Source organism: Myotis nattereri, assembly GCF_964212035.1.
Source record: "Myotis nattereri genome assembly, chromosome: 3".
Taxonomy (NCBI): Eukaryota; Metazoa; Chordata; class Mammalia; order Chiroptera; family Vespertilionidae; genus Myotis; species Myotis nattereri.
Window position 1 is genome coordinate 13,972,176 of NC_138077.1, and position 288,358 is coordinate 14,260,533.

Below are 288,358 nucleotides of genomic sequence, written 5' to 3' on the forward strand. Positions count from 1 at the left end.
AAGTTTGCAATAGATATTCTGTGTGTTTTCAAGAAATTGTGGTAAGAGAGTCTTAATAATCACTTTCAATTTATTTATCTTTGAGAATATTCAGGCAATTGTACTCCATAATTTAATGAAGCTGATCTTTATCTGTATCATTATTATAAAAAATGCTGTTAGTTCAGAAATCAATGTTTGCAGCTTCAACAATCTGATGAAAAATCTGCTGAACTAATTTTATTTTAGTCAATTACATTTGGGCAATGAGGAATAAAACAGAGATGAGAAAGATTATGCCATTTATGTTGAGAGTAAAATACCGAATCCATTTCACTAAACCCAAATGATTTAAAGGCTAAAAAAGAAAGTCATTTTTTCAGGGAAGTTTTTTGTTCTTTAAAAGTGGAATTAGGAAAGGAGAAAGTTATCTTGCCAGTAAGATAGATTCATTGTTTGCATTTCCCATATGTTGAGCATGCACTTTGTCAGTCAGTTTAACTCAGGCAGATTGAAAGCCACTTCACAGGTGTTTTACAATGAGCACTGAATTAGAGTTAGGTATTACAGATTTTCATTCTCTTTCACTAAACAGAGAAAATATCATTTAAATCCCTGGTCCTTATTTTCTCAACAGATAAGAGTTAGAATTAGGTAAGATTATATCCCTTCAAGTGTAATTACCAATCTAACACTCTATGATTTGATGTTCGAAGATGTTCAGAGTATTTTTAGGCATTGAAATTGATTTACGTTTTATCACCTTTGTTTAAATCAACTTAACCACACATTAATTGGAACTATGACCACCAACCTCAGAATGACCACTTGCATTTTGTTAATCTTAGCATACATGTTTTCTCCAAAGAGGTTTTCAGACATTCTTAAATATATTAATGATCATTGATGTTTATTTTAGCTTGAAGTCTACTTTATCTTAAAATATTTCCTTAAGGGTATTATTTAAAGAGTAGCTAAATGGTTTAAAAAACAGTTAAGGTAAAATGTAAGCATTCAAAAGTAGATTTTCTGCGTTAAGCAATACGTTATAGAAATTTACAAATGTAGAATCTGAGAGTGACTTTAATTACAAAATTTAACTGTCCAATGCAGTTAATTTGTTTAGCCAATATTATTACTCTTACTTTTTGCTACCTATTTTACTAAGCATTTTGAATAATATTTTTTTTGTAATTTTCAAAGATCCCTATCAAATAAATGTTAGTATTCACATTTAAGATAATTGTGCTGCAGAATGTTGAATTAACTTAGTCCATACAGATTTACAGAGATTTACTCTAAACAACTTTAACCATATGCTTAGAGATAACTACCATTAATTACTGTGGCACATTGCCATGTGAAAAATTCCAATGACTTGATTTTAACCCATAATAACAATATTATTACATGGCTTATGAGTGATACATAGGTAAATGATGTCACAATTATTTTAATAATTTATCTTTTGAATTAAAATAAAATGGAAACTTGACTATTTTCAGTGCTTTTGGATACATGAACTGTGAATGCTACAGTTATCCACTTCTAGAAACAGTGAACATACACAATTATTTTAGTATCTCTGTGTTTGAATGGGGAAACTAATTAGGCACTATTGATTTATTGTGCAATTAATACATTTTAAGATTATTTATCAGCATGAGTTCTTTGATGGAGTACAACCAAAAATGTTCTATAACACAAAAAAATTGTTTTGGCCTTTGAGATAAGGTACACCTGATGGATGGCCTTGATTTTACTTTTGTTTAGCATCTTTAACTTTTCTCTTGATTTCCCTCTCCACTCTGCAAGATGTTCTTAATGCGTTTAAGATGCACATTTAGCAGTTGGGTCCTACCACCTGCTCACTAGATTTCTGTCTTACATGGCTATTAGAATGTTATGTGGATTCTTCAGAACCTGTCACTACTGATATTGTCAATCTTTTCACAGAAGCTATGTGAATTGACATATTGTACAGATGCAGATGTTACTATGAGTCAGTTAAAAGTTTAGGGGAGAGAGTCAATAAGGTAAATCCTTTTGTTTGTTTCCATTTCAAATATACAACATAATTTATTTTTACTATGAAGTGATAGTGTGCAATGAACCTATATGCGATCTATAATTTCGGAAGAGAGAAAATGAAAACCTGTTAAATTTATAATTAGTGACCTGAAAAATTGTAGGATTCATTGAAAAATAGTATATGCAAAGCAATTTAAGAAAGATGGTATGTTTAAAATATACTAAAATCAATAGCATTTTTATATGCCAGATACAGTGTGAAAGTTTATGGGTCCTATAATCTTCAGTCAGATAATTGTGTCACAGTGAATGAGGTTAACGTTACTACTTCTGGAAACATACTTCCCTTCCCCCTTCCTTCTCTCTGTCTCTGTCTCTTACACACACACACACACACACACACACACACACACACACACACACCTATACGAGTCAAATACACTCCCTCAACCTCAGTGTTATGGGGAAAATATGACTGAAGAATGCATTGTGATATGGTATACTGAGGTATGACCAACACGCTTGTTGATCATCCAGGCTAATACATTTTGTTTATGTGCTTTCTGAACTTCAAAAATGCAGAAACTGTATAAGGATCACTAACGAGAAAGCCTTAGAGAATATCGTTCAAGGCCTCTTGGGTCTGTGGTTTATTCTGGCTGTTTCTTTGTTTAAAAACATCACTTAGTATAAAAACAAAATGTGTTTTAGTGGCTTCTGATTTAAAAGGAAGGGATTTATTAGGCACAAGAAAATGCTTCACAGACATTTAAAGTGTAAAATGTTTCCACCTGGCTATAAAGCAAGTTGTGTTCCTGGGCTGAAGAAACTCTGCTAGTTGCTAGGAAGAGGAAGCTGGGCATTGCTACGTGACATTATTACCCGGCGCCCACTGCGACTGTTTCTGGTCTGGACTGGGCTGTGGACAGCATTTTGCACCATGGGGTCTCGGCAGCATTGGCTGCGATTTGGTGGGCTGTCGTCCAGGGTGGTGGCGGGGCCTGTTTCCCACTTGGGGGAAGCCGAGTGTTGCTTTGTGGATGCCAGGCCCGTGGTGCCATTTCTTTGTAAATGGCCAGTACACATCACGGCAGCTCCTGCATTGAGTGTCTTCCCCCTGGTGGTCAGTGCACGTCATAGCAACTGGCCGTTCCACTGTTTAGTCAATTTGCATATTATCCTTTTATTATATAGGATAGATGGTGAAGAGATGTATAGAAAACTACTTTTGTTGAGAATGGAGTATGAATATTAATTTTGCCTTAAAGAGAGAGGGGAGAGAGGAAATAGGATTATAGGCATAGGATTATAAGAGTGCTGAAAACCACTTTTCAATTTCCTGCTAGAAGTTAATAAAAAAATGAAAAAACAATGACAATCCTTCATTATACTTAATACATTTGACATCACACAGACATAAGTTCCTTTTCAGGGGAAATATTCACAAGTCTGTTTTTTTTTTCTTTCTGTATGCTAAATTAATTACCCACAAACAATTTTAAAATTCTCCTTGGTCCACTAAAGTGATTGATCCAATTTAAGCACTCCTTCATACCAGGAAATATAAAATAAAAATAAATACTTTTTTAAAATACTGAATTTTTAAAGGCAATTGTGTTAAATGGTTCTTTTCACCCAATCCTGTAAATCTAATGTTGCACAGGTAAGAGATTCTCACCATCTGAACATTCTTTCTCTAGGACCGTGACCTCACTTCAACCCAGAGTTAGCTATTCTTTGATTCCAAATCTGATTGTTTTGCTTGTTCTATATGAAACTGGAAGTCAAAGCTGGAGCTGTTCAGTGTATCAAATAAGCACTGTCAATCTCTTAGATGGAGCTGAGCTTTCTCAGTAGGATTCTTTCAATCACAGAGTTAAACTTGCTGTCTACTAGTCTCTAAGATTATGAAAGTGGTACTTTTTATCCAAGTACAGATTTAGGAAAACCATATTTTTCTTTCACATTTTAGAATACAAAATTTTCTGAAACTTCTTGTAAAATTTTAATCCAGAATATATTCCTAACAAAATCCTCAAATAAAAACTACCTGACTTTTCTAGGGAGAGGGAGTCAGTAACAAAATCCAACACTGAAACAACCTCATCTTCTTTCTTAGATTTCCTTGTAATATCCCATGAATTAACTAACATATATTTAATTATAGAAGTCTGATAATTTTGTAGTTACTTTTAATTAGAGCCAGAAATAGAGAATTGGAATATTTTATACCCAAAATGTTTCTCGTTCATCTTCAATCTCTAAACACACACACACACACACACACACACACACACACACACAGCTTTTCTAGATTGTGGTATATGAAAACGTATTGAACTGGGAATATGCTTTACTTAATAGAGTATACACAACTATCTCTTGAAGACCGCTGTTTCACTTAGATGAGGACAAGTTTTTGTTTTTTGTTTTTTAGAAAACTTTGTTATTTTTTAAATACAGGCCTCCTCCTTTTTTGTCTTTCTCATCTCTTTCTCTTTCTGTTCTCTTGATCCTGTAAATTGAGGACAGTCAGAAAGTGAGCTGAGGTCAATATATTTTAACAGATATTCCAAGAACAAATCATAAAACAAAAAACTTTTCCTTAAAGTTGTCTATGCAGAGTCCATATATTAAAAAGTCTTCTCTAAATGAAAAGCATCTTTCAATCATTTTGAAGATTATTTGTCTCTATTTAAATTCTTACATTAACATATATGTGCCTTGTAAAACAGAAAGCAAATTTTAAGTGACTTTTTTCATTGAAAATTAACTAACAAAAATTGTTAATGGAAAGTATGCATAGCCTAGGACTGTGGTCGGCAAACTGCGGCTCGCGAGCCACATACGGCTCTTTGGTCCCTTGAGTGTGGCTCTTCCTAAGCCAGGGGTCCTCAAACTTTTTAAACAGGGGGTCAGTTCACTGTCCCACAGACCGTTGGAGGGCCGGACTATAGTTTAAAAGAAAACTATGAACAAATTCCTATGCACACTGCAAATATCTTATTTTGAAGTAAAAAAAACAAAATGGGACCAAATATAATATTTGTATTTGCATGTGACCCGCGGGCCGTAGTTTGAGGACCCCTGTCCTAAGCCTTTGGAGTACCCTAATTAAGTTCATAACAATGTACCTACCTATATAGTTTAAGTTTAAAAAATTTGGCTCTCAAAAGAAATTTTAATCGTTGTACTGTTGATATTTGGCTCTGTTGACTAATGAGTTTGCTGACCACTGGCCTAGGAGGAATGGTGTCCTCAGTATAAGTGCTGGATACATAAAAACATTCATACAATGCTAATTAAAGAGGCATCTTCCTGTGTGTCCTTACATTTAAGTAAAACGCGATACTACTCTCTGCAATGCTATTCATATAAAGTAAACGTATAATAATGTTTAACAAATACACTCAAGCGATTATGAATGAGTATTTGGCCAAACAGCTGGTTTCAGGACTATCCATATATATTATATTATAAACAAAGGATCTTCTACAAACTGCCATAGGAAATGGTCCTTTAAGCCAGATTTAACTTTTATAGCTTTCTAAGACTATTATTTGCTAGTATTGGTTAAAATATCTAATACATAAAGACACATTCTAATTTACATCAAAAGTTGCCTTTTCTGAGCTTTTTCCTTTGTATTATGAAACTACATGAAGTTACGTTTTTGAAGGCAACCATTGAGTAAAAGAGAGATAGATTAGATAGATAGGTAGATAGATGGATAGATACACAAAATATATAAAGATATCATGTTAGAAAGTATATTCTCATATGCATCAAACTATGATAAGTTCCATGTAGCTATAAATCAAGTTTGGTATGCTAGTTGCCCCCAGATAGCTGAGATGCTAAAAAAGTCACAACACTCATGCTTAACTACTTTTGATTACAACAAAAGAGTAGTGTTAATCTTTTTGAATACAAAATTAGATTTAAAAAACCAATAAATAATGTGCTAATTATATCTTTCCAGAGTGTTAATGAGAAGATCACAGTGTGGCACAACTAGTTGCAATTTCACAGAAAAGAAAAAGAAAGCCAGCTGAGAGAGCAAATGACTTGTAATTGGCATTAACGACAAAAGTTATTTTTTATAGCGACAGCAGTTTCGCTACTAAATCTGTTCATTGAGACCTATGGTCCATTTAAATTCTTTAAAAAATAATAATTGGAGGTATAAAGTTCTTTATATGCAAAATTCCTTACCAAGTTAAAATTGTGTTTTTTAAAGTGCAGCATAGTTAATAACAATAGCAGTATGCCAGTTGAGGGAGGGAAGTTGAAATACAAAACAGGATGATCTCACTAATAGAGTTACTTACAATTTTAGGTAGGATTCTTTTTTTTTTTTTTTTTTACTGTCAATTTTGCTTCATTTTCTCACCCCTTTTCACAATTAATGCTCCTTCCAATCAGCAGATTCACTCATTTCAGCACATATTCAACACTTCTAGAGACCTCAATAACACTAAACAAATTTAACTTTCACCAATTTTGTGTGCTTATAAAATTGTTTCCATTTGTTCTAAAATCAGTGGTAGTGGAGATTTTATGTATTGCTATGTTTTGAATTTCTTATTATTCTTTCATATCTATCATCCCAGGCAACTTAAGTATTTTAGAACTATTGGAAATTGAGCTAGTGGCCGAAGAATTTGCCAATAAGACCCAGGTTTCTATCACTCTGGACAATGAGAAAGGTCTCCTTTACACCTTCGGTCTCCTTCTATTAGTTCTCATTTCCCCATGCATTCAAATTTTCCCTCTGTCTTCCCCTGTTCAGTTTTTGTAGTCCATGCCTGTTTACCATCCATCTTGTCCCAGACTAAATTGCTTTGTTCATAATGGTATCTTCACATTAAAACCATAACATATTGAATTTAAGTGAACAAAATTTTCTATAGAACTTCAGGCATCTGGCAGAAAGTGAACAAAATGGGAGGGGTTTCACCTGTGTAGGATATTCCTAACAACCAAAAATATTGTTTTAAAATTAAAGTTGACCTGTTCTGCTTACAAGGAAGCCGTCCTGTGATTGCTATGGAAACTACATTAGGTTGGTTGGTTATTGGTTACAAAAGCACTCCTGTTCTTGTCAACTTGTGTTTCATATCAAAGCATTGATTACAAGGAAAACATAATAAAGGAGTGAGAAAATAAGCACATATAAACTAACACTTACAGTTGGAAATAATGCTTCAATATATACCAACCAATAAAAAATCAGTAGGTGTTTTGGGATAGAGCAATGTTAGTATACGGAATCATCAGAATTAATCTATACTTTACATTATCACATATTACCTTGGAAAATATATGACAAGAATCTAAGATGTTTTCTATGTACATTAGTTAATGTAGTAGTATTATTTAATTATTAGGTAATATGAAAAGATTCCTGAATGCGTACATCTTAAGAACAAATGTGTTTTTTGGGTGGACAGGGATAATGATTAAAGTTCCAATCAATAGAAGACTAAGGCATTCCTCATATACCTAATAAAATGAACAAAGATATTGACAGTGATAAAAATAGACATCTGAAAATCAAAACACATAATTGAAAATTTGTACCTATCCTTTCAGTGCCTGATAAATCAGGCCAAAAACATTAACAATATACATTATTTGAGTGCATGACTGATGACTTTACTTAGTTTAAATGTTTTGAACATGACATCCCAGACCTGCAGAAAACTTTTCCTTTACTTATTAAAATTGATCATATGCTAGATATGGAAAAATAAAAACCTTAACAGATTGCCATCATTATAGCACATTCTCTGACCACAGTGTGTTTAAACTAGAAATAAGTAAATATAACTGAAAATCACCAAATATTTGTAAATTAGGCACGATTCTTTAAATAATCGCTATGTCAAATAAAAAAATATGCACATTAAGAATTATGTGGTAAATTAAAGAATTCTAAAGACATGTACCATAATTAAGGATTGAAAGCCATGATATGGTCAAATAGTTATTTTGAAAGTCCTTGCTTAATTTTCAAACATTTTATTGATCTACAGATGCAATAAAATATCAAATAAATCATCAGAAGTTTTATTTTTTATTTTTAGGGGGTTATTTACAATCTGATTTTAAAGTTTGTAAGATTTAAATATTTATACGAAGAGATTCCTTAACCAAGATACTACCAGATTTAAAACTTTAATAATGCTAGTCATTGGAATTGATAGATAAAATGACCAAAGATACAGAAAAGACACATACACTGTCACTTGATTTATAGCAATATTGCCACAATAATTTAGTTGGGAAATTATTGCTATTGTCAATTAAAGTTACTTGGAGTAATTGGACATCCTCACAGAAAAAAAAAAAAATCTTTGATCGCCCACATATCATTAGCAAAAATTATTCAGGGTGTATAATCAAGCTAAATGTGTGATCTTTGGTGCTCCTGATTCTAGGTTACATAATCAAACTTTTATTTACAATCATATATTTAATATTAAGTTCTAAAGGCTAATGATAGCACGCTTGGCTTCCTGTATAATATATCTTTCCCTGTTGTACTAAAAATACTTGTCCTATTTACTTCTCTTTGATTAGAACTTTTTGGTAGTAACTGGTAGAAACTAAATTTTTAATACCTTGACAAAAAAATACTGTCTTGCCTACAGAAATACAAAGATGAGAGTTGAGCAGACTTTTTGCAATGTAATATTTCTTTTTCTGATAACTATGATCTCTCAAAGACTACAAACAATATTGATGCCATTTGCAAATACGCATATTTATTGTCCTGGAAAATGGTACTTTAGGGCCTTCAGATATATTGAATTGTGTTTCAACAAAGCAAGTCAAAGAAAGAAATAGTTTTAAGGATTTGGGATTGAGAGAATTCTCCAAATTCTTTGTTTTGTGGGACATGAAACCTTCCTCCTCCACCCAAATGTAAGCAAATTGAGTTAAGTTCTTATTATGTCCACATAACCTCACTAACATATTATCACTTAAAACAGTCAAACAAATAAAAGTTAGAGCTATTTTTGGATGCGCTGTATTGATTTCAGTACAATAAAAATGTTAAGGAGAATCACATTGTCGAAAATTCTCTAAAAAACTTCATCTGTCATGATCTGTTTCTGGTCATTGTCTTTCTCCTCTGAGATTTTGGTATCTATTTATCTTCTGGAACTATAGTACCTGTACAGTTTTATCTGCAAATAAGAAATCAAGTAGGACACTTTGATGATAGATGGGACTCATCTTTCTTATCTTTTGACCTTGCCTTTTGTTCTCAAATGCATGATGGTTTTCCATGGAAGAAATTTTAGTAAACTATAATGCACTATCCTACCAAACTTATTAGTTTAGTAGTCATTTTTTAAATTTTATAGAAATTTTCCCACCAACCTATCGTTTATTAGCAAGTCACTTATAAATCTCTAATGGTATTTTCTCAATTGTCATGCGAAGCTAATTATCCTGACCTAATAGTAGAATTGAAAAGACTAGCAAAATAAAGTATATAAATGTATTCAGAAGACTTTGGCCCAAAGTGCATTAATATTACATGTCTAATTATTAGTGGTATTGAATATATTTTTAATGTTAATAGTTTTATTAAATTGTAACATTAATCTTAATGGTATATATTTGATTACATTTATATTTATCAGATTGATGCATCTAAATGCTATTGTTTTATGTCAGTCCTTAGTATAGTGAAGATATATTCTGGCTGAATATTGTTTCTTGAGACAGACTTTTATAGATTGTGCTAATACATCTGGTATGTTCTTTGGAGAAAAATTATACGATTTTTCCAGTCCTGAATATTTATATCTTTACTATAATTAAATTGTAAAGAACTTTAAGCTTTTTACCTATATCCTTTAACACAACTTACACCAACAGTGGCATGCACTTTCTGTGCAACCTCCATCTATAACTCAGATTCTTCATTTTTCCCCTCACTACTTTCCATCATTCAAAGCTATTTGATATCAACAGTCTCTTATATTTTGCACCCCACTATAGGGACATAACTGACCTTCTTTCCATTTTTGCCTAGCCAAAGTAAAATTTTGTACAGCGTAGCACATAACCTCCTTAAGATGTCCATTCAATCAGATCACTCCCCTGTTTATAGTAATGTTTCAATAAATTGCTATTGCAATTATCACCCCGTGCTCTCCATGGTCCTACAAAACCGGTCCCATCTCTCTCCCCAATCTAATTTCAGACTTCTTTCTTTGGCATCCTACTCCACATGGGACTTTATTCTGCCCCCTCAATTTAAATGATGATTTTTATTGTAAAAAAAATTGCTTTCTTATATCTAAGATGCATTTCCTCCAGATTTTCATATTGTTACTTCTTTATGTTTATCATCTTAGTTCAAATGTCACTATTTCAGACACCTCCTTTACTTGTTCTGTATCATTACCCTGTTTTAATTACTTCATAGTATTTATACATCATTAAAAAATATATAAAATTATTTATTTTTTTGTTTTTATGGCCCTTACCTCTGTAACATGAAGTATGTCATTCTTCTCTACCAATATATTCATTGCCTAGAACAGTTTAAGGCATAGAGATAGGTGGTCCTTTAAAAGAGTTACTTTATTTCAGGTATCAGGTTAAGTTACAATGAAATAGACATACAATTACAGAAATAAGGTGATCTTAAACAACGAGGATTAATTTCTCACTCTTTTTAATCATGCCCATTTCAGACAAACTATGGACTCTATCCCACATTCACTCACTCCAGGGATGCAATTGTTTAAGAAAGCCAATAAACGCACATTTTTCTGTCACTATGGCACAGGGAAACAGTTCTCACTAGGCTTACTATTGGCAATTAAATTTTTCTGACTGGCAATGACTCACACCACTGCCTCTTACAGTTAATTGACCTAAACCAGTCAGATGGCCCAAACAAATACAAAGTAATAAATGGTAAGATGCCATTGAATAGGTAGGCAGAGAGATGAAAATATTTGGCAACATAACACAATAAGTATTACAGTTCATAATAGATAATTGAGAAAAAGTTAAATTTGCCAGAGACACAGCCACAGATATACTACAACTAGAAGCCCGATGCATGAAATTCATGCAAGAGTAGGCCTTCCTTCCCCTGGCTGCTGGCACTGGCTTCCCTCCGGCACCTGGGACCCGGGCTTCCCTTGCAGCCCCGGCTTCGTCCAGGAGTAGGGAAGGATGTCCGGTCTAATTAGCATATTATACTTTTATTATTATAGATGGTATCTGAAAAGGTATCGCCAAATTTATGAACAAATCTCCCTCGGATAGAATGTCAAGGATAGAAAAATGGGTTAGATGGACCCTCAGTAGAATATTTATACTAATATTCCTAATATTTTATATTTTCTACTAGCAAACAGATTTTTCCTTATGATCTGCTGCTAATTTAAGAAACAGAACAGTTCTGGGAAGGTAGACCACCACTCCATCCTGCTAGTTTAGGTATATTTTTGACCTTCTGTAACTGAGTTTATTCTTGTCTTTCTGTCATGATATCATAGTCAGGGTACAACTGACAGAAATCTACTTCTATGTTGTAATGTTTTTATCTTAATTTGTAGACCTATAGCTGCTGTCATTATTATTAAGTTCTGTTAAAATAATGATCTTCTGTTTTATACAAAGGTAACAATCAGTTGTTGATTACCTCATTAAGGCAAATTTGTTATTGATCAACTCCCTTTATGAAAACCTCATAATGCTTTTTAATTTTCTTTTTCCAAATCTGCTATAGGATAAAGATTATGAAAATGTCCAGCTAAATGGAAATAAGTATTTATTATTTTATATGTTAATTTGTCTAATTTCATCAGAAGGTTATGTATCGGGCAGAAAAAAAAGGAAATATTTGAGGCTGAGTCCCTTTTGAATAATGCCCTCATTATAATGCTGATGACAATCAATTCTCATTTGAATGGAATTAAATTAATCCAGATTGCAAAACTAATTAAGTCCCTTGTCAGTAACTATTGAGATTAAAGAAACTTGACCTTCACAGGATCAAAGAAGTATGATGGGTCAGGAAACAGGTGAAAACTAAAAATGAGAGATTGAACAGTCATTGAAAAAAGAAAAAAGGAAATTAACCATACCTAATACTTTCAACTAAATCTGAATCATTTAGCATTATATCATTTGTTTTATAGACATCTAATTTTAAACAATAATGGATGTGTTTGATCTGAAGCAAATCATTATTCATAAAACAAGAGGTGCCAAGACTTTTGTGGCATAGAGCAAAGCTCAGTGAAAATCTTAATGCTTTGTGAAGTGGCCATCTTAACGGGAGAATGGGCATTTAAATTCCACTATTATTCTGAATAAGGTGAATAGTCTAAACTACCTTCTGTTCTTAATCTTTGATCTCATTATAAAGCTAAAATATTTAACTCGGTGTCTTACAGGATGTTTGCTCTTTTGATCCAGATTCTTAATCTAAATTCCTCAAATAAAATAAGACTTAAATTTATGACCTTGAATTCAGGTTTTTGCTTGAGCTTTTTACATTAGAGATCAGTGGGAAATAAATGTTAAAGGATAGTATTTCAGTGTTGGAACAGAAAAAAAGAATATATTATTATCTTGGAAGAAGATAATTCTTCCCATTCTTGTTTCTGTCAAGGCATTTCTATCCTATATAATAAAGAGCTAATATGCAAATAGTCATCATACCCTCATGCCCTTGTACACTTATGCCCTCACACTGGGTCCAGGGGACCTGAGGCCAGGCCAAGGGACCTGAGGCCATGCCCCAGCACTGGGGCTGGGGGACATGAGGCCATGCCCTACGCCCTCCTGGCAGGGCTTGATGGGGGACCTGAGGCTGCGCCCCCCACCCTTCAGGGCTTGATGGGGGTAGGGCCGGCTAGGTCTGGGTCTCGCACAATTTTGAGATGCGTGAGGGTGGGGACTTAACTCTGGGTCCCACAGAACACCCCAGAATTTGACAGGAGGGATATTTTCATATACATTTTACTAATTTTCTTTCATCTCTGACACTTTTATTAAAAAGTGCAAATAGCAATATTAAGATATTTCCTGTAATTAATTCCCTTTTAATGTGCATGAATTTCGTGCACCGAGCCACTAGTAAAGATATAATTGATCAACCATGTTACAATTCTGGCTCATATATGCATGTTTTTGAATGTACTACTGTTTCACCTCAAATAATTTTCATTATGAAAAATTCCTGCTATCTTTATAAATGTTTTATAGGTTAGTCATAGATACAGTTTTATTAGTTCCAGAAGGAATTAAATACAACTTACTGAGCAAAAGCTTCCCATCTACACTGGGGCTGATGGTTTTGTCTTGAAGTCACATGTGTCTTATATTAAACTAGAGGCCCAGTGCATGAAATTCATGCATGGGTAGGGTCCCTAGGTCTGGCCAGCGATCAAGGCTAATCGGAGCCTCCCAGCTGCCAACCAGTGCCTTCCTTCCCCAGCTGCCGACTGCCAGTCAGGGCCTTCCTTCATTCTGAGCTGCCCCCTGGTGGTCAGCACATGTCATAGCAGGCGATCAGTCTCCCAGTCGAACTCCCGTGGGGACAATTTCATATTACGCTTTTATATGTATACATATGTGGCCAGCAAAGAAATTTATCAACATGTAGTTCTAATCAAGACACTAAAGGTAGTGATGTTTCCTGTGGCAACAATGAACCCTGTTTTTCTGGCTCCTAAGGCACAGTTGTATTCCTTCATTCACTAATCAACAAAAATGTGTCAACTTAAGAAACATTCAAACCCGTGAAGAATTATTTTGAGTTTATTCGAGCCTCACTGTTGACAACTGCTCAGAAGCAAAATCTCAACAGATTGAGACAATGCTCCAGAGAATGGCAGTTTTGCACCTTATTTTATACATTACAATCGAAAGAGGAGATATATGTGGGTTACATGAGATCCATTGGTGATAGATTATGGAGGCAGAAGAAAGCAAAGTTAGGGGGGGAACTTCTGGGGTTGAATAAAAAGTAAAATAATATGCCCTAACCGGTTTGGCTCAGTGGATAGAGTGTTGGCCTGCGGACTGGAATGTCCCAGGTTCAATTCTGGTCAAGGGCATGTACCTTGGTTGTGGGCACATCTCCAGTGGGAGGTATGCAGGAGGCAGCTGATCGATGTTTCTCTCTCATCAATGTTTCTAACTCTCTATCTCTCTCCCTTCCTCTCTGTAAAAAATCAATAAAAATATATTTAAAAAAATAAATAAAAAGTAAAATGATAGACACATTTATTTTATATCAGCGAGTATAGGCTAATTAGCAGTCAACAATTAACCCAATGAGAATGAGAGGATATGTGCTTGTGCTTTGAGGGGTCTGGGAAAAGGAAAATTACTTTGACATTCCGAGGATATTGATATGGTAATTTGGACTGAAACACACAGTGTTCCCCTGGGTAAGATGATTCCTGGGCTCTTTGTCCTTTGGAGTCAAAGAATGAAGCCACAGATGGAAGATAGTCTAGCAAAGGTGTAAATTTATTGAAGAACTAGTACAGACTCCCACTTTGGGAGGGGGAAAGTGTCCCAATGAGTTCCTTTTTCTAGGTTCATAAAGGCTACAGTTTTTGTGTCCTGATATACCCTCTGATTGGCCACTATTCCCCTTTGATTTGGTCACTATAGCAACTCCTCAACTCAAAAGTCAAATCTCACATGGGACATGTGAGGCTCTCCTTTATTTTGTAAATATAGACCTTTGGCTAGTCCCAGTTCCCTTATCTTATGGAAATGTAATTTCTGTCTTTCCCTTGTCTTATGGAAATGTAACTGCTACTTCCCTCAACTTTCTTGTCTTATGGAAATGAACTTCTGCTGGCTTCCTGCTCTGTGTCTTATGGAAATGTAACCTTTTGCAACTTGGTATCCCTGTGTTTTTCTATGGACCCCCTTAATTTTAAAAATTCCTTAAACCTACCTTTTTCACCCCTAAAAATTCCTATTATAATATGTTATCATAGATGTAAAAAGACAATATACAGGCTTTGTCAGGGAAGATACTGGACTAGGATATGACTACCCACCATAAACTGTTTTTAGTTTAAAAAGTTTTAATTTAAGACCATCCTTTGTTGTTACTTTAGTTCCCTGAGTTTGCAAGGCCACCATGCAGGCCTTGCCTGAGCTAGTCAGGCTAGCATGTGGCCCCTTTTCATCCAAACATGTATTGAGTACCTATTCTGATGCAGTGATATGGGAAAATTGGACTGGAATCCATGGTGTTCCCCTGAGCAAGACGGTTCCCAGGCTCTTGTCCAGTGGAGCTGAAGAATTAAACCACTGATGAAAGGTGGAATAGCAAAGGTGGAAATTTATTGAGAAACAAGCACAAACTCCCACGTGGGGATAGGGAAAGAGTCCCACTGAGTCCCTTTCCCTTTGGTTTATAAAGGCTGTAGAACTTTGTGCCTTTATATCCCTTCTGATTGGTCACTATCCCCTTAGATTGATTACCATAGCCACTCCAGAGCTCAAACCTCACCTGAAGTAAGTGAGGTTCCCTCCTTCTTCTCCCTTGTCATTTCCCTATTCCCTCTGGGCTTTCTTCTTCCCTCTTTGAATGAGGGGGTTCCTTCCCTTTATTCTGTAAATGTGTACCTTCTGCAGGTCCCAGCTCCCTTATCTAATGGAAATGTACCTTCTGCTGCTCCCACCTCCCTTATATTATGGAAAAGTACCTTCTGCTGCTCCCAGCTCCCTTATCTTATAGAAATGTACCTTTTGCAGCTCTGTAACCTGTGCTTTTTCCATGAATTTCTTAATTCCTATAATTTCCTAAACCTGCCTATTTTACCCCTAAAAACTCCTTTAACTAGTGCTACATTAGGATCATGGGTTATATCAGAGAACAAAACAGCCAAACATATTTTTGCCTCATGCTGTTTATATTTTAGTGAATATAGTAGGACTAAAAGGGACTAACATGACAGTGAATTATCTAGTATAATAGGTGGGAGTATGTGTTAAAAAAAAAAAAAAGAAAATAGAAAAATCCTGAAGGAAAAGTCTACATCCTATATAATAAAAGGCTAATATGCAAATTGTCCCCTCAACCAGGAGTTCAACCAGGGGTTGAGGCCAGCCCACCAACCGCCCACAGTCCCTCCCCCCAGCTGGCCCCTCGCCCAATTGGTTCCCCATCCTGATTGGGGGCAGGGCCAGCCCACCAACTGCCTGCAGTCCCTCCCTCTGGCCGGCCCCACCCCTGATTAGCTCCCCGCCCCCGACCAGGGGCAGGGCCAGCTGGACAACCCCCTGCATCCCTTTCCCCTGGCAGGACCCCACCCATGCGCAAATTCGTGCATTAGGCTTCTAGTTATAAATGAGATTTCCAGGATCAGCCTCATCAATTGAAGGTGGCATTTGAACAAATTTGAAGTTGAAAATGGAATTGACACAGATATAATGCCAGGTTGAGAGAATAGTTAGCAAGCACAGACTGTGAGATTAATACTTAAGAGCATTTAATTCACAATGAATTTGAAATTAACCAAATTCTAAAACTTAAAATTATGGGCAGAAATGTTTCAAAGTATCCTATATAGTAAAAGGCTAATATGCAAATTGTCCCCTTGACTGAGAATTTGACCAGCAGTTCAACCAGGGGGCAGGGCCAGCTGGCCAACCACCCTCGGCCCCTCCCCCTGACAGGCCCCACCCCTGATCAGCCCCTGACACCCCAACCAGGGGCAGACCAGCCAGCCAATCACTCATGGCCCCTCCCCTGGGCCAGCCTGATCCCCAATCGGCCCTCCTCACCCCGATTGGGGGCAGGGGCGGCCAGCCAATGCTTGTGGCCCCTCCCCCAGCCAGCCAGGCCTGATGAGGGAAGGCCAGCTGGACTCCACCTATGCACGAATTCATACACCGGGCCTCTAATTTTTATATAATTTTTTTTTTTGTATAAACAGTGTTTCTGTAAAAAGTAATGTAGTTTATTGAATAGAAATTTCATAATCTTCTATTATATAAAGAAGGATAAAAATTATCCTCATGAATAAAAATTTTTTAAGTTTCTATTATATAGAGGATAAAAAAAATATCCTAGTATGTTCAGCTCACTTCTTATAAAATAAGGAGGTAGACTGAATGGATAACTATTTTCAAAAAGAACATATGATAAATGCACTTCTTTTGACATTTCCATGTCTTAGTTAATGGTGTCTCCATCCTTATAATTATTTATAGATACAACATTGAAGTGATTATTTCAGAAGAGCCCTCTGAATATCCATTCTCATATAGTCAACTATAAAATTTCTAGATTTATAACCTGAAAACTTATCATATTTGCCCTTTCTGTTTCTCTTGTCTAAAATATTCTTATTCTGGAAAATTTTTATGTAAAACTATTACCAAGCAATTGAAAATAGCCTGACACAGAGAATAGAGAGCAAGTTTGGCCACCTGAGAGTATATGACAGAAAGTAAGAAGAGCCCTGGCCAGTTTTTGCTCTTTGGTTAGAGTGTTACCTGAGGACCAAAGGGTCCAGGTTCAATTCCCAGTCAAGGACATGGACCTGGGTTGTAAGCCCAATCCTGGTCTGGATTGGGGTGTGTGCAGGAGGCAACTGATGGATGTCTCTCTCTCATAGGTGTTTATCTCTCTCTCCTTCCTTTCTCCCTTGCACTCTCTCTAAAAATCAATGGGGAAAATATATCCTCAGGTGAGGATTAAGGAAAAAAAAAAAGTAAGTAAGAAGAGAGTGGTGAGGACACTCTCATGCAAGCCTGGGTGTTCTACACATTGATGTGCAAACACAGGATCCCTTTTTGAAGAGATTATAATGCATATTGGAAAATTCCAATGCACTGTTGGGATATTAATCAACAATTAAGGTATATACACAAAAATAGTGACATTAAAATTATGGATATATACATATGTTTATAAATATAACATTATATATATGCAATGTTCATTAAGTAAATTTAAGAACTAACATAATATGTTTAAGTGTACATCTTGGCAGAATAATGTGCTTCATAAACAATGAGGTAAAGTCTGCAGAGTTTCCTCGTGACTAATATATATTTTTCATAGTTAAAATATTACAATACAAAAATGCCTGAGTGCCAATTTCATAAATGAACATTGATTAAAATAAAATGTTAAAGTTTTTCTGAAACATTATGCAAATTCTACAGTATAAAGGACAATTGGCTTAAAAAAAAAGAAGATATATGAGGAATATGTTTTTCTAGGTCTCTACTCATTTTAATTTATTTGTTCCACAGATAATCAGCACAGTCTTTGTTCTGGGAAATTCATGAGGGTAAAGTGAATTTGCCCAGGTTTTTACCAGTAACTCTAACTCTATGGGAAATTTGCCAAAATGTGTTGGAGAAAAAGCACCACCGAATGACTATATTCAAACACTCACTTATTAAAGCAGTGTGACCTGTAGACTGGGTAGGTGATCAGAGGGCCATTTGATTATATATTCTGTTTGTTTGAATTCTAGCAGGTTTTATTAAAAGCAGCCACATATCATAAAATTTTAAAATCCATCTACACCTACATGCATACATGCATTAAACCAAAAGTAGTATGTTGAGAATACATAGGAGGAAGAAAGTTATTTTATTTCACCCACATTTGTGTCTCCTCTTGAACCTGTAAAATTGGTACCCATCCTGCAGTGGCACACCCTGACCCCAGAGCCATGAAGTTCTTGGAGTTTCAGGAACCTTTAATTGTGAACTGCAATAGTGGGAGTTCTGGCAATTTGACAAGTTATTGCTAAATTACCAAGGTGTTAAATAAGCCAGCATGCCTACTTTAACATCCTGCATCTCACTTTCTCCTTATCAAGACAGGCCTTATTTCTCCATGAAAAGTTGCTTTAGTATAATTTTTTAAAAAAATTGTTTGCAGACTAACCTCATTTTTCATTGGTCACTCCACTCCTCTCAAACACTGCCGGGGTGCAGCCCCAGCGGGTCCAGGGGTCCCCAAAGGTGTGGACGGAGTTGGCGAAGAAGGAATGACAAGGAGGCAGCGTTCAGTTGATCAGCAGCCTAGCCAGGATCTCTAGCCAGGATCTCCAGCCAAGTTCTGGTCTGGATCTCCAGAGAGGTTCTGCTTAGGATCTCCAGCCAGGTTCTGTGTCCATATTCTCTTGCTAGGTTCTCCAGCCAGGTTCTGTCCAGGTTCTCCAGCCAGGTTCAGTCACCAGGTTCTAGTCAGGTTCTCTTGCCAATTTCTGTAGTCAGGTTCAGTCCAGGATCTTTTGCCATGTTCTCTCGCTAGGTTCTGTCTCTAGGTTCTGAGGCCAGTTTCTGTCCAGGATCTTTTGACATGTTCTCTCCAGCGAAGTTCTTCTGTCTCTAGAGAACGTTCTCTGTAGGTTCTGTGCCTAGGTTCTGTCTCTCTCGGTTCTGTCTTCTTACATCTGTATTTATACCAGTTGATTCCAATCCTATCAATCTCTATTTCAAAGGTTAGGGCGTTTCTTATCTCCATTCCAGGGAGTAAAGATTATGTAGCTTAAGCATGATTGTTCGTAGTTAAAGTGATTAATTTCCCACCTGGCACTTAGTTAAGAGGTTTTATTCCCTCCCTAACTTCAGGGGAAAATCCCTACCTGGGGAAACAACCTTTCTCAGAGACCTTGGTTGAAACACATAGTGCCTAGAAGGTGAGCAAACATATTAAGAACAGTATGCCATATATGCCAGGTCCCTTGAAACAGCAAGCATGGACCAGCTCCCGGCAAATTCCCCCTTTTTTATTTTTTAAAAGCAGGCTTTAAAAAGAAAAAAAAAAAAAAAAGCCAGAACCTGGCTGGAGAACCTGGAGAGAGAGACAGAAATTGGCACAGAACCTACACAGAACGTTCTCTAGAGACAGAAGAACTTCGCTGGAGAGAACATGTCAAAAGATCCTGGACAGAAACTGGCCTCAGAACCTAGAGACAGAACCTAACGAGAGAACATGGCAAAAGATCCTGGACTGAACCTGACTACAGAAATTGGCAAGAGAACCTGACTAGAACCTGGTGACTGAACCTGGCTGGAGAACCTGGACAGAACCTGGCTGGAGAACCTAGCGAGGGAACATGGCTACAGAACCTGGCTGGAGAACCTGGAGAACCTGGCTGGAGAACCTAGCAAGAGACCATGGCCACAGAACCTGGCTGGAGATCCTAAACAGAACTTCGCTGGAGATCCAGACCAGAACTTTGCTGGAGATCCTGGCTAGGCTGCTGATCAACTGAACACTGTCTCCGTGTCATTCCTTCTTCGCCGACTCCGTCCACACCTTTGGGGACCCCTGGACCCACTGGGGTTGGACCCCAGCAAAACACGATATAAGGTTACTGCAGCATCTGTATAATGTAAAGTGGAGATATGCACACTCATTTGGTGCACAATTATAATTGTATTAAACCCGCAATTCTTTGAATGTGAAAATAAGTAGGAGAGTGATTCTTAGGAGAAAAAGTGTAGCTGCTTTTTCTGGATCCCTCAAAGTGATTTAGATATCGTTGCAGGATATTGTTTCTCAGTTTTGGTAGCATATGAGAATCACTTGTGAATTTTTAAAATACTGATATTGCTATTTTTGTAGCGCTATCTTTCTAGTGTCCTAGCTATTATAATGCTAATATGTGTAGATCTTAACAGAGGTTAATGAGTTGAAGAATTCAAAATGGTGAAAAATGTGTTTATATTTTAGAATTAAAAAAATACTTATTTAAGTTATGACATGACATGTGTGTATATGTGTAACACACACATGCAATGTCATGTTATCTCAAATACTATTTAAATAAAAGTCATTTGTGGAGGATGGCTCTATTTTAGAAGGCTTTATTAAATTTATTATTTCTCACTGTTTAAAATTCCTAGTATTCTACATAAAGATAAATTTATTTTGAAATTTATAAAGCTAATTTAGTCTTTATCTATAAATCCAAGATGCTGTTTGCTGTGACATGAAAATGAGATGGTTATAATTAAACACAGCTATTAAGACTTCTAGGTACAGTATTGCAAATTCTTATTAGCCTAGCTTTTTAAGCAAATTCATAAGAGCATTGAACTTAGAAATGGGAGCCGTTTGAATGAAGTGCATGTGAGATGTCACTGCTAATCTCAGTACAGCCCTCATCAAGGTCAACCTTCCGCTTGCTTGTTACAACATGACAGAAATGCGGTACCACCATCTCAATGCTGTAATTGACCTTTCACCACAGTATAGTCACAATCCGTTTTAGGGATCTACTAATTCTCTGGCATGAATACCATTCATTTGTTTCAATAAATATTACTGACATCATGTATTGTCTGTATTTTTAAAATAGGTTGAATAATACATAGTGAGCCTTATATTTCATCCAAATGATATTACTGAATGGTAATATTCTAATGCATTCTTTTAAAATAAGATATGTGCACTTGCTTTATGTTTGTTCAAGAAGGGGACAACAGAGGCATTTAGAGTGTCCCTGAAGATATCCTTTGTATGTGTGTTAAGAAAACTTAAAATGAGTTCTATCCTCTTGACTAATATTTAAGTGCACAATTCAGTATTGTTAACCAGAGGCACAATGTTGTACAGCAGATCTCTAGAGCTTAATCATGTTGCATAATTGAACCTTTATATCCTTGAATAATCACCACAGCAACTGCCCTTCTATCTGTTTCTATGAATTACCATTTTTTTAGATTGCTCATACAGAGCAGATCACACAGTATATGTCTTTCTCTGTCTGATTTCATGGAGCACAATACCCAATATCCATGTTGTTGTAAATGGTAGCATTTTCTTCAATTTTATGGCTGAATAATATTCCAGAAAGTGTGTGTGTGTGTGTGTGTGTGTGTGTGTGTGTGTGTTCTTTCTCTATCCATTGCTAGAAACTTAAATTGTTTCTATGTCTTCCCTGCTTTGAGGAATGTTGCAATGAACATGGGAGTGCAGATATCTCTGTGATAATTTTTTAAATCCAATATTTTGTGATTTTTCAGTTTATAAGTTTTTCACGTCCTTGGTTAAGTTTATTTCTGAGTATTTTATTCTTCTTAATGTTATTATAAATTGGATTGTTTTTTAAATTTCATTTTTAAATAGTCTATTAGTAATGCATAAAAATCCCACGATATTTGTGTGTTGACTTTATATCCTGCAACTTTACTAAGTTCGTGGATTTGTTCTAACAGCGTTTTGGTAGCTTCTTTGGGTTTTTGAAATGTAAGATCCTGTCACTGTAAGCAGATAATTTTACTTCTTCCTCTGCAATACAAGTACATACTACTTCTTTTTCTTCACCTAGTAGCTCTGACTAGAAAATTACTTCTAGGACTATGATGACTAGAAGGTGGTTAGGGTGGGCATCCTTACCTTGCTCCTGATCTTAGGAAAAGCTTTCAGGTTTTCACCATATTAGCTGTGGGCTCTTAACCTTTATTATGTTGAGGTACTTTCCTTCCATATCTACTTTGAAATCATTTATCACAAGAGGATGTTGAATCTTTTTAAATGATTTTTCTGCATCCATTGAGGTAGTCATATGATTTCTACCTTAATGTGTTAAATTGTATTAGTTGATTTGCGTATGTTGAACAATCCTTGCATCCCAGAGATAAATTATATTTTGTCACTGTGCATGATCCTTTTAATGTGCTGTTGAATTCAGTTTGCTAGTATTGTGTTGAGGATTTTTTGTATTCATATTTATCATGATGTTGGCCCGCAATTTTCTTTCCTTGCAGTATCCTTATCAAGCTTTAGTAACTGGTTAATGTTGGCCTCATAATGATTTTGCAAATGTCCTCTCCTCTTCATTTTATGAAAGAGTTTGAGAAGAATTGGCCTTAATTCTAATTTAAATATTTGTTAAAATTCATCAGTGAAGCTAAGGGGTTATGGACTCTATTTCTTCATGATTTAGTCTGGTAGGGAATGATTCTAAAAATGTATGTATTTTGTATAGGTTATCCATTTTATTAATCTATAATTAATTATTCATAGTAGTCCTTTATGTTTCTTAGTAGTTCTATGTTATCAGTTGTAATATCACCTTTTTATACTGATTTTGAGTCCTCTCTTTTTTTTACTTAGTTTGTCTAGCTAAGGTTTGTTGATTTTGTGTATGTTTTCAAAAAAAACCCTGTTTTGTTTATATTTTAGATTATAGTAGAATTTTATAATCGCAAAGATGAGTCCCTGAGAAATATCACTATACATATCATGACTAGTGAGAAAAAAGTATGACCATGCATTTAACAACAGAAAGCAATGCCAACATAATGCAGGAGAGATTAGTCAATATCAGGACAGAGAAGATATATTTTAACAACTCTGTTTATATCAGCCAAACTTGCCTTAATTAATGGTTTTTAGATCTTCTATAACTTTCTTTGAATCATATCTAGGTAACTGGCTGTTACTGTTATGAAATGAATTGAAAACTTAAGATTCATATTGAGAAACATTTTATCTTCCTGAAAGCAAGCTTATTGTTCTATAGTAGAGAGTATAGCATTTATACTTTCTTATATCTTAGTATAAAATTATTTAAATATTATAAACATAAAAAATTTTATTTACGTCAGGTAGCAGTTAAGTAATAAGAAGCTGAGGAATGAATGTGAGTCTATTGATATGATAGACACATACACCTACACTCACACCTAAAGCTGTATTTTAGTGTAGTTTTGTGGGGAGGGACATTTATTATATCTGCTTTACTCTTCAAGTGTTTTTTACCAGTTAAAGAACTTTAAGAATATATTCAAGCAACATATTTTAAACAGAAAATAGATTCTTATTCTCAATGTGTTATGATGTGAGAAAAGAACTGTCATCAAGTTTCAATGTTTTCATTGTATAGTCTTACATTTGTTTCTTAGAAAATATTACCATAAATTAAATAGCACTAGCATCCTATATAATAAAAGGCTGATATGCAAATTTTCCCCTCGACTGGGAGTTGGATCAGGAGTTGGAATGGGAGTTTGACCAGGAGGCGAGCAATTTGAACTGATGCAAAAATTCCTGCACTGAGCCCCTAGAAGTAAATAAAAGTACCTGGTTAAGGCTGCATTTAAACACTAAACTGTAAGACATAAGGGAAGAAAACATATTATGTTTCCTTTATATAATGTGAGGCTGCCAATTGTGTAATACTACCGATTACATAATTTAATTATGTTAATGATGTGTTAGGTGGAAACACTTTATGGACCATGTGCAAAGCTGATGGGGAAATGGTGCGTCCATCCTAGCCAGTCAGTCCATTCATTCTTCCATATTACTTGTGCTTAAATATGTTTAACTGATTTGTTTTTCTCTTTGTCAGTTGTGTTTGCAGACTATAATGTTTTGTTTTTTTTTTGTGAAAAGTGATCCTAAAGTATCTCCTCAGTTCTTCTATAGAAAAGTAAATAGTACAACAAAGTGGGGCACCCATCAAAAAATTCCCCACACTGTGTCTGCACAATGTTAATACTAACAACTCAGTCACTATTTTTAAGGTTTAATGAGATGATATATGCAACTTTAAAGCAGAATATAATTTTAATAATTATATTCCTTTGCTGGAGATGCTTTGGTCTAGTCTTACAGGAGCACTGGCCAAAGGTAGAGGTGTGGAGGTGGGAGGGGAGGGTCAGAAGGAGACATAGATCTAGTTAAATACAGATAAGATATAGAACTCAAAATGTTTGGGATGTGAGTTGTCTAGTACCTAAAAAATGTTATTTTATTGCTGAATCATCTAGAGTTTCTCTTTACCCACTCACCCATCTTTTCAATATTACAGTTGAAGGTGATTACCTATAGAGTGTCTCAGACATTCTTGGGAACTGGAAAATTGAAATGCGACTGGGGAGGTAGTTTCCAGAATGCCTAGGAAGATGCATCAGTTGGCATAGAGGAATATATCTCTTTCAGTGACAATTCTAGAGTAGCCAAACAACATTCCAGATAAAGAAAATATATATAAAAAGTGCTTATTTATGTTTAAAAAGCTCATAGCAAACCTCAAACATTACTTTCTCATTCTTTTTGAAAAAATAATAGTTATTTGGATGAGCAAAGAATATAACTGCAGTAGCAATTCTGAAATCTTGACTTTTAAAAACTCTGCTCAGAATGTTCACTTATCTGATGACAAGACTGCTGACATAACTCAGTGTGATCATAATTTTAGGCATTTCAGATACGGATACATGACATCTGGTTGCCAGGTAAGTGCCCATGAAATCAATCTTCCATGCTTCCTTTAAACCACTAATGCAAGTTATCACTTTATAAAACTGTAATTTTTATGTTCACTTGGGTTCTAAATAAAATACAATCACTCCTTGAAGCATTGTTAGTATTCAACTGCATCAGTCTGCTTGATGTTCTAACTACATACCAAACAAACTGATAAAGAATATCTGTTTCTCTTCTTTTTAAAATATATCTTTTCTGTATCAAAAATATATAAATCATTAAAAAAAGAAAAAATATATATTTAAGAAACTCTGAAAGTTAGTGAATAAGAGAATGTCTCTGAATCTGGAAATGTTCTATATAACTCATAGCTCTAGAAAATACCTTACTCATAGACTTTGTTGTAAGAACTCACCTATCAGATTTCTTAAAAGTATGCCTAGAATTTAATAAGTGCTATATAATACTTAGTAATTACTACATCTGTTCACCAATGACAGTGACTGAAAATTGAGTTGCATTGGCATATCCACTTTCAGAAAATTGCATAAAGCAATATTTTTCATAATGCAGGTCATGATCTTTTATGGGTTCATGAAGGCAATTTAGTGAGTGATAATCCCATATTAAAAAGTAAGAAATATAATATAATATAATTGAATAGAATTTTTTAAAGTGTGTCGCATAATGAATAGATATTGATTTTTAATATTTTCTTTCAGATTATATTTAAATCATAGGTATGCATGACCCACGTAGTTGCCTTAAAAATGTTTTTATAACATGTCTAAGTATAGATAAAACTCACACAGTTCTAAGTTAAATCATCAATGATTTAATCTTTAACAACTTTGATATTCTTTCTAAAAATGTATTCTTCTTAAAGTCATCTAATTCTGTTTTGCAGAGCATTTTTAATAATTGAAATATATAAAACTCTAAAGACACATTTAACATATTTATTTACTTATTGATTTATCTTATTACACAACACATTGATTACTTACAAAATAAATGTTGGGAAAAAGTTGCAGTAGGAATAAATCCTAAAATTTCACAGTGATTAAAAGAAAAACATTGCAAGTATGCATTGTTTATTTTCTTTCCAGTTATGGTAACTTAGAACTAGATTTTTGATTATTTGAATTTACAATCTATATCAACAACTTTTGGAGGTTCAAGGTATTAGTCTTAATTCTATTTTATTTACCTTTAAGATAAATTTCATTGATAGTAAATGGCAATGGAAGAGCTAGGGCTCAGTATTTTAGGGCCAACTTAATTTTTTGTAGGGAGAAATGTTTCTTTTGTTTGTCCACTATAAATTGGATTATTGCTCTCTATGTTCAATTACTCTATATTGTAATGTATCTAATAAAAATTATGAATCCAAAACTGCCACAAAATATAGTTTGTTAATTTTAAAAAACTAAGACTTGAAATGACTAAATTGATTCAAAGTAACTTAATTGCATATCACTTATAAAAAGCATCATTATTTAAAATAGCACAACGTTCCCTGACTGGTTTGGCTCAGTGGATAGAGCGTCAGCCTGCGGACTGAAGGGTCCCAGGTTCGATTCCGGTCAAGGGCATGTACCATGTTGTGGGCACATTCCCAGTGGGGGGTGTGTAGGAGGCGGCTGATCGATGTTTCTCTCTCATCGATATTTCTAACTCTCTATCCCTCTCCCTTCCTCTCTGTAAAAAAATCAATAAAATATATAAAAAATAAAATAAAATAAAATATCACAATGAAACCCAGCACTCAACACTATAAAAGTGCCAGCACCTAATCCAAAATGGCCAGGCGTGCAAACAAGAGGAAATTATGACCTGCATACTTGTAAAGTCATTAGATCAGACTTAGCAGTGACAAAGGTGATAGAACTAGTAGAAAATGGCTTTATAATAACATTGTAAAAATGAACATGATACGGAGAAAAATTCAAAAATAAAAACTCAAAGGAAACATGGAGTGATTAAAACTGCAGTAACTGAAATAAAAACGTCACTGGATGCAAGTCATAGAGAATAGACAATACAGGGATAAAAGATCCACGAACTTGAAGATATAATAACAAAAGCTATCCAAAATTAAGGAGAGAATATAAAATAGAGAAATCAGTGATCTGTGAGATATTATCAAGCTGTCTAAATTATGATGGAGACCCAGGAGAAGAAAAGAAGGGAACCTAAGTTGAAAAAATTTAGTGTATGATTTTTTTTTTTTTACCATTTGATAAGAATTAGCACATCACAGGCCTATAACTTCTATGGACCCAAATAAGGATACACCTAACAAAAGCTCTGCAAAGCCACATCACAATCAAATTACCTAAAATAAACATTAATTAAAAAACAACTCTTAAAAAAGAGAAAGATAATACATTAGTTATAGAAGAGCAAAGACAAGAATAACGAAAAACCTTTGTCAAAAAATACAGGCAAGGAGAGGTTGGAATATTTAAAACATTGAAAGAAAGATACTGTCAACCCTGAATTTATTAACAGCCAAATATGTTTCTAAATAAAGCAAAATAATGTTTTTTTTTTCCCCTGTGGATATAGGAAGCTGAAATAATCCATATCTTAGTCTGCTCAGGCTGCTATCACAAAATACCACAGACTGAGCAGTTAAAAAAAGAAAAGAAAAAGAAATGTGTTTCTTACAAGTCCGGAAACTTGAAGTCCAAGATCAGAGTGCCAGCAGGGTCAACTTGGTGAGGAGTCTTTCTGGCTTGCAGATGATCATCTAGTAGCTGTCTGCTCCCATCATGAGGGAAATTGAAGGGGAAAGAGCAAGAGCCAGAGGGAGAAAGAGAGCTAGAGAGGGAGAAATAAAGATTCTGTTATTTTCTTATAAGGACGCTAATTCCATCATGAGGACCCTACACTCAGGACCTAATCGAAACCTTATTACCTCCCTAAGGCTAGATCTTCAAATACCATCACACTGGGGTTAGGGCTTCAATGCGTTAATTTTGTGGTGACAATTCAGTTCTTTATATACAGGCCTGCACTGCAAGAAATACCTCTACTTCATTCTCGGTATCAAGTTAGTTGATTCAGTCTGATTGATATGTCCTTCTTTATATATCATTAGTGGATTTATTTTTGTTCATTTCCAGTATAATTAGCTTTGTTATCGTCACAATTATTATGCTTAACTTCCTACCTTCTCTTACACTCTTCCCTTCACTTATACCGACCCTTTCTTGTTACTACTTGGACACACTGAGGTGTTCTGACGTAAGGCTTTCCCCCACTGCTGGGGGACCCATTCTCCTGGATCTTGCCCTGGCTGACCTCTCCCAGTTAATCAGCTCATCAGCCATTTCTACTGAGGCGTGTTCTTGGTTATTGATGTTACTCACTCCCAGCTACTAGACAGTATATCTTATCTATAACACTTGCTGCCATCTGCACTTCTCTTATTCATTTTTAATTGTTTATCTTTTAGTTTCAGTATTTGCCTTTCAATAGGTAGCAGGTAGCAACAATCTTGTCTATGTTTCTGTTCCTACAAAAATACCTTGGAAATAATTGCCATTCAGCAAACAATGGTTGAACAAATTTTCTTAAATTACTTCAGTGTTCTTCCTGCTTCATTTCATTTCTTTCTTTTTATTTTTTTGCTATCTAGATTTGATACTTTTACTCCATTCTTTCATTGATTGATTGACAGGTTTTGAAACATAAATATCGTCATGTCATCATCACACATCTGTGCATGCTGAATTGGGTTGAGCATCTTCTTCCTAGAAACCCCCATCCAGTATCAGATGTGTATGTATATGCACATAGCACACATACACTTACATGCACATGCTATTTTGAGTTATCACCTCAGCTCCCCGCTTACATGCAGCTCCTTAGGGAAGCTGTTCCTAAACCCTGCCTCACCAACCCCAGAGCACTCCTTTCTTTAGAAGGTGATTCTTTATGTTCTCCCATAGGAGTCTCTGTTTTACCTCCCGATGTAGAAATCACTTTGAAGTTTAATTGCTTGTCTCCACACAAAACTGTAAGTTCCTGGAGGATCGATCCTTTTTATTTCCATTAGTTGCTTCTTGTTATTCTTTGTAGTTTGCATGTCATAAGCAATTAATGTTTAAGCAATGTACGAAAATACCCCAAGACTCTCTTTTCTTTTGTCCTATTCTGGATAATAAGAAAACTGCTTTAATGAGATGTACCTGCTGTCATCCAAAGATACATTGTTCCTCACCTCCTTGCCATCACTGATGTAATTCTCTACATAGAATGCATACCTGTCATTTTTCTCAGATATTTGATTAGTCTGAATTAAAAAACAAAATACTTCAAACCTGAATTAAGGCTTCATCCTTAGTTCTGTATCCATTTACTTATTGATAGTGAAGTGTTTCCTCTAAATTATTTACAGATTAGTATAACACATTAATCAGTTATGATTGACTGCTTTGCATTATACTTATATTGTATTTCAAATCCTATTAGTTTATATGCATATATAAGGACCATATCTGCCATATTTAGCACAAATGACTGTATCAGTCACTTTTTGAACTCTGGTACTATCTAGTGGCCTTCTTATACAAAAGGAACCAAATACTCTTAATCAGTTATTAAAATCAATTTTTCTAATTTTAGGTGATCATACAGTTGTCTGTAGTTCCTATTAAAAACAGCTTCCTGGGCAAATATGCATATAAAATCAACATCTCCACAATAAGTCTATTTCCAAGAAGTACTTCAAGTGAAGAAGAGAAAGATTAGGAAACGTTGGGTTATTCTATTTCCTGCTATTGACAGAGTAAAATATATCCATTTAATATAAAATCCACATAAAAGTCTAGTTCATTTATATGTTTGAACTTATAAATATGAACTCTATTGAGAGTTATAATGTTTTTAAATGTATTTGCTCTGTATATATTAAATGTAGTTTCTTTTGATCCACTTACCTAAAAATAAAGTTAAATTTCTTAAACTACTCTTGTTGGATCACCTTTACTCAGAAAAATATGATAATACAAATGAAATAGAAAAAATTGTTTAAAAAAGACACATAACTTAATATCTTTGAATTCAAATTCAAATAAATGAAAATTACATCCAATATAGCATTTTGTGTACTGAGGTTGTCTAGCCCTTTCAAACTAATCATTGAAAAGACTAGGTTTAATAAGTAGAAATTTTTCTCTATGAATTTGTAAAGCTTGTTAAGAGCCTTGAAAAGACAAACCAAAGAACTTACATACTTTTATGCATAGCCCATGGACACAGACAATAGGGTAGGGAAGATCTAGGGGTATGTGGGTAGGGATTAGGGGCGGGGGTGAATGGGAGATATCTGTAATACTATCAACAATAAAAATATATTTAAAAATAAAATAAAACATATTAATGCATGTGGGTTGAGTCATCTGGCTTGCAGGGACCGTGCACTGCTTCTGAAATGCCTCAGCTGAACCTACGTGAGCACGCTCCCCAGCCTTGATGGAACACCAGTTAGAGTGATTGTGCTCTCCTCTGTCAAAGTGATATTCCAGTTACACAACTTCCATCTACCTCAGGAAGCCGTCCACTGCTGAGCCTTCGTTACAGAACTAGCCAGCGTCATGGATCTGCTTGGAACTGCAGTGGCTCGCAAGGCTGACGAAGCAAACATTGTCAACTGGATGGAATCGAAGTAAGATAAAGTTTATGACTTAGGCAAAATCACCACAACAATAATAAGAGAAATGTTACTTAAAAAATATAAAATGATTGCAATTTTATCTCAGAATAGACAGATCCACTTAGTTATAGATGTGTTAAACTATTACTTAAAATGAGTAATATTGTTCTAGCTGGTTTGGCAGAGTGGATAGAGCATTGGCCTGCAGACTGAAAGGTCCCAGGTTTGATTCCAGTCAAGGACACACACCCGGTTGAAGGCTTAATCCTCAGTAGGGGACATACTGGAGCCAGCCAATCAATGATTTTTCTCTTATCATTGACTAGAGGCCCAGTCCACGAAATCTGTGCACAGGTAGGGTCCCTAGGCCTGGCTGGCAATCAGGGCCAATCAGGTTCTCCGCCTCCCCACCTCCCCATCTCCTCCTTCCCTAGCTCCCTCAGCACCCAGTCGCCACCGCTGGTCACCCACCATGTTCCATGCTACGTCCTGGTGGTCAGCGCACATCATAGTGAGAGATCAAACTCCCGGTGTCCTGGTTGAACTCCCGAGGGGATACTTTGCATATTAGCTATATCTATATCTATATCTATAATGATATAGATATATGGATAGATATTTCTAAGTCTCTTTCCCTCTCCCTTCCTCTCTGAAGTCAATATATATATATTTTAACTGAGTAATATTCATTTGTGGAATATAATGAACAACATAAACTGATGAACAAAAACAGATCCAGAGACAGAGAAGCATCAATCAGACCATCAAACCTCAGAGGGAAGGTAGGGGAGGGTGGGGTAAGGGGGAGAGGTCAACCAAAGGAATTGTATGCATGCATATAAGCCTAACCAATGGACACAGACACCAGGGGGGTGAGGGCATGAGTTGGGGAGGTGGGAGGCAATGGAGGGATAAGGACACATACGTAGTACCTTAATAAAGAAAAATAAAATAAAATAAAAATGAGAAATATTATCAAATGCTTGTATCATGTTAATGACCTGCCAGGCACTTTCTCTAAGAGTTTGACAAATATGAACTCATATAAACACCACACTGACACTCCAAGGTGACACTTTTACCCTCTCTATTTTCACTCACTGAGGAACTAAAACCCAGAGATTTGAGTGATTTGATCCAGTTCACACAGCTGGATGGTAGAGTGGCTAAGATGTGTTGCCAGACATTCTGGCTCCAAAACTATGCCCTTAACCTTCTTACAGTACATTTTTTCAAATCATTCATTGGTAAAATAATGTCAGGTTATGTTTCATCCAAAATAAAAGATCAAACAGGACAGGGTGTGTGTGCTCTTTATAAGAAAGAGCTAAAATTTTAAAACCTTGAAAATGCAGGATGCTGATACCATATGTGCCATCACATGCAAAGTCTGAGGAATGTAGTAGTAGTAAATCCGACAGATGAATATTCTGGCACAATAGAAAATAAAAAATGGTAGTCGGATATTTCCAAATGTATTGAAGTGAACTGAGGATTTGAATGAACTAGTGATGCTGAATGATTATTAAGGAGTCATTTACTCTAAACAAGCTAGGCTATTATTCAAGGGGTTGACAGTGCTGGCTCTGAGTTTCTGCAATAATCCAGACCTGGGTTTGCTTCCCAGTCCAGTTACGTATCACAAATCCAGGGAATTTCATGTTCCTCCCTTGGCCTGTCTCCTCATACATATATTACCAATAGTATTTACCTCAAAGAGTGGTCTTCATTGCTAAAAATGTGAGTGTAAAATGCATAGCTTAAGGCCTGGTACACAATTAACAATCAATAAATGCTAGATATTATCACTAATTATAAGTATTTTTAATCAACAGTGAAACTATAAAATGTAATGATTATGCCCGTCCAGTGTGGCTCAGTGGTTGAGCATCAACCTATGCACCAAGAAGTTGCTGGTTGGATTCCTGATCTAGGCACATGCCCAGGTTGCAGGCTCGATTCCCAGTAGGGGGCATGCAGGAGGCAACTGATCAATGTTTCTCTCTCACCAATGTTTCTCTCCTTTCTCCCTCTCACTTCCTCTCTCTAAAAAAAAAAAAAAAAAAAAAAAAAATCAACAAAAAACTATTTTAAAAAAATTTCGTGATTATTAACCTTTTTTGGTTTGACCTTAGCACTTTATAGGTGTTTGAATTTAATATGCTTCTATACATGTATCCACATCTCTTTATATATCATATATGATATAAATTATATATAAAATTACACGTATTAAATATATATATACCCGAGGGTATGTTTTCATTAATTTTAGAGAGAGAGGAAAGGAGAAGGGGAGAGAGAGAGAGAAACATTGCCTCCCTTATATTCCCAGACTGAAGATTGGGAATGAAACAAAACCTGGGTATGTGCTTTGACTGGGAATCAAACTTGCAAACCTTCAGTGCATGAGACAACACTCCAACCTACTGAGCAACACTGGAAGATAATGTATTTAGTCAAATTTCACCAAAAATCTGATGCAATAATGACAGACCTGGCAATGGTACCACTGAGAAGTCTGTAGGTATTAAGGTGATTTCAGATATCGGCCTCTTTCTTGGAAGGCAGTTTTACTACAGTTTTCTAGCAGCTCAGTCTACACATATAACCAACCAATTTACTCCTAAATGCTTGTTATAGTCAAGATGCTCTAGAGAAATAGAACCAAGAGGATGCTTATATAGATACAGGGAGAATTTGTTTTAAAGAATTGGGTCATTCGATTGTGAGGAGTTGGTAAATGTATGATCTAAGGGTGGGTCAGCTGTCCAGAGAGCCTGGGAAGAGATGCAATTCAATTTTAAAGGCAGTCTTCTGGGAGAAATCCTTCTTAGTCTAAGGAGGTAACTCCTTCAACTGATTGAATGAATCCCACCCATGCTATAGAGAATAATCTACTTTTTTAAAAAATATATATTTTATTGATTTTTTACAGAGAGGAAGGGAGAGGGATAGAGAGTTAGAAACATCGATCAGCTGCCTCCTGCACACCCCTCACTGGGGATGTGCTCACAACCAAGGTACATGCCCTTGACCGGAATCGAACCTGGGACCTTCAGTCCGCAGGCTGATACTCTATCCACTGAGCCAAACCAGTCAGGGAGAATAATCTACTTTCTTAAACTTCACTGATTTCAATGCTAATCTCATCCAAAAAGTGTCTTCACAGAAACATACAGAATAACATTGGACCTGATTTTGGAGCACGCGGCCCAGGGAGTTGACACATAAAATTAATAATTATAGCTTCCCAATCCTTATAGCATATAATCTTCTAACCATCATTTTAGTGCATAGTGTTAAATTGAATAATATGTCTGGACATTCATCCGGGAGACATTATTTTTCTTTGCAGTGAACACTTTGTAGCCACAACTTCTTTCTCAAAAACCTACGTCCTCTATTGTTTTCCCCATTACTAGATAGGCTATAATGATGCAATTGGGTAGAGTTAATTAATATTTTAAAATTACATACACATGCACATTTGGATTTATAGATAAGTATGGAATTTTAATCAGTGCTACTGAGACTATACTTTTTACTTAAGTGAGTTACAATAGTAAAGCACAGAGAGAATCTTTGAGCTTTAGTGAATAAGTGCTTGTTGTATTTGTTAGTGAGATTCAATTATGTAATTGTTCTGTTATGGTTTTTGCTTGAGGTTGTATTTTTAGTGAAAGCTGTTTGTTTTATTTGAACTGAAAAGCATATAAAGCACATTAGGTAGTAACTTGGATATCAGTGTGTGTGTGTGTGTGTGTGATAAAAAAGCAGCAAGCAACAGCTAAACACACAAGATACTGGACCGGGGGAGGCAGTTCTGGGATATTATCAAGCAAAGTAAACATGGGTATGGTTGTTAGGCAGATTTAAGTTCCTGCCTTCTCCGTTTACAAATTTCCAGATTTAGTCACCCTTATCTTCTTAGTACAGAGAGGGAAACATCCTTACAAATGGAGATGACCCTTATGAATGTAAATTTATCTTACAAAGGGTAACTTCTCCCTTTTCAGAGCTTTTCCTATAGCTACTGTTTCTGAAAAATAATCAGCCTAAAATAATCCATATGTCAAAGGGACATATTTTTGTGTGACAAGTTCTGCTCTCGTTCAGCATAATCAAAGCTCATTTACAAAAATCAGGTGATTTTGTAAATCCTATAAGCATTATGTTTTCCACCTCTTCCGTTTTAGGGAGCAAAATTATATTCAAAAATTGAGATTGTTTTGCCAGTATTTAACACAGATTTGTTATTGGGGAAGTTGGGGTATCCCTTCCCCCCACTGAGTGCTGGGGTGGAGTCCGTATGATTTCTCAAGAAAAAGAATTTTCTGAGACTCTCGGGGGAGGATGAGTGATTTTTACATGCATGGAATTACATTCCTGGCTTTCTTAAGTCCCATTTCTCTTCATCCAGTCCTGGGAAAGTGTTCATTGTGGTTTCAGTAGAGCTAAAAGCAAAGCCAGTATCCAGAGTTTCCTTTCCACATTGCGGCCTGGTCCAGAGCATCAGGCTAGTTGCAGTCCATTAGTCTACTTTGGGGTCCACGAGGCCATGGGCCATGTGGGTGAATGCATCAGCAGGAGCGTGACTGCCCCCCAAGAAATGAGTCAACTGAAAGAAACCAAGAGAGTGAATTCCTTTGTTTGGTGAATTAAGCATCCAAATCTTCTGGAACTTGTAGTGACCACACCCATTCTGGCCAATGACCTCTGCCCTCAGAAGTGACCTTTACTAGTCCCAACTTTACTGGGCACGGGTCTGTCTCTCCCCTACCTAGTCCATTTCCCCAGTGATCTGCAGGGGGATAGACCAGTGGCTCCTGGAGAGTAAAGCTGCAGCTTCCTGGCAAAGCTGCCCTCGTGACATGCCTATAATTGTTGGCCTTCCCTTTGCTCCTTTCCTGTTGTTAATAACTAGGTTAATTGCAATGGTATCAAATTCACTGCAGAAAGTATAATGATTTCACAAGCCAATAATAGCATGCAGGATAATGTCTCCTAATAAGCCAATAAAAAATAGCATTCTTCAAAACAATGAAGGATTAATTACACTATTGTTCTAGGCCAGGGGAGATTAAAAAAAAAACAAAACAAACCAACAACAACACTGAAGTCTGAATTTGATTAAGGTGTAATTTGATACTGGTTGATCCTAGGGTGAGACAGCTTAGCCCACAGAGAGCTGATGTCCAGCTGCCAGAGCAAAAAGTAAAATTTCGTTGTTGCCATAGAGCGCCTTGCTGGGGCAGGATAGCACCAATGCTGATAGGCAAGCTGATTTCATTTGCAGGATCGCTGCAGGTTGCTTACCGTGGCAGAGCTAATGCCCCAAAACTCAGCAGAGTCACCTTGCTCAGGCTGAATCTACCCAAAAGTCCTAACAAACTCAGTATTTATAATCCCAATGTCCCCTTGCCATAGTTGCTTTTGAGATATTTTTCATTGATAAGCCCCTAGCTACATCCTTCAATGGCTGAGCTGCTGTGTGCTTATCAAGAATAAGAGAAGAAATGATGACATTTTGAGAAGTCTTACTTTGCATTTATATCAAAACAACTTTAACACTTAAACACAATTTCATTTTTGTCATAAAGAAGTGGATTTGAAATCATATACAAAAACACCACCTTAATTTTTTCATATCAGGTAGAACTCTGATACAATAAGAAAACCTATTTTTAAAGTAGTTGATTGTATAATTTGTATCTATATTTGCTAAGATAATACAACCTTCATTGTTTAGAATCCCAATGGAATGCTTTGCTAATGCGTGATCATTGAGTGTTATTCTTGAATACTAGAATCTAAAACTTCTACCATACCACGTGTCATTCATAATGTAATGAAGTCGGTAATGGATATGAGAGAGCACGTTGATTTTCAGCGGAGAAAGTCTGATCTCACTTGTATGCAAAGCGATTAATTGTCAAATACTCAGTGTGCCCTGCATAAATGCTTTCTGTTTCAACCACTAATGAAGGCTTCCTTTTGAGACCAATGAAATAGGGTGGCAGAGCGATAAGTTAATTTAAAGTCATTGTCCACCTGTTTTACACGTGCATGGGAGATAACATAGCTAAGATAACACATTGTTCTGTAGCATTCTGTGTGATTTCTTGAAGTTGTTTACATCATGTCTTTATATGAATTCTTTAATTTTTAAGAATTTTTAGAGCGTATTATAACACAAAGCGTTTTTCATTATATAAACACTTTTGAAACTTTTATATTCTTATTTTCTTGTTTTATATTCCGTTCATTATAAAGGGTTTGGGAAAACAGAGGCAAAATACAAATTGGAGATTGTCAGGTTATAACGAAGATCAAAATAAACAATTTAGTCACACATACAAGCAAATATACATATTTACATGTGCACACATTGTCAGTTGATATGAGAAGTATGTAGACAATGCTCCAGGAGCAGAAAAAAATAACAAAATTAAGTTGGGGAAAAAGTGAAGAACAAGTGGTATAGAAAAGAAAATATTTGAGCTTCCTGAGACAGTCTAGTGTAGAGAGGATATTCAGGAGAGGAGGAGGGAATTAAATATAAGATTATGAATGTAAGGAAAGTGCTGATTGTGGAATATAGTGATCTTAATATGAGGATAGGTTTTATTAGACAGTCTCTAATCATAAGCTAGTGTTATATGACATGACAATAAGTTTTACTTTATACCTACAGGCTGTGTTGAAATAATGAGGAAAGGATAAACACAAGACTACATTTTATATTCATAAGCATCTATATTACACTTGGCATGTGTTAATCATGCTCTCAAATATTTATAACAAAACCACAATGCAATAATAGAGATTGCACATAGCATAAAGATGCATGTTCTTTTAAAAAATTTATTAAGCATTATATACAATGTCAAAGGATTAAATTCAACAAACAATATATGCATTATCTAAAGGGTATACCTAACATTCCGATACCTAACATAATACCTAACATTCCAATATTAAAAATCATCTTCATGTATAAAAATTATAGAGAAAAGACCAATTTTCAGTGTACTGATATGCAAAATGGTTCAGTGTACTGATATCCATTGGGATTCTAAATATAGAAGGCTTTATAGCTAAAAATAATAAGCATTATCTTGTTCACTTTTTAATAATAAAAAATATAAAAGTCCATAAATATTTTGTTTTGAAAATACATTTAGGATACTTTAATTATAATAAGAATTACACAAAAGTTATATTTGACCAAGGGTTGGAAGGAAGAAATTCTTACCATAATGCTAGAATTCCATTTAACCCATACTTTTAGATTATAAATTTCTAAGTTTGCAAATCAAAAGGAACTGCATCATTATATCATTGAATCAAGATAATCTTCATCACTTTCTTCTTTCTTTCTTTCTTTCTTTCTTTCTTTCTTTCTTCTTTCTTTCTTTCTTTCTTTCTTTCTTTCTTCTTTCTTTCTTTCTTTCTTTCTTTCTTTCTTTCTTTCTTTCTTTCTTTCTTTCTTTCTTTCTTTCTTCTTTCTTCCTTCCTTCCTTCCTTCCTTCCTTCCTTCCTTCTTCCTTCCTTTCTTTTTTCTTACAAATATTTTATTGATTTTTTACAGAGAGGAAGGGAGAGGGATAGAGAATTAGAAACATCGATGAGAGAGAAACATCGATCAGCTGCCTCCTGCACACCTCCTACTGGGGATGTGCCCGCAACTAAGGTACTTGCCCTTGACCGGAATCGAACCTGGGACCCTTCAGTCCACAGGCCAGCGCTCTATCCACTCAGCCAAACCAGTTAGGGCTCTTTCTTCCTTTCTTTCTCATCCTTCCTTCCTTCCTTCCTTCCTTCCTTCCTTCCTTCCTTCCTTCCTTTTTTCTTTCCCCCACAGAGGATATTTTTCCATTGATTTTTAGAGAGAGTGGAAGAGAGGGGGAAAGACAGAGAGAAATATTCATATGAGAGAAACACATCGATTGGTTGCCTCCTGCATGAGCCCCAATCAGAGCCTAGGCCTGGGAGGAGCCTGCAACCCAGAGATGTACCCTTGCCTGGAATTGAACCAGGGATCCTTTAGTCCACAGGCCAACGCTCTATCCACTAAGCCAAACCAGCTAGGGTAATCATCATCTTTTATATTAATAAAGAGGTCATCTATATTGCTTCTAAATACATTTTTTGCCATGAAATCATGCATGTACTTGGCTGAGTTCTAGTTTCTTATCAAAAAACACCAATGGATACACAATGCAAATGAAGGATATTGTAATTGATAGTGATTATAATAATCTTACATGTTATCATTTATTATAATAATGACATAATAAAGAAATATGCATGTGCATAAATTTGATGCACATGTATAAAGAAATGAAATTTATATAAAAAGTAAGGATAATCTATTTTTTAAATCACCAAAGTAAAATTAGCCCAAATTCTGAAATCAAACTGGAGTAAAATGGCTAGATTTTTTTTCTACACATATAGATATACTTTTTAACAATAATGAAATTTCATTTTAAAAAGTACAAAGAGCTTTCTTCTAAAATATGTGTAATATTTTTAAATGTTGACAGACAGGTCTAAGCAATATTTTATTTTGTGTCAAGCATTTTTTTTTTTTATTTTGATAATCTACTTGACATCTTTTTTGTAATAAACTATCTTCTATTCTAAGCCTAGATAGATGGCAGTGCTTTCATTTTACTTGATATACATAATAAAAATGTAAAAAATCTGAAATTTAATGTGGAGTGTAAGTTCAGAGCTAACTCTGCAGTCAGTGATCAAGTGAAATTTGAAAACTGACATTGAAAAGTTAATAGGAATTTTGAACTTTAAATGTTTCTATATTTCTAGTTGGTATATCCTCTAACCTTTGGTTCATCTGTTTACATTGCATTTTGAAGTAAAAACATAAGAATATGAGAAATAAAAAATGTTGCTAGTAAAATGCTTATTTTTTAACTATAAAGAAACCAATAATAATTTTAGATTATATCAGTACACTCAAATACTTTTTCTCTACATGTAATTTTTAAAATCAAGGTAATTGTTAATAATTCATTTAAAAAACCTGAAAATTTGGTATTTTATAATTTAATACCATTTGGATAATGCATTTTTTGTTTGTTGAATTTATACCTTTTGACATTGTGTTTAATGCTTAATAAAATTAAAAGGAGGGCATGTACCTTTGTGCTATATGTTAACTCTATTATGGCCTTGTAGTGTGTTATAAATATTTTTGAGAACATGACAAATATGCTAACTGTATAGATAGATGCCATTTTATCAGAAATTCATGTTTTTATATAAATGACATAAAATTCTGATGTGACTAATAGGTACATCAATATAATATGTAGTTTAACATTAAAACTGTTACATTCTTTATATATTTACTAGGGGCCCGGTGCACAAAAATTTGTGCACTGGCGGGTGGGGGGTGGGGGGTGTCCCTCAGCCCCACTTGTGCACTCTCACAGTCTGGGACCCCTTGGGAGATAACAACCTGCTGGCTTAGGCCTGCTCCCGGGTGGCAGAGGGCAGGCCCAATCCCTAGGTGCAGCCCCTGGTCGGGCTCAGAGCAGGGCCGAGTGGGGAGTTGGGGCGCCACGCCCTGTCATGCACAGAGCAGGGCGGATCGGGAGGTTGCGATGCCACCCTCAGTCACGCTCAGGGTAGGGCCAATTGGGGAGTTGGGGCACCGCCCCCTGTCACGCACAGAGCAGGGCTGAACAGGGGTTGGGGCGCTGCCCCCGTCACACACAGAGCAGGACCCATCAGGGGGGTTTGGGGCTCCGTACCCTGTCACACACAGAGCAGGGCGGATCAGTGGGTTGGGGCGCCACCCCCTGTCACACACAGAGCAGGGCCGATCAGGGGGTTGGGACACTCTCCCCTGTCACACTCAGGGCATGGCCAATGGGGAGGTTTCAGCTCCACCCCGTCACACACAGAGCAGGACCCATGGGGGGGTTGGGGCACCGCACCCTGTCACACACAGAGCAGAACCAATCAGGGGGTTGGGGAGCTCCCCACTATCAGGCACAGAGCAGGGCAGATAGGGAGGTTGTAGCCCCGCCCCCTGTCACACACAGAGCCACAGGGCAATCAGGGGGTTTGTGCGCTGCCCCCTGCCACGCTGATCCTGGTGCCAGGAGGCCTTGCGGTTCCGCTGATCCCAGTGCTGGGAGGTCTCGTGGCTCCACTTGACACAGGGGCAGTGAGGCCTCGCTGCTCCGCTGATCCCGGTACCGGAGGCCTGACGGCTCCACTGATCCTGGTGCTGGGAGGCATATTACCCTTTTACTATATAGGATAGAGGCCTGGTGCATGGGTGGGGGCTGGCTGGTTTGCCCTGAAGGGTGTCCTGGATCAGGGTAGGGGTCCCGCTTGGGTGCCTGGCCAGCCTGGGTGAGGGGATGATGGATGTTTGAAGCTGGTCACACCCCCTTCAGGGTGGCGGTCCCCACTGGGGTGCCTGGCCAGTCTGGGTGAGGGGTTGAGGGCCGTTTTCAGGCTGGCAGGTGACTGAAGCTCCCAACCTCTCCTTTTTTTTTTTTTCTTTTTTTTATTCTGGGATTTATTTACCTCCTATGGCTGTCACTGGAACTGAGAGCCAGCTTTAGCTCTGAGGCTTGGCTCCAGCTCTGAGACCTCAGCTGCTAAAAGCTGGTATCTGCATTTGTTTGGCTTCTATAATTGAAACACTGTTGCAACTCCAGCTCAGCCAGCTGGCTGAAAGCATGGGGTTTGTTTAGGTTCTATAATTGCAACATTGTTTCTTAGAGTGCAGCTCAGAGCCCAGCAGCTGCAGGCAGGGAACCTTGGCTTTCTCCTTCACTGGAGCAAGCAAGCCTACTGTTTGCTTCAGCTGTCTGGCTGCTGGCCGCCATCTTGATTGGCAGTTAATTTGCATATCGCCCTGATTAGCCAATGGGAAGTGTGTCAGAGGTACAGTTAATTACCATGTTTGTCTATTGTTAGATAGGATATATATATATATATATATATATATATATATATATATATATATAATTATATATTATTGATTTCAGAAAGGAAGGGAAACGGAGAGAGAGATAGAAACATCAATGATGAGAGAGAATCACTGATTGGCTGCCTCCTGCATGCCCCACACTGGGGATCAAGCCTGCAACCCAGGTATGAGCCCTGGCTGGGAATCCAGTTGTTACCTCCTGGATCATAGGTCTATGCTATATGATGGAGCACACTGGCCAAGAAAACTGTTACATTTGTTAAAAAAACAAAACATCTAAACATCAAAATTCAGAGTGAAACACTATTCTTTAGGCCTAAATCCCAAACTTTCCCTATTTCTTTTTCATATATATTTATTTACTAAATTGATAGGGGTGACATTGGTCAACATGAGCATATGTTTCAGGTGTAGGTATCTGCCGGGGTCCAGCCCCAGCAGGTCCAGGGGTCCCCAAAGGTGTGGACGGAGTCGGCGAAGAAGGAATGACATGGAGACAGCATTCAGTTGATCAGCAGCCTAGCCAGGATCTCCAGCCAGGATCTCCAGCCAAGTTCTGGTCTGGATCTCCAGAGAGGTTTTGCTTAGGATCTCCAGCCAGGTTCTGTGTCCATGTTCTCTTGCTAGGTTCTCCAGGTTCTCCAGCCAGGTTCAGTCACCAGGTTCTAGTCAGGTTCTCTTGCCAATTTCTGTAGTCAGGTTCAGTCCAGGATCTTTTGCCATGTTCTCTCCAGCGAAGTTCTTCTGTCTCTAGGTTCTGTGTAGGTTCTGTCTTCTAAGTTCTGTGTTCTAAGTTCTGTGTGTTACTGTCTTGTTACATCTGTATTTATACCAGTTGATTCAATCCTATCAATCTCTATTACAAAGGTTAGGGTGTTTCTTATCTCCATTCCAGGGAGTAAAGATTATGTAGCTTAAGCATGATTGTTCATAGTTAAAGTGATTAATTTCCCACCTGGCACTTAGTGAAGAGGTTTTATTCCCTCCCTAACTTCAGGGGAAAATCCCTACCTCGGGAAACAACCTTTCTCAGAGACCTTGGTTAAAACACATAGTGCCAAGAAGGTGAGAAAACATATTAAGAACAGTATGCCATATATGCCAGGTCCCTTGAAACAGCAAGCATGGACCGGCTCCCGGCAGGTATCTATGTTACAAGATCTGTATATTGCATGGGGTGCCCATCACCCATGAAATCTTCTCCTGTCATCTTATATTAGGATCCCCTGCCACCCCCTTTCCCACTGGCAATCACCATACTACTGTTTGTGTTCATGAGTTTCAGTTTTATGTCCCACATATGAGTGAATCATATCATTCTTAGCTTTTTCTGACTGACTTATTTCACTTAGCATTATGTTTTCAAGGACCATCCATGTTGTTGCAGAAGGTGCTACTTTCCTTATTTCTTAAGAAATTATAGATCGCCCTAGTTGATTTGGCTCAGTGGATAGAGCATCAGCCTGTGGACTGAACAGTCTCAGGTTTGATTCCATTCGAGTTGTGGGCTTGATCCCCAGTGGGGAGGCATGAGGGAGGCAGCCAATCAATGATTCTCTCATCACTGATGTTTCTGTCTCTCTTTCCTTCTCCCTTCCTCTCTAAGTTCAATAAAAAAAAATATATTTTAAAAAGAAAAAAGTTAAAGATCTTTAAAATGTTGCCTTTAAAAATATGAATATTTATGAAGCCCCAAACATAAATTTGCAATTCATTTACCATCTCTAGCAACACATTTCTTTATCTTTTTTTCTTTATCTTTTTCTTTTATGAATGCACTCAGTATTGAGGCAGTTGTGTAAAGAATCCTTTTGATCTCTGACCTGGAATATGTACAGCCCTCTGAAAAGAAAAGCAAAAGTGGAAATATAGAAGCTGAAGAGGATCTAGGGTGATTCTGGAGTTTAAATCAGAGAATATAACAAAGATTACATGTCTGTCATTTTGCAGGAGTCTTCGCCCAGTTTATCTCCTTCAGTCCTTAGTCCATCCATCTGAAAGCAACTATGTACTCACTATTTGATCTCAGGGAACTCAAAGTGAGAATAAGGAGCTATTTTTGTTTTGATTTCTAGCTCTCAATGTCTTTTTATGGTTATCTTTCTAATTATTTCCAGAGTATTCGATTGTATTAGTGGTTACATAAAGGCAAAACTGAGTTTATGCCACCTGGTATAAAAACTTAAGACAAAACAGTATTCATTCTAAATCTAAGTATTGCTCTTCTACATGTCCTTACTTTCTCTTGACCATCCGATCACCTTTTCTTTTTACTATTTTTTAAGTATGTGGTAACCTCTTTAAGATTTTCATGTTCTATTATATCAAGAGACTATTAACCTCCACCCCTTCTCCAATATACACCTTTTCTTCCTCACATCTCCAAAGTAATTTTTCCCAAAGCCCTACCATTCTTTGATAATGTCCTTTGTTTTATTTTTTCTATCTCTGAATATTAAAATAGACAGATACTGGATTTCCCTGTTCTCTAATTCCCTCTTTATCATTCTTTTACTTGGTCTTTTATTCCACATTGAGGCATACCTTTCACTTGAAATTTCAAGTATTTAATTAATTTATAGCTATTGATTGTTTTTATTTTTCCTATTAGAATTCCTGTAATATCACTTTAGTAGTATCTTGAGAATTGGTAAACTACATTTGGTCAATATCCCTCTGTAAGTAAAAGCCTATTGTAAAAAATAGAGTACACAATTCTGATGGGCAAAAGAAAGATGGATATTTATGTACATTGAAGTCGAAAATGGCAACTAGCATTACTTATCATAAAATGATAGCGATGTACTTTACTTCATTTGAGTCTGGAATAGGTCATTGAAAAGTCAAAAGATAAAATATATAAAATAATAACTTGAAAGATTTTATGTCTGTTTTGCTTCTGATGGAACTTTAGAATTTAGCAAATACAGAATAATAGCAAATACAGAAAATTTTAAATTCTTACTAATGAGTGAATTAATGAAGTTTTTATTATACTTATTTAATACTTTAAAGACCGATTTTATTAACTTGTTTTTACATCTAATAAATGAAAATATGCTGTATTAAGGTATATCATAGTATTTTAATAATATGTAATACTTTAATTTTAAAATGTGATGTTTATAAGTAGAGGATACATAAATCAAAACTAATAATAACATTTTGTTAAATCATCTTTACTTAATGATTATTATGCCCAATTTTGCTTGTGATGTTATGAATATTCCCCAAAATCTGTAAATTTGTTTGAACATATGATTTTTAAAAACTGTATATAATTTTGTCATCAATATCACCCTTACTTTGTTAATAAAATTTTCATGATTTTAAGTGACTTTTATCAACTTCAAATTTTGCTATGATAAATAGCAATCAGAATTACATGAATTACGCTAAATCATATTCTACTATATTCACAAATATCTTGGGTAAATTTTTCCCATGACTATTTGTATATTTGTCAAACAGGCAAAAACTGCTTGGTTTATACTCAAAGCACTAGCTTATACATGCATAGATAGCACCATACCATCATAAGAATAGAATAAAATTGCATGCACTTGTATTCGTGGAGGGAAATTACATGTATTTTAATTAATTTTAGTGTATTTAAATGCATATTGATTTAAAATATATTTTGATAAAAACAGCTATTTTGAGATGTAATTTTTGTCACTCATTAATTTTTGAAAGTAATGTCCAAGAAATATGTATGCACAGTATCCAACACATACTATTCAAAGCCAATTCTCATTATTTTTCCGTGCATTTGCTGAGGGGGACACTACAGCTTATCCTGGTGTGCTTCTGTAGCAGGGCTCTGTAGAATACCTTGGCATGAAGCTTTTTGATTTGTTTGTAAACGTTTGCTTTAGTGATACAAACTTTTATCCTTCAAAAAAGTTCTTCCAAACAGATAATGGAAAACAGCAGCACTCTCTCATCTCTCGCCTCTCCAGTTCCTATTTGTCAGAGGCAAAGACTTTCTAATCTTGAACTGATCTCTTTTTAAATTTGTCTTCATTTCTAAAAGTTAAAAAAAAGGTAGAAAGTTTATTGTTTTCTTTTTGTCTTTTTGGACTATTTCTACTCAGGGAAATTAAGAGTTCTCAGCAAGGATAAATGAAACTTGCCGTCTTATATCTGTCCTCATCTGCACACCATTCTTCATGTATTCTTTTTTTTATTGTTTTATTGCTTAAAGTATTACAAAGGGTATTACATATGTGTCCTTTTTTTCCCCCCACCCTTGACAATCCCCTGGCCTCCCCTACCCCCCAGTGTCTTATGTCCATTGGTTATGCTTATATGCATGCATACAAGTCCTTTGGTTGATCTCTTACCCACCTCCCTCCTACCCCCAACCCTCCTTGTCCTTTCCACTGCATGTATTCTTAATATAATTTATCATATTTCTTGCTATTTCAGTATTATATGATAACCTTATAATGACCAGGTCATTATTAATTTTGGATGTGTATCTACCATATTATGATTTTATTCCTTTATGTGCATAATTCATTGCCTCTGAAATTATTAATAGACTCATTTACTATTTGCTTAATTTTCTATGTATCTGCAATAAAATGTACCTTAGCTTTCCACCAGCACTATAACACCCCTCTCCATACAGCCATCTAGTTTAGCAGTTCTGTCTATTCCTTGGAGAAAGTTCTAGTCTAGCCTATCTTACTGTTTCTTTATCCAGCCTATGGATGTGTTGCTCAAATAATCTAATTAATGTGCTTTATTCAGGATATTAACATTATTTAATTGAGTGTTATTTTGCTTTTTCCTTATTTCCTTTTTCCTTATTTCCTTTTTCCTTGGATTCCTTTTATGTGTCTGTTTGCTCTGGCATCTGTGTTTCACGATGGAGGTTTTCTGCAAATGTCTGCTTAGCCTGGGAACTCTCTTCATATTTAATAGTTAGGGGGCTTCAGATATAAGTGGCAGTTCTGTTTAGGTTGATGGGCTTTATTGATTTTTTGCTTTATTTTGGAGTAATCTTTCCAAACCCTTACAAAAAGGATAACTTTTTAAAAATGTATCTGTAAATTTTTTGTCTTAGGTTGAATATCAGAGAATAATTCTTTAGTCTCCCATGTGAGATTTTAAGCCTGGCTCCCACGTATCCATTGCAAGCGGGAGGAAGCCTCTTGGGAGGTGTTCTCACCTCTACTCTGAAGATAGACTTTATTGCTATTTCCACGTTTAAATCAGAGTGCCTGCAATTTCAACTGTGCTGTAGGACCCTTTCTGAGTCTCTTCAGTTCCGTGTCTTCAGAGGGGAAATTTATCGTTTCCTGTCAATGGATGAAGGAGCAATTTACCCGTCGGAAAGTGTGGTGAAGGGTGTCATGGGTCTACTTTCTCTTTTTATGGATTTCTTATGACTGCTCGTCTTGTCAGTGTCTCAGGCACCCACCAATTTCAGAGGCACTTGGCTTATCTAATTCCTGAGCCATTCTGAGAATCTCTGTCTTATTCCGTTTCCCATACTTTTATTCTCTTTCATCATTCCTCTGTTTTCAAATCTTGTTTTTTTGGTGTGTTTTTGTTGTTGTTGGTTTTATTGGTGGTTTTTTGGTTTGGTTTGGTTTTCTTTTTCATTGCCTTGGTCATTCAGTTTAAACCCACTATTTTCATTTTTAAAATAACAGCTTTAAACTATTGTGTTCATTCCAAAATGCTTAATGCCCTTGAATAGACTCACAGTGTTTTAATAATTTTTTAAAACTATAATGAACTACCTTATTCTAAGATCTTAATAGGATGCAAGAAATGGAGGTTTTTATGGGATAAAAGGTACTTCTCACATCAATGACATTTATTAATTCATTTGGGGAATTAGCATCGATTGAATTGTTCACATCTTCCAAAAAATTAAGTGAATTACAAGGAAAAATGTGTTAATTTGTAAGTTTTAGAAAAAGCTAAAATGCAGCATGAGTTCATGTACTCTGGCCACTCAAGCAATTTTAGAGGTTATTATGTGCTTAAGTATAAAGTAACAGTAAGCAGATACTTAAATGATAAATTAGAGTTAACCAAAATAAAAATACAGAAAGATTCTTTCAAGATAGCAAGTAAAGAATACCCTCAATCCAGAAAGGACATAGCATATTTCATCCTAAGGAGTGCCTGTGAGACTAAATCATGGAATGCATATGTGTGACAAGGGTGAAAGCATGCTGGGGAAGTGCACAGGGGAAAATCATGGTATGGGATAATAGTGACATGATAGATTATTCAATCTGTTACTATGATAATAGAAACAGTAATTTAAATAAGTTTTAAAATGCAAAGCCCTTTCACTACAATAAGCAGAAGAATGATAAAAATTAATTTTTACTCAATGAATATTGATGACGTATGACTAGGGCAGTGATGGCGAACCTTTTGAGCTCGGCGTGTCAGCATTTTGAAAAACCCTAACTTAACTCTGGTGCCATGTCACATATAGAAATTTTTTGATATTTGAAACCATAGTAAAACAAAGATGGATGTTTTTGATATTTATTTTATATACTTAAATGCCATTTAACAAAGAAAAATCAACCAAAAAAATGAGTTCGCGTGTCACCTCTGACACGTGTGTCATAGGTTCGCCATCACTGGACTAGGGGGAGCATGAGGTTATGACTGGAAACCAGTAAAAGACAATTATACTGACCAGACAACCGAAATTGGTGATTTGGGCCAAAAGAGTGAAATAAGAAGAGTAAAAACTCTAGATTATTATGAAATAAAAGCTACAGAGATTCATATTTCTTGAATATGGGGATAAAGGAGGAAGTGGCATCAATGATGATAGTTTTCTAGTTTTGTTTTTTTGTTGTTTTTTTTTTAAATATATTTTATTGATTTTTTACAGGGAGGAAGGGAGAGAGATAGAGAGTTAGAAACATCGATGAGAGAGAAACATCGATCAGGCTGCCTCCTGTACATCCCCCACTGGGGAAGTGCCCGCAACCCAGGTACATGCCCTTGACCGGAATTGAACCCGGGACCTCTCAGTCCGTAGGCCGACGCTCTATCCACTGAGCCAAACCGGTTTCGGCTTGTTTTTTTTAATCCTCCCCTGAGGATATGTTCTCACTGATTTTAGAGAGATAGAGGGAGATGGACAAAAGAGAGAGAAACATCTACCAGTTGGCTCCCATGCTTCACCCATCCAACCAGGGATCAAAACTGCAGCCTAGGCATGTGCCCTGGCTGGGAATCAACCAGCAACTTTCAGTGCATGCTACTAGGCTCCAACCAACTGATCCACATGGGCCAGGGCTCTGCTTTTTGCAGAGATGAAGACAGGAGGATATGAAGGAGGAGCAGCGAGAGAGGCAGGAGGACAATTGCGAGAGCACGAGGACTGTGCTGCAGAGGGCAGAGTGTGTTTTGAGAAGCAGAAAAGGTCTGAAAAATATCCGTCTGACTAGCTGAGAGCCAGCAACCCTGATCTCATGCAGCCAGACAACCAATCCTGAGTTCATTTTCTGCTTCCTACATTTTCTTTTTTCCTACTGTTTTTATATCAATGAATACAAGGTGTAATTAAGAAAATTCAGTAGCATGAGGGAAAAAGTCAGTGTTTGAACACTATTGTGTACATGCATATTAGGCAAGTGTGGATAATATTAATATTATTTTGGCTTATTTGTGCATTAATAAAAGGCCTACCTAGTTGTTTTGTAATAACCACTTTTGTTAACTAATCAGCTCTGATCAGAATATTAAAATGCTGTACTTTTACTTTGAATACTAATGTTCCTTTCAGACATTTGAGACATTATTTAAATGATAATTTCTATTTGTAGAAATTATAGAATTATGACAAGTAACTCATTCTTGAACATGAGGAAAACTTAAATTTTTTCTCCTAAGTAGGGAAATTTTCCTGTTAAAAAAAGAAAACCTCCTGAGACATCCCTTTAAAATATGAAAACCAGAAATGCTTTATGAGACTTTGTTATTGTTTACAACAACAGAATGGACTGAAATCATTTGTCGCACAATAAGGGATGCAGAGCCCTGACCGGTTTGGCTCAGTGGATAGAGCGCCGGCCTGCGGACTGAAGGGTCCCAGGTTCGATTCCAGTCAAGGGCATGTACCTGGGTTGTGGGCACATCCCCAGTGGGAGGTGTGCAGGAGGCAGCTGATCGATGTTTCTCTTTCATGGATGTTTCTAACTCTCTATCCCTATCCCTTCCTCTCTGTAAAATATCAATAAATTATATTAAAAAAAGGTATGCAGACAGATAAAAAAAAAAAAATAGACACCTGTCACATCAGGTTCCCCAAACTTAATTCTTTCCTAACCAGCCAGCCCTCGCTTCAAAATTGAAGAGTGAAATTTATGAAATAGGACACATTTCCTGGCTGGCGTGGCTCAGTGGTTGAGCATTGACTTATGGACCAGGAGGCCATGGTTCCATTTCCAGTTAAGGCCCATGTCCTGGGTTGCGGGTTTGATCCCCAGTAGGGGGCATGAAAGAATCATCCAATCAATGATTCTCTCATCATTGATGTTTCTATTGCTCTCTCCTTCTCCCTTCTTCTCTGAAATAATATATTTTTTTTAAAAAAAGAAATATTACATTTAATGCCACATTACATTTAATTCTCTTAACATTTGACTTCAAAAATCAATATATAATGTGATTGGATTATAGTTTTGTATAGAGAGGCCTCATGTTAGCCAGGTGATAGTAACCTCAGTAGGCAGATTTGCCTTCATCTATTACAGGCTCACAAGCTTTTAAAATATGAATGAAAGTATATCCGTGAAAAGAAAACAAATCCTAAATACATCTGCCAGCCAAAAAAAAAAAGGCTTAGGAAAAACCTGAGTGCACATGGCATGCATCTAAAAGTTAGCCTTCATAAACACCTCAAAATTCGCCTCAGAGGAGAGCCAGCAAGCAGAGAGCAATACCAGATCCTGACTCATCGCTGATGTTGAGTGATAAAACGGGAGAGAGATAAAATGTAATCAAAACTTATCCTGACTGCCAGCTAACAGATTGACTGACTAAACTAAACTGTGTAGTTTTTGTTTTCGTCTTCTCCTGTAACCCTAATGGGATTAACAGTGAGCAGTTGTCTTGTAGCAGGAGTGAGGGTAATTTCCATGATCTGGATTGGGGCAGTCAGAATCGTGGAGGGTCAGAGAATCATACATATTTTTGGAGACATTTTCCTGCCAGACTGTTTCTATTGGGGACCTATACCAGTATAAGGAAAGGAAGAAACATTTTATAGGACTTTTGTTTCTTTGTGGAAACAAGAATATGTCTCTGCTTTTATTGGCTTGCACTCTGTAACGCTTTAGAATAGATTCTTATCTTGGCTAAAATAGGTCTTAGCATTAATGTATTCGTTACTTTCCTCTGAGTTAATTCAAAAGTCCTATAAAATGTTTCTTCCTTTTCTTATCCTGGTATAGGTCCCCTAAAAGTTTCCATTCTTCAATGCATCTTAATATTCTGCTCTAGTAATAAATCAGTGTTCTCATTTGCAAAGTTGTATTACTTTAATATTATCTCTTACTTTATCTTAGTTTTTTCAAAGTGCCAAGAATTAATGAAACCCATTTTCACTATTGACCTCAAAATTCTTTAAAGAGTTGTTTTAATTACTTTCATTTTTTTTCACCTCTCCCTCTCTTCTAAAGACACTGCATTTCGAGTTTTATTTTCCCTTTTCACCAAGATTATTATATTTATGCTAGAGGCCTGGTGCACAAAATTTGTGGACTCGGTGTGGGGGGTGTCCCTCAGCCTGGCCTGTGCCCTCTTGCAGTCTGGGAGCCCTTGGGGGATGTCCAACTGCCACAGAGGTGGGAGAGGCTCCCACCACCACCCCTGCACTCACCAGCTGTGAGCCCGACTTCTGGTTGAGCAGCGCTCCCACTCTGGGAGCGCACTGATGACCAGGGGGCAGCTCCTGCATTGAGCATCTGCCCCCTAGTGGTCAGTGCATATCATAGCGACCGGTCTTTCCAGTGGTTGGTCAATTTGCATATTAACCTTTTATTATATAGGATTACAAATAACTTCCATGTAAATACCAGTGGCTTCCTTTCTGATACAATGATACTCAAATTTCCACTGTTACTTGATGCAAAAGATAAATAACATGTTCTTGAAAGATTTTAATATTTGTTTCAAATCCCCAAAATTTTGCCTTTTCTTATTCTCTTCTGCAAAGGTTTTCTTATTTATAAGCATTTTATTTAAGAAAATTTTAAATACCTACTGATATAGGTCCCTAAAGCAGCATCATTAAATACTACTTTGTCATACAGCTGAGCATACTTTGAGTATACTTCACAACTCTTAACCCTATTCTATACCCTTATCTGAATTGACATACATTAAAGAACATGTTTAATATATTTGAAATTAGAGGGCTTGTAAATCAGTAGGAAAAAAAAGTTGAGGTAGAAGTATTAACTTTCAGCTTGGTATTGCAGACATTGTCTACATTTGTTTTCTATCTTGGTAAAACTAGGACCTGCTGATAATCTTAAGTAAATTGTTAAAGTAAAATGGTTTTTCCTTTATGTCATTTATAACAATGCCATGAGATATGTAATTGCTATTAAATTAGCCTCCCATTCCTATTTGCAAAGAAACACTGACATTACTTCAGGTTTTTACTCCCTTTATAATTAGGTTGTAGAAATCTAGAATTGTCCTTGAAGTTATTTGAGGATTTTTTTAAAATTTGAGCTATCTTCATATATGAATACTTAATCAAAGTAGTGAAAACAGGCAATGTTTTAAAACCTTAATCTTAATGCTTAGTGCATGTAATAAAATATATGTAAAAATTATTGTTTATAAACAATACTTGAATATTTTTGTTATTACTTTTTTTAATATCCAAAATGAACTTTAAAGCCAAAGTGATGAGAATCTTGAATTTCCTTGCTAAAAGGCCTTCATCCTCAAGGATCTCCAACTGTGAGAGGAGTCACTCATTTCCACATACCATATATGAGTATATGATTTCCCCAATAACGGTGTTTGACTAAAGTGGTCCAGAGTGTTAGGGTGCATCCCACACGTACTAAGCTTCTCATGAGCAGTCTCCTTCTCCAGTACTTCATCCATCGTCAGGCAGATATTAAATACAGCTGTTTGCTCATGTCTGCAGAAAACAACCCATTCCGTGAAGACTTCGGCAGCATGATTCTCATTGCAGAGAATGAGGCTTAACCTATTTTCTCCAAACTAAGTGGGCATTTGTATCCAGAAAGAGCTTGTGACTTCACATTTACACGTCATGCTTAAACATCTGCATTGCGACACCTGAGAAAGCTTACAAAGGAAACGAGGGTTTATGGAAATCCTGCCTATCGATCCAAGAGAGCAATTAAACTCTGTACTGATACTACCTTTCTATGGTAACAATTCAGGGACTGGCTGCAACATTATTCAGGAAATTAGGCAAGGCTCATGTTATTTCCAGTCACTCATTTCCAATTCAGAAACTTTAGCTTGTGCACGTATCACTAGGTAAGTCTCTGAGCTGCTCTCAATCAATTGCTATTTTACCTCATGCTTGTAAGTGCTCCTCTCATGCTTTGATAGTCAACATAGATACCTTTTCAAACTCACACTCAAAATATACAGTTTTCTGCGTAAAGGGTACTGACCCATAAACTGAAATCTTCATCTTTCTTACCTTCTTCTGGGTTTCCTTGCCTGCAATGTCCAGTTGACAACTTTTATCTAGAACAAAAGGATCCCAGGTGTTCCTATGGTCCATAGTGGAATTCAAATTAAAGGTCCCATAAGGCTTCCCAGAGTATCAGTTAGGCAAGTGATGGAGGATGGGGAATTACAAGTTATACGTAGATTTGACCTAACTGGCCTCCAAGATTTCTTCACTTAAGCATCTCACTTCACTCCAGGTCACGCAAACCCCTTATATGATGCTAGTATTAGCCTCATTGCCAAATCTACAGCTAAGGTCTCTCATTTCTGTGACTCTAATTCCCTCTAATTCAACTTGTCTGGATCAGGGCACATATTGGGCTACCTCAGCCCTAAACTTTATGCCTTTTTCCCTCGGTGCTGCTTTGTATGCCTTAAGAAGAATGTGACTCGGTTATTCACACCTCCTTAGAGGGCTTGGGGGGACAGTAAGAATTTCATCTCTCAGACATGCTCGGTCAGTCTCATACAGGAAAACCGCCCCTCCCCCCCCCGCCCCCCCCCCCCCCCCCCCGAGAACATTTCCCAAGCACGTGCTAAGTGTGTCATTCTGGTTTATGGTTCCTATCCACACCTCTGCCCGCTCCTAGGCACACATTCACATAATTAAAAACATTTTTTATTTGTTTCCTACTTCTACAATAGTTAGTTATGTAGAATTCCTCTTATATTTTGTTTTTAATATTTGCTTTATAACTTAGTGTGGGCTTTCAACAATCAAAACTCCCAGAACATATTACATTTTAGTAAGTGTTTCTTATTTTATTAACTGTTTTTCTACTTTCAACAGTTTTTCTGTGGCTAGGAAAAGCAGCGAGGGAGGCAGGTAGAGAGAGGATGAAAGTGAGAGGGAGGGAGGAAAGAAAGGAGGAAGAAGGAAAGGAGAGAAGGGAGGAATGAAGGAATGAGGGGAGGGAGGGCAGAAAAGAGACAATAGAGGCAGAAAGATGTCCACGCTACAGTGCACATCAATTGTCAGGGTCCAGGATGGTTGTGAGGTCATGGATTCTAACAGCATTGGCTATAGAAGGACTAGGAAATAAAGAGGTGTGCAGAGTTATAGGCATCATGGGGTTCTAATTTACATATTTTAGGCAACTTGAATGGATAAAAATTTATTGCACAATTTCTACCTTTGTTACAGTACAATTTAATAGTTCCCTGACATTTATAAAGTATGGCTTTCTGAATAATAAAATAAACACAACTACTTAGTGTAGAGTAACTATAAAATACTTTCCTGCCTTAATATCAAAATTAGTTCATTTTATTAAAAAAAAGTTAATCACTGAGAATTTGGAAAGAAAATAAAATACAGTAAATCAGTGTCAGCATGTAGAAACGACTTCTGCTGGAAGATACGTAGCCTATTTAAACTTCATGTTGAGCACTTATCCCATTAATCTGAAGAATATAGACAGTAATTTGTGATGGTATTAGCCTCAAAGTTCTGTTTTTCTCCCGACGCATAAGGTTTGCTTTATTTTAATTATTTGGGTCATTGCCTTAATTCCCCATTTAACATTACTTGTGACAAGACCATTCCTTTTTCTAAAATGTGGTCTTTTAATGAAGTTCTTCTTATTACCAACTTTAACCCTTAAGTTCAGCATGCTAGGACACTGTATGTAAATAGTCACCTTAACAATGACCTTTGGCAGGATTCCAAAAGGAAGAGTAGCAGGAAGCAGTGGATGGAGCTTTGTTCCTTCCATTTGAAATGTATTTTGTACTTTAACAGCATTTGTTCTGAAACTGGAAAAAAAAAAGTCTTGGATATCTATCTTTTAATTTCTCTCCCCCCCCCCACAACTTCCTCTCTTTTCTCCCTCCTTCCCTTCTCTCCTTTCCTTCTGTAATATTTTAGAGTAAAATTTCAAAAAGATTCAATTGTATAAAAAACATGGACTTTTATTTGTTCTTGTCTTAATATTATTCCCTGAGCAATGCTTTAATAATTAATTATACATATCAGTTCATAAATTGGTATCAATTTAACATTTACTTCTTTTTTTAAAAAATATATTTTATTGATTTTTTACAGAGAGGAAGGGAGAGAGATAGAGAGTTAGAAACATCGATGAGAGAGAAACATCGATCAGCTGCCTCCTGCACATCTCCCATTGGGGATGTGCCCGCAACCCAGGTACATGCCCTTGACCGGAATCGAACCTGGGACCCTTCAGTCCGCAAGCCGACGCTCTAGCCACTGAGCCAAACCGGTTTCAGCTAACATTTACTTCTTAAGTGTGTTTAAAATATGATAGTGAATGTTTTGCTAGAAACCAAAACACCTGTATATTTGCATTATCAAAATTGAGAAAATATAGAATTTTGTAATTCAGTTAAATATGAGGTTTGGGTCAAATTAATATTCCTCAAAAAAGAAAATTTTGCTTTATATTAAACTGTTCTAAAATGACATACTGATACGCCATTAGTCTTTAATCCTATTCCGCTTCAATTTTTCATCTTACACATTTTTATTGTTCCCACTTTTTGCCTTTCTGATTGATAGATGTTCATGCTCTGAGAATAGGAGTAATAAATTAATTTATACATTTCATTCTAATTACCAATGATAAATTGCCTGGAAGAATTAAGATGTCAAACTTATTAAACTGAATTTTGGGTTTAATTTATCTGAGTTTAGATTCTCTATATTATGAGACTGAACAGCAGGAATATATTTTTAAAGTCAGGAAGCAAGATTTCACAATATCTAGGGTGATGTTTATGCTCCAATGGTCCAGTAGCTTGCTCTAGGCTATTTTTATGAGACTCAGAATTTTTTTGGGAGCAAATCTAAGCAAAAGAGAAACAAAGAATGGTGCATTTAATGCAGTTACATAGATTATGCATTCTCAAATGCTTGAAATTATCTCCAAATCTATTTTTCTCTTCTCTCCTTGATCATTACTCCATAATGAAACACTACATCTTACCATTAACCGTAAAAACACCTTCACTGTGTCCAAGTGTCCCACAACCCAGGCTGTACTCAGGCCTTTACAGTACATCCCCTCTAGTCCTGCAGTGTTTCAGTTCCAGAGGTCTTTAGATACAAGTGGAGCCACACTCACACACGCAATTTGTAACTGTCTCAGGTAAAGTCTAGCCTTGGCTTGATCTGCACACAGACCCCTCTGGAGCATGAACTGCACCAAAAAGCTGTCCCTGCTGAAGGTCTGGTCCAGGCAGCCACTGAATGAGGGTTGCTGGTGGGAGTGGAGCTTCCCTCTGAGATTTAGCAGCTGACAGGATGAGAAAATAGGCTGTTGAGACTATGATTTGTATTTTTATTGTTTTAATACAATGCAATGCCTTGTAATGATGAGGGTTCAGTTTATGTTTAAGAGCATAAATGCTGAAGCAAGTGCCTGAATTAAAATTCAAACTCTACCACTTAAGGCTTGTTAGGGGCAGGCTAATTAACCTTATGTGTCATACATTTTTGAATCTTGAATACACAGATGATATTAGAATAATATCTTTATCACAGGGCACTTGTAAAGGTTAAATGACATAATAAATGTTAATAATTCAAAACTGTGTTTGACCTGAATTAAGCAGTACATGAGCGTCGTCCATTGTCATTATTATTTTTAATTCTTTATAAAAATATGTGGGAAGATGGATAGATAACTAGGAAGTAAATTACGTACTCTCTCCCCCCACATTGGAGAATACTATGTCTTTTTTACAAAATGCTTTTATAATTAAGAATAAAGACTACATCAGCTGCCTTTTTATATATCCATAAGTATAATAATTTTCGGAAATGTTCCATAGATGATAACTGATTATTTTCTAGCTCAGCAGTTGTTAATAATATTACAATACAACTTTGCATACAATTATTCTTGAGATAGAAAGTTATTCTTTTTAATTAAACATTTAGAAATGGAATTTCTATAGATAAAGAAAGCATTTTTATTAAATTTATTGGGGTGTCATTGGTTAATATGATCATATAGGTTTCAGGTGTATAAAGAAAGCATATTTTAAAGTTTTAGTTGACTTGTCAGATAATTTCTAGAATATTAAACACTATTTAATATAAATAATTGTAGACAGAATGCTTATTTCTCATCAAAATATACACTTTTTCTTTAGTATGCATTTCAAGGGACCTTCTCAAATTCCAGCTCTGCCACTTAATAATTTGCACCATTAAAAAATCTCTTATTGTTCAAGCTTTAGTGAAAATGAGAATTAAGAACTATCTAATTTAATAATAGACAAACATGGTAATTGACCATACCTCCGCTATTCTTCCCATTGGCTAATCAGCAGGATATGCAAATTAACCCACCCAAGATGGTGGCCAGCAGCCACGCAGCTGAAGCGAGCCGGAGGCTTGCTTGCTCCAGTGATGGAGAAAGCCAAGCTTCCTCCCTGCTGCGGCCAGGCTCTGAGCTCTATTCTAAGCAACAAAGTTGCAATTATAGAAGCTAAACAAACCCCAGATACCTGCGTTCAGCAGGCCCTGGCCTCAGAGCTGGAGTGGCAACAAAGTCTCAATTATAAAAGGTAAAAAAATCCCAGAATAAAAAAAAAAAAAGAAAAAAAAGAAAAAAAGGAGAGGCTGGGAGTTTCCATCGCCAGCTTGGCCAGCCTGAAAACAGCCCTCAGCCCCTCATCCAGACTGTCCAGGAACCCCAGTGGGGACCCCCACCCTAAAGGGGGTGCAGGCAGCCTGAAAATAGCCATCAGCCCCTTATCCAGGCTGGCCAGGCACCCCAGTGGGGACCCTCACCCTGAAGGGGGTGTGACCAGCTGCATACAGCCATCAGCCCCTCACCCAGGCTGGCCAGGCACCCCAACGGGATCCCCACCCTGGTCCGGGACATCCTTCAGGGCAAACCAGCCAGCCCCCACCTGTGCACCAGGCCTCCATCCTATATAGTAAAAGGGTAATATGCAAACTGACCCTAACAGCAGAAAGACTGGGAATGACTGGTCACTATGACACACACTGATAACCAGGGTGCAGACACTCAATGCAGGAGCTGCCCCCTGGTGGTCAGTGCACTCCCAGAGGGGGAGCTCTGCTCAGCCACAAGCCAAGCTGATGGCTGCCAGTACAGCGGTGGTGGTGGGAGCCTCTCCTGCCTCCTCAGCAGTGCTAAGGATGTCTGACTCCAGCTTAGGTCTGCTCCCTGCTGGAAAGTGGACATCCCCCGAAGGCTGCCGGGCTGCCAGAGGGATGTCTGATTGCCAGCTTAGGCCCAATCCCCCGGGGAGCAAGCCTAAGCCAGCAGGTGGTCATCCCCCAAGGGGTCCCAGACTGTGAGAGGGCACAGGCCAGGCTGAGGGACACCCCCCCAAGTGCACAAATTTTTGTGCACCAGGCCTCTAGTATCATATATTATAGTATATATTGCAATAACAAATGCTCATATAGTATTTAATATACTTTCTTCTGCATAAGTAAGATTCTATTTAATTTTAACCAATACTAGAATCCTATATTATAAAAGACTAATATGCTAAGAGTCTAGTACAGCCGTGGGCAAACTACGGCCCGTGGGCTGGATACGGCCCATTTGAAATGAATAAAACTAAAAAAAAAAAAGACCGTACCCTTTTATGTAATGATGTTTACTTTGAATTTATATTAGTTCACACAAACACTCCATCCATGCTTTTGTTCCGGCCCTCCGGTCCAGTTTAAGAACCCATTGTGGCCCTCGAGTCAAAAAGTTTGCCCACCCCTGGTCTAGTCGTTTATTCAACCAATCAAAGTGTAATATGCTAATGATATGGTAAGGCCACTCAACTGCTCGCCTTTTCATGACCTGACCACCAGGGAGCAATCAACCAGTCTACCAACTGCTATGACATGCAATCACCACCAGTGGGCAGACAGTTGACTGGTTGATGATGTGCACAGGCCACTAGGGGGCAGATGCTCCAACCAGTAGGTTAGCTTGCTGCTGGGTTCCGGCTCATCTGGACTGAGCGAGATGGGCCAGGCATGCCCTGGAGCCCTCCCACAGCCCCTTCCCAGCTGGCCAACCTCCCACGTCCCTCCCCAGCCCCCATCATGCACCAGTGGGGTCCCTTGCCTGGCCTGTGCCCTTTTGTGATCCAGGACCCCTCAGGGGATGTCAGAGAGCCGGTTTTAGCACGATCCCACAGGCCAGGCCAAGGGACCCCATTGTGCACCAGGCCTCTAGTAACATAACAGCATACACTGAGACAAAATGCTCATTTAATAAATTTGGAGATGTCTGGCTGGTGTTGTTCAGTGGTTGAACGTCAACCTATGATCCAGGAGGTAATGGTTTGATTCCCTGGTCAGGGCACATGCTCTGGTTGCCAACTTGATCCCCAGTGTGGGGTGTGCAGCCAATGGATGATTTTCTCTCATCATTGATGTTTCTATCTCTCTTCCTCCCTCTTCCTTTCTGAAATCAATAAAAACACATTAAAAAAATAAAAAATATAAATTTGGAAATGTGATGAAATTTTACTTTCCTAATCTTAGGATGGTAGGTAATGATTAGTTTTAACAAGCTTGTTCAATTCTTATATCTATTTCAAACGTTAAAATAAAGAACCAGGACTATTTTTAAAATTTTCTTACAGCAGTTTCATGGGCTTGTACTTTGATAAGTATATGACTCTGTGATGGGCAGCTCAATAACATGTTCTATGCTTTCATTTACCTGTATGTCATAAACATATCATTCTAAGCGGGCCTGTCTTCAGTTGTGTTCCAAGAGTTATTTTGGGGGTTAAAATAATAGTGTTCAAAACTTTGAAGCTACATTTTAACCGGAGAGCCATATTAACTTCATCCATTTCTGTATCGTGTAAGTTCTATAAAACAGCATCCAAGTTCTTATTAAAATTATACTCCCTTTCAGGGTCTTCTTGTTGTCTGTCTTGCAAAGAATAGAAAGCAGAGCACAACCGAAATGTGAAGAAAAAAGGTTGTGATGATTATCATGCAAGTTATTAACAATGTCAGGATAGCAGACATAAAATTATGCCGCAGGGAAAAACGTTGGTGATGGGATTTATCAGCTCAGTAGGCATGTAAAGCCTATTTACTTTAATAACACATTTGAACACAAACATGGAAACATTTTGTGGCGTCAATCTTAATTAATTTGCTTTTGGTCAAGCTATATTTCTCTCTAAATTTAAAAAAGATCAACAATTATAATACTTAAAACTAATTATGATAGTTCACATTATTTACTGTCCATTTAAAAATGCAGCCACCTTAATCACTGAACTCTTTCCATGCAACTACAGCCTTACTGAGAAATTCAATTTATAACAATTTGATAGCTCATGACATTCCTTAAATATATTGTGCAGTGTATCAATATTTACTGGAATATATGTGCCTTTGTACATTTATATATCTTCCTGCTAATAACTATTATTGGCATCTAAAAGAGAACACTATTTTGTTTAAACTGTACCATGACTATCAGCAATTAATTGATCATACTTTCCTATCAGTGGAAAATGTTTTCTATTTGAAACATACAGTTCAGAATAAATTTAAACTATGCCAGAAATTAGTAAGTTAAAAGTATTTGTCATCAATTATTATAAGGGGATATAGGTTTCAGTAGAATAAACCTCTCAGGCAGCTTTTCAATAAAAGATAAAATTAAGCCATATATATACATATATATATACACACACACACACACACACTAGAGGCCCGGTGCACGAAATTCGTGCACTGTGTGTGTGTGTGTGTGTGTGTGTGTGTGTGAGAGTGTCCCTCAGCCCAGCCTGCCCCCTCTCACATACTGGGAGCCCTCAGGCGTTGAATCCCATCACCCTCCGATCGCCTGATCGGCCCCTTGCCCAGGCCTGACGCCTCCGCCAGAGGTGTCAGGCTTGGACAGGGGACGCCCATTTCCCCCCGATCACTGGCTCTGGCCCCCGCCCAGGCCTGAGGCCTCTGGCCCAGGAATCATGCCTGGGCAGGGGACCCCCATCTCCCTCTGATCGCTTGCTCCACCCCCCGCCCAAGCCTGACGCCTCTGACCCAGGCTTCAGGCCTGTGCAAGGGGACCATCATATCCCCCCAATCCCCGGCTCAGCCCCCCACCCAGGCCTGATGCCTCAGCCAGGGGAGTTGACCCTCATCACCCTCCGATCACCAATCTCCGGATCGGCCCCTTGACCAGGCCTGAGGCCTCCGGCAGAGGTGTCAGGCCTGGGCAGGGGACCCCCAGCTCCCCGCAGTTGCAGGCTCCGCCCCTGCCCAGGCCTAACGCCATGGCCTAGGCATCCGGCCCTGGCAGCGGGGACCTGCAGTGGCAGCGGGGGGCTCCGCGATCGTGGGATTCGCTTTAGGCCCAGGCAAGGGACCCCTAGCTCCCGGGACTGCCAGCCTCGACTGTGCCCAGCTCCCATCGCTGGCTCCACCCCTACTTCCTGCTATCACTGGCCAGGGCAGCAAAGGCGCCTGATTCTCTGATCATGGCTGGGGGGCAGGGCAAAGGCGGGCAGGCCAGGGCCGCCTTTGCCCTGCCCCCCAGCTCTTAGCTCCCCCCTGGGTTTCCGATCACTGTCAGTGGCAGGGGGCTTCTTCCTGCTTTCCCTTTCGCCTCCCTGCATTGTGCCTACATATGCAAATTAGCCGCCACCTTGTTGGCAGTTAACTGCCAATCTTAGTTGGCAGTTAACTGCCAATCTTAGTTGGCAGTTAATTTGCATATAGCCCTGATTAGCCAATGAAAATGGTATCGCCGTACGCCAATTACCATTTTTCTCTTTTAGTAGTGTAGATATATGTATATATCTCCCTAATATGCAAATAAACCAAACAGCAGAACAACCAAACAACCGAACAACTGGTCGCTATGATGATGTGCACTGACCACTAGGGCACATGCGCAGAACATGGCAGGCACCGGCTGCAGCAGGATAGTGGAGCAGGTGAGCAGGGGCGCTAGACCAAGGCAGGGCACCGGTCGCTGTCATTTGGGCGAGACGCTGGTGGTTACTGAAAATTCTTTGCTCCCGCGCACCGCGGTCCCACTGGGCACTCGCACCTGCTGCCGGTGCTGACCCTGCTCACACCCACTGCTGGCTCTGGAGCTGCTGCTTGTACCCGCTGCCAGCGCCTGGCACGGGCCCCAATCGCTAGGTGCCGTCAGTGGGTGCGAGTGGTAGCTGCCGGCCCCAATCACAGCTCAGGGCTTCTCCACCTCCCCTTGCTCCTGAGGGATGATCGGGGCTGGCAGCTGCCTCTCATACCTGCTGCCGGTAAGGGCCCTGCTCACACCTGCTGCTGGTGCTGTCCCCAACTGCTTCGGGCAGTCAGCGGGTGTGAGTGGAGCCGGTGCTGTCAGTGCTTGGGAGCCATGGAGGTGGGAGCAGGGCTGCTGGCAGACAGGGGACCAGGGGCCAAGGTGGGAGGGGCCCAGTGGGGGTGGGGAGGATGGGCTGAGACCTGTCCTGTGCCCATTGCAGCCTTGCAGCCCACAGTTCCTTTCAAGGTGCACAAATTCGTGCATTGGACCCCTAGTTATTTATATAATCACAGTCTAATTTGCTGACTAACAACTCCAATCTGACACTCGCTGAGACAAAATTTCACACTTATTTCATCTCCCATTGCTTGGAGCATGTGTCCACATTCACCCAACTGGATTTTAAATTCCATTATGATGAATATTGCTTTCCCTTTTCCTTTTGATACCCTAATGGAGCTCCTTGCCTTGAAATGGTAGTTGCTAAAGCATTTCGTTTAATTTTATTGTTTTAATGGATCGATTCACATTGCCTGTGCTTATTTCCCATAACTTGTAAACGAAGTTATTAAAACACCAATTAAAATTTGTATCTACTTTTATCAACCTCTGACCTCAGTGATTGATTTTTAAACTGCAATCTCTTGCTTCTACAGTGAATTAATGGAAGTGGTGAGCCCTTAAAGGAGGATGAAAAGGTCAATGAGCAGATCACAAGAACAGTACATGCACTTCCCTCCCGCTTTATTACTTCCAAGCCCTAGAGTCCCAAGGGTGGGCAAACTTTTTGACTCGAGGGCCACAATGGGTTCTTAAACTGGACCGGAGGGCCGGAACAAAAGCATGGATGGAGTGTTTGTGTGAACTAATATAAATTCAAAGTAAACATCATTTCATAAAAGGGTACGGTCTTTTTTTTTTTTTTTTTTTTTTAGTTTTATTCATTTCAAACGGGCCAGATCCGGCCTGCGGGCCATAGTTTGCCCACGGCTGCGACCCTCAGCGTCAGGATGCACAGTCTTCCACAGCACCTTCCCCATTCTTCCTCTCCCTAGCACCCAGAATCCGAAAGACAAAACTGAGAACTAGTAAAAGCTTTTATTTCCTCTAGAATGCCTCTAGGCATGTCTCTGCCGCTTTTGCTTCATAGATCCACTCTTTCTCATGGGAGTGATTTTTCTTTCTTTCTTTTTCCATAAGATTTTCTCTTTTGTAAGGCACGTTTACCTCTGCTCGGGTCCCAGATTTCTCAAGTGTCTCAGGGTCTCCATTATTGCCTTTTGTCAGTCTGAGGTTCAGGGCTCTGTTTGTGCACATGCTGAGATTTCACAGAGAATGAAGCCGGGAGGTGAGAAGGTAAGTAACGCATCTGAAACTCACAGGGCATTCTGACTGAGTGCTTCTGCTCTACGGTGAAATGCAAGGGCCAGTGGACACTGACTGGTGAGAGCCAAGTATTAAGGGATTTTGTGAGCCAGCCAAGGTGGGGGTATTCACGTCATATGAATGCCTACCCTCACCCTAGAGCTAATTGTTGAATCACCACAGACACTGGGCCATGCAAGTGGATTCTTGGAAGTCCTTCTATCTAGCTGAGAGGAGTACTAGGCAGCACCATCGTTCTTTAAGAAGTCTTCACAAGGAATCATAGTATGAGTCTTAATTTAATCATTACACTGAGGCCAATTCTAACTGTGAGATTTTTTTTTTCCTTTTGGAAAGACTGGGCAGGACAAACAGTTTCACTTTTTAACCCAATAAGTCCAGCTTGCAACCAAGAAGATCCAATTAGTACTTCCTTCATTCCACCAGGATAGTCCCTAGCCAGGTACACAGTCAATTTGGTAAATTTTCTATTTTTCCAAGTTACTGCAGGAAAGCATTTTTGCTCATTTTTCAGTCAATATGTAGCATGGGATGCTTTTTATGTAAGTATGAATAATAATTTCCTTGTGGCTCTGCCAGCTTCTAGGAATGGTCCTCTCACTACCTTTTTAATATTTTAAAAAATGTTATCCTTGTTGAAAGTATTACAGTTGCCCCCCTTTTCTTCCTACCCATTGACCCCCTCCACCCTGCACTCACCCCCCAGGCCTTCACAACACTATTGCCTGTGTCCATGGTTATGCATTTATGCATATAAGTTCTTTGGTTAATCTCTCCCCCCTCACCCCACCTCCCCTCTGAAATTTGTCAGTCTGTGGACATAAAGTGTGGACTTTAATGTCTCTGGATCTGTTTCTTCATTAGTTTATTTTGTCCATTAGGTTCCACGTATGAGTGCAATTATGTGATACTTGTCTTTCTCTGACTGGCTTGTTTTGCTTAACATAATACTTTCCAGGTCCCTCCATGCTGTCTCAAAGGGTAAGAGATTCTTTTTTTAAATAACTGCATAGTATTCCATGGTGTAAATGTACCATACCACCTGCAACACAACCCCAAAGTCAATGCCGCACATTTTATTCTTACAACAGCATCAATTTTATTAATTCACTAGAGGCCTGGTGCAAGAATTCTTGCAAGGGTGGGGTCCTTCACGGTGGCCTGTGGAGATTGGGCCCCAGCTCATGCCCTCAGCCTCACAGCCCCAGCTTGTACCCCCAACCTCACATCCTCAAGCCCCGCCTGGCACCCCACTTTGGCCTGGCGCCACCTGCTCACCTCCTCTACCATCCCACTACAGTCCCACTCTCCTCGGAACCCATCGGGGCCAGCAGCACCTCCACTGCCGCCCACTGCCAGTGTCACATTGCCGACACCCACTGTGTTCCGTGCCGGCCCCTGGTGGTCAGCGCACATCATAGCGAGCGGTCAAACTCTTGGTCAAATGACCACCAAGGGGAAAATTTGCATATTAGGCTTTTATTATATAGGATTGCTGTGAAAAAAATCAAGTAAAAACCTTAGTGACTTAGAACTACTAGTTTCTCATCTTACATGATTCTGTGAGTTAGCTAGGCAATTCTCAGACATGTGGCTAGAATCAGTTTCCACATGCCTTGATGCACACCTTCAGCAGTTGGTGCTGCCTGTCAGCAGGCGTCCCTGTGTTCTCTTCCATGTAACCTTCATTCTCTAATGCAAGATTCAGCAACTTTTTCTGTGAAGGGCCAGGTAGCAAATATTTTAGTTATTGTGGTTCATAGGGTCTCTGTCACAAATTTTCAGTTCTGCCGTCAATGAAATAATCTACCAGATGCAGTTATTTTCATAATTATAGATTATACTTTATGTAAATTATAGTCTCTAAGATCTGCATTGACATTTATTACAATTATATGCCATATATGTGTTTAATGGAATTTTTTCAAAGTGGCAATATCTCATATTCATATTCATATATATATATATAAACTGAATATATGCTTAATATTAACTTATGCAAAAATATATATGGCAAGTTATCATATGAAGGAACAAAATTTCTGGGTAATATACTGTATATTTTCCGTCAAAACCTCAATAATATATCTACTATGAATTAAAATGTATGTCCATTAAAATTTCCTTTACATAATAATTCCTTTAAGTAATCATTCATTTAAACTGGAATCTGAGAGTGGCAACTTAAGCCCCTTGAGTGTAAATTATTTAGGTCTGCATCTGCTCTTACCACACATCAGATTCGTATCCTTGACACATGTATGTGGTAGCTATCTATTTTATGTAGGCATTTGAGTTTGCAATTCCTGGTATATATAAATGGACAGTAATTCCTTGCTTGAAACAACTTAGCACTATTATATTTTTCTCTGGGTGAAATCACACATCTAATTTGTTTTCCCCCATTCTGGTCTCCTTATGTCAGACTGTCTTTGGTTTTGTTGCACTAGAATTCCTTTAGTTTTTTCTGATATGCAACCTACATTTATTTTGTCTGTGAACATTCCTCTACCCCATTTTTTTCTACTTAAATTCTCCACTCCATATATCATCATGTAGGTATTGTACCTACAACCTAAGAAGTAGTTTTTTGATAACCCAGACAATGTAAATAATAGTAATAGTTAATGATTAATAGCAATAATTAATATTTATATCATCTAACAAAGGACCAGCCAGTGTTCTCAGCACTATTTTTGCATAAACTCATTTATCCTAGCAAAATCCCTATTCAGTTAACACTATCATTATCCCCATTTTTAAAACTCAGCCTAAATTTATTTAATAAATAGGTAAAGTTACTTTCTTATTCTTATAGCTGGTAATTAAATTTTGAGCTGGAGGTCTGGTTTGGGGACCCATGAACTTACCTCTAGTTGTTCATCATCATCATCTTATCAATAGCATTGCCCTTTTAAAAAGTCAAGTGATAACAATAACTAAAAGAACGAGCATATATTAGGAGATTACAATGATTTGGGCTCTGTGTTAAATACATTCTATTTATATTTTTACATCACGTTTACAAGAAAGCTTTAGCAGCAATGTATTATTGAGTAGAGGAAAGTAATGATTCTTTGGTGTCTTAGTAATTTCTATTATTTTTCTCAAAGACTTCAAATTTACATGTTTATAGGAAAACAAACAACTTTATCTCTTTTTTTATTTTCTTTATTAAAAAGGTGAGGTTTCCTTCCAATTCACATAGCCACTAAGACTAATGACTCGTGCTAGCTCTTACCCTCATCAATAAAAACCTTCAACTCCAGAAGAATAGTTTCTCTACTTTCTCCATTTCTTTTCTAAGAAAATATTATTTGTTAAAAAAAACACAATCTAGATCTAATAGTTTCACCATATATTTGTAATCATAAAATTTAAGTCAATATTTGATACTTCTTATAGCATATTATATGAGAAGTAATGTATCAGTTAAATTATGCTTAGTTATGATGCATGGTAAGCTCTATGGCTGTGAGCCAGCCATGAATCACATATATCTATTTAATTTTATAATAGCTAAAACTAAATAATTTAACAATTCATTTTCTTTATTGCATTTGCCATATTCCAAGTGTACAGTTGTCTCATGTAGCTAGTGGCTATCATATTAAAAATTGAAGATTGTAGAACATTCCTATAACCACAGAAAGTTTTACTGGATAGTACTGCTCAAGGATAAGCACAACATAATAAATGAAGAAATTATAGTTAAAAGCCAATAAAAGATAATTTTAAAAAGGAACACTTAGAAATTCTCAAATCAAGAAATGCCAAGGGAATTAACAGAATAAAACCAGTATCAATTGGTTATATGGAAATCCAGTAAAAAGTCAATGTGAAGGGGTTTCCATAACATAAGTTAGGTATTTGTTAGATCAGTGATTTTATAACTTAATTTGATTGTTTACACTCGTGTTAATCACCAAAGTCCATGTCCACTTCAGTTCTGTGCATTTCACTGTGTGTATTTTATGATACCATAGTTTTAAAAATGAAAGTGTTTTCATCATTCCCTCCAGTTATGCTTCATTTCCTACCCTCCCTCATAGTCAAACTCCAAAAGTAACCATCTAATACAGTGGTTCTCAACTTCTCTAATGGCACAACCCTTTAATACAGTTCCTTATGTTGTGGTGACCCCCAACCATAAAATTATTTTCATTGCTACTTCATAACTGTAATTTTGCTACTGTTATGAATCGTAATGTAAATATCTGATATGCAGGATGTATTTTCATTGTTACAAATTGAACATAATTAAAGCATAGTGATTAATCACAAAAACTATATGTAATTATAGATGTGTTTTCTGATGGACCCCAAAGGGTCGCGACCCACAGGTTGAGAACCACTGATCTAATAAATGTCATATCCATCACCTTTCATAAGGAGAGAAATACACTGAGCTGTCAAACTGCCCAATAATTTCATATTACCAAGTCCCTATCTCACTTCAGCCTTCATTGGTATTCTTCACAGTTGACCTATTGGTCTTTTTTCCCCCTGACATACTTTTACTCTAGTTGACCTGACACCACACATACCCTCTCTCCCCAAAACACACACTCTTTCTCCAGCCATTCCTTCTCTGGTTATTTTTGTTTTTTTCTCACATCTACCTCTGTTTTTCAAAATTTGTCCTCATTGTTAATACTGTACTTCCTTTAATCCTGGTATTCTATTTAGATTATCTCCTCTATGGCTTTAAAAATAATCTTATAAACATGATATTGACTTGCACTTCCATTCTAGATATTTAGAGTCACTGATCCTATTGATTAATTGGCATGTTTGGATGTCAAACTGATATCTCAATATTTTAACATATTTAAAAATGAATACTTGAGTCTCCCCTGAAGGGATCTTCTCCCAAACTACATTATTCTTCTAAATATGTCCTATCCACAGTTACTCAAGTGAGACAATCAGAAGTCATCCTTAATTTCTCCATTAATTTACTCATATTTACTTTACCCAGTGTTCTTAATCATGGATAGATACTAGATAAGTAGATAGATTGATAGATAGGTAATTGAAAGAGAACAAAGACATATGTATATTTATGCATATTTATACATAGATCGTAGTTTATACCAAGTATTATTTATAGATGGTAAAGCTATATTCTAATAAAACATGAAAATATAATTTTAATAACATTACATATTCACTATGTTTTATTTTCAATGAGGACCACCTTAAGGTAATTCAATGTGATATATCTTAAATATTAAATTGAAATTATAAGGTACCATCAAGCACTAACCATAATCAACAAAGTCAGAATGTAGTATCACTACTTAGATTTTTAGAAGAAGAATGAAAATAAATGTACATAAATATACAGATACATGTGTGCCTTCATATTCTCAGCCCAGAGCTGTCTTTATAAACTCATCTATTCTGGATTAATGTAATGATCAGCTTCTGTTTTCTTAACCAATGCAATATGCCATGCAATCTAGCATGCTCATAGCTCTTGACAACTAGAAGCCATTTCAGATGAAAGTAAAACTTTAAAATATTGTGGTGATATGTGAAGCTAGATAATTTCTGTTCAATAATGCAGAAAATAATGTCTATCACCAGCATAAATTATTGACTAACACCTGAAGCACATTTATTCACCCTCTAATTTATTAGTACAGTTTGTACTTTATGCCATGGTTAAATAGCATTAAGAAAATTACTAGGTTCCAAAACATAAAAATAGATTTAATTTACACCTGTGTTCCATGCCCCGTATGTTTGCTTTTATTTAGTTTGGTCGAGATCACAGAGCAATGCAATTTACTGTAGCAGAAATTTTTATGGATTCAAATTACATAGGGAAAAAAGTTGTTTTTCTGAAATTTAATTAAAGGTTTATAAAAAAGAGACGAAATCAAGGCCTGTTTTGTTTGATATATATTTTGGTTGCATTTGCCAGAAAAATAGTTACTGTTTCTCACATGAGTAGCAAGAAAAATAAATGATGAAACCAAAATATATTGAAATTGCAGAACCATTATATGTAAAATAAAGTCAGACTATGTAGTTAAGAAAACTTTGAGCTCTTTTATATCTGTATAAAATATATAAATTTGCCAGAATAAATATTACCAATTTCTAGTTTTATATTTCAATTGTGCTATTATTAATTAATGAAAACATTTAACACATTTAACTACTCTTACTAATACTTCCATATTCATACTTTTATATTTTCATGAAATAGATACTTTACAATAATGATTTTATTTAAATGCTTCCTTTGAGAATTGTGATATTGCCTGCAGATATTTTCCCTTTTTTCTCCATTATAGAATCACTTAAATGAGATCAGATCACACAAACTAATTACTTTGTGGATACAGAAAATCAAGGTGTCTACCTAGCAAACAGTTATAAAAAATACATTAGATTAAAATGATGATTAGGTCAAAGGGAAAAATGAATTAGAAAATCAAATGGTTGCTTCCTGCATGCCCCTCAAGGGGCTGGGGAGCAAACCTGCAACTGAGGTACGTGCCCTTGACCAGAATTGCACCTGTAACCCTTCAGTTCAAGGGCTGATGCTCTAACCACTGAGAAAAACCGGCCAGAGCTTGACATCCATGATGAATTGGTCTGTTTACCCACCTGGTTGATCTGGGATGCAATGGGTGCTGGTGGAAAGTGTCACTATGGAGCCTTGATCAGTCTCAACAAGGAGAAAACATCTTTGAATCACAGTGAAGAGCAAGTGACACTCTAGAAAAGAAGCTCCGTTGTGATCCTGCCACCCATGGAGGGAGTCTCATCTGTACTCCCTCAAAACACACGATAACCAGTGTACCTGTGAACCGACCACCACGCTCTGGGAGCTCAAAGGTTGCCCTGGAGAGATTCCTGCCCCTTTGGAATGAAATGATTGCTCCTGATGTATTAAGTGGCAAAACTATTCTGATACCTATTCATGGAAATAAATTCAATAAAGCTGGCATAATATCCTTGAAGACAATGTCAGAGCAGAGCAAAAGAAACTGTGCTTCCAAATTTAATAAATGTAACTCTTTTTTATGTTATTATCTCTATGAGTATCATACAAAAGTTGAAACCTGGCTGAGCCAATCTGTGTGTTTGCACCAACTTGAAATGTACCTGTGAAAGATGATCCCAATTCCTGTGAATACTAGATTACAGCTGTGTTGTTGCTTTTGCACCTGCTGGCCTGGAATTCCATCGCTGTGAGATCTGCAGGTTTTGGTTAATACTACACAAATGTTAATATAGGAAAAAAGAAAATTACATAAAAATATGTTTTATATAATATATAAGGTTATAATTTTGTAAATTATATGTTATTAAATATATAATCTATATATATAAAAGCCTAAGCGACCGTCCGACCATTCGACCAGTAGTTATGATGTGCAATGACCACCAGGGGGCAAACATTCAATGCATAGGCATGGAAACATAGAACAGACTGATGAAGCTCAGAGGGAAGTGGGGAGGGGGGAGGGCAGGAAGAGATTAACCAAAGATCTTATATGTATACTAGAGGCCCAGTGCACAGATTCATGCACTGGTGGGGTCCCACAGCCTAGCCTGCAGAGATTGGACCGGTTTTACCTGTGCACAAATCCATGCACCAGGCCTCTAGCATACATATATAATTTTAAGAGTTGTTTTTTTTTTTAACCTCCCTGCATAGCAACAACCTGAGAAACAAAGCCTAATCAGTCAATTTTTTATTGACAGCCCCAAATGGAGTATCTTCAGCCCCTCAGCCATTAGTTTTGAATCAATCTTTAAGGTGCCTTGATATAAATGAAAGTTTTGAATGATAGTGAATGTTGACATTTTAATAATTTTTATAAAAAGAAGTAAAAGAGTAAAGTGATCATATGTGGTCTTTGAGTCCTCTGGCCTTTGGTGCTCACTTTCCCCACTGCTCCTGGTTTCAAACAAGTGAAGTTGAGGCTACATGGCAGATTATTGCCCAGGAGCAGGGAGGAGAGATTGACAACCATTGAGAAAAGAGCAAAGAAAGTTAGCATTTCCCAGAGGAAACACATTATGGTAAGAGGTGCTCTTATTTTTCACCTGTGCTGTGTGTTTTGAAGTCATTAAAGTATCTGTAGCTTGGATATTTATTTAAAATGAAAATAAGAAATGTTGAGGAAAGAAACATAGATAAAAGGGATCTAAACAATGTACTTTTGAGAACTTTTTATCTGTCATTTAGCCAAAAATCATATTGAAATTTAATCACTCTTAGTACTGAAAATATTTTACTCTATTTCATTTATCTATTGATATCCAAAGCATATATATACTTACTGGAGGCCTGGTGCATGAAATTCGTGCACAGGTAGGGTCCCTAGGCCTGGCCAGTCATCAAGACCAATCAAGGCCTTCAGGCTGCTGGCTTGGGCCTCCCTTCCCTGGCTGACAGCTGCTGACTGGGGCCTTCCTTTGTTCCACACCACCCCCTGATGGTCAGTGAATGTCATAGCAGGTGATTGAACTCCCAGTTTCCAGGTCAAACTCCCGAGGGGACAATTTGCATATTAGGCTTTTATATATATAGATTTTATTTGCTACTTACAATATGATCAGCAGAATGGCTGCATTGTTATTACCATGGAGTTTGAATGAAGAATCTTTGCCTCCTCACCCTACATACTGGATCAGAATTTGTTTTTTAACAGGATTCCATGTTGTTCATATACACATTAAAATTTGAGAAATACTTCCTGGAGTACCTTGAGGGTTCTGTAATTGCATAAATGTAAAGTTTAACTCTAAACTAAATGATATAGTTTTTATATCTTTGCTTTCATAAGTTACATGGGTTATGTGTCACCTATAAAACTAAACAAAAATATAGCTGTGCCACATTACTGGGGACACAGTTATCCATTGGTATATTTATCAATTATAAGTCCAATTTAAATTACTTTAATGATAAAAACTAAACATATTTTTTGTAACCAATTATAATCTTGGTGTATGTTCCTGGCTTTAATTCATTTATATGTCAATATATATTATGTTATTATATATATATATATATATATATATATATATATATATATATATATAGTATAGAAGAAAAATAATCATGGCTAATATATAATTAAATAGTTGATGTAACACATTTGTTGCTATAAGAGGGGAAAAATATGTGGTTATTGCTTTAAGAGTCATTTTTCATCAAGTTATTCTGACTCATTTGTCCTTGGTATCTTTACCCATGTTGACCACAGGAATAAGTCAAACTTCACTCTGGCAAGGTGAATGATTTATTGTTTCCATCCTGAAATTTAATACCTGAAAGTGATTGCATTGTCACAATAAACCATTCTCAGACCATCCCTCTCATCGAATGCCATATACTGAGTGTTTATTTTACAACAAAAGCCATTTAAAGTTTTGACTCAACTAATAATAGTTCTCTGACACAGTGAATCCAGGGAGAACTCTCTTCAGTTTTTATAATGGAAACTATTAAGATTTGAGGGAAGGCCCTTATTTTAAAGCACACTTTCTACTATCGATACCATACAGCTATTATTATTTCAGTGACTTAATGCAAATACACAAAATGTTGGTCTTATTCTCTCATCCCCTACTCTCAGTGGAAAAGAGTAAGTCCTCAAAGGTGATCTATTGGAGTAGAACAGTGATCCTTCCCCCCTAGGAATATGATTTATCCAGGTCCTTTCTCCCTAATTGAACATTCTTAGATAAATAGGAGTCTAACATTGTGAAAAAAGAAAGCAGTGAAGTTCAAAAACACACTCTTTAGTATTCTTCTATAACATTTCTTCCAGAAAATACACTTCAGAAAATATACAGCTCCCTATTATGTTAATAAAGGTCTTTTAAAAATATATATATTTTTCTTTTTTATTAAAAATTAAATATATTGGGATTATATTAGTTAATAAAACCATATAGTTTCCAAGTGTACAATTTTATGATATCCCGTATCATCTTGCATTGTGTGCCCATCTCCCAATGTCAATAACAGTATGGTGGTTACCAGAGCGGAGAGGAGTGGGATTGGTAGTGAAGGGGGTCAAATATATTGGGATGAAAGATCTTTTTTAAAATGATAAAACAGTCACTACCACCCATCATAGCTACTATCTTTCTTGTTTTAAACATATTTTTATTGATTTCAGAGAAGAAGAGAGAAGGGGAGAGACATAGAAACATCAGTGATGAGAGAGAATCATTGATTGGCTGCCTCCTGCATGCCTAGACTGGGGATCACACATGCAACCTGGGCATATGCCCTGACCGGGAATTGAACCATGACATCCTGGTTCATAGCTTGATGCTCAACCACTGGGCTACTGTCTTTCTTTACTTTGATTTTTATCAATTTCAACCATACTGTTAGCAATAAACTTAATCTGCCATTTGTCAATTTAAATATTTTTAAGAAGTCACATTAGTTCTCAAAAACTTCCTTAATCTCTTTTTTAATTGACAGGTTTTTTTTTAAAAAAAATTAGAAATTATTACAACAACACTTAAGCTTCATTCATTTGCCAAAAGCAAATTAGCAGGTGGAGGGAATGTGGAGTAGAGTGGAAATATCTGGCATTTGCACCCACCTCCCTCTGAGGGCACTGAGAGTGGGCTGGTCACTAAAGTTGCAACACATTAGTTTCAGTACATAGAACATGCCAAGGGAAAGAATTCCCCTCACCTCCTTATTAAATCTGTCTCTTTTTGTTACTGTAAATAAAGTATGCATGCTACTACTTAAGTCCAAACTCTTCTCATGTGCCGTTGACACCATCCACTAGCTGCTTCTCAAAGACCATCTTTACCACCAGTTTCTCTCTTGACCTTTCAACATCATAGAAACTTGTAGCACATTCCATTCAGCTACCGTCTCTAGTTCTTTCCTTCTTTCCTAGCAAAACTTCAGGAAGGGGTCTATAATCAATGCTTTTTTTAAAAAAAATTATTTTTATTTATTTATTTTTATTTATTTTTTTGATTTCTTTATTGGTTAAGGTATTACAAATGTGTCCTCATCCCCCCATTAACCCCCAACCTCCCCCCGCCCTCACTCATGCTCTCATCTCCCTGTTGTCCGTGTCCATTGGTTTGGCTTATATACATGCATATAAGTCCTTTGGTTGGTCTCTTCCCCTTACCCCCACCCTCCCCTACTTTCCCTCTGGGGATTGATAGTCTGATCGCTGTTTCTCTGTCTTTGGATCTGTCCCTGTTCATCAGTCTATGTTGTTCTCTATATTCCACAAATGAGTGAGATCATGTGGTATTTATCAGTGCTTATATAGCCTCTTTTTATATCATCAAGCCAAAATAAATCAGCCTTCCCTTATTATTCCAATAAATTCCCTGGTCATTGTCACAAATGACTTCCATATTTTAATGGCCACTTATCTGTGTTCTACTTACCTGACCTAACATTAACATAGTACAGTCCTCCTTTTTAAACAGCTTTCTTCTCTTATATATTATATCTCAGTATCATATGCTTTTCTCCATATCACTAGCTACACATTCTAAATCATTTTTCCTGCCTTCTAATCCATTATAAAATCTTACTTGTGTAAACCTAAAGTTTTGGTCTTCAGCCTTAATATTTTGTTATATTTACTCTACTCCTATTTAATCTTATGTAGACATGATTTTGCACACAATCTGAATGTCAATGTGTCCCAAATGCATATCTCTAACTCTCAGTGAACATCAAATTTATCTTCCTTCACTCAGTATCTCACCCATATTCCACACGACTTCACATAAGCATGCCCACATTAACGTTATGACTACCAATAAACTTTTGCATCTTCCAAAATTACTTATTTCACAATTTGGCACACTTTTCTTCAGTTGTTAAACCACAGAGATAGGAGTTAGCATTCATTGCTCTTTTTTTCTTATTCCCTCCATCTAATCCATCAACAATACCTGTATCTCAACTAAAAATATATCTTAATAATGTTATTTTTTTCCTCTTCCCTAACATGTGCTCTTGAACAAACTAGCATTAATAATTGTCTAGGCTAAATGCTAGCTTGCTGACCACCTTTCTGACTGTCACATTATTCACATAGCAGCTGGAGACTATTTGAAAACCTAAGATACATTGTTTTGTTTTTCTACCAAGTCAAAATGACCTGTTATAATAAATTCAAATCCATTGATAATAAAATACAAACGATTTTAGGCTATGAGGCCAAACACAGCATAGCCCAAGACTTAACCTCTGAAAATGTCTCCCTGAGGTTCCTCTTCACAACTCTAAAACATAGCTCCCTGAACCACTTGGCTACATTGCTTTCTTTTCTGGTTCTCAGTTGCACTGAATTTATCTCTTTAGGGTCTTTATCCTGTCTTCTGCCCAAACATAATTCTGTTTAAATAAGTAGTTCCTTCTAATCATTGCCTAAACGTCACCTTCTCCAATTGGCCTTCCCCGACTATGTTCCCTGACCATCCAACATAGGACAGTGATAAGTTCGGTCTGCATCTCTTATTTGGGTCCAGGTACCATAGCAATTATAATAACTGGTACAATTATAATTATAATGACTCAATTGTTTCACTTGCACATTGTCTCTGTTAATAGATGATCATATCCAAGAAAAGAGTAATTTTTGGTTTGGTTTGTATGTGGTTATATCCCAAATACTCTTAAAAGACTCAGCACATGCTTATTGAACTATAAATATTAACTAAATAATTGAATAGGATACACTCAGTATGCAGGCCACAGGTGCTGTTATTCTGACCAGGTACTATGAGCAGATATCCAACTCACAAGTAATCAAAATCAGATAAACCATTTTCTAATTGGTACATGCATTTTTCATGACATGTACCATTTTTCATCCATATTCAAGTGCTATTGCAAGTTGTTTTTGTGTGTGTTTGTGTGTTTTCTGATGCAGATAGTTAGGTTCAAGTTCTACTCCCCTAACAGCGAGGAATTCAATCTCAATCTTTCCTATTTTGAGTTCTTGCCTAGAGATGTAGAAAAAAATATAAATAGAAAATGTGCGCGTTGTCTGGGACTTTACAATGGTCAATTTTACTCTCACCTCATTGCAGTTTTCTGACAAATATTGGCACTGAAAACTTTGGTAGGTATAGGAACAGTCTATTGCAAGAGTTCTGCCGCCAAAAAGGTTCAGGTTCAAAAACAAAACGAGGTGGTGGAAAATTATCCTAATATTTCAATTACCCAAAAACTATTAGTAACTCCTAAATCAGTGTCCTAGTACCCAAACACCTAAGCTTAGCCAATTGTTTTTTGGTAAGAGAGAAGGAAATAATAAACCCCTCACTATTTTATATTCTTACAGCAACAAGAAACAAATAGGGACATCTATATAAAATCACCTAGTAATAATTATGTATTTTAAATGTCTGGATGCAACATCCAATCCAATTGAGGTTAAAAAGCATAACATTTTTATTTTAATGTTTAATGTATATTTATTGTTGAAAGTATTACAGATGTCCCTCCCCCTCCCTTTAACTGTCTTTGCCCTGCAACTGTATAACATTTGCACATAGTTAAAAATAGTTTAAAAATTCAAGTAACATAAAAGGGTTACAATTATACAATGACATCTCCTTTCTCTACTGTTTCTAACACATTTCCCTGGTGGTATTTTCTGTAACAGAATCTTCAGTGACCTACTAGTACCATGGCCTGCAGGGCAGTCTGAATTGCTCTGGCAGCAGTTAAAGCCCTCCAGGGTCAGGCTCCACCCAGCTCAGCCACTCCTGCCTGCACTTCTCCCCAGCAGCACTGCTCCAGCTGCTCTGGCCTTCACTGGGATAAGACCTCTGCTCTCCCTCCCTGTTCATTTCCTTGTCAGGACCCAACCCTCCTTTCCAGGAGTCCTTCCCTGCCTTCCTCTCCCTGCAGTGCTCTGCCCTCTAACGAATCCTAATTGTACAGACTGTCTTGCACCTTGGGCCTGTGGCCACATGTTGCATGGTATCGCTTAGGTATGGCTCGTGTCCCTTTTTACCTCTAGCTAGACACTTAGGGATGTGGGATGGAATGGGCAGTGCTGGGTAGGAGGAGAACTTCCATTTCTTCCTGCCTCCCGTGTCCGTCCACTGTTTAAGGCATGAGAACCCTCTTTTCTTCAGACCTATCCACCGGTCTTTGATTCCTCTTTTCTGTTCACACCTCACTCTTTGTATCCTCCTTTTCTGTTTTCTTTTGTTGTTGTTGTTGAAAGTATTACAGTTGTCCCTTTTGTTTGTTTGGGGTCCCCCCCCAAATTGGTCCCCTCCACCCCACACCCGCCCCTCCCAAGCCTTCACCACTCTATTATCTGTGCCCATATATGCATATAAGTTCCCTGGTTTAGTTTTGCCCATTCATAATAATCTTCTCACTTCTCATCCCTCATCATCAAAATGTTAATGTCAGTCTTTTGATATGTAGGCTTATCAGTTGTATTTTTACAATTAATACGTGACTGATGCAGGCGTAAGTGGTGAAAATGTGGCCTTGAGCTTTGTCTCCCAGTGCTCACTGACTGTGTGTGAACACGGGTTGTAAAATAGCCGGGCTTCATTGAGGCTGCTGCCACGTCTTCCCCAAGGGCCAGTGACCCACGAAAAGCAGGTAAACAATGAATAGAGACCATCTGAGATATTGGGGACTGTTGCTAGTTATCACTCACACCAGGAACTATATCCTCTTCTAGCAAAACCCTTGAGAAGAGGAAAAAGATGATCCCTTTAAGCAGCTGAAGCAGACATCAGTAGAAATTTACACGGGTGCCGGGATCATGTGTGCCTAGAACCATAGCTGGTACATGGCAGGCATGTAGGTAGTATTTGTCCAGCAAGTGAGGGTGTGAGCCGGCAAAGGAATAAATGAATATGAACAGGCATCTCCAGCAAATATAGAAATCTGAGCAATAGGAAAAACATGAGTAGAAAATGTGAAGTAAAAATTCACAGCATAAGACCATTTTAGAGGTGTACGTGCATGCGTGCCTGCGTATGTGTGCACATAGGCATGTTGCCTTATTGTCCACTAGTGGTTCCTCCGTAAGATTGTCCTGTTCAGAACATTCCATGTGCTGTTTTTGTCGTATTTGTTTTTACTTGCTTTCATCTACTTAAATTTTACCTTTTGTAGTTTTAATTTTTAGTTTGTAATTTCTTTCAGAGGATTGCTGATAAAACTTATAAATTAATGATCATACATGCAATTGTCTTTAAAATCTCAGAAAAATAAGCTTATTTATTTTAAATACTCTTAAAATTGGATGTATAACACAAGAAGTTCATAAATAATTTATATCTCTTGTCAACTTTTAATATTTACACTATCTTAGTCGTCTTGTGGACGTATGTATCTATATATAATTATTAAAAATATCTAAAAGAAATGACTCACCCTTTAGGATTAAAGTTCAATGACGTTTCCTTAGTAATTATTTGAAGTACTAATAATTGTATTAATTACTTGGAGTGACTTATCAATTAAATGGAATAATTATCTTATAAATATGAAGCTTTTGGAGAAAGTAAAACAAATACTGTAGTTTAAACTATGTTCAAAGCCAAAACTAATGTAGACTTTTATTTATCTTTTAGTAATTTCCTTTCCATCTATTCAAAGAGACATGTATTGTTTGTTATCTTAATGGCATCTTTGGAACACTGTGAATCACTGTCTATCCTTATTAAATCTATTTTCACTTAGTGTTTTATCTAACTCAAAGAAATTGATGGGTATGATTAACAACTTAATAACAGCATTTTGTGGATTTATTAGATATAGTAAAGAGAGGTCAAGACTGTTTAGTAAGCTATAGAAACAAAGAGAAAAACCATCACAATTCAAGATGAAGGGAGACCAAGGAAACAAGATCTGCTTTATTAAATGCTAGAATGACAGAGATAAGTTACTAAAAAAATAAGCTCATATTTTATATGTACACTATTGATTTATGTCATTTTATTCTTAATAAAATAGTTAAATTACATATTCACAAATAAATTGTACAACATCTTTGGATTTACAAAATAACAAAAGTAGTACAGAGAATTCCTGTATACTCCACACTCAACTTCCCCTATTGTTATCTTACTAGAGGCCTGATGCACGAAATTCGTGCAAGAGTAGGCCTTCTTTCCCTGGGCTTCCCTCTGGCCCAGGTTCATCCAGCAGAATGTCCAGTCTAATTAGCATATCACCCTTTTATTATTATAGATATAGAATGGTATATGTGTTAACATTAACACACCAATATCAATTTAATTTTTAATTAAGGACTATATTTTGTTTTTATATTTTTATTTTTTCCTAACATCCTTTTTTTTCATTCCAGGATTCTATTAAGTATACTATAATACACTTAGCTGTGATCAGATTTCTTTGGACTTGCTGTGGGTGTGACAATTTCTCAGACATTCATTGTTTTTTATGACATTGACAGTTTTTTGTTTTGTTTTGTTTTATTAAATGTATTTTTTATTGTTGATAATATTAAGATATCTCTATTCCCCACCTCCTTTCCTCTGCTACCCCCAGCCTTATCCCCCAACCCAAGTCTTCACTACCCTATTGCCCATGCTGTGCATATCTATAATAATAAAAGTGTAATATGCTAATTAGACTGGATGACCTTCTGGACAAAGCTGGGGCTGCAAGGGAAGCCTGGGACCCAGGGTGCCAGAGGGAAGCCGGTGCGAGCAGCCGTAGGAAGGAAGGCCTACTCTTGCATGAATTTTGTGCATCAGGCCTCTAGTAAAGTTCTTTGGTTTATCTGTTCTTGTCCCCCCCAACCCCATATCAAGGTATGTGAGTCTGTTCCCAAAATATATAAAGTACTTATAAAAAAAGAAGATGAAGAAAACAATTAAAAAATGAGCAGAAGACCTGAATAGACATTGAGGAGTATTGGCGAAGTATTTTGAAGAATGCCTCACATTTGGGATTTGTCTAATTAGACTGTAGTAATGTTTGGGGGAGGAAGAGCACAGAGATGAAGTATAATTCTTATCACATCCTGTTGTGTACATTTTATAACATTACTTTCACTTTTGATGTTGACTTTGATCAACTGGTCTTGTCAGGCTTCTCCATGGTTATGTTAACTCAATCCTCTTTCCACACAGTACTCTTTGTATGGAAGTCGCGATGTACAGCCGACGCTTAAGGAATGGGTAGTTATGCTATACCTCGATAAGAACAAAATATATACATTCAGTATTTGGAATTTTCCTGCATAGAAGATTTGTCTAATGTCTTTCATTTATTTATTTATTCCATGATTTATTCATTAATTTAGTTTTTAATACAGACTCATGCTAAATTATGTTAAACCCCTAGTCAGGATCATTCCAACATCCCTGTCATGTGTGATGCTGATGCTTGCTCTGTCTCTTCAAATTGTGTTTGTTTTTTGTTTTTGCCATTTGGGATGCCTTGCAGTGTTTTCTTGATAGATGGACATGGTGTGCTAGGTCAAAGGAAGTGCTGTTAGCTGACCTTGGCAATATGATGCTGAGGTGGGCAGGGAGGGCAAGGTCCACAGTCCTGTGACAGGTCTCAGCCTTACTGAGCCTTGGCCCCTGGGCCATGACCTTCACAAGTGTCCCCTCCCCTGCCTTACATGAGGCAAGGTAAGACACAATGGCTAGAGTGGGCTGAAGTTGGGTGTTTTCCTTCCTGAGTCAGTTAGCTCTAATAATACCCCAGGAGATAGGCTCTGGTTGACTAATCTTCATTGAGGGATAGGCCTTAAGAACGGAGGACTCTGGGCATTTAAAAATGGTTTCTTTTCTCCTCTTCTGTATGAAAATAAGAGGATTTTTCTCTGATATTTATTATGGGTGCCAGGTTGAGCTCCTGGAAGAAAATCTCACAGTTTTATGGGACAACCTCCATAACTGGGTCCCTCCGGGACTTTTAGCTCTCAGACTTGTTGACACTGAGTCTCCAGAGACTCATAAATTCCAGTTCTGTTCTTCCTCCCCCAGCACTGGTTCCCCAGGCAATTTCCCATTTTGAGTCTCTTTTCTGATAAGCCATGATTCCCTGTATTGGCCTGTTTGTCTCTCCAATCTTGGCAGCAGAGGTTTGCCCTGTGTCCTCCCCTCTCTTACTGATCCAAGAAAAGTTTTTGTTTTGACATTTGTTCAGTTTTTTTTTCTTTTTTCTTTCTTGTTGTTAGGATGAAGTAGCAACTTCCAAGCTCCTTACATAGAGTGCTAAAAATGGAAGTCCCCTAAATTATTTTATACATTTGGTTTGTTAACCTAAAAAATAAAAGACCAAAGTGAGAAGCAATAAACATTTATTTGAGATAAAAAAAGAATTGCAATTCTGGGAAGCACTGATATAGGCAAAAACCCAGAGTGTACCAATTAGGAAGGAGGTAAAGCAAAGGGTATTGATGAGAAAGGGAAGCAAAATAATTTCATGAATAGAAAGAAGGAATTTGTATTTGCTGATAATAAGCCAAGGAAGGAATTTCTATAGGTGCTAATGAGCTAAATTATACTATATCTATATGTGCTGGTGGCTAATTCTAAAGAATGTTTTTAATTTTCAGTCCTATACTCAGGATGTCTGCTTTACTGTTAGCTTTGCAAACAATAGTTTAGAACAAAATGTTGCTTTGGCCCATTCCAAAGGTTATTTTTCCCAGTTCAAACATCCCAAAATTTTGAGGCATAAGACCAAGCCAATTCCTCTGGGATTGCAGCTTCTACTCTAATTTGAAGTGTCTCTATTTATATTATTTTTCACAGGTTATGATCCAATAGACTTTATTTTGAAGCCATCTAGGGAGCCAGCTATGTCTATATTAAGCTAAAATGAGTTCAATATGAGTTGATGTCTCCAACTTTAATCCATTAAGATATGGGTTATTTTAGCTTCTTATTTTTATTTTCGGGAAACTCCCATTCCAACAGTGAGAATCCTGGCCCCATCCACCAGCAATTTACTTAATTGTTAAATTCCAACATATGTATACAGTATATTTAGAATGGGTGCCCTATCTGCAGAATAGTCACCCATGGGAGACAACCCTATTCAGTGTTTATGAGCAGTTCCATTGCCTTTGGTCCCACAGATTCCATTTATTTCCAAAGTTGGTTAAATTGTCACTTTACTGCCCTACTGAAGTTGTTTTACTCATTTGAAATTTTAGATTATTTTGTCACATTCTGTCTTGGTATCTCTTACCTCTAAGTAAACTTTGAAAAAATTATATCCACTCCCTGGCCAGGTAGCTGAATTGGTTAGAGAATCGTCCATTACAGGTTTGCGGGTTCTATCCCAGGTCAGGGCACATACAGAAGGAACAAATGAATGCATAAATAAGTGAAACAAAAACTGGATATTTCCCTCTCTCTCTCCCTTCCTCTAAAAATAAATTTAAAAAATGTATATTGTTCATTAAGGTTCCTCTTTGGACTGTAGTTTCTCCAGGTTTTCACAAATGCTTACTGTGTTGAATCCATGGTTATAATGTTGTGCTGAATAGTTTCTTTGCCCTAAAAAAATTTCCCATTCTTCAACGATTCATCTCATTTCTTCTGATTTTGAAGAAACTACTGGTCTGATATGAACATAATTGAAATTATATATATACTAGAGGACCAGTGCGTAAAATTTGTGCACTTGTGGGGGGTCCCTCAGCCCAGCCTGTGCCCTCTTGCAGTCCGGGAGCCCTCGGAGGATGTCCAACTGACAGCCTAAACCGCAGTCAGACATCCTTAGCACCACCACTGTGTTCGCCAGCTGTGAGCCCACTTCTGGCTGAGTGTGTGTGTGTGTGTGGGGGGGGGGGGCGGCTGTGAGCCCACTTCTGGCTGAGTGTGGGGGGGCGTGGGGGGAGGGGGGGCGGGGAGAGGGAAGGAGCACCGCTCAACCAGAAGCCGGGCTCACTGCTCCTTACTGCTGTCCCCGCCCCATGCCCACTGGTGGGGGGGGGGGCAGGTTGGGAGCCAGGCCGGCCGGGGGAGGGGCCTTGGAAGGTTGAGGCTCCACGATCGCAGCCAGTCCCACCTCTGTGGAGGCTCTGGGGCCGCGCCGCCCCCTCTCCCACCACCTCTGCAGAAGATGCGGTGCCAAGACCAGGACCACGCAGCCCCCTTTCCTGCCACCTCTGTGGAAGGGAGGGCTCTGGGACCACCATGGCTGGCCTGGTGGTGCAGGCTCTCTGGCCCCACCCGCTGCCCACTGGTCATTTGGCCAGGTCGTTCTGCCTTCTGGTCTAATTAGCATATTAGCTCTTTATTATATAGCCTATTAGCTCTATAATATATATATATATATTATATATATATTATACATATATATTATATATATTATGTATATATTATATATATATATATATATATATATATATATATATATATATATTCAGCTATTACAGACTGACTTTTCTCACTTAGCAATATGCATTTAAGTTTCATCCAGGTATTTTTATGATTTGATATCATATTTCTTTCATCACTAAATAATTTTCTACTGTATGAATGAACTACAGTTTGTAAACCATTAACATATTGAGGCACATCTTAGTTGCTTCCAGTTTTGGGTCATTATGAATAAGCTGCTACAAATATCTGCATGCAGGTGTTTGTCAACATAAGCATTCAACTCACTTGGGTAAATACCTCTGAACCGTATTGCTGGATTGTAAAGTAAAATATATATAATCTTGTAAGAAATTGCCTAAACTGTGTTCCAATGTGGCTTTACCATTTTGCATTCCATCTTGCAATTAATGAGAGTTTCTGTTTCTCTGTGTCATTGTCAGGATTATAGTCAGCCTTTGGATTTTAGTCATTTTTAATAGGTATGTAAAAGAATCCCATTGTGGTTCAAATTGTTATTTGTCTACAGATAAGCGAGATTGAGCATTTTTCTTTTGTGATTTTTATTTTTGATGATTTTAACTCAGATCTTTTTCATTCTTTTACTTGTTTGTTTTCTTAATGTTGAATTTAATTGCTATCATATTTTGAAAACAAAGCTTTTTTCCAGATATGTAAATATTGTCTCTCCATTTGTTGGTTCTCTAATTTTATCCTCTTACTAGTATCTTTTGCTGAGACACTTTAAATTTTAATAAAGACAAACATCAGTTTTTCTTCTTTGTTGAATCATGCTATTGGTATTGTATTTAAAAATTCATCACCAAGTTAAAAGTCAATTCTGTTATGTTTACTGAAGAAATTTTATAGTTATGCCTATGAGCCATTTTGAGTTAATTTTTATGAAACCTATTAGGTCTGTGTCTAAGTTCCTTTTTTATTTTTTTACTAGAGGCCTGGTGCATGAATTTGTGCACAGGTGGGGTCCTGTTGGCCACCTAGGGTGGGGAGGGCAATCTGGACAGGGGTTGGCTGGGGGAGGGGTGTGGGCAGTTTCTGGGCTGGCTCGATCCCTGAGTGGGATGGGGAAGGGGGCGCTGATCAGAGGTGGGGCCGCCAGAGGGAGGGGCTGCAGGCAGTTGGCCACAAGCCCTGCCCTTGATTGGGATGATGAGCTCCTTTAGCTTTTTCTTGTCTATGAAGCTCTTTATCTGGCTTTTAATTCTAACTGAGCTTTGCTGGTAGAGAAGGGCATGGCAACAAATATTCAAAGTGACAAAGAGCAAGGACCTGCAGCCAGGGTGACTGCCCTTCCTCTTGAAAGGGCGTGGCTGCCCCAGGGCCCAGGGTTCAGTCTCCGTGAAACCCGTGTCAGTCTTTGCATCAGGCGAGTGGAATCGCTGAGGCCTATTTGAGAGTCATTAAGGCTGGGAGTGTGATCTCAGAACAGTTAAAAACACGTTTGTGAAGGGATGTTATGGGTTCTCTCGCATCAAAAAGCCCACACGTGTCTGTGCTACACCAACAGGGTTGCTTTAACACTGAAGCCTTCATCTGCAAGCCCACCACCTCCAGGAGCTGGAGGGCGGTTGGAAGTGATGAGTCCAGTGCCAGGCGACCTGGCAGGTGTCAGTGGCTCGGCCCTCTGAGCCCTGGGAGTGGGGAGATGGGCTCTGACATCACCACCATACAGAGGATTGGACAGCAGTGGCAGCAGCTTCAGAGCTTGTTGCTGTTTTGTTTTATTTTTATCTCCTTTTCCCTTTAAACCTCTCTAGGTTGCATGCGTTCGAGAGAGGAGCAGCCTTTGCAGCCTCCTTGGCAGAGAGCATGCCTTCAATCTGGGTTCACACGCAACCGGACAGAGTCCTTTTTAGAAACACGTGTGGGTTTGCATTATTTGCACCATTACGGGTAAAGAGGGTTTTAGATTCTGGCACGTAAGTATGTTTCCTGCTTATCCACAAGGGCAGGAGGCCGAGCGCAGCCACAGGCACAGCCACAGCCACAGCTCTTCACTCACTCACAGGCCTCTGTCCAAGGGCGGTGATGCGGGCTCTTTGCACATGGAGGGGGCCGGTGAGCACGCTGGGGCAGCAAACGCAGAACAGGGTCATCTGTGGCCCTGCTTTTCCCAGTCCTTCTGTCTCAGTCCTGATCTTCCCGCTCCAGGTCTGTAGCATCTTCCTATTGAGGTGGATTCACGCGTCTACAGGACATGATGTTTATCGCATGCTGTTTCTCCATGTAGATGGTCAGTACAGGGTGGGGGGGTCCTGAATCAGGCTTCCTTTAGCATTGTGGTGGTGGGTGTGATAGCATAAAGGTGAGAAAACAGCCGGTGTGGACTCCTCGCTGAGCGCCTTCTGTATACTTTCTGTATACCTGGCGGGCGTTTCCCCTCATAAGGGGTGCCAACAAATCAGTTGCATGCTCCCTGTGTCCATGACCAGCAGATGGGGGGCGGGGGGGCAATCAGGGGCAGGGCCAGCCATGGGGAGAGGCAGCGGGAGATTGGAGGGGGCCGAATGGGGCCCAGATCAGGCTGGTTGGCTGCCACAGTCCATGTTATAGCACCGGTCATTCTGGTCATTCCGCCATAGTGGTTGCTGGGCCTTTATATCAATATAGATATAAATATAGATAGATATAGGTATAGGTATAGGTATAGGTATAGGTATCGATATATAGTTATATAGATTTTTTTATATGGGTGTCCAATTTTTCCAGTACTTTTGATTTAAAAGGCTACTATTTCTCATTTACTCACCTTTATTCCTTTTAAAAAAACAGTTAACAAGTATGTGTTGGTCTACTTCTGACCTGTTTATATTATTCCATTGAGCTATGTGCCATGAAAATCTTGAAATCAGGTAACATGAGTCCTCCAAATTTGTTTTTGTGTTGAATATTCTAGTTTGTTTTTTTTTAGGAATTCAGAATCAGTTTGTTAGTATCCACAAAATAGCCTACTGGGATTTTGTATAGGATTTTAGTTAATCTACTAGAGGTCCAGTGCACAAAATTCATGCACTCAGGGCAGGGGGGGGGGGGCCCTCAGCCCAGTCTGCACCCTCTCGCAGTCTGGGAACCCTCAGAGGATGTCCGACTGATGACAGGGAGCGGGCCTAAGACATCAGTCAGACATCCTTAGCACTGTTGTGGAGGCAGGACAGGCTCCCGCCACTGCCGCTGCGCTCGTCAGCCATGAGCCTGGCTTCTGGCTGAGTGGCGCTCCTCCTGTGGGAGCACACTGACCACCAGGGGGCAGCTCCTGCATTGAGCATCTGCTCCCTGGTGGTCAGTGTGCATCATAGCGACCGGTCATTCTGCTGTTTGGTCGATTTGCCTTTTATTATATAGGATAAGTCAAACTGAGAAGAACAAACACCTTAATAATTTTTTTTAAATGACCAAAAGATCTGAACAGATCTGAAAAGATCTGAATTGTGGAAATAAATGAACACTGCAAGAAACAAGATACATGGTTAATGTGCAAAAACCAATTGACTTCCTATATATTAGAAATGAACAATTGAAATTTGAACTTAAAAAAAACAACAACACACTACCATTTGCAAACACAGCCCCAATATGAAGTAATTTGGTATAAACCTAACAAAATTATATAGGAGGTATATGCAGAAAAATACAAAACAAAAATAAAAAATAAAAAATGATCTAAGTAAATGAAAAGATATTTTATGTTCATGAATTGAAAGACATAATACTTAACAATATTTTGGCTATGTTGGTTTTCTGTGTGTTTCCCTGTTTACAATTTCACTGATTCTAATTTTGTTTTTGCTTTCTTTAGACTTCAATCACTCTTTTTTCTCTAGCTTCCTATTTAATTTAATGGAAGTGTTATGCACATGTCAATTAAATCAAGTTGATTGATAGTGCAATTCAGGCCAAGTATATCCTTAATGATTTTCTCTGTCCTTAATTTATCAATTATTAACAGAAGATGTTGATGTCCTCACCTAAAGTAGTGAATTTTATACATCTACTTTCAGTTCTATCAGTTTTGCTCCATATATTTGAATACCTAGTTGTTGGTACAAACAGGTTTAGGATTGTTATAAATTTTTAAACAATTAACCTCATTATCATTTCGTATTACTTTTCTGTATCCCTGTTAATTTTCCTAGTTTGGAAGTCTGATTTGTTTGAAATTAGTATGGCTAACCCAGATTTTATTTGATGCTTCATCTTTTTACTGTTAACCTATCTGGATCTAAATGTACAATTTTTATAAACAAGTTAGGCCTTCTTATTTTATATAGTTTGACAGTCTTTGTTTTGCTCTGGTGTATTTAGACTATCCCTACTTAACATGATTATTTATATATTTGGATTAGTATTGACCAATTTGTAAATATATTCTGTTTGTTGCCGAAGACTTATTTTTCTTTCTTCTCAGGTTATAATTTTGCTTTCCAGTTTTATTTTACTCCTTGTATAGCTCAGGAAATATATGACACAGTATTCCAAATTCCTCCCTCCCATCTGTTGTTATATTGCTAAAATTCATTGTACTTACCCAAACACTACAATCAACCAATACATTATTACTGTTATTTAAATAAAGTTATTCTTTAGATAAATTAAAAATAACACAAAGTTTATTTTACCTTTATGTATTCTTTTCCAGTACTCTTCCTTTATTAATATACAAATTTTGTTCCTTCTGCCTAAAGAAAAGCATGAATATGTCTTATAGGTTAATTCTGCTGACAATTAATTCCATCAGTTTTGGTTGAGAAAGTCTTTATGTTTTCTTCATTTTTCCTTTAGTATTTTTTATTCAATACTACTCTAATTCTTTCTTGTTTTGCTTGTATGTTTAAAGTCAATGGTAGTTTTTATTCCTATTCCTGTTCTTGTATAGTTAATTTTGTTGTTTTCTCATTTTTTTTCTAGATTGTGTCCATTCCACTGCTGAGCCCATCAAAAGCAGTCATTATATCTGTTATATTGCTTTTGATGTCTATATTTCTAATTCTCTTGTCTCAAAATGAAAAATTATCTTTGAACTTGTTTTCAAGTATAATTTAAAAGGAATTGGTCTTATTAAGCATTGCCATCCCAATAAATTTAATTTAAAATGTTTTAAAGGGAAAAATACATTGTTAATATTTCAAAGTTAAAATCTCTGAATTGAGAACTTAAAAAATGACAAATATTGAAGACTCTCCCTAATAATTATTTGATAATTCTGAATGTAACAAGATATGTAAAGAGAGGCAAATATATCTAAACCCTATTTCTGCATTAGTATGATGATCTCAGTGAGCAACATATGGGACTGAGACTTGAAAAAGAACTAATATAATGGGATTAGAGAATACAATGAAAATTTGATGATCTTAGTATAATTTTGTTAACATAAATTGAATTTCTGATATTTACTCTAATGGATAATATTTCATAGGAATTACTATTCTGAAATTGTTCTCTGAATCTGAGTAATGTTATATCCATTGCATGTTGGGAGAGATTTAGTGAAATAATAGAGGTAGCAATATATATTCTTATCTGAATTTTTTTTTGAGGACCAGAGATTTTTAAAGGGTTGAAAATAAAAACTTCGGATAGAATATTTTCTCCTAAAACTCTAGGAAATAGTACAGAACACATATACTTAGAATTATCCTAATCACATCAGCAACTTTCCTTTGAAACTATTGCCTGTCAAAGATGAATGCTTTTCTTTTAAAAAAAATAATAATACAGGTTAACTTAACATAGAATTTTTATGTCAATAGTTCTTTAATATATTTACAGAATGTCAAAATCCTTTCAAAAGTAGCTGAAGCAGTAGGAGACTTAATGACCCTAATTTTCTGTCTTTACTTTTAACAGTTATACTCTTTGAAACTTTTGAGTATATTCACAGTTCTGTTCTCAGTAAAATGGAATATGTTGAGTTGATTGAATGTCCAGAGGAACCAATTAGAGGTGGGATATTAATATTAACAGAGATGTTTCATAAATGATGGAATTATTTATTCCCTATTTTTTCATAATGCAAGATAGATTGCTTTCCCTCTAGAGCTAAAAGCTTTTAAAATTTTTATTTATGTATTAAAGTGTGGGCTTTTTTTTGAAAGTGAGGATAGAATAACTCGACATGTAATCATTCTAGTTAGAAGTAGGAGAAAACGAGTCCTCCATAGGTTGTATTTAATGTGCCCATATCATAGAATCATGCAGAGAAGTGTTGGCAATGGAAATTCGAAGAGAGTTTTCCATTTGGGCAAAGCTCCAGTTCAGAAAATAATACTTCCTGGTTATGAGTTTGGGATTATATTTTATAGAAATGTAAGAGAAATTATTCTACCTAAATTTTATGTCTAGGAGTTCCTTTTGAAACATCTTATATTCATTGGTTATCAAATTATGGGAGGGTACAACACATAGTAAAAATACAAATTTATATATTTATATAGTAGTAGAAAAATTTTTTTATACCTAGATACTCTTAACTCCAAATAGGCTAAAAGATCTGTAAAAGTGAGACAACTAATACTAGAAAGGTGGCAACAAAAATTCTTATTTCAAAGAACTAAGTCCAAAACTATGTTTTATAAATGACATGAATTAGAACATAGCAATCATTTAAGAAAAATAGAGTATAAGTACAATGATACTTCTAAAACTATAAGTTGATTTAAAAATTCTTTCTGGAATAAAATGTGTAAATATGGATTGAGACTGTTAAATATACTTTTACCATAAAAGCCAGCAATCATGCACGCTGGTATTTACCCAAAGGAACTGGAAGCTTATGACCAAGCCAAACCATGCCCACCAATGCTTACAGCACCTTTATTACTAATTGCCCAAACTTGGAAGCAACCAAAATGCTGCTCAGTAGATGAAGAGATAAACTGCTGCGCATCCAAAGAATGGAATATTGTTTAGTACTAAAGAGAAATGAACTACCAAGGCATGAAAAGACATGGAGGAACCTTAGATGCATATTGCTAAGTGAAAGACCCAATCTAAAAAAGCTACATTCTGTAGGATCCAAACTACTTGATATTCTGGAAAAGGTAAAACTGGGTATAGTCAAAAGATCAGCATTTGACAGAGGTTGAGGGTGATGGAGGGATGAACAAGCAAAGCACAGAGAACTTTTAGGGCAGTGAAATACTCTGTATGACATAACGAGGAACACTATCACTATATATGTATTCAAATCCTTAAGATGTACAACACCAAGAGTGACCCCTAAAGTAAACTATGGGCTTTGGGTGATGAAGACATGTCAATATAGGGTTCCTCAATTGCAGCCAGTGTCCCACTCTCAGGAGTGATGTTTATCATGGGGAAGTCTTTGCATGTGTGGAAGTATGAGGTACATAAGATATCACTGTCTGATGCCATCATATTTGTTGTGATCCTAAAACTACTCTAAAAAAAGTAAACCTTTTTTTTTTTTTTTAAAAAAAAGGACTTCCATTACAAATTATTACTTGTGAGCATGGATATAATAGGTCTGGCAAAACAACAAACAAAAACAGTTATATAATAAAATTAAATAGGACCTATTATAGGAAAAATAAGAATTGAAAAGGAATTGGAAAAAATACAAAGACAAAATAATATATTACAGTAGAATTGTTGTATAAAATGTGCTTGAGTTTTTAAAGGATATCTTATTACAAATATGAATATTTCCAGTGTGCTTAAAAATTTTTAGGAAAAAAATACTGAAACTTATGCAAGTTCCTTTGCGGGAGCATTTTTTTTTATTTAATGCTTATAAATATGTAGCTTAAAATGAACTTAAGCCTACTAAGTACAGGCAAGAACCAAACAAAACAATAATGATGCTCCCTTTATCAGATCACAAGACAGTGCACAAATATTTCCTTAAGTGCCAATTAATGACATCACAACTGCATTTCATTTTGTGAACACCTGTTTAAGAAAAAAAGCCAGATCATTAACACATGTCTTCCATGTGTTGCCAGGGAGGAAAATAAGCCATCAACCTCCTAAAGACAAGCTTAGAGTTGGCTCTTCTTTTGTAAGGCAAGCGACTTGCTTGGCTTTGGTTGCCCAGGCATCCATTTCCAAGCAGCACCACCTCAATGAAGGCTATCTTGAATAAACACATTACCAGCAGGACCAGATGAAGCGTCAGAAGCTTTTCCCTTCCCCCCACCGAGGCGCCTTTGTGTTGGAGATCTTGCTTGGATTTTGATAACTGACAGTTTGAATTACTTGTGTTCTCTGCCTGTGCTTTCAATTCTTGCTTGTATGCTTTCAGTTCACCAATAGTGTGCCCAGAGAATCCTAGGCCCCCACCCTCAATCTCAATAAAAGCAGAACCTCAGGCACCCTGACTTCTCTTTACCTGAGAGCTTTTTGTGTGACCCTGGTATGCAATGCATGCTTCAAAGTCTGTAAGTCATAAACAGTTTTTTTCATCAAAGTTTCCTAATAGTTATTGTTGAAGGGCATTTACAATCATAATAATTTCAAGGGTCATTATAGTAACACTAGAGGTCCAGTGCACAAAATTCATGCATGGGGGGGTGGTTCCTCAGCCCGGCCGGCTCCCTCTCCAAACCGGGACCCCTTGGAGGATGTCTGACTGCCTCTCACAGTCTGGGACTGCTGGCGCCTAACTGCTCACCTGCCTGCCTGCCTGCCCACTCCTAACCCCTCTGCCTGCCTGCCTGATGCCCCTAACTGCTTCCTGCCAGCCTGATCAGAAGATTTGTGAAAATACGGATTTTAAATGAAAAGCTAAGGATATGAACTACAAATAAAATATATAATGCATGTTCAAAAACAATAAAATCAAAAGGCAGCAGTGGAATTACATTATACAGACAATGTAGGAGAAAAGAAAGGAACAACGACACTAATATACTTTATAGTTCAAATACCAGAAACTTAGATTTAGATTTTTTTACAAACTGGGATATAAAATTTTCATAACTTTCTTATGGTAGTGCAATTTTTTATAAAATCGGCCTCCCTTACCCATAGGTCTTGAGACTTTAATTATAGTAGTTAGATTATAGATGATTATACTAGTAGTTATAAGGCATTGGGTTTAATTCTATGTTTTTTTTGTGTGAAATCTATAATATATTTCTTATTCCCCTGAGACAAAAGAGACTCTGCAGTATTAATTCTTTTTCTGAGAGAAAATATCCAATTCATAAAAGGCTTTTGGCGAAATCTTGAGGCACAGCAGAGATCAAATAACTATTTCAAGCTAAAGTTACCCATTTGGATGACTTACTGTGACAATTCCATTTAGCAATGGTTGTGAAAGATCTACTTATCATTCTAGTTAACAAATTGCTGGGAAAAGTTATGTGTTTGAATAGATATGTATGTCCTTTGTGGAATGTTATGTGATATCAGTGTTTTATTAAATGTTCTAATTAACAATACTAAGAAGTCCACTTTTTTACATACTATGTTTCTTCTAAGTTTTGGCATAAAAAATTGAAGCATTTCTGTTCTCTGCAAGTATTCACTCACTCATTTGTCCTAAATAATCTCTGCAGTAATTATTTAGGTAATCCCTGAAATGTCCTGCAACTGACAGTTATAAGGCTTTGTAGGTGAAGATAAAAGGGAATTAATAAACTGTTGTTCCCTACACAAGGAAGCAGAAATATGTCACATATATGTCAACTATCAAATATTATGTTAACTACTAATTTTATCATTAATATCCCATTTTAATTTTCAGTATTGATTAACACAAAATAAATAATGAATTATTTCAGAAAATGTAAAAAGGAAAAGAGTTAAAAATTATCAGTTTGTAAATTCTTAGAAATGATAATAAAGAATCAAAAAATTAATAATAAAAAGTAACAAAATAATTTCAAATTAAAATAAATGCATTTCTTAACATTTAATTCAATGGCTAAATGAACCTTTCAAATTTGACATTGGGAATTTCTGAAACAACAAATATATTTGTTTTTATATCAGAGAAAATAAGATTTTTACAATATAAGTATCTTTTCATTTTATAACATTTAATGTAGTAAATGATTAAAATTTTAGACTATTTTAAAGTACATATTGAGTGGATAAGTGTTTAATGGGAAAAAATAAATATAAACTCTGTAAAAGAAACCCCAGAAACATGGATTAAAAATTTTTTTAACATCATTCATTGTATGTAATAAAAAAGATAAAAAACATTCTTTAAAAATATATTAATTTCCTTAGCAACGTAACTCTGTTGTTAGATCATTCTGTACACCAAAAGGTTTAATGTATCTCTCTCTCTCTCTCTCTCTCCCCCTCTCTCTCTCTCTCTCTCTGTCTCTCTGCATTCCTCTCTCAAGTCAATTAAAAAAATACATTAAATCAGGTGAGGATTTAAAAATACGTATTCTTAAAATTGTGTTTGTTATAAAATATTAAATGTCTAAAGCAAGAAATATTAGTGATGTTGTGTGAATGTTTAGCATTTATTAAATTAAAATAAATGCAAAGAACAGTGTAAGGGATTGGAGAGCAGAAATGGGAATATACTGTGAAATAAACTAAAATTATACTTTTGAATAAATAAACATGGATATTATCAAATCTAGGTTAATAACTAATTTTTAAAAGAAAAATAAATAAGTCAGTGGTGGAGATAATAAGGTATTTTTAAAAGTACTCAATACAGCTGGGTCAGTGTGGTTCAGTGGTTGAACATCGATCTATGAACCAGGTCTCTGTTCAATTCTCAGTCTGGGCATGTGCCCAGGTTGCAAGCTCGATCCCCATTGGGGGATATGCAGGAGGCAGCCAATCAATGATTCTCTCTCATCATTGATGTTTCTATTTCCCTCTCCCTTTCCCCTTCCTCTCTGAAATCAATAAAAACATATTTTTAAAAAAACTCAATACAAAAAATGCAATAAAAAAACAAAATAGAAAAAAATTTAATAGAATAAACAGAAAACCAACAAATGGTAGATTTTAATCCAGTTAAAGACAAAGATAGTTTAGTTGAAATATGACAACACAGATATGTCAAAATTTGAAATGTGGCAGAAAACATGCAAATCAAATAATGATCAAAGAATATGTTGATATTATAAAAAGATGACTTCAGAAAATCATATGTAACTAAGGAAAAGAGTATTTGTAATAGTAAAGAAAAAATTTAGAATAAAAATCTAGAATGTGGACGAATAAAAAGCTGGAAAAATATGAAGCAAAACTAAAAGAGAAATAGTTTAATTCATAACTATAGTTGGAAACCTCAAAAATAGTTTCTTAGTACTTGATAGAACAAGTAGACAGAGTATCAGAAACTGTATAAGTACACTTCAGCAACACTATAAACCAACATGACAAAGTTAAAATTTATTGACATTGCAACCTAATGTCAGAAAAAAATCTACATCCTTCTCAAATTCACATGAAACATTCACAAGACACAATATATTCTAGCTCATAAAGCAAATCTGAGCTAATTAAAAATAATTAAATATATGCAAAATATTTTCTTGTACCACTTTTGAATTACACTAGAAATCACAAGGAAATTATAAATTATTGTGAATAGAGTGCAAACAAAACAAATATATAAAAATATATGGGTTGTAACTAATCCTGTGCTAAGAAGAAATATGTTGCTTTAAAAGTTTAATTAAAAAGAAAGAGAATAAATTAATGATCTAAGGTACCATCTTATTAAATGAGAAAAAAAGTCCACAGAAAGTAGAAATCAAGAAATAATGGAGATAACAGGAGTATCAATGAGAGTGAATACAGATATACAATGGAAAATATTTTCTACGTTTGCTCTTTACAAAAATCCATCATATTGTTAAACCTCCAATCATATGGATAAATGAAATGAGATCTGTTATTTGGAATATATTACTTCCAGTTTACTGTTTCTCCGCTATTCTTTTAACAGCCTTTTTTGAAAATGAGATTTTTTAAATGTGCTCATAATACATAAAAAGCAATATTTAATAATAACAAATAAATCAGACAGGCACATTTTGAGTATCAGGGAAGAATTTTGCACAAAGGGGATAAAGGAAATTTGGATGATAAAAGAATTTTATCTTTGTAAAACCCTGTGTCTAAGACTGGTATCAGATTCCTAAAGATAGAATTTGATATATATGTGTTGGACCAGGCCTCTACATCTGCTTCTGTCAGATGGAGCCGGGTACAGAATAACATATTGATATTTTTGGCTGTGAGATGGAAATGTTCTATAAAATATACCTCCCATTTACAAGATTCATGACTTCATTAAAACTCTTTCAAGGGAAGAGAGTAAACAATCTAGTTTGAAATGGCCTATTTAAAAATAATTATAATAACTGTGGTGATAATGTAATCTCCCATAAAAATTATAATGATAAAAAGTTTAGACATTCTTTTTAGCACAAATACAATATCTGTAAAATATATGAGGAGTAAATTTAGAAAAGTATTTAAATTTGGTATGTATAAAGCAACCCTTCCATATCTCTAGTATCTTTCCAATTTGGGATATATTAATTATCTATAGCTGTGGAACAAGTTAGTAAGACCTTGTGCAGTTTAAAACGACGACTATTTATTAACTCCCACTGTCTGTGGGGCTGGAATCTGCGTGTGCCTTAGCTGGAGCCTTTGGCTCAGGGTCTCACAAGGCTGCCATCAACATTCTGGCTGGGCTTCAAGACTCAACCAGGGAACAAATCCTTTCCCACACTCACTCGGACGGCTGTTAGCAGGCCTCTGATCCTCGCTGGCTCTTACTGGAGACATTAGCTCCTTCCCAGGTGAGCCTCTCTCCATAAAACTATTCATGGCATGCCCAGCTGGCATGGCTCAGTGGTTGAGCATTGACCTAGGAACCAGGAGGTCACAGTTCGATTCCGGTCAGGGCACATGCCTGGGTTGTGGGCTCTATTCCCAGTAGGGGATGTGCAGAAGGCAGCCTACCAAAGGTTCTCTTTCATCAGTAATGTTTATATCTCTCTCTTCCTCTGATATCAATTATATATATATATATATATATATATATATATATATATATATATATATATATATTTTTTTTTTTTTTTTAAACTATTCATGGCATGGCAACTTCCTTGGCCCAGAGCCGAGGTTGAGACAGTGAGAAAAACAGAGAGAGATTGAGAGAGACAGAGAGAGAGAGTGAGGTCACAGAATCTCGTAACCTAGCCTCAGAAACCGCATTCTCCACGTGTGCTGTCCTCTGTCCATTTGAAGACACAAAGTCCAACTCACAGGCAGGCAAGGAGTGGATATTACGAAAGAGGCAGTGAGTCATCGGTAGCCATTTTAGAAGCTGCTTACCATAAGATAATAATATTTGTTTTCAGAAATATATAATTGTCAAAAATAAACCCCCAAAGTAAAATATATGTCATCAGATTAATGGTGATCCAAGAAAGACATCAGAAATATATAAAGACATAAGAATGTCATCAGTAATAAGAAATGAAGACACGCCTTGCATCTGTCTGAAAGAATACTTGCTTCAAAATCGGGTCCAGGAAAGGGGTGACCTTTCAAATTTTCTGAACAAGACAATGCCTGGCGATTTCTTTAGGATTTTTGCTAGCAGGCAGAGGATGAAGACAACAGGTAATATGTCAGAGTGAAAAACTAGGAAAAAAGTTTTAAATTATGTTATTGAGCACTAATGACTACTATTACCGGTTACAACTATCAAGACTACTACACTATTCTTACTACTGCTGCTATTAGTATTAACAATGAAAATAAAAGCTGAAATTGGTGAGAACTTCCCACGTGTGAATTTCTGTTCCAAATGCTGTACAGAGATTATATTTTATTTCACATGCATCCATTTCTATAAGGAAGTCACTATTGTCTGAATAGCACAGGAAAGAAAATTGTCAGGAGAAGGGATGTAGCACATGCCTGGGAAGGGGGTTTGCACTCTGGATCCAAGTATTTCCTTGAAACGTGGCTCTGTGGGGCTCCACCGCGTCCGTGGGACCCACGCTATTTCTGGACATCCTTTTGTGTGAGCGAATCACGGTAAGTTATGGTCCTTGGAGCACAGTTGCTGTTTCTTTTAGCCTTTGGTATTGAGAGGCGTTAGAAACAGGATTAGGCAGACAGGGCAAGGGGTGAAAGGAAGGAGGAAATATGGACGTGACCGGTGGGGCCAGCTAAAATTGTACAGGATTCCAGGGAGGAGAACTAGGGAAACAGACAGGAAAGCTAAGACAAGGCCAAACAGTGTGGGCCATTTGCCAGCGGCTTGTAACTAACAAACCATTATCTCCCCCAGCCAAGGACACAGAGCAAATGGTTAAAATCCTCCGTAATGAAAGAATGCAGGAAGGGATGATCAAGGGGAAAAGGAAAAAAAAAAAAGGGCTATTTTACTCCCTAAGCAGAGAAGCCAGCAGTCTCAAGGCTTGGCAAGATAAAGCTGCCAGGTGTTTTCATGCATTCTGAGAAAGCCACAACAAATTTTTTTCAAAAAGGGACCTTGAGAATTAATCTGTACTAAAATAGTCAGCAGAGGAATTTTGAAGCCTATAGACACGAGGGTCTATAACACCTCGGGCCCTCACTCAGCCAGCTCTTCAGATTAGCTGAGAGCCTGTCTGTGCTTCGTGAGCCAGATGTATAGGTTTGCTTGCTTTGATTTTTCAATAAAGGCGCATGCTTTAATTGCTTTCGTAAATTGACTTTTCACAACACAGTCAAGGTCCCTCATATAAATATATTCATTTTCATGAGGAGACAAGGATCGAGATTGGGGACAGCCCTCCCCCAATGGCTCCAGGGGTTGTCCTGTCCAATAACACCTCTCTGGTGTCTGTGAGAGGTGCCTGTCACAGCATGTCAACTTGTAGGATTCTAGAGTTATTATTCTTTTTAAAAAATCATAACATATCTTATTATTAATTGTGTATTCACCTTATAAATGTCTGTGTATACTGTATGTTTATTTGTTTATCATCTTTTACAAGTAAGTCACTTTTTGAGATTTTTTTTTCTCCCTTTCACTTCCTAGGAGATAATGGTAATGGCCTTGCTTTGTAGGAGAGGATTTGCTTACAAAGGGGACATTTGTTCTCTGTCTGCCCTCCTCATAGACTGGCAATGCCTTCAGATTGTAAGACAAGAAAAATTGTACAGTTTGCCTCCTGTAGCCTCTATTTATCAGACCACCTTGGATAGATCTCTACCTCAACTTCCAATAAAAGAAAAGGAAAAAAAATGTACTTTTTCAAAGTAATTTTTCAAATTGCTTTTTAAAATTAAATTGAGGCATTTTCTATTCCTCTTCCATCTGTTACATGATTTTGTTATTCCTTAATTTGTTTTTACTTAATTCTCTCTCTTTATAGTTATCATCCCAGGAAACTAATACAAAATGAGAATATGCTATAAAATAAATTGTTATAAGTGGCAAAAATGCAATCAAAACTTAGTGATTAAGTTAGAAAGTTTAATAAAACAATAGAGGCCCGGTGCACAAAATTCGCGCACGAGGGGAGGGTCCCTCAGCCTGGCCTGAGCCTTCTCTCAATCCGGGACCCATCAGGAGTTGTCTGACTGCTGGTTCAGGCCCCGATCCCTGCAGTTGGACATCCAGCACTCAGACATCCCTCTTTCAACCCAGGGCTGCTCGCCCATAACTACTCACCTGCCTGCTCGCTCCTTAATGCTCAGCTCGCTGTTCTTTAGCAGTGCTGCAGAGGTGGGAGAAATTCCCACCAATGCTACTGCGCTCGCCAGCCGTGAGCCCCACTTCTAGCTGAGTGACGCTCACACTGTAAGAGCACACTGACCACCAGGGGGCAGCTCCTGCATTGAGCATCTGCCCCCAGTGGTTAGTGCACATCGCAGCAACCAGTCATTCTGTTGTAACAGTCACTTTGGCTTTTATATATATATATATATACATCCACTAGAGGCCTGGTTCATGAAATTTGTGCACAGCGGGGAGCAGGGGGTCCCTCAGCCTGGCCTGCACCCTCTCTAATCCGGGACCCTTTAGAGGTTATCCAACTGCCATTTTAAACTGGCAGTCGGACACCCCTCTCGCAATCTGGGACTGCTGGCTCCTAACTGCTCACCTGTCTGCCGGATCACCCCCTAATTGCTCCCCTGCTGGCCTGATAGCCCCTAACTGCCCTCCCCTGCCAACCTGATTGCCCTAATTGCCCTCCCCTGCTGGCCTAATTACCCCTAACTGCCCACCTCTGCCTCAGCCCCCGCCACCATGGCTTTGTCCAGAAGGATGTCTGGAAGATGTCTGGTCTAATTAGCATATTACCCTTTTATTAGTATAGATAGCTTTCATATAACATTTAACGATTGGGGCACACCCATAAATGTTAAACAGACATAAGGCATGCAATATCTGAGAGACTGAGTTAAACTATTGAAGAGATGAAATTATGTGTGCATGTTGTTTTAATTGATTTGGATATTTTAAATATTTAACAGAGAAATATAAAGACAAAATAAAAATTGTTACAAATATAACTGCCAAAATAATCTTATTGGCTTAACAGTAAAAGCAATAGATGCATATTGAAAGTTGATAAATGATTCTCTCTTATCATTGATGTTTCTCTCTATCTCTTTCTCTCTTCCTTCCTTTATAAAATCATTAAAAATATCTTTTAAATAAAATAGATGCATATTGAAGGACCAAATAAGACAAAAAGTTTCTTTATTCCCTCTCATAATAAAATTTCCAGGTTGCTATTTTCTTATTTTTCTATGTAATTTTCCACTAACAAAGTATTTCTGTGAATGTCCATCATTGAAGCACACATGTTGTCTCTGGGTATTTTTACTTAGTCAAATAGGATAAATTAGACCCAAAACTAGGTCTAGTTGAGATTTAAATCTATATATTCTTATACTTATGCATTATTTTAGTATTAAGAGGAATAAATATATCTTGTACATCATTTGCAAATTTTAGTAAATATTTCAGCTAAGAGATTATTTATGTTATTAACATATTCATGCTTTCATTATTTTAAGACTGCATAATATTTCATTATTTTATTGTATCTAGTAGAGGCCTGGTGCACAGATTCATGCACCGATGGGGTCCTTAGGCCTGGCCTGTGTCCTCTCACAATCCAGGACCCCCTGGGGGATGTCGGACTGCCAGTTCCAGCCTGATATCATCCGCAGGCCAGGTTGAAGGACCCCACCAGTGCACGAATCTGTACACTGGGCCTCTAGTATGCATATAAGATCTTTGGTTAATCTCTTCCTGCCCTCCTCCTCTCCACCCCTCCCCCCTTTCCTCTGAGATTCATCAGTCTATTCCATATTTCCATGCCTGTGCATTGAGTGTCTGCCCCCTGGTGGTCAGTGCGCATCATAGCTACTAGTCGAATGGTCAAACAGTCGTACAATCATATATATATATATATATATATATATATATATATATATATATGCAAATATTTATTTTTCTGCTAGAAAGTGTATAGAATACTTATGTTCCTGTCATAGTTACGCTGCTGTGAACTTTCATGTTTTTTTAAGGCAGTGTATATCAGTGAATGTTAAATTTCTACAATTGAATTGGTTTATAAAAGGCCATGAGATAACTAATGTTTATATTTTTTAATTATAAAAAATTCATATCACTTGCTTACCCATGTAGTTACATATTGTTGGGGCTTTCCATATTCTACTTTAAAAGATCTTGTATGAAAATGAAAAAAAAAAAGTGACTTTAGAGAAATTGCCAGTTAATACATCTGACTTTATTCTTCAATGGAAATAAAAATGAAGGCTACAGTAAAATGGGTCAATGACCTAAAGTTAAAATGCGATTTCCTTTGGGAGGAGTAAATGAGAAGTGTAGCACTGAGTGATGTCGTTATACTGCTGTGGCTTGACTAGGAACATAAAACCTCAGGGTAGCACTCAGAAAACATCCATTATGCTCTCCAATATTGTATCATGCAAGGACTCATGAATTTTTTCATAATAGCTTAACCTAAAAGCATTTGTAATGGCTTAAAAATCATATTCCAATGTGCCAGTTAATATTTCAATGGAATAAAAAGAAAAAGCTAATAATATTTCAAGGACCACTTAAATCAATCTTTTCATTAATATTTTGCTATAAGCACTCCATTGGTGAACATTCATTTGTTTCTAGATTTGTCTTATTTAGAATAAAGAAAACTATAGTCAATCTTTTTTTTTATCATCTTTCTCTTAGGGAAAAAAAACACACAAAAACAAACAACTAAATTATCTAAAATATGCATGTATTTTATTGAACTGAAAAACTTATTTCCAAAGTATTTATAATTTTTTTACATTCCAATCAACAATGCATAAAGTCCTCGACAACTACCTTTTTATTAATATTTGATGTATCAGTTTTTCTTGTTTTGCCATTCTATTTATTGTGCTCTTCGTGTCCTATTTGTGTTTTAGTCTTTTTTAATTATTTAACCTATTCTACTTTCATTTTATTTTTTATATAAATCTAAGAATCAACTTCTCTATTTTTATTTTTAAAAGGCTTGATGAACTTGTATTAGAATTCTGTTTAATTCATAGATGAATGTGGGAGAAACAGACATAATAACGTTAAATCTTCCAATCCATGAATATAATGTGTCTCTGTCATCTTTAGTTTAAATTTATTGTAAATTTTATACTTATAATTTTATATTGTTATATACATTTTTAAAATGCATTTCTAAGTATTTTATGTTTGTTTGCTGATGGTATATGGAAGTAAAATGCGATAGCATATATAAGTAATTACAGAGAGAGAGAGAGAGAGAGAGAGAAAGAGAGAGAGAGAGAGAGAGAGAGAGAGAGGTGTATATTGTATAGATAATATACAAGTATTTATGTGTATACTAGAGAGAAAGGAAGGGGTCATGTTTAATTCATAATTGTGTGCTATTATGGAGCACCAAGAGAAGATAGTTCAAAGGTGAACTTAAAATGCCATTTACTGAAGTTGTAAATTCATAGATCACAAAATGTTCTTGCCAAGTCTTTCAATATTCTTTTTAATAAATCTTATCATTTAATCTTGGAGAGAAACATTCAGACAGCCCAGATGCTGGCCCTGAGAAGCACCCTTTCATTTTCTTCTCATATGCAAGCTTGTAAAACGCATAAAACGCATGCTTGTTCTTCAGCAATCCTTCAAAAGTAAAAGGGGATATGCTATGTTTTATGTATTGTTCAATCAATACAGATGCAATATTTATCTGAAAAAATATTAATAGTGTATATTTGCTCTTTGGTTCATTCCCACTTGTCGTAACACCATATTTAGGAGGTATATTGGTTTATATTTTTAATTTTGTCCTCTTATCCTAACCTGATGTGTGCTGAATTATAATTTTTATTTCTTTTTGTAGCAACTTCTTGATGGCTCTAAATTATTATAGCTCATTGTTTATATACTCTCAAATTTCAAGGATGCCCTAGTTACCACCGTCCCTGTCTTCTGACAAGCTAGACATGAACGATTTCTCTTTCTGTAACTATGTATTCTGTTTGCTGCATAAACCAACATTCCTCTCCTCTGGGCACTGTGATTGAAACTTCTACCACGAAGGCTTTCTGAATCTCTGTGTGAGCCAATAAGGAAAATATTATCTTATTTTAGACTATGGTCATTTGATTTGTTTCCCATTGTAAGATATGGTGTTATCTCAAGTTTCAATGTTTTTATTCCTTGTTATAGGTAATACTAGAGGCCCGGTGCACAAAAATTTGTGCACTGGGGGGTCCCTTTGCCCGGCCTGTGCCCTCTTGCAGTCTGGTACCCCTCAGGGGATGTCCACCTGCTGGCTTAGGCCTGCTCCCGGGGATAGGGACTAAACTGGCAGTCAGACATCCCTCAGAGCCCGCGGGGGATGTCCACTTGCCAGCAGGGAGCAGACCTGAGCTGCAGTCGGACAACCTTAGCGCTGCTGAGGAGGCGGGAGAGGCTATCGCCATCACTACTGTGCTGGCAGCCGTCAGCCTGGCTTGTGGCTGAGCAGAGCTCCCCCTGTGGGAGTGCACTGACCACCAGGGGGCAGCTCCTGCATTGAGAATCTGCCCCCCGATGGTCAGTGTGTGTCATAGTGACCAGTCATTCCCAGTCACTCTGCTGTTAGGGTCAATTTGCATATTACCCTTTTATTATATAGGATAGAGGCCTGGTGCATGGGTGGGGGCCGCCTAGTTTGCCCTGAATGGTGTCCCGGATCAGGGTGAGGGTCCCGCTGGGGTGCCTGGCCATCTGGGTGAGGGGCTGAGGGCCGTTTTCAGGCTGGCCACAGCCCCTTCAGGGTGGGGGGTCCCTTTGGGGTGCCTGGCCAGCCTGGGTGAGGGGCTGAGGGCCGTTTTCAGGCTGGCCAAGCCCCCCTGCAACAGAAGCTCCCAGCGTCTCCTTTTTTTTTTTTTTTCCCCTGGGATTTATTTATTCTCTATCATTGAAACTTTGTAGCCTTGAGCAGAGCGAGCCCAGGTCTGGCCAGGGAAGGTGGGAAGCTTGGCTTCCTCCATTGCCTTTAAGCCTCCTGCTTGCTCCAGCTCCATGGCCACTGCCATCTTAGTTGGGTTAATTTGCATATTAACTCCTGATTGGCTGGTGGGCATGGCTTGTAAGTGTAGCGGAGGTATGGTCAATTTGAATGCTTCTCTTTTATTAGATTAGATATTTGGAAATTATGAGACAACAGGGAAGAACAGATGCAATACCTATACTCGTTAAGAAGATGGCTTTAAAAGTTAGGTTGGGTTTGGATTTATTTGCACATCTTTCTAGTTATGAAATTTAGACAACATTTGAATCTCTTAATGTTTCAATATCTATAGAGTTGAGATAAGAAAAGTGCCAAGTTTATTACTTTGAGGATTATGAGATGCAATAAATGTAAAATGTTTTGCTCATTGCTTACCAATAAATATTGCTTGCTATTTTTATTATTAGCTATTATTCAAAGGGACTGTATCAGTTCTCCTGGACAGATTTAATTTTACTTCAGAAACTAAATGTCTTGGAGATTTACCAGTTACTCTTAATCTTGTATGTCAGCAATTTGGAACGGGTTTAGATGGGCAAATCTCCTGAAAATCTTGCCAGGAGTCACTTGTAAGGTCATAGTCATCTTGTGACTACTGTTGCTAGGTGTTCTATGTTAAGCTTACATGTCTGGTGTTTATTGCTGGCTGCCAGTTGGGAGTCAGATAGTAGTTCTAGAGGAAATTAGCTAAGGCAGTTCTGCTTAATGATCTATACGTATCCAATAGGATGGATAGGGAATATTTACACCATGGCTTCAGCGCAATTTGCCAAAAGTGGGGCATGGGAATTTCCACTCCTCTTCAAGCTTATAATCAGAATTCCCACAATATGCTTATTTCCACTGCATTTGTTAATCCATACAACTCACAAGACCAACCCTGATTCCACAAAGTAGAAAAATAAACTCTACCTCTTGAGAAGAGAAACAAGAAAATCACATTGCAAAGCAGAAGGAGGAATTTGTAGCCATTTCATGTTTTAATTAAATATACAAGAATAATATCCTAGACTCTACTTCTTGGAATTTGTAATAAATCAATGATACTTAACAGTTTGACCCAATAAGTTTTGTGGTTTTTTTTATTATTTTTAAAATATATTTTATTGATTTCAGAGAAGCATCAGAGAGAGAGAGAGAGAGAGAGAGAGAGAGAGAGAGAGAGAGAGAGAAACATTAATGATAAGAGAGAATCATTGATTGGCTGCCGCTTGCATGCCCCCCCCATTGGGGATCAAGTTTGCAACCAGGGCATGTGCCCTGACAGGGAATCAAACCTCAACCTCCTGGTTCATAGGTCGATGTGCAACCACTGATTCACACCAGCCTAGCAGTAACTTAAGTTTTTAAGTGTTTACAGATGTACTTATTGGTGTTAGGAAACAGGTATTGCATTTTTGTCTTCTTTGTGCTGTTTTTTTTTTTTTCTTTTTCTAGTATTATCAAGTTATTCACTTTAATAAGAAGATAAAACATAGTACTTTTGAAACATATATAATTTCACAATCTTAAATATAATACCTTCTTACCAAAACTTTAAAAATGTAATAAAAATGTACAAAGTTTTAGTAGTTTAATTATTGAGAGTCTCAGCCAGCAGACTATTTAAACTCTGAGTTTAACCATTTTACACACTTGACTTTGTACTATATATTAACATAATACAATCTTGTATATCTTGCTGTTCTTACTAAACTTTTGCACACTTTTAATGTTCCATGTACTTCTTTGTTATAAGACTTTTTTCATCATTGTAATTTTGCATTGATTAATGCCTCTCACATTCACTATATTGAAAGATTTCACTTTTGAGACTATATGTACCATGTCATCACCCTTGCCCATGTGCCATGGATGATGTAGCATTAAATGTATGTTCTTCCTAACAAATATTGAATTAAAATGAAAATTTAGTACTTTGAACCTTTTGTTTCTATTGAAACTTGAAAACAACTTCTATTTTCCTAAAGATTAAATGGTTGCTTATAAGAAAATACCTAGTGGTCATGGAATAAATAGGCCATAGTTCTTTATGATGAAGAAATAATGAGTGACTAAATGTTTTTGAATTATAAAGTATTTCCAGGCCAAGGACTAAAGCTGCTATTTTTTTTTTTCATGCAATTTGACAGTGAATGGGAAACTCAGGATAGCGATTAACATATTTTATCATCCTTTGATTAAGGGTCAGTCATTAATATCTGTTCATTGTTTCTTTGTCAGGGGCAAACATCTTAACTCTGTATATTTGCTATTTAATAGTTGTGGTCAAGCAGAAATCTGGCTAAGCATCTCCTGTGCACTTGAGCTTTCCACATCCTGTTTACCAAACCACGGATGGATTTAGCCTTTGACACATGGTTTCTTTGCTCACCCGTAAATGAGAGAGAATCAGCAACTCTAATGAGCTCTAGTGGTTGCAGCATGCGAAAAGATTAAGGCCTCAAGAGGCTGTGCTCAATTTGAGTTTCCAGCTTCATCAATATTTTACAATTGTTATTATGTTAGACAATAGTGTCTGTGAAAAATTCTTTTGTCACTAAAAAGGAATGTGGTAAGATGCATCCAAGATAGTGTTTGAAAAATAAATGAAGAGAATCACTTTAGATTTGTGCATTGGCCACATGAGCCACATGTCAAGGAGTTTGTAATCCATTAAATTATTTTCCTTTTAATACTTTTTTTTTTTGTGAAAACATTGTTTTTGACTTTTCTGGGAAGACAGTGCTAGATAAAAAGCTTAGAAAAACACATTTCTTTCTATTCTGCATATTTTCCTATATTGTTTTTTTTTTCATTAGAAGAATCTTCCTTTATTTTTAAAATTTATCTTTATCGTTGAAAGTATTACATATGTTCCCCATTTTTCCCTCCATTGACCCCCTCCTCCCCACTCCCTCTTCCTCCCCAGGCCTTCACCACACTATTGTCTGTGTCCATGGGTTTTGCATATATGCATACAAGTTGGTTAATCCTTTCCCCCACACCCCCTTCCCTCTGAGAATCATCAGTCTGTTGCATGCTTCTATGTCTCTATCTATTTTGTTTGTCAGTTTATTCTGTTCATTAGATTCCACATATAAGTGATATCATGTGATATTTGTCTTTGACTGGCTTATTCTGCTTAGCATAATACTCTCCAGGTCCCTCCAGGCTGTCTCAAAGGGTAAGAGGTCATTCTTTTGTACAGCTGATAGTATTCCGTTGTGTAAATGTACCAAGGTTTTTTGTGTTTTGTTTTTTTTTAATTACTCATCTACTGATGGGCACTTAAGCTGCTTCCAGATCTTAGCTATTGTAAATGAAACTGCCATTTGACCCAGTGATCCCACTTTTAGGAATATATCCTAAGAAGATTGGTATCTTACATACGAGAAAGTGTGAAAATCTTTCCTGGGTCAGCCCATAACTGCTGGGCACCTAGTTCAGTTATCTGAGTGTTCCCCCCAAAGGGCTCCTCATCAATATTAAGCGTGGGTTCACAAAGTCATCTTTATCTCTTATTTCTTGAGGCTAACAGTTGATTTAGGTTTTGGATGATGTTTCAGAGCATGGCGATAATTTTCTTCAAGGTCATATATTCAGAATCACACAATTTCAAAATCCCTTCCCAATTCTTATATCCTCCAATTGAGTATTTTCAAATGTGTTGAAAAATAAGACTTAGCTGTTTCCTTGGAAATTTTCATTCTGGCTGTCTCCCAACTCACTTTGAAATCTGATACCTATGTTATCTCAGACATTCACATAAATTTTTCAAATTAACACCTCTGCACAAATGTGTCAAAGCTAGACTCCAGACTGGGATGGTAGGAGCGAGGGAGAAGGAGCTTACTCTCATTTTTTAAAAATAAATGAGAGTGAAAATTATTTTTTGTACTCGTTACCATCATACTTAATATAAGAAAAGAGATTACTGAAAGAAAAACAACTGTGTTAATTTCTGTATTATAGAATATGGAAGGATTTCATAGTTTTAAAACACATACTTTTATTATCTAAATAATTTATAGCAATCATCACACACTACACTCAGAACCAGGAACCAAAATAGATTTGTTAATAAGAAAGAAACTTGGAAGTAAAGGAAGCGTCCGGAATAAACAGTCTCAGGGCCTCTGCCTTTATTTCTTCCATTTTTCGCTGGGTTATCACCTCAATTCTCACGCATCCTACCAGCTCTGGACTCGGGCGCATGCATGTGTCACGCAAGAAAGTGCTACAGTATGAAGTCTCTTTTGAAGTATATTGACCCGAATCTAAAGTTCGAAAGGCATATATTGGTGTCATGCTCTGTATTTTTTGATCCTGTCACTAAAGTTTTAATGCCTCAGATGATAGTATAAAGTTATTTTTCTTTTTAGCCTTATTTTCACTCTGAGAAAGTCTAAGTATGCCTAACTAACTACATTGGCTAAGGTTGGCATTTTAAAATGCCCTCAACTCTTCGCAGTGTAAAGGATCTGCCACAGTTTAAGAAAACCTTCACACAGGGTTGATTTATTTATGATCAATTAGTAAGCTTAGATATCTCACAGAACACAGGATCCCTTCAAGGCAGTGCAAATCTAGTTAAAATTCATTCTCAGTGGCAGGGAAATGCCAGACTTCTGATTCCTTGTTCCAAATATATACATATACACTTCAAATTTGGTAGACAACCATTTTCAAAGACATTTCTTTTAAAAGTGAAATATTAGCACTATTTTAGTAATGCATGTTATTGAAAACCACCTTGAAATATTTAATGATTAAATGCATGATTATTTCTCATCAGAAGAACTGTTGAGAAAGGGGTGAAAATTCAGTATAATTTAGTTGCTGCAACACTGAGCAATCAGTGTGAGAATAGCTTGCAAACTTTGACATTGGCTTGAATTTTACTGATTAAAAAAGGAGAAAAAAATACTGTAATGTTTTTTCCCTTGCAAATAAAATATTTTTTATTCAACCTCTAACCAGACTTCTGAACTCCTTTCAAATGGCAGCTCCTTTTTTGAGATGTATTAAAAAGTGTCACTAATCCCACCAGTAGATTTTCTTCATATATCTATACATTATATATATACACACACACACACACACACACACACACACACACACACACACACACAGAGAGAGAGAAACCTCCGTTCTCAAACATCTCCTATCTTCAACAATTCGCCTCTCAATCCAACAACCCTTTCATGCTGATACCTGGATGACCAGTCACATGACTCTCAGGCAACAAACAGGAGAGAATGTGTGAGTATGAGGCAGCTGACTACTAAACCTTGCGTTGTTAATATCCCAGGAAAGTGTTCTGTGAATATTTTCTTGGTTTTTGCTTTTGTTGCTGTTTATTATTGTTAAATTTTCATTTAACAATAACATTTTATTTTATTCAATTTTCATTTATATTTTATGTCCTTTTTGCTTTTAAAGTGTTTATTTATAGATTAAACCGTACATGAGACATGAACAGTATATAAGAAAGGTTAAAACAGGGAACCATTTGAGGGTCTGGAATGAATTAATTCAGTTTACATTACTTCTAGTGGAAAATAATGATTTGGTTTTCTAACAGCTTTCAGCCTTTTGGAATGAATGAAGTATGAGAACTGAGGTAATATACATACAAATATTGCTTGCTGTTTGTGCATTGGTCTTATCCTCTCTACCTAACTATCTCTTTTGTGATATTCAAATCTACACGATCTTTAAACTTTGCAAAGGGATGAAACAGTTTTAGTGAGTGAGGAAGAAGTGGGCAAGAAAGAGGGAAGAGGCCCATATTCCCTACACTGAGTACGAGTGGAAACGTCAAGCTTTTGGGAGTGGAGTGAGTAATAATGCCCACCTTTGATCAAGGATCAAAGTGTAATGAATATAGTGGAGGGACACTCTTATTTCTTGGAAACTGTCTTAATTTTAAATTAACTAGACATATATTTTATCACCTGATTTGATCAAACAGCCTTTGCAGAAGTTATCATCTAGTAACTTAGAAGGGGGAGGAAGACCAACCAATAGATTTTAATGACATTTTTTAGTAAACTCATATAGCCTAGAGGCCCAGTGGTCAGCAAAATCATTAGTCAACAGAGCCAAATATCAACAGTACAACGATTGAAATTTCTTTTGAGAGCCAAATTTTTTAAACTTAAACTATATAGGTAGGTACATTGTTATTAACTTAATTAGGGTACTCCTAAGGCTTAGGAAGAGCCACACTCAAGGAGCCAAAGAGCCGCATGTGGCTCGCAAACCACAGTTTGCTGACCACGGGGCCCTAGCCTATCTATTTATCTGTCTAGAAATGTGAAAACATAGCTTTTCTTTTATAAATATTCCATTTTAAAAAGTAGAGAGAATCTTAACACATACTTAAGAATCAGTTTGATGAGCAAATAATTGTCCGCATTGGTTAGTTATTTGTCCAGATTAATAAACTGTTGCTCTGATAAGATAACATATGTCTCCCTCCATACCTCCCCCGACCCCCAAAAAGAGACATTCACCCAGAAAAAAATTGTCTTGTAAGAGTTTTCCGGAACTACTGAGAAATTATTTATTTATTGCAGTCTTGACTTCTAGACAAAAATATCCTGGTGTAAACAGTGAAGTTATGCAGACGCCTTGGTCTCTTTTCCCAGTCCCTGCCTTGTGTACATTTCCATCTGGAGGTGGGGCATAAGCAGAGCCATCTGTGGAGGTGGGTCAAGCTGTAGGGACTTCATAAGTGTACATGTGGGGCATTTCATTGCCTGTGAGTGTCTGGTTTTCTTTTTCTTTTTGCTGCATGATCCTTTCCGGCAGAGATTACAACATAGCATTTTAGACTCTGAAAATCACAGGTTTGAACAGTCTAACACAGACTGATGCTTGAAGAATGATTGTGACCAGAACTAATCTGGGTACCAGAGTACCCAAATTAAACCAAAAGAAAAAGACCATTTCTAATCAGAAAAGACAACAAAACCCCATGTGGGAATATTTGTCAAGTTACCTGAATTTTGTCATTTCTGTGTTGTTTCCTAGGTGATTTTTGTAATATTAACTACCAGTCACAGATGACTATGATGATGTAAGTAAAGGAACATTTCCCCTGAGTGAATCGTATTAGATCTAATGAGGACGGTATTATTTCCTCTGGGTTTCTCTCTTTTAAACCTTGTTAACTCCCATAAACTTTTCAATCAAGCACCTTTATGGCTTGTGGACTCTCCATACTGTCCTCCCCGCATGTTATTCTCTGAACCATAGCTTGAGGGATTTCCCATCTTTCTGAGCACCTCGTACACTGTGAAATAAAGAGGTTTGAGGACAAAGCAAGAAATTTAGGCCACAATGTCCCTCCGGTCAATAAGGTGGTACACTTATAAATCAGGGCATAGCTGCTTTTGTTTTTGTTCTGTTTTGTTTTGTTTTGCATCACACTTAAGTGTCAGGTTACCAAGATAGTAAATTCCCATTCATTTTTTTCTGGTAGGAGACAGTAGTTTGTTTGAATTATTTTTAACTTCATTGAGGAACAATTGACTTACAATAAATTGCACATATTTAAAGCAAGTGATTTATCAGTTTTGGTATGTATCACATCAACCCCTAAAACCATCACCACAATTAAGATAAGAAACAATAGCTTTACCACCAACACTGTCTTTATGAGTCTTTTGCTCCTAAGCTCCCTCCATGCCCACTCCCAGGAAATACTGTCACAGACCAACTTTCTTCTAAGTGGTTTGCATATTAGAATATGTAAATAAAGCCCTGGGTTTTGTTCTTGCTTTTGCTTTTGTTCCTCTGTTCTCCTTTGCTGTCTTTTTCTTTTTAGTTATTTGAATATATGTATATGTACACATATATGTGTACATATATACACACATATCAATCTAAATTTATTGATTGACTTTTGTTAAAATACTCACCTGAGGATATTTTTTTCCATTGCTTTTCAGAGTAGAAGGGAGGGGAGGAGGAGAGAGAGAGAGAGAAACATTGATGTGAGAGAGATACATCAACTAGTTGCCTCTTGCACACGTCCTGACCAGGGTGGAGAGCAAACCCACAACCCAGGTATGTGCCCTTGACCTGGATTGAATTCACGACCCTATGGTGTGTGGGCCTACGCTTTTGCCACTGAGCCACACTGGCCAGGGCTATTGATTGCCTTCTTTAGCTCTATCATTTATTTTATTTTTGTGGTTGCATTAGAAATTTTAATAAGCATGTCTAACTTTTCACAGTCTACTTAGAGTTAATTTTTTACCACTTTCCATAAAAGGTAGACGTTATACAATAATATAAGTCCACTTACTCAGTTCTGAACTTTTATGTTATAATTATCATATGTATTACATCTACCTAAATTGAAAACCCCACTAACAAATGTTGTAAGTATTGCTTTTCAAATCAAAAGTTTTAAAGATCACCAGAAAGAACAATTCTTTTTATAGCAACCAGACACTTGTCATTTCTCTTCTTATTCCCTCATTCTTAATGATTCAGGTTCCCTTCTTCTATCTTCTCCTTGCAATCTATAGATTCATTTTTAACATATCTTGTGGAGCAGTTTTACTTCTAATGCATTTTTCTTTATTTCTCCTTCATTTGAGAATATTCTTATTTGCCTTAATTGTTGAAGAATATATCACAATATAAAATGTTTAATATGTGGTTAATTTCTGACTGCACTTTGAAGATGTCCTTCCATTATTCTTTGCCTTTAATGGTTTTGAAAATAAATCTGTGGCAACTAAAATTGTTGTTCCCTTGTATGTAATATGCCCTTCTTCACTAGCTGCTTTCAAGATATTTTCTTAACCTTTGGTTTCATTACATTTTCTAAACATGTTTTTCAATAGTATATTGTTGGAGTTTATAAATTTTGTGGTTCCCTGAGCAACTTTATAAACTTGTGTCTTTGAACAAATTGTCAACTATTTGAACTATTGTTTTTAATATTTTTTTCTCCCCATTTTTTTCCTCTTCCCAAACTTAAAGTTTCTGGTATTTTCTTATTTGTCCTTGAAACTGTCCTTTTTACTTTTCATTTTTAATTCTGTACTTTATATTATGTGATTTTTATTGATTTGTCTTATTCTGTCCTCTGTCACATGTATTCTCTTGATTTCATCTAATGAAATTTACTATATATATATATATATATATATATATATATATATATATAACTATTTAGTTTCAAAACATTCATTCATTCTCTTTTATAGTTTATATTTCTCTGAAGCTAGCTCTTTGTAATTATTTCAGTTATATTTAGCTTTATTTCAGGGTTATCATGGTTACAAGAACATCTTTCGAGTCTGTTTAATAACAATTCCAATCTCTGCATCATCTCAGGGTCCCTTGAGACTTGATCACATTTCTTGTTTTGTGTTTGTGTTTTAATATTGAATAGTTGTAGATTTTATCCTGGACAACATCAGTGCTATAATGCATACCACTGAATTCTGTTATAATTCTCTGGGGATTACTGAGCTTTTCAGTTTAGCAGGAAATCTTTTCACTTAACCTCAAACCAAGAGTCCTGCCTTAGCTTCTTTAAGAGAATGTTCAAATCTCAGCTCAATTCTTTATGCCTTTGATCGGATGATGTGGGTCTACCCCAGGCATGAGTAAGGCAGGGGGATAATGAGCTTCAGCTCTCTCTCCAGAGTCAGATCTTGCCAAAACGGCATTAGGTCTTAAATCAAATGACAATCTTTTGTGGTCGCCGAATGATTTTAGACAAAATACTCCTTCCTGAGGTTGTTGTGTATTATTGTATGATTTTAGCACCATGCAATAGAAATATGATCAAGTGTGAGGCAGGAATGTTTGTGAGTACAGAAATCATCTAGGAACAAGAGGGTAACAATGAAACGGTCCCTCTTTCTGTTGGCCTGCAGGCTAATAACTCCGCTGTAGGTATGCTAATTAGCCAGAGGGATTCTGCTGGAGACTTGAGCAGCCTCTTGGTCAGCAAAGATGTGGGGAAATATGCACAAAGTAATCACTGTTTTTCAAAGATTCACAGGAGTCTCCTTAATTGGACTCAGATCAGCTGGGGTCAAGGGACCAACCAGGAACAAAGGGATTGAGAAGTGTCCTACTCTTCCTTGGATCTCTGTTCATGCCTACCTGTCTAGATCCAGCACCCACCCCTTTCTTCGCACCTCTTCTCTTCCCTTAATAATAAAAGATGCCTGGATTCCAGACTGTCTTAAGATGGATTTAAGAATTACTCCTCCCATCTTCCTGAGCGAGGCCTTCTCAGTCAATAAACCTTTCCTTACTCCAACTCGGAAGTATTGAAAACTGGCTTTTGTTTTGAAACATTGAGCACACAAACCTTAGACCTGTAACCTTAGGTCTGAATCATAAAATCCACACCGAGTCTTCAAATATGTGTCGCTGATACTTAACTCAGGATCAGCTTTCTGCTGTTGGGAAAACCAATACTACAAAGACAGGGGCCAATGTAAGGAAAGACGGTTTATTCAAGTGGCAGCAGCCTGAGAAGATAGTAACTCCTGTCCTAAAGACCATCTTAACAACTAAGTGCACACAGGGGTTTTATTAGGATGGAGAGGGAAAGCAGAACATAGGAATCAAGGGGAGGGATTTGAAAGTTCTTCACATGTAATTCAGGACATGCCATTCCATGATCTCAAAACTGGTCAAGAGGAGGTTGAGAGTCAGCAAGTTTCCAGGAGTCAGAATGCCTGGTTGCTGGAGTCAGCTTCCTTCCCTGAAGCTAGTTCCTGGAACTCTTACACAAATATGCTGGTTATCCATGGGTTACAAAGTAGTTAACAATTCTTCTTTTACAAAAATCACTTTTAACAGAAGCAATATTAAAAGAATAGAGAAGTGGATTGCATCATCTGTTATCATTTTTGAAGTTCAACTTTATAAAAGGTTTAATTAAAAATGCTAGTTTGTTAGCTCCTGTTAAAGGCCCACAGGGGTTGTTTTAGGATAATAGTAACTTCCATTTCTATTTTTGACTTTCAATTGTGTATTATGGTGTTTGCCATGTGGAAAATTACTAAGTAATTTATTGCACTAAACCATTAAACCAACTGCTTAATTACCATCTGTATGATGTCTAGAGGGAAAAGAGTACAAACCAAAAGTTAACTTGATTGTATATTTTGGTCAAATAAAAAGAATTTAACCAGATATTTGGAGTTTCTAAAGAAATAAATATCAATATTTCGGTATGGGTATGATGGGTATTGTAGTAAAGAGGTAACAAGATCCAGTAGCAATGTAAAAGCTTAATCATACAAAAAGCAAAATATTTATGAAAACAATAAACGATGGAAAGCAGATTAAAACAAGATTATGTATAGTTTTGGTCATATGCAACTTGTCTTTTGGGTCTTAGAAACTATCATCTTCACAAAATTATCTAATTAATTGTAAGAGATTGAGGAAAATCTGTTCCTTTTCATGCATACACAATATTCTGGGAGATTTCAAAGAATTCTCAGTTTAAGTTTACTAGCTGGGAGAGTCTTTCATGATTCAATGATAACTTATGTCTCTTTAAGAGATATGGATCTAAAAAAAAATGACACCTTGAGAATTCACTGCTCTTGATAGCTATTAATGCTACCTGGTAAGATGCCTTACATCTTACCAAGATCTGAAGGCAGTCTTCCTCATGTCTTTTTTAGAAGAGGTTTTGGAGTTACCTGAGTCTATGAATTTTAGTTTAAATTTCTTTTTTTGTTTTTGTTTTATATATTTGTTTTACTTTTCCTATAGATTGGGGAAGACCTAGTAAGGGAATTTTCTGAGTAAATCTCATGTTTTAGTGAATCTCTGTAGTGTATAACCCTGTCAATTGATTGTTAGGTTGAAATTTCCCACATAAAATGAAGAAATCTTTCATATTGTCAATACCAAAAGCTTATCGCAAGGAAGAGATTCAGCCCATAATGAAAATAAATGGGTCTGAACTACACCATATATATTTTTTACAATATATTTTATTGATTTTTTTCACAGAGAGGAAGGGAGAGGGATAGAGAACTAGAAACGTCGATCAGGTGCCTCCTGCACAACCCCCACTGGAGATGCGCCCCTTGACCAGAATCAAACCTGGGACCCTTGAGTCTGCAGGCTGACGCTGTATCCACTGAGCCAAACCAGTTAGGCCTAAACTACAGCATATTTTAAGACCACTGTCGGCTGCAGTTGTGAGAAATCTGCTTGGGAGTCTTCAAAAAGACCATGAGGCTTAGTTGGTTTCATGTCCAAATTTTGTGTTGCTAGTTTGTCCAGCATGATGCTGGCAAAAGTAATGAAGCAGGCTCCGAAGTCACCCTCACTCACCAACTCTCAGAGTTTCTCACCCATGTCGATGGGGTACAGTGGCCAATTTGACCTTGCTCTGATGAATAAACTCATATAAAATTTTTAAAGGTTTTTACTTGAGATCCTCTGATGTCATCGCATGGCTGCCTTGAGATTAAGATTATATCTGTATAATTTGCATCCAGATATTGTCCCATTATATTTTCATATTCTGGAATTTATTGATGGCTCTCCATCTGGGGCCAGAACTTTAGTGAGATTGCTTCTTTGACATAATGATTGTTAGGGCATTTTCCATATTTTCTGTGTTAATTTTCCTCCCCTTAGCCTCATACACACCATTGTTGCTTTTTGTTTTGTTTTTTTTTTCATATTAGCCACCTCCTTTGTAAAAATTAGTATTCTTTAGACTTCTTTAATATTTTAAGTATTTTTAATTGAAGTTGCTGTGGAAGTGAAGAAACTCCCTTGTTTTCAAAGCCTTTCACAAACCTTATTTATCCCCCAATTACATGGTTAGCAATCTCTTGTAAATAGAATAAGTTACAAGTGTGATATCAGATCTTATTCTAGGCTTGAACTGAGACATGTTATGGTATAATCTATCTAAAAGTGTTTTTTTTGTGGTATTTGTTTTGTAATAATATAAGATCTGTCAATAAAAACAGATAAAATCAGGTTTTTTGAAAAAGATGTACAATAAATATGTTTAGTGCAGGAAGAACTCTCAGAGAGAAGCTAAAAAGTCATGAATTTTATGCCAGTATTTAAAATGATACAACTGTGTGAAGGGGATTTATAATTAAATTTCATTGGAGATAAACTTATTTGATGAGAATGCTGGATCTTATCTGTGAGCAATGAGGACTGCATGGTGGAAGAGGCCATAAGGGACGCCATACACCCAAGTTGGCAGAGGGTTATGCTAGTTTAGCTTCTCCTAAGACAGGGTCAGTAGACTTTTGCCATAAGATCAAGAGAAAAAGTATAAAAAGTTATTGGTCTCTAATGACTTTCATGAAGTTAGAGTACCAAGGGTTTGTCTAGGATTTTCATAAACAATAATAGCAACATCAACAACAACAAAATTAAGATTCACAATACTATATGCAGGCCTAGGATAGAAGTTTATTTAAAGCAAATTATATATCACAAACATCTCTCTGATGTTCAGACAGCAAATATTCATTTCCATTTGTTTTCTAAGAGTTGCATATTTTATAACCTAATGCATAGATTTCAGATTTTCTTGAGTTTTAATAAAAACATGGTAGCAGATTAATGATTAATCCCCCAATAGTCATGCGACTTCTTTAGCAGTCACACTGTTTGAGGAATAGAAAGTAGCTCAAAGGGTTGAGGCTGATTAGTCTGCTCCTCCTACAATTGGCTCAGAAAGTTGGTTAATTTCGGCTTGCATTTCATTCATTAATTTTACATGTCATTAAATACAATTCATTAATTTTTGCATTTTATTAAATGCAAGAAGGTGTGCTTAAATATGTTGTGCATTTTTTTTAACTTGGAAATATTCTCATTGAAAGATTAGATAGGAAAGGAAAACAGGTATTGCTACCCAAAAAGCAAACTAATTAAGCATTTATTCCTATCTATCCAACTCAGACTGTAAAACAGAATGCTTCCCCATACTCATCAAAGTAGGGTTGTGTGTGTGTTTTCATTATCTCTGAGTCAAACATCAGTAACATTTAAACTAACTTTTCCAGTTGCAGGTTTAGCTCTGCAGGGGAAAACACAAATGTACGTTCAGGATCAAAGCACTTGCTATTCTAGTTGTCACTTTCATTCTAATACATAGTTATGATCCCCTCCCTTGTACCCTTCAGCCAAGTAAAGATCCATTTTTCCTGATGAAGTTCAACCCTAACAAAATTCACTCTCTTGTTCAAGGAAGAAGGCAGTATTTAATATTGCTGTTAAGTCTTCAAGCTTTTTTGTTTCTGTTTTCAAGATGTGAAGACTTGAAAATCAGCTTTGATAATGTTTTTCTCTTTGGAAAGCCACTAAATGTTCCCTTTATCTATGCAATGTAAAGCAAACATTCTCTTCAGATATGGAGTTATTGTAAAAATCTGAGGCCTATAGCAGGAGTAAAAACCGCTTTCATGAGATTGAAGATACTTTTTCATGCTGAAATATCTTACTTCTCTTGGAATCATGATTTATACTGGGAATATATACATATTTATAGATATATATTTCTCTCTTTCCATATGTAAACACACAGATATTTTTATGATACCATGTTATATCGTATTATTTTGGCTAGCCAAAGGGTATCATTGGGTGTATTTGCAATTCCTCAGATATATGAAATAGTTATTGTCATGAAGCTATTGGCAAAAGCTATCTAGGTTGAAGTGAAAGCTCAGAGGAAGATATTTAGTACTTTCTGAATAGAATTGATAAATGCATTGATATTTAAAGAATGAAAACCCTTTGGGAGATGTCACTTCTAGTGTAAATATTGACTCTTAACTCTTTCAATAGGTGTCATCTCAGGCATTGATTTCAAGGAATTCAAAGCAAACTGGAAATATGTGGTGATGTAACACAAGGGATAGTATATAGCAAAACAGAGTGCATCTTTATAGCATTTCTAGAAATAGTGGACTTTGTGAACAAAGAAGTCTCTTATAGGTGTGTAGATCAGGGAATACTGAGAGTATCAGTATATGTCTTGCATAATTTATATCCAAAGAGTCAAAAAGTCTTGAAATACTTGAGATAAGAACAAATATAGATTGATTTGCATGAGAAAAATTTGCAATTCTGAACTTATTCCTTATAGTTATCACAGCATACCTTCATTGATGTTGCTAATTTCATATCAATGTAAGATGATGAAAATTACATACCCCGTATGTTATATATGTTTGAATTCCATGATTTCTAGGCTCACCCACTAAGGTATATCCCTAGTAAAATCATGTCATTATTTTAGTGTCTGAGCCTGTGATATGGAACTAATGTACCTACCTCATAAATTTGTCATCAATAAATATAACAGCATCTGTAAAGAGAGACTTTTCAATTATTTTTTGTGTGCTATTATTTTTCAAAAATTTATCTGTGCCTGTAAGGATGGCTTGAAGGTAAAACAACCAATTATATAGGGTTTCTAATATATGACACAAAGATACAAAATATGTTTCTCGTTGGATATGAATGATTATGAAACATGAATATTGATGGATCATAAGGAGTCAGGTTTGGACAGGTGTAAGACACAGGGAGAATTTTGGAATTGTGCTGCCCACCATGACAAAGCCCTCACATAATGGAAGCCTCATTCTAAATCTACTCTGGGAACGTTGCCCAGCACATATACACTCACACACACAGGCTTCCTTATAACATTCTTTCTGTTGAACAAAGGCTGCAAGGGGATTTTCCACTGCACATTCTCTTTAGTTTTCACCTATAACAACACAGTTTGTCAGTTTCTTGGCAGATCAATTAAAGAGTTCCTGGGAAGCTCTTTCTATACCATGTGTGGTCTTATATTGGGAGTGGCACACAGCGGCAAAAAAATGGAGGACCAATAGTGAGAATAAATAGCTTTGGGATGGCTGAAAGTGATGTATACACTTTTGAGTTTTGGTAGAATTTTTTGTTCATGGTTTTAAGATAAACCAGCTAATAAGTTAAGTGAGAGGTTTCAGAAAAGAATAAACTGTGGACTAAGAACTTATGCATTCATTAAGGACTTTTTTAATCACAGCAGCTATCTCATGTCTGTATATGTAATACTATTTTAACAAGATTAAAATGATGATCCTATAAAATAAAAGCCTAATTTGCTAAGTGTCTGGTCGTCCATTCAACCAATCAAAGCATAATATGCTAATGATATCCTATGGCTGCTCAACCACTCACTATGATGTGCACTGACCACCAAAAGGCAGATTCTCCAACCAGTAGGTTAGCTTGCTGCTGGGGTCTGGCCCATTTGGACTGAGTGAGATGGGCTGGATACACCCTGGAGCCCTCCTGTGGTCCTTCCCTGGATGGCCAACCTCCTGTGTCCCTCTCCAACCCCAATAGTGCACCAGTGGTGTCCCTTGGCCTGGCCTGCACCCTCTTGCAATCTGGGGCCCCTCAGGGGATGTCAGAGAGCCAATTTTGATCCGATCCCACAGGCCAGACAGAGGGACTTTACTGGTGCACAAATTCATGCACCGTGCCTCTAGTTTGATATAAAAGTGGAGTAGTATAAAATTAAAGCTGTTGCCTGGCTGGCATTGCTCAATGGTTCAGCATCCATCTATGAACTTGGAGGTCATGGTTTGATTCCCAGTCAGACCAAATGCCCAGGTTGTGGGCTCTGTCCCCAGTGTGGGGCATGTAGCAGGCAGCTGATCAATGATTATCTCTCATCATTGATGTTTGCATCTCTCACTCCCTCTCCATTCCTCTCTGAAATCAATCAATATATAGATAGATGATATAGATAGGTATAGGTATAGGTATAGGTATAGGTATAGGTATAGGTATAGGTATAGGTATAGGTATAGGTATAAATATACTAGTAGATAGAGGTAGAGATAGAGATAGAGAGAGAGAGATAGAGATATAGAGAGATGTAGAGAGATAGATGTATATATGTAAAATGAAAAGCTGTTATATTCATAGCATGTTGTGACAACTAAGTAAAGACATGTTTGCCTATATTATCTGTTTAAAACAATAGGTTTTATCTAATTAAGTTGTATAATATTGTGGGCCATATTAACACTTTTTCAAAATGAGAATTTAACAACATTAATCAACCTTTACTCACACAAGAATATAAATATCTAAAGAATTAATACATTGCCTTTTATTTATAGAGTTTCCGAGAATAAATAGATCATCCTATATAATAAAAGCCTAACATGTAAATTGTCCCCTTGGGCACTCATTCAACTGGGAGTTCGACCAGGAGACTGGGAGTTCAACCGCTCACTATGATGTGGGGCTGCAACCTCTCACTGGCTACCTGGGGCCAGGGGTGACAGGGACGGAGGTATGGTGGGAATGCGGGGTTCCGCCAAGCTCACTCTCACTCCAACCTGCTACCCTTCCCCAGGGCACAATGGCTCACATGCTGGGGAAGTCCCTGTGCTCAGGTGCTGGGCACCTGCGAGGAGCCCACCCCGCACCCATGCGGTGTCTTCCATGTGAGCTGGGCCACAGCCACCTGGACAACAAGGGCTGGTCGGGCTCCCTATGGTTTCATGCAAGAGCCGGTCTGCGAGGCCAGCTGGGAGAGTGCACATCGCTCACCTGGCCTCCCTGTGGCACCTCCGTGAGGCCCATGCTAAGCCCTGGCATGTGGGGTCCGGCCATGCTCATGCATCTCTGCATGGGGACTTGGGCACCATGACTCAGGTGGAGGGGGGCTCGCAGGGACCTGGGGGCTCAGGTGCTTCCCAGGACCCAGAGGTCAGCTGGGACCTGCCTTTCCATGCCAGACACTTGCACTTCAATTGCCAGCCAGGCCTAGGGACCACACCTGTGAACAATTTCGTGCACTAGGCCTCTAGTTATTGTATAATCATTGTATGCCTGTTTCTACTTAAACATGACAAAGGAGCTTGCTGCTTAGGAAACATCTCATGGTCAAGTTCTTAGAATGTCATGGTCAAGTTCTGCAAAGAAGAGAAATAGTATTTATTTAATGGACAAACATATATTCCCATATATTTAAATGAAAATGGATACTATCAGTGAAATAAAGTGACAAAAAATAGCTGTACATTTAAAATGAGAATTTTAAAGAGCATTGTTTAAAAATACTTCAAATGGGGCTCTTTAAGAGTCAAGACCACCAGGCAAAGACTCTGTTCAGCCTTAGCTTGAAAAAGGCGAGTTAACCAGAGTCTGGCCCTCCCTAATGTGGAACCCAAGGCAAGTCACCCACATCACTTTGAGATGTATGTTCCTAATGATTAAGTAATTATTCCTTAATTATCTTCCTTATTGGGTATGCTTTGAAGTTTAAATGTTGTAAAGTTCATGGAAGTAGCTAGTAGAGTGCCTTATACATAGTAGATGCTCAATATATATTTTCTATTTTCACAACTAGCAAGCTGTTTTTTTCAGGTGATCTTATTCAGTTGTCTGTCCATTATATTAGACTTGAAATGAGAAAGTCTACATGACCTCTGAGGTCTCTCTCACTTCAATGATAAAGTCCCAATTCATATTACTTAACTACACAGAAATATTCCTCTAATAGTCTTCACTTAATTTATTGGTAAAATGTATGTGGTTCTCTCTGTGTGTGAATATGTTTACACTAATGTATTTCAAATAATAGTACCAGGTAAAATTAGAAGTAATAATCCTGATATAGTTTCTTGTCTTTTATGTTATAAATCAACAGAGATGCTTATAAGGGAAAATAAACCCGACTGTCTGATATCATAGAGTAGAATTTCTAGGAAAATATTTTCATATTATTGAGTTGCAACAAATTTCCATATCTTATTTAGAAACAAAAACCATAATTTTTGACCATTAGTCTAGATCAATGGTTCCCAACATGGGGCACATGCCCCACAGGGGGGCAATTTGATTTTTAAGGGAGGCAATTCAAGAATGAGTTATTAATAGTGAATTTTTTGCATTTTTTATGGTTCTAGGTGCTTCATATACAGTATATAAATATATATTGTGACATATTTGTGCATTTCAGTTTTCTGTTGTATGTTTTAAAACTTTATGTGCTATTTTTTCATATCACTTCATACTATTTTTTAAACAATTTCTTAGTGATATCTTTCTCAGTATGTCAACTGTCCTTTTGTTCTTTTATTTTTCTCTTTCATGGTTCCATGTTCTTTGGAAGCTTGTTTAGACCAAGCCAATGGCCCTTTAGGCTTCCTCCACGTGAACAGGAGTTCATTTTTTGAATAATAAGAATTACATGTCACAGGGTTGGGGGAAGGCGCGGGGAGGCAATAAGGATTTCAGAGATGCTTAGGTGAGGAATGGCCAAAAAAAGGTTGGGAACCACTGGTCTAGGTCCTCAGAAAAGCAGAGGCCAGGAAGAGATTAATGTCAAAGGAATTTATTAGGAGAAATACCTGTGTGAAAGAAACTAGGGAGGGGGCCTTCAGGTCATGCAATAGAATTCTAACCCCAAGTAAGGGAGGAAAAACAACAGCATTGTAGATTACCTTTCATGCAAAGGAAGCTTCTTCAAAGTTAGGAAATCCCTGGGCTAAATTCTGCTTACAAAGTAGTCTTTAATCTCCTGGAATGAGTATTTGAGAATCTCCAGGGCACTTTGTTATGGGAGTTATGGCCTTACACAAACACGGCAATGGATTGCCAAGGCATCAACCACGACCCGTGGTCAACTGTGCTCTTCGCAGGAATTCTGCTATTGTGCTGGCATGCTCGCCAACCTATTGTCACTGATTTCCTGGTCTCTCTCATTGGTGGCCAAATGTCCCTAGGGTCTCAGAGCACTCATGAAGTCAGAGACTGGCCTGTGTCACTCTGCGTGTGTCATAAAAACTCAGCAGATCTTTGTGAAAACTCCAATTGTCCACCGGCATCACGGGAATAAGATGCATGCTGCCTCAAACCTAATTCAAGCAGCAGAGACTGTCCCTAAAAGTTTCTATTTCTAAAGGTATTACAATTAAGATATTTTTCCATGAAAGCATCAGCAGTAATTTAGCCTATCCTCTCACTATAGCAAAAAAAGGGGAAAAAAATCAGAACTACCTTCCCTATCTTTTGAATAGCTCTGGATATTCTGTTTATGATATTTAATGTTATGCCACTTCACTAATATATGTGACCTTCAGTTAATATCCAACAGCCAAAAATCCTACACTGACTAACTTTAGCAGCTGCATTTTCACACACTCTAGCAGGAAAATTACTCGAAAGGTGTATACGGCACAGTGCCAGCCCCCCAGATGCTTCCCGCTGGCATATTGACTCTACGGATCTACCGAACATCTTCAAATCTGTTTTTTTCTTGTTTTCTTCCCCAATCTTAATATTTTATATAGAACATATTTAAAATTAATTTCCCATTTCTTTTCTAACTGATTGCATTTAAAAAAGGCAAATATTTGATATAATTGAACTAGAAACATTTAGGCAGTTGGTTAAACTTAGATATGGCTATAACTTATAAATTTAATATTATCACAGTATATTCATAAGAAGAATAGCATACTTTTTTCAGCTGGAATTTTTTCCATTGTCAGTTTATTTTAAATATGGACTTTATTCTAGACAATATCTGCAAGTACAGGGTGCCCTCAAAATATACACACACTGAATAATTATTAATTGCAATGGGTTAAATCTGAAAAGAAAGAAATATCAATTGAGCTGTCAGCTGTTAAAGTTGGTATACATTTTTTGGGATACTCTGCATATTTTATTCAGAGAACTAAAGAGAAGAAGGCATAAATAATTAAACATAATGGAATAAGCCAATATATCTTTTTATGTTAGAATATTTTCTTTCCTCTGCGTCTTATTTTTTTTCTTGCTTTGGTCCTTGGACTTTGGAAATCTTTTTAGTGAATAGACCTAAAATCCATGCAAATGTCATGTAAGCCTTGCTTTAATTTTGTGTAAAACAATGTCTATACACAGTGAATTGGCAAAATTACTATATCATAACTATGGCTGTAAGAGAACAATATTAGCTAATCCATTATAGCAGTCTCAGAAAGTCACAATCTTTTAAATATTAATTTCTTAGTAACCTGGCATCAGAGAAAAATTCCACAGTGTAATGAAAATAATTACTTATTACACATTTAAAGGCCAATCGTTTATAGCTAATACAAAATAACTAATCAAATTCTAGAGAGGCACAATATAAGATTAATTACAATACTCAGAATAATGGCACAACCCATTCATGCTTTTCTAAAAACCAAGTCAAAAATAGAACACACAAATAACAATAAGCTCCTTAAATATAGACTTCTATGAAAAATTAAATACAAACTAGATAGAAAACAAAAGCATGGTTGGTTTCATTGATTTCAGCCTTGCACATTGATTTGTATTAACTTCTCTTTTCCTCCTGCCTCCTCACTGGTGCTTGTTTGCATGGGTGGTTTACAATTCATCGTTACATTCACTGAAGCATATGGTTCCTTCTACATGCGGACAATGAAATGCGTGTTTGGGGATTATGTAGCTAAATATGGGCCACTCCTTACTAGCAGAGTATTATTTTCAGAAATCTCTGAGGCCCCAGCTGCAGCCACCTCTCTCACACATCATCAACACTGTCAAATACATTTAGGAGGACAGTCAAATGGGTATAGGCAATTTCAGCAGCATAGATAGAGGGTTTTTTTTTTCTGTATTTTTAACTGTTAGAAAAAAACCCTGCAGGTTATTTCAGTAGTGAAGCCCCAATGTGATATATTCATCATTTTCCCACTTTTCTGGGTTAAATATGCCACAGAGAAGAAATACGATTCATCTTATAACACTCAGTGTGGGAAAGGTATTAAACTTAACCTATGAAAAGAATAAGAATTGTATAGTGGGTATGTAAATATTGCCCAATTCAGTGCTGAATACAAGAGACATGCATAAAAGGATGTAATTCTGTAACATTGTATATGAAGTCACAGACAAGGTGATATTAGGAAAGTCTAAGCAAAACTAAAACACGAGTTACAATTTTGTTATCAGGAAAAGTGAAAGCATGAAATAAGGCATCATTCAATATGAAAATGAAAGGCATTTTCTAAGGTAACCAGTATGGCTTACAATTGAATACAATAATTTAAATTATCTGGGTCAAATAATGTAGCAGCAACATTAATTTCAGTAGTTTCAAGGGAAAATAGAAACATTCTTAAAATTGAGTCATACTGTTACTTGCTGTGACAGTGACTGTGTTTATAGTTGTATGGATGTTCATGAATGAAGACAGTCATGTAACCTCCAGCTCAATTAGGATATAGAACAGTTGGAACTACACTCTCTTCAACCCCCAGCCATGTCCTCCTGCTCCTTCCCTACTGTTCCACTCCCTGGCAGAAACCAATCTGTTTTCTGTCTCTATAATTGTTCCTTTTCCTGAATGTCATGTAAATAGAACCATATAGTCTGTGGCCTTTTGAACTGGGTTTCTTTTACTTAATGTACATGATGCCTTGACATTCACCCATGCTATTTCCTGCCAATATTTATCACTGGGAAACTGATCTCATATAAATGGATTCCATAAATTAGCTCAGAAATTATTATTCTATTCCCGCACGGGTGGAGAACGTATGGCCTGCAGGCCATCAAAGGCCCGCAAAATCAATCAGTCTGGCCATGCCAAGGCATTAGGGGTGAGTTAATTAAATGTTTGACCAAATATAGCAGGCTAATTTTTAAGTTGATTATTTTGTATCGCCCGTGAATGATGTTACAAATATCCAAGTGGCCCTTGGCAGAAAAAAATAGGTTCCCCATCCCTGTTCTGTAGGAAGGAGACTGAGCAAGTGAGACTGTATTTTTAATAAATTGCCTCACATTATTTGATGCTAGGAGGCTGTGGAATATAGTTAGAAGCCCTAAACTAAGAAAGGGTAATCACTCCCAAAACAAACTCAGTAAGATTATTTGCCAGGAGAGTTAAAGGGATAGAGACATAAGGCTCCTGGCACTCTACCCATTCCTAAAGGTAACAGGACCTTGAGGGAGCATGTATCCTAGTTTTATGAGTAAAAGTCTGATGCATTAATATAACACCCCAATCAAGGGCCTAGGGTGGATCATTAAATCATAGCTTACATTTTGCAAAACATGATTGCCTCTGCAAAAAGGCAGAGTTTATTGGTTATAAAAAAATAGGATTGCCTGTAATTAGAGAAGTAAAGGAGGCATATTAGAATTATTTTACTTGTAATAAACTAGCTATATAAAATATATAAGCTCTTTCCACTCTGTGGGGACACCATAGGAACGTGGCCATCTGTAAGTCAGAAAGTTGGTTCTCACAGAACTCAAATCTGCCAGGGCTTAACCTTGGACCTCTAGTGTCCAGAACTGTGAGTGCTTGTTGCTTAAGCCAGGCAGTCTACGGTAGATGCCAGAGCAGAGTCAGACACTGGTGTTACCCCCATTGACACAGGAGTGGGCTAAATCTGACAGAATTTGGGTGGTTTGACTAAGGGTATAATTCCAATAATGGTGGATTTAAAACTCAACTCCAACTTGTCTGTCTCTAAATCTGCACTTATCTCTACCTGACAATGTTCCCAGAGTTCCAAGTACCAGCTTGGGTACGTTTGTTCTCAAGGAGTTTATAATCTAGCAGAGGTAATAAGGTTGTACCGATTATGAAAAATATATATAACATTTCAGCTCTTGTATCTGGGACATTCAGGATTAGGTTGGCAAAAGACCTCAAGATTCAAATATTTATATGTATTATCTCTGTCCCTACTCCTTGCCCCATGTTGTGGGTTGAATTGGGCCCCCCATTTTCTTAAAGGGAAGAGATGTTGAAGTCCATAGCGCCTCATCATGTGAGCTTCCTTGGAAATAGAGTCACTTCAGGTGTAATGAGCTAAGGCAGGGTCATTCTGACATAGAATGAGTCCCTATTTCAGTATGACTGGTGTCCTTATAAGAAGACGGCCGTGTGAAGACAGATGCACACGGAGAGTATTATGTGATAATGAAGGCAGAGATGGAGTTATGCAGCTGCAAGCAAAGGGATGCCAGAGGTTGCTAGGAAACTGGGAGGTAGGAAGAGACAAGGAAGGATTCCCCTCTAGGTTTCACAGAAAGCATAGTATTGAAAGCACCAATTTCAGACTTCTAGTCCTCAGAACTGTAAGAAAGTAAATGTATCTTGTTTCAAGCCCCCACTGTGTGGTACTTGTCACAGCAATCATAAGAAACTAATGCATAGGTCTCAACACAAATAACTGGAGTATTTTTCTATCTTCGTTAACTTTATTCTGATGCACTGCAAATTAGTTTCCTTCGGCACCAGAGGGAGGAGGAGGCAGGAGGCATGGGCACAGAATGTTCAAGGTCTATATTTGTATCACCTTGTTGTTGTTGTTGTTGTTGTTGTTGTTTTTGCTTGTTTTTGGTTTTGGTTTGGTATTGTGGTCCCCAGAGAAGTGAGAATTTCCCGCATCCAGGCTTTGTATATAAAAAGGGAAGCACCATGATTGGCCAATCAGTGTGACTGTGGTGAAGGCTATTATCTGCGTGACTGGCACATTTGCTGTCCCCTGGGACAAGAAGGGGAGGAAGGTGTAGTCCTTTACAACCTCTCTAAAACCACACGCAGTAAAGGTGTGCAGTGATGAGGATACATTTTCAGTGAGACTTATGAAAAGTTGAATTCTTGATTTAGAAGGCTTACTGGACAATCAAAGTGGAGATATACTGTATAACCAGATATATAGATGATAGAAGATTAGGTAGAGACAGAGATAGAGATAGAGATACAGATAGAGAAACAGATAGAGATACAAACAGAGAGAGAGAGAGAGAGAGAGAGAGAGAGAGAGAGAGAGAGAGAGAGAGAGATAAACACAACTGTGGGGCAAATGCATTTTTACACAAATTCTAGGATACTGTATACACATTTCTTTACCGTTATGATATCTCAAGAGTGAATGATCAAATGTACATTTTAAAGATAAACCTAATTAAAGCATGAAATGAGGATCTCCTTTTATGCTGGGAGCAGAGCCTAGGGATGGCATGTTTCGAAGTCAGAAAGGGACCTGGATTCTCATCCCGGTTCTGCTCCTTGCTACCTGCGTGATCTTTGATGGCTAATTTGTCCTCTTGGAACTTCAGTTTCTTCTCCATGGGAGTGGTCCTCAGGGAGAGTAAATAATATACACAACCCATTTAGCAGAGTACCTGGAATTTTTAGTAAGTGCTCAGCGAATGTCAGCTAAATGTTTTACAATTTTAATTTTTCCATTTTCAGATGAGGCAATTGCTGCCAACAAGACTATGTTCTTATTTTCCCAGCGGTGTGTGTCTGAAATCAGAACACAGAAGTGAGGAGACACCCCGAGGGGTGGGGTTGTGTGGGGAGTTCTCAGGTTTGGAATGCTGCCATGAACACTGCCACTGAGGATGATGTGATAGGCTGTCTCATAACTTTTAGAAGTTTGGTTAGTCACAGTTGAGATCATCCTTGGTAGACTTAGAGAGCTGAATCTTGGAAAGGACAGTTTCATGTCAGACTAAGCCCTGTTACTCAAGCTCAGTGTCAGTAGCCGTTGTAGAAATCGAAACTTAAGTAACTTGTACACTCTGCTGACTCCAAAAAACTCCCAGCGGCTAAGAAGTGATAGTCTTCACTTAAACTACCTGCTGACCCTGGGCGTCAGAATGCAGAAGCAAAAGGCAAAACAAACAAACAAACAACAACAACAAAAAATGCAAAACTTCTTTGAATTTCCAGAGTGGAATATGGCTTATTTCCCCCAAACCTTTTAGTCTGTATATCTAAAGCTTCTCTCATTTGCTTTTTTATGTAAAGTGTCAATATATTTTCTATACAGCTTAAACTGTTGATGACGCTACTGACTACAAAACAATAATAGCAAGGCATGCACATGTTTATAATTATGATAAACTCATAAATGTTAAGGGCACATGGATTCATTACTCTTCATGTTTCCACATGGAGAAATTTTCTTTAGATACTTTCTCTTTCCCCTTACACATTGTTCTAAATATTGTAGAGACACCTGTAATTTGTGTTCTTAGGTCTAGTTTTTGTTTAGGTTTAATTTTCTTAACTTGAGAATACACTTGGAAAAGACATAAATTTGATCTTATGTATAATTATCCATTTGCTTAATTTTTTAATGCTATACATTTGTTAATTGTATGTTTCTGTTCGATTTTAAATGAAGCCATTTATATCTTCCCAATAAGAAGCTCCATTGTAAATCAAAGTAAGCTGAAATGATGTCAGATTTATTTCTGAAGATATTATAAATATATACATGGTATACATTTATAGGAAATCAACTGCTTCTCAATTTAATTTTATCCCTGCTTTACCTCCTTTTTTCATTTTTAATCTTCACCATGTTATCATTTATACCACTTAAAGTCTGGCACACACATTAAAAAAAGACTTGGAGGAAAAAACAAAACAAGTAGAATAAAAATAACATGTCTAACTGAATAGATGGATTTTTAAACTAGGCTGATTGAAAATCTCAGTCCCAACATTTCTTACTGAAATTGTAGCCAACTTTCCTAATTCCTTATAATAATTTGTTTTAATAATTGAGTTAATCTGTGTTCACTTAGAAGAGTGTGTGAGATATAGTAAGTGCTAAATAAGTGGTTACTCTTACTTAATTGGAACCAAGAAATGTAAGAAGGTGGGTTTAATTTTGAAAATTACCATAATTATGTTATGAATCATTAATTCACACAGTACACCATTTGCATAAATAATCAGGGTAACACATAACAATTAATTTAGAAAATGTCTTACCTAAGTATAAAGAACAGTTTCCTAAATATTAAAAATAGGTGTGAGTCAATGCGATACCATTAATCATCATTTAAAATGGCTGAAATGTTAGCCATTAACAATATCAAGGGTTGATGAGTTTGTGAAACTTTCAGGACTTTCAAAAACTGCTGGTGGGATTATCAAATTGTTCAATCATGTTGGAAAACTGCTTTTCCATTTCTATAAAGTTAAATCTACCCTTATTACATAATACTGCCATTCTACTCCTCGGCGCTTACCAAAAAGGAATGAAAATAGATATCTACAAACCGATTTGTATATGAAAGTTCATAAACTTTTATTCATAATAATCAAAACTGGAAATAACACAAATGTCCCTCAGTGTGAGAATAGATAAATTGTAATGAACTTCTACAAAGGAAGTATTTTTCAGCAATAATATGATAAACGACTGATACACTCAATATGAATGAATGTCAAAAATAATTTGCTGATGCTGGCAAAATTCTTTTGTACGATTTTATTTCATGTAAATGATATTATAAAACAGGCAAGACCAACCTATAGTGACAGAAAGAAGCTCACTGGTTGCCAGGCCTCAGAATGGGGACCTATGGACTAGAAGTAGAAAGAAGGACATTTTTGAGATAATATAAAAGTCCTATAGTCTAATTGTTGTGGACGGTTACATGGGTCTGTGCATTTTTGACAAAATTAATTGACCCTATAGTTAAAAAGGGTGCACAATGTATCATTTAAACTTCAAAATGAGAAAAAATGTAGAACTATACCAAATATTAAAGATGAACTGAGACATATAAATATTAATTTTTAAATTATTTGCCCAATAACAGGCAAGAACAGAACTGGGTTGGATGAGAGTGCTTCTGACTCAATACAGAAATCATTAGGCAAGGTAAATTAGGGATACCTACGCCTTCACACACTTTATTAGTAAAAATCACCTGCTCCATAGCACTTTCCAGATATTTCTGAACATGTTTTTAATTTTTTTTCCAATATTTTAGGAATTGGTCCATATTATGTTCTGTCCCTTGCCTTTCTCAGGCTACCACACTTCCTCCTAATGATGATGCCTGCAAGATAAACCGCTGTGCCTAGAACAGAGTAGCCATCAGGATAGACATTGCAGGGTCCTCTGTGCCTGTGAGGAAAGAATGCTGACTGCGTATCTCTGCCGCTACTTTATTTCAAGCCCATGGCAAACCATCTTTTAGTTCTACCAGCAAAGAAGAAAATGAGTTACATTTTCTTTTGAGAAGGCTAAGTCATTAAGGCAGCGGAGTGTTACATGGAGTAACTCCCATGAGCTGGGGAACCCTAGAGGACCCCCAACACAGAGTATTGTGTTTTTCTCCCAAGATCATGAACAAGCTAAGGTATAAAATAAACAGTTAATATCAAGACAAAAAATGTTTCCTTTATTATGGTTAAATACAGGTAGAAGGACATAGACTAGCATGAAAACAAAACGTACCCTCTAATGCAAAACTAGGCAGACTTAGCCAGGATACCTACTGATGGAGACCAGCACAGTAAACACAGAACACACTCTCCATGGGCAAGCTGAACCCCCAGAGGGAAAAAGCATCAGTTATTCATTCCAAGTGTCCAACATATATTTCTTTCCACCACACAACAGACAGAGCAGGGAGAAACAAAAACAAAAACAACAAACAAACAAAACAAAAAACGTGAAACACTGAGAGTGGTAAAATCATATTCCTCCTATGGAGAATGTTTTCATTTCCCTCCAAGACCTGATCTCCACCCTTTCTCCATCCTGAGGAATAATTAAGACACTAAATGTATGGACTAAGTCAACAGGATTCCTTGACCTCTGGACTTACCAAGTTTGGCTAATGGGAGAATTGGCAGGAGATAGAAGGGCTGGTTTAAGGTCAGGCTGGCCAGTGGCTTTGTTTCTCTACAGAGGTCTAAAGTTCTTATCTGTCGCTTTTTCTAAAGCTCCAGCTCCAGTTCTTTCTTTGGGTTAAACCATACTTTACCTCTGAACCCTTTTTTCCTTGGAATAGTAACATCTCTCATGATCTGCTCTAACCCTGGCCACCAACGTAAATAATAGTCCCTTCTTTAAACTCTTCATGTTTGCCTGGTAGAGTGCCATCTGTCATTTTGTTTGTTTTACCAGTTTCCATATGAAAATGCAGTTTGTTCCTCAAGGTTCTCCTCATGACAACACAATCAAATCCTATCCTCCAGGCCCTCTCAGGAGCCTCTGCTGATTCATATCACCAAGAAAAATTTAGACAGCACCACCACTAGCAAACAGTAGAAATTTGAGTATTTGATGGAACCCAATCAGAAGCTAATGGAAACTAGGCTGTAAGCATGAATAAGTCATTAAGTATTTGGTACCAAATAAAGAAAATTGGAAGTTCTTTTTAAAAGCCAGTTTGGTTTCAGCCAGCATGGCTCAGTGGTTGAGCATCGACATGACATCTGAGCCCCCAAATGTTATTTGCAAATCAGAAGATGCCTTAATCAATAAGCCAAATTTATTTGGGGTCCTGTTCATTTTCGCTAGCGCTAGCAGGCCCAGAGGGACTCTTGCTTCTCAAATACTGGGGCCCAGTATGGTGGAAGTCTCCCTTATTTATATGTTTTTCAGCTCTTTGTCTCCCAGTTTTAGAATGAGACTTCCAGACCTTCCGAAAAAAAGTCCTGTGTGCTGGGAAGGGGCCGTGAGACCACATCTCAAGGCCTGGTCTGGCGCCAGCACTGACAGCTCTGTCTGGGGCATAGTTTATGGCCTCTCTGGAATGGGGAGTAGTCTTATTTTCCCTATTATTTAAGCAAGCAAACATTTAAGAAGCCAGAATAGCAGGGTTAAAATTTTAAACAGCAGTTTTTACCCAAGATGGAGATTACTATGCTTCACCAGGTGGTCACGGTTTGATTCCCGTCAGGGCACATGCCTGGGTTGCTGGCTCAATCCTCTGTAGGGAGCATGAAGGAGGCAGCCTCTCAATGATTCTCTCTCATCATTGATATTTCTACCTCTCTCTCCCTCTTCCTTCCTCACTGAAGCCAATAAAATTATATGTTAAAAAATCTCTTTATATAAAAGCCAAGTGATGGAACAGTGGAACTACTAGAACAACAGGTTGACCAGTCACTATGACGCCCACTGACCACCATGGGGCAGACGCTTAGCGCAGGAGCTGCCCCCTGGTGGTCAGTGAGTTCCCACCATGGGAGTGCAACTCAGCTGACCAGGATGAGCGGCTACTTTCGCAGCGGGCTGATCCCCGCAGGTCATGCCCCCCACCAGTGCAAGAATCCATGCACTGGGCCTCTAGTAATATAATAAAAGCCTGTTTGGTCTTCTTACAATTGGTCTGTAGCCATGATAGTTGATAACTGATGAAATGTGGAATTCATTCAGGACTCCAAATAACGTGGATTTCACTTCTTCTCATGTGTTCTTGTGTGAGGAAGATGAAGAATAAATTCATAGACTGACAGATTTCTTTAATAAAAATGTAGAAGTTTATTGGAAGCAGATACAAACTCCATCTGGGCAGGGGTGTCCCCAAAGGGGACCCTCTGGGGAGGGGCTCACAAATAGGAAAATTCTGCTCTCTCTCTTTCTTTCTCTCTAATGGGAAAAATTTTAAAAATCCTCTCTCATGCCCCTTTATATATCCTGCAGCTCTTTGTTTAAACCTGACCCTTCCTAATCGGACCTTTCATTAATTTAGGACCCCCATGCTCTCCTCATTGGTTATTTTGTTACATTAGTATCAGTTTCAAAGTCCACTGGTGTTCCTCTCTTTTTCTCCCCCTTATCTTGTTACATCTCTCTATCTCCTGTGAAAATTTGTTTTCCCCTTTCTGCCAATTGTTAGCATTTCACTATCCTCTGTGAAAGTTTGTCTTCATCCCCCCCTTATCCTGTGGCCTTTTTCTAGCCTTTGTACAAGTAAGATAAGCATTTTGGCATCTCCAAGCTGCTCGGGTCATGGCTGCTTTTGATCTACCTTATAAATGCTGTAATTGCTCAGGCCAGCGATACCTATGTCCTTCACATATGTATTTCTTCCCCCATGGACCCTCTTTATTTCTAAGACTCCCTAAACATGCCTATTTTGTCCCCAGAATTCCTTTCACTGACAAGAGCTATAGACTGCACCAGGCTTTTCTGGATGCTTTGATTTAGCCAGTGCTGTAAAAAGAAAGCAATGCAATTTTGGAGGACATTCTATATTCACTATTTTCTGGTCCACGGAATGTGAACATCAGTCACGAAACCACAAATTCAACAAGATACACTTCTCCCTGAACCAGTTTATAAAGGATTGCATCGAAAAGGTCGCTTCTTGTGATACTTTGCAGTTCCTCAGTTATGACATATGATCATTTTAAGATATGCATGCTTCTTATCAGACATTGCTACTTTGAAAAAAAATAATATACACAAACAGAAAGCCAATAAAACAAGATCACTTGTCTTTGCTACGCCAATTACAATATGGTTAAAATGATTAAAACTTCTCATCAAACACAGATAAAAGTGAAGACCATTTTTATTCCCCAAATGACATTTTAAGTACTTTGTAAATTTTAAACAACTTTAGACTGTGTCAATTTTCCTACCCTTAAGGCAGTTTCAATTTGAACATTATCAAGTGGCGCAGGTTGTTGTCTCCCTTTTAGACTAAAGTTAAATAAAATTGTTTCATTACCATATCTACAGCTAAACTGCATGAAACATTAGCATCTGTTCAAAAGCAAAGCTGTCCCTGGGGCCATGCATGGAGAACTCTGCGTGTCCCACTGCGTCTGAGTCAAGACTTCAGATCCCCAGAATACCTCTAGAGTAATTTCCCTTGTAGCAGTAGGAAGTCTTGGTCTGAGGAAGCAAACTCTCAGAAAAAAATTCAGTTTAATTACAAAGATTAGTTCTTTTCTTTCAAGTCAACATTTAGAGCAGCATTTTTTTTTTTGTTCTATAATTGCACCCCAAAGTAATTCACGTAGTAAATGAGAAAGACTGAATGTGTATGTTTATTGAATGAACAAGTTGCCATAAGAGATCAAAGAAACAGTGTTGTAGAGACTAAATTGAATAATTTTTGCTTAATTTTTAACAATAAAACAGCAACAGTGCACTGGAGGAATGGGTGGAAAAGCTGAATATGTGCTAATAGGAAGTTTAAAAAGAGGTAGAAAGGTAGACAACTGGCTGAAATAAAACACCAAAACTGAAATCAGAAGAGCAGCTTCTTATCAGTCTGACATTAACTAATAACATAATCTTTGGCAAAGTCCATTTTTATAGTCTCTACTTCTGATTTCTTATCTACATGAAGAAGAACTGTTCTAAATTATTTCTCACAGTCTGCTTAGTATTTACATTCTGTAATTCTACTGGTAAATAAGTTATTAAAAGGCAACATAAACATGATAATAATATATTCTCTATCCTACTCTTCTTTCGTGAATTAAATAACATTATTTTTAATTGGAGGAAGAAAATGTAAATGGGAAAATAAGTTTTATTCTGAAAAAAAATGTGAGGAAAGTAACCATAAATTTTATTCTGAAAAAAATTGGGGAAAGTAACCATCTCTTCATAATATATCCCGAGTATCATTAAAGATTAAATTTAAACATTGTAATGTAATCTTTAAAATATATCATAAAATATAGTTAACTTAAGAGAATTTCTTTGTATAATATTAACTTAAAATGATGAAATACATTTTCTTAAGGAGGTTTAAAAGATTCCATATTATTGTAAAAGAAATGTTCTTAGGTCAAAATATATTGGAAAAGAGCACAAAAGACATGTATCTTATTCTCAGCTCTGCCTTTAATCTCTGTATCTGTTTTTTCAATTGTAAAATGAGTTGGTTGACAGAGATATTCAATGTCCATTTTCACATAAACATTTTATTATTGTAAAGCTTTAAAGTATTTGGATTTAATCATACGATACAATATACCATCAATTACTAGACTTAAAATGGGTATTAAACAAAATCCACTGAAACAGTAAATTGTTTTTTTAACATTCTTATTGTTTTTTTCCCTCCAGATACAAAATAATTCATGCTTAATTTATTACTTCTGTTATGTTTAATCCATTCCAAAATAACAGAAAATAGCTATTCTTCAGGGCATCAAAATTAAGTCTGTTTTCTAGCATTATATTTCTTGATTTTTTTTTTTTAATGAATCATTCAAACTATGTTTATCCCAGGCATACTGGAATATTAACAAAGAAAAATTCTAAGTAAACACACTATAATTGGTTATAGAAGACAAAAACATTCAAATAACCACCAAGTATTCATTCATGGTTGGTAAATAACATTGCAAAACTAAAAGAAAAATAAGATGGAGGGAGAGATAATAATTTCCACTTGTCTCATTTTTAATGAACCATGATAATAGAACTACTCATCCTCATTACTGTAGAGCCCACCGACCCACAAACTTATGCAGACATATATACACTCTCACAAAAACCAAGTTGAGGGATAAGAATGATTAACAAAGTCTAAGACAGTTTAATTAATGTGCCAATGTCTTAGCACCACCTCTGAAAGTTAATCAATAGATGGATTCACAGTGAGACTTGTTACTTGATATTTTCTTTAAAAGGAAATAAAAAAAACCATGAATGTCCACTTTCCTTCTGCTCTACTCCATATCTCATTAATTTGTTTGCACCTCAGGTATATGCCCATACTCTCTATAGAGTTTTTCTCATAGACTATCTGTTTATTAAATCTGAAGAATTATTTAATGTTTCTTCCCCTTAAAATGAGAATGGGCAAATGGATATAAATTCTAGATAATTCAGTCCTGTTCTTTAAAAAAACAAGTGTCTGTGAAATTCAAATAATATACATTGTTTTATGTGCATAGCCATATATAATAGATGGCACATGTATATTCCTCAATTCATTTCCGCTTTATAGATAAGATCCTAAGATCCTAAAAGAGGGTATTCTTCTGTAGATAAGAGCCAAGGTTATCCAGCTGATAATTGGCAGGATTGAATCTGTTCATTTTTTTCTCAGTTTGTATTACTTTTTTTCTCTATGTAACAACAACAAATATATAATCAAACAAACAGAATATTCAACTAGAAAAATGAATTAATTTATAGTATTTCCTAATTTTCTTATGTTTAATCAGTATATCCAGAAACTCACTTTTGTTGCACACTCAAATGCAAGTGCTGTGTTTCTTGAAATTTTAACTTGTAAACCAAATTTTGCAACTTACTTCTTGATTTTCTATAAGGCATCTGACACATGATGACATCCTGACACAGGTGTGATTAACTAAGAGTGCTAGTTATAGAAAAAAGTAATGGGTATATTCTAGCCGTGGATCACACGAAGCTTTTCAAATTACCGTATTTTTCTACGTATAAGATGCTATTTTTTTTTTTAAAACCGTTAGACTGAAAATCGAGGGGTGTCTTATACATGGAAATCAGCCAAGGAGGGAGACTTGGGTACGTAGCTGCCCATACTCTGTCAAATAGGCTTCCTCCAATCACAAGCCTTATTGTTACTGATGTCAGATGATGCCATAATTGGAGGTGGAGGTGGCGGTGGAGAGTGTGCAGATGCAGCAGGGACTAGAGGGTTCTGAGCCCATAAAGATGTCAAAAACATAAAAAAAATACGTGTGACCATTTGTTACTTTATAAAGAATGATTATTTTTCACCACTACTGTGAAGTTTCATGAACTCAGAAAATAATCATATTTAAAAATTGCTAAGTTTGGGGGAAATAGATATTTTTATTTTTTCCCCAAATGTGCAGGTTGGGTATTGGTAATTTCTTAAAGCTTAAACTGCAACAGTTAGTAAAATAATTACCTGTGATATTTTCTCTGAGGCAGGATTTTTCAACAATAACATAATTATCTGTTAGTGCTATGCCAGTGGAAATGGTTAACCCTAGGGGAAAGAGCAAATGAATTTTTATCTTTTTGAAAGCTTGGTAGTAATCTTAAAGACATCTCTGTTACTTCAGAACACATTGTGTGACATCTGAACACAAAGTGAAAGTCACATTTGACCCGTGTGACTTTCTTTCAATAAAAACGTAACTATGAAATACTGATTCTATATATCAATGTTATCCCAGTTGAGTGTGAATTAAGCTTTCAAATGTAGTGGGTGATCATAGTAAAGCCAAAGACCATCAGAAACATACTTGTATTGAAAAGTAATTGGATGATTGAACTCGGTGAAGCGAGAGAGAATGCTCTGTGGAGGAGCTATGGGAACCCTGAAGGCTTCAATGGAAGGGAGCTGTAATGTTGAAACTAGGCAAATTACTGTAAGACCAGGTGCCAGTGGTTTTATTTAGAACACATGGGTGTGCAAGAGCAGGTTTTAAGAGCTCAAACTTGGAAAATCTATGGTATGCATCCTAAATTAATTTTTGCGGTTTATCTGTCTAAAGGACCAGGGTGGTGTTAAGTTTGCAGGTTGTGGTTTTTGATTGAACCCTCAGTTAACTTGCACAGTCTTGTTGCCAGCAGGCCCACTTCTCACTTTTTAATACCACCATCCTCTATTGTTCTTTACGCTGAAAGACATCTCATTGTTTTTTCAGGACCTGAAAAATCCAGTTTTGTACTGCAAAGCTTATGCGTGTTCATAATCTGTATCATGTTTCTCAATGGATAATTTTGACCTTTATCAGCACCTGACCTTTTCTCCTTTTTTTTTTTTTTCATAGAAGCATCATATTTTGAAATATCGGACTAGATAGTAGTTGCTTGCCTCTAAAACAAGTATTGTTATGTAAGGTCAAAACCTGGTTCACAGGCCCTATAATCTACTTTTATCTTTATATCCAAGTGAGGCCATCTGAGTAGTCTTTCCAATGTCCTCGGGTGAAGTAGTCTACCGCATGCACTATTTTTTCTTTTTCTCCCTATGTTTCCAGACTGAAGGAGTCCATTTTTGCCTATGTGCACCAAAGACCAGTAAGACATGAACAGGAGTTTGCAGCCAAGAAAGTAAGGATTTATTAAGGAGGTGGCACCCTGCCCAGAGTCACAGGTAGCTAATGCTTGAAGACGTGGCTCCCCAATAGCTTCCAGGGGCTAGATTATGTGAGGAAAAAATATCATTCATCATAGTGACTAATAGAGTTAGGGTCATGGTCTCTACTGATTGGTTGGTGCTAGGGTAGGGAGTAATTGATCATTATATCTGGTCCTGATGTCAGCCATGGAGTTGCTCTATGCAATTTCACAAGTATTTGTTCTGTGGAATCATTCTGCTTTCCTGGGTCCAGAGCTGAAACACAACTGAGGCCAAGATATTATGTTTCTAAAACTATTAGATGTTGACCATAACCTCATTGTCCTGAGGGTGTAATGATTAAGCAAGGAAGAGGGAGGTGGGTAAGTCAAGGTGATGGGTGAGGCCAGTTTGAATCAAGGAAAATAAAATGGCCAGATTAAAGAAAATAAGGTTTCTGCTTTCTATGTGGTTACATCTAAGGATCTAAGACTAGATCTCTTTGAAACATTAGCTCCTAGAAATTTTTTAGGAGGTGTGGCTATTGAGCTTATAGGTTCCAAATAATTATGATATTTATAATTTTTATTGAAGAATGGATGTTATTTTAGCATAAAAACCTGGATTTGAATATCACTCCCTTGGACCTTACTGTTCAAATGTTAGCATTCCCTGATAAGGTTCTCTCACTGAACTTCAAGTTCCATTTTTCCCAAGAGTTATTTTCAAAGTATCCAATGGTCAAGTCCAAAGTTATATAGGTGCTGATTAGGCTTGTGAGGAAAGGTAATACATACCTCTTGATAAGTGGTAAATCTAAACAGTTTTAGGTGTTTTTATCCCAACCATTTTGTCAGAATGGAAGAGAATTGAATCCTCTATTGAAACATCACACAATCTATAGGATTCAATCTCTAAACATTTTATCTGTTACATATACTATACAAGGAATGTACCTACTTTATAAGTGAATATTTTTTAGTGAATATTTTTAGCTAGTGATGAACCTGTTTTTGCATATAAAATTGAGCATGTTTCATTTAGCAACAGGGAACATTTTAACTAAAGTTTTCTTTAAACAAAAATGGACACAATCATTGCAATGATATATTCATATATTTTACATATGTATGATTATTTTAGCATTTTCTATTGTAGTTAGCAGTTTCTATTGCATTTTTCTAAAATGGATTTCAGAGAGGAAGGGAGAGGGAGAGAGAGATAGAAACATCAATGATGAGAGAGAATCATTGATTGGCTGCCTCCTGCATGTCCTACACTGGGATCCAGTTCTCAACCCGGGCATGTGCCCAGGAATCGAACCGTGACCTCCTGGTTCACAGGTCGATGCTTTGCTCAATCACTGAACCACATTGCTGGGCTGCTTTTGTTTTATACCTGCTGTCCTTTTCGATATTAGCTGACAATTAAATAATCTATACTAATAAAAGGGTAATATGCTAATTAGACTAGGAGACCTTCTGGACGTCCTTCCAAAAATGCCATGGTAGCGGGGCCAAGGCAGAGGTGGTTAGGAGAGATCAGGACAGTAGGGGGGGCGGGCAGTTGGGGGCGATCATGCTGGCAGGGGGGCAGTTGGGGGTGATTAGGGTGGCAGGCAGAGTGGTTAGTGGAGATCAGGCAGGCAGGCAGGTGAGCGGTTAGGAGCCAGCAGTCCCAGATTGCAAGAGTGATGTCTGAAGGATCCCAGATTGGAGAGGGTGCAGGCCAGGCTGAGGGACACCCCCCTTCCCACCATGTATGAATTTCATTCATCTGGCCACTGGTAATAATATATTTATAAAGCACCTTATCATTATAAATACTTTTATATAGATCGTCATATGTAATGAAAAAATGTTTGCATTGAAAATTAATACTAAATTTGGAGTCTAAATTTAGTTTAAGTGTTTAACTTGAAAATTAAGACTTTATGTGGTCTTCAATTTTTTTATAAAGTCCATATGGGCAAGTTATAGGCAACACCATATTTAATGGCTATGAACTGGTGACATACTATTTTCTATGCTATTCATCTTCTAGGGTGATTTACTTATTATTATTATTATTTATTATTATTGTTAGATTTACAGAGGGACTGTCAAGATGCATTAACCTAAAGTGAACTAATCAAGCTTTAACATCTATAATTTATATGAAGCGATGCATCTTCTTGAGTATTTTACAGTTTTGCTGTTTAGTACACATTGTCTAATTGTGCCTAACAGATGCAGAAAAGGATGAAGCAAGTGCTGAATACAGAAACCATGTATTATACTAATTGTAATCTAATTTTAAAACTATAGCAAAACCAGATATCTTCACATGGGAAAGTCTGATTTAAACTTGCCTCTTGATCATGTTCTATATTTCAAAGTCACCAATTTTCATCCTATTTCATCTCATGGCACATATACACTAATTACTAAAATGCTGTGGTGCACCAAAAAAATATATTACTTTTTTTGCCAATCTGGAAAAAAAAAGGTATATTTTCGATTCATTCACATGGGAAGGCTACTGTTGTGTTGCCTGTTGTCATGTTTTACTTTGACCATCTAAGGGAAAAGAGGTCAGGGCCCCTGACTAAATGGTCAGGTATTGCATGTTTTAAAAATTCTTGTGGAGCACCGGTAAAAATCACTCTTCTACATAATGGATATAACTACTTGCCTAATACCATTTCAAGGCCTGAGGTCACTGCTAATAAGAACCATATCATTTAGAATAATTTCAGCATGGAAAAAAAGAAAACTTTTGTCGAAAAATTTTAAAAGAAATATATCAGATGAAAATTACCCTTTTACTGCAAAGCTGTAATTTTGAGTGCTCATATCTTTTATTCTTCTCCAGCTCTGACAGAATAATCTTCTAATAATATTTTCATAGATTTATAAGCTAGTTCTGAGCAAAATCATTTTTGTAATTCAGATTCATTATCGTTTAAACCCTTGCAGCCTTTAATTATAATGCTTTTTTTTCCTACTAAAATTTGCGTTTTTCTATTTTGTTTCCATTTCATTACAATTTTGAAATATCAAACTTAGGTAAGCCTTTATTTTGATGAATATTAACTGGGAAATATTTTCACATTTAAATAAAAATCAGGTACTTTGGAAACAACAGTAAAAACTGTTTTACTGAGCCTGCATTAAATATAATTTCTGCTTGATAATTTTATATACTAGTATGTTCTAAGATTTTGTCCTAGCTAGTTTGGCACAGTGGATAGAGTGTCAGCCTGAAGACTGATAGGTCCTGGGTTTGATTTCAGTCAAGGGCACATGCCCGGGTTGTGGGCTGGATCCCCAGTAGGGGGCGTGCAGGAGACAGGCAATCAATAATTCTCTCTCATCGTTGATGTTTCTAACTCTCTCTCCCTTCCTCTCTGAAATTAATAAAAAATATATTTTAAAAAAAGTTTATAAAATTTTGATTTGGAAAACTATAAAACTTACTAACAATATCAAGTTTATATAACAAAATATTTTGATATTTAAATATAGTATTGTGTTTTTATATTGTTTACTCTTATCATATTTTAAACTTTTGTACAAATTTCTTTTACCTTTTTTCTAGTCTAGAAATTCTATAGCACAATATGGAATTCGAAGCATCGTAGACTAAGAGCATTCTTATTTCATGTGATAAAAGGTGTTTGGTACTTCTTACTTTCTCTTTACGACACTAAATGGTCCATGACAGGAACCTGAGGATTATTTTTAGTTCTCTTCTCACATATTCCTGGTATCAGATTTGCTGATTACCCCTCTTTAAAAACTGAAACACTTGAGTCTCTTTTGTGTTCCTATTGCTGTATCCTTGATCCTAATACTCATTACTTTTACCCCGCAAGAGGACAATAGATGCTTATCTTTTCTGGCCTGTAGTCTTATTGCCATCTATTAAATCCTCCACATTGCTGCCAAAGGTAATTCTAAAATGCACCCAAGGTCATATCACTTCGTTGATATCATATGGAACTAACACCTTACTATATTCAGGTCAAAAGTCCAAAATCTCTTACTTATTATACAAGGACCTTCATATTATAGTCTGTTCCTGATTCAGATGCATTATCTTCTGCCAGGTTCTCAGGTCTTCTCAGGACTCTATACCTGTAAATGGTTTGTTATCATGTTTTTTATTTTCCATAAGGAATTGTGAGTCATCTAATATATTTATAGAGAACTTACATAAAGAAATGTTAAATAAAATTATTGTCCTTATCAAAATATTTATCCATAATTACCCTTTGAAATACATGTCTAGTATTTATTTTTTTTGATCAAAAACTTCTGTTCCATATTTATTTTACTTTTCTGTAGTAAAAGTAAAGAACTTGGTTAGCTAGCTCTTTCATTTAAACATTGATGTGGCAAGAGCCATGAATCCAAACGGATAGGAAGCATCTGTGAGTGGAGATTGAGCACCACAAGACACAGAACTTAAACAAAGAAGATATGCTAGAAGCATGGAGTCATGTCAGCCCAGAAACAGATTTAAAAAAGAAACAAAGTCAAAGGAATAATATTAAATCCAGGAAATATAGCAAATATGTTAAGTGTATTAGTGAGCTAGGGCTGCCCTAACAAAATACCACAGACTATGTGGTTTCAACAATAAATGTATTTATCAGTTCTGGAGACTAAAAGTCCAAGATCAAGGTTCAGGAAGGTTGGGTTAATCCTGAGACCTTTCTCCTTGGCTTGCAAATGGCTGTCTTCTTGATGATTCTTTTAATCTGTGCATCCCTGATATCTTTTTCTCTTCTTTAAAAACACAAATTGTATTGTGACCTCATCTAATTTTAGTACTTCTTTAAAGTTCCTGCCTCCACATACAGTCACAATGAGATGCCAAACATATAAATCAGGGTGTGTGGGAGGGGTTGGGTGGGCACAATTGAATCCATAACAATAAGTTATTGTTGAGACTACAATACCAGCAGCAAGTTCTAGAACATTCTCCACTCTTATCTGGCTGAGTGATATTAGTAAATACGTTTTGTATTTGAAATCAGTTTCGTCAATTGCAAAATGAGAGTCTTGAACCTGATGATTCATCAATCCCTCCACTTGCAAGGAATAAGTGAAATCAGAATTGGTTGAAGCATAAGGATTGGAGCTTTATTTATTCATTAATTTTTGGGGGGGGCACTGTAGCTTAAAGCTGGGCAATCCGTCCTATTTGTAGTAAATGCTTAAGCTTCTGTAGCACTAATAGCATCTCTCTTTCATTATGGGTAAATGTTGAGACATCTTAATGGACAGAGTTGACACAGATGTAATGCAAATCTTGGTTTAGTGACTACATATTAAGCATTATCAGTTCAGTCAGTTGGTCATTATATTGTGTCATTGTATAAATATCCCCAGAAAACCTTAGATTTCAAGAAAGCATTACAATAAAGTGTTAGAACACAAATGTCTGCTGGCACATTGACAAATATCCACAGTTGAAAAGCCTGGGAAATTGTGTTTAGTAAAACAACAAGCATTTAAAGAATATTTATATGCCCAGGACACTGAGAAATCTGAAATAATAATATATTATTTAATCAAAGACATACACATTGTGATGTTTATGTATGACAATATAATTTTTTGCTTTGGAAAATAATTCAGATTTACTTACAGTGTACTTTCCCTCAAGTCATATCATTGTTTGTAGGAATTTATATTTAATTATAATGAGGTTGTCTGTTAAATGAAACACATTTCTGTTATTACAAATTTCCCTGTGAGGGCTTGACATAATGTGTTTTTGTGTATTTTGTTTTTTGGTGTAAATCACTTTTTAATGTAAGTAATCACTAAATAATATGAATATGTCTTTGGATTTTAAAGATCAGAGAATATTCAATTATTTTTTGTTAATAATAATGTTAATGACTACAGTAATTCTTGCAAGAAACATAAACTGATTTTACACAACATAGTCTATTTTATTTGTACAATTATGAATTTATATCTTTCAAAGGTTAATTATATGGTCTGATATTTATGGCAGCTTTTCACTGAAGTATTTCCCTACCTTTCATTTTAAAAATTGCCTTGAATTGTATGTCCTGACTCACCTGACCCTTTGTGGTTACAGTTGGAAAGCATGCAATCGACTTGAAAGCTACAAATGTGATGGCACAGATGGATGTTTTACTTTCCTAAGCTGCATAATTAATCAAGACTTCTCCAATTACATTGCTGAGTGGTTAGCATAAATACTGTTAAATTCTTTTCTAAATCTTAATCACTATTCATCTGGCCAGTACACATATGGCATACAGGAAAATTTGCATCACAAGTATAGTAAATAGTTGACAAAGTGTAGTTGCAAAAGTTGATAACCAAGATTCTGAAGCCAATTTTGTCTTTGTTTTTTGTTGTTGTTTTACTTCTCTGTTTTTTTATATGTTAATACCACTATACTAAAATACTAAAATGTCTCTAATTGTAGGAATTCTGTGATATTGATATTCTGTTCTTTATGTTATGTTACAGACTGCTTTATACAGTTATTTTACTTCCTGATATTGCTAACATTTATGGTTAAGAGTTAAACTTTAGAAAAACAGCAGCAACAAGAACGATACTGGCTTTGATGCCAAGCTTCTCTATTGTGACTCTTGTATCTTGAGGCAAGCTATAGAGTATGTTTGCCTTTGTTTCTTCATGGGCGATCTTACTCAATTGGCAGCATTGCTGTATCTACGTGGAGAAAAAGAGTAAGACTTTAAATAAATGAGCAAACTGCCAACAAATATTTGCTTCATTATTAGTTTTTAGATTTCTTTTCCAAGTCAAAGCCTCTTTATTTTTTCTCAGGATAAAAACAATACAGCTCTGCCAATTTTCCATCATTTGCTCCACATACCCATGACATAACTGCTATTATATGGGGTTGATCTTTCTGATTTTTTTAAAAGGTACATGGTGCATATAGATGTTTGGCCCCACTGTTTAGCAATCTGTTTTGTATCCATGTAAAACACTATCATCAAAAAATTTTTCTGCCAATAAATTAACATGTCATTATCATCATTTGGTGGTCACATAAAATGCCTGGCATGGTTAAGTATGATTTTCTAATCACTCCTCTATTGATTGTTCAACATTTTAGAGTACTTGCAATTTGGTACTTTTTAAATAATACTATTATATTTTCCTTTTGTCCATTTTTCTTGGATATTTAAAAATATTTTTTCTTATGCATTATATAGCTATTAATCCTGCTTTGACATAAATTTTCAGATATTTTTATGGTTCTTCACTTGCCTTTCAGCTAGTTGATATACTCTTATAATACATACTAGAGGCCCGGTGCACAAAAATTTGGGGGCCCCCCTCCCCCCCACTTGTGTCCTCCCCCAGTCTGGGACCCCTTGGGAGATAACGACCTGCTGGCTTAGGCCCACTCCCGGGTGGCAGAGGGCAGGTCCAATACCTAGGTGCCTGCCCTGCAGCCCCTGGTCGGGCTCAGAGCAGGGCCGATTGGGGAGTTGGGGCACCGCCCCCTGCCATGCACAGAGCAGGGCAGATCAGGAGGTTGCGATACCACCCTCAGTCATGCACAGGGTAAGGCTGATTGGGGTGTTGGGGTGCCGCCCCCTGTCACACTCAAGGCAGTGTCGATGGGGAGGTTGCGGCGCCACCCCCTGTCACGCACAGAGTAGGGCCAATCAGTGGGTTGTGGTGCCACCCCTGTCACATACAGAGCTGGCCGATCGGGGGGTTGGGGCGCTACCCGCTGTCACTCACAGAGCAGGACCCATCAGGGGGATTGGGGCTCCGTACCCTGTCACACACAGAGCAGGGCCAATCAGGGGGTTGGGGAGCTCCCCCCGTCACTCACAGAGCAGGGCCGATCAGGAGGTTGTGATGCCACCCACAGTCACACTCAGGGTAGGGCTGATTGGGGGGTTGGGGCGCTGCCCCCTGTCACACTCAAGGCAGGGTCGATGGGGAGGCTGAGGCACCACCCCCTGTCACCCACAGAACAGGGCCGATCAGGGGGTTGGGGCACTCCCCCCTATCAGGCACAGAGCGGGGCCGATCAGGGGGTTGGGGCGCCTTCCCCTATCATGAACAGAGCAGGGCCGATAGGGAGGTTGTGGCCACACCCCCTGTCACACACAGAGCCGCAGGGTGATCAGGGGGTTTGGGCACTGCCCCCTGTCACGCTGCTCCAGGGGCCAGGAGGCCTCACGGCTCCACTGATCCCAGTGCTGGGAGGCCTCGCGGCTCCGCTGATCCCGGTACTGGGAGGCATAGTATCCTTTTACTATATAGGATAGAGGCCTGGTGCATGGGTGGGGGCCAGCTGGTTTGCCCTGAAGGGTGTCCTGGATCGGGGTGGGTGAGGGGCTGAGGGCTGTTTTCAGGCTGGCGGGTGACTGAAGCTCCCAGTCTCTCCTTTTTTCCTTTTTTTTTTTTTTATTCTGGAATTTATTTACCTTCTATGGCTGTCATTGGAGCTGAGAGATAGCTTTAGCTCAGACCTCAGCTGCTGAAAGCAGGTTTCTGGCCTTTGTTTACCTTCTGTATTTGAAACTTTGTTGCGACCCCAGCTCTGAGATCCTGGCAGGCTGAAAGCAGGTTTCTGGGGTTTTGTTTAGCTTCTATATTTGTAACATTGTTTCTTAAAGAGCAGCTCAGAGCCCAGCAGGCAGGCGGGGAACCTGGCTTCCTCCATCACTGGAGCAAGCAAGCCTCCCTGTTCGCGTCAGTAGCCTGGCTGCCAGCCGCCATCTTGGTTGGCAGTTAATTTGCATATCGCTCTGATTAGCCAATGGGAAGGGTAGCAAAGTTATGGCTAATTACCATGTTTCTCTTTTGTTATATAGGATAGTTTGTTAAGTTACTTGATTATTTATATTTTAGCAAAATTTATTCATATATTTCTTCAAATTTTCTTACAGTGATTTATTGCTTAAAATGCATTAATTTGAAAAATACTATACAAAAGACACTCCCTTGAATACTTCCTCCTTCTGCTCTGCCCAGTGTGACTCGGTGGATTGGAGCTTTGTCCTATACACCAAAAGTGTGAGGGTTTGCTTCCCTGTCAGGACACGGACCTAGGTTACATGTCTGGTCCCCCAGGTCAGGGTGTATATAGGAGTCAGCTGATTGATGTTTCTCTCTAGCATCAATAACTCTCTCTCTCTCTCAAATAAAATAAAAATTAATATTTCTTTTTATTAATGATATGCTGTATTTCCTTTTTTGTATAAGAGAATTAGTAATAAACTTGTGATTATTAAATTTTGGGATTAAATAGGGTCTTTAGGAGGTGATTAAGCCATGAGTTTGGAGTCCCTATGATTTAATCAGTTCCCTTATAACAAAAGACAGAGAGTAATGATGGTCTTTCCATCATGAGATGTGACATTTCTGGGTCTTTAGCTGCATTTATTATTTTTATTTATTATTTATTTTTATTTTTTAAAATATATTTTCATTGATTTCAGAGAGGAAGGGAGAGGGTGAGAGAGATAGAACATCAATGATGAGAGAGAATCATTGATCAGTTGCCTCCTGCACAACCCCTACTGGGGATGGAGCCCACATCCCTCGCATGTGCCCTTGACTGGAATCAAGGCTGCAGGCTGACACTGTATCCATTGAGCCAAACCAGCTAAGGCCGCCTTTTTAATTTTTAACTTCCATTTGTAATTTGCAAGTGATTATTACCAGAAATTACTTTAACCTAAGAACTAGGATTGGGCTTTTCCAGAATCCATAGATAGTGTGAGTCCAAACCCTGAAGTGTGCATAAGGATGCAGCTATTGTTGCAGATTCTCATGGGAGATAATTTTCAATCTTCCTTGATTACCGTCTTTAAGGTGTGATTTTTTTAAACCTATCCTTTCACAGTATGTGTGTAGGCCTTTAAGTTCCCTTCTACCTGCTTAATGTTTCTGTTCATTTTCCTAACTTAGGTGAACACCAATTGTTTTTACATCTGGGACTGCTGTAAATTCCAGTGCTAACAAATCCCTTTGGGTTTTGACCAGTTCTAGCTCTTACATATGACCTTCCATTTGTCCTCTCCTTGTTTTTAGTTTTAGGATTTTATTTTTGTAAGCTTGGCCTATCTATGTATAGAGTGGGGGGAAAGTTTACAGTTGTCTATATGGAAAATAATGTAATAATAAGTAATAATACAAGAATAAACTTAAACTCTGTGTTTCATGAACTCACAACTGTAATCCTACTTTTGCCTCACCCTGTATTTAATAAGATTTTTGTTGCATTTTGTGTAACTTGCTAAATATTTTTAGGGGAATACTAGAGGCCTGGTGCACAAATTCCTGCACGGATGGGGTGCCTTGGGGTGGCCTGCAGGGATCGTGTCCCAGCATGTGCCCCCAGTCTCGCAGCACTGCAGTCAGCCTGGCACCCCACTGTGGCCTGGTACCACCCTCTGACCTGCTCCATCATCCTGCCTGCAGGACAATCAATCCCGGCCAGGCCCCCTGCCCGGCTCCCTCAGTGCCTGGGAGCCGGGTGGTGGCCCCACCCCCCACTGCCTCCACTGGTCAACGTTTGTGGGGCAATCAGTGGGGAGATTGGGCTCACTAGCACCAACCTTGGCACCACCCAACTCACCTGCTCCACCATCCCACCACGGTTCCACTCTCATTGGAGCCCATCGGGGCTGGCAGCGCTTCCACTGGTACCCATTTCCAGTACCACATCGCCTATACCTGCCATGTTCCGCACTGCCCCCTGGTGGTCAGCACACATTATAGCAAGCTGTGGAACTCCCCATCTCCTGGTCGAATGACTACCCGAGGGGACAATTTGCATATTAGCTTTTTATTATATAGGACTAGAGGCCCAGTGCAAAAGTTTGTGCACGGGTGGGGTCCGGCCAGCCCGGCCCCAATTGGGGCGGATCGAGGCCGGGCCTGTTGGGAGGAGGAGACAGCAGGAGGTTGGCCAGCTGGCCCGCCCCGATCGCGGCCTGATCAGGGCCAGGCGGGCTGGGGGGAGGGGCTGTGGGCGATTGGTCAGCCCTGCCCCTGATAGGAGTGGGGGTGCCGATCAGGGGTGGAGCTGGCTGGGGGGAGGGTGCACAAGTCGATTGGTGGTGGGGGCCCATCGGGGGCAGGGCCGGCTGGGGGGAGTGGCTGCGGGCCGATTTGGGTGGTGGGGGCCCATTGGGGGTGGGGCCGGCCAGGGGGAGTGTTATTTATAAGCTTAAAATAACACTGGCATGGATTATATATTGCTCATCAAATACATTTATCTAATTAAAATAATTCATTTATTGCCTATCTTGCATGGTTTAGTGGTTGAGCACTGACCTATGGACCAGGTGGTCACGATTTGGTTCCCAGTAAGGCTATATGCCCAGATTGCAGGCTCCATCCTCACTTTGGAGTGTGCAGAAGGCAACCTATCAATGATTCTCTTTCATCTTTGATGGTTCTATCTCTCTCTCCTTCTCCCTTCCTCTTTGAAATCAATAAAAGTATATTTTAAAAATAATTTATTTATATATACATGAATAATTTATTGTTTTATGTTAGTTATAGTATTAATAATATATACTTTAAATATAATGTACATTATATGTATTTATATTATACTAGAGGCCTGGTGCATGAAATTCGTGCACTTGGGAGGGGGGGGGTCCCTCAGCCCGGCCTGCACCCTCTCACAGTCTGGGAGTCCTCGGGGCATGTCTCACTGAGTGGGCCTAAGCTGACAGTCGGACATCACTAACTCTGTCGCGGAGGCAGGAGAAGCTCCCACCACTGCTGCTGTGCTCACCAGCTGTGAGCCCAGCTTCTGGCTGAGCAGCGCTCCCCCTGTGGGAGCACACTGACCACCAGGGGGCAGCTCCTGCATTGAGCTTCTGCCCCCGGTGGTCAATGTGCATCATAGAGACCAGTCGTTCCATTGTCAGGCCAAAACCAGTTCTCCAACATCCCCTGAAGGGTCTTGGATTGCGAGAGCATGCAGGCCAGGCTGAGGGACCCCATGGTGCACAATCGGGGCCAGGGAGGGACACAGGAGGTTGGCCAGCCAGGGAGGGATCGCGAGAGGGCTCCAGGGCATGTCTGGCCTGTCTTGCTCAATCCCAATCATCTGGGCTCCAGCAGCAAGCTAACCTACTGATTGGAGCGTCTACCCCCTGGTGGTCAGTGCACGTCATAGTGAGCGATTGACTGGCCCTAGCATATCATTAGCATATCACGCTTTGATTGAATGGCCCACTGGACAACCAGACACTTAGCATATTAGGCTTTTATTATATAGGATATGAGCTATATATTATTAATTATATAATGTTAATGTAAAATATTGTATATTTATATATGTATATACATGTGTGTAGGTATATACCTTAAAGCATCAGAAATTAGAGTGATCCATTGATAACCACAATAATCGTTGCAATAAAAATGCTGCATAATAATAATGAAATATATTTATTGTTATTACCATGTCAAGACTAGTGCTATATAATTGTTAGAAAATTAATTTGAAATAAATTTCTCAATTTGACCCTTTTTTGTCATTTAAGTTACATTTAAAAACTATGATTCCCGATGGTAATAACAATTCATACTTTTAAAATATTTTTGTACAGGGCATCGATCAACTTTACAAGTAACAATGCAATACTTTATCCAAGGCAATGTTATAGTTATCTATTTTTGCATGCTTAAATGTTTCATCACTTAATGTAATTTTAGTGATTATGCAATATGATGACTTGTGAAATACTTTTCCTCTTATTTAGTTTTTATTGTGATAATCATTACAGAGATAGTGATTGAAGGGCTATTCCCCCATACTTAAAGGAGGAAAAAGAGACTCAGGAATTATGTGAATCATGATTAGTTAGAACAGTGGTTCTCAACCTTCCTAATGCTGCGACCCTTTAATACAGTTTCTCATGTTGTGGTGACCCCTAACCATAAAATTATTTTCGTTGCTACTTCATAACAGTAATGTTGCTACTGTTAATGAATTGTAATGTAAATATCTGATATGCAGGATGTATTTTCATTGTTACAAATTGAACATAATTAAAGCATACTGATTAATCACAAAAACAATATCTAATTATATATGTGTTTTCTGATGGTCTTAGGCGACCCCTGTGAAAGAGTCATTCGACCCCCAAAGGGGTCGCGACCCACAGGTTGAGAACCGCTGAGTTAGAAGAATTAGGACTTAACCTGGGTCTTCTTCCTCCATGCCAATATTATTTCAGTTCTGATTTTTTACATTTAATGTGACTGAAGAATACTTAAAGAACTCTATTTTTACGGGACCCTTACTGATTTTTGCATTATGTATTATGGTCAAACAGCCCTTAGTCCAGGCAGCGTGGGCTCTCTGAATAGAAAGTACTTCCTTTATCTTTAACAACAGAACATTATTCACAGAGCTGTGACTCTTTTCTGATAAGGAATATCTCATCAAAAAATAATGCTCTCTATCAATGTGCTTTGCTTGTGAAGGTTTTAGCTGCAGTTTATCTATTCTATAGACTTGTAATTCTTATAAAAGTAAATTATTGGCAACATAAATAAGGTTTCTGAGTGCTTGATATTTCTTTTGCTCTCTTTAACTGTGTCAGTTGTTTCCATAACAAAGTGCTAAAGACTCATTGGAAATTTGGCTTTGATTTTCTTTATTTTAAAGCTTTTCCTTTTTTTTTTCTTTTTTCTATAAAGGAATTACAGGTCCCCCATCACAGTGTAACTATATCTGACAATGATATAGCAGCAAAATCTCCTAGGAGAAACCTTTGCTAAGAGATCATCCATCCTATTTTGGACAGAGACCAATGGAAATGAACCAAATTCTAGATTTACACCCCTCAAAGACCAGAGGCGTCATCCTAGCTGTCCCCATGTTTACTAGCCTGGGACATCCAAGTATTTGAAAAAGGAATGTGGCAGAAAACATGTGTACTATTGAGCACAAACTGATTGCAAAGATTTTGAAATTAATTGTGCCAGAGCTGGTTGTTCAGTAGTTAGAGCCCTGGCTGAGGGGCTGAAGGGTCCTGGGTTCAATTCTGGTCAAGGTCAAGTACCTCAGTTGCAGGCTTGATCCCCTGCCCTGATTGGAGCACAGGCAGGAGGCAACCAATCAATGTGTCATTCTTACACTGATGTTTCTCTATGTCTCTCTTCCTCCCTTCCACTCTCTAAAAATCAATGGGAAAATATCCTCAGGTGAAGATTAACAACAACAACAATAAAGTTAATTGTAATATTCGAAGAAGTTTATACCAGTGTTAAAAATAAGCCCCTCCCACTTTTTTGTTTTGTTTTGTTTTGTTTTCAAGAGCAAGGTTTTTATCCCCCTTCCCCCTGTATTCCGTTAGTGTAGTTTATTTCATATTCTTGCTCTCCTGCTCTACCTCCGTCACCTGGTACCATGTTGTATGGAAGCTGAGAGATATGGCATCTATTTATTTTTTCTAATCTCAAGTGAAACTTTTTATTTTATCATTTACTAAGCTGTTGTCTCTAGATTTCTGTAGACTTTTCTTTACTCAAGCAATGACAACATCAATCTCTGACTTACTGAAATGTGTTTTCCAAAACTGCAAATAGTTTAAAAAACTGACTCAATTTATATCCTTCTAATTTATAGGCCAGTTACGCCATGTACTTTAATTCTACATATGTGGATTTTTAAATTCCAGAAAACATCTTTGTTTTATACAAGGAACATTTATCTAGATTTACCTACATATTGGATTTTCAAACCTGCTCACAGCTAGATAGAGAGGTTTTTCTGTTTGTTTTTTCAGTACAGAGAACTGGCATAGATCCATTGACTTCTACTGATTCTGTTGAAAACTCAGTCATTGGAATAGTTGCCCCTCATTAAAGCTAATTTACCTCTCCCCCAGCTTTTTTTTTAAAGGTATTCTTTTCCTTTTCTGCAGGTTTATTATTAAATGTCTAGTTATAATTTACTTTTATTCATTATATTTTGGCATTTGTGGGCATGTTGAATTGGTTAATTATCCCAGGGCTTAGTAGGAGAAAATAAAATCCTCTCTAAAATAAATATGAACATAAAATATAAATGCATATAAATTTCTATAAAATTTAAAGTGTTATGTCCTATTTGTCAATGCCTAATATCAATTATCTACTAGCTATACCCTTTAAAATGTAATGACATTTATGCCCTAACCGGTTTGGCTCAGTGGATAGAGCATCAGCCTGTGGACTCAAGGGTCCCAGGTTTGATTCCAGTCAAGGGCATGTACCTTGGTTGCAGGCACATCCCTAGTAAGGAGTGTGCAGGAGGCAGCTGATCGATGTTTCTCTCTCATCGATGTTTCTAACTCTCTATCCCTCACCCTTCCTCTCTGTAAAAAATCAATAAAATATATTTTAAAAAATAAAATAAAATGTAATGACATTTAAAGTATTGATTAAGAGCTTAAAATACAAGATCTAACCTTTTTATCTAAATAATTAATAACTTGAATATAAGATCTAAATTTTTATTTATATAACCTGAATTGACATCATTTACATAATATAAATTACTCTATGTAAGTATGAGTCTTTTTGTTTTACTGATATAAAATTGGATATTGGATATGGGATACAGAAAAAAACATCTTTTGAAGAGAACATACCTGTGAAATAATGGCCTTGAAAACAGAAGTTGTCGTTTTGTCACTTTTTAGCAGTGTGATTTTGGGCACCCCTGTCTCAGTCCTTCCTTTCTCCCAGCCTCCCTCTTGTTCTCCTCCCAGTCTCTTTTCTCTGCCTCTCAACTACTAGTAAACGCAGCTAAATATATTGGGCTGTAGGAACCCTTTGAACTATTGCTGAGGGTAATCATTTACATAGTAATGTCTACCCTATTTTGCCTTTACCCTCCTCTTTCCTTTAGTAGCAGCATAAATCAGAGCTACTTTCATCATGAAAACCCCTCCATATAAAAGTAAAGTAAGTTTTTAATGAAGTAATTTTACCTGTCATTTAATTCATAATCATGAGGTGATAAACAGAAGAATGGGAACTCTCATGATATTTCTGTAGATTTTTCCTTTTCTATTTGTGACTGGTTCTTAATAGTAAACAGATAAAAACTACGTATTTTCGATTTGCAAACATTTTTCAAAATCACAACAAATATAAACAAATATGAGGAATTACAAGCCAGAGTATATTATCATAAGAGTACCAACAAGGAAACACTAGACTTCAGAAGAATTAATTCTTTTGGTGTGAGAAAAATCACACAAAATTTAGTAAAATACTGAAACATAGGAAATTAATTCAACAGAAAGATATGGTGATGATTAATGTTTCAGGAAAAATAGCAGAAGTGAGAAATGGGCGAATAATGCCACAGTCTACCTGATGTGCAGGAAATGTACAAGTGTAGCTGAGGCCAAATGTAATGTAGGAAATGAGAGACCAGATGTTAGGGATGAAGGCATGTAGATTTGATTTTGTAGACAACAGAGAAACTGCTGAAGATTTGTGATCAAGTGAGTAAATCAATGACATATTTAGTCTATAAGGTTTGTCTGATAGAGAGATGGAGAGAGAGCCTCATGGACCTAAAGAGAATAGGTGAGAGGTCTATTCAATTGCTCAAGGAAGAGCTAATATTCACTTCTGACCACATTCATACTAACTTGAATATCTTGTAGGTAGATAATTACAGTGGATCCACAGTGGATTTTGAAGTAAAAATTAGCCTCAAGTATTCTTTTTTTACACGAAGCCATTTATTCACCGACAAAACAAATGTTTTGAAAGCCGGTAGACTGAATTTAGACTAAAGTTGCTCTGAGGTATTTTTAGTTTTAAAGAAGAGGTCAAACACAATGGCATATAAACAGAACACAGCCTGCAGATGTGTTGCTTGGCTTTTATATAACCAAAATACATAAGTAAATAAATTTGAATACTTTTAGAATGAAAATAGTTTCTCTAGTTTATGAATTCTCCAACTCTCTATTGTTCTATCTGTGTACAACTTATGATATTTTCTCAGCAAGTTTTATTCTGATTGCTCTAATTAAAAATACAACCATGGCTGGCCCAGCCAGCGTGACTCAGTGGTTGAGTATCAATCTATAAATCAGGAGGTCATGGTTTGATTCCTGGTCTGGGCACATGACTGGGTTGTGGGTTCTATCCCCAGTGTGGGGCACGCAGTAAGCAGGTTATAAATGATTGTCTCTCATTATTGATGTTTCTCTCTCTCTCTCCCTTCCACTCTCTAAAACCAATTAAAAAATTAAAAAAAAATAAAACCAACAATCTATTGACATAATTCATAGAATAGTTGTGTGTGTGTTCTTTTTTTTAATATAATTACATCCAGTGGAGGAGAGATTTGGCAGGTATAGCAGCTATGCAAATAGCACAGTGCACAGGCTCAGCCCAATATCTGTTGGACCCATATCCTGGGTCTGTCACTTGTTATCAGTATAATCTGGGATAAGCCTCAATTTCTTCATCTATACATTGATGATAAATTGGTGATAGAATCTGTATCCCAGGATGGCTGTTAGGAGAGCCTGGCAAATGTTGAACACAGTGACTGATACACAGTAAGTGCAATGAGTTTTCTGCAAATGTTAGCCATTAATTTTCTCCACTCTCAAGAGTGCCCTTGGAGAAGACAGAAATATCATTGTGACAGTGACTAGTTTTCTTAGCACAGATTGAATTTAGACTATTTCTGTTTCTCTACTAGCTTGCATATATTTTGGCAGAGTGAAGACTAATGTTTGTATTAGACTATATGATTATGTCAGAATGCAATGAGACTAAGCTGGGAAAAATAAAGGTCATAAAGAGTTGGAGTTTCACTATGAATAAGAAAAATCACAACATTTATTCTGAATTTTCCATGTGCCAGCATATTTAAGAAACATTTCTTGTTAAGCCATAAGTTCTAATAATAACAATCTCATAAGGTAGGTATTATTGTTTTTTCTATTTTATTGATGAACAATTAGAGATCTAGAGATTTAATCACTTGCTCAAGATCATATAAATAATGCATATCAGAGTGGGGCTTCTAATCAATGTAGTCTATATCCAAAGTCTGTGGGAAAGAATTATCCTTGATGCTAAATAAGCAAATCTCTGTTTATAAAAGCATCTATACAACTCAATTTTAGAGGCAGAAAACACAAGGAAAAAAATGGTAGACCTAGAGTAATGTAATTTATCTAGAACAGTTTGCATGTAAGTTATCTTATGGGACAGTAGATACAAGACAAAAATCTGCAAAAGAAGTGAGAATGCACATAACTACATTTGTTTTAAGGGTTTAAAAGTGCACTTGTAATCATCCTTGATTACATAGCTGGGAGAGCTGGATGAGTAAAGTTTGTAAAATCAAATGGCTATACAATCATACAAAGTTAGATGTAAAGTCTTCTACCTGGACCTAAGTTTTTATATAAGTCTAAGCAGAAGAGGCTAAGAAAAAAAATTTTTTAATGTATTGGGGTGACATTGGTTCACAAAACCACGTGGGTTTCAAGTATCTAATTCAACAAAATATCATCTGCATACTGCATGATGCGCCCATTGACCCAAGGAAAGCCTCTCTTTCTGTCCCCCACACACACCTTTGCCCACCTCCACCCACCCCTATGTTTCTGGAAAATTTAAAGTACTATAATCTTGAGGGGGGGGGGCGTATTTCTTTTGCATCTCTAAGGAAAAATTGTAAATTAGAGAACTAGGTCAAAAAAGCATTACTATTTATCAGATGTGTCTGCTAGGTACTTTATCGTAGGAAATGTCATAAGTTGCTTTAGAATTACAAACAAGATTTTTATCAAGAACTTAGAATAAGAAACAATGATAATACAGCTACAACTCATCTTAGTGTGGGTTATATTACAGCCATATGAATTCTGAGGAATAGGGAGGAGAGAACTGATTAATGTCTAGAACAGTGATGGCGAACCTATGACACGTGTGTCAGAGGTGACACGTGAACTCATTTTTGTGGTTGATTTTTCTTTGTTAAATGGCATTTAAATAATTAAGATAAATATCAAAAATATAAGTCTTTGTTTTACTATGGTTGCAAATATCAAAATATTTCTATATGTGACACGGCACCAGAGTTAAGTTAGGGTTTTTCAAAATGCTGACACGCTGAGCTCAAAAGGTTTGTCATCACTGGTCTAGAAGTACAGCTCACAAGCCTTCAGGCCCCTTTATATCCTTAAATATTATTAAGGACCCCAAACGTCTTTTCATGTATATTATATCTGTAAAATTGTATCATGTTAGGGGACTAAATTTTAGAAAAATTTAGGCCCAGTTAGTCCATCTTAGTTATTAATTTATTTTTACCTAGAGGCCCGGGGCATGGATTCATGCACTGGTCCCTCAGGGATGTCAGACTGCCAGTTTCAGCCCGATCCCCGCAAGCCAGGACGAGGGATCCCACCAGTGCACAAATCTGTGCACCAGGCCTCTAGTATGCATCTCATCCCACCCTCTCCTCCCCCTTCCTTCTGAGATTCATCAGTTTATTCCACGTTTCCTGGTGGTCAGTGCGTGTCAAAGCTACCAGTCAAATAGTTGAACAGTCAAATGGTAGCTTAGGCTTTTATATAGATAGATAGATAGCTATAATAATAGTAAGAAAAGTGGCTTTATTATATATTTCCCCATCTCTTTAATATCTGAAACTTAAGAGCTGGATTCTCATAAACATTTCTATATCCAATATTTGTGATATCACACACACATCAGTTAGCCCCTGGAAAACACCATCATACTCTATTGAGAGAGTGAAAAAGAGAAACATAGATGCCATCTTAGTATTATTTAAAAAAAAATTTTCACCCCTTGGACACCTAAATTGTAGGTGGGGCCACACTGAAAATTTCAGGAACAATATCCTGGCAGAAAGTAGATGTTTAAATAATGATTTTGAAAGAATTGAACCTGAGTTGCAATTTCCATAAAAGTTTGTCCTGAAATTGCATTATGTGTCATCTTGGGAAATAAATTAGACAAGCCCCTGTGTTCAGACTGCCACATTCATCAAAACTCTTCAGGCTGAGAACTCATAAGAAAACTGACTACATTCTGTTGTAATGACCTGATCCTTATGTAAGAGAAGGTGACTGAAGGAAAGAACAGGTGACATAGAACTTGGGCATAAAAATGCAGGGAGGAATGTCACTCAGCTACAAAGCTTTTTAAACTCCTAATAGTGAAACTAGTTAGGATTCCAGTCTACAGGATGTAACCCTCAAAGACATCAAAAGGCTTGCTTCAATATAAATGACATTTTATTGGCTTTCTATAGGTGTGTGTGTAACCATACATATCATTAGGTATTATATTAGTATTTGGGATATGTAATACAATAAGTACATGAAATATCAAAACATAGAAACTACCAAACAAACATACAAATATATATGTTATATATAATTATAGATAAATGTTGAGTTTTGATAAATTAAATTTTTAAATATGACCAAACATGTTATTTAAAAATTGAGACTAAAGAGATCAATTTTCTGTTAAAGAATCTTCATGAAATAGTTGTTTAAAAATAATGACTTCTTGTTGTACCATTTTCCATTCCCAATGTAATCTCTGCACTATTATAAAATATCAAAATCTTAATGTCTTATATATCCTGGGAAAGATGCTTTACTATTTCAACCTTTTCAATATTCTGTATTTTGATTGCACTGCCCTTCCACTCCACTTACAGTTTACAGCCTCAGTGAACTGTGGGGGAGAAATTAGATTGCCCCAAAAAAAAAAAAATCACAAAATGCTAAATATTAAAGGTGTCAACTCTATTAAATTGTCTTATTTTATTGTTGTTTTATGTTAAATACTATAATGGTTTGAATGGTCATATTTTGGGACAAATTTTGAACCAAACAAAAAATAAGTCTCTTATGACTTAAGGTGGTGAAATGTGTGTGTATGTAAAAAATTAGCACTTCATTTTATTAAAAATAAATTAAAAGAAAGAACTAGCACTTTATAGAATAAAGTCTTATTTTCCCTTTGGTTGTCAGGCCTGTGCAATCTTCTGAAAGCACAGATTCACATTTAGATGTACAGAGGACGAGGCACAATTGCTAAAACTCTAACCAGTCACAGTCAGGGGGTGTAGGTGGCCTGTAAGGACTCTAAATAGCAGCTGGATTTGCCTAAATGAAAAAGAGAAAGTGAATACGGGTGGCAAATACCACTCTTTAAAATACAAGGCAATTTCATGGAATGTAACATTGATGCTGATTGCCGAGGAAACGTCTGTTATAATTAGATCAGAAAATCAGGGGGAAAAAGAGGGCTTGATTTGAATAGCTTTACACGAGGCTGAAAGGGAGACAGGCTAGGCAATTGGAGTGGTAGGAAAAGTTCGGCTGCTCTACAAGACTCGCTCTTCACTTCCATTCACACTAGTGGGAAACAATCACAGCAGACAAAGAGAGCCCGCAGGTTCTGCTTGTTCATAAGTGCATTCACTTGCCTTCTATTTTCTGCTTCTCCTCGGCTCCTTTCTCCCTCTGCATTTGCAGATGTATCTATCTGTCTTCATTAAAACTCAATCAAGGAGAACATTTGTATTTCTAGCTGAGAAGCAGTTTTCATGGCTTGGTAAGCAAACTGCTTCCTTCGGTGCATATTATTGTAATGTAACTCAGGGACTGGCATTAGATAAGACATTTCTCTCCATGTTTTGTTTAACCCAAGAGATTGTAAGGAATAGGTGAAATAAAATGTATATGTATGAGCACGTAAAGATCGAATAATTACTGCCTCTGTGGAAACTTCAATAACTCATGCATGGGAAGACAGTGTTTCTGGTAACCATATGCATTACAAAGCTTATATTTTTTATTCTCCAAAAAATAATGACACATTTTCTCAAAAAAAAAATATATATATATATAGCATTCTGAACTATTTATTGAGCAAAGGAAGTTTACATTCCAATTCCTTTGCTAATCCACAATATTCCTCCAACAACAACACCAATTGTATACCTTCACATCTACTTATAAAAACCTTATGGGAGGACAAATATTTATTAAAGCATGAAATCATACATATTAAAACATAAACCATGTCAGGGCTGTTCCCAAGATTTCAGAGAAAAGCTTTTAGTGTCCTGTATTGTCAGTAGAGGCCATATCCATTGCTTTATTATAGACTGCCCCAAAATCATAGCCTCTTGCTGGCGGGTTATGTTGTCAAGTGAGAAATTACATATATAGCTATGTATCCTATAAAATCTTTTTAGTACTAATTTTTAAAGCATTTTAATGATAAAATAGAGATAGCATCCATAATTGTAACTTTAGAACACATCAGCCTTTTTAAAAGAACTTTTCACAAATTTTTCAAAGAAAATCATTTCTAACCACTTTATTGCACCCCAAAATATGAATAGACTTTATTTTCATAAAAATATTCAACTATATATTTATTAAATGTATTCATATTGTGTACACCGTTTTATCATAGATGCACTATAAAACAGCTAATTTCTCTAAGTATATGCTAGTAGTAAAATAATGATTGTTAGATCTTTAAAAATTCTATCTGGTACAGAAACCTACTAGCAGATGTCAGTTTTCTTTTAATATATATATATAAATTTATATATATACATATATATACATACTAGCTGGCTTTTGTGGGGGATAATAAACAAATCAAAACATCCATTATTAAAACAGCTGCAATAAGTAATTCATCTCCCTCCCATCATCACTGTTGCCTCTTCCTTCCATATTCAAATTCTTTCCAACCCTAACTTTATGCTTACAGTGGGAATAACCATCCTCTCCTTAGTCCCCTCAGCCAATATTTGAACTACATCTGAGTATGGTGACAAATTATCTTTAACAATCACAGAACTATTATTATTAGCATCATCACTTATTTACTTAATTTTACTCTTCTTGTATGAAAAAGAGATCAATTATGTCATCAAATACATACTTTGAAAGTCAAGATGCGTAAAATATGAGCACAATTTTGTGAAGAGCAAAGAGCCTTAAAAATAAGTTTGGATTAGGCTTCTACTTTATAAATATATGATGATGAAAATAAGTAAAAATAATTTAATAGTTTCCAGACTCTTTGTTATTTTCCTTCCCAAAGTGGTTTATTTTCCTGTCACATCTTTCGTGTGCATCTTCCCACAGTGCAGAGAATCGCGAATTACATAGTGATCCTCATCTGAGGCACCAAGCCCCTTCTTTGCTGGCGCTGAGAGAGACTGTGAAGAATCCATACATCCCTCCTACCTTTCTGCTTCTTTAAGTCTTTAGCTTCCGAACATTAATACTTCAGGCAGCTGTAGAGTCTCAGAGAGAACAGTCTCCTCGCGGTGGTTCTCAACCTGTGGGTCGCGACCCCTTTGGTGGTCGAACGACCCTTTCACAGGGGTCGCCTAAGACCATCCTGCATATCAGATAGTTACATTATGATTCATAACAGTAGCAACATTGCAGTTATGAAGTAGCAACGAAAATAATTTTATGGCTGGGTCACAACATGAGGAGCTATATTTAAAGGGCCAGAAGGTTGAGAACCACTGTCTTAGAGTGAGCTTGAGTAGAGTGTCACAGTTCTAAGAGATAACTTCCCCAAAGGTGCTCTGACTCCCATAGAAAAGTCCAGACACTATCTAACCGCAGTCCCAGAGGAATGTACAGGCACTGAACATCCCAACTGGCTTGCCTCTTCTGCCAGTGTCCTAATAGTCACTCTCATGGCTCTATCAAACCAGAAGCCAGAGGGTAAAATTTATGGGTTGGGGATGAGGGAATAAATAAAACCTGGTGGCCAAGGTGGAATAGAAACATTCTAGCATGAACATTATTTTCTTTTTTTTAAGTAACAAAATCTCCCTTTCACAGAGCATTTTATGCATAGTCCTTCAAGTTAACAATATTAAAAGGGAGGGTGAAGGGATTAACAAAGAAAAAAAATACACTCATGGGCACAGATAACAGTATGGTGATTGCCAGAGGGAAGTGGGGGCAGGGCTAGGGGGAGATAGAAGAAGGTAAAGAGGGAATAAATGGTGATGGAAGATTACTTGACTTGGGGTAGTAAACACACAATAAAATATACAGATGATGTACTGTAGAATTGTATTCCTGAAACTTGTATAATTTTATTAACCAACGTCCCCCCAATAAGTTCAATTAAAAAAGGAAGATGTAATCTCCTAGGTTCTGGAATAGAGATGAGAGAATAAAAGACTAGCTTTAGAGTCCTCTGAGTGTTGTTACTTAACTATCCCTTGACCTTGAGTGACAGAAACACAATTTTATAGTAGACTTCATTTTCTATTGATCTGATTGATGGAAAAGCATGAATTCTTTCCCCCTCTAACAACCCCACTTTATATTCCAGTGAAGAGTCTCTACAAACTTGCAAAAAATGCGTCTTAGCTGTCAGAAAAAAAGAGCAATTTGTGAAATGATGGTAGCTACAAAGATTTTGAAACTCTAAGTAAAAGTCATCCACCTATCTATCCATAGGATGGCGGAAATGAGAACCAAGATGTGCTTCTTCTACTAACTGGCGTAGGGTCAAGGATTGAGGTACTAAAGGAGCTTCTTTATGCTTCAACTGCCATGTCCTCCCAGCTAGATGCAATTAAGTAGATAATTGGGCCACAGAGATCTCATCAACAGCAATTGGTTCGCTGGCCCCAAAGTAGAGAGTTGAATTATTTTAATCATTAATATGTCTCTTAAAACTATAAATATGAAATGATATTATATTCCATAAAGGTTTCAATAGGGATCATTAATTTAAAGTGGATGTAAAAATGATGCATACATTAGAAGGTTGTTATAGAGTGCAGACCAATATTACATCCACTTCGCAACGCATATTCCACTTTCACAATTAAGGACTCTAGACCCATTAATTGCATTCATTTCTCACTTTACAAATATAAATTCAAAATTTATGTCTATAATAATATTTTTGGAAAGGCGAAGTCAATTTTTATGTTTATATAATTCTAGAATCATGAAAATAGACTAAACCTTCAGCTCTATGAGGGTAGAAAATAGATCAGCATACTATTTCCCCATCTCTGATCTTCAATATATCAGTATACTTGTTGTTTAATGAAGAAAAGGAAAAAACAAAAAAAGAAAATAGTCTCTGTACTATAATGTCTAACCTGACAGATTGTTGTCTGTGTTTGTTTGTTTTTTAATCTACTACTGTATCCCAGGCATCTAGACCAATACTTGGTATATAGAAGGTGGTCAGTAAATACAAATCAAGTAAACATGTCCTAGACTCTCTAACCACAGTATATGTGAATCGATCCACTTTCTAGGTAACTGTACACAAAGTTTATGCATCTGTTTATCCAAAGTCTCAAGAAACATATCTGTATGTTTCAATTTCCTCTGATATTTTCATGCTTTTTTTTTAAATGAGTCTGGCTATTTGACTCCTTCAATTCAGCCTCAATCTCCACATTTCCCTCAGAGGTAGAAATGACAGGTCAGGGACCCTTATTGTTGAAAGGTTTCTAATGATTTCTTAGATTTGCTTTGCTGGTAATATCTGTTCACAATTACATAAATGAGAGTTTGGGAGAGCAGAAACACCACTGATTGAAGGCTTCTTTAAGAAAGCTGTAGCCCTGTTTTATTTTTCTGTATGTATTTATTGCAGTAAATAAGGATTTATTTTTAGGAAGTGGCCCACATCCAGATATACAGGTTAGCTAATGCTCAAAGGTCTGACTGCCAATGGCTTCCAGGGGATGAATGATATTGGGGAAATATCATTAATCACTGACTAAAGGAGTTAAGAGTGTGATCAGGGTCATGGTCTCTACTGATTGTTCCCTGCTAGGTTTGGGGGTAGTTGATCAGTGCATCCATGTTTTATATTGTTCTTATTAAAAACACACACACACACACACACACACACACACACAAAACACTGAGAGAATAATGGTTCTGCTATGTCTTAAGTATGGGAATCACTAGGAAAGATATTCTGTCCTTTGAGAAACCAAAGCTTAATTTTTATGGAATTTTATGCATGTTAAATGTTTTTAAAGTTATTATGTCACATCATTTCTCATCTGATTGCCAATTTTGACATTTCAGACTTCATACCCAGGTAACAAGAAGGAAAGAGGTAGTCAAGTGTTTAACTGAATTTATGTTGTTTTTCTACAGCTTATCTCCATCCCAGACAACTACATAGACATAGTAATGCAAATGATGACAATATCATTAAAGACTTACAAGATATCATTTGTTCTTGGCATTGGTTTTAGTTTTTGAACAATAACTCATATATGTAGTAATAGACAATATTTTTTTTTCTTCATACTATTCAGCTTTCTCACAATTTCCATTTAAAATAATAATCACTCTGCCCTGGCCAAGTGGCTCAGTTCTGGGTTTGATCACTGGTTGGGGTGTGTGTGAGAGGCAAACAATGTTTTTCTCTCACATCGATGTCTCTCTCTCTCTCTCTCTCTCTCTCTCTCTCTCTCTCTCTCTCTCTCTCTCTCTCTCTCTCTCTCTCTCTATCTCTGCCCATCTTCCCCATGGTCGGCAAACTGCAACTCGCGAGCCACATGCGGCTCTTTGGCCCCTTGAGTGTGGCTCTTCCTAAGCCTTAGGAGTACCCTAATTAAGTTAATAATAGTGTACCTACCTATATAGTTTAAGTTAAAAAATTTGGCTCTCAAAAGAAATTTCAATCGTTGTACTGTTGATATTTGGCTCTGTTGACTAATGAGTTTGCCGACCACTGCGTTCCTTCCTACAGTGATCTGCAGGGAATCGACTGTTGGTTCCCTGAGTATGAAGTTGCAGCTTCCTGGTGAAGCTGCCCAGATGACCATGCTTATGTCTGGCCTTCCCTTTGCTCTCTTCCTATTATTAATATTAATAACAACCTAATCAGAGTGTTAACAACATTAATGTACGTTATTCTGGCTTTTTCATTTTTTTCCTTCCTATTTAATGGAATGTCTTTTCATAAACATTCATAAGAAAAAAAAATCTTCCTTAACTACCATATAAAAATGTCTCTCTGTTCTCTATCTCATTACCCTAGTTAAATATTTATGAAAACAAGCTAATTATGTTCCATATGTCATATTTGAATCATATGGACAAATAACATCATTTCTTCTATTTATTTACTGATTGACATCTCCATGAATTCTTAGGGTCCCTAGAAGCATTCTAAAGACATGTTTAAAGTCCATTCTGATAAATTGTTAAAAAACTATCCAATAATAAGCAAATACATGAAAAGTCTAGATCATTATCTCAAAGAATGGAATGAATATTTTAAGTACTATGACATCCCAAAGCAATAGAGAGTAACAAAACAAAAAATAAATGATTTGAGAGTGTTATTTATTCTAATGTTGAGGGGAATTAATTTCAAAAGAATTGCTTTATATGCCTCATTCCCAAGTGATGTTTACTATCATCTGGGTCTTACTAATTTGGGAATATACTCCTGTGAACATTATGGGATATGTAAGAGTTTCAGACAAAAGGCAACATGTGGAGGGACAGGAGGTAAAGGCATAATCATTATGCAATTTTATAGGCCTCTGTGAAAAAAACATACAGCTTGTTCATGAGCAACTCTAGAGATGCCAGGAAATAAAACAAGAGGCTGTGGTTAGTGTTTTTAGGATGTCAATTTTCACAGCGATAAATACAAGGTTAGTCTTAAATCGGCAGCTAAGGCCGTCCATGTTGCCATAAACTCATTTGTACTCACAGGCCTAAGACAATGTGGAAAAGGGGTTAGTAAATAACATAAAGATAATGTGTTTCTTTTCTTTTATTTATTTTTGTTTTGTTTTGCTAATCCTCACCCTAGGATATTTATTCCAATGATTTTCAGAGAGAGTGGAAGGGAAGGAACGTGGGGAAAGAGGGGCAAGAGAAGAGAGAGAGAGAGAGAGAGAGAGAGAGAGAGAGAGAGAGAGAGAGACATTGAGAGAGACATTGATGTGGGAGAGACACATCAATTGGTTGCCTCCCACACATACTTGACCAAAGCAGGGTCTGGGATCAAACCTACAACCCAGGTACCTGCCCTAGACCAGGGATCAAACCTGCTATCCTTTGGTGCATAAGCCAATGCTCTTCCACTGCACAGATGGCCCTCTTAAGAGAGTTAGCTTCAGTCCTGCTGGTGTGGATCACTGCTTGAGCATCGACCCAGGAACTAAGAGGTCATGGTTCAATTCCTGGTCAGAGCACATGCTTGAGTTATGGGCTCAATCCCCAATCAATGCTTCTCTCCCATCATTGTTTCTACCTCTCTACCCCAGTCCCTGCTTCTCTCTCTGAAATCAATCGGAACATATTAAAAAAATAGTGTCAGTTTTAGGAATTTAAAAACCTGCCTGATATTAGAGATTAGTGTTCCTTAATATGTCACTTGTTTTAAAATTATTATATATAATTACGGAATAAAATATTTTTAAATTAACTTAAAAATTAAATGGTCCATGGAAAAGATGTTTAGAGTGAAAAATTAAGGTGGCTATACCTGTACCCTTGCAATCTCCTCACAACATGAAGAACACTATTTGCATATCTTCTATGATGTTGTATCTCTCAGTGATTATACATCATTCTGGTTTATAATTAGTTGGAATTGAATATGGCAATTAAACATTTTGATTTATGTTTTCTACCTTCTTGAATAAATGAATATGTTACCTAATATATTTGTTTGCTTTGAAAAACTTATTAAAATATGACTGGCTACTATTTACAATATTTAAATGCAGTCAGAAACTACTTTGACTTTTAACGCACACTTTACTACCTGGAGAAACAATCTGAATGTTAGGAAATGACTTAATTGCACATGAGAAGATAGCAATGTCAATAAGTCCTGAAAAGCAAGGTTTGCCACAGGTAATCTATAATGTTGTAATCCCAGGAGATAATCAAGAGCTGACTATAAGTAGAAAATACATTGGGTCGTGGCAAAGCACTTGAAGAAAAATCTTTCAGGTGGAAAAAACAAGTAGACAATTAAAGATAAGGTCAAGAAAACATCTGGTCTTAACTGCACTCAGTTAAATTATATATATATATATATATATATATATATATATACACACACATATATATAAACTTTATATATATAAAGTTTAATTTACTTTTTAAAGAAGTAATAGTTAATATATTTATCTAGCAAAATTTATTTTTAAAAATATTTTCATATTATAATTTCTCAGCATTAGTCAAGGCTACAGAGCTTCTCTTAAAAAATAATACATAACTTGTAATAACAGAACCTAGAAAAAGTCTTTATTAAAATGTAAAAAGAGTAAAAAATATCACTATCATATTACTTTGATTATATGTATTGTAACATTACTTATTATATCTATTAACATTACTTATTATTATATCTACTGAAGTATGAGGACAGAGGTTTGTTATACTGTATATATATATATATATCGAGAATCTGAGACATTTTAGTGTCTAACAAAGAATCTGGTTTGGATTAGACACTAAAAAGTTAATTTCCATATGAAGGAACAAGTGAGTGCAAGATGGGTCACAAATAGTTTGGGGACTCTAGTAACACTATTTCATCTTTTTGAAGTAAAAATAAAAATGACTTTTTCACTTCGGAAAAGAAAAAAAACAAAACACAATGCCATCTTTTCCTGCTTAGTGAAGGCAGGGACCAAAAATATTTTGTGACAAGAAAATCCATACAATAATTCTATTTTTGACTGCTATATCTATGTATTTTACATTTAAGAATGTAGGTTGAAATTTAAGGAGAAACTTTTATCCCTCTTCATGTCTTGGGAAATATATATGTATATATGTTTTCATATAATCTTGGCTTTCAAGGGGCATTTTGCATATGTTCTTGTTTCTTGAACTTTACAGATAAAAATAAGCCGTCGATCTGTCTTCCTTGTACCCCTACTACAAACTCAGATGATATTGGTTAGTTACTTAGGTCTTCTTGGGACGTTGGTTTATCTCTGTTCATGATGACTCAGCTTTTAAGTTAAGAAAAAAAAAAGATTTTCAATAATTGTGTTCATTCAGCATATTTTTCTCAAATCAGTGTAAAATTCAGTGATGATCTCCACCAAATGGATTTTTTTTTCTGGCTATACGTAAAGCTGACTTTTGTGTAAAAGCTTTTCTGTATTTAATCACTGTGTATACTTACTGTTTATGTAAACACTGTCACAACAAAGCCTCCCAACAACCCTTTGATAGAATATGCTTCTTTCTTACAGAGCTCAAATATGCCTTCATCAAAATATTTTTAGTGCATTTTTAAACAGTTTCCCCATTCTCATCAAGACCTTTAGTTCCTGACCCCCTTCTTACTTTCTTTGCATGGTTCTCTCCACTGCTCCAAGGTGCACAGGAAGGATGTGTTCCTTCTCTCCTTCTGCACAACACCTGCATCATATCCCACTAGAAATTCTCTTGCTATTTCTTCAAAGGTGAAATTTCCTACACGTTACCATTCCTAGTTTCCCCCTCACACTACTACAAAATGGCTGCTTCTTCACAAATTTTTTAAAATGCTGTGAACTAAAATGATTTATTACTCATCTGTGTATTATATAGATTAACCAAACACTTGATTGCAATATTTAATAATGTTGATTGTGGGGGAGGTTAAAGTTTTACTCAACCCTCTTAGGTTCTCTGGTTAGATCTGAAGTTAAGCTGACAAAGCTTAACTCTCCTGAAAAAGCATACAGATTTATTTTTTGTTGTTGTACAATCTATACTAATAAAAGGGTAATATGCTAATTAGGCCAGGTCGACTGGTCATCCTTTGGAAGTCCAACTTCTTTCTGGACAAATCCATAGTGGTGAAGGCTGAGGCAGAAGCAGTTAGGGGCAATCAGGTCAGCAGGGGAGGGAAATTGGGGGTGATCAGGCCATCAGGGGAGAGCAGTTGGGAGTGATCAGGCCAGCAGGGGAGGACAGTTAGGGGTGATCAGGCTGGCAGGGGAGAGCAGTTAGGGGTGACCAGGCAGGGGAGCAGTGAGGGGTGATCAGGCCGGCAGGCAGAGGTGGTTAGGAGCAATCAGGTAGGCAGGCAGGTGAGCGGTTAGGAGCCAGTAGTCCCAGATTGTGAGAGGGATGTCCACAGGGATTGGACCTAAACTAGCAGTCAGACATCCCCCAAGGGGTCTCCTATTGGAGAGGGTGCAGGTTGGGCTGAGGGAACCCGCCCCCCCATGCACAAATTTTGTGCACTGGGCCTCTAGTTATTTTAATAGAGTGAAATAGTGAGTGAAAAGTACAAAACACATAGCTGACTCCTTCCCCAAAGTGTGGTATGAAAGGTTTGCATAGCCCCTAATTAGTGCCACAGTAAACGTGTCTGCAGACCAGCCTGGGGCAGGCTCCAAGGGAAAAGCCACTGAGTTTCCACAGCCGGGATCATCCTGTGTGAGAACAAATGAAGAAAATGAGGGGCCAGAACCTTCTAGTAAACCTGGACTCTTAAACATGGCAAAGATTCTGACTGCAGCTCTTGGCGCAGAAGCACTTCCCCGCAGTGGGGGCAGTAGTGGCAGTGGTGATTTCTGGTGAGAAAGTCAGACTTGGCATCACACTGCATACTGGGTGGGCACTCCTTGTCCGGGACCCACTGAGGCTCCTCCAGGTTGATCAGGCTGTCCAGGGCATGGTGCTCAGGCACCAACTGCAGGCCACTGGGCTAGTGCACCAACTTCTTGGCATCAAGGCAAGCGGCCACTTCAGAGGACATAGAGCCACTGCCACGAGAACCCACCGCCCTACCAGATTTATTTCATACTAGAGGCCCAGTGCATGAAGTTCGTGCATGGGTAGGGTTCCTAGGCCTGGATGGCGATCAGGGCCAATCCGGGCCTTCTGGCTGCTGGCCAGAGCTTTCCTTCTGGGTGCCGGCCAGGGCCTCCCTTCCCCAGCTGCAGCCTTCCTTCATTCTGTGCCGCCCCCTGGTGGTCAGTGCACATCATAGCAAGCAATTGAATTCCCAGTCTCCCAGTCAAACTCTCAAGGGGACAATTTGCACATTAGACAATTTACACATACACACACACACACACACACACATACACACACACACACTTTTAGGGACACACAAACCTTCATAGGAAATGAAGACACAAAGAAAGAGTTAAACTTGAGTGTTTGTATGCTGGCTTGATGACACAGTTGTGGAGGAACATGGTGGGTCAGAGAATACGGGGTAAGTAGTAAACAAGGGTGAAATTTAGCAAGGCCTGTTTGTTAAGATTCTCCTTGATTCTTGGTCTTAGGAAATAAGGATGGTTCTTAACTTACGTTGCAGGGAGGGCACCTTTCACATGAGGGTTCAATATCCTCTTTTTAAACCATTTTTAAGGTCAAAATGATTTCCCTACTACTGCTGCTTTTTCAAATCCTTCATCTTAAAATATTCTGTATGCCAAGATGCCATATTTGGCGGTGGTGTGTCCTGAATCCTGCCATGATGATTGCCTTCTTTCTGTAATTGCCTTGGACTTTAGTACTGTGCCATTTCTTGGTTCTCCTTCAACAATGCTGATGGCTTATCTTGGTGGCTTTCAATGCAAGTTCCTTAGAAGGTCAGTCTGTTGATTAAGCATTTTTCCTTAAAGACCTCCATTCCAATTGCTCCAGCTATCTAAGCTGTCCTGCTGACTTTCAAATACCCAGATTAACATACCTAAATCCAAGTTATTTCCTTCCTTCCTTCCTTCCTTCCTTCCTTCCTTCCTTCCTTCCTTCCTTCTTTCCTTCTTTTTCTTCTTCTTCTTCTTCTTCTTCTTCTTCTTCTTCTTCTTCTTCTTCTTCTCCTTCTCTATTTTCTGTTTTAATGAATGATACTCCATCTGAATAATTGCTAAAAATTTAGATTTCACATTGATTGGCCATTTAAAAAAATTTTTTTATTGATTTTTAGAGAGAGAAGAAGGGAGAGGGATAGAAAAATAGAAACATCAATGAGAGAGAAACATCATCGGTTGGGCATCTCTTTCATGCCCCCTGCTGGGGATCGAACTTGCAACCTGGGCACGTGCCCTAAATAGGAATCGAACCAGTGACCTCTTGGTTCATTGGTTCATGGGGATTCTCAACCACTGAGCCACACTGGCTGGGCTGATTGGTCATATTTTTAAGTGGATGCCATGCTCAACCAATTTACCTTTGAAAATATCTCAAAAAGCTGCTGTCACATGCAATATATATATATATATATATATATATATATATATATATATATATATTAAACTTTATTACAAATAGTAGCACATATGTCCCCTTTTACCCCCATTGACCTCCCCTTGGCCTTCCCCCCCCAGCACATGCCCTCCCCACCTTAGTGTCTTGTGTCCATTGGTTATGCTTATATGCATGCATACAAGTCCTTTGGTTGCTCTCTTACCCTCCCAAACCTCCCCTGCCTGCCTGCTGTAGTTTGACAGTCTGTTCGATGCTTCTCTGTCTCTGTATCTATTTTTGTTCATCAGTTTATGATGTTCTTTATATTCCACAAATGAGTGAGATCATGTAATATTTATTTTGTTAACTATTTTTCAAAGACTAAGAAATACTGATCAGATAAATAATATTAGAGCTAAGAAAAAGCCAGTCAAATTTAATAGGATAACTCTGTGTCAGTTTAAAATATAATGGCTATTTATTATGTGCCATATTTGAAGAGAAAGGCAGGTGGTTTAATTATGAATCTGAACTTCTTGAGTTTGACATTTATCTCCTTGATGCATAATTTTTACAATCAGTAACCTGTGCAATATAATACCAGAATGCTAAACTACATCAACTCTCATACACACAAGATACCAACTAAGAGCCTAATTCAACTGTGGATAAATTACCAAAAGAGTTGCTATAGAGCAAACCTACACTATAGATGCAAATATTGCAAAACACTCATTGAAAGATAAAAAAAAAGGCTCCTAGATCATATGTCTGTCATAAAATGTCTTAAATTTCCCAATTCTTATTAAGCTACCTTTATTTTATTTTGTAGTTATTAGTCACCATGGCACAGAAATGTAAAGTCAAATAAAAGTGGCCACCCAATGACCACTTTGGCGGTTTCTACCCAACATTCTTTTGAACTGAACATTTCATCAGAAATTACTGTTAGAAAGCAGACTATTCCTGATAAAATAAGGAGAGCACTCTATGATAAATACTTTAAATAAGGAAATATGTGGTTCACCAATTTAAAATGACGCTATCTCCTTAATCATATATATCCATAATAATTGGTGAAAAAGTGATTTTTACTATAAAACAGCTAAAAATTAAATAGTATGCTTTCCTGGTTAATTCAAAATCTCATAAACGTATATATTTTTTTTTTCTCCTTTCAAGATTTTGGCTTCCTTTAAAAATTTCCGATTATATTATCCTCTGTACAAAAACCTTAAATAACTACTATATCTAACTTAATCTCTGTGTTTAAATGTAGTCTTATTTTATATGAAAACATTTCATTCATTTTTACTTTCTCCCAGGCGATCTTTACTCCTTCTCTGGAGTTTTCCAGTCGTTTAAAAATCCTGTGCCTTTAGTTACCTTGCTTAATTAATGTTTTAAATCTATTACATCTAATGTCACAGAAGGAAGAACAAATTATGCCACCTTCTCAATTGCTATTTACTGGAAAGGCCTGTCGTCTTAACTTACAACTCTTCATCAATACTTCTGTTATCACTTTACGTAAATACATATTTCATGGAGCATCTATTTTTTTGTCAGTCCTTGTATTTAGGTATTTTTGAAACAATGATGAAGATTTAAATCTGATTTGCTTTGATTAAGGAATTACTAGCCTGTGGGGAGAGACAGACATCTATAGAAATAACCTATAGAGTTGGTTACAAAATGCTTTTAAGGGTGTTAAAGAGAGGGCAGTCACACCGGACTGAGGTTTCACAGAAGGCCTAAATAAAATAGGAACTTTTTGAAAGAAATACCAGATGGAAAACAAAACAAAACAACGCAGGGGAAAACAAATGGAGGCCCAGAACCTCAGAATATGTACTAGGAAGAGCAAAAAGAGCTATATAGCTAGTGTAGAGACACAGTACGTGATATGGTAGTGACTGTGAGAAGGATAGCAATAAACGAGCCTGCAAAGTCCTTGAGCAAAAATGTGATGAGACTTATACTTTCTGGTAAGGATATATGGCACCATTAAAAAGGTAATAATGAGAGCCTCTGTAGTACTTTGCATAGAAGACAGACATGATATCATCTAGAAAAAATAACCTGAAGCAATATCAATTAAAAAAAAAAAAACTAGACAAAAAGATATAGGATTAGAACAACAAATGTGAAAAATGTTGATTGTCTTCATCCCATTAAATAATCATAAGACTATTAACAGAATGAAATGGAAATAAATGATTAAATCAACAGATGTGTCATCTCTAAAGCTGATAAATTTGCTCATTGCCTGGTAGAAGTTAAAAAGGGACAGTGTCAAAGTTTGGCCCCAACTTTTCTTGTTTCAATAGTTGAGTAGACAATGGTGTGACTAAACGCACATGGAAATTCAAAATGAAGTTGTCACAGAGTGGCAAGTGCAATGTTTTCAACTTTTAACACATTGAGTTTGAATTCTCACTCAAATGTTTATGTAAATAACCAGTAGATTATTTTAAGTCTGTACCAAAAAAAGGAGGTTCCAATATGTTAGTAGTCAAAGATGACTCAGAAAATTAGGAATTACTTACAGTAATGAGTGAATAAAGGTACAAAAAGCAGTAGAGAAACACGGTACCGTATGTGGCAGGCACTCCTTGTTTTCTATCCCTTGTCCGTTTTTGTTTTTTTCTTCCATAAAATAATCCAAATTTTATTTAGAGCATATTTTTTTAGAAAAAAAAATAAGACAAAGAACTGATTCCCTGGGTCTCTCCAAATGGTGATAAGTATGTGACGTAATTATAGTCCATGATATGTGAGAGGTGTGTTCTGGGTTGGGATTTTAGGGAAAAAAATAAGTATTCCTTAATGAAAAAGGTCAAACTCACCTAAAAATCTTGATCTTCATATGTCTCTTTTTTATATGCATCTTTGATGTATTTTATGTATGTCAATACATTATAGACATTAATTTTTGCTCCTCAAATTTTGGCAGGCAGATTTCTTCGCTGGTTCAGAGATTTTTACACTTTGGTATACATGCTTTGAATAATCTCTTCCCTTTTAGTATAAGATCTATAAATATAATGTGATATCAAACACTGTATGGTAAATGGAAGTTTGCAGATATAACGAAGTCCATAATTACTTCACTGAGTTAATCATAACGGGGGTTTTAGCTGTCAATATATTTGTATTTATGTATCACTCAACACAAAGTATCGAAGTGGATTTTTTAATCAAAATCACTCATAGATCTAGTTTCCTGTCCTTAAACCAACACTCTATTCCAGTTAAAGAAATGCATGACTTTTGTTTTCCATTTCTATTCTCCAATATTTAAACTCTGGCTTATTATGTTCCTCTATGACTATTTATTTTTGTCACAATTTATGGAAAATTATCAAAAAGAAGTGAAAAAGTGATCTGTTTTTCTCTTGTTCCTAGTGTTTAGATTCTTAAATAAATATAACGACTATGGTAAATACAAATTCTTCCTGTAAAAACTTATAAAATAATTTCAGAATTGTATTTAAAATAATGCCACATGTTAAAGTAAAAACAAAGAAGACCTTTTCCCAGTACTAACTGAAAACTGGCATTTTAATTTTATTTTGGACTTACAATTATACATTTAATTTGTAAGAACAGTTTTTGACAATGTTGTTATCTGAATGTGTTTTATATATGCTGATATACACAATTTTATGAAGCATGAAAATATTTATTTGTAAGCAAATATATGCAAAAATTATGTGTGACATTTAACTTCCATCATGTGCTATAACACCTAGCAATGATTTTACCACAACATTCAGTAACTACATTAAAGAAGTGAATATCCAATTTGGTTAATTAACTACTTAATTAGTGGTAGCCTTTGTAAAAAATTACAAATACTGCTAAGCTAAGAAAATGTGAACAGTTTTCTCCCAATGTCCCAAATAAGAATATGTTTGAATTTCTAAAACTAAATCTTATGTCTATATATGATTTAAATTTTTGCATTATGAGATTTTTTTTAAGAGAGGAAGGGAGAAGGAGAGAGAGATAGAAACCTCAATGATGAGAGAGAATCATTGGTCTGCTGCCTCCTAAAAACCCCAAACCTGGAACCTTGGCATGTGCCCTGACTGGGAATCGAACCATGACTGCCTGGTTCTTAGGTCGGCATTCAACCACTGAGCAATGCCTGCTAGACAATTGTGAGATTTTTGTAATATTATCACTACAGTCATATAGTTATCACAGTTGTGATTTAATTTTTTAAGGCTTAAGTCAGGATTCTCTATTTATGTGTTTTATTGGAATCATAGAGTTTTAGGGAGGGCAGAGAAACAGGCTATACTATATTTAAATTCAACATTAGCATGCAAGAGAACTTTAAAGTTTATAAATACCTATTGTTGCAGTTGCTATTTTATCTATGTGTTTGAACCCATTTGTGAGCTATCTTAAGTTCTTCAATATCAATTTTTTTTAAAATTTTACCACGTATGGTTTATGCTAATTATTGTTGCTTCCTTTTTCTCTTAGGACACAGTTAGTTGTACCTATCCAATTTATATTTATTCTATGATTAGTCCATGACATTTCTCCCCTTCTGTTTGTCTTCAAAACTGATGAAATAATGAGCATATAGCTTAAATCTTTATTAATGAAAAATGCACATTAACACATGCTTTTAAAATATTAGTTCAATCTCTAAGAACACTCCAAATTTTAATCCCCAATCAAACTGAAAATTCCATCTTCCACTATAATTAGAAGGGTGTATTATAGTTGGTGTCTCTTCAGTATTAATATACCTAGACCAGAAATATTGCTTGTTTTTATAATCCATCCAATAAAAGAGACTTTAAAAGTCATAATTCTATTAAAATGGAAGCAGCAACAAGTTTCTAGAACTCTGCCCAAAAGAAGTCTTATTTTGATTTTTATGTTTATTTTGCTTTTCTTATTGTTTGTTTTCATTTGTTTTAACTTTTAAAGTTTAGAAATCTAGCCCGGCTGGTGTGGCTCAGTGGTTGAGCAATGACCTATGAAACAGGAGGTCAGGGTTTGATTCCCGGTCAGGACACATACCCAGTTTGCCAGCTCGATCCCCAGTAGGGGCCATTGAGGAGGCAGCAGAACAGTGATTCTCTCTCATCATTGATGTTTCTATCTCTCTCTTCCTCTCTAAAATTAATATATATATATATATATATATATATATATATATATATATATATAAATCTAGGTAAACTAAGCATATTGGTGAAATTTCTATGTACTAGAACTCAATTTCACATAAACCTCACTTTTTAGTTCTTTTTATTTTTTTAAAAAGATAAATAAATATTGCAATATGTATTTAAAATAATGCCACATTAAAGTAAAAGCAAGGAAAACCTTTTCCTAGTACTTACTGAAAACTGGCATTTTAATTTTCTTTTGGCCTTACAATCACATATTTAATTTGTAAGAACAGTTTTTGACAATGTTGTTGTCAAAAACTGGTAATCTATTCTCAGAAAAGTCTCATCATACTGTCCAAGAAGAACAAATCTTCTAAATGTTTCGTCAGTTAAAAGTTTTCAAAGAACTTTTAATATTTTACCACTATGCTCACTCAGTTCCTTATTATTTTTGGATCCTGCTGAGTACTTTTCTCAGCTGCTTAGTATGGTGATTTACATTCCTGTTCACATCTGGGTTCTTGTTCTGCCTTTTATTTTATATTGTTTGGATTGACACTGGAGCTTCAATTTTCTCTTCTTAAGACAACAAAATAAAAATTTTCTTCAAAATGTAAATTCCCCACACACATAAGTTATCTTTAGATGCCTTATGTGTGTATGCTTAAAAGATGCACAGTAAGTATTGCCTTATTTTTCTTTGTCAGAGAAAGCTGTCTCTTAGACTTAAAAGAAATACATATTATTAGTTTTTTTAAAAGAGAAAATGCATGTAATTCTCTAAAGAGAATTCATGAAATCTACTTATGTTTCTTCTGAAAGCATTCCTAATGAGATATAAGGCTATCTTTCCTAATACAAGGTTAGTCTTCTTAATCACCTGACAGTGAACTGCAGTGCACTTTACCACAAAGGATTTCAAGCAAACCAAGATGACAGCTGTGACAATGATGATAATAATGATTATGATATCCACCTGCAAAAAGCTGCTAGGGTTTCTTTTTTGTCATATTTGATGTGTAAAATATATAAAATCTTAGCCTTAAATAAGCTTGCTGTGCTTCAATGATTCAATTAATAGAATGCTGTATAGGGTGTTAGGAATTCTGACCTCATCTCAAGCGAAGTTTAGGAAATATCACCTGTTATTTAGGAACTTATAATTATTTGCATAGTTTCTTGTGCATTACATACTTGTTTCTGTTTACTGGCCAAGAGACACATCTTTTCTTGTTTTAAACCACTATGTAACTAGTGCCTAGCATAGAGAGAAAATAAGTTTCAATAAATGGTTGCCAAATAAAGGAACAATTTGCCAACACTGGAACACATATTTGATATCTGTGGCCACTCAATATTAATACTAAATAAGTATCAATTTCTTCAGTATTTTGAATATAATGCAAAATCATCTTTTTAGAAGGATTTAGATGCTAAGGTTTTGTATCCCATCTTGGACTTTTTTTCTTAAGGTTTCTATCTCTAGAGATAGTCCATTATAGAACGAAAATAACTAAATCACTTAAATCATAATACATTTGGTCCCAGTACCCATTTGAAGGATGTGGACAGAGGTCAGAATACTTCTTTCAATTGACCAAAACCTACCTTTATGGAATGCTCTTACAAGCATTTGCTTTGAGAGATGTGTAGAAGAGGAAGACAGCCCTTTAAATATACCCATATTTTGCCCTGGCCAGTGTGTCTCAGTTGGTTAAAGTGTGGTCCTGTAAACTGAATGGTTATGGGTTCAATTCCTCTTCTGGGCATATACCTAGATTGTGAGTTCATTCCCTAGTTGGGATGTGCATGAGAGGTCAACATTTCTCTCTTCTCTCTTCTCTTCTCTTCTCTTCTCTTCTCTTCTCTTCTCTTCTCTTCTCTTCTCTTCTCTTCTCTTCTCTTCTCTTCTCTTCTCTTCTCTTCTCTTCTCTTCTCTTCTCTTCCCTTCCCTTCCCTTCCCTTCCCTTCCCTTCCCTTCCCTTCCCTTCCCTTCCCTTCCCTTCCCTTCCCTTCCCTTCCCTTCTCTTCTCTTCTCTTCTCTTCTCTTCTCTTCTCTCTCTCTCTCTCTCTCTCTCTCTCTCTCTCTCTCTCTCTCTCTTCCTTTCTCTCTCTCTGTCTCTCTTTTCCTCTCTCTCTAAATCAGTAAACATGAACTTTAAAAAAAGATATCTATTTAAAAATAAATAAACCCACATTTTTGTCACTAAGGTGGAGTTGTAGAAAGTGTTAGATCATGCTTTTGCAACCAATTACATAGGTTTGTTGTTGTTTTTTTAATGAGGTAGTTTAGACTTTACATTTACTACAGTAATTGATATGTTCAGATTCAATCCTGGAAGTTACCTATTTATGCTGTCTGTTCCTTGTGTCCCCTCCTTCCCCCCGCCCCCCACACACTTTTTCTCCTTACTTTGGGATTTATTCAGCATGTTTTATAATACTTTATAATCTCAATTATGGCCTTATCATTCACATCACTTTAAAAAATGATTGTCCTAGGACTTAGAATACAGTTGGCCCTTGAACAACACTCCAGTCCTATCCGTGGGGCACTGGTTCCGGGACACCATGCGGAAACCAATATTTTAAAACAGGAGGGAGGTAAAGCCATTGGTCAGACCATCATCTTAAACTAGAAATGTAGCCTTTTTATTTTAACACTAATATTTTGCAAAAAGTCAATAGTATCCTCTATCAGTTCAATCAATATGTAGAAACACTTCCAGCTGCTAGATATGTGGCCAGCTTTTATCACTGCATTTCACTATTTCATAGCATACTCATATAGACCCATTCACGTTGTGCTGTTTGAAGTGGCAAGGTAGAAAACACAATTTACTCCTGATACACTGGTTTTCTACAAGCACTTCACCCCAGCCATGAATCATTTTCCAAAGTTAAACATGTTTCATAACTACATTTTAAAGATAAGATGGTAAATGACATTCTTATCACTGTATTTCTATTCTAAAGGTTGATATTTAGAGTTAATATATATATATATAAAGTGGGCTTTTACTCATACTCCATCTTTTCCCAGCAGTCAACTTCACACTGTCAGATTTTGCCTCATTCACTAGGGTACACACAAATAGACTCAACAAGGGAAATATCTATTTGCAAAGGAAGAATTGCTGTTATCATACAAAAGAGTCAATCACCAAATACTGTAATTTTACTTCAGCTGCTCATCTGTACTAAAAGCAACAGTGTCTCCAGCATACATTTCAAAAACACTTTTAATAACAAGATCCTTTCTGTTGGCTGTCTTCCATTTCTACGTATGCTCAAAGCAATTATTTCCAAGAGCATTCAATAAAGGTAGGTTTTGGTCAATTGGAGAAAGTATTCTGACGTCTTGGCCACCTCATCCAAGAGTCTACTGGGACCAAGTATATTATTACTTTGATCTCTTTCACTTTTCCTGTGAATAATGCTGTCTGTTCTTAATAAAAGTAGGAAGTATGGACAGAATTTACAGCTATAGTCTGTCATGGCCAGAAAAATCTCAGTGTAACACGTGAATCATCTAATAGCATGCCATATTCTCCCAGATCCTGAAAGCTATCTGACTCAGTTAATCCTGGGTTATATGCATAGCTCTTCAATTACATCAGAAGAAGAAATGATAACATGTATTCCGAAGGCAGTGATGTGGAAAGGGAGAGCAATATACATGAGCTCAACCAACAGAAGCAATGAGGAAGCCGAGGCTCTAACGCAGCCGTGGGCAAACTATGGCCCGCAGGCCGGATTCGGCCCGTTTGAAATGAATAAAACTAAAAAAAAAAAAAAGACCGTACCCTTTTATGTAATGATGTTTACTTTGAATTTATATTAGTTCACACAGACACTCCATCCATGCTTTTGTTCCGGCCCTCTGGTCCAGTTTAAGAACCCATTGTGGCCCTCGAGTCAAAAAGTTTGCCCACCCCTGCCTAACGCATTGCACAATGTTCTGCATGGAAGGATATTAGCTAGTAGAAACAGGTCAACATAAGAATTTATGCCACTGCACGGTTTATTACATAACCAGAAGTCTCTGAAGAAACAACGTTGTATTTCTTCAGATAATTTCAGAAACAATGTGCAGTTTTATGGACTCAATTAAATAATAATAATTATTCCTTATTTATTCTCACTCTATGTTCCAGTTCCACTACAGTCCTCCCAGGACTCACCTCAGGAAAAGTTTTTAGGACCATCTCTATTCCCTTTGTTTCTATTTCATTTTAATGGGTAGGGCTTGTTACCTTAGACAACCTTGTTTATCATCTACCCAAGACTTTCTTGGGTTTTCTCTTGTATATGTGCAAATTATAAAGGTAATCAAAACTACAGAAACAATCATCAATTGAATTCCTGTGAGCTCTTATATACACCAACTGGGTTAAGTCGTCCTATGTGTTTCATTATTGTCTCTATATTATGGTACTTTTTTTTTTAATTGCAAGATGCTTTTTGCTAAAATGATTAAATCTTATCATGTAAATACTATTTTAACTTATTAGATACAATACCAAAAATAAACACATACAGACAAGGATCTATTCTCTACTGTATTGCCAAAATATTATATACTAGAGGCCCAGTGCACAAAATTTGTGCACGGGCAGGGTTCTTAGGCCTGGCCAGCAATCGGGGCTGATCTGTGGGATGACCAGTGGGGCGATCGGGGGGCCCCCGCTGGCACCTGCCTAGTCGAGCCTGGTGTTGCCTGCTCACCAGCCCCAACCCCTGCTGCCGCCCCTGGTTGCCTCCCTCTGTGGGGTGACCAGTGGGGCGATCAGGGGGCCCTGCTTGCATCTGCCTTGACTGGCTTGGGGCCTGCAGGCTGGGGGCAGCTCCTGTATTGAGCATCTGCCTCCTGGTGGTCAGTGCGTGTCATAGTGACCGGTAGTTCCGCTGGTCATTCTGCCATTTGGTCAATTTGCATATTAGGTTTTTATTATATAAGATTATTATCATCTTGTCCATTTCTGGTTTCTCCTTAATCTTTTATTCACAACCCAATCCTTACACTGTGGCTTTTGGAACTGCTGCTCTGTATCCAGGAAAGACAGTAATATTATATCGTAAGCTATTTGAACAGATGCTTTACTCTATTACCTTAACAGACACTTGGCTCTTTTCAAGGAAGTCCTTTTCTGTGAAACTCTCTTACTGCCTCTCTCACACACCTCAGGATTGCAATGTGGGTTTGGTGTCCTACTTGCTCACTATTTCCATGTCATAGGCATCATTTCTTTATCAAGTTATGACAAAACTTTCAAAATCTATGTCACCCTCTTCACCTACTCAAATCTCTCTGATATTACCTCTTGCTCATGGAAGACTTAGGGGCATGGCTTGTCATGTTTGTTCATACCGGGCTCAACCAGCTTGTCGCTGACTTTCTATCGCTATGGATGACCCATCGGAAAAACAAAATCCTAGCGTTCAGGTAACTCCAAGTCATCCATGTGTCCCCCGTTTCACACTTTGGAAAATTGTTTTTGCATAAACTAGGATAATATCATTTATTATTTTAATGGAGACACTTTGTGAGTAAAAATTGGCAATAACAATTATTATAGCAAGAAAACAGGCATAAATGAGTGCTTTCCTGGAAACCTGTGATATATGGTCACTCTCTCATTAACTGATCCTTCTCCAACTATGATTGATGTAACACCTTCTCTATTTGTAAACAACCTCTTGGCCTCATTAACCACATAGTAACTAAGTAATATCTCAAATAAACATGTCACTTGAATTATAAAAAAGTAACAACATTTTATAGGTATACAAAGCTTATTGGGGTTAGGTAGAAATTTTTAATTTTTAAAAATATATGTAAATGGGTATTGCCAGCATTGATGCCACTGTGTGAACTAACAAGCTTCCTATCATTTCATTGTCTGCTTGTCACTTTATAACACTTTTAAAGTGCTTATTGGGTCATCACAAAACCAAACTTCAGATGACCCATGATGAATTATGATAATCCAAAAGCAGGATAAAATCTTATTTCAAGTATTATGATCAATAAACCAAGTTAGTTGTTCTTATTAACCTGCTGGGTCTGCCTGATAGTGTACTAAGCATAATCCCTAGAAGCAGTTGCTACAGTTCTCATAACTCTGCTAAGCAATCATGTTCTGTTCCTGAAGGATTAATTGGGCCCAAAAGTAGAGAAAGACTATGCTTTTCTGTCAACAACTCCCCTCCCACCTGGAAAACTCCTGTTGTCATGTAGAAGAATAATGAAGAGCAAAGATGCCTCCAGAAATAAGGATCAAATGAACCAACAAAATAGAGGCTTTCATGGTCTCACTTTTCAAAGTAGGTGATTTCTATATCAAAAATGTTAATAGCATTTCTCACACAGCCACAGCTTCATAGTAGGAACAAAACAAAACACATACCATAGAAGACAGACCATTTTGTAATGAAGAAGGAGCTGAATTTCTTTGTGAAGGCTTTGAAGAGCCCAGAGAAATTCACCCCACCCATCTGGAGTACAGCTACACTTGTAGAGAAGAACTTGTTGATTGTCAATGTCATGCCAAGGTCAACGACATGCCTAGAGAGGGTGATATGGTTTTACCTTTCTTTGGATGGTTAAGAGCATAAGATGTATACTTTTGTGTATAGATAGATGAAGAGGGAGCTTAAGTCCAGGAATGAGAAATTGATATGAAGATTACTTTACCTGTTGACTTTGTAATTGCTTCTAAGTGTAGTGAGAATGGCCAAACCACCCAACTCCTGTGTTCTCTGGAGTACTTGCTGGCTGGCTGAAGCAGCAAGAATTATGCTGATGCTATGGTGTGGACAAAGCAGACTGTATGGAATGGACCTGAGGGGCTACTTGAATTAAAAGCCCTTTGGGGGGAACTTGAGCACTATGGATAAGGTGGGACTAGGCACTTCCTGGTGCTGCATCGCCAGACACTGCCACTTGCAGTCCTAAATGTAATGAAAAAGTTAATTATGCAAGAATCTGGACGATAAATTCTTTCTTGCATCCTGGCTCCACTGTATCACCCCTAATGCAAATAGATGTTTCTGCCTCTCCACTTGACTTTAGTTAATAACATCCCAACATCAAAACTCACCTAATGGGTAAGAGTTGGAGCATTGCAAACTCTTAAATGGCATATGGCATTTGGGAGTCATATAGCAGTTGTTCTCTTTTTGAAATAATTTATTCTGATCAACTTTATATTTCATAACATAGTATGGAAACAAGATAAATTCTAGCTGTGCATAGGGGGAGAAACAAGGTTAAATAATAACATTATACATTTAATAATTATTTTAAATTACTGTAAAATAACTCATTTATGTGCTAACAATCGGTTAATTTACAAAAGAGATAAAAATAATTAGTACTCAAAAGACACAGAACCAGAACAGCACATTTGATGAGAATATCTTTCTCTATCACTTGCATGATCCTGGATAGTGATGACTACAATTTTGCCTGAGTAAATATTGTCAATGAACTTCCTTTTTTCTTTGGTAATCAACTTTATTATTTCTATCATATTGCTGCTCCGATTTTAATATTAACCATAGCGCTGACATTGTCACTGGTAACTTTTTATTAATTAATAAAAGAAACCTGTTGTTTCAAATTTGAATACTAATTGAGACATTATTTGCATAGTTATAGCAAAGGACTGATTAGATTAATCAAAATTCTCTGATTAGGAGGATCCTTCCCAGTGTCAATCTTTGATAATTACTTAAAAACCATCACAGTACATGATATTTTAAGTGAAAATACTGTTGCCTATGCTTTCTCAGCTGCTTCGCTTCTGATCCTATATAATAAAAGCCTAATATGCTAAGTGTCCTGTTGTCCAGTCGGCCATCCAACCAATCAAAGCGTAATATGCAAATGATACGCTAAAGCTACTCAAACGCTTGTTATGATGTGCAATGACCACCAGGGTGCAGATAGTCGACTGGTCAACCAGTTGCTATGATGTGCAGTGACCAGTAGGTTAGCTTGCTGCTGGGGCCAGCTGATTGGGACTGAGAAAAGATGGGCCAGACTCACCCTGGAGTCCTCCCATGTCCCTCCCTGGCCCCAATCATGCACTTGGTGGGGTCCCTAGTCCTGGCCTGCACCCTCCTGCAATCCGGGACCCCTCAGGTGATGTTGGAGAGCTGGTTTCAGCCTAATGGCGGAATGACCGGTCACTGTGACATGAATTGACCACCAGGGGGCAGAACCTCAACACAGGAGCTGCCCACTGGTTGCCAGTGTGCTCTCATAGGGGAGCACCACTCAGCCAGAAGCTGGGCTCACAGCTGGTGAGCACAGCGGCGGTGGTGGGAGCCTCTCCTGTCTCCACGGCAGCACTAAGGATGGCTCCCCACGGGGAGCGGGCCTAAGCTGTCAGTCAGATATCCTCCACGGATTCCTGGACTGTGATAGGGCACGGGTCAGGCTGAGGGTTCCCCCCTCCCCTCAAGTGCATGAATTTCATGTGCTGAGCCTCTAGTGAGTATACAACTATACTTGCTGCTTTAGAGTTTATGAAAATATTCTGGATGGTTTATGACTACAAACAATGAATCAGTCATATCTGCTATAATTCTCAACTACCGATTTTTATTATCAATGGAATGCTACCATTTAATAAGTAGATGGACTCAAAAAATACTTGTTATTTCTTTTATTTTTAAGGGAAGATGAGAAACATTCAAAAACCTTGGAAATTTTAACTGCATTGACATCAGCAAAGAACACTTTATGTAGTGAGGCATAATTGTTTCAGAGTTTAGTGAAGATAATTTTCAAAGTGTGAAAATTAATATTTTAGTTAAACATTTGCTTATTTTTAGAGTTTTGATAGAATGAGTGGATAGTATGTAATGTTTTTTACTTAAAAAACTCTTTTGAATGCACTAATTCTCCTACACCTCCATTATTCCCAATGTCCTTTTGCAGACAGAAGGAAGCTAGGTAGTCAGGCATTGGGACAATGGGGCAGGGAAATAGAACTGGGTGGAGTTACTAAGACACCCAACTGGGCGGGAAGGAAGGATGTGTGTAGGAGACATGAGCTTTAAAATACATGAATGTTACTAAGACAGGCAGCTTGCAGATAACCAATCACAACGATGTTGCTAAGGAAAATTTTTTTGAAAAGACCAATCAGGAACTAACAAGCATATACATACACAAAAAAAAACACACTTTCTCCTGGCCCTCTACAGGACACAGTAGATTCCTGACCTTCCTGTGGCAGGGGGCACACCCCCAGCACCTACATGGCTTATGGCCATGTGGGCCTCCACACGTGGACTAATAGATTTTAATCTGCATGGATGCTTTCAATAAACTTCAGTTCCGCTTGTCAGTTTTGTCTGCAACTTCAATCCTAGATTTTGTGAGATGACAAACTTGGACTTAACATCCTATATTTTGGTTTCACTTATTTCAATGAGAAAGTAAAAACTTTCTAACTGAATCTTGTTGTTCATCCTTACATATTCAATAATGCATTTGTAATGCTAATCCTCCCTTTCTATTTTTACAAATGACAAAGCTCCTCAACTATCATGGTCTTTTTTTTTTTTTTTTTTTTTCTGCTGCTATGTAAGCACAGCCCATTCATCAAATTGATTTCTGGTCTTTCTATCCTATACACTTTGCAGGAAAGTCACTCCAGCATTTATACCCCTCACTAACTCATCTCACCAATGACGCATTTCATTGGTGAATTCCCATCAGCATATGAACATGCTCCAGGAATTCCCAAACGAATAGCAATCAAACACCCCCGCTGCCCAGCCCCAACCCACACATGCTTAGCTACCACTTCATTTCTGTCTTCACTATTTTTACAGGGAAGAAAAATGCTCTTTTCACTTCCTTACTTTTCTTGGATTCTGAAGCCCTTTGAATTCTGTTTGCCCTCAACACCCAAAAATAATGCATAGAAACTGTTTTTGTTTGAGCTCTATATTGACAAGAGCATTAGTTTCTTCTCTGGAATCATTTACATAACTTCTCTTACTGGAATTTGATTTCTATTTTGAAACTCTACTATTGGCATCTATGATAACTCCTGAATGGAATTGCTAATTTAATCACTTAAGTCATCTTACCTTCTGGGAATCCTATAGCATATGATATTGATATAAGAAGGATCATACCCTGAGATTAGAGTGTGACATAGTCTTTGATTCTCATAAAGGTGATATTACAATATGATCAGCAGACTACATATCTATCAGCAGTTATATTTCTAGTCACAGTCATTCATCACAGTAGGCAAAGAGTAGATTAAATTGAAATGATAGCCTCTATTGGTCTCAGAGAGGTTTATTTCAAATTTTATTTCTAGAGGTTGATATACATAAAAAATGTATTAACAACATATGTAAATTACCACCAGATTTTATTTATATTCTCAGGATTCTATAAAACACTCAAAATTAATTAGCTAAAAAGAAACAGTAAACCATAGTACAGAGTATGTAACCCAAAATAAATTTGATATATGCTTATTGAAATGCATTTCTCAAAAATTATTTTCCCAGAAAATATATTAAAATAGAGATTAATTATAAAAAGTAACAATAATTTTGAAGAAAGACAATGGAACAAAGTATTTAAATTATCAGAGTTAGAAAGATAAATGATACAAAGGTACATCTGCACCTTCTAATTTATAATTTATTTATTAGAAATGACCTGAAAAATTTAATTAGTTTGTTTTAGGTAGAAAACACAGAAATGCTTGAAACTTCGTACAGTGTAGCAAGTAACAAGCATAAAGGTTCCCTTCTGACAGCTGTTTCTCAAATTCCTATTTTGACTTGAAAATCAGAAGAAATCCTTGTGTTTAAATAACTTTATGTTCATTTTTAAACCACACTTACAATTTCAAAGTCACATTTGTAATTTAACCACATTTTTATATAGGGTTTATTTTATCATGTTTTTCACATTTCATTCATTTTACAAATACTTTCTGACATTGACAAAAGAACAAAAATGACAGAATTGCTTTGTTGCTTTGCAATGAAATCTACTTCTGCATCATTTAGAATGCAATCAATTGTAATCTTCCCCCCCCTTTTTGGGCAACTTTTTAAATGCCTATACATACTATAATACCTACGTACTTTTTTTCATAGAAAATCAGAAAAGTTATAAAGCAAAGAACCTTTCCAAAGGTAAGGCCATGGAAGCAGTCCTAAAACATTGGTGGAAATACCAGTATTACCTAGTACTTGCAGAATAACCCCCCCCCGCCCCCCCCCCCCCCCCCCGGTTTCCTCACCCATCAGATAGAAAAGCTCGGAGGCAGCTGCTACGCAGTTGGCCCGTGGTTTCCAGTTATAGTTAGGCCCGCTTATTGATGCGATCTATACTGATCTATACGGACTATCTTCTATTCAGTGTTCACTCCTATTTCCCTAACATTGTTTCCAGGAATTACCTCTTTAATGAATTACTTACACTCAAATTCTCCTTCTGCTTAGAACATAGAAAGCTGCAATAGGATATGCTCATACCCTAAAACAGGAAAGCCAGCAGACTCCTAACCCTCAAGTCCTTCAGAGAGCTGAGGTTGTAAGCGTACCAGGTGAACCAGGGTGGCAAACCTCTCCAAGGGGAGACAAAACCGTGTTATAAAAGGAAGCAAACATCTTACAAGTGTAATTTAAAACAATTGAAATTCAAAGAATTCTTAAGTGCCAAATGTTGAATAGGGTCACAGTTACGAGTTCCTTAGATCCAGACACAAAGGCAATTCACTCATTCACTTGCAAGGCCTTTCCACTTCTATCATGAGGTAGATTAAGGGCGGGGCAGAGAGCTGAGGTGATATCCTCAAAGGTGATATCCTTAAAGCCCTGACTGTCTTAGACAGTGGCCCAAGTCCTGACCATTGGCTTCACAAGTTAATTAATGAAGCTACCATTTATGTTGAAAACCTGCTCCAAACAGGCACATTTTTATAGAAGAAAAATGTATACCATTATTATCAGTTTCCATTGAGTTATATATATTTTATACCAAAAAGTTACTTTTTAATAATCTATTTGTAATCCATGATTTTAAAAAATTGTTTTAAAGTGCATGTTTAAGATCATTGCCCATCCTGGTTGGAAATATGTAATATTAATTAATTAATTTTATCTTCCTTTGGGAATAGAAATTTAGAACATAGAAGCCTAGTTTTATCGCAAAATTTAGAAAATTATTTGCTATAAAGAAAATGCAGTTGAACTTATAAAATACACATTATTTATAATGCCATTACGTGAAACCCTATGTAAATATCAAAAAGTAGAATTAAATCATATGGTTCATTGCCGGGAACCCGTCCATCCTTGCTGTTTCAAGGGACCTGGCATATATGGCATATTGTTCTTAATATGTTTGCTCACCTTCTTGGCACTATGTGTTTTAACCAAGGTCACCTCTCTGAGAAAGGTTTTTTCCCCAGGTAGGGATTTTCCCCTGAAGTTAGGGAGGTAATAAAACCCCTTAACTAAGTGCCAGGTGGGTAGTTAATCATTTTAACTACAAACAATCATGCTTAAGCTACATAATCTTTACTCCCTGGAATGGAGATTAGAAACGCCCTAACCCTTGAAATAGAGATTGATAGGATTGGAATCAACTGGTATAAATACAGATGTCACAAGACAACAGGACACACAGAAACTGGAGAACAGAACCTAGACATAGAACCTACACAGAACCTAGAGACAGAAGAACTTCGCTGGAGAGAACATGGCAAAAGATCCTGGACAGAAACTGGCCATAGAACCTAGAGACAGAACCTAGCGAGAGAACCTGGCTGAAGAACCTAGAGACAGAATCTGGCTACAGAACCTGGATAGAACATGGCAAGAGAACCTGACTAGAACCTGGTGACTGAACCTGGCTGGAGAACCTGGACAGAACCTGGCTGGAGAACCTAGCAAGAGAACATGGACACAGAACCTGGCTGGAGATACAAACCAGAACTTCACTGGAGATCCAGACCAGAACTTGGCTGGAGATCCTGGCTAGAGATCCTGGATAGGCTGCTGATCAACTGAACGCTGTCTTTGTGTCATTCCTTCTTTGCTGACTCCGTCCACACTTTTGGGGACCCCTGGACCTGCTGGGGTTGGACCCCGGCAGTTCATATGAAATCTCAACTCTGCCTTATGATAGCAATGAGAGCCTCATTTTTGCACTGTTACAATTCACTTGACATCTATCCACTGATCTCCTTAACTTTTCTTGTTTTGTTGGAACAAATTGTTTTTTAGACATTTTTAAATATATCAAGAATAAATTATTTCAAAAATATTGTTTTTAAAGAATGACAACTGGATATAAGTTCATGAAGGTTAAAGTTCCACATGGTAGTAATGATGATAAAAACTGATTTTTTTATGTATTTTTTAAATAACACAAGAATAATGCTTAGTGTCTGTTCTTCAGACAAAACTATAAGGGACTTGGAAAATCTTAATTGTGGTTGGGAAAAAAAAAATATGGAGAGTTAAAATCTGGGCAGGAGCTTACCATTTTAAATTCAGAACAGCCCGGCTGGTATGGCTTAGTGATTGAGCACCAACCCATGAATCAGGAGGTCACCATTCAATTACAGGTCAGGGCACATGCCCAGGTTGCTAGCTCAATAACCCAGTAGGGGGTATGCAGGAGGCAGCCAAGTGGTGATTCTTATTATTGATGTTTCTATCTCTCTCCCTCTCCCTCTCTTTCTATAATAAATAAATATTTAAAAGTTCACAACAGATATCTGTAAGGTTTATATTTAATAAAGTACATTTAAAAAGTCTCACACAATCCTCACATACTTTTAGGCACACTAAGCATCAAGATACATACCTACCTTTGATAATCCCTTAGAAAATGCATTTGTGAAATAACATTATGTCTCCTAAAGGACCTGTAGTCCCTGGATTGATACGTTAGTTTTACATCTATCTTTCACGCCCTCCCTCATGATCTAAACCATATAAGCTCTGCTAAAAAAAAAAAAAAAAAAAAAAAAAAGTCAATACCTACTAATTGCTTCCTGAGTAGGTTTTGGTTTTATATTTCTGTGGAAGGTATAATTTAGCAAACAGATTTAGCAAGTGGCAGATAGAACAATTAATCTAAAAATCTTTTTTGTGTGTGTATGTGTGTGTGTGTGAGAGAGAGAGAGAGAGAGAGAGAGAGACAGAAAAGTAGTTCACAGAGTAGAAAGCGAGAAGACACATTTGCATAAAAATATGTCAATTTTACTGAAAAGAAAATAATTTTCCATCTCTACCTCTTAACTTTTTGTTTTCCTTATGATTTTCTTTTTTCTCAGATATTACAAATGGCCAAGGCACTAAGATATTTCAAAAATCATGACATAAGCAATATTGTCTCATGTAGTAGAACCACTAAATTTTTTATGACTAAAATCACCGTGAATATCCATTGGATTGGGGAAGGAAATGAACCTTTTTTTTTTTTTCTCCAATGAGCCTATGCTTCCTTGGTCATACTTTGGACTTCACAAATAGAATCACATATTAGTCAATTAGAAAATTTGGAAATCCAAGCCAATATGGACTTACAGTAAAGTAACTCTCTAGAATATCATTCATTTTTAGGGTTCTAATTAGAAGCAAAAAAAGCACTAACATAGTAGAAATGGACCAAAGAATGGATTCACAGTAAAGTTGATTGGGTTGCATTAGCTTCACATCTCTTCCCCTGACTTAGGAAAGGATATTAGTAGTGTGAATGCTGGATCCTGAGGGGTAGAGTTTTGTGCAGCTCTTAGATCGCACTGCTATGGAGGGACCTCTGTCAAAAACCAATAGGTAGTATGTATCACATCTTCTTTACCTAATTATCTATCAAAGAACCCACCACTGTTAGCAGGGACATGCCTTGACATTTATAGTTATGGAGGCCATGGATATTAAGTTGTATTAAGAAACTTACTGATTTTAGAAATACAAGGTCAAGCACTCATGTTTAAAGCTGCTTTGTTTAATTTGGGTGCATTCGTTGCTGGTAACCAACCACTCTTGTTTTAATCATAGTATTTAAACATCAAGACCTCATGGGTGATGCTGCAACTCTTTATCCTAAGCTTACTCCAGCTCACAGATAATAGAAAAGAGCTCATAGATCCATATTTATAAAATAAATACTGCACACATAAACTTACAAATAATTTTCATATATGTAACTCTACAATTAAAAGCTGCTCAATTTATGTAATTTAAAAAATCCATATACAAAAAAAATTTTCTTGTACATTCATATTTGTTTTCCAAGTTCCATTTGTTACTTATGCTCACTCGAGCATTTTGCTTTATGTTGCTCAATGTTGCTGTTTTATATGCTTGTTTATGGATATAATTCTTCTTTCTTCTAAAATCCAAAGGAAAAGGGGTTCTCAAAGGAGGGTTTTGCAAATTATTTCTCTGCAGGACTTTGCAGGCAATATAGTCTGTATTGCAACTGCTCAACTTTGTCTCTGTAGTGTGAAAGGCATCTTAGACAATAGGTAAACAAATGGGCATGATCGAGTTCCAATAAAACTTTATTTACAAAAACAGGTTGTAATGGAATAAATAATGTAAAATGTAAAATGTAAATTTATGATATGTATGATGATATTATATATCATATATAAAACTATATTTATTTTATTTAAAATTATGTTTTATTGATGTTTTCTTTAGAGAGAGAGAAAAGGAGAGAGAGAGAGAGAGAGAGAGAGATATTTCTGTAATGTAACTTTGCCTATTTTTCAGGATATTCTCTAAAAGTTCCTTTAAGTTGTAAATATAATTTCTTTTAATACTTTGCATTGTTATCAAGAATTAAGACTAAAGCTATCAATATTTTGTAATAATTTCAGTATTTTAGAATTATATTGCCTAATATAGGTGAAATAACCCCTTTCATATTTCTGCTTAATTCCCTAATCAGTGATACATCTACCTTTTTCCACATGCTGGGATATACGTTTGCCCTTTAACTCATCCTATTACCAGCTTTCTCAGAGATATGAGGAGTGGATGAATGAAAAGCCTAAATGCCAAAAAACTGTAAGGGCATACGTCTAAGCCTTTCCTATCTAATTCTGTAACTGCTAACCTCATGTGCCCTTTCCAAATAGCTCTAAAACTCAACCTGGTTTATATATCTTTTTATTATCAACCATTTTGCCTGCTTTTGACGTCATCTCCATCTCAGTGCTCTGATTTCTGTTTATTAAGCATATTTTGCAATATCTTGTACATTCTGATGAAACTCATTTTAGATTTAAACTTGGGGCTGTATGTAAAACTGCTACTGTTTTAAACACTTAATATGTCCATGACCACGTGTTCCTGATGTCATGTTATTTCAATAAGTGATTCTTTCTTCTTGTGCCTGCTATCTATGTACATTACTTTTGACCCCTGTTTAACTTCTAAAGATGATTCATTCAGGAGATATGTAGTTATTTTTTTACTTTGTCTTTCATTTTAAAACACTGTGTTGTAACTATATATCAGTGACATCATTTTTAGAATGTTATTTATTTACTAGAGACCCAGTGCATGAAATTTGTTCACAGGTGTGGTCCCTAGGCCTGGCCAGCGATCAGGGCTGATCGAGGCCCTCTGGCTGCTGGCTGGGGCCTGCCAGACAGGGGGATGGACTGCGGGAGGTTGGCTGGCCTCAGGAGGTTGTCTGTGGGAGCGCACTGACCACCAGGGGGCAGCTCCTGCATTGAGCAACTGGTTTTTCCAGTCATTCTGGCATTCTGGTTGCTTAGGCTTTTATATATATAGACTAGGGGCCCGGTGCACGAAATTCGTGCACTGGGTGGGGGGGGGGAGTGTCCCTCAGCCCAGCCTGCCCCCTCTCACATACTGGGAGCCCTCAGGCGTTGACCCCCATCACCCTCCAATCGCAGGATCGGCCCCTTGCCCAGGCCTGACGCCTCTGACAGAGGCGTCAGGCCTGGGCAGGGGACCCTCATTTCCCCCATCACTGGCTCTGCCCCCAACCCAGGCCTGAGGCCTCTGGCCCAGGAATCATGCCTGGGAAGGGGACCCCCATCTCCCTCTGATTGCTTGCTCCACCCCCCGCCCAAGCCTGATGCCTCTGACCCAGGCTTCAGGCCTGGGCAAGGGGACCATCATACCCCCCAATCCCCGGCTCCGCCCCCCACCCAGGCCTGATGCCTCAGCCAGAGGAGCTGACCCTCATCACCCTCCAATCGCCAATCACCGGATCGGCCCCTTGACCAGGCCTGAGGCCTCCGGCAGAGGTGTCAGGCCTGGGCAGGGGACCCCAGCTCCCCGCGGTTGCAGGCTCCGCCCCTGCCCAGGCCTAACGCCTCTGGCCTAGGTGTCCGGCCCGGGCAGCGGGGACCCGCAGCTGCAGCGGCCCCACGATCGTGGGCTCCGCTTTAGGCCCAGGCAAGGGGCCCCTAGCTCCCGGGACTGCCAGCTTCGACCGCGCCCAGCTCCCATCGCTGGCTCCACCCCTACTTCCTGCTATCACTGGCCAGGGCGACAAAGGTGCCTGATTCTCTGATCATGGCTGGGGGGCAGGGCAAAGGCGGCCCTGGGGCCGCCTTTGCCCTGCCCCCCAGCTCTTAGCTCCCCCCTGGGTTTCCGATCACTGTCAGTGGCAGGGGGCTTCTTCCTGCTTTCCCTTTCGCCTGCCTGCATTGTGCCTACATATGCAAATTAGCCGCCATCTTGTTGGCAGTTAACTGCCAATCTTAGTTGGCAGTTAACTGCCAATCATAGTTGGCAGTTAATTTGCATATAGCCCTGATTAGCCAATGAAAAGGGTATCATCGTACGCCAATTACCATTTTTCTCTTTTATTAGTGTAGATTGTTACTTAATGTCACTGAAATGTAAAAACAGGCAGATGTTTAAATTTCAGTACCAATATACTTCATATAATCTTGAGCCACTGGATATTAGATTTGCAAAGAATTTTTGACATGTGACATTTTTGAATTTAGCATTAACTATGGCTATGCTGAGAAGTAACAACTTCGCCCAGCTGACGTGGCTCAGTAGTTGAGCATCAATCTATGAACCAGGAGGTCATGTTTCAATTCCTGGTTAGGGCACATGCCCGTGTTTCGGGCTCAATCCCCAGTGTGGAGCGTGCAGGAGGCAGCATATCAATGATTCTCTCTCATCATTAATGTTTCTATCTCTCTCTCCCTCTTCCTTCCTCTCTGAAGTAACCACTTTGGTAATATGTAGGTCGTAGTGTGAAAATTAATGATGCAATCAATATTTCCTGAGTAAGCATGTGAGATTTTTAAGTAAATGTGTATTTATGAGAGGAATTTGATGTAGAAGAACAAATACGGCAGCTGCTTTTTAATCATATGTAGAAATTATGATTCTCATCTGTTACATTTAATAGCACAATGCATTTGAAAGAATGTACCACTTAGTATCCATGCTACTGAGCATTTTTTGCACAATAAGCATCACTAAAATAACTCATATTTTGTGTTTTTTAAAACAAATTGGATCCCCTTCCCCCTCCAACTGGGCTTATTTCATTGCCTAACACATGGCACTGGCAAATTAACATTAAGCTTTGCTTGAGAAATATTTTACCTTTGTTTTCTTACCTCTGCAAGTTAGCCATTCATGCCTCTGTAAGGTGGGTGGAAGGCTTGATACACCTAGGATTAATGCCTTCTTTCTTCAAATACTTTAGTGAAAGAACAGAATCTCTGTTACTAAAGGAAACAGCAAATATTACTACATTGACTATTAAACAGTTTTGGCACTGATGACATTCTGGACAATCATACCATCCATTCACACATGTGTACTTATGGTATTAATATATATTATTTTAAAACTTTAATTAACCCTTAGAATTCCAAGATAAATTGTCATCCTTATTCACCATCTGAGTCCAAATAACTCATATATTAAAATGTTAAGTTAGCCCGGCCAACGTGGCTTAGTGGTTGAGTGTTGACCTATGAACCAGGAGGTCACAGTTCAATTTCTGGTCAGGGCACATGCCTGGGTTGCTGGCTTGATTCCCAATAGGGGGCGTGCAGGAGGCAGCTGATCAATGATTCTCTCTCATCATTATTGTTTCTATATCTCCCTCCCCTTCTCCCTTCCTTTCTGAAATCAATAAATATATATATATATAAAAAATAAAATGTTAAGTTATATTAGGAATATATCTACAAGGAAGAATAAATGGATATTGGAAATTAAACTTATTAGGGTTTTTACAACTATTTAAACATAGTAAACAAATTTTTATTCTAATGTTCTAAATTTTAAAAATATTATCATGTAGCATAAAGAAGTACTTGGCATTTCCTGTAAATGAAAAATAAGCAAAAATGATGTTCAAAACAACCACTTTAGGGCTATGAAAATCAACAAAAGCTATTCACTAAATTACTGAACTTCAGGTAAGAATAATGGGAGTCTGTCATGTTATTGCCTGGAATAGCTCCTATTTCCTTCTAGCTCTGTATATGGTGGCTTCACCACAGCATGCTGGTCATGAAAACCAAGGGATTCTTTAAATTAGGGATGTCATTAGATTAGAACAGAGTGAATAACACCTTATATCCATAGGAATTAGTAGTTATAGGAGGAACTTCATTATAAATAATGGGAAACGAGAGACTCAAAGAGCCTAAAATTATGGTCCTGGTTGGGACAAGCAATAGCTAACTAGCAGGTTATTTACCAGAAAGATCCAGAAAATTTGACAAGCAAAGGAAGGTTTGCTAAGTTTATCAGACATCTCTGGCTGACTGAAAGAACTTTATGTAGACACAGGAGAGCCCGGAGGGGCTGTTATCAACACATCCCTAGTGTCCAGTGACTAGGGACACATGCAGAGAGAATGTGAGGCAGTGATGTGCAAAGAAAACGCCAGGGAAGACTTGAAAATGACCTGAAATTTGAAACTACTTTGCAGCTCAAAGATAGATCAGCCCTAGCCAATTTTGCTCAATGAATAGAGCATCAGTCTCTGCAGACTGAAGGGTCCTGGGTTCAATTCCAGTCAAGGGCACATGCCAGGGTTGTGGACTCCATCCCAGTAGGGGGCATGCAGGAAGCAGCCAATCAATGATTCTCTCTCATCATTGATGTTTCTATCTCTCTCTCCTTCTCCCGTCCTCTCTGAAATCAATAAAAAAATATATTTTTAAAAGGATAGGTCATTAGCAAAGCATGAAAGTTTTAACCAGCTCAAAGTTTTTGAAAACAACTTCTGAATAATCATTGACCAGCAATGGAATGACTTATAAACCTGCAATCATCATCATCATCATCATCATCGACATCAGGAGAGACACAGAATGGGTGAGACAGTTTATAGATACAATCTGAACTGTTCCAATATATGTCTTAAAAGGCCAGTTTTTAACAATCACTACCACCTCTACACTTTCAAGTGGCTGCTACCTAAAACTCTTCAGAAAAGAGTCCCACACCTAAGATCATAGGAACCAGGAAGGTACAGGGGACAGGCTAAACAGAAAAAATGACTCTGTCAAAGTGTTTATTAAAAGCCCTTTCAATGCTAGAATTATTATTTGCACAGTAATTAATTAAATCAAAATAACCTTCAAATAGACAGTTAAAATTTTTAAAGGAGCTGTGCTAATATTCTTTTTCTCGTCAATTTTGATACCTATCAGGAAGCATGGCGATTTAAGGCCATTCAGCAACAACACTCTGTACAAAAGGCACACATAAATAACCCAGAAAAGTCCCAGATTGGCAATTAAAAAAAAAAAAAAAAAAGCTCTTGTGAGAAAGAATACTGATAGAGGAGATACAATTCACCCATCCTTGGAAACTGACTTGGTCAGAGACCAAAAAATTACTGAATAAAATCAAAGTTTTCATGGTTTATGAACCAGGGCAAGTTGAATGAATCAAACACAAAACTCCAGGAGCTACTCCTTTTGAATAAAGCAGTAGGCAGTCTTCAGTTAGTCAGTTACCCTAATTAATACAGCCTATTAATTAAATCAAGACCCTAATAAAATGACTTTTATAATGAAAGAAAATGGTTGACAGGAAATAAAATGTGTATGTGAATGTTTCTTTAAAAGCTTATAAAAATCAAAAGAGCAATATTTCAAAGGAACTTTGTAAAATATAATTTATGGGAATAATTGAATTGAATAGACATGTTAAGAAAATATTTAATTGCTCTTGACCTACTTTCGCAATTGAGACTTTCTTGCTGTTCTTCCCAACTGTGAGACTTTCCCACACTGTAGTTTCTTTCTTCTGAAATGAAATGGTTGAAATAAGTTTAACTTTATGATTTTTATTTGAAATTTTAAAAATCTTCATAATGCTATAGTTTGTACCATCTATCTATATACGTACACACAAAAATACATCTATCTATACACATACACACACACACACACACACACACACACACATATATATGTATATATACATATATATATGTATATATACATATATATATGATTTTAAAATTCCATTTATTGAAGTCTTTCCTTCCTTTGGTAATGTCAAGTTCTCAGCAGTTAACACAACTTCATAATAAAAATAAGGTTTGCTAAATAATATTTTAATGTCCTTAAGATAAGTAAATTTCAGTTTCTGCTATGTCCATTATAATGGGTAAATTTATCTGATAATTCAATAGTAGAAACAAGAGCAAACAAAACATACTTTAACCAGGCATATTTAAATAATTTAGACCAATTCATTTGATGTAACTTTTGTTGGATGCCATTTATTTTGTTAACTCAAACTAGTATTTTCCTTTTTCCTGTGAGTGGTAATTCCCCTGTATAACAGTTATGCATTGTACATAGTGGATCATATTTCAGGTGCACTGACAGAGCTTGTGGGACAGAAGAATGTGTTAGGTCACTTTTGGAGGTTTATATATTACTAGTAAACATGTCGTGTGAGTGAGAGTTTGTTCTTGCGTATGTGTGTGAAATTTTCTTACAATCACTTTGACCAAGAAAGTCCTTATTTTCTAAACACAGACAACTCATCTTGATTTTGTGTATGCTTTTTTTATTCCTTGTGACATAAAATATATTCAATAAATGTGTGACAATATTATATTTGAATTATATTGTTGAACTGCTTCCTCAGTTTTATCCATGAGATATGAGAGAAGATATGAAACACATATATACACAAAGTTGATGCATTGCTTGATGAGTTTGATAGAACAATAGATATGTAGATAGATTGATCAGTGGAAAGATGGCTGACAGAAATATGGGTGAGAGAGAATGAGAGAGAGAAATTGACAACATGGTGTTTTCAAGCACAGCTTTGTAAAAGCAGAGATTGCTTCAGTTAGAGCTGACTCTTTGCACGTATTGTTTTATTAAATATTTTCCTAAGCTAATTTTATTATCCAAATTAAAAAACAAAATAAGAAATCAATATAGCAAGGTATATAAATATCTTTAAAAATAATTATTGGAGGATGGGTCTAAAATTGTTTACCAACCTACGTGAAGTGACTCCATTGTTAATTAAAACTCACAATAGTGACTACTAAAACTAGAAAACAAGGTATTTCAGAAAAATGTTGAGGGAATGATTATACATCTTGAGGCATTTCTAATTTTGCTGGCATGCTTTCTTTCTACATTAATCCAAAACTACACATATCCCTGAAAACACAGCTCAAGGAGGCATTTCATTTTGAAGAATGAGAGCAAAACCATGTAGTTTTGCTCAATAAAACTGGGTTGGAAAAGAAGGGAGTATTTGAAGAAAAGGATTAATCTTAGAGGTGGTGCACATTGGGATAAATTTTATTTTTCATTATGTTCTCAAGTTAAATAAGTAAACAGGGATCAGAATAAGAGGATAGATAGATAGATAGATAGATAGATAGATAGATAGATAGACAGATAGATATAGATAGATATATATGACATGTTTTGAAAAATTAACTTTTTTTCAGAGATAAATGGATAAGCATATTTAAATATGGGTTTTCTGTCAGTGAGAAAAGGCTTAGAAAAAAAAAACAAAGAAATGTAGGGTTAAAATTACTGTTCAAAAATAATATATGAAAATGCCACTGACATTTTTAGAAATTTCTTGGCAAAGATTTCTATAGGAGGAGCCTCCAATTATATGGCCTTCTCTTTCCCCGTGGAGGACTTCATCCAGGAACATTGCTCTCTTCTTGCTGTGCTTCTTAGTCGTGCCAGTGAATAAAATCTATTGTTTTACATTTCTAGATTAGACGGAGATTTTATTAAAAGCAAGAAGCATTAGTGTATCACTCATGTTCTTGTTTGATGATCCTTCCCTCTTTATCGCTAAATCTGGGTAAATTCCCTAGGTGAGGTATCCCTTTGTCTGGAATGGTATTGGGAACAGTGATGGACAGTGACAATTTGAAAACACTTCGGCCACAAACCTACTTTGGCCAAATTTACTTTTTTTGTACCAAAGCTGATATTATAATTCCATATGACTGTGTCTAGATCTTATTTCTCAGGTTGGTCTAGACTTGGGCAGTATAAAAGGCACATTATTTCTAATTGTGTTTATAAAGTATATTAAAAAATCATGCAGAATTAATTATTAGATATGAAAATACAGTACCTGAGATCTAAAGTAAGAAGAGTAGAGCACAGACTTATTGTCATAAAAATTGAAATGCAATAAAAACAAATTAGAATGATTAGAGGTAATGTAAAATTGAATTTGTAAAGAAAGAGCTTGAAACCAGTTTTTATAGAATATATAGAATATGTAAACAAAACTGAAATAAGCAATAATATCATGAAAATATATTAGCAACCTACTATAAGATCAGTAAGTAATATTGATAATATTATTTTGAAAGTAAGCATTCATTGTTCACTAATTAAAACAAAAATTTGGTAAAATGAAAAAAAAAACTACAAATGCACATAGAAAAGTAGCTGCATATTATTGTAAAAAAGCAAACAAATACAAACAATCCTAGGTAATAAATCCTATAGAATAAAGAGGTGATATGCAAATTGACCCTCACACCATCACACTGTCACAAGATGGCGGTGTGTACAGTTGGGGCGGGGCAGCGGAGCAGGGCCAGTGGCCACTCCACGCAGCTTCCACCGGGGTTTCTGTGGCCCCGCTGGGGTGTGGGGGTCCCAGTGGGGGTGGGGGTCCCAGTGTCTGATACATGCGACTTCTGCTGGGGTTTCTGCGGCCCCTCATGTGCACTGCAAGGGCAGGGTCCAGCAGCGGCTGCACACAGCCTGGAGGTGGGGCATCGGGGTGGCACTCCAGGACTTGGGGCCATCCCACGGGGGAGAGGTCCCGGGTCTCGCGTGATTTCACGCAACAGATCACCAGTACTAACATAAAAGAAAACATGAAGCAATTTAGGCAACATTGCAAATTTGAATCAAGGAAAAACATAGAGAAGTAAAAACCAGGGTAATAAAACTCAAATTAATCTAGAATTTCATTGTTGCAGGAATAAACTTCAAAAACTTAGTGCAACATTTCTAAATGTTAAGGTCATCGGTTTTGCTCCAATGCTATAATATTAACATTAAAATTGTTTCTTGTATCACCTCAGATAATCTCAGATATACACCGTGTCAGAAAATCTAAGAAATGCTAAGGTTAAGCTCCTCTAAGGGAAAGCCTGAGACAGAACTTCTTTTAAAGATGGCTCTTGAGACAGTGCCTTCAGAAAGGGAGTAGAGAGGCCTGACAGGGAAGGCCAGACACCTAAACAAGGATGAGACCTCAACTGCAGGCAAGCCTTCGCCTGGCTTCCTGTGGCCTTGTATACCCTGTGCCAGTCAGAGAGACACTGGATGCATGCTCTCCCGGGAGAGAAGCCTTTTCTTTTCTTTTTTAAATATATTTTATTGATTTTTTTACAGAGAGGAAGTGAAAGGGATAGTGAGTTAGAAACATCGCTGAGAAACATCGATCAGCTGCCTCCCGCACACCCCTACTGGGGATGTGCCTGCAACCAAGGTACATGCCCCTGACCAGAATCATACCTGGGAACCTTCAGTCTGCAGGCCAACGCTCTATCCACTGAGCCAAACCGGTTAGGGCGAGACACCTCTTCTTACCCCAGAACCCTACTCTGATGGACACAACTGGCAGCCATTAGCAGTCAACAGTCAAAGCAGCCAGAAAGGGGTGCAGCAGCTCACTGAAGGGGCTTTGTATGGGTCCCAGGCATCCCTACAGGCCTCCCTTACAATGCTCAGATTAACGTGTTGATCAGTGTCACAATTGTTGACAATTTCTATGGAAAGTAATGAATGGAACATTAGTGTAACTACCTTTGTTACTTCAGTTAGTCCTGAGGCTATAACTGAAATAGATCATGACCTCCATGCACGTAACACTTGTGTTGAGATCACAGCAGAACTGCTGGATGGTGGCTTCCCTAATGGCAAAAACTGACCCGGTCTAAAGCACAATCATGTAAGGCCTTGTCTGTAGGTGAAATATTTGCAGTTAAATGTGTCAGACAGAGAACTGGGCATGCCATCCCCATTGGAAGGCTACCAATAAATTATGAAAATATTAAAATATAAAGTTAACTTGAAATAAATTCAAAAAATTATTATTAAAACATATTATAGATTTAAATACCTGCCTAAAGGACACAATATATAATGTTAAAATAATAATTTTTACATTTTGAAAATTCCATATTTATATAATACAATCCTGGATAGAGTTTGGAAAGGAAGAAGGAAAAAATATTTTTTATTGCTTGCCTTTTATTGGGCTGAAAGTTGGGAGACACTAAAGTTGTCAGGGGTCTAGCTTGGCATTGCAGGATACAGAATAATTTAACTACGTTTGTGTGCTTATTAATTGAATATAAATAGTGAGTGATTTCTAACTAAGACATAAGAATTGTAAAACACCAGATATATGCATATATACATATATACATATATAAAATTCATTTCACAATAAAAAATAAAATAATTTTTTAAATAAGCAGAACCATAACGTAATATCACCTCACACCTGTGAATATGGTTTTTATCAGAAAAACAAAGGGCAAGTTTTGTCAAGAATTTACACTGTTGGGTGGCATACAGGAGGGACTTCTATGAAAATCAATATGAATTTTTCTTTAAAAATTAAAAATAAGTCTACCATATGATCTAACAATCCCTCTACTGAATATTCATCCAAAAGAATTGAAATCAATGTCTCCAAGAGATATTAGCACTCCCAAGTTCATAGTAGCACTATTCACTGTAAGCAAAATGTGGAAACAGTCTAAATGTTTATTGACACATGAACGAATAAAGAAAATGTACATATATTGGAATATTCAGCCTTTAAAAAGGAGGTAACACTGCCATATGCAACAACATAGGTAAACCTAGAGGAAATTATGCTGAGTGAAATAAGTCAGTCACAGAAAGAAAAATATTGCATGATCCACTTATATGATGTATCTAAACTAAATCGTTTTTTATAATAACAGGGTAGAACGCTGGTTTCCAAGACTTTGGGGAGAGGGAACATAAACAGGCATAAAGTTTCAGTTAAGTAAAATGAGTAAGCTCTAGAGATCTAGTGTACAGTAGTGTACCTACAGTCAGCAACATTGCTTGTACAGTTAAAAATTTGATTAGAGGGTAGATCTCATGCTAATTATTCTTTCCAAAATAAAATAATATTTTCAAAAAGGCTTCTACTCAGCAAAATAGAAATGTAATACTCTGACTGAATTCTTATAACCGCTCATAAGCTTCCATTTTCTAGATGTGTGAAAAAGTAATGTTGCTCTAAATGGTAATGCAATTATTTTCACTAAAAATAACCCCTCTGAAATAACTATTGGTTCATATTCCTCATCTTATAATTGGAAGCCAAGTGGGAATATGACATGAGAATGTTGTCAAATTTTAGAGAGGTAAAGTTCTCCATATGCATCCCGAAATGTTCACTGGTTTCTGGGGCAGTAGACCCTAATCAAACACACCATACTTCTGCCATGAAATCTATCAATTCATATGCAGTGAAGCAGTGAGACCAATAATGACTTGAAGTGATTTTGTTGTCACCACATTATTTTGAGAGCTGTTTGCATATGGGACCTGTTGCCACAGAGTTGTGAACCTGAGTCAAGACTGTTAGTTGTGTTTTTTTTTTTTTTTTTTTTTTTCATTAATGTTTTGCCTTTTGTTCTCTGCTGGGTTCAACTAAATTCCTGGGGACTTGCTGTCATTCCAGCTTTGGGGTGAGGGTGATTGGGTTACTACACTCTTTTATCTCCTGTGAGGTCTTTGTTGCACATAGTTTTGAAACTGTCTAAGAACTCAATGATATCTCAAGGAAAATAAAGTGGAAAATGCTTGCAACCCCCAGTACTTGCTATTAATTTATTTATGGTCAGAAACCAGCCTCACATTTTTGCATATAAACACAAACATTTTCTAATTTTACAACAGTGAATTTTTTTAGGTTGACTATTTAATATACATTTAAAAATCCATATATGGTAGTGAAAATGAACATGGACATAGCACCTACTATGTGCCAGTGCATGTTATATGGACTTTGTAAATAATAATTTAATGGTTATGACTATGTTCCTAAAATCACATTTTTAAGCAAAAGAGTTTGCTCACAGAATTTAATTAATTAATTAACTAATCAATTTATCTTTATTGTTGAAAGTATTACAGATGTCCCCTTTTTTCCCATTACTCCACCCTGCTCCTTTCCCCTCCTCAGGCCTTCCGGGAACACTGTCTATCCATGGATTATTCATATAAGTTCATTGCTTAATCTTTTCCTGCTCTCCACTCCTGTTCCTCAGAATTTAAGTAAATCCCAAGGATCATATAATTATTAAACACTAGAGGCCCAATGCATGAAATTCGTGCAAGAGTAGACCTTCTTTCCCCCAGCTGCTGGCACTGGCTTCCATTTGGCACCTGGGACCCAGGCTGGTTTCCCTCAGGCCCCCTGCAGGCACCCAGGACCCGGGCTTTGCTCTGGCTGCCGCCAGGCACCTGGGACCTGGGCTTCCATCTGGCCCTGGCTTTTTCCGGAATGACGTCCGGAATGACATCCAGAATGACATCTGGTCTAATTAGCATATTACCCTTTTATTATTATAGATGTGTTAATATCTCCTTTCTCTATTATTGTATGTTTTAATTTTTTTATATAATACTATTTATCTCCTACTTTTGTGTGTCACAGAACTTTGCATACTCAGACGTAATTTGAACCAAACCCTAAGTTACTCCAAACCACATGCTTTTTTTTTTCTATTCTCTCTGCTTCTCTCATTGTTGTAAGAAAGAACAGCCCTTATTAAGAAAGCAGACAATCCTGTAAGTTTCTGTACTTTGATTTTAAAATGTCCCACTTTTTCTTGATCACTTTGTTTAAATGTTTAAATAATGTCTTCTTTAACAAATGTTTATAAAATGTCAATTATGTTTATTTACCGACTTTAAACTATGCCAGGGGTGGGCAACTCCTGGCACGCATGCCAAACATGGCACGCCAGTAACTTTTGCTGGCACGCGAAACCCTCTCTTATAAGCTTCCATTTACAATTTTTTTCTTAATATCGACTTTTTTATTTTTCAGATAAATTCAGTGTAGGTGCATCTTAGATAAATAAATAATTTTACATAACAAGCTACCTTAAAGACCACAGACATGGATTGACGAGAGAGGGGAAGAGCAATTTCTATGCCTCTGCCTTAACTCTCCCTGCCTTCCTAGATCCGACCAGTGTTTTGGTTTCATCCACATATGCTAGTGAATCTTTGTTCTCAGTGATGAATTTTATTAAGTCTCATAATAGGAGTAGCCTGACAATTGAAAGTAGTAGCTCGTGCATCTCTCTGAAGGTCACGAGATATAAACCTGATGTAAAATCTCTGTCATCAGTGATACAGCAGCAAAAGTCCCACTGATAATATCAAACAGAGTCATAAAGTTTTCTGTTGGACTATCAGTGTACATGTATACATTAAAAAATAAATGTATTTTTCATCATCATATACTGTGTTTTTGTCGCTCAAATGAATTTTATTATTTCTTCAAGGTTCTTCACATACGTACACCTTAAGAGATATCAAGTAGGTGTAACATGTTCTCAAAAAATTAGGATTGGCACGCAGAAGAATTTTGAGTCAGAGATTTTGCTGGTTTTGGCACACATGCACAAAAAGGTTGCCCACCTCTGCACTATGCAGTCATCAATAATTGCTAAAATAACAATTACATTTTTGAAATATATTATCCACATAAACCTCTGTGAACCCTTTTTGTTAATAAGCAGGGGAACAAATAAAGTCCCACTTCAGCAGTGTATTTTAGAATTCAAAAGAAGAGGTGGGAAAAGTAGAAAAAAAAGATTCCTCAGCTAATATCCATTTTTCTCAATATGAACAATGGTGGCTTAAAATGTTCCCTTTTTTAAGGCATAGCAGCTGCAACTGTATTGCTCTCCTTGAATTGAGTGCGCAGCTTGTGATGTGATATGATGCTCTATGTTATTTTTAAAAAATTATTTCTTATTTTCAAGCAGCAAAGATTCAGGCATGAAAACAAAGACAAAATTGTTGGTTTTCAGGTCAAACAAGCTGCTATTATGTCTATGAAACATACTTCAGAAGGAAAAATCAGAGTAAGAACCGCATCTGTTAAACTTGAGACAGGAGCAAAACAAGGCAAGGAGCGGCTCCCATAACCACCCCAGTCCTACCCCATCAAGCTCCTGGGTCACAGACAGAAGGTTTTGTACTGCAGGCAGGAAACTTCCTAAATAGATGTCAACTAGAACCTTACAGATCAAGATAGAAAAACCATCTTAGCAGGATTTTTTTTTTTTTCAGTATAGATTTTGAACAAAAATGGAGGAAAATGAGTTCTATGAAGCCTGTTTCCTCAGGGCTACCAATCCCCCTTTGTCTCTGCTGGTACTTTTACAAATTATTCTAAGACTGGATCTCCAATAGCTTCCCCCTACCCTTGCTCCCCACGCTGGATTCTCCTTTTCTCCACTGAGGGCTGTCAGGATAAGTAACTGACTTCAACCTTCTCAAGTTTTAACTTGCAGGGATAAAGTCTTCATATCTTCCCCAGAACTGTTAAGCTAGGCATGTCCGAGCCCTCATTAGCAAAGCATTCAGTTAATTTTTAGGAGCTGGCTGGAAAACAATTGACTACTCTTCCTATGTGTAGGAAACTTTAATAAGCTCCTGCTGAGAGACCTATTTTTGTTTTTTTTCTGTAAGAATCCCTATAGGGTTAGGCCAATTATAAGTTAGTTCTACTCAATAAAGAAGCACAGAAGTCTCATTTTTCTTGTGGCAAGATAGTTTTTAGTGAATTTCAAAAAAATGTTTTTGAATGGTCTTAAAATGTATTCTATTTTTAAGATATTTTACACGATGAAAACAAACACTGTATATACAGAAAAGATAACACAATTGGCATTTGAAAAAATAAAATGAAGTAAATAGAAGCATACTTTTGTTTAGGCCAGTCTGATATTTCATAACAACACAGCGATAGTCACATTTTTTTTCCTTATGTCATCATGTTTAGATATAATGAAACTCAGGGAAGTTCAGTTAAGTACAATTAAATGACATCCATACAGTTAATCATATGGTCTCTAGAGTTCAAGTCTGGATTAAACTATTAATCCTACTCTGTCCTAGCTAGGTGATCTTACATAAATTAACATTAAAAAGTGATTAAGCCAGGCTGGCATGGCTCAGTAGTTGAGCTTCTATCTATGAACTAGGAGGTCATGGTTCAAATCCCAATCTTGACACATGCCTGGGTCCGGGTTTGATCCCCAGTGTGGGGTGTGCAGGAGGCAGCAGATCATTGATTCTCTTTCATCGTTGATTTCTCTCTCTCTCTTTCTCTCCCTTCCTTCCTGAAATCAATAAAAATAAATTTTCAAAAATTTGATTAAACTAAAATATCAACTGTCTGTAAGATTTTAGATTCTTCATTATGCAAGAAGACATTGACATCAAAGCTGTAGATTGTAAACAAGAATGCTCATATTAAAACATTAAATATCAGAATATTAAACATCATTAAAAATATTCAGAAAGAAAAATGTATTTTTAAAAGAATATTATTGGCAGAGAGAAGTAAAGAAGGAGATACAAAAAATGTGAAAAAAAATATTAAACCCCATAACATTAAAAAATTAAATTTATTTTAAAGAGGAAAATTAAATAAATATAATTAAAGCAAACCATGAATTGGGAGTAAAACATAAAAACAAATATTTTTATAATTGTGTAAATATAAAAGTAAACAAAACTGCATACAATTTACAGTACCGTGATATTGTTTTAAATAAGGAAAAAGTAAAAATGCACAAAATTACAGGGAGGAAAGAAAGGTAAATATAACCCAACAGATTAACTTATATAATTAAATATGTTACTTAGATTTTCTGAATTAAAAAAGAAAATATCTGAATATTTTCATGGAATCTACTTGTTTCTGGGAAAATATAACTAAAGAAAAATCCAAAGTTTTAGGTGGGGGAGGAAATGAACTCAGAGGTATAAAGAGGAAGAGAGATTATCCTCCCATAGCTGGCACAAGACAAAGATGATCACCTTACCTGATTATTTCATACTAGAGGCCCAGCGCACGAAATCGTGCGCGGGTAGGGTCCCTAGGCCTTGCCTGTGATCAGGGCCATCTTCCGCCTGCTACCTGCCACCCACCCAGTTCCCCATGGTTCCCTGTTCGCCATGCTGCAATCAGAGCCTGTGGGCTGGGGGGGAGGGACCGAGAGGTGGTCAATGCACCTCATAGCGACTGGTCAAGCAGTCATTCCGGTCATTATGGTCACTGGCTTTTTATTATATAGGATTGCTCTTAATTGTTAATCAATTTATGGGACAAAAGTAAAAAATAAAATAAGCTATTCAAATTGAAATACAGAGAAAAATGATCATTTCCATAGGAAATACCTGATACCTGAAATTCCCAGTAAGAATATATAAAAACTAATGTCAACACCATGTGCATTAGTTCTTATATACAGATCCTCATAAACATGCAGTATGATGGTACTTAATATCACTTGAAATGTCAAACAAAAATAACAATAAAGTATACATGAATAATCCTAAGAAAAGTGATCTGTTTGCAGAAATTTTAAAACTCTGCTGAGAAATATTGAAGAAAATTTTAATAAAAATAATTATTCTTTACAAACGAGTTAATGTAAACATCCAGTGTGCTCTCTCTCCATTGACCTATAAATTCTGGCAAGCCAATAAGTATGGAAAAAAATCATTGACAAAATGGTCATAAAACAGAAAAATGGGGAAAATCAAGAAAATTTATGAAAAGCGTTAGAAGTATGTAACATTTTCAAGTATTGTAAATAAAATAATAAAAACAGACTTATTCACACACAAAAATAAGATGAATATGCAGAAAGGAGACCAAACACTAGAAAAATTTAAAATATATTAAAGTATCATTTCGAATGACTGGGTAATGTGCTGATTTTTCAGTAACTCGGATAGGAACTATTGGTTTATAAATTGGTGCCTGTACATGCAGAGCAAGGAGACACTGAAGAAAGAGACAGGCCACTCTAGTAGCATATTTAATAAGCAAGGAAACACATATGACATGTTTTGAATGACGTAAGACATAGTTCCATATTTGCCTGTTAAATGATTAAAAGTATGTATAGAGGACTTAACAGGGTTCAGCCACATAATTAGTCCAGATGGCCTCCGTAACACCTTACATTCTCAAGGCTGAGTCCTTGAAAACAATTCCCACTCTGAACTGTAGACAGAATGTACATTTTGAGGACAGGAGGAGGGGTGAGGCACCTCCCATTCCCCCGGTCCAGCTGGACGGTCAACCAGCGGCCACGTCCTCGCCATGACCTCTTCCAAACCGAAACAAGATGACTATTGGGGATGGAGGAGCAAATTTCCACCACATACAGCAAAATAAATGTACATGTGCTAAAATGAATATTTAAACATCAAAACATGAATTCGGAGAGTATGGTACAATTTTAAAAGATGAGATTAGAGTTCTTTTGAAGCAATATATAACACTCAGGTGCCAAAGGAAACAATAAGTATATTCAGTAAATGTAAATATAAAGTTCTACACAGAACAAATATACACATTACACACATACATCACCAAAGTTAAAAGGAATAAACACACACACACACACACACACACACACACCACACACACACACACACACACACACATACAACCTAGAAACAAATATCCACAGTGCACCTGACAACAGGGTTCTAATATTTTTAACAGACTTTGAGAACTTTTGCAAATAAATAAGAAAAACATAACAACTCAAAACTTTTGATGAGCATGTACGTTTGAACAACCTATAGAAGGTATCAGAAGAGCTGCAAGTCATACCTCAATATCCATTCCCTTCTTGCTTTTTAGCTAAAGCACAAAGTTGACTGGGTTATCAATTATATTTCCCAGCTTCTAGAAATCTAGAAAATAAATATTTGTAGGTTTTTTGTGAAACACACAGAAAAGTATCATCACAGGGAGAAACTTATTCCTAGTCTTCTTTCTATTGGTCAGAATGCTGAGATGATGATGTGTTTGTTGGGGGATCTGTAGTTGATGTATTAAATTAAGACCATGTGGATTACGACCTGCTGCATGAGGAGGCACAAGCTGTCCATATAGGGTAGTTCTCTCAGCATCAGAGCTCCTACTTTGTGGAAGTGAAACCCCTGGGGTCGTTTTGCTTGAAGGCACAGTTTCCATACATTTATACCAAGGGGGTTGGGGGTTGGCAAATGAGCTGAGCGAAGGGCAGCCCTCTGTCCTAGGTCACTAGCAGGCAGGAGATCACAGAGAATCAAGCATCTATTGCTTTGAAGGTGTTTGGGGCAGAGGTCACTAACTTTTTGCAGGCTCAACTTTGGTAATTTTAAAAAGTGCCCCAGGAAAAGCAAAGCAGGGACCTGTGGTAGGAATCTTAAACTCAGGTTTTGAACTAAATGTCCAGACTGGTTGTGAGCAGGGTTGTCATACTGTAAAACGCTAAGCAGCAACTCCAAATAGCTGTTTTCGCATCACAGGGGAGTAGGAGCTGTCTTGTACCACATGGTAGGTGTTACAAGTTAGAGGTGTGAGGGCAAACTGGCAGACAGCTTCTAGAGACAGCATGTCTGGCCCAGACTGTTTATGTTTTACTAGTATAGGGGAGAAGAGCAAATTTCTATCTTATATAAGCCACTATCAAAATGTTAACGGCACTCTGATCACAACTAAGAAATGTAATAATGCAAAGTAGTGACTTGAATTTAAAGGGACTCATATACACTATTGGTAGTATATTCTGCCTTAAATATTTGGTATCCTATATACATTTTTCTGGTTATTGAATGCGTTGAGCATCTGTTTACATGTTTGCTCACCATTTTTCTTTTTCTTCTGCCATATCTTTTTCCCTTGCCATGCTTGTTTTTTTCCATATTGATTTATAGAAATTTCTACACATATTTTTATATATTCTAAGTACTAATGCTTTGGCAACTATGGAAATCTTTAGGTTTCTTTTTCACTTTCTTTTGACAGAAATAAATTTTAGCTTCAATATGGTTACATTTGTTATTCTCTTATTATATGGTTAGCAGAGTGTGTGTCTAGTTTAAGAAATTCTCTCACATTCTAAAGAAGACTATATATTCTAGCATATTTCCAGTTGATACTGATGCTCTAGATCAGGCACCACACTTTGAAAATTAATAGTGTTACCATGAGGTTGGACACCAATTTAATTTACTTTTCATAAGCATTACTAATTGTTTCAGCAGAGCCCATTATCCCCTCAGTGACCTGTAATACCAAATATGTCGTAGGTAATCAGTGTACACATTTACCTTGATCAGTTTGTTCCTGTTCGAAGACACATTGCTTTATTTGAATAACAGAAAAGCAAGTAACCTAACATACTCTTCAAGAGGGTTTCAGTTATTTTTGACTCTTAATTCTTTTGTATACATTTTCATCCTCAATGTGCCAATTTCACAGAGAATAATACTATGGGATTTAGTATTATTTAGGAACTGCACGAAATAATAAAATAATGTGCTAAAATTTGGTGAAATTGTGCTATTTAAAATGTTTCCTTATCCTTGCCCTTTACACAACATGCAGTTTGATTATATCTTTCGATGTTTTTTACAATTCTCTGAAGACAGGTCATAAACATCTTAAAAATTTTTAATTTGTCACCATTTTTCTATTTATAATTTATAAGTAGGCAGAAGCTATAGCCATGCCTCTTTTTTTAACTTTTAATTTTGAAATAAATATCTATTCAGAGGAAGATGTAAAAATAATTTAGAGCAGTACTGCATACACTTAGTTCCCTCTAATGGTAACATCTTATGTAACTACAGCTTATCAAATTCAGGAAATAAGCCTTGCTACATTCCACAGAATTTATTTGGATTTCACAAATTTACATACACTGGTCTTTGTGTGTTCATACTTAATGAATTTGTATCATATGTGCAGATTTGTATAACCACCACATTCAAAATAAAAATCGTTTCATCACAATTTTTGTGTGCAACTTCTTAAGAGGAACATCTATCCCCCTCCCAATTCTGTCCCTAACACCTATCAACCACTCTTCTATTTTCTGCCTCTATAATTTTGTCATTTAAAGAATATTATATGGACAGAATCAGAGTGTACAAGCTTTTGAGATTGATTTTTTTTTCACACAGTATAATTTCATGGAAATGCATCTATTTATTTATTCATATTTTATTTATTTTATTTCAGAGAGGAGAGGGAGACAGAGATAGATATATCCATGATGAGAGACAATCATTGATTGACTGCCTCCTGCATGTCCCCTACTGGGGATAGTGCCCACAACCCAGGCATGTGCCCTGAATGGGAATCGAACCATGACTTCCTGGTTCACAGGTCAATGCTCAACCACTGAACTATGCTGGTCAGGCAGAAATGCATCTATTCTGATGTATCTATGGGGTTTATGAATGTATTTCATTTAGAGTTTTAATGGTTTTTTAAGCATTACATTATCATTACATATATATCATGCTGACCTCATGCTAATATGAGTTTAGGACACCTAGTGGGGTATAATGTGAAATGTGAACCAAGACAGGTCAGGTATATGAAATAAACCATAAACTGCCTTGAAGACCGTCTGCTTTAAGTCACACATTTTTCAATTTGTAGGAAATATGGAACAAAGGATTCCTTTGTCATCTGGAAATGTCTTTGCATTAAATTCTCTATGGAGGGCTGCCCATCTGAAGCTGAATTATATGTGTACTAGAAGCCCAGTGCACGAATTCATGCACCAGTGGGGTCCCTCTGCCTGGCCTGCGGGATCAGCCAAAACTGGCTCTCCAACATCCCCTGAGGGGTCCCGGATTGTGAGAGGGTGCAGGCCAGGGACCCCACTGGTGCACAATCAGGACTGGGGAGAGATGTGGGAGTTTGGCCAGCCAGGGAGGGACCACGGGAAGGCTCCTGGGTGTGTCTGGCCCATCTAGCTCAGTCCTCATCAACCAGACCCCAGGGGCAAGAAAACCTACCAGTTGGAGCTTCAGCCCCATGGTGGTCAGTGCACATCATATCAAGCAGTTGAGCAGCTTTAGCATATCATTAACATATTACACTTTGATTGGTTGAACAGCCAACCGGTCGACCGGACACTTAGCATAGTAGGCTTTTATTATATACGATTCTCTTTCCACATTTGCTTAGAGTTAAATTTCAATAATTTCCTATGAAATCAAGAGAAATTTTAGTACTAATCTTTTGGGAACTTGACAGGTTCATATATCAAGTAGGTTGCTAAAACTGCTAAGCAATGCCTTTCTGACTTTTAATTGATTCACCTTTTTTTTTTTTTCTGCTCCACAATAAACTTTCAGATCTTCTCTAGTATACTCAAAAGATATTCTGCTTCCCTTCTCCCTTTCATTTGGCTGACTACACTGTCTATTTTACTGTGAAGACTGATTTTATCTGACAGACTATTTCTTTTCACATTTTCTTCTCTTTTAAAATTTTCTGAATTCTCTCCAATTATTTTATATTTTCTTCCACATTTAAAGTGGGATTTTTTCCTCTCTACTCATCAAATACTCTTTTTCTACCGGCACCCTATTCCTATGCTCTGTTTCAATATTCATGCATCTTGAGACATTCAATTTGAAATCCATCTTTCTTTGGTGGACAAAAATTATTAATTTAAAGAAGATTTAATTGGCATAAATACTTTCACTCAAACTATATTATATTCTCTTTCTGGTCTTTCTCTCCAATTATTTCCTGAAACTTTAAGTTAGGTTTCTGTTTTTACTACTGTCTCAAAATGCTGTTTTGAAAATAACCAATGATCTTGAAATCACTCAATGAGTAATCATTATTGGTAAGCTCTCTATCCAATTTTAATTGTCAACTCCGAATAACATCTTTTTGGTAATTTATTCATTGATTTACCTGTTCTTCAACCTAGGAGAAAAATCTCAAATTTTTACTTCCCAAACATAGTTTTGAGAATATGAGTCTTTTCTTGATTACCATGACAAAGTAAAGTTAAGTGGTGACAAGGAAGCCAAATACAGTTGACTGTGCTAAAATATATAAATATTTTAGTAATGCCCTCTTCTTTCTAGAGGTCTGCTCCTTTGCCTTCTTAATACTAGCATGCAACTGTGTATTAGACCAATTGCAGATTTCATAGGCTTTAGAATTAGGTGGAATTGGGCACAAATTTCTCTTGCATGATGTGTTAACTGGACAATCCATCCTATTTCTTTGAGTTACATTAACTTATAAAGTTGTTGTGAGATGGAAACCAAATGTGAATGTATTAGTGACTCTCATAAGTTCATCTCTCAATCCTCCTATCTTTCTTTGAATCTCTAATTGTCTATTATAATAAAAGCATAATATGCTAATTAGACCAGACAGATGAATGACCTTCAGGACATCCTTCCAGATGAAGCCACAGTGGCGGGGGCCAAGGCAGAGACGGTTAGGGGTGATCAGGCAGGCAGGCAGATGAGCGGTTATGAGCCAGTAGTCCCAGATTGCAAGAGGGTGCAGGCCGGCTGAGGGACCCCCCAACCCCATGCATGAATTTTGTGCACCGGGCCTCTAGTATGTATATAACTATTATAACCCCACTTATAACAATGAAAATATCCTGAAAGCCTGGGAACTTCTTCTGGATCATCATCTTTTTGTGCCCAAAATAGTTGGCTGCTTAATCAACTGCTACCTTTTTTATTATATTATACTAGAGGCCCAGTGCAAAATTCATGCATGGGTGGGGTACCTAGGCCTGGCTGGCGATCAGGGCTGATCAAGGCCAGGCCTATCAGGGCCTGCCGGCCAGAGGGAGAAACAGGGGGAAGGACTGTAGGCCAATCAGGGCCTTCTGGCTGGGGAGAGGGAGAGGGAATGGGAAGTTGGCTGCTGTCCCTGAGGAGGGAGCCAGTCCTCAGTCCACCTGGGAAAGGGACCACATCCACTGGTATTCACCTCTGGTTTCGTATCCCAACCCAGGGCTCGAAGGCCCCAGTGGCATTGGGAAAGGAGGCGATGGTTATCAGGCTGGGTGTGGAAGGAACAGACACCGGACGCTGATGCCGCCATTGGCATTAGGAGGTTGGCTGTGGGAGCACACTGACCACCAGAGGCCAGCTTCTTCATTAAGTGTCTGCCCCCTGGTGGCTGTGTGCATCATAGCGACTGGTTGATCGGTCATTCTGGTCATTCCAGTTGTTCGGTCGTAACAGTAGTTTAGGCTTTTATATATATATATAGATTCTCAATTTCCTTCCTTACTTGATTGGAAATCTGTGAAAGTATGGTTATTTTTAATGCATTTTCATTTTAATAATAAAAACATTGATGGTAATTATATTGATTGAAAATTGAACCTCATAGCATATCAGAACACAGCTTCAAAGGAGTTTCTGCCTTCAAACAAAACAAAGCAAATATGATTAATTATGTCAAGTACCATATAATCTGAACAACATTACTTAGTATCTACTCATACATTAAGCCAAAGAATTGTGGAACATAGCAAAATAGACTTAACTTGATTGTATTCATAAAAATGGATAAAATTAAATCTTCAATTTTAAGGATCAAAATCAAGACCTTAATTCAGGCATAAGGCAGAGTTAGAGAATTAATTTTGTTTAAATAACTTTAATGAAAGCTTCCTTGGAGTCAATTCACTGAAGTGAATCCTTGCAAATAAGCAATACGTGTTTTTCTTTGTTGTTATTTTTAATATATTTCAAGACGGTAGAAAACATTTTTGGTATAAAGAGTAAGAGGAACATATTGGGTTTAAGGATAAAGAAATTTTCTCTAGGTGTAGGAAGTTAATGTGTTTTGCTTTGTTTTTAGATTTTCTACTTTATCAACACTAAATTTGTGGTACCTATATGTTGACCAAGTGACTACATTTTTTCTATATAGTTTCTTCACCTATAGTAAGTTTGAATAAGTCCTTATGTAATTTACTAGAGGCCTGGTGCATGGACTTGTGAACACTGAAAGGAAATTATTTAGAAGGTGGCTCCAAGAAGGGAGCCAGCCTTGGCCCCCCTGGGAAAGGGGCTGTGTTCTCTACCACCCACCCCCAGTTCCCCACCCCAGTGCGGGGCGTGGCCCCAATCAGGCATTCGGGGCTTGCCAGACAAGAGGAAGGACCGCAGGAGGTTGGCCATCCAGGGGAGGTTGGCTGTTGGGAGTGCACTGACCACAAGGGGCCAGCTCCTTCATTGAGCATCTGCTCCCTGGTGATCAGTGCGTGTCATAGCGACCAGTCATTCTGGTTATTCCAGTCATTCCAGTCGCTTAGGCTTTTATATATATAGATGGCTCTGAATGAACACAAGGATTTTCACATTTTAATTTAATATGATGTTGGAAGCCAAGTGAAAAGGAATAAGGAGATGAATACAGAAATCATGAATGGGTCTTATAATCTGGTGTATGAATTGAGTTCTAGATTTAGAGATTGTTACATGTGAAAAGATACTTACAAAACTGCTAGTGTCATCTCCTCATTTTCTAAGTCAGGAAACTGAGACAAGCAAGGTATTCCATAACTTATCAAATGCCATGCATTCTGTAAAAAAATAAATAAATAGAATTTGAAATGATGTCACCTGGCTTACCCATGTTACTTCAACATACTATGACACAAAACAATGCTCCTAACCAATAACCAAGAAAGTACAATTTGTTTTGCTTTTGACAAAATGGTTGGAAGGAGCTGTGTTTTCAAATCCATGAATCAATACTCTTTTAGTGTGTTCATGTTTTTCATCTCTTTACATTCTTTCTTAAACCTGATGAAGAATTTCACAGCACTATAAAAGTTTATTATTATAAATCAATCAAACCATATAATTTCTCCTGAAATTACAGTCTTATAAAAGAATGTGTTACCCAAAGCTGGCCAATGAAATGTGAGGGAAAGTCTGCTACAGTGTGTTTGGGAGAAATTTTTCTTGCTCTTAGGAAGTCTGGTCTGTGAAGATATGCAAGGGTGGGCAAAAGTAGGTTTACAGTTGTTCACATAGAAAATAATATAATTATTAAAATATAATAATACAAAAATAAACTTCCGTATACTCACAATTGTAAACCTACTTTTGCCCACTCTGTATTTGTTGTTCCTGCAGAAATCATGTAACTTTGAGGAAAACTAAATAGCATATGAATATGGTGGAAAAGAAATATTAATTTTTCTCCCTTAACCTGACTCATGGCTTTCACCACATTATGGGACATGGGTAAGAAAACAGAGATTTTAACTCTGTGTTCTCTAAATTGCATGAAAATTTATAGTATCTATGGCTGTAGTACTTGACTTTGAAGTTTTCTTTTGGAAGTCTACTATAACTTTTTTTTGTTTTGTTTTGTTAATTTCTGAGCTGTTGTAATCTAATCCAAAAGGCTAGATTGTATACAGTCTTCCAGTACAACATTCAGTAGCCACCCACTGAATTTAAATATCAGACATTTATTAAATAATGATAGACAGAATAGAAGGGCATGGGGAGATTGAAGTTCAGCTAAACTGATATCAGGGATAGTCCAATGTAAATGTGAATGATAATACACTTCCCCAGCACTCACATGAACACCTTTGCTTCCTCACCCACTGATATTTGTTTTCACTTTCCACTGTGAGTTAAGACGCATGTCCACCCATTTCCAAGTCAGCTTTCCCTTTTTTCCTCCTTTATCTCTATGAAGATACTAAAACTCTGTCAGTGTGCAGTATGAAAGGTACCAAAAGTAAAGATGTGTGTTGTAATTTATTTTTTTCTGTTGCTCACATTTAAATTATTATATTTGGATAAATCGGCCCCACGCTGTATATGACAATGTTTACCTTCATAATCATATGTGCTTTAAAACCACTTAATAACAAGATACTTAAGTTTTAAATGAAAGCAAAATAATAGGGTTATATTTACCATACTTTAAGAAACCAGAGCAAAGTGTGTTGCACAGTTTCTATAGCTAAGCACTATAGGTGCAGTGAAACCTTTTTCACATTTTGTATTTAACTCTTGTGTTCTCCAGTTTCAGACATACTGCATATCATTCTCTCTTTTCTTTTTGTTTAATTTTGAATGTGTGGAATCTCACAGCTTGTCTCATCACAAAGCCAAATTAACAATCCTGAAAGAAGTTAGTACATAAATCCATGAATAGGCATTTATTAAAAGAGGATAATAAGGCTTGCTCTCCAAAGCATCTCATCAAAATACTTGTTTCAAATTAGTATGTTTGTTTAGTAAAGTGATGTTTCCCTTCGATACTTATTTTTCCCCCTTAGGAATGACTTTCACTGTGTCCTATTGCAGAGTGAGTATACTGGTAGCATTCCATTCCAGCATCTTAAAATGCAAATAAATAAATAAATCAGTATGGGTAAGGTAGAATTTACTAACAATTATAAAACAGCATGACCCCAGAGAAGATTAAAGGTAGTGCTTTAAAACTGTAAATACATTTTTGGTATTTCTTTTTCTAAATTTTAAAAAACCCTCCTGCCTTTTCAGTTGCATTTTGAAAATCACTGTGAGGCATCCAGAGAGATGACACAGTAAGAAATGAGACTTCAACTTGATCTCTTACAAGCTGTGTGACTAGAATTCAGTCACTTAAACTCCCAGGGTCCCAATTTTATCTTGGGAAAATAAAAGAATAATAACTTTTGAGTCTCCTTAAAACTCTTTAATTTTCTCATATTGCTTTTCTAATCATTAATGATTTCTAATAAAATATTTTGTAGCCATATATGTATATGCTTACACAATGTGTGTGTGTGTGTGTGTGTATTAATATATATGTCAGCTTATGGAAACTCCTATTTTATGAGAGACCTGTTTTCAATAGCATTATAAACCATCCTACTAATTAAGATTTAAGATTCCTTTGCAGTTCTTTATTTTTTTCTCAATTACATCCCACTAAGGAAATACAGAGTACTATGTCCAAATGTTACTTGACTCGATTTAATTTTTTTCCTGTGGTCTATTGCCAATTTGAAAGCTATGTGCATCACCATCATTTTTGAATGCAATTTTATTATATTAATTTATATTTTGATTATGTAAAATATCTTTAATTTTCCTTTACCAATTTGAAGTGCAGTGTCGTTAGTTAATAGTGTTGGGGAAGAGCTAGTTTGCTTCCATTTTAGTGTTTTTCAGGTCCTGTAATTTCCACAACATGCTTCCTTCTTTGCCTTCAGAATCACATCTACAATGGATGACTTTTACTTCCAAGGGGATGTCTTTTTGCCAAGACACTGTATCCCTCCAATATTGCTTCCTATTGCTCTGACTTTCAAAGTCCATTTCTTTACAAAATACAGTGTACTGCTTCACTGGATTACAAACTTCTCAGCATCGTTCACTCATGGTGGGATGTTCCATATCTGGAGAGATTTCCGTCTGTCTGATCACCATTCGGTTCTTTCTGTAATTATTCCTATAGATTCATGTATTCACTGAGCATATTTTCTGCCAAGCATGCTTCTAGGAATTAGGAATGCTGAAGTGAATAAAATAGATGAAAATATCTTCCCTTAGGGGAGGTTACATTACCTTTTGGATATTAACAGGTATAAATGTATACAAAAAGTCTGTAACTAATTAAAGCATTCTCCCTTCTCCCAAAAATAGAATGGTTGAGGGATTTTTGTTTTGTTTGCTTATTGTCTTTGAATGCTTTAAAAGCATTATGTTTTCTGTCCAATGTAGTGAAAACAGAACACAGGTAAAATAGTATTTGTCTAAAATATATTTTAGATTAATAAATATTCCATTTTTATTATAACACATTATTCTAAGGCATAGATCTTATGCAGAAATAGCTAAGTTCGATAGTCTAGCTTTACACATTGAATATATTCTTAGAAAATCATTGTATTACTTATGCTCCCATTTTATATATTATATGAAATTTATAAGAATGATAACTTGTCCCCTAGCCTCCCCTACCCCCCAGTGTCTTATGTCCTTGTAAAATCAGTAATGTCAGATATTTTTAAATAAAAATATATGATTTTTTTGAGAAAAGTGGTAATTACCTTTCAAGATCCTTTTAGTAGTGTCTCTAAACTCATTTTACCCGTAAAAGATATAAGAATTAGAAATTTGCTGAGTCTCAAGAAATATGCTCTATTTATCTGGGAAGACACAAGTAGAATAAATAGAATTGTGTAATGAACAATTTCAGAATTTATTCAGTTACCAAGGAGTAAGAGCATCTGGAGTGAGTGACTGCTCCACTCCACCTTCAGAGGCAATGCCACCCAGCAAGGGCACCTGACCCTGTGCTCCTTCATCTGTCCACATGCAGGCAAGATTGTCTCTCATCTTCACTGGATGCGCTTCACAAGGGCGCTAGAATAATTTCTCCAAACACTCTTTGGGCATGTCACCATTCTATTGACATACCATGTATTCCTATGACATGTACAACCTTCTTCCTTTCTAATGTCCATTCTTGCTCCTTACTCAGTCCTGTGAAAACTTTCCCTCTTCCCAGGCAGTGATGTTCATATGCCCTTAGATCCCACCCTAGAGCTTTGATAGTCCTTCTAATCACCATGGTTCCTCACTTAATTCCTAAGCTTTCTTCAAAGTCTCGCTCAAGGGACAAATCTATCATTTTTCACATTGAGATATCATTGACATTTAACTTTGTGTATGTTTGTGTACAATGTGTTGATTTGATACATTTATATATTGCAATATGATTACCACCATAGCTTTAGCTAACACTGCCATCACCTCACATAATTATCATGTCTTTTGGGGTGAGGACATTTAAGATCTAGCCTTTTAGCAACTTTGAACTTTTTAACAAAATGTTGACTACAATCACTATGCTATGCTGTGCTTTAGATCTCAGGATTTATTCATCTTCTAAAGGGAAATGTGTACCCTTTGACATAAGTTTTCTGAAAAAAATGTAACAATATTTCAATGATTTTTTGTTGTTGCTTTTATCTCTGGTACTTGACACTTTATGATTTCACATAAATAGATGATAAAGAAAGTATAGTTGAACTGAGCTATAGATTTTTCAATTAAAACAATCAGTTTACTCCTGAGCTATCTGATGAGTCAAGCCCTGGGGGTTGCGGGAGGAGAACCAAATGTCACATCTTTCAGGATATGTATGGTCAGAGAACTGCCCATTTTTGGCCTGAAATAAATGCACTTAGCATAGCCACTGCTCAATAAGAAGGTAAATCAGCCCCACCTATCATTTTGCATTAAGGACATTATGCTCATTTCCTAAGAGTTATAGTTCTCATTCCATAAAAGTAAATCAATAATATCAATGAATGAAGTCTTTATTATAATAAGTAAAATTGTAAACCAAATGGTTTACATACCTCAGTATTTACTGTGCTAATATTTGCATGTACTGTCCTTGGGAATACATTCTGTGTATATCCAAAGAGTACTTATTTTTAATCTTTCAAAAAGAAAGATTGTGAAATATAAGCAGCTGCAGTCTAAAAAGAATTAGCCCTTTAGGTAATACAATTCTTTCTCAACATTGGGTCTATCTTATCTGTCATAAAGATTCATCATCGCCAGCTGGTGTGGCTCTGTGGTTGAGCATCAACCTATGAACCAGGACGTCACCAGTTCAATTCCTGGTCAGGACACCTGCCGGGGGTTGCAGGCTCAGGTCCTAGTAGGGAGTGTGCAGGAGGTAGCCCATCGTGTCTCTCTCTCGTGGATGTTTCTAGCTCTCTATCCCCCTCCCTTCTTCTCTTTCTAAAAATCCATAAAGACATACAAAAAAGAAAAATAAAGATTCGTGGAATTTATCATTTTTATTTTCCTTAGATAAATAACAAATAATTACAATATTTTTTCATCCAAAAAGTCAGTGATTTTTTGTTTGTTTGGATTGTTTTTCAAGATGTTATTTTGAGACATCATCTCATCACATTGCCTGGTGTTACTGAATAAGTGAACGGTGTGATATCTTTTTCTAACCAAATGCTGGCTCCCTGCTGAATGATATAGTTCTGTGTTTATTTTAGAAAGCTTACATGAGGTCTTCTATATTATCTGGGAACTGTTAGTTTGATATTTATTTAAATTATTCTAAAGTGTGCTTTCCTGTCTTGTCATTTACTTGTTTAAAATTATTGACATGTGTGGATTGAATTGAACCTTTTGCTGCTCAAATTAAAATAAAAATAATTCACCTACTACAAACCCTGAAGGTAATTAGAATAATTAATTAAATAAATGAGTAGAGGTATCTATTTCACATTTGATATTATGTAACTGATTTTATCACTCAATTTTCCATAAGATATAAGTATAAACTTATACCTGGATTCAGATGAATCCTCTTCTTTTAAGGTTCAGATACCTAATTAGGCATCCATTCAATTATACTTATAATGGCAATTTATATATATTTACTCTCAAAATAGATGAAAATGTATGTTTGAAATGTATTCCTCTATAGAAGAAACAAGGTAAGAGAACCGTGGCTCAAAGTATTTAAATTACTTCTCCGTGTTTGACACAGGCAGGAGCAGGGCAGAGTTTGGGAAATAAAAGGCACAGGGTTCTCCTGTATTTTTACTGAAAACAAATAGCAAAAGGATACATTTAAATCCAATCATATTTTAATATTATTAAATCTATTTGTTATGAACATTGTAGTGAAATGAAAAGTTGAAAAACTGGAAAATAAAACCAAAGCAAGTCCCAGCTGTATGTATAAAATAAAATGGCTTGTACGTCACCACTTGTACTGGAAGTCATATTTAAATAGCACTTCAGATCTTTGAAAAATTGTACTAACATTTCTCCTCATCATTCTGCTACATTTTTTAAATTCTTCCATTCATTTTTTTTTAAATCTTCACCCAAAGATAGTTTTCCCTTGATTTTCAGAGACAGTGAAGAGTGGAGGGGAGAAAGAAACACCCAGGTGTGTCCACATCAATTGGTTGCCTCCCGCAGGCACCTGACCTCAGGAGGTAACAAAGCTGCAACCCTTTGGTGCACAGTCCGAGGCTTTAATCACTGAGCGATGTTGGCCAGGGCCTCCTCCACTCGATTTTTATAGGTAATAGGTTCATCGAGATGTATCTCTTGTATTACTGTTCTGTCTCTCTTCAAATCCACTATCTTTTCTAATGAATATGTAATTATGGGTAATATCATTTCCCTAAAAATAAGTTGTTTGTACATAAGTTCCTCTGAAATAATGATTAGTTAAAAATATACAATAGAAAAAATATAAAGGATAAAGAATTTACTAAACAGATTGATTTTTTTTTCTCTCAAAACTTGTTCTGCCCATAGAGTAGTTAAATTAAAGAATCAGGGAGGGCCCTGACTGGTTTGGCTCAGTGGATAGAGCGTCGGCCTGTGGACTCAAGGGTCCCAGGTTTGATTCTGGTCAAGGGCATGTACCTTGGTTGCGGACACATCCTAAATAGGGGGTGTGCAAGAGGCAGATGATCGATGCTTGTCTCTCATTGATGTTTCTAACTCTCTATCCCTCTCCCTTCCTCTCTGTAAAAAATCAATAAAATATATTTTTTAAAAAAATCAGGGAGGTAAAGGAACATTGATGTGTTGAGACTTCAATAGAATTTGAGATACTCTCTTATATATTCCTTAGATTTTGGACTTTCTTTGTAAATTCCAGTATCTGCATATGAGGCTACTTGTTCCAAGTCAAAGAGACAGTTATAACTACATTCAATAAAAGGTAAAAACTCAGGTGTAATGCCCAGCAGGTGTGGCTCAGTGGTTGAGCATCCACCTCTGAACCAGGGATTATGGTTCAATTCCAGATCAGGGCACATGCCCAGGTTGTGGGCTCAATCCCCAGTGTAGGGTGTGCAGGAGGCAGCCGATCAATGATTCTCTCATCATTGATGTTTCTATCTCTCCCTTCCTCTCTGAAATCAATAAAAAAAAATATTTAAAAAAAACCCCTCAGGTGTAATGAAAAACTATAGCATCATCTTTTTATCTTGACATCATAGATTATCAGGCATAAAAGAAAAAATAAACCTCTATGCATGTACATATTTAATTTATCTTAATATTATTACATCACCTGATAAACACAGAGATTTTTAATGAAAAATGTTCCCATCTAATTGCAGTCATTTTTTTTAAAATGCTATGGTTAAACATACTAGAAATAAATTATTTTATAGCTCATCATCTTCTTGTTCTTTTGTTTCAGTATAATATTATTCATTTAGTCATTTATTTATTTACTAGTAGCCCTGTGCACTGCGCACAAATCCGTGCACGAGTAGCTCTCTGCCTCTTGCTTCAGCTGGCCACTGCCCACCCTGGTAGCTCTCTGCTGCTCGTAGCTTGCTGCCCTTCCCTCCTATAGCTCTCCACCACTTGTAGATTGGCCGTGACATTATGGTGTAATGGATAATTAGCATATTCTTCTCTTATTATATAGGATATCTAAAATATCCTCCAATTTCAGCCAAAGATTCAGACTTTTTAAGAAAAATGGAACATTTATATGAGGTATGCATGAGCTACAGTGCAGAGATACTATAGTTCGATTTGAAGGTTTGCTAAAATAATAGGAAACCTAAAGTGCCAAAGCAAAGGACAAAACTGTAGGTTCTAACACATTAAACAACTTTTCCTGCTTAGCTGCCTACTGGAGGAGCTTGGCTCTTTTAGTCCTCTCAGACAAAAACCAGGGTAAAATAACTGTTTTTCATTTGAGTTCTTTAAGAAATTAAATTATCCTGTAAGGCACTAGGAGAATGTCCTGTTATCTCTTGTCAGCATTTCCCTTTTCGTGACCTTTGAAAACATTTTGCTTTTTAGACCTATCTTTTCTCCAACTGTGAAAATGAATTAAAAGTTCACCTGATGGTGATCACCTAATAAGAAATACTTTTCAATGTCACATTGTAATTGGAGAAGTGCATTAAATTGTGCTATGATTTTAGATGTGTTTTTCCTCCAAAGTGAAAATCTTTTTTCTCAAGGCTCTGCTTTTTCCTTCTTAAAGTTAAATTTTAAAGAAAACTCCTCTCACAGAGACCTTGAGTGGATTACAAAAGGTAATGTGCACATGGCTTTCTAATATAGGCCCTGATTTATGGTTTTAGAGAGGAATACATAGGATTGTTTTTGCTTCCTTTCCTTGCATTATGGTTATTTATGCGATACTTGATCTTCCCTATAAACATGTAATCATGAGGTTAGGCAACATGTCTATTTTATTTGCACAATTTATCAAAGTTAATGAAATAGTGCATTTCAACTCAAAAGAACTCAATGTGTTTTTTGGTGAATGTAGCATGTTACATTTGTTATAAGCTTTATTGGTAAACAGATGGTTACAAGTTTATCATTTATATTGATTATCCAATGAAACCTTGTGAGGCAGACATCTTTATTCCCATTTTATTGGTGACAAAGACTTTTAATAGATAAGTGATATGCTAAACAAGGACATATCATTAGTACACAGGTGTGTAAAAGTTTAGATAGCTTTTATACCTTATCATTTTATATTATATAATTTATAAGAAATTAACATAGACACAGAATGTCATATACTATTATAAAATAAAGTCCCCAAAATAAAATGTGTTTTTATGCATAATAAATAACCATAGTCTATACAGTATTTTACAATGAATCATAGGGCAAGAAACCTAAGGGACAACTTACCCTATAACAGAATAACTTCATAGATTTTTACTGAAACCTTTAAATAAAGTACCAATGAGAGGGCAGGTAGGTAGTTGGTGATCAATAAACAGTTGTAGAATAAATAAATTAAAATCACCCAAATTTCACATTATGATATTAAATCTCTAAATATGCACATATTTGGCAATAAAATGCTCAAAGACTTTCTGTACTACCTTGTCCACAGAAAATATTTTCCTCCTTTTTTGAGCTTGAGTTACTTTTTATGTTGAACTTGCTCTTAATTTCATGCTGCTAGGATGCTAATACTTAGCTTCAGATGATGCCTATGAAATAATGTTAAAAGGACAAAATAACCTTTGGATTGGCCTTAAAGCAACACTGTGCCCCAAAGAACTATTTGCAAGCACAACAGGAAAACACATATTATGACTACCAGATTTATGGCCTCTGGACTGATCCTTTAAAACACTGTTTGGAATTAGCATCCCTGTATTAGGTTATTGGCACCGATGGAAAGGCCTTCCTTCTATTGGTGCAATTGTTGCCCTCCCCTTTCTCATAAATATCCCCTTGCCTTTGTCTCCTAATTTGAACACTGTTTGAATTTCTGCCTGAATCAGTGCTTCCCGGATAGCTCTTCTTTTTTTGATCTCAAATTAATGCTTATTGTCTCTCTCTTTGGCCTTTTATTATTTAGATAACAATAGTTTATTAAGAGGATTGACATACTTGAGGGCAAATAAGATACTTTTCTTTCATTTTTATTAGTCACTATCACAACACTTTAAATTATTGAACTGATGTACATGCGTGCTGACAGAGCTTCTTTTCAGCAGTACATCAGTTAATAGAGACTGCTCTGAACATTTTATTTTAATGATAATATTACTTTATATTGGTGTGATACTGTAGTATGCAAAGTGCTTTTACATTCATCCCCTCATTTTAATTACAAAAGGAATATATATTTTTTAAAGTCAGCAGTCTTGGAAACGATTCCCTTTTGTATAGTGGCCTTTCACATTAGCCTTGTTTATCTATTCTTGTTTATATCTTTCTAATGTGGATGCTGTACTTCTCACATCCTTCCTCCAGGATAGATACACTCCATTCCCAAGCGCTGAGTGTTTAGTGCTGACAACTCACAAGGAAAAGCAGTCTGCAAGGGGAGCTGCCTCCCTCACATTAAATTCCCTCCTGGGGGCCATTGGAATACACTTAGAGATCCATTTAGGATTAAAGATTCCAGCCCCGTTTTCTCAATAGGGGAAATTCTGAAGTCACATCTCGATTTCAATGATTTCTGTAGGATGATCTGAGTCTTCTTTGCAAGGGTACCTTGCCTCACACATTTCTGTCTTTCTGTCCTGCTGCCCTCAATCCTGAGGAAGAGAAAACTCCCAGAAACCCTCTGCCTTCCTGCTTCCTAGTCGGGTCCTACTCTGTTCCTGCTCTGTTCCTGCTCCCTACTCTGCTCTCTTAGGAACATCCTCCCACACAATAGCGATTCAGGCAGCAAATCTGATTATCCAGTTTGTGCAAAAACTCAAGTGGCTTCATTTAAGAATAAATAAACCTCTGGATAGTAATAAATCACTTAGATTACATTAGTTGAAAGAAAATGTGTGGATGTTAGGAATCTAGATCTGCCCAAGCAACTTGTGGGTGGATATATGTGAAGCAGAACAAGTTGTCAAGATCCTTCTAGTACATTTGAATTCTAAAACAATGAACAGCCTTCCAAGAACCATGTAGAGACAATGATTTGTCAAGTTGTCATTAGCCAGGGCTTGCCATTGGCCACCCGATACAGACACAAGGTGCATGAATGGAATAGACATATTATCAGAGCTAGGAGCTAATTATGACTCAAAAGCATAATCACCCACTCATGCAAGCTCATCTAGCTAATGCTGCTCTAAATACCAAAATTTCAAGGAACAAAGATTAGTAGTACCTTTAATATGAAACTATTTTCAAGGAGAATTTCCAGTTACTCAGTGAAAATTTGGTTATGTTGGACATTCCCAACCTGGAAGGGGAGCTGACATGTCATTATCATAACATGGGTTTGACCATCCTGTGTACAAGGTCTTGTTCCCCACTACTATCTAAGGACGTTTGAACCACTGAGCTGGTGATCCTGCCAAACCATTGTTTAGATCAAAAGAGTCACTTCACAGCACAGGAAACGTGACGATAGGGATATAGCCATGGGATTCATAAGTCTTAGTATATACGTCTGCCAGAGATCAACAGGCAAGGAAAGAAGCCACCTGGTGCAGAGAGTAATGACCCTGAAAATCAGGGGGAGCTCTGCTGGCTGTTATTCTATCAACCTCGGGCTTTTAATTTTTAAAATTCTCCTGTATCTACAATTCACAAGAGAGATTTGTTACCTCATGTTGATCATCCCCACATGTTGCCCACGGGAGCGGATTTCTTGCGATATCCCAAGAAAAAGAATTTTCTGAAACTGGCGGGAGAGGAGGAGTGATTTTTATTTGTGTGGAATTATACCCCTGAGTTTCCAAGGTCCCATTTCCCTCAGTCCAGTCATTGAAGATGTGCAGCTGGGCTTCAGCAGAGCTAAAATCAGAGGCAGTGTCCAGAGTTTCCTTTCCATGTTAGAGCCGGGTCCAGTTCAGCATCAGGCCAGCTGAGCTTATGTTTCTCACTGTATTACATTACTCCATTGTGTGTGGGGCCAAATGGTCATGGGCCTCATGGGCAAATGGAAGAGAGCCAAGAACAACGAACAACAAGAGTGCAAGCCTTTGTTTAGGGCAGTGGTCGGCAAACTCATTAGTCAACAGAGCCAAATATCAACAGTGCAACGATTGAAATGTCTTTTGAGAGCCAAATTTTTTAAACTATATAGGTAGGTACATTGTTATTAACATAATCAGGGTACTCCTAAGGCTTAGGAAGAGCCACACTCAAGGGGCCAAAGAGCCGCATGTGGCTCGCGAGCTGCAGTTTGCCGACCACGGGTTTAGGGGATTATGTATTCTCAGTGTTCACAGACTTGGATTAGCTCCATCCATTGTGGCCAATCCATGGCTCCCAGGCTTGACTGACAGACAAATACCTCCCCTAGTCACCCCAACTTCACTGCACATGTGTCCCTCTATCCTTTGTTGGACCCAGTGATCCTGCAAGAAATGGGCAGGTGGTTTCCTAGGGAGTGTAAAGTTGCAGCTTCCTGGTGAAGTTGTCCAAATGGCATGCCTGTGATGTCTGGCCTCTCCCTTTGCTCCTTTCCTATTACCTATTAATAACTAGTTAATTACAAGGCTATCAAATTCTGCTGAAATTTTAGTGAATTGCATTGAATCCGTGATTCTGTTCAAGATGATTGAACTCTTTAAAATGTCTTCACCCTGTTAATATACTGCCTCATTCATTTATAGAATTTATCTAATATACATTTTTCTCTGTAGACATCTTATTCATCTTTTATTAGATTAATTTCTAATCTTTTGATACACTTGTAAGTGGGATCTTTCTTTAAAAGTTTTTTTATTGTCCAAATAGCATTTCTGGCATATAGAAATAAGCTTGATTTTTATATAAAGTTAAGCATGAGATTATTGTAAACTCATTTTTAATACTAAATATTCTGTAAGTTATAAATGTATTTGGACTTCTTTGTACACAGAGTTTGCCTGTGAAAAATAGCAGTCATGTTTTTAAAATCTAATTCTTAAATATATTCTTCTTTTTCAGTTCTCTATCTCTGCTTAAAAACACTATTAGAATTTTGAATTGGAATGGAAATAGTGGATAGAATTCTCCCTCAAATGGTGGAATTTAATTCCACTCTTAAGGAATCAAAGTACGCATGGGAGGTAGTATCCATTCATACATGGACAATAAGCCATAAATGGTTGACAGCTGTCTACATCTCTAGTCATGGTGGCCTTGAAAACAATGGTGATGGAAAAATTCTCCGGATTGGCAGAGCTTCAGGTGGCATACTTACTTTTATACTTTGTGAACTTTTCTATAGACTCCTTGTCCATGGAGATTGGCCTTGCCTGATGGTTAAGAACGAAACGAAATTTTAAATATTGGAATATTAAAAACAGGGAGTTCTTGAGTAGAGACATGTGGATAATATTTATCACATTTTGTCATCCAGCAGAGAGAATTTTAACATAGCATGGGTACTAAACTACTAAGTAGAAAAATAGCAGAGCCAGTGTATATCAGCCATCCCTTGTCAATGGCAACACCAGTAGTGGCAGGATGAGTTCACACACAAAGTGGTTTTAATGGTAGAGATGGAGGCTAAGTAGAAAGACATTTGCATGAATATTCTGGCTACTGACTACCACATGTCTATAAATTTTGAATATGACTTCCCTTTCTTATATGTAGACCATTAGCCTGTACCAACATCTGAGTGCTATTAGTACAGAATTCCACATAATATCACCTAAGACCAGGATGCATGCCAACATGGCCATGGCACCCGGAAGTATCTATCCTGAAAAGCATTACAATGGCCTGTTGACAGCATAGATGAAGTACCAATCTGAAGATAGACAAGGGTGCAATGTCATTCTGCTGGATGCAGAATACACATTGAATCAAAGACTTGTTTCCCCCAGAAGGACATACCCATGTGTCTGGGGTTATATAACAGAAACATGAACTCAGGCTCCTTGTGAATATTTAGCTAAATATAAAAGGAAAATGTAATGTTGAAAGATGTTAAGTGCTGGTCTTTTATATCTTCAGTATGCACTTACATAAGATGTGACTATTTGATATCACCTCTACTGCTTGCTCAGTAAAAGGAGAATAAATACTTTTGGTGAACATAAATATTTAGAAGGAGGTGAAATGATCAAAGATCAAATTTTTGCTTCGCAAATAAACAACATTGGTCTGGGCACCATGGCCATGTTGGCATTTTCACAAATTAGGCATATATATATATATATATATATATATATATATATATATATATATAATGGTCATGCAATAAATGTAAAAATCACTTTCATAAAGTAACATTTTCTTATATGCCTATCCAAAAATATAATAAATTATACTGAAATTACCTTAGACGTTAAGTTTATTAAATTCAGTGTTTAAAATTTACTTTTACATCCCAAGAATTTTATATTATCCTGTGAGTAAATCATAATGAGCGAGTATGTATTTTAAAGAAACAATACACTTATATTCTATTTTTAACATTTTTTTATTGATTTCAGAGAGAAAGAGAGAGGGAGAGACTGAAACATCAATGATGAAAGAGAATCATTGATCTGCTGCCTTCTGCACACCCCACATTGGGGACTGAGCCCACAACCCAGACATGTGCCGTTGGCCAGAATCGAACCCAGGACCCTTCAGTCCACAGGCCAATGCTCTATCCACTGAGCCAAACCAGCTAGGGCTGTTTATGTTTTGTTTCAGATAAGTGTCAGTGTTGTAATTTGGTGCTAAATATATCACACACAGATTTAAACTATTTGAATGTAGCAAGTGTGTTGCAATTGTCTTCCTAAGTACTTTATTTTTCTGAGCGGTGTTGGAAATGAATGTTGTGTTTTGCTAAACAAGAAAATTTGCATCTGTAGTCTTTCCCTAAGATGTGTAAGTTGTGGATTTACCTTTAGAAATTCAAAATAGCTGATGCTTACTTGGAATCATCTTTGCCTAGGAAACTCCAGAAAAATGAGTAGAACGTATTGTCTTATTGCGACATAATTGCTCATAGAAAAGTCTGGTTTATTTCATTCTTTACTGTAAATACCTCATGCTAGGTAACTCCAAAAAGAGAAAATAAGACAGAATTTTTGGCTCAAGATATGTATTAGGATCAACACCTGTATAAAAAATGGGGGAAAAACAAGATTTACTGCAGAACTATTTGAGCAATGAGAAAGGTATAGAGGACCCAGAGAGAAGAAGCTCTAAGATTTGCATGTGACAATTGTCCTCCATAACTACCAACTGGCTGGCCTATAGGTTCCCACCTAGATCAGACCCTGAGAAGGTTTTGGCCTTAAGCAAAACAGCTCTCTGCAACCTTGGAAGATCCCAAAGTAACTGTTGGTTTGAGACTTTTGCTGAGTGAACTCTTTAGTCATTGAACACAGCTTTCCTTAAAGGAGGATGTAGGCAGCACATTGCCATGTCTACCGCAGTTTAACTCTTGGGCCAATCCTCTCCAATTCTGCATAAACATTCAGGGTGCAGCATAGCCATGAATATGATGGTCCTCTCTTCCTGCGGGACACTTCGAAGAAGAAAGTTGTGAGACTATCTTCAGTTTCTAGTCTGGTCTTAGAACCACAATTTATTCTATTTATCTTCCTATTTTACTGTTCATTCTAGATCTCCTTCATGTTAAGCGATTTTCTTTTTGTTATTTTATTTTATTTTTAAAAAAAATATATTTTATTGATTTTTTTTTTACAGAGAGGAAGGGAGAGGGATAGAGAGTTAGAAACATCGATGAGAGAGAAACATCGATCAGCTGCCTCCTGCACACCCCCCACTGGGGATGTCCCCACAACCAAGGTATATGCCCTTGACCAGACTCGAACCTGGGACCCTTGAGTCCGCAGGCTGATGCTCTATCCACTGAGCCAAACTGGTTAGAGCTTCTTTTCATTATCTTAATTGCATACCTATTGTGGTGATTTAGACTTTGATTCATTTTTTTTTTAATCTTCACCCGAGGATATTTTTCCATTGATTCTTAGAGAGAGTGGAAGAGAGAGAAAGATACAGAGAAACATTGATGAGAGAGAAACATATCAATTGGTTGCCTTCTGTATGTTCCCTGACCAGGGCCCGGGCCAGGGAGGAGCCTGAAACCAAGGTACTTGCCCTTGCCTGGAATTGAACCTGGGACCCTTCGGTCTTCAAGCCAATGCTCCCAGCTGTGGGCAAACTACCGCCCACGGGCCGGATCCGGCCCGTTTGAAATGAATAAAACTAAAAAAAAAAAAAAAAAAAAAAAGACCGTACCCTTTTATGTAATGATGTTTACTTTGAATTTATATTAGTTCACACAAACACTCCATCCATGCTTTTGTTCCAGCCATCCGGTCCAGTTTAAGAACCCATTGTGGCCCTCGAGTCAAAAAGTTTGCCCACCCCTATCCCCTGAGCCAAACCAGCTAGGGCAACATTTGTTATAAATTCTTTTTTTTATAATATATTTTTATTGATTTCAGAGAGGGAGAGGGAGAGGTAGAAACATCAATGATGAGATGTTTTATTGCAATTATGAAACAACAGGTTTTATAATTGAAAGAAAAGCCCTCAAATCTCAATATTTATCAGTGGTTGAACGGTCATTAAATTGAAATGTATTCACACAGTAGCTTTCTATGCAATAATGAAAAAGATAAAGGCTCAGATACATTTTCATTGGGAAGAATTTTGAAAGTTTTTTTTTTTATTTAATAAATGTGTACTGACTCCTTTTAGATGGCAGGCAATTTATTGGGTGCTGGGGATAACTATTGAATACGAAGTAACATAATTGTTTTAAAGGAAACTCATTTGAATTGGAGCAAGAGTCATTTTACAGGTTGATGAAATATCATTATTGTGATGACTGTACAGGGTACTAAATAGTATAGAGGAAGGCAGGGGAAAGGGTGTAAATGGGAAAATTGCTTCAGCTACAGTAACAGAAGCAGTTTCTCTTCATCAGATATCTTAAGAATGACAGTGGGCCAACCCTATGAAGAATATGGTATAATTTCCAGGCAAAGAGACTATGTAAACAAATCTTATTTTTACAGTCAAATATCAATAGATATTGTGAAAAGCTGATAAGTCAGACAGTGCAGTGTATAGGGTATTATATTAAGAAAAATATTGGTACCTAATTTTCAAAAATGAATCGTGAGCAGAAACTCAGAGAATGAGACTAGAGTTTGATGTGGGCACAGGAACAGATAGTGACAATGGACTTTTATTTATTTGAAACATCTATACATGTTTATATTTTTATTTGGTTTTACTGTTCTCCATAAAAATAGATGAAGAAAGAAAAACATGAAAAATATTCCACTATATTTTGATGAAACTGCAGTGAACCAACTGTCATTTTGTATGTTATATTTTGAACATATGAGTTGCTTGACAACAGTAGTCTCATCCAAAATGTTTAGACAATTAAAACAGAGAAATACTTTTGCCTAAAGCATGTTAAATTTCCTGGATTCATTTCAAATGGGATTTGTCAATCATTCTCACTAATTCCAATATCTCTGATGTTCAGTAATGACCAATATTTTGATGTCTCCTTATGTGTAAAAACTACAAATCACAAGCAGATAAACCAAGCAGACTTGAATTAGGTCTAGATTTTCTATGTGGCTGAAAGGATATATTCCTAAAACATCTATATGAATAGAATAACAGCTTTCCCACCCAGTGTAATGCAAGGTTTGCCAGACAATGTTTTAAAGATCCGCGAAAGGTCCTTAAAGTAACACAATCGATTTTGTGATTTTATTGAAATTTTAATGCTGCAATTAATTTTAAGCTTTCTCTATTAATAAGATCTATGTAACATATATTTAGCCTAATAAAATATTGTATATATATACACACACACACACACACACGATATTTTTATTAGGCCACAGGGACTATAGTTTCTTTTTTTCCTGAATTATAGCAAGAATCTCCTAACTGATCTTCCCAGATCCTGCTTCTCCTTCATGTTTTCCTCCTCACAGTTGGCACTGTTATCAGTGCCACTGCTTCTCCCCTTCCCCGTCTGCACAGCATATAGGACAAACCAGGCTCAATATACTTATCCTGACTTTGAAACCCCTTCAGGATCTGGTCCCAATCTCTCTTTTGAGCCTTATTTCTTTACTCTCTTACTGGTAAACTACATGTCAAGTTAAAGCTGGACTCATTGCTAAATCCTAAGTCCACGTAGGCCTGGCTTCACTGTGGTCTCTCAGTCTGGTGAACCATTCATGAAGGCCCACCTCTGCTTCTTCTCACACTCACGGTCACATGATTTTCCTGCTTTCAGCACACTTTTCTCTAGAGCTTGAAAATTGACAATCAAAGCCTAGTTCTAGAAGTCACATGTTTTTTCCTGTATTTTTGCCTTTTACAATGAGTTAAATAGATACTTAGTGCTCTTAACAAGTTTAGAGAGGTTCATTGTAACTAAGACTCTTAGTTGTTAACTCTGTAGTTTGTACTCTCTGGATAATTGGGAGTCTTATCTAAGGTATGTAGACATAAAATTGTCAATGAAAATATAGCTTTACTGAAAATAGTTATTTCAACCATCTATTTAGACACAAAATGCTTAACCCTGGCTGGCATGGCTCAGTGGTTGAGCATCGACCTATGAACCAGGAGGTTGAGGTTTGATTCCTGGTCAGGGCACATGCCTAGGTGGTGGGTTTGATCCCCAGTGTGGGGCATGCAGGAGGCAGCCAATTAATGATTCTTTCTTATCATTGATATTTCTATCTCTTTCCCTCTCCCTTCCTCTCTGAAATCAATAAACATATTTTTTAAAATGCTCAAGAACATCAAGCTGAGAAGCTACAAGCTGATGTTCATATTGTAATCATTGCAAATACTAAGGATTTACATTGTCTGAACAGAAAATTACTAAAAGTATACAAAAAGCTTCTCTGTCTTTTCTTTCTCCTATCACTTCCTCTCCTCTTTTTTGATCATTCTCCTCCTCACCTCCTCCACTTCCTCTCCCATTTTTGTTTGTCTTCAGTTGCTCCCCTGCCCTGTCCATTTGGTAACAGGGGCACACCCTGCTTGTATTGAATGCCAACATGATAATCTTAAGGAACATTGGAAAAAGTTAAATACTTTAAGCATGCATTGTAAAACTTACTAGTGTGGATGTGGTCATCTTCCAAGAAAACTGGATTTGGATATCCAAACTCTAATCCAATCTTTAGTTCTGATTTACCTTTTTTTTCTTTTACTTAAGTTTCTAAACTTTATGTTGTAGCTCTTTTGTAAGAAATTGGATATCTTGAACCATTTGTTATTTATCCTTTTCTATTTTACAGAAAGAATAAAATGCACAGTCCTTCAGTATAACACACTTAAAAAGCATATTAATATCACTTTCTTGTTACCCATTCCCCTTGCCATGTCTGCTGCAAAGCTTATTTTTCTTTTATTCTCTTCTGAGGCTTCTGAAGAAACATCTAAGCCAAAATGGTGGATCGTATTAATTTGGAAACTAGCACAGAATATTACTTTCCTGAATCAAAGTATAAATTGTTCCTGCTTTCCAATTCCTTAGAACCCCAAGTGTGACTTTAGTCTAAGTTATTGGAATAATTAACTCAAGTCCTCATTTCCCCTGGTTATGAAAATTCAATGTGGATGTTTTATATGAGGAGAATATGCAGTTGAGCTGTTAAGTGAATATAAACTCAGGCCATTTAAAAATCTTAATATAATTATTTGGTGTGTATACTTAATATCACCAGTCCCTTCCATTCATTTATATAAATACAATACTATCACATTATGTTGGGAAAAATTGATATGTTAATAGCATCACCTTTAAACTATTGGGGCTTTCACCTTCTATATAAGGTACTTAATTTCATGCTCTAAAAAAATTGCTTATTTATATTCTTTAATACCTAATTCTCTAACTTTGTTCAATAATAATTAAATTGTATGATATTTTCCAAAAAGACGATTTGAAACTGTTATTGAAAGGGTAAAATAGTTGCTTGCATAAATGTAAATTGATTTTGTTATTTATTAATAGAGCTAACATTCATCACTAAATTGAAATATACTAGTTTGTAATGTAAAGATACGGGAGCTTAGAAACTTTCCAGAGTTAATGTGCTTTACTTTCATTACGATTCAAGTGCAGAATTTAAATAAACCAAATTAGGGCTTCCTTTATTTTCTTTGGTAAAACAAGTCATACTATTTGCAGCTGATGATGCATTTAAGTAATTTTTGCATAATTACCACAAAACAAAGCTACTTAAATCTAATTCATGGGCTAAGTTTGATCTTTTGTCCAAATTTAAATCTCATAGTAATATTATGATTGTTATTTAATTCCTTCAAGTTTTTAATTTTCTAGCTCCATAATATACTCTTAATAAGAGCACAATGCATTATTTCAAATATGTGTTGAGTGATATAACAAAGAATAGTGAGGAAATTACTAGAGTGGAATTTGTTTAAAAAACAAACAAGTTTCAGGTGTATTATACACCTTACTTCTACTTATGACCAATAAATTGTATTGAATTATAGAAATACAAATTAATGTCTGTGTTTGTGTAAAAATACAATTTCAGATATCTGTTTTTGAAATAATTCAAATTCAAACATCATATCAACCTTTTCACCTAAATTGACTGTGTGCATTTGTGTATGTATGTGAGTGTATATATTTTCTCTTACAGCAAACCATTCTAGATGCATGGAGGGAGGTTATCTTCTTTTATCACGATGAAGATAATGACTTCTTTATTATATTTCCTACTTTTGGTTTGGATTATCTGATGCAATTAATTTGTGATTTAGTTAAATTTTATTTTCTTCTGTAGTAAATATTTTTCTCTGATTTCTAGTGATCTTAGCTGCCAGTTATTGTTGAAGAGTAAGAAAATAAAATAAATAAGACTACTGTACACTTCTACTTGCGCAGTAAGGCTTATTAGTGAGGTCTTATGTCTAAGGGTGATATGACTGGGTTGTCCCTTGGAGAACAATATATGTCATTGCTTATCTGTTTTTCCTTGGCCCTACAAGTTTTCCTTGTAGAGAAATTTACCATTCTTACTAATAAGGGGGCGGGGTGAAAGTTTATGTCATAGTTCTAGGTGCATGGTAGAACAGGGTTGGGAAATGCTCATACCATTCAAATAATACATTTTCTTCTAGTTCTGTTTTCCATATGGCACACTCACCTCAGTTGTGCCTATATTTCTTTTGGTGGGGAAGTCTCTAGAGTTGTATCTGTATCTGTCAGCCCCTTCTCCTCTTTTAAGTCCTATATCCACTGTGAGAAGTGCCTACTGTTATGAGACCCCAGGGCCTATTTTAAATTCTACAGAGCACTAAGCTCAGAGGACATCTGAGCTCCCTATTATTTTTTCTCTTTGAATTCTCAGTCTGAGTCAGTTATCACTGATCTACTTGCTTGTCAACTTTCAAGGAAAAAACACATGGTGACATTTTCTCCTCTTCCCTTTGTCCTTTTGAGATTTATGCTTCCCCACTTTTTAGATCTTTTTCTTTGTATTTTTTTTTCTTTTTGGGGGCCTGGGAATTGAGAATGTTTTAAGGAAAATGCATGTGTTAAATCTACCAACTTTAATGCAGTCTTTATTTTAAACTACTTAAGAAAAAAAGGAGAAAACTATTCGAGTACAATATTTTTAGAAGGTAAAATATAGAAAATAAATTTCCTTAATTAGAAGGTTTAAAGCATTCTTTCTGGAAAAGAAAAGGAAAAAGAAAGTTGTAAAGTTGTGCCTTTTCTGTAAGACACTATCTTCTTGCTTGTCCTCCTCAAGAAACTTTCATTGTTAGTACTAATATAACCCTAAAATTTATATAAACAAGTTATGACATAAGTTCTCCCCTTACGAAGTACATAGTAAGAAGTATAACTCTCAAGAAGTTATTTTAATCTTAATTGTGGGGGCAGGTGCAGGCTAGAGGGGGTCAATGGGGAAGAAAGGGACATCTGTAATACTTTCAACAATAAATTTAAAAAATATCTAAATTACAAAGGTCAAATGAATAAAAATCTATCACTTCTTTCCTCCCTCTTCAATCTGTGAACATATCTATCACCTTTAGACCTCACCTTTCTCCTTTTTATTGTAGCCTACTTTACATTTTCAAGAACAAAAATAAAATAAAATAATAAAAACACAAAAGAGTGACAGGGTAAACAATGGAGCTTTGAATTCTTCTGATTTTTCTGACTTGCCGTATATAGATTTCTTTTGTTAGACATTAAAAACATTGGCAGTTTGAAATATATAGTTTGTGATATCTAATTAATTAATCATTCATATTCAATATATAAAAGCCCATGTGGTAGAATGAAGGACTGCATCATGCATAAAAGGAGAATGTAATAAGTTGCTTTCAATACCACCCCCACTGGTGGGCCAGAAAATCATGACTTCTCTGAAGTGTGAATATTAACTTGCAACAAAGATAAAAATTCATTGGGGAAGGTCAGTCAGTGGGGAGGAAAAATCAGTCTCTTCCACATCTGCACCGTAACAAGAGCAGCAAAAAGCCTTAGGCTTCTGCAACCAGAAGCAGCTGTTGATTTCCTACTCTCTGCTCTCAGGTTTCTTACTGTCCACCTCCCTCTGTGTTACTACAGTACTGCAAGGTGTTTCTGCATCTGTCATACTGTATTATAATTTATTTGCTTATTTTTTTTCTCAACTAGATGATGTATTTGTATGATGCTGTAGGACAACTCCCTCCGTTTGAGCTTGCCCAAGAAAATTATATTTGAAAGCAACTAGGCACTGTTGGCATTTTCAATAGGCCTCTTGGATATCATTAAAGAATGGAATTTTGAAGTTAGAGACAAAGACATGTGGCCCACCCCCTCAAGCTTTGGGCCCAGAACAGTCATCCAATAAAAGTGCCCAAAGAGCCCTAACCAGTTTGGCTCAGTGGATAGAGCGTTGGCCTGTGGACTGAGAGGTCTCATGTTCAGTTCCGATCAAGGGCATCTACCTTGGTCGCGGGCACATCCCAGTAGAGGGTGTGCAGGAGGCAGCTGAACGATGTTTCTCTCTATCCCTTTCCCTTCCTCTCTGTAAAAAAAAAAAAAAAAAAAAAAAAAAAAAAAAAAAAAAAAAAAAAAATCAATTATATATATATATATATATATATATATTGCCCAAAGAGAAACCTGCCAAAAGTAGTTTCTAACACTTTTCCAGATCCACATTATGGGGAAGTCATAAAAGCTGATAATTCTGTTATAAATAATTGTTCATCCTCTCTTCTTCCCTAAGAGTGAGTATTGATATTGGTTTAGGTGGACTATACTAGTATGTCAGTCTCTTCCATTCAATACAAGATAATAATTAATACATCGAAACGTTGAAACTGTAATGACTTTCATCCTGGAAGGGAAGTATGACAAGCTCCTACTGGAGCTAAGTGGGAAATTGGCAACTAAGCATCGGTGAAGTCCAAGATCAGAGTGTCTGCAAGATTAGTTTCTTCTCAGGGCCTCGCATGAGTCAAAGACTTCTTCTAGGCTTTTCTCCTTAGTTTGCAGATGGCTATCTCCTCCTCATTTCTTAAAAAAAAAAGAAACCTCTGAATATCTGTCTACAAATTTCTTCTTTTAAAAGGACATTAGTCACATGAGATTTAGACCCACCCGAGAAACCTCATTTTAACTTAATTATTGCTGTAAAGACCAAAAATCAGTCACACCTGAGGTATTGGGACTTAGGAGTTCTACATATGAACTTTTGGAGAGACATAATTCAGTCCATAACAATAGCTACATCAGTTTTCTAAATACTTTAAATGTTGGTTGGATTTTATCCAGAAATTTGCAGAAGATTTTCTTTTCTCTGACAACAAAGCCTCTATGTTATTCGTTGAATGCTGAAGAAAAGTATGTGATTCCTTTCCGTAAAGATCGCACTAATACAAATATATTTTTAAATGTTTGTTTAGGACAGCTGAATTATGAAGGGAAAGCTTCTGTCACATTCTAACATCACATTTTCACTTACTCATGTGGAACACCATATGCAACATTTTTGAAATACAGGCACGTTGTGCGGTAAAAAGTCACAGGAAGGCTGCCGGTTCTGTTGCCTGAAGAGAGCATTTATGCAGTTTATCTTCCTTCCCCTGGATACTTTATTTTGCGCATTAACAATTGATAATTTGACAAGAACTGACAACTGCTTTTTTGCAGAATCACTTATGCTAGCTAATATATACACTACTAAAAACTCACATTAACATCTTACTAGAAGAACATGATATAAATGTCTAGACACATCACTTTATAATTTTTCTTGTATTTCACCTTTACTTGCCAGCAGCATTAAAATAGAATGATTGCGTATTTATTCCTTCCATCTGGGTAAAATGTACCTAAATTCTAAGACTAAATGTCTTAGAATGTTAGTTATTTATGTCTAAACAAATGCAATTATTTGACTAATAAAACAAATGAACTGCTAAATAACCCAGGCAATCATATAAACCATAAGGCTAACTAACCTTCCCTGTACTTCAGGTTGTATATGTAAGTTGTCATATATATGATAATATTTTTAAGAGGCTACTTAAAGCTTTCAACCTTCACAGGAAGTAATCTTGGCCTTAGAAAATGAGAATGAAAGCTTACTGTGTGCCAGGCATGGTTTGAAACTCTTGAAATATATATTACCTACTAACATATTTCCATTTTAAAACTATCCTATCAGTGAAGCCTTTTTTTTAATGTCCATTTTACAGATAAGGAAACTAAGGCTCAGAGGGATTAAATAATTTATCTAACCTCACACTAGTGATCATAAAATAACGCAGCCGAAATCCAAACCAAGGCAGTGTGGCCCCAGAATTAAGATTAGCTACTGCTGTCAGGCCATTTAAAAAAATACTGAAGATTTAAGCACATTGACTTTTGATCATGAACTTGAATTCTTTAAAAAAAATTTTTTTTATTGATTTTAGAGAGAGAAGAAGTGAGAGGGGGAGAGAAAAAAAAAAATCAATCGGATGACTCCTGCACACCTCCTACTGGGGATTGAGACCACAAATCAATGGTTCCCTGACTGGAAGTTAAATCTGCCGCTTCTCAGTGCGTGCAGCTACACTCAACCAGCCAGGGAAAAACTTGAATTCTTATACTAGCCCCACATTCAGAAATGTGCCCTAGGAACTTAACTCTTGTTTATATCAGTTGGCCTATGGTGAAATTGGTTTTGTTTTACTTAACGTTGCAGTTTCCAAGATCTATTGAAGTTAAGTAAGGACTTGCTGTATTCTTAGCAGTTATGTTTGTACATCCATAAATAAAACAACTCTAAATAATTTTAAACCATTAATATAAATTCTGCTCTAATTAAATGAAAATAATCTCTTAAAACTAATATGGTTAGGCCATATCCAGGGTTTACTAAAGTAAATCTTTTCCTCCTTCTGGTGAAAGAATTTGTTTCATAACATGAAGAAGCTTCTGTCTCATTCACTATTTTTTAACAGAAATATATGTCTCTATATTTAATTGCTTAAAGTCCAACCTTAAAGATATTTCTTCACTTACAGAAACAGTAAAGTCTAAGCTATTTGTATTTCTTCTGCTATCTGAGTTCTAATTAGCTATTTTATAACTTTACTAGAGGCCTGGTGCAGTGCATGAAATTCTTGCATGGAGGGGGGGGGGGGCCCTTAGCCCGGCCTGCTTCCTCTCCAATCTGAGAGACATCCCTCTCACAATCTGCAGCCACTGGCTCCTACCCACTTGCCTGCCTGCCTGCCTGATTGCCCCTAACCATTTTTGCCTGCCAGCCTAGTTGCCCCCTAACCGCTCCCCTGCCAGCCTGATCACTCCGAACTGCTCTCCCTGCTGACCTGATCACCCACAACTGCCCTCCCCTGCCATGACCCACCTCCTCCACCAGGACCGGCCTCCTCCAGGCCACATGGAGCCACGGACCCCTGGACCTAACTGTGCAGAGCGGCTGCCAGGCCCCGCCTCCACTGTGCGTGCAGCCATTTTTTGATGGCCATCTTGTGACAATGTTAGGGCATGCTGCGTGAGGGTGTGAAGCCACCTAGGCTATTATTAGTATAGATGGAACCCATAGTGTGTATATTTATACAATGTAAACAGAGTTGGAAAACTTCACTACCTAAACATCTGTCTTTACAGTAAGGTCAGTTTTGGATGACAACAAACAGGGAAAATATTGTTTTGGGGCGAAGCCTTGCCTGTCAGCCTACTCAGCACTTTGTAGAATATTGTTCCATTATTACTACCATTCACTATCAAATTTATTCCATGCTTTTATTACAAAGGTTAAACAAAACATTTCTTATGTCCCAATGTTTTGTAATTTCACACTTACTTAAACACATGAGTACAGCTTACTTCTATAGGAACAGCTCTGATAACCAAAATAATCTGCTAAAAATTGCACATAGGATAGACAAATGGGTAACTATGAAAAAGTTCATTGAAGTTATGATTTTTTCACTTCTCTTCTTGAAATACTATTTAGCAATTGAATATTAATTGCATTTCTACATAGTTTCAATATAAACAAAACCTGAAATAAAAAGATATCAGTTAATAGTACTAAATAAATATCCAATATCTAAAAATACTGCTAAGAAAAATTTGTACAAAACACATACACTGCAAGAAATAATTTGAGAAGTTAAGAAGACTCAAATAAATGATGAGATTCATAGACTGAAAAGCTGTATTTTAAAGATGTCAAGTCTCTGTAAACTGATCTCAAGATTCAATGCAATTCTAACCGAAACCCCAGCAAATACTATAATTCAATCTACATTATAGAATTACTAATTTATTGAGTGTATCTAGAAAACAATAGGTATGTTTTACTTAAAAAGTTATATTTCTTACAAATCAATTATATAACCATTTACATGATCTGGTTTTATGATTAAAGAAATGCATTTCACCTTGATTTCTTCTCTGTCTCAGCTGACAGTTTCTGAAACTTGAATTACTACCAATGCTGTTTCATTTCTCTACCTTAAAAGCTATTGTCTTATTGATCATTAGTCTATTCCCATTTAAATCCAAAAATATCTGAGAACTATAGCTATTTGAACTATAACAGTAATTTATAGCCAAGAAGGAAAAGAGTTTATGAGCAGAATTTTTATGACAGGATAGGATATAGGTACTACAAGAAAATAATCCAACTTGATTCTGAGCTGAAATTTGCATTTATAACAGAAATTAACAGTGCTGGTGCACTGAAGATAAACTTTGACTTTTTTTTTAACAGTTTAATACAATGACAATATCTTTGACAACTATTAATTACAGTTAGGGCATGTGTTATTAATGTACTCTATTAAATGTTTTGTTCTCTTCCTGGAAGTTTCAAAGAATAAAAAGAAAATAATTTATTATTGTTGTTAATCATCATAAAATAATGAATAACTTTATTAAAATAAGTGTCATTTTCACCATCACAAAACTATCAAATTACACTCACATGTACTTCACTTATAAAATAATAAGTTATTAGTATTTATATTTGATAGTGCTTTCTTTTAATTTTTTATAACATCAATTGTACACATATCCATTCTCCTCCCTTGTAGATATCATTTATTGATCTCTATTAATATCATTGATATATCCTTGCATTTATCCTTAAGCTGTTGTTTAAACTGAATATATGTAATTATAATTTATTTGACATTGATTTACACAATATCTCAGCATTTAGTACTTTTAATTCCAATACATCTATTAACCTGTCCAAGGCAAATTTTATTTGTTGCTTATTTTTTATCTTGCTCCTAAAAATTCTTCCAGAAAGGAAGAGAGAGGGAGGGAGGGAGGAAAAGAGAGAGAGAGAGAGAGAACTATCGATGAGAGAGAAACATCGACTGGCTGCCTCCTGCACACCCCTCACTGGGGATGGAGCCCACAACCTGGGCATATGCCCTGACTGAGAATAGAACCAGTAACCTCCTGGTACCTGGGACGATGCTCAACCAACTGAGCCACATGTCTGGCCATTGAACTGAAATAGCTTAAATCCAGCGCCATTAAGGATAATACGCTACAAAATTAGGAATATTCAGAAACACATACACATATACATATAGAAATTTTAGAAATTAAAATATTGTTGAAATATTTAGAGTAGCAGCCAGACATAAGAACTATGAACAGACATTAATACATATTATATAAAATTGTGATATAAATAATAAAGGCATGTAGCTGAAATCTACCCAAAATTATATAAACATCAAACTTTGGAAAGGAAGAAAGAGAGAAACTGCCGGGAGCCGGTCCATCCTTGCTGTTTCAAGGGACCTGGCATATATGGCATACTGTTCTTAATATGTTTGCTCACCTTCTTGGCACTATGTGTTTTAACCAAGATCTCTGAGAAAGGTTGTTTCCCCAGGTAGGGATTTTCCCCTGAAGTTAGGGAGGGAATAAAACCTCTTAACTAAGTGCCAGGCGGGTAATTAATCACTTTAACTATGAACAATCATGCTTAAGCTACATAATCTTTACTCCCTGGAATGGAGATAAGAAACGCCCTAACCTTTGTAATAGAGATTGATAGGATTGGAATCAACTGGTATAAATACAGTTGAAACAAGACAACAGCAGACAGAACTTAGGAGACAGAGAGAGAGACAGAACCTAGGCACTGAACCTACACAGAACGTTCTCTAGGGACAGAAGAACTTCGCTGGAGAGAACATGGCAAAAGATCCTGGACAGAAACTGGCCTCAGAACCTAGAGACAGAACCTAGCGAGAGAACATAGCAAAAGATTCTGGACTGAACCTGACTACAGAAATTGGCAAGAGAACCTGACTAGAACCTGGTGACTGAACCTGGCTGGAGAACCTGGACAGAACCTGGCTGGAGAACCTAGCGAGGGAACATGGCTACAGAGCCTGGCTGGAGAACCTGGAGAACCTAGCAAGAGAACATGGACACAGAACCTGGCTGGAGATCCGAACCAGAACTTCGCTGGAGATCCAGACCAGAACTTGGCTGGAGATCCTGGCTAGGCTGCTGATCAACTGAACACTGTCTCCGTGTCCTTCCTTCTTCGCCGACTCCGTCCACACCTTTGGGGACTCCTGGACCTGCTGGGGTTGGACCCCGGCAAGAAACAATGGAGATTTAATTCAATTGATCCCTTACCTTTCATAGTAAAAGTGAATATATATGTGCTAATCTGAAATATTAAAAATAGACATTCAAGCTTATTGTTAAAATTATGGATGTAACAATCTGAGGGTGAGTGTGGGCTGGGGAAGAAACTGTTGTGTCTGATAATAGCTACTTATGCACTTCCTTGATAAAATAAATGTTACGTCTTGCAGGAAAAGTTTTTGAATAGCTTTCGCCAAATCACACATCTTAACTCTTTTTTTGGATTCAAGTGCACAATTATAATCATGGGTCATGTCTTCTTAATTAAACATAAATTATGAATGTTAAGAGTAATAAAGTGACTTGGTTTTTACTGTGAAAAAATTCAGTGGTAGTGCTCACATTCTATTTTAAATTCTGTTAAGCATTGATGCATTACTTTTTTATTTATAAATTAATATTTATCTTACAAAAACATGATTTTTAAAATCAGTATTGCAAAGTTACAATTATTACTGCTTGTGTTATTACTTTTTGAACATTCACTGAATGCAAATTATACACCTTAAATCTTCCACTATAATTTGTTGTCATACAAGTGCCCCAACTAATTAGTGTCTCAAGACCTATCTAAAATATAGAATAGCAATGATTTACCAACCTACCTGTAAAACAATATGATATCAAATAAATTCTTCATAACATCTAGAATATAACATATATTTTAAAACTATTTTTTTTAGAATTTTACTCAGCCATATAAAAGTACTGTGTAAATGACAAAACTATAAAATGTTAAGTAATTACTAATGCCATTTTAGTGGAATTCACCAAAATGTGAGTATATTTATTCAACAATAGCTATCATGGAACAATAATGTATGGAGAAATAATAATGTATGGACTGGTATCATTTCATTCAAAATCCAATTATATAATATTGGGTGTTTTTATTGTGAAATTTTGGGGGATACAACCCAGACTTCAATTCTGAAATAGAGTTAAAAAATAGTTTTTTATAGAATTTACATTCTATATCAGAGAGTAAAGGTTGTATTAAATATATATGTTTAAAATATAGCCTAGAGGAAAATAGAATTTTACAGTCATGGCACACAAGACATTTATATATGGTAGCAAGAGGTCACCAATGGTCAGATACTGTCAGTGAGAGACAAACAGCTTACCACTTATGAAGCATGATCAGTGATATTTGTCATCAAAATATAAGATACAGTGTACTAATTCTATATCAACCTATCCTTAATTGAAACAGTACACTACAGCTAAATAATGGTTCATATTCAAAAGACATTTTGAGTTAAATCATGAGCTGTTCTAAAAATACTTAGTCTCATTAACTCTACGATGCAGGCACATACAAATCATCCAATTTCAAGGTCCTTGGAAATGAACAAAAATATAGTGTGTGTCAAGCACTAAATATATTTTAACCTTAAGCACTCCAAATCAAAAACTACAACTTACTGTACAAAAATATCATGAGGCAAGTCAGAATATGGTGTGAGCATTACAACTGAGCAGGTAAGAGATTCAATCAAATGTCATTGTAATTGGTATTCACACTAGCCAGGCTGATGGTTTTTCCAAAATGTGGAAGCTGTGACAAATGTTCTACATGCATTATCTTATTTCATCCTAATACATTTATGTTACAGTTTGTAAGTCAATAGAATATTTAACACCTGAATCCACATAGTAGAGAAGATAAATAAGGTCAAAATAAGTCCAGTGATTACTCTAAATAAAATAATGCTCTTGTGAATTTCTCTGTTCCCTGAACTGTCACATATTTATTAAAAGGTTATTACTAATAATCTACTATAAAAGTATAATTATAAAAGTAAAGTTAATTAGTTTTCCATTGGAGAGGCCTATCATATGCTCTGACTCTTTGAAACAAAGATAACATCCTGAATTAGCTCTAGGTAATGCACAGGTGACTTAAGAATTTTGTATTTTAAAGTTACCATATTTTAGGAAAAATATAGCATTTATGAAAAAAAATATTCCTCATAAACAAACCATCCCCAATCTAATTAGATTACTGTTCTGTGACTTATGATACATTTGCTTTGTTTAGAACACATTTCATCCACTTCAAGTCATGTGTTCAGCCTTGAAAACATGAGCATTTCGTGCCATTGTTTTCTAAAGGGCAGATCATGCCTTTCCTATTTGGTATACTATTTTCAAAATGTCACAAAATGGCAAAGATTAAAGAATCCCAGAGACCAAGAGAAACCAGTTTTGCATGTTTAATTACACAAGAGAGATCGGAAGGGTATTACGAAGGCTTTCAAGTATTTTTAATTTAAATATGTGTGAATATTTCATTTATGGGTATACTAAATAGAGAAATAATCATCTCTTGATTACCCGTGCACAGATATTGTGCTTAAGTATACTTAGGAGTGAAAACATTTAGAAATACTGTCCTAAATGAAATCAGGACTAGAATGAGCATTGTTTTCAAGATTTGCTTCTCTACCTTCCCACACTCATATTTATTAAGATAGATAATGACTGATTTGGCTGTAAATTATAATCAGATTGAATTTGAGGAAAACATTTTGCCACTTTCCATTCTCTTCTTGCTTAAAAAATGTCATATTTTTCTTTGATCTCAGCCGTTACCGTGTTCCCCAATATAGTTATGCAACTCTTCTAATGATATCCAAACTTTGAGGTCCTCTCAGATCCAAACACATGTATATTAAAACACAATTCATTGATAAATTGTCATCCCACATATAACACAACTCATATGTCGCCCAAACCAAACTCTTAATTTCTTCCGCCAAAAATCTGCTCTTCCTGACTTGTAGTAGTCCATCTAGTGCATCAATTCCTTTCCAACTGAAGCCCTTGAAAATATCATTGATTCATTCATTTCCATCACTTTCTCATCTCATGCATCAGTGTTTAAATCTTCAGATTTCATCTCAAATATGCCCTTTCTTCTGTAACTCCTCTGCCACAAAGTGTACCCTTTATTATCCCCTGATTAGGATTGTGTATATTCTGTTACTGATATTTAATTTCTTTCACTCATGCTCAAAGACCCTATTACCTACCCCTACTCTCCCCACGGCCATACTGGATTTATTAGTGTTTCCCTCACTCTGTTCTAATGATTGTTGGGGCCAGATGTTCTCTGTCGTGTGGGGTTTTCCTGTGCATCGTGTGTTCGTCAGCAGTATCCTCTCCTCTCCTCCACCCCATAGAATAGAGCAGGAGATCACAATTACCTCTGGGTGAAAATGACTGTATTAGGGTTTATTTTTATTTTGATCAATTGTTTAAATAATTTTCTCCCTTATAATGTTACTGTCTTTTATTTTATTAATATAAACTAAGTGTGAAATACTTGGAAGCTAGGTATATATGTTATTAAATTTTCTATTTATTTCTGCATGGACTAATGCCTTTCTATCTATCCAGTGAATATAATCTACTGGATTCATTATTTATATTGATGTTAAAAATCATTTCTGGATTGGTCAATGGGGGCGCAATAGATATCGTTTGACATTTGTCCAACATTTGCTGAGCACTGTTTTGCTTTCTAGCAGAATAATATGTCCAAGTTCAACTTATACTTTGCTGTCCCACAACTACAGTTAGCCATTATTCCAAGGAGGTCTTTGTCCCTCAAGTGAATAAGAGTACTTAGAATCTCACAGATGTGCTCATTGTTGTTGAGGTGTCACAATCTTGGGTATTTTTAGTGCTCAGGTCTAGAATATATGCACATTATATATTCTTATATGACTTATATCTATCCCCAAAATATAGAACTATATATATAACTATAAATACATACAAATATCTATCTATATATATATACATACACACACATATATACATATTTGTGTGTTTCTGGTAGATTCTTTTGAGATGGCAATATATACCTTTAGAAAATAATGTACATTTTCAAATAATCTTACACAACTTACATAAACATGGTGAGTGTTCACCTTTTGTGATCCTGTTATATATTTTAATTCCACATGTTACAAACTTTATAACACTTTGCTAGTATTATCTTGCTTTAAACCACCAATAATTCTTTAAATGAAATATAGATAAATAGATGATAGATAGATAGATAGATAGATAGATAGGTGATAGATAGATAGATAGATAGATAGATAGATAGATAGATAGATGATAGATAGATAGAAGATAGATAGGTAGGTAGATGATAAAATGAGCTATTACTTAGGCCAATACATTTTACTTTTTTTGGTATTCTTGTATTTTGTACCATCTGGTATATCAACTTATCCTGGAAAGCTTCCTTTAGCTTTTGTTATCATGTGGGTATGCTGGCAACACTTTATTTCAGCTTTTCATCTGAAAATCTGTTTATTTAACATTTTCTAGAAGTATTTATTACAAAATATTTTTCTTGGATAAATATTTTTGGGTTCACATCTTCCTCTTTTCTTATTGTTTAATATCTTTGTATTTATCCTTAAATTGACTTGTGTTGTTTATATATATCCTAAATGGATTTTGCTTATTTTCCTATATCTGTGAGTTGCTATTTTGATTACTTTGGAATCCACAAGGTTTTGATATTGTCACAATGTGAGAATGTAAGACTTCAAGACTGCAAGACTGTAAGGTTATAGATCATGATATTATGGAACAACCAATTGTAAAACTATTAAGTTTGCAATAGTATGATACCAGGAGATGCCAAGATCATAAGTCTCTGATAGTGCCAGACTCTGAGAATACATGACTGCTTTCCATTTTTCCCATACAAATCCAAACTTCTGCTTACCCAGAAAATCCCCTAAAAGATAATCACTTGTTAAGAGGATTAACTGTATATTTGGGTTCTTTCAGATTAAAATCCAACAAACAGCCAAGAGTTGATAAAAATGTGGTTATTTTGTCTAAATGCTGTCTATCTTGGGCTTCATGGCTCCTATGTATGTTCTGATCTCAAACTCAGGAATTGGACCCAGGTATAAAATTGGCTCATTGAATAGAGTATCAGCCAGCGGATGAAAGGGTCCCAGGTTCAATTCTGGTCTAGGGCATGCACCATGGTTGCAGGCTTCTCCTTGGCCTAGGCCCTGGTCAGGGCTTGCACAAGAGGCAACTAGTCAATTTGTTTCTATCACATGGATGTTTCTCTTTGTCTTTCCTTTCCACTCTCCCTAAAAAATCAATGGAAAAATATCCTCGGGTGAGGATTAAAAACAACAACAACAACAAATTATTCCCTGTTCCTCTTGAATCTATGAGTTCAGACTACCTACACAGTGCCTCCCAGTAGAATTTAGTTCTTTTAGATTTCTTTATGTCCACAGTTCCTTATTATGGCTTTGAACAAAAGTATGATTTGTTTCTTTAAATATAGAGATATCTTGTTGTTTTTATAAAGGTTGTTTCTGTGAAGGAGTGAAGGTTATCCATGGCCTTCTATAACCTAGCCTTAAATACAATGCATCCTACTTTAAAATGTATTTCTTTTCTTTTTAATTTCATTTTTCAATTACAGTTGATATTCAATATTATTAAAATGTATTTCTGAGATGGATCATATGCAAATAGGATATTAGGATAGATTTTCCATTTCTTGTTATAAGAATTTGCTGTTGAAACTTATATCCATGCATCTATATCTATATATATAAAAGCCTAAGCGACCATTATGGCCAGTAGGCCAAATGACCGATTAACTGGTTGCTATGATGACGTACTGACCACCAAGGGGCAGACGCTCAACACAGGAGCTGCCCCCTGATGGTCAGTGCGCTCCCACAGCCAACCCTCCCATGGCCAGCCAACCTCCTGCAGTCCCTCCCTCCAGCCAGCCAGCCCCCATCAGCCTCAATCAGGACTGGGCAAGATGGCCCCAATTGGCCCCAATCGCCAGCCAGGCCAAGGGACCCCACCCATGCACAAATTCATGCACCAGGCCTTTAGTGTATTACCTAGTGTCATACAGTATTATCTACCTGTCAGTTTTTAAATATCCAGCTATCTGCCTGCCTATCTTTACTGATCATACACAAGACGCTGTGTCTTATTTTCATATTTAAAATTTCTACTACATAGTGCATGTTTACAAAATAATTATCAAATAAACAGATGAGTGTATAAATGAATAAAGAATTATAAAATGTGTTTATAATAAATTAATTTAAATGTTAAATATAATACAAGTGGGAAATTTTTCTTAACTATATACAATGTTTTATCTATAATTACAATGTTAGAAATCATTTTATGTCACTATGGAAAAGATAAGAAAGAAGATAAAACATTATCAAAGAAGAAAATGTAACATTAATTATTGCCTTAGACCACACACTCTGCTCATCAGGGTGAATCTGCTGTTGTGATCTTTTATTTCAACTTACTAATTTTTACCCACAGATTTTCAGAAGAATTACTGGGAAGTAAATGGTAGTCTCTTTTGAGAAAGAAGTTATCTTAATATTAAAGTCCCCTTTTTACTGATGTCTAATGTTTTTATCTGACTTTCTTACATAATCATTACTTTCTTACATAATCATTAAAACCTCTGCTTTGGTTTGGTTTCTGGTATGTGTATGATGTCTGACTCTTTAAAAAAAATTTAAAAATATATTTTTATTGATTTCAGAGAGGAAGGGTGAGGAAGAGAGAGATAAAAACATTGATAATGAGCCCAGCTGACATGGCTCAATGGTTGTGTGTCAACCTATGAACCAGGAGATCTCAGTTCGATTTCTGGTCAGGGCACATACCTGGGTTGCAGGCTTGATCCCCATTGTGGGGCATACAGGAGGCAGCCAATCAATGATTCCCTCTCATCATTGATGTTTTTATCTCCCTATCCCTCTCCCTTCCTCTCTGAAATCAATAAAAATATTAAAAAGAAACATCAATGATGAGGGAGAATCATTGATTGGCCGCCTCCTGCATGACCCTTAACTGGGATCCAGCCGGCAACCCGGCATGTGCTCTGGAATTGAACCATGACCTCCTGGTTCATAGGTGGATGCTCAACCACAGAGCCATACCAGCCAGCCTGATGCCTGACTCTTGGATCCATGATGAGTTCAGACTACTGTGTGAGTGGCAACTGGTTAGCAATCCTTGGGTGAGCCAAGATGATAAGTTAGCTCAGAAAGGAACTAGTGGTTTCTAGGGTCCCACTGCTATCACATTGTTAGTTCTTAAGTAGTTCCTCAAATATGAGTCACAAGAACTTTCAGGGAGAAGAGAATGTCAATGGATGGCTTTCTAGTTCTGGTGAAACTGCTATTGCTCATTAAGATTGACTGTATGTCACCATCCAGGGCCCCTGTCATCTATTCACGATCTGCTTGTCTTACATCATTTTTTATTCGTGTTGAATACACAACTATTTTGCATACAGATATTTTGTATCTTTTCCCATCTATCATTATATTCCACCAGATCTGAGGTAAATAAAGATCAAGATCTGAATAAGCATCAGAGAAAGGAAAGACCAGGTGAAAATCTAAGTAGCTAGGGAAGAGGTCAAGACCAGCTGAGACAACTGAGGAGCTGATGGGAAAGAGGATAGAAGCCCATGCAGAGTGAGGTATGTGGGTCCTGTACACTGAGATACAGCCATAGTACTGAACAGGCCTCACTAACCCAGCCACTGATTCTAGGGTCATGACCGTGCCAGCTTTAGTCTCATCTGGATGGACACATTTTAAATTTAACCACAAAATAGGGTTAAGGCCTACAGAATTATCTGCCTCTGTTTGAGACCAGAAACAAATCCTGCTTGATATCAAACCCTATTCCTAACCTTAAACTCTATTCTAACAGGATTTCTGGGCACTGCTAAAGACTTAAGGTCTGAGGCGTGTATCTTGCATTTGCTGCATTGCTTCTAGGTGAAAAGGCCTGGCTTAAAAACCTTCTTGAAAAAAATTCCCACAGCCCTAGTGCATTATGTTATCACAGTTTCCAGATGGGTTTTGAAACAGATCAGTAGACCAGCAGCAATAAGATGTAAAAGGGGAAAACATTAGTACGATTAAGTCTGCCAAGGAGAAAGCTATGATGGTACTGTGGCAACTCTTTCCTTATACATGCAAAGTTACTAAAAAGGTAGCATTATCTGAGCCAGCTATTTTCTAGTTCTACTAGTGGACCGAAATGCAGAAAGGCTATGACAACAGAAGAATGGATGAAAATTAACTACGAGAGAAAAGTACTCTGACAGCAAGTGCCTTTTTAAATGGAATGAACTAGCAATACAGTTTCCTTCCTTGAGAAAGAGGCTAATATCACAGAAGTGTTGCAAGGACTTCTCTCTGAGTGTTTGATTAGGTGATCACAGGAGATCCTTTTAAGTCCTTTACTAGTAAGTGCAATTCTCATAGTTGTGAAAGGGGTAACTAATGGACTAAATGTCAAGAGAAAAACAGTCTAATGCCACTAGAAAGGAATATTGCCAGTGCTACATACCTTTTAAGATCTTTTTATTTCCCAATTGACAATAATATTTTAGATGTTAAATTGCAAAACAGATTTGGTTTGTACTTTTTGTCTTTAGAAATAATTTAAATGGGGGATGAAAAACCATAGAAGATAAAACATGATGCAATGTTTTCACAAATGTTATACTTCAGCAGTTTGAACATCTATTATCAGGAATAGTAAAGTTAATGTTTGACATTTTCCAAGACCTTGACAGAGTTAAGTTCTCTGTCATTTACTAGAAAAAAATGTAAAAACCCATATTAGTTATTCCTTTGTAACATGTAATTATTTAGGTGAAATTAAAATGCCAACAAAAGTAAGATTGTTTTTCAAAAGAAAAATACAAAAACACCAAAGTGAACCTTTTTACAGAAAATTAAAAGTTATAAAATAAGTAATGTAGTTAGACCAAATTAAAGTTGTTTTACTATAATTAAGGCAAATTGGAAAGCTTGCTGTATTGTGTGCTGTTTTTTCTGCTCCATAGCAACAGCCCAGGCTTACCAAAATAGGTTAATAATTGTTTTTGAAATCAACATTATTCATCACATGGTGTGTGAACATTTATGTACTTATTGTCCTCCTGTGGAATTAAAGTCACATTATAGTTACTTTATTCTAAACTAATAAAAATGTCATAGTATGCAAATGAATAAGGACTTCACTTTGCAACCACAGGGAAACTAAAGTTTAAGAATGTGCTTATTTGTTGAATTAACATTTGGTTATTGGAAATAATATGAATTATTATAAGATCAATCTATTCACACGTCTCTTATAATTAGGCAGCAGGGAAAGTGCCAAGAGGGGTGACTAGACCCCTCTAAAGACAGCGGTAGCTGTCTCCTGGTATACAAACTATTAGATTTGAAACAGGCCAATTAATATAGTGAATGTCAACTTGGGGTCATAATGAGTAGGATTAGTTACTTCATTGGACTGTTGGTAGAAATAACTAAAATTGTACTCCCAAGGGGAAAATTTGCATATTAGCCTTTTATTATTTAGGATTATTATATTGAATAGGATTTTCCATAGGAACAACTATACACCTCCTTTCCTCTCACCCTGTATATTTCTTTTTTTACATTGTTAAAAATTATGGAGTGTTACTTGCAGCTGTACTAATAATTTTGTTACCTTTCCCTTATACTTCAATGATAGTGTTACTATTTTGGTTATTTGGAAAAGAGTAACTGGAAGTACACTGACATCACTATTAAATTCTTGTGGCAGTAGCTGTAGATTAGTATGAACGTCTTTCCCCAAGGACACGCTTCTGAAAATCCAACAGCAAAAATTAAGAGCTAGGCATTCGGTATGGTCTATAGAAGAAAATATAAAAGACGACGCATTAACACCCTTGGCATTAAAAAATGGCAACACTGCAGTTCAGTTAAGAATTCTACCCTATAAGGATTCAGAAATAAGAAAACTGAAGATGTTGTTCAATTGATTATATTGAGATCATATTACACCAGTAAGCATCAGTAATAATGAAATGTCCCATTTATATTTTTATCTATTTTCCCTATACTGAATAATCTTCTGAAATGTCATGTTAGAGAAGAGATTTACAAGAATAAATAATAAAAATGATCAAATTAATACTTAATTACTATCAAATCACACTGAACAAATGAGTGAGATAGAATAAAAGATCTGGTGGTGATGCATTTATGTAACATAATCCAAATTTCTTCTTTTGAAATTTAAGTTCTTATCCTAAAATCTCAGCTCTCATGTGGATGTGGGTGTAGGTGTGGATGGTTTTCTATGATCTGTTTAAATCATCTAAATATCTAATTTTAATACAGCAGATTATGTATAGACTTCCAATGAGTATATTTTTAATCAAGACTAATGATAACTTATTTTCTATAGGCAGGGATGCCCCCAACATACTTGTACATACAGACCACAGGCATACATACACATGTATATTCAATGCTAGTTAATGTTACCAACACATTAAATAAATGTGAATTAATTACACTAACTGTGATTTTAGAAGCTGTGTTGGTCAAGTGCACAGTAATAAAATCAGTGATTCTGCCACTAACACATTTAATTGGCATTCTGTAATATATACAATTTCAATTTTTCCCTTTGAAAATATGTGTTGAAGTTGACAGGTGTACCTTTACTTTTAAAGAATTTGAACATATGCATCTCTCTCAAATAATCAGTATTCTCTTAGGGGAGCAATTAGGTGGCATGGCCTTTCTTAAGCATGAAAAAATATGCTATTCCTTTATAGTTTAAAGCACAACAGAATATGGAACATGTTTAATGAAGATTACTATGTCCTAGAATTTAACCAAACTCACTATAAACTATCATGCATCAAACACATGAGTAAGCAGATAACTAATTCAAATGGATGTATGAGATTCAGACTATTTTTAATTTAATCTCATATTATTTATATTTAAATACTGACACTATTGCATTTGTCTCTTTATACCTCCTGACAGATTTAGAAAGGTAAAATTGACAACTGAAAATTGTATGCATTTAAGTTCAATCTGATGACTCAGTTGTCCTGAATTTACATAGAAATACATTTGTTTTCTTTTAAACATGTTACCCAATTCCTTTGCCAAATAAGTTGATACTTACTTTAAAATCATTGCTACAATGAACAACTTTACAAAATTAGTTTCAAAAAATGTAACCCTTATAAAGGTATTTAACACATTTTTCTAAATAAACAGAAAAATTTACAAATAAATATGCAATACTACAGTTTGTATAAATGTTTCAATATTTTTAATTGGATAATAGTTCAGTAACAAATACTTAGAAATATTCTGTTATAAAAGGAATATTTTAGATAAAAGGATGACATACTGGAATCTTTCTAAACTGACATGATGGAAAATCCCCTTTCAATGATTTTAGTTACTCATGACCTTGTCTATTGTAATAATCTTAAAATGATTTAAGGAAATTTCATTTGGGTGCCCTATACTTAATTAACTTGATTTAACTCAAGGTGTGTTTTCCAAAATAGTCAAGGTTAAATAGTTAAGCTGGAGGATCAATTTAATACAATAATTTTCTATGATACTAATTTGAACCTAATTTTTCTTTTTCTGTTTACATAAATATCTATATTGTACTTTTTGGTAGGAGAATATAGAGTGTTTGATGATAGCCCACTACAAATAAATGGGTTTGTGTGAATAAATCAAATTTTTAAAATATCTATTCTAGTGGATATTTTTTTACCTCTTTTTCTTTCAGAGCTTAGATAAAACATGTCCATTTATTTCTAAAGTTTTCAATCTATGACACCTCAAAAATTAAAACGTGACTCAGTTGGTTGGAGCATTGTCCCATGCACCAAAGGGTTGCTGTTTTAATTCCTGATTGGGGCACATACCTGAGTTTTGGGTTTGATTCCTTATCTCAGGTGGTGGCACATTCAAGAGGCAACCAATCAATGTTTCTCTCATACATGCTGTTCTTCTCCCCAAAATCAGTAAAAACATGTCCTCAGGTGAAGATTTAGAAAATAATAATTGTAATATTTAATCTTGGATGTAGGATAATACAGACAATGTTTAATTATACAAAACTTAGTTGTTTTTAACTTCTATTTTTAACTAATTTTTGAGCATTATATTACACTTCAAGAAAGAGTGAAATTAAAATGAATCTACTTCAGAATATTTCTAGTAGCAAAAGTAACAGTGAGGCAAGAGTTTTTATAAAAATACCACGGTGGATATCCTACTTCATCTCTGTTTCAAACAAATATTTTATTCTTGGAAAAAGAGCCGCACCGATCAGGATGGTCCTCAGGTATCTAAATTTACATCAGTATGCTGTCAGTAGTAACACTTCCCATTTATCATTTGGATCACCTTTGCACCAACATTTTTATAAACATGTTTTATACTTGTTTAACGACTCACTTTTTGTGTGTGCCAAAGTCCTATCTTTGGTACCAGCTTATAAAAGATTTAATACAGTAACTACATATATGTTTCTTATATCTTCATTGTATGCCTTCAAAATAAACTTAAGAACCTCTTAACGGATAAAAAAAAAAAAAAAGCATTTCTTACTCTATGTCTTCATGAAGAATTTTCCTGACAAGACCATCTCTACTATAAATTCAAGCTTTAATTAGGAGGCCATCAGTCTCTTTTATGTGTTTTGATGGATTTATAGCTCCCACTATGGAAGTGAACCAAGTCATGCAAAGCTAATCTTCCTAGCAGGAACCAGCCTCCAGTACAGGACAAATGAAAGACAATTAAGTAATAGAGATTCCCTATGTTCTTCATCAAATGTGTCGGGAAGTGTTTAATCAAAGAAGAGTACCACATAATATTAAACAGATGTGTCCTTTTATCTACCAAATAAGCTCTCAATTCCACACTTATGTGTACAGAGTAGATAGACATGACAATTTAAACTCCACATGTAGCCTTTATTTTATTTTCTCAGCATATTTTTGAGTGTCACCATTTTTCTTTCAACTTTTAAAAAGTAAAATTCCATCATTGCCTGGCAGGATTGAACAGTTTGCTAGCATTTCATTTTTATAAATCATGTTAAAGCATTCAGAAACTTCTCTCTCTTCTCTTCCCCCACATAATCCCTTTAACTTCCTTAAAAGAGCATCAGCAAACATTTGAAGAGCAATGAGGTGATTACTGAGTGTGTGAAAAGTACCAACTCCCTTGGAAATATTCTATGACATTTAAATAGATGAGGGCAAAGACAAACTGGGAAATTCTACAGAAGAGAAGATGTGTAAGACTGATGCAAATTTTAAAAGTAGCTTTACCATTCTATTTCTCTCTTTAAATACTTTTGTTCTGCTTGTTATCATCTCCATATTTGTCGCTCTATCTTCCCAGAATTCCGATTGAAAATTAGAAGATATTCCTTGTGCATGCTCATAAATATTGAGGTCACTGCTTAATATTTTATATATTTCTCATTGCATTTCTTTCTGCTTATTCTTCATTATCACTCTTAATGAAAAGTGTCATTACTGACTTTTTACTTACAACATAAATTTCATGCAAAAGAAATATTGCTTATTTTCATAAATAGGTAAATATTTATTTTTACCAATCTTTACATCCTAAAGTTACCACTAAACATACTACTCTTAACAGAATATTTGTGTCTATTTTATGAATGTATGTGATGCAACTCACATAGTCTGCACTATTTAGTGTGTGGCTTTTCTTGAATAATGTCATTTGTATTATATTTATCCCTTTGAGAGAGAGAGAGAGAGAGAGAGAGAGAGAGAGAGAGAGAGAGAGAGAGTGTGTGTGTGTGTGTGTTTGATTTCCTATAGCAATATGGTATGGTCTATATCTTCATGAAGAATTTTCCTGACAAGACCATACCTTTATCATACCTCTCTTACTGATGTATGATATACAATGAAATAAATATATGGTTAAATAATTATTCTTATTTATTTTAAGTTATTATTTATATTAAATTATTGGGGGAGGAAGAAACTTTACTCCCCTAGGTTCTTTCTGCCGGTTTAATAATTACATCTACATGAGTCAGATTAACAAGAGTAAATGAGCCAATTTAATTACATACATATGTATGGGAACTCCACCTACATGAGACAGACACCCCATGGAGACAAGAGGTTTGGGGGCAAAAAAGAAAATGAGGCATATATACATTCTGAGCTAAAGATGAGGTAAGGCTAAGGCACCTTGGGGCTTCAGAAGGGAGGAAGGTCATTCCCAGGACAGTGAGAAGTGTAGATGTTTCATAATTAGAAGTTTGGCCTTCCTTGTAGATAGGTATGTCCATACTACCCAAAGCAATCTATAGATTCAATGCACTTCCCATTAAAATACCAATGGCAGATTTCACAGACTTAGGATGAACTTTCCAAAAATTCATCTGGAATAAAAAAAGACCCAGAATAGCTGCAGCAATCCTGAGAAAGAAGAACAAAGTAGGTGGGATCTCAATACCAGATATCAAGCTGTATTACAAAGCCACTGTTCTCAAAACTGCCTGGTACTGGCATAAGAACAGACATATAGATCAATGGAATAGAACAGAGAACCCAGAAATAGACCCAAACCACTATGCTCAATTAATATTTGACAAAGGAAGCATGAACATACAATGGAGTGAAGACACCCTCTTCAATAAACGGCGTTGGGAAAATTGGACAGATACATGCAAAAAAATGAAACTAGACCACCAACTTACACCATACACAAAAATAAACTCAAAATGGATAAAAGACTTAAACATAAGACGGGAAACCATAAAAATACTAGAGGAATACACAGGTAGCAAAATCTCAGACATATGCCGAAGCAATTTCTTCACTGATACTGCTCCTAGGACAATGGAAACTAAAGAGAAAATAAACAAATAGGACTACATCAAAATAAAAAACTTTTGCACAGCAAAGAAAACCATCAACAAAACAACAGGAAAGCCCACTGCATGGGAGAACATATTTGCCAATGTTATAGATAGGTAATAAAAGTTATTTCTGGTGATAATTCTTATTATGGGCAAGGCCCCTAATTTAAATTCTTTGAGAGATAACTAGTGGGCTTGCAGGGTCTCAATTACCTTTACCTCAAAATAATCTATGTACCACAACAGCATATCTTAGAGTAACTTACTCTGATTCCCTACAATTATCAGTCAGTAAAACTGCCAGGTATACCTAGCTTTATCTTTTCCTAAATATGAGAATTTCAAATTTACCAAAAAATTGCAAGAATATTTGCCATTTTTTCTGCTTTCTCTATATATGTATATTGTTTATTTTGCTGAACCATTTAAGTATACATTTTAGACATTATTATATTTATTTTTTTAATTAAATATTTATTGTTCAGATTATTACATTTGTTCCTCTCCCCCCCCCCATAACTCCCCTCCACCCAGTTCCCACCCCACCCTCCGCCCTCACTCCCCACCCACTGTCCTCATCCATAGGTGCACAATTTTTGTCCAGTCTCTCCCCGCATCCCACACAGCCCTTCCCCCCCCCCCCCAAGAATAGGCAGTCCACTCCCTTTCTATGTCCCTGATTCTATTATAATCACCAGTTCATTCTGTTCATCAGATTATTTATTCACTTGATTCTTAAATTCACTTGTTGATAGATGCACATTTGTTGTTCATAATTTGTATTTTTACTTTTTTTCTTCTTCTTCCTCTTCTTAAAGGATACCTTTCAGCATTTCATATAATACTGGTTTGGTGGTGATGAACTCCTTTAGCTTTTCCTTATCTATGAAGCTCTTTATCTGACCTTCAATTCTGAATAATAGCTTTGCTGGATAAAGTAATCTTGGTTGTAGGTTCTTGGTATTCATCACTTTGAATATTTCTTGCCACTCCCTTCTGGCCTGCAAAGTTTCTGTTGAGAAAGCAGCTGACAGTCATATGGGTATTCTCTTGTAGGTAACTGAGTTTCTTTCCCTTGCTGCTTTAAAGATTCTCTCTTTGTCTTTTGCTCTTGGCATTTTAATTATGATGTGTCTTGGTGTGGTCCTCTTTGGATTCCTTTTGTTTGGGGTTCACTGTGCTTCCTGGACTTGTAAGTCTATTTCTTTCACCAGGTAGGGGAAGTTTTCTGTCATTATTTCTTCAAATAGGTTTTCAATATCTTGCTCTCTCTCATCTCTGGCACCCCTATAATTCGGATGTTGGTACACTTGAAGCTGTCCCAGAGGCTCCTTACACTATCTTCATATTTTCGGATTCTTTTTTCATTTTGCTTTTCCAGTTGGGTGTTTTTTGCTTCTTCGCATTTCAAATCTTTGACTTGATTCATGTGCTCCTCTGGTCTGCTGTTGGGAGTCTGTATAATATTCTTTATTTCAGTCAGTGTATGCTTAATTTCTAGTTGGTCCTTTATCACAACATCGAGGGTCTCATTAGATTTCTTGAGGATCTCACTATATTTATCGGCGGTCTCACCAGTCTTTTTGAGGGTCTTACTAAATTTATCGGCAGCTTCTAGACAGTTCTTGAGAGACCTTAAAAGTGTAGTTTTGAAGTCTATATCCAGCATTTTGCTTTCCTCCATTTCTGTCCTGTTTCTTTGTCTCTGCATTTTTTATGCTTTCTTGGTGCACCCCCTAGTGGTCTTTGTGTGCAGTCTTATTGTAGTTAAGCCTTGATTGTTGTAGGTAACACTGGGGGCGGGGGGGATTTCACCTCCAGGTCAACTGGCTATGAGAATCAGCTGTGTCTGGAGTGGGAGAACTTCTGTCCTCTAGGGAGATACTAATCTAGCCTTTGCCTGAGGCTATACAGCAAATGCCTCTGTGCAGGCCTTGGGCAGGGCGGCTCCCAGGGGATCAACAGGGTGGTTGGAGCGAGCAGTTATGGCTGCTCTCAGTCTGGTCCCCAGAGGCTCTGCCTCTCAGTGCCCCAGCAACCGCTGCAAGTACCTTGGAGAGAAAGCTGCCCTCGAGTTCCGACTGATGCCAGACAGTCCCGCTTCTCCCGTTTGAGTCTGGTTCCCCAGAGACACGCCTGAAACTGGAGCCCAGAGCCTGAGACTCCCTTCCAATTGAAACAGACAACCGCGCCCTCAGCCACCAGCCCGCTCCACACGCACCTCCGTACCTTAGTATTTTACTTCCTTACTGTGCCTCCTCTGAGTCTCGGTATGCTTTTCCCTTTCCTTCTAGTTGTAGAATTTCCCCTCAGCCAGCCTTCTTGTGGTTCTGGGTGATTTCCGTTCCATCTTTTAGTTGTATTTTTGAAGTGGTTGTGCGAGGCAACATCTCCGGTGTTTACCTATGCCGCCATCTTGGTTTCTCGACATTACTACATTTAAACCAAGCAGGGAAATAAAGTCTCTTATATAACTGCAACAAAATTATCACACTGAGCATTAAAGTTATTAGATAACTCTTATCTAATGTAATATCCATATCTAAGTTTCTTCCCTTATATAGTATCACTATTTTTCCTTTATAGCTTTGTGGTTGTTCTATTGCTGTTGTTTTTTCTATACTTTTTATTATCTTTTGTTTTTGATAGAGGAGTGATATAATTTAAGATATTACATTTCTCCCCAGCTGGATGGCTCAATTTGGAGCATCATTCCATACACCACAAAGGTTGCCAGTTAGGATTCTGGGTCAGGGCACATAACCAAGTTGCAGGTTCGATCCCTAATGGAGACACTTACCAGAGGCAACCAATCCATGTTTCTCTCTCACATGGTTGTTCCTCTCTCTTTTTCTCTCTCTCTCTCTCTCTCTCTCTCTCTCTCTCTCTCTCTCTCTCTCTCCCCCCCCCCCTAAAAAAAATCAGTAATAACATATCCTAGGGTGAGGATTACAGACAAAAAAAAAAAAAGATATTACTTTTCAATATCACTCAGTTCCCTGTAATCTAAAACTTCGTATTTGATTTCTTTTACTTTTTTGCCTTTTGAAATTTGTGTCCAAAACATTTGATAAAAATAAAATAAGGCAAAGTAAAAGAGATAAAATAATGTTCTTTGAAGTCAAATCATTTTATTTAAGAAAAAGTTTGCATTAAGAAGCCATTAAATTCTTTATTCCTAAATATTATTTTAAAAAAATTAAAGGGAAAAAAAAACACCCCCCCCCCCCGAAAAAAAAAAAAAAAAAAAGAGTCACTTTTGCTAAGCCATGTCACCAAACCAAAACTTAATAGCTAACTTCCCAGGAGTGGAATTTTAAACCAGGCCATCTAAATTTCCCTGATTAGTACTAGTAAGGTAATCTGCATAGTAAAACCCCTGCCATCTCCTCTTCCTCCCCCCAAAAGAAGATAACATGCCCTAAAAGTAATCCTTTATTTTCATGTGATAGTAAGCCCCCTGCCACACACCTCTTCCACCTTCGAAACTTTTCATGTTGTACAACCCTCCAGAGCATCCTTTTAGTTGATAGATGGGATGCTGCTCAATTCATGAGCTGCTTAATAGAGCCATTTAAATCTTCAAATTTACCTGGTTGTTTTTGTTCTTTAACAGTATAAAATATCACTACCGAAAAATAATCTTTATTATGTAAGACAGGAAGACAAATATGGATATTACGGAGAGTTGATATCCTAACTGATGAGTTAAGTCCCCGAGTGTCATTTGGGTGTCTCCTGCCACCAGGGTTTTCTGCCTTCCTTGCACCTGCTCTTTCTGCATTTTTCAGGCTCTTGGGTCCACTCACCCAAAGGAGGATTAGGAAACTGAAAACTGCACTATCATTACAGTCAGAGCTGGGATTTTATTGTATTTGGAACAAAATAACTTAGAAGAAAATTTTTATTCAACATTCTTAACAAGAAAACAATCAATGTAAAATGTAATCTTGTCATTATTTGTATCTTTGTATCATTAGAATTATGTATTGCTCCTGATGGCATTGGCTCTAGTTTTTCAAAGAAATTGGGCCTTTTGTCACTTTCTGATAACCTCTAATTTTCATTTGATTGAACAGGAAAATTTAAGACATGTTTAATCCAAACTACTGTACCTATGACAGGCCTAGCCTTCATTCAGTTTTTTTTTTTTAACTTGATTTATTAGTTTTTTAAATATAATAATATTACATGCAATAAACATTAATGTTTCAAGAAAAATGATCTTAAATATAATAAGGTTACATGCAATAAACATTAATATCTCAAGGAAAGCTATTTTAAATATAATAATGTGACATGCAATAAATACCAATTATTCAAGAAAAACAATCTTAAATATAATAACATTACATGTAATAAACATTAATATTTTAAGAAAAAAAGGATTTTAAGTATAGAATAATAATATTACCAAAGCTACTAACATAGTATGATATCACAAAAGTTGTAGGAAATATTTAAAATATACAAATAACAGGATTACTTCTATTATACCCTGAAATATTTTTCCCCCTTTGGCTCTATTTTTGTTCATCAGTTTATGTTGTTCATTATATTCCACAAATGAGTGAGATCATGTGATATTTATCTTTCTCTGACTGACTTGTTTTGCTTAGCATGATGCACTCCAGGTCCATCCGTGCTCTTGCAAATGATAAGAGTTCCTTCTTTTATACAGCAACGTAGTATTCCATTGAGTAGATGTACCACTGTTTTGTAATCCATTCATCTGCTAATGGGCACTTAGGCTGTTTCCAAATCTTAGCTACTGTAAATTGTGCTGCTATGAACATAGGGGTGCATATATCTTTTCTGATTGGTGTTTCTGGTTTCTTGGGATATGTTCCTAGAAGTGGGGTACTGGGTCAAATAGGGTTTCATTTTTAATTTTTTGAGGAAACTCCACACTGTTTTCCACAGTGGTTGTACCTGTCTGCATTCCCACCAGTAGTGCAAGAGGGTTCCTTTTTCTCCACATCCTTGCCAATCCTTGTCGTTTATTGATTTGGCAAGGACGTTTGTTGATGATAGCTATTCTGACAGGTGTGAGATGGTACCTCATTGTTGTTTTGATACACATCTGTCAGATGATTAATGACTTTGAGCAGGAGTGGTGAAAGTGGGCATCCCTGTCTTGTTCCTGTTCTTAGGAGAAACTATTTTAGTTTTTGCCCATTGAGTATGATGTTGGCTGTAGGTTTGTCATACATGGCCTTTATCATGTTAAAATATGCTCCTTCTATTCCATAGTTACTATATCTTTTCTCATGATGTTGAGCATCTTTATCATTATTACTCTGAACTCTCTTTCAGATAAATTTCTTATCTCTGCTTCATTTGTCTCTTCTTCTGAAGAATTCTCTAGTTCTTTCACTTGGGGATTGTTTCTTTGTCTCCTCATTTTGCTTGTTTGTTTGGGTTTGTGACTATGCTTTAAGTAGATCCTCTACACCAGTGGTCGGCAAACTGCAGCTTGTGAGCCACATGAGGCTCTTTGGCCCCTTGAGTGTGGCTCTTCCACAAAATACTGACTTCTGCGCATGGGCCACGAAGTTTCAATCGCACTGTACGTGCGTGCCCACATGTGGTATTTTGTGGAAGAGCCACCCTCAAGGGGCCAAAGAGCCACATGTGGCTTGCAAGCCAGTTTGCCGACCACTGCTCTACACCTTTCAGTCTTTAGTGCAGGACAGTGTTAATGGCTGTCTCTGACTAATTGGATCAGGCAAAGACTCAAAGCCTCCAGAGACAGACTCTGTCTACAGACTAATAGTATTCTGACTTGAATTGCCCCCAGGCAATTGTCCTCAGGTGTAGCAAGAGTTTTTTTCAACCATGTGGGGCAGTTGCTTCTATCTGGAGGCTGTTACTTTTCATCTCTTAAGTGGCCTCAGGGCAAGGTGTTTTCCTATAGGGTCTGCCAGAGCACAAGGTGGGTGGCTCCACAGGGAATTTTTGTGTGTTGGCCCTTCAAGAGGGTGACCGTACTTTCAGCTGCCACTTCCTGGCAGATAGCACCCTGCTGCTTTTCACAGCTAGATGTGGATACCCTCCTCAGATTTGGTGCTCTCTGCTGGGGAGCCCAGCTTAGGGATTAGATCCCAGAGTTCTCTGTGGCACCCCCCCCCCCCCAGCTGAGCTATCTCTCCGGGACTTCAGTTACTGTCTGTGGGCACCCGGACAGCCCTTTCGCACCTCCCTCCCTCCTACCAGTCTCTATATGGTCTCCACCTTCGGTCCTCAGTTATCAGGGTTCTCTCCTGTGAGTTTTCCATTGATTATCCAGGAAACCTTTCCATATTTCAATTGTAATTCTAGCTTGTTCCTGGGAGCATGTTTGTGCAGCATCCATCTACTCTGCCACCATTTTTAATCTCCTCTTCATTCGTGTTTATTAGAATTTTTCAAGACATATTCACTTTGTTTCTTCATAATTGTTTTATATTTGCATATAAGAATCTTTTGTTAAATTTCTGATTTCAAACTAATGTTCCAGAGAATAAAATCTAATTTGAATCCCCTAATGAAAATTCATGGGAACAATTCGTCATAAGTAGAATAAACATAATGGCATTATAGTTCTCTAGAGGGGTAAAAATATTTCACAATAATGTTGACTGTTTAAGAGGGTGTGTTTGAGTTTTCTACATTTACTTTATGTAAACTTGGCTGTAAACCTCTGTTTATTTTCTTGTCATTTGAATCACAGATTCTGTGTTAAGTCAAACCATGGAATGATTTGGCCTATAATGTTAAAACCCTTTCTTCCTTGGATGATGCCCCAACTGTTAATATGAACTAAGTGATGCTTCTGGCTGTGAGCATCAGAAAGTAAGCAAAAGTGCAGGCAGGTAAAGAGCAGATCCCCTTCAGCTTTGCACAGAAATGATTGTCCTTCTTCAGGCAGGTCTGTCATTTAACCTGTCGGTATGCTTGGCTAGTTTATGTGCCCTATATGTTATTCACTGTGTATTTATGTGCAGGTCATTGAAATGAATGATTTTATAAAAAAAAGTATGAGATATACTGTATATATATATAATGTGTGGTTAAGCAGCATATGCTGTCTTGATATTAAAAGACTATATCATGTCAAAATAATTATTGAAGATATGATTTGATGTCTGGGGTTTCAAAATAATATAGTACAGGAGAGTGCTTGGTGGTGCTTGGGAAGCTAGACTGGCCTTGAATTGAGGACTGGTGAAGCTGGATTGTGGGTATATTTGGATTCATGTAGACTTGCTCTACTTTTGTATATATGGTTGAGATTTTCCATTAAGGGGGGGAAAAACAGGTGTAAAGAGAGGAGGGAGGAGAAAAGAGAGAGGCAGGCTCTTGATTAGAAAAGTGGTCTTTTCTCCAGTGAAAAACTGTGTACATGATCCTTGGATTTAAAAATATATATATTTATATATAATTTTTATTGATTTCAGAGAGATAGGGAAAGGGAGAGATAGAAATATCAATGATAAGAGAGAATCATTGATTGGCTGCCTCCGGCACACCTCCTACTGGGGATCAAGCCTACAACTCAGGCATGTGCCTTTGACTGGAATGGAAACTGGGACCCTTCAGTCTGCAGGCATATGCTCTATCCACTGAGCAAAACTGGCTAGGGCGATCCTTGCATTTTTGATACCAGCCTCTGAGTTCAAGGCTTTGTTTTCACTGATAATGCAAAATACTCTCAGAAATTATTTTCAAAATTAGTCTCTTTGCCTTCAGTGCTGCTGTCTGGTATGGTTACCTTACTAAAACAGAGGACAAAAAAATGTACATTGATGGGAGCTTACCCTCTTCCGTGATAATAATACAACATCAAAGTAGCCAGTGGAAAACAGAAAGGAGTGGAACAGGAGACCAATGACCAAGTAAGAGATTAGATGAAAGGGTTTCAGGGGAAAGACAGAGGAAAGGAACAACTACTCAACAATGCAATAAATAAGGAGCCAAAAGTGAGATCAAAAAGTACGGTTTCGGATTTTCTATGCCTTTCAAGTCATAGCAATTGGCTTTGCTCTGCCTGGTTTGCAGACTGGCAAACAAAGCTATACGAGAGACTAAACAGAGTCGACATGTGAAAAGTGGATTCAGGGAACTGAAATTATTGGGGTAGCATTTTGTAAGAGTCCTTTCTTAAATACAGCTTCTTTCTGTTAAAGGTGTAAATGGAAAGAAAACATCCTCTGGTTTAGAGGGACTTTCTAAAATTTGGCCCAAAGAATGAGAGTTTTATCTTATTTTTATCTCTAACTCTCACTCTCCTGCCAATTTCATGCTGGCCCCAGGGGACACTGCCTTCCTGTTCACCCTTAGGCTCAAATTAGTTCTTGGCTTATGGTGGAAGCTGATTCTTAAATAGGGTCTTGTCTGTTTGAGAGTATATGGGCTGTTGCCATTAAGCCAAAGGCTAATGTTTCACTCTTTCCAAGACATCTGCTCACCTTATTAGCAATTTCTTTTCCCTTGCCATGTTAATAGTTGCCTTGCTTCTGATCGGTATACTTCACAGGCTCAGCCTACACAGTTTACATGTAGACATCATGACTCCCAGGGTAGTGTCCTGGCTGCCTGCCCAGAATGTGTTATTGGTGACCCTGTTGTTCTCTTCTTTAAACACAAAGTTAATTATGAGTTGTTGGAGCCTCTGATGACTTCTGAGACATCACACACTCCCTCGCTAATCTTCTAACATGTAGATCAGATACCATGTGAGAACGTACCCTCTAAAAAAGTGCCAAATCAGACCAGGGCAAAGCTAAATGGTCCCTTCTAATGAAGTGACACTGTTGTAGGCAGTATATTTGAGAAGATATACATCCTTCTAAACAGATTGATTAGATGTTATTACAAGAGAATGGAACACCCATCCCATCACCTCTCATTGCTATGTGCTGAATGAAATATGAACTGGAATAAGAAGGCTGAGAAAAAGGATTTTATAATACTGGCTATTTTTTTTTCTAAGGAGTCTGGATTTTTATAGGGTTATGTAATTAATATCTCAGCTCTAGGTTAGATTTCTTATTGGTTAATCTTGTTCAGTTTGCACCTAGATGCATTAGATATTAGAAAGGATTTTAGAAAAATAATATTCAATTTTATTTGGGTTTGCATATTATTAAAATATATGTTTTTGTAATAAAAATTATGTTTTCTTATAAGTTATTAATTATAGAATCCAGCACAATAACAAGTTTAAGAGATGGATTCATATTCATCTGATAATCACAAATATGAGATTGGAGAGATTTTAGCAAAATACATATCTCTGTCAATATTTTCATACAAATTCTCAGAGTATTTGCTTCTTATATATAAAGATTTCTTGGTGTGCTCCATCTTTCCCTTATTTTAGAGTAAAATTGAGGTTACTTAATATAATATATTTGTATTTATTTAAGCTATTCCTAAATAATGGAATGCAACTATATTAAAATCATAAAAAATAGAAAAGCAATTTTGGACCACCCTATTTAATTAAACAGTAAGCACACAGGCATACATTAGAAAGAGTTATACCTTCATCCTGCATAGTCTGAAATATATTTTTATTTACCTTTCTTTTGTTATACTCATAAATCTGAATATGGGATGTCATAGATGATGAATAAATATGTACTTAGTTATTATTTACTGTAATTTATTATTATTACCTGGACTCATGATCTACAATATCTTTACATTAGTGAGAAATTAGTTAATAAATCTGCTTCTACAGAATATGGCATTTATTCTTAAAATATAAAAGAATACAAATGATATTTAACACATGCATGAAAGCAAAAGTAATGCAAATAAGATGATGGCATTATGATGCAATTAAGGGCAATAAGCAGGCTGATAGTAGTTGAGACAACTGGGAGAAAAATAGTTTGGTTTGAAAGACAACAAAATATTGAGCCATTAAATACTATCATATACTCTTCTCTCACCTAGTAACATTAACACTTTCTACTTCAATCCGTTACTTGTTAAGATAAAATTCTCTAGGGCGAATTTCTGTTTTTAGGAAGTTTCTAGACTAAGTTAATGGTAGCAGAAATAGCCCTAGGAGGTAGACCCTTAGTTTGTGAAGCTCTTCTGTCAGCTGGCAACAGGGTCCCCTTGCTGGTGGGAAGTAAGAGGTGTTAATCCAGGGTATATTATAGCATCGTGATCCTGAGATGATCACTTTTGAGCAACTGGTATGAGGCACAGGTAGAAAGGTAAATAATTGAGTTATACTTCACTTCTAACACTTGAACAGATGAAGATTTAGAGGTTGATTGGTTTCTGTGGTCCTTGGAAGCCTTAAATCAAACAGGCTATGTGAGCCAAATAGCACTGAAGGCATGCCGTGGAAGGTTTCCATGCCATCATTTATTGAGGACCTGAACGTTGCAGCCACAGTATAAACTGCTACAAATCAGGTGACAGATTTAACCATACAGGTGAAATAATGGTAAAAAACAAACAAATAAACAAGCAAAAAAAACACACTATAGAGATTTGATAGATCTCCTATGAGTAGGGAATGAGTGAGACACTAGGATGGCTGTATGTACAACTCTTGTATCCACAAATTACCTTAAACACTCAGGGCTGGCACAAGCATCACACACCTTATTGCTAGAATTTTGCTGCCTGCCTGCCTGTAGATCTTAGAGAAACCTCACTCAAAGCATTTCTATTCTAAGTATTGTTCTTATCCTACCTAGATTTACCCCTACACCTACCTTTGTCCCCGTACAATTACTAAGTTTAAATCTCAGCAAAGCTCAAGCAGAATAGCATAGCCCCTGCTGAGGGATTAGGTATTTTACTTAAATAAAATATTGCAGGGTCTGACATTATGTACCAGCAGGAATAAGAGAAATACTAATATATCTGAGAGTGGATCTTGAGCTTGTGGTATAGGAAGTAGGTGAAATATATAACTAAATACATTTGAGTTTATAGTTGTTTGATCATTTTTCCAATAGACAAGTTTTAACATGTTGACAAAGACACCTGCATCTGGTCCTAATACGCTGTTGGGATGGCTTCTTGGAGTAAACAACAGTAGCCTATACTAAAAGAGATTCCAGCAATTTCAGCCTTGCAAGGGTATTGAGAAAGGGGTAAGAAAACTCAAGAAAGAGGCTTTAAAAATTAGATTTTTTATTTAGACTGTAGAACGCATTACCTGACTTTGTTCTGCAGGATGGCCCAGAAAACATTACTTACCCAAAAACAATAGAGGTGGCACCAGTACAGAGGACACTGTAATCATTAAGGTCAGCAGGAGCTGACAGGAAAAGTTGCGTGGAACTGGGCTTCTTCATTCCACTGGGAATGATAGAAACGAGTGGCTGCACTTACTGTGAAAGAGGAGTTAGAATAATATTCTAATGGGAAACAGTGCCAGGGTGACAACCCAGGTACAAAGTTCCACAATGAATCTAAGTGCTCACTAATACGTAATAATGCTCCTATGGGAGAGGCAGATGTTCCTATGAGAGAGTATTTATTGTTTGACTTCTACAAGCGAAGAAACTCAAGAGTTGTTCATTGCTACCACAGTGGAAATTCATGATCCCTCTCCAGATTTCCATATGGAAAGCAATTATCAGAACTAGCATAATAATTTTTAAAGGATTATTATCCTAGAAAACACTGGTGCAATAAATATTGCCCCAGCTCTTCTTGAAAGTAAACTGTGGCTGGTTGCCAGATTACAGTACAGTAGGGAAAGTAGAATATCTAGACTTTTTGAGAGATATTGAAAAACAGAGTTTAAGGCAGCCGTGGGCAAACTATGGCCCGCGGGCTGGATCCGGCCCCTTTCTGCTGTTCTATCAGGCCCGCGGAGCTGAAAGAGCGGAGGGTTCTCTTGCTCTCCCTTCCGCTCCTTCACCAGCAGCAGTGTTAACATGTATTAGTTCACACAAACACTCCATCCATGCTTTTGTTCCGGCCCTCCGGTCCAGTTTAAGAACCCATTGTGGCCCTCGAGTCAAAAAGTTTGCCCACCCCTCGTTTAAGGTGACACAGATACTAAAATCCCGAGTGTCCTCATCCTTCCCCATATCCCAATTAGACTTAGGTTTTTTAAGGAGACCAAGTGAGAAATAGATTCCTGGCTCTAGTACATCTCATGATGTGTCCAATGGACCCATATTCCTACCCCTCGATCATTTTCCTGGTCCCTGATGCATAACTAGTATCAATTTTCTTGATGTTGGATGTACCATGAAAGGACCCCTGACCTATGGTAGTTAAAACTTGAAAGAACAAGTGAAGAGTATGACATTCCGCTGTTCAGCCAGAGCGTGCATCAGAAGCATGATTGCACTGTGAGAGGAATTCAGAGAGTAGAAGTGCCCTCTAAGACGTTTGATGGCTGTCCTCATTCGATCCATACGTAATCCCCTGGACTGTGCTGGTTTCTGCACACAGCACTAATCTGCATACTTGAGTGGGACACTACTGGTCTCTGGACTCCTCTCCGTACACATCTCTCTCCTGCAGTACTCTTACCCATGAATGCTACTGTCCTGGCTGCTCCAGGCTCACAACCCCACTACTGAATTCAGAGAGTGTTTGGGATTTCACCTGGGTTCCCATTTCCTGTGTTATAGCCTAGACATTTTCTCAGCCAGTAAAGTATGGCAACCTAAGGTCTTAAATCACCACTTTCTCATGCATCACTGCCCTTTGTTGCCTATATGTTAAATATCTTCAATGTATGTACTTGCTTCATACTTTGTCCACTTTTTTTAGTTGTTTCAAATGGACTGATGCATATGGTCTTTGTTATTCCATCTTGACTGGAAGAGGAAGTTGGTGATAGAGTTGATTTAAATCACCTCGAGTTTCTGCCTATTCTTTCACGCTGTACTTCAAAATCTTTCTAAAGTCACTTAGGCCACTCAAATGGAGAGTAAGAAGTCACTGCCTTCCAGAGAAGGGACTTAATTCTCAATAAGTGGAGGAAGGGAGTGAAAGACTACTCCAGATTTTATTCTTGAGAAAGTCAAGTCCGTTATGCATTGAGTCACATTCTCCATGGTGGTGTCTGGTTCAGTGACACACATTTTATTTTCCCTGTCCTTCTCTATCTTACTCTCCCTGCATCCGCATGAAAGAAACCCTCTCAGGTGGTGGAAACCACCTGAACAAACCTATAGACTTAGGACTAAACTCAGCGTATGCAGCAGGCACTAAGGGAATAGGTGCAGAAATGAAATGGCCAGAAAGGACAGCAGGTACAGGAAGAAGAAACATGGATAGCAAGGTAAAGAATTTGAATTTGAGTGAAGTGGCAATACGGATCCAATAAAGATAGTTGGATTAAAAAATACTCTAAAAGAATAAAAGCACGTTGTATACGATTTAACGTTTTTATTTATTTGATATTTCTGACATTGAGTATTTTGCTTTGTTACTGTGAGATCCCTCAAAAATTAAATAATGCCATTATAACTGAAGCATTAGAAGAAATTACTTGTCTATGTGTTCATATGTATTAAAACAAATAGAAAAGTAAGTTAAATCTTCCTGGAGAAGGTACTTTCTTTTTCATAGAAGTTTTATAAACATTCAAAAATCAGGAGGAAATGCCTAATGAATGACAGGCCAGAAACTTAAAATAAGTAAATATAGAGGTTTTAACAGATTTTTCCCATTTTAAAAAAATGTGTGATATAGGTTAATGCAGTTTGGGGGACTGTGAGAACCATATAAGAGGCATCTCTGAAACCAACTATGTCTATCTCCTCCCAGCCAATAAAAATAATAACAACAACAATAATAATAATAATAATAATAATAATAATAAAGAAAGACTGCATACTCTCACCAGTGGCTTGACATTAATGACGGAATTCCAGTACATCAGATGGCCCCAACTATTACAGTCTGTGCTTCTATATTTTATCTTCTAAAATGCAGTCAACCTAATGGAGAAAAGGTAAGTCGCCAAGACTTATTTTAACAATTTAAATGATTTTCCATTCCTGAAATGCTACTGAGTCAAGTAAATGCTACTCATAGGTATTTCACAAAAGAATACTTGCTCTTCTCATGTAGATGTGTGATTTCAATAACTGATACTACACATTACTTGTGATCAGGATTAGTGTTATATGTACATTGAATTTGAATTTTGAAATGGCAACAGTAGTACCTTTCTGAGAAAAGAGAGAGAAAGATTAAAAAATACAGTTGTGTGTGAGGGAAGCAAGGTGATGTTCAATAAATAAATGAACAGGTCAGAAAAATAATGATTCAGGAAAAGATGAAAAGGGACTTAAGAGTAAATTTAAGGTGACAAGAGTTAGAGACCTTTTAATGATCACTCCAGATTCATTAGAGGAGTAGAAATAATTCCCTTAGAGAATTTTGAGGCTATTTCTCAAAGAAAATTAAAAATAATAATTTACACTAATAAAAGACAAAGATGCTAATTGACTGTACCTTTGCTACACCCACCAGCCAATCAGAGCAACTATATGCAAATTAACCCAACAAAGATGGCGGTTAATTTGCATACACCCATTGGGAGTGAAGACTGAAGACAACGTGAAAGCCAAGCACTACAGCAGGGAGCAAAGCAGAGGTGGCGGAGACAGGAACAGAGTCAAGGTGGCAGAGGCGGGTGGCAGGAGCGAAACCAGCCAGGTGGTGGAGCGGGAGGGAAAGCAGCCAGGTGGTGGAGCAGGAGGGAAACCAGCCAGGTGGTGGAGCGGAAGGGAAAGCAGGAGGTGGTGGAGCAAGAGGGAAACCAGGAGGTGGTGGAGCAGGAGGGAAAGCAGCCAGGCAGCGGAGCGGGAGGGAAGCCCTCTTCAGCAGGTTTCGCTCCCCTCTCTGCTTCGCTCCGGCCGCAGGAAGCCCTATTCTTGCAGGAATCTTCCTGCAACAGGCCTCTAGTAATAATAATAAAAAAAGAACAAAATGTAAATTGGGTTAAGTTGGATAAAATGAATCCAGCCCTTACCGGTTTGGCTGAGTGGATAGAGCATCAGCCTGCAGACTGAAAGGTCCCAGGTTCAATTCCGGTCAAGGGGTACCATGATTGCGGGCACATCCCCAGTAGGGGGTGTGCAGGAGGCAGCTGATCAATGTTTCCAGCTCTCTATCCCTCTCCCTTCCTCTCTGCAATCAATCAATAAAATATATTTAAAAAAGAAATGAATCCAATAAATGAAGTACAGCATTTTTTTTTTCCTGAAGAGCAATCCTGTAGTTTCAATCTCTACTGAAGACAGACATTAATTTGCTAAAATAATCCTGAACGTGGCTCATTATTTTAAGTATCTAATTAATCATTCATGTAATTGACTAGATCCACATTTATTTTACAAGAAAAAAGATTCTCTGTTCATCTCATAGTGAATCTTTAGCAAAACACACCTAGAAGTTGGTCTAGTTCTATGTTTAGGCCACAATTCTTAAAAATTATATCTTATCCAGCTTCTTAAAAAACATAAATAGATGTACAGATATGATGTTAATAGAGAACCTTGTGCAAGAAAGGAGTTTCTCCCTTTATCTAAAAGGTACTAAAGGAATTCTTTACTTACTAAAACCAATATACTAAAATAATATTATCATGCTGTCTCAAAATAACTTTGAAGTGATTTTCACATAATCAAAATTATATTAATAAAGAATTGTGTAAAATCTATTCCTGACTTTGTCCCCAGCAATAGTTTTGATGGCATTACTCAGTGTATTCCTCATTGTCAATATATGAAATAATGTGTAGTAATAGTATATTAGATCATTGTGATAGGTTAATCATTTGCCTTTATTTAGTTAATATTTTTATTGATTTCAGAGAGGAAGAGAGAGGGAGAGAAACATCAATGATGAGGGAGAATCATGGCCCCTCCTGGAAATGGAGCCCACAACCCAGGCATGTGCCCTTGACTGAATAGAATCTGAGACCCTTCAGTTCACAGGCCAACACTCTATCCACTAAGCCAAACCAGCTAGGACTGCCTTCTTTTAAGGAACATTTTTGTAAGAGTTTACTTGAGCCAAAACTAAGGATATATGCCAGGGAGCAAGATCCTAAACACTACTATTTGATTTTCTTAATAGATACATATTTCTTCAGGTTTTACTAAGTCCGATGAAATAACCACACCTCTGCCTGGCTGGCGTGGCTGAGTGGTTGAGCATCAACCTATGAACTAGAAGGATAGGGTTTAATTCCTGGTCAGGGCACATGGACGATTTGCCCAGGTTGTGGGCTTTATCCCCAGTAGGGAGGGGAGTGTGCAGGAGGCAGCCCAGCAATGATTCTCTCTCATCATTGATATTTCTATCTCTCCCTCTACTTTCCTCTCTAAAATCAATAAATATTATATATATATATATATATATATATATATATATATATATATATATATATATATATGACTGCACCTCCATTTCACTTTGCCTTTTAGGAAGTTAAAAGTCAGGATTAATTTAACCTATTCCATAATATTCTTATAGATGTGCTTTTTATAATCCTTAACTTTGTGGACTTACTGATATTTTTCCTTACACTAATAGTTTATTTTTATTCATAAGTTTACCTTTTTATTGCTGTTTCTGCTCTTTTCCTTGTTGTTGTTGTTGTGTTTTTTTTTAAATATTTGTGGAGTGAGATAGTCTCTAAATAGGTAAAGCATTAGATAAAATGATGCAAAATTTAGTATTATTTTTAAATTTTATGCCAACGTGAGGTGAAACAAACTAAGAAATAAAATTAAGTAAAAGTAAGATGCAATAAACAGTTCAGCATTAATTTTAGTTCACCAGGATTAGGCCTCATATCATACTGGCTGGGAAAATCACAGAATTTTATAAAGCCCAAATGGTAGTATAATGAGCAACAACTTTTATTTTCACCTTAGCAAATGACATTTGAAGAAAAAGAAATGAGTAGGTGTAAACAAAATAACTACTACATTGGTAGTGTCTATGATTCTGTGATTACAAAGAGAGCTTTCTGAAATGTCCTGAGCACATAACACTTTACTAGTATATTTGTACTAGAGGCCTGGTGCACAAATTCATGCACCAGTGGGGTCCCTCGGCCTGGCCTGCGGGATCAGGTCGAAACTGGCTCTCCGACATCCCCCAAGAGGTCCCGAATTGCAAGAGGGTGCAGGCCAGGCTGAGGGACCTCACTGGTGCACAAGCAGGGCCGGGGAGGGATACAGGAGGTTGGCCAGCTGGGGATGAACCACTGGAGGGCTCCAGGGTGTCACTGGCCCATCTTGCTCAGTTCTGATCAGCTGGACCCCAGCAGCAAGCTAACCTACCAGTCAGAGCATCTGCCCCCTGGTGATCAGTGCACGTCATAGCAAGTGGTTGAGTGGCCTTAGCATATCATTAGCATATTATGCTTTGATTGGTTAAACAGACGACCGGACGACAGGACAGAGGCTTTTATTATATTGGATTGTATTCTCTTTGTATTTGTGCAAGCATCACATTGTCTTCTTAAGTTGCATTAACTAGACAATAAACTTATATGGGGAAAATGTACTTTTCAACTTTAAGGATGCATACTACAGTCCTTAAGAAGTGACTGACCTCTTTTTCTTTGATCAACATTAAAAATATTCACTTACGTATTTTTCCAACTAAAGAGTTAATGTCACTGATCTTTTGTTTTGCAGAGGCAAGACTTTACTTATGGCCTTAACTAATGCTTCTTTTCGAGCAGTTGTACTAATATTGGAGCAGCTTATCATTTCTATATAAAAATACTCCTTCTATGTGATAATGCCTTCATCAAGATACTAGTTTCAGCCACAGTAGGAAGAGGCGAAGCAGCAATTAAAGTTGCTGGGGTGAACAGAGATTCCAATGTGTGTACATTAATAGTGCATCAGTGCATCAATGCAACACCAAGTAGTGTAATAAATGCATTTGACAATGTAATTTCTTTTCAAGAGACACTTTTAAAAGATTAATAATTCACCAACATTTGTCTTATAGTCAAGATGGAAGGATTTAATTTGCCATTGTCTGTTTTCTTTATTCTGATATTTTATTGTGTTTCTCTTGATAAAATTGTCACATTAATACGCTTTCAGTTTTGAATAGTTAAGCATCGAAATTCTATTATTTTTTAAGTGACTAGCATTGCAGAATAGCTGCTACTTTGTTCAGTGTTGTCATTTTCATAAACTGAAATTTTCCTTTGGAGAAGCACTGTTTGTAAATCCACTTGGTGAAAACCTTTAAAACTCTTTATTTGGTGTCGGTAGAAGTTACCGTGATGGTGCCATGCTCACAAAGGAAGTTTCTGACTGAAGTGACATTTTCCTCAACAAAGATTCAATAAATTACATTGTGTTGGGAAATAGCTTGATTTATTTTACCACTTACATAGTAAAAGCTTTGATTTAGAAAATGTCTCTTTACTATATTGTGGTATAGAGGATTAGGGAATTTATTGAGGCTTTCTTGAGTTATAAAATGCACAATGTTTAACTTTAAACAAGCTTCTGTTATTTTCTTATAACCACAATTACCCGTTGGCAGTTTGATGAGGTACTAGGAAGTCATAACTTATTTATCTCAGAGCAAAAGAACTGCTTTAGCCAGAGATACATTCTTTTAGTAACTTCTTTAGAAACACTTTTATTAAATAAACTACTATTAAATTGTATTCATATACTGTTCTGAACAAAAATAAAATAATTAAATATTAGTAATAACAAACACAGTGCAATTTATTTAGTCAATTATTTCCCAGATAGTAAGAGCCCTTTTGTATCAAACACTTTTCTGAGCATTGGAGAAAATGCTAGGTGTTCAAAATAACAGTGCTTTAGAGCTGTTTATATTTTTGTGGTTTAGACCAATGAACAAAGAAAAGGGTATAGAATAGGTTGTGAAATGCGTGCTAAATAAAAATAAAAAAGATATAGGGCTAGCGAGTGACAGTTTTAGATGGGTCAGGAAATCATTCTGGTTTAAGTAGGGTAGCTGGAAGTGAAATTTAGGCAGAAAATGGAAGAATGTAGGGAAATAATGCACATGCAGGGAACAGTAAAGTGTTCCATACAGAAGAAATAAGTGCAAAGACACTGAACAGTATGGGATTAGTACAAAGTCAATGTGGCTGAAACATAGTGAGAAAGAGATGGATTTTTTAGAAGAGGAGTTCAAAGCTATGGCTGAGTTAGGAGAGAGCAAGATCATTAAGCTCTTCAGCTAGATAAAGAATAAGGAATTTAATCAGAGCAAGAAATGAAGTCGCTGAAGGTATTGAGCAGTTTCTGTTTTTGTTTTTCTTTAAAAATGCTACTATTTACGTAAGGTAGTTCAGATACAAGGTATGGTAAACATACTTTAATGTGCAAGTGTTTAAGAAGGGACCTCTTTTCCTTTTATCAACAGTGGGAATATTTACTTATGTATTTTTCTCAAGCCATTAAAATTACAGTATTTAAAAGCCATCAGACATATTAAAAAGCCTTGGCAGTTTCCAAGATAGTAAACCATTCTTGCTAATATTTTGAATCTTCTCTTGATTTCAAGGGCATTTAAATTAGTGGAAAATTCTGAAGATATTAGTACTTCAAAAAATAACTGTGTTGAACCTGTTTAAATAGGTTCTAAGGCAGATAATAACAAAAAGGTGTTTCACTTATTTGAATGTCCAGCGATCTTTTGAAATGTGAGTGGAATGTCAAGCAAGACTGGCCCTGCAGTCTTCTCTTCATATCCACTGCACGCGAAGGACCACAATGCTCTCCAATAGTTGTGACAATTGTAAACAAGCTATACATTTGCAAGCTTTTCCCTACTAGTATTACTGCATCTACCGGGAATCACTGAGAGTGAGCAGCATATTAGGAATCAAGGGACCTGGGCTGTGATTCTAGTCTGTTTAATAGCCATAATTGCCTCAGTTAATCTCTTGCTTAAAAGACAGTTCTTAGTGTTAAAATTATGACTTTTGATAATACCCAAATAATGAAAGTTAGAGCATCAAGAAATTTTATAAAGGTTAACTTGTAGTTTCACCTAGTAACTCTCAAATTTATACTCAACACTTACAGATAAATATCATTAAACAAAAACTTATTTTCACCAGCTATGTATTGCTTTTATTAAAGACAGCCATGATGTGTAGTGGTGATTGCATTTCTACAATTTGTTGAGGCTATACTCCATAAACCACTTAGAGCTAAAGAAGACATAGGTATTGATTTCTGTTAAGTAAATTAGGTTTTGAGTGTAAAGTGTTCGTCCACGTGATTGCTCACCCATTTAACAAGTGACGTCTCTCAGTATACTAATTGCTACCTTGGTTAATTCATCTCATGTAGATATATTGTTAACCAATTAAATAAATCAAGAGAAGTACAGGACATAATTGCATCTTTAAAATATAAGTGTAATCTTCTGTATCATTGGGGAAGCTTCTTTTAAGATTGCAAAATAAAACATGCAATTTTCTATAGCTTTTTAAGCAATGGTGCTTTCCAAATAGGCAGTTTCATTCTAGTAATAATTTAAAATGCTTTACATAAATTAAAAAAGCAAAACAAACTATTTTCTGCATTGGTGTATAAGTATATATTTCACAAGTAAAAGGATTTTTTAAACTGCAGTATGATTGTGTGTGTGGTTTTTTTTTTTTTTTTCTTATCCGTTTGATATAAACAGACAAAATACTTGAGCCACATAGATTCAACCTTAGGTATTATTCCACAATTACGCTTTACTGATCAATGGATGCTTCCAGATGAATCTCAGGTACTATGTCTTTTATCAAGAGCTCACAATATCATGGCTGGACCAGATTCATAAACAGATAATTTGAATACAAATGTGAAATGTTCATGAGGCATTATGGAGTCATAAATTAACAGACTAGATAAGTTCAAGTAATACAAGTGCCTATACAGGTCAATGCTAGCAAATCTATATGTTCACATAATAAACGTTTGTTTTTCACTTACATAAAGTTCAAAAGTGGTATTCCTTATCAGTGCATAGAGGAGTCAGATACAAGAAGTGCTCTGCTCCATTAAGTCACTCAAAAACCAGTCTTCACCACCATTCCTGGGGTCATCCTGGAAATGGTTTCAAGCTAGCAGAAATGAAAGCCGGTGAAAATGACATACCTGTTTCCCTAACAAACTTGGACTGGAAGTGACACCCTTGTTTCAGTGTTAATCACATTTCATGATTAAAACTCAGGCCACCCTGATGACAAGAGGGACTGGAATGGGTAGTCTACCAGAGATGATAGATGATTAGATGATAGATGATAGATAGATAGATAGATAGATAGATAGATAGATAGATAGATGATGGATAGATAGATAAGGAGGAAGGGAAGAGAGAAGAAAGGAAGGAAGGAAAGAGGAAGGAAGGAAAGAAGGAAGGAAGGAAGGAAGGAAGGAAGGAAGGAAGGAAGGAAGGAAGGAAGGGAGGAAAAGGGAAGGGAAAAAAGTTAATTTTAGAGATTATATAGCAGTCTCTGCCACTTTTCAGTGTTAAAACTAAAAAAAAAAAAATGGGGAAAATCTCAGCTGTAACAGAACATTATAAAGGAATTTTAATCAGAGAAGTAACATGATCAGTTTCACATTTTAGATAGATTACTTTAGCACCTGTGTGTAGGAAGGATTTCGGGGGTGGCACATTTCTGACAAATTACATTTTCAGCCATCAATTAGCACTAAACCTGAGCAAAGAGATATTAAACATAGTGCAAGTATGCTCATATAAATATTATTCAACTGAAGAAGTTGGGTGCATAATGGAAAAGTTATTTTAATGGGGATTAGATATTTCTATCAAGCTCTGCCACTGAATTTTTGTCTGTCAAATACCAACTGTGATTCCTAAATAAATGAGGAAATTTTGACCAGATAAGCCAGCAGATCCCTTGCAATCTTGCTATTCTAGTGAAGCTTGAGAATTGTTATATAGGTTGTGTTAGGGCAGCTTTAACACTACCCACTGGACTTTTTGAGAAACATGCAAACCACAGTAAAATAATTCTGATTACAACTAATTCCAATGGTGGGGGCGATGCCCCCAGCAATAGGCAATTCTCCTGACACCAGCCAGGTGTCCTACAGGTCAGCTCAATTCTGACACTACTTACCCAGAGATAGTATCAAATTCTACAAGGTAAGGACTCAATCCTAAAATACTACCCCTTCCCCACAATAGACTCTAGTCACAAGTCCAGATTGCTTCCTGGGCTTCTAACCAAATGGCATAAATTCAGAGGTTCCGGTACCTCCTCCTTATGTTTGATTAATTTGCTAGAGTGGCTCAGGGAACTCAGAGAAGTGTTTTAATTTCTAGGTCACCCGTTCATTATAAAAGGATATAAGCTCAGTAATAGCCATATGAAAGAGATGCATAGTGCAAGGTCTGGGGATAGGGCTCTGAGGCTTCCATGCCTTCTCCAAGTGCAGCTCTGTCCCCAACTCTCCACAGCTACACCAACCTAGAAGCTCTCCAAATCTGCCCTTCGGGGATTTTATGGAGACCTCATTACACATGGACATGATTGATTAGATCATTGACCATTGGCTCTCAGTGATTGATTCAACCTCCAGGCTGGGGTGAATGAAAGCTCCAGCCTTCTAATCACATGGTTGGGCCTCCTGGCAACCAGCCCCAATTCTTAAGTGGGATCCATAACATAAGCCCAGTTGTGGTAGAAAAGGGACTTGTTTTGAATAACAGGACACCTACTTCACCTTTCTGCCTTTGAAGCAATTTCAGGAACTGAAGACAAGGAAATACATAATATGAAGAAAGATGCTCCCATTGTTCTATTGCTGAGGAAATTCCAAAGATTTTGAGATCTGTGAGCCAGGAAGCAAGGAAGAAGAACAAATATAGATGAATAAACAAATATATGTTTCTTGTAAACCACAATATTGCACAGAATAACTCCAGAGTGAGTTATTCTGTGCAATATTGGCAGCAAAATTTATGGTCAACATTATAATCTGAGGTAAAGAATTTGAAAAATAAATATTTGATTTTATTATAAAATATGTAAAAGTAAGGCATAATGGAAATACATTAAATACACGACATGAAGCAAGCCTTTTAACATAATGTCATGTCAGTTTCTTCTTCTGCAAAATGGAATTAAATAGTACTTACCATATAGAGTAGTTATTTTGATTAAATTAGACCATCACATAAGGCCATCATCATACTTCCCAGTATATAGAAAATAATCAATAAAGGCTGATAACCTAACTTATTATAAATTAGATATGTCCCACCTCTGTGTCCACTAAGCTAAAATTTGTCAGCTTTGCTCCCCCTGGCTATTTCTAGACCAATCTTCCTCAATTGTGCCTAAATCCCCAAGTTTAGATTTCATGTCATTACACTATACCAGTGCTTCTCAAACTTTATTATGAATCAGAATAATTGTGAAGACTTGTTAAAATAGAGATTGCTAAGTTTTCCAAGAATTTGTTATCAGTAGTCTGGGATTTGAAGGAATATTTCTTTCTAATAAGGTCCCAATTACGCTAATGGTGTAGGTACATGGACCACAGTTTAAGAAACAACATTCCTATCATATAGTATGCACAACTTCTCATTGTTACTAATATTTACAGAGCTCCAGGTCTCTCCTCATTTCTTGTTTTTCAAATATTTTTATTGGTTTCAGAGAGGAAGGGAGAGAGAGAGAGATAGAAACATGAATGAGAATCATTGATCAGCTGCTTCCTGCACACCCCCTACTGGGGATCAAGCCCGCAACCTGGGCATGTGCCCTGACCAGGAATCAAACCTGTGACCTCCTGGTTTATAGGCCAGCGCTCAACCACTGAGCTACACCAGCCGGGCTCTCCTCATTTCTTGAAGGTTTCAATTCCTGGCTAACTTTTTCCAAAATATTTTGACATAATCTTTAGTAATGTCAAGAACCACTTAGATGGCTATTGAAATTCCCTGGATTTGGATCTTGGGCAACTGCTCTCTTTCAATAATCATTTCCCCACTGTACCCTAAACATTTACTTGCATGACCCTACTCAAGAATAAGCCAGTAACATATCTGCAACATCTTCATTATCTCAGTTTAACACATACTCTCAGGGATCAAAACCTCTTGGATTTCCTGCTCCTTCTTACTAATGCTTCAACTTAGACAATCTTTTGGAGCTGCATACCACAGATACCACCATCTCTTCACTGCCTCTCAGCTTTTTCATGTACTCATTTTGTTTCTTCTTTAGTTTAATTTCATAGTAAGTTATAATTGTGCTTCCATTTTATTTAATCATGCTTGCTTTGGAAAAACAAATAAACCGAAGGAATAAATATAGCCCCCCCCCCCCCCTCCTTCTGTCACACACCACATTTGCAGCTCTGGATACAGATGGAGGGAAAACATGGATTTACTGACGGTTGCACTTTAAATTCAGGATTGCCAACCTGAAATGTGCCCTTAACATTGCTTGGCAATCAAAACCCTACTTCTTATTCCATTCACTCTCTGAGTAGTTATTTACAAAATAGAACTTCTTATTCATATTACTCTTTGAATGATTGTTTCATACTGTCTCCTCTCAGTTGTAATCTCTGCTATCATCGCCCCATTCTCAGTGGTGTTTCTTATTTTTACTTGTAAAGTCATCAGAAGTACCAAGTTGCCACCTACCTTTCTGTACACCCAGCAGAATCTATTAAGATCATCTGACTCCTATGCACCATAAACTGTCAGTTCTACCCAAAGTCAGCTTTTCATTCGTGCATGAGAGCTCAAGCCCCTCACCTACTCAAAGACAACACTAGCATACAAGCAAGATTTTATCTCTTTCATTTTAAAGCCAACAAAAATAAATCTGTCTCATGACCACTCTTTCTTCCCCAGCTTCTGCTCTATTTCTCTGTTCCTTTTGCTTGAAAATTAATTTAAAGAGTTGTTTATATATACTAGCTGATTTCAGTCCTCTCA